The sequence below is a fragment of the Eulemur rufifrons genome, chromosome 3 (assembly GCF_041146395.1).
Source record: "Eulemur rufifrons isolate Redbay chromosome 3, OSU_ERuf_1, whole genome shotgun sequence".
Classification (NCBI taxonomy): domain Eukaryota; kingdom Metazoa; phylum Chordata; class Mammalia; order Primates; family Lemuridae; genus Eulemur; species Eulemur rufifrons.
Window position 1 is genome coordinate 9,338,687 of NC_090985.1, and position 288,358 is coordinate 9,627,044.

At 39.7% G+C, this 288,358-nt stretch overlaps 2 protein-coding genes across 4 annotated transcripts; both read right to left on the reverse strand.

The window, feature by feature from the left end:
* Positions 1–15,370: 15,370 nt before the first annotated feature.
* Positions 15,371–180,226, reverse strand: AKAP13 (A-kinase anchoring protein 13). Of its 3 annotated transcripts, none has more exons than XM_069466636.1 (34): positions 180,064–180,226; positions 155,540–155,738; positions 149,822–152,984; positions 146,095–146,228; positions 102,732–102,807; positions 97,217–97,353; positions 89,023–89,393; positions 86,803–86,856; positions 83,566–83,631; positions 81,220–81,409; positions 78,034–78,142; positions 67,632–67,674; positions 66,034–66,166; positions 58,507–58,681; positions 47,335–47,402; positions 45,060–45,126; positions 40,872–41,007; positions 38,692–38,804; positions 37,939–38,085; positions 37,068–37,318; positions 34,126–34,251; positions 33,892–34,009; positions 32,894–33,142; positions 29,068–29,144; positions 28,311–28,492; positions 28,092–28,174; positions 27,249–27,443; positions 25,844–26,005; positions 25,342–25,412; positions 24,808–24,852; positions 22,074–22,124; positions 20,897–21,325; positions 19,008–19,341; positions 15,371–18,370 (listed from the first exon to the last, which is right to left on the reverse strand). In XM_069466636.1, the coding sequence occupies exons 1-34, from the start codon at positions 180,222–180,224 to the stop codon at positions 18,324–18,326; spliced, it is 7,962 nt and encodes a 2,653-aa protein (XP_069322737.1). In that variant the 5' UTR covers positions 180,225–180,226; the 3' UTR covers positions 15,371–18,323. The 3 variants fall into 3 exon arrangements, with proteins under 3 accessions (XP_069322737.1, XP_069322736.1, XP_069322738.1); XM_069466635.1 differs by having other exon boundaries at positions 37,939–38,088; XM_069466637.1 differs by lacking the exon at positions 83,566–83,631 and having other exon boundaries at positions 37,939–38,088.
* Positions 180,227–189,510: 9,284 nt separating this feature from the next.
* On the reverse strand, positions 189,511–204,147 carry LOC138381893 (A-kinase anchor protein 13-like). Its single transcript, XM_069466508.1, has 4 exons — positions 204,121–204,147; positions 203,472–203,619; positions 190,420–190,824; positions 189,511–189,626 (listed from the first exon to the last, which is right to left on the reverse strand). The coding sequence occupies exons 1-4, from the start codon at positions 204,145–204,147 to the stop codon at positions 189,511–189,513; spliced, it is 696 nt and encodes a 231-aa protein (XP_069322609.1).
* Between the last annotated feature and the right edge of the window lie 84,211 nt (positions 204,148–288,358).

A 288,358-nucleotide genomic window follows, 5' to 3' on the forward strand; every position in this document is an offset into this window, starting at 1 on the left:
AGCCAGCAGCAGGGGGAGAAGAGGAAGTGCCGGGCGAGCCCCTTAAGGGCACACCTAACTTCTGCATGGGCTGAACTGAGTCACATCCACACCTGGCTGCGACGGAGGCTGGGAAGTGCCAGCTAAAACTCCGGGACCCTGATGCTAAATAAACAAAGGGAGGATGGGTATTAGGCAGGTAGCAGCCTCTTCATCTGCACACCTGGCTGGGAGTTGAAACGGACCTTCATACACCGCCCTGCCTCCCCTTCCCAGGAGCGAGCAGAGCCGCCGTCCTGCCAAGAGCCCGGCTCTGTGCACACAGCGTGTCGGGCCCCAGCTGGGTGCTGCCTGCTGACCAGTACTTTGCACAGTTAGCCCTGAAGACCCTTGCAGTGACCCTGGGAGGTGGGCATTTTTGCTGGTGAGGTCAAAGTAACATGCCCCAGGGCTCACACGGGGAGGAGGAGGAAGCAACATGTTGCAATCGGCAGAGTGAGGACTCTGGAGCTAGGCCCGCTGGGTTTGGGGCTGAGCTCTCTCCTGTATGTAGGCGGTTAGTTAAACCATTCCATTCTCTCATGCAGGCTTAACGGTGGTAGGGTTAACAGAAGAAGCTGAGATCAAGTTCTGTAAAGCACTGAATACCACGCTGGTGCCGGGATAGCCCTTGACATAGTGAGAGTGGTCGCCACACTGCGATGGTGGAACTGGGATTTAAGACCAATCCATACACTACATGGGGGGAGGCGTTGCCCCAGCCATTGCCCCGCAGGCCTAGCTCCACATTCCTTGGCTCCCCAGGGGCCAGACTGAGTCTGGGATGGGGCTTTGGGAAGGGAGAAGGCACCCTCCACCTCAGAGATGGGCGAGGTCTCCCTGGGACCTCAGTCGCCAGAGGGCCGATAGAGCGTTCCTGGGTTATGGAGCAATTCGGGAAAGAGATCAGGCCATGTGTCGGGGGGTGGGGGAGGTCAGCCTCCTGTGTGCCTGCTGGGGGAAGGGGGAGGATGTCGCCTTTCCCAGGGTGAGGAGGGGTGGCCATCTGCTGCCCAGCCAGGCTCCTGCCTTCACAGGCCCGTTCTCTGGCCCAGGAGCTGGCTAGAGGGCGAGTCCAGACTCATCTATCCACTCCAACAGCATGTGGCAACCACCCCTTGCTCAAGACCCAAAGCTGTAAAACACGATGGAGGAAGAAGGAACGGTTCAGGAAGCAATTGTCTGGCGAGTGCAACTTGGAAAGAGCCTTGGTTCTTCTGGGTCATCACGGGTGGGTGTTTGGCACAGTAGGGAACACCCACACTCCACCCACCTTGTCCTGGCCCCGCCCCATGGCTCCTCCCAGCCTCTCACTTTCAGGAGCTGGGAATGTTCTCTTGCAACTTGCGGGTGACCTGGGAGGTGGGGGGCCTCTGGCTGCTCTCCAGCCTCAGGCCCCGCCCCCCTGACCTCCAGCTTACAGGACCCCAACCAGGGAACCAGGGGGGTTCAGGCGAATGTCACAGGATGTGCACAGTGCTGCCCTTGATACCATAAGTTTGGTTTTTAAAAAAATATGTGATAGGTGTTGCCAATGAAAAAAAAACCAAACTGTGTAAAATAATTTTAAAGAGATTTATTCTGAGTCAAATTTGAGGATCATGACCCGGAGCCACGCCCAAGAAACCTTGAGCAAGTGGACTCGCTGTGGCTGGGTTACAGTTTGGTTTTATACATTTCAGGGAAACAGGGGTTTCAGGTAAAGTCATAAATCAATACGTGGGAGACACACATTGGTTTGGCCCAAAAAGGTGGGCCATCTCTAAGCCGGGGCTTATAGGTGGGGTTGAAGGTTCTTTGACTTGTAATTGGTTTAAGACATGAAACTTTGTCTAAAGGCTTGGAATGTTTTAACATAAGGAGCTGTTTATCAGAGATAAGCCACCAGACATAGATTTTTTTGTGTAAATTGAGGACCTGCAGGTTTGTCTTGCACACCCTAGGCCTGTTAGTGGGTTACAAAGGATGTCCCCAAGAAGGGAGGGGGGCGTGATGAGGCTTGTCTGACCTTCCTCCTCCTGGCAGGCAATTTAGTTTTAGGATATTCCTTTGGCCACGAGGGGGTCCATTCAATCAGCCGGTGGGGAGTGAGCCTTGAGATTTTATTTAGTTCACAGTGTTAGGGGTTGAATTATATTCCCCCAAAAAATGTTCACATCCTAAACCCCAGTAGCTCAGGATGTGACCTTATTTGGAAACGGGCTTTTCATATTCCTTACGACGAGATCGTACTGGAGTAGCGTGGGCCCTAATCCAACATGAGGGGTGTCCTTACGTAAGGGGGAAATTTGGACACAGACACACGCGCAGGGAACATGCCACGTGAAAAGCAGAGTTGTGCTGCCAGAAGCCAGGGAGCTCCCAGCAGCCGGGAGGGACCCTGCCGGGAAACGGCCCTGCGGCACCTGGTCTCGGGCTTCGGCCTCCAGGTCTGTGAGGGAAGAAATCTCTGTTGTTTAACCCACTCGGGGGGTGGCACTTTGTTATTAGAGTAGGTTTCCCTTGTCTATTTTGTGCATTCCCCCGGGGGGAGGCGGCTGTGCACGGGCTTCCCGGCCAGGGCGTGCAATGCTCAGGAAAGGTTAGGAGGCCCTGCCCGCGGGCGAGCTGGAGGGCGTCAGTCTGCGGAGGACGGGCGGGCCGCCCAGACACGGTGCCCCGGGGGTCCCAGCTCAGTAAAGAGGGAGCCAGTGGCCAGGCTGGCGCGGAACACAGCGACCCTGCTCCTTCCTGAGATCGGATCCAGGAGAAAGCAGGTGCGCGCAGCTGAGAAGGGAGGTCCGTGCTGGGGCAGAGTGGGCTTGGAGTCTCCCGAGGGGGGCTCCTGGCTGTGGGCCTGCTTCCCTGCCCCTGCTGGCGCACACTCCGGGGACAGCAGTCAGACTCGTCCACGTACCCAGGCGCGACGCACCGCTTTGGTCCAGGCCGGGGAGAGCCGCATTCACATACTCCCCGTCCGCCCACGTGAGGCCCATGCGAGCTCCAGAGCTCCGAGAGCTCCGAGAGCCAACCAGCGGGCTGCGGACGCGGGGGACGGGTGATGGCTGCAGACAGCTGCCCCTGGGTCTCGCTGCCGGCGGGCCCTGGGTCTGCACGAATGCTTGCTGAGCCAGGTAGGAGCCTGAATGGCTGTGCGCCTTTGTGCTGGGGGGCCACAGGGGCAGGGGCCCATCCCCCAGCTCTGGAATTTGAGCAGCAGGAGCCATGACCGGCCGGCAGGGGGCAGGGGGAGTGGGGGCTGCAGCCGTCCTGTGGCTTTCCGTCCTTCCTTACTCACTGTCACCTGGCGCCAGGTGCTTGCCCACACCAGGACTTCCTGGTCACCTCTGTGAAAAAATGATTATAAAAAATGTAAACAGGAGGTGATGGAGAAGGAGACCTGAGTACACGTCACATCCATCTGATGACAGGGCACGCTCACGCTTTGGGACAACCCTCGCCGATGTAGACGTCCTGTTGTGCAGCTTCTGTGTGTGTGTGTCCCACTTCCCGCCCTGCCATACAGACGTGGGCAGGTGGCACTTGGCCCGGGCAGAGCCTCCCTGACTCGCTGCGTGGCCCTGCACAAGGTACACACACTCCTTAGGCTTCAGCTGCCACATCTGTGGAAGGGGGGCATGACCAGTGACCATCTCACTGGGCTCAGGACAAAGTCCTACAAACAGTGCCTGGCACTCAGGAGCGCTCAGCCACCGTGAGCTGCTGTAATTACTGTGTGGGCAGCTTGGTGACCTTTTGCTGTGCCACCACCCCCATGCCCGGCTCAGCCCCTCCACTGTCTGTGACCACGGGGCTGATTCCTGCTCTGGGCTTGTATGTTGGTGGTTATAAGTCACATCACCATGAACATCTCTGGACAAATCATTTTTCCTTCTTGTGTCACTGCTTTGGGCTATATTTTACCCCAAAGTGGTTTTGAGGTCAAAGTGCAGCGTAGTTTAACAGGAAAGACGTGGGCTCTGAGGCCAAAGGGCAGGGTCTTTACAGAGGAGACTCTGGCTTTGGAGCCAAGCAGATCTAGATTCAAATCTGTCACTACCTGTTTCCAGCTCCCTGGCCTGGGGCAAGATAGTGTGTGTGAAACTCAGTTTCCTTGTCTGTAAAAAAAGGAGGCAAGCCACCTGCTTGGGAGGATTGTTGAGGGGCTTAAATAAGAAAAGGTGTATTTCTTTCTTTCCTTAGAAAACAGACTGGGCTTAGGGCTTCCCCCACCCCCTCTGACCTGCAGAGGCCAGAGGCTGCCTTCAGAAAGCTGAGCAGGCAGAACACAGGCCCTGGGGGAAGGAAGAGCCTCAGTGCTCAGGAGTGTGGGGCAGGATGTGCTCTGCCCCGGGGGGAACTGAGGACCCCCGGAACTGAGGACCTGGTTAAGAGGGTTCGGGGAGCTGTGCCCTGTGTCCAGGATGACCGGCCATCCCGGTTTGCCTGGGACTGAGGCTGATTTCAGACTTTCCTCCTTGGGAGGCCGACTACCTCCAGGAAGAATGACTTCCTGCGTCATTGGTGGGGGCCGTCTCCCCCAGGTCCAGGCCTCGGTCTGCTCTGTTGGTTGCTTTGCACGGCGCATGCTGAGCACAGAGGGGCCAGATCATTGCTCAGAGGATCTTCCCCAGGAGACACAGAAGGTCACTGAGCTTGAGCTGGGTTTGTCCAGGCTTGTCTGAGCAGCAGTCAGGGCTAATGGATGAGGAGGCATTTTTCTCTCTTCCCAGGTCAAAGCCAGTGCTCCAAACCCTTGTGGTGGTGGAGAAAGGGCAGAAGGACTCCAGGGCCCTGCCTTCCTTAGGGGGAAGTGGCCTGGAGCACAGGGGTCCCAACCCAGAGAGGAGCTTGGCGGTGGGCTGGCAGAGTGCTAAGAGGCTCCTCTCCCGTGCTCTCCCAAACTGCGACTGCCCCTCTTTTCCCACCTCCCTTCCTCAGTTGCCCTTCTTTCATTTCATAAAAGAAAAACATCTCTCACCTCTCCTGAAACTCATAGTGCATTGCCCGGAGCATTAAAATGTCTGGGGCACCAAAGGGATACACTAAGGATGGACAGCACCCAAGGGAGAGGTTGACAGCAAAACATACAGTTATTAAAGAGGACAGTGCCTTTTAGAATTCAATTGATAAACACCTAGCAAGGAGCAAGATTCCACATCTTTGTGTCCATCTGTTCATCTATCTGTCCATCCACCCACCCATCCATTCATCCATCTACCTACCCTTTCACCCACTTGTCCATCCATCTGCACATCCACCCACCCATCCATCATCTATCCATCCACCCAACCATCCATCCATCCACCCACCCATTCATCCATCCATACACCCATCTATCCATCCATCCCTCCACCCACCCAGCCATCCATCTACCTACTCATCCATCTATACATTCATCTGCTTACCCATCCATCCATCCATCCATCCACCTGTCCTTTCACCTACCCATCCACCCACCCATCCATCCACCTACCCATATGTCTATCCATTCACTTACCCTTCCACCCACCCATCCACCCATCCATCCGTCTATCCACCTGCTCAGCCATCTATCCATTTACCCACCCATTAATTCATCCATCCATCCATTCATTCACCCATCCTACTTACTTCTCTACTTCCGTCCCTATCCAATTCTTAGCTTACGTCATAATTCAGAAATGGAATAGTTGTCATGAGGACATAAAACAACATTTTTATTTAGATTTTAAAGACAAAATCAAACTCTTTTTTGATAGAAGTTGAATTCTGAATTGGCCAATCAATTTGCCAGTAAGGACTGGCTTTGCTAATAAGGTTACATGGTGGGCATTTTCTATAAATTGAACAAATTAAATCTAGCCTTAAATACATTTGAAGCATGTAAATAATGTCTCATAAATTATTTACTTTTTAACTGTTAAACTTGTGCTACCATTTTAGAGATTAACAAAAACATATGCAAGACGTACATGGTTGTCCAGAATTGTTTTAGGGGGACACACAAACCAAAGGATTGCAGATCCCTGCCTGGGCCTGCCCTTCACAGGCAGCACAGAGCTGGGGCCAGGACTTAGCAGAATCTCCTCTCCGCCTTGGGGATGAGGCATGGCTAATGCCTCCATGTAGAGGAAGAGGCGGTGGCATTAAGCCCATGCCCACAGCTGGCCTGAGGCCCACTCAGCACCCGGTGCCAACCCAGAGCAGTGAGAAGAGGCAGGAATTCAAGGAACGAGCTGCTGTCCCCGGGCTGGTTCCGACAGGCTCCCTGCCCTGGCGTCAGGCTCAAGTTCTGAGGTTCCTTCCAGAGGAGGCCAGGCCAGGTGGAGGGCTGGGGCTTGGGAGGCTGTCCCAGGAAGGGACAGGAAGGGTGTGCCCTGTAGCCTGATAGACTTCCGTTGTCTCCTTTAAAGTACCCTGGCATGGAATAAGTTCACTACATTCATGAACATAAAGTATTATGTTTCCATCAAACATTGATATTTAATGACTTGGGAAGATGCTTATGATATATTATCAAGTGGAAAAAAGGCAGGATTATCCCATTTTGTAAAATAAACTGTGGTGTTTACACAAAAGAGACTGGAAGGGAAACCCACCATGTGAGTTGTGCATATTTCTGGATGGTTGCTACAGGCAAATAGAAACAGCTTTATTCAAGTATGACTGATACACAAATGAAGTACACAGATTCAAGGTGTACAATTTTATAAATTTTGACATATGTATATACCCAAGAAATCATCATCACAATCACCGGAGTGATATATATGTCACCCATGAAAAGTTCTTCCAGTCCCCTTGTTAATATATGTTTTATTGAGACATGATTCACACACCATACAATTCACCCATTGAAAGTGTACAATTCAGTAGTTTTTAGTATATTCAGAGTTATACAACCATCAGCACAATTAATTTTAGAACATATTCATTCCGCCCACAAGAAACCCCCTGCCCTTTAGTCGCTCCCTGTCTCTCTCCGACTGCCCAGTCCTAGGCAGCACTAATCTAGTTTCTGTGTCTATGCACTTGCCTATTGTAGACATTTTGTACAAATGAAATATGTGGCCCTTTGTGATTGGCTTCTTTGACTTAACAAGTCAACCCACATTCAAGGTCAACCCACGTTCAAGATCAACCCACGTCGCAGCATATATCAGTACTCGATGTTGAACCATCTGAGGAACTGCCGGAATGTTTTCCAAAGCCGCTGCATCATGTATGTGTATAAATTAAGGGATTTGTTATGAGGGATTGGCTCACATGATTATGGAGAATAAGGCCCACAAAAAGGTACAAGTCCTGGTGTGAGTCCAAAGGCCTGAGAACAGCGGGCCCTTCACGGAAGTCCTGGAGTCTGAAGGCCTGAGAACCAGAGTGCCACGTGGCAGGGCAGGAAGAGAGAATTTGCCCTTGTCCCACCTTTTATTCAAGTCCTCAATGGATTCGATGGTGCTGGCCCCCATTAGCGAGGGTGGATCCTCTTTTCTCTCTCCACTGACTCAAATGCTCATCTCCTCTGGAATCACCTCACAGACACACCCTGAAATACGGTCATCGTCTCCGGTGGTCGCTTAGTCCAGACAGGTCAACACACAATTAACCATCACAAGTCCAATGGCACCCAGATGCATCTATAAATTCTATTAGTCTATAGTTTCTACATTTTCTCTAATAAATATGTATTACTTTTAAATAGGGCAAAAAAGAATGTTATAAAAATAGCCCTGTATATTATTCATAAGAGGGAAAATTTGGAAACACCTAAGTTCCCAAAAATGACATATCCATAAAGTGGAATATTAAGTACCCAATGTTCATAACAAAATGTGAAATGAATTAAGTAGGATATAAATCTCTATATAGAAATATAGAACAAGACTTTAATTTCACTTAAAATATGTGTACAAAGAAAACACTGGGTATCATAATGAAATGTTAATGGATAGTTTTATTCTGGGTGATGGGATTATAAATGTCAAAAAGTTTAAAAAATAAATTTCAATATTTCCCACCGTATATTGTTTAGGGAATATGAATTACAATAATACTAAAAAACAAACACCCCTGAATGTTAAGACAACACCCTTGCTGAGCTGTGGCTAATACTAGGGGGCTGGGGTTGGGTGGGAGAGGATGTGGGCGTGAAAGGGCAGCCGGGCTGGGGCGAGGGTGGCCTCGAGTCCCTGGGGAAAGTCAGCTGGAGGTTGGTACCTGGATCTGAGCCTTGCAGGCAGCCTTGGGTGACTTCTCTGTCCACCACCTTCCTTGCTTCCTCCCGGAGGCCCCGGGATTGTTCCCGTGAGCCCAGGCCCACATGGGCTGTGCCTGTCCCATGGGCGCTGCTTCTCTCTGGCTGGGGGGACTGGGGGGGTCTCAACTGCAGCTGCACGCTGGAACCACCTGGAACCACTAAAACGTCCTGCTCCCAGGGCCCCACCCTAAAGGTTCTGATGTGACCCGCCTCAGGTGTGGCCTGGGCCTCTTTTTTTTTTTTTTTTTTTTGTTGAGACAGAGTCTCACTTTGTTGCCCAGGCTAGAGTGAGTGCCGTGGCGTCAGCCTAGCTCACAGCAACCTCAAACTCCTCGGCTTAAGTGATCCTACTGCCTCAGCCTCCCGAGTAGCTGGGACTACAGGCATGCGCCACCATGCCCGGCTAATTTTTTCTATATAGATTTTTAGTTGTCCATATAATGTCTTTCTATTTTTAGTAGAGACGGGGTCTCGCTCAGGCTGGTCTCGAACTCCTGACCTTGAGCAATCCACCCGCCTCGGCCTCCCAGAGTGCTAGGATTACAGGCGTGAGCCACCGCGCCCGGCCCTGAGACAGAGTCTTAATCTGTTGCCCAGGCTAGAGTGACGTGGCATTAACTTAGCTCACAGCAACCGCAAACTCCTGGGCTCAAGTGATCCACCATGCCCAGCTAATTTTGTATATATATATTTTTTAGTTGTCCAGCTAATTTCTTTTCTTTTCTTTTTTTTTTTTTTTTTTTAGTAGAGATGGGGTCTCGCTCTTGCTCAGGCTGGTCTTGAACTCCTGAGCTCAAATGATCCACGCACCTCGGCCTCCCAGAGTGCTAGGCTTACAGGCGTGAGCCACCGCGCCCTGCCTTGGGCTGGGCATCTTGAGGCCTAAATCTCCCCCAGGTGATTTTAATGTGCAGCCACAGGCTGAGAACCACTCATTTTGTGGATGTGACATGCTCAAGGCCACCCAGCCCTTCAGTGATAAGGTCTATACAGACAGCGATGGGAGGAAGTATCCGTGGTGCATTTATTCTGTGCTCTGTCCCGTCACTTGGTCACCGCAGCAGCCCGCTGAGCATGCAGCCTCTGCCTCGCAGGGGAAGGCGCTGGCGCTCGGCGCCTTGGCCCAGGTCGTGCTGCCGCTCACCGCTGTTTGCACGCAGCCGAGATGTCTGTGGAAAATTGTAGAACAAGAGCAGGATTCCACTGAAGGAAGCTCGTTTTGCAAGTGGAAAGGACCTGCTGCTCCAAGGAGGTGGAATGCAGAGCTCCTGGCGGCATCTTGCTTCGCCCTCTCTTCTCCCGCCGCCTCCTCCCTCTGCTCTCAGCTGCCCCTAGGGGTCTGCGGGGCATTGGTTCCAGAGCCCCTGGGCACACCCATGTCCCACAGACAACCCTGCCTGCAGAACTCATGTGTAGGTGGGTTTTGTATCCTGAGGATACTGTATTTTCCATCTGCGTTTGGTTGAAAACACTCGTGTGTTATACGTGGACCCTCGTAGTTCAAACTCATGTTGTTGAAGAGTCAACTGCATTAGGACACGTGTGCAAGGCACAGCCGCTCTCAAACTTCAGGCGCATAATCCCCGCAGGGTGTTAGTTAAAAATGCAAATTCCCTGGCTCCATCCTTCCGACCTGCTGACTCATTAAGTCTGGGGTTGGGCCCAGAGATACGCAATTTAGTAAGCAGCCCAGATAGTTCTGAAGCAGGAGATCCAATGACTACCCTTTGGAAAAACACTGGTCTCCAGGGAAAATCCCAGGTCTGCCGTCAAAGGGGTTGTGCCTGGCTCTGGCTGGGCCAGTCACTCCACAAGCTCTAATGTGATCATCCATGAGTGGGGACACTCGACCACCTTCAGGACGTTTAGGTTCCACGAGGTCACAGGTCAGGGACAGGAGGCTCCTGTGGGCTTCCCAGCCAGTGGGAGCCTCTCGCTCGCCTGAGCCTCGAGGCCCAAGAGAACGCATTCCAAGAAGACAAAACACGGACAAACTTTGACCCAGATGAATCTGAAACCACACGGGATGCCCCACGTCACCGTGAGTGCTCACACCTGGCGGACTCACGATGGGGAAACGTGCGCACGTTAATCAAGACCAGACCTTCGTGTTTTCCTTCTCTTCCTGCCAGGCAGAAAGAAAGAGTTGTGTATACACTTTTTCTTACAATAACTGTATGGGGAAGATGCCATCATCCCTGTTTTACAAATGAGCCGTAGCTCTGAGAGGTTAAGTGTGCTGCCTCAGACACACCGGAGCGGGGTGTGAACTTGAGGCTGTTTCCAGACCCGGCAGCTCTGGCTCTCCCCGTGGGAGAGGGTGAGGGAGCCCCTGGGCTTCCTGGTCCTAGGAAGGGTCCCGGGGCCTGACCCATTTTTGGTGGGAGGTGGGGCTCAGCCTTTAGGGCAGAGGGCTGGCGGCAGGGCTCCGGGTGACCTTCCCCAGACAGCTGGAACTGACGTCCACCCTCCAGACTCGACCCTGCTGGAGGAGAAGTGGTGGCCACTTCCTGCCACTGCCAGGTTCCTGGGACAGTCCTGCCTGCCCTTTACTCCCAGCACCCCAGCCTTGGAACAAAAGTGTGGACAAAGGGGCCTTCTGCTCAATTCCGGGGAGCAGAGGGCAGGGGACACTGTTGCACCAGCCTGAAGCCAGTGGGGTGGGAGGATCTAGTCATCATTTTATTTGGGGTAAGCTGCAGGCCAGCCCAGGTGCTAAGCGGCAGGCAGGAAGGTGGAGCCAGGTTTGACCTGGCTGTCAGGGAGGGCTTCCTGGAGGAAGTGACCATTAATCTGAGCGAGGGAGGCACCCTGAGCCAGTCCTGAGGGCGGATGGAGAAGACAGAGTCTGCCCCCAGGAGCTCTCATGATGGGAGACGAGAACCGCTGCTGTGACACTGCCCTGCCTGACACCAAGCGCTCCCCGCTCATCATCTCTAATCACGACTGATCTGCAAGCTACCTGTGCAGACACCAGGCCCGCTTGAAAGAGGAAATGGGGACAGAGGTTTAATAGCTTGTCTGGGGTCACTGAGCTGTTAAATGGCAGGACTGGAGACTGGGCCCATCCCGGCACCCTCCGTGTGGCCACTTGGCCTCCATCCGCAGCCCTCCTGGACAGAGGGGCCCGGCGCGGCCCTCTCCTGAGCTCCTCACTGCCCAGCTGGCCCCTGTCACAGCCGCAGTGTCTCACATGACCAGGGGCCCTCTGGTTTGCGCTGCGGGACCCGGGCAATGCTTGGGAAGAACCAGGGTTGTCCAGGAAACAGCCCCGCTCCCACGCCTGGGCTGGGGGTGGGGTGGGAAGTTCCGGGACGCTGGAAGGGAAGCGGGGAGGAGGGAGGAGGGGAGGGAAAAGCAGGCCTGGCTCTCAGCTGGTCCGTTCCTAGGAGCCATTTGGAGACCCCCTCCCCTCGGTTCTCCCACTGAGGCCTTCGGTCCTGTTTCCCAGGAAAAAGGAAAGTTTCCCAAAGGCGCCCGCAGGGAGGGGCAGCCCAGTTGTCGGGGGCCAGGCTGTGAGGAGCTGCAATCACATGAAAGGAGCCCGCCAGCCCAGCTGCAACTTGGATACTGGAGGCAGTGGGCGGGTGGGAGCCAGAGGTGGCGGACACCACACTGGGCCACCTTCTGCACATCTGGGGCACACGCCACGTGCTCCCACGGCCCGGCCCCTCCCCCGCCTGCAACTCCTCCCAGCCTCGGGGACACCCGCAGCGGCCTGCACGGGCCAGCCACCGTGGAGGGAGCTCTGAGCTCGGGTCTGAGCCTGCAGCCCGGTCGCCTCCCTTCTGCTTCCGCAGCTGCTTCCAGGGAAATCACAAGACCTGCACGCTGCCTGTCCTACCCCCAGCAAGCTCTTCCCGGCATTTTGGTCTTTCTGGCTTCCGAGTGTCCTCTCACTGCTCCCTGTTTAGATTTCTGTCCTGCTGCGTCGGTCACTCCTACTCCTTCCTGCAGAGCCTTTGCTGCAGACCCTGGGGCCGGCTTATGGCTGACCCCCCAGGCCTCAGGCTTTCCCTTGGGACGGGGGAATCTTCAGACAGAAAATGGCCACTTTTGCATAAGCCGCTTGGTGGCCAGGTTTGCGCTGCGGCAGAGGCCCTGGGCACGGCAGCCTCCCTCGGGAGCAGGCGGAGACTCTGACCCCACTGAGCGGCTGCCCGGTATTCTTGCAGCCCTCCCTGCTTTGTGCCTCTGCTGTCCTGGAAGAGAAGAATGGAACCTTCTTGCTCTTGTCTCCCAGACAGAGCCTGTCCCTGGATCAGGGCCAACTCAGTGGAGAGCGGAGGCGGCCATGGGAACCACTGTCCCCTCCCTGCTGAGGGTGGCTCAGTGGGATGAGGGCCATGGCGGGCTGCCCAGTGGGGTAGGGGACAGCCAAGGGCAGCGAGGGGGTGAAAAGGGGCCAGTGTTTCCCTGGCTTGTGGGGAGGCAGCTGTCGCCAGGCTTACAAAAGACTGAAGAAATCCGTGCACTTCCAAGTGGAAAAAGGAAAGACACTTGGCAGCTGGCACGACTTTCTTCTTTCTGGTCGCTGGGTCGGGGCAGGGAGTGAGACAGCGGCAGAGCCGGGATTCCAGGCAGCTGCGCCGTGTTGTGTTACTCCGAGCGGCAGTCTCCAGCGCCCACTCGGACTCACAGGTCTGGAAAGCTCAGACTCACAAAAGCAGCCAGTGATTCGGGAAAGGAAGCCGCAGGGCCCGCAGATAGGGCCCGGAATAGCCCAGACCTGTATTTCAGCAACTTCTCAGGAGCCCCCCAGCATGCTGAGATCAGACTGGGGACATCACCAGGGAGCTGCATGCAAATAGGATTCTTCCTGAATTAGCCTTTGGCAGTTGCTCTTGTCTGGGGGTGGAGTGGAGTGGAGGGAGTTGGCAAAGAAAGGGAAACCAACATTAAGGGTACTAGAGTCTGGAGCAAAGCACGTGTTCACCACACTGATGACCTAGGAGTACAAACCCTGCGACTCCAGGGCTGATGGATCACCCTCTGGGTTTGGGGCTCGCTCCAGAAGGGCCTGAACGTGCAGAAGGCCTCTGCTTCCAGAATCCGCCTTCCAAGGGCACAGAAATAAACCTTTTCACTGAGAAGGCGCCCTCAGAACTGGGGAGGGGAGTATCCCTTTTACCAGGAACAGGAATAACTGACAGCCACAACCAAGACTTCAAAGGAAATTTATTTTTTTGGAAGGTCTGAGGGGGACTTTTTACAAGAGTCTGAAGCTGGTAACTAGAGAGGAAGATAAATAAAATACAAAGCCAATATGTTGTGGCAAAATTCCAGAAAACACACTGAAAAAAAAAAATCTTTACAGTTTAAAACTGCTTCACTTTGTACATAATTACAAATTAATATACAGCATTTGGGTTTTAACCCACCTTTTTATTTAATAGGATTTAGCACAGATTAACGTCCATACAGCATTTGGAAACCACCAATGACAGCAAGGTGCAGGGTGTGTCCTCACAGCCCTCCTGCAGGTCCCCGTGCTCCGCCGTGCAGCCCACACAGGTAACCAGCACGCAGGAAACCACGAGGCTGAACCTGAACCACAGGCAAACCGGGCACGTCCTGTGTCAGTGCTCTGGGACTGTCCATCCCGTCGGGTGGTGACGAAGGCAGGGGACAGTTCACGTGGGGATGGTCTGGGGTGAACGGGTTCTGTGCTTCCTGCAGAAGCCCCTCAGGTCTGCAGCACAGGCAGGACCCACCTGGTTCTAGGGCAGGTCACTCGCTTGCGTGGCAAGGGACACTTAGCCAGTGGGGGCTGCCCACCTTTAAACCTTAGTGAGATGGAGAAATGATTCATGGCCTGTCAATCTTTGACAATTAAATGAATATGTGGTAAGATGCCTTTATTTTCCTTTCCTTTTTTTTTTTTTTTAATTCCTTTTATGGCAGCATTAAAATACTTTTCATTTCAAAACCTGGCCAGCAGGCAGTAGATTCCAAGGCTCTGGTTAACGAGGAATGTTACGCTACATTGAAAGAAAAATTAAGAACCAAACCCAAATAAACTCTTTGCCCTCCTTTGTTTCTGAGGATGGACGGGAGCAACGGGGCTGGCTGGGGCGCACTGAGACGGCCCTGCAGGCGGGCCAGGCACATGCATCTCCTGCAGCCGTTGCCACCATGTCATCCTGAGGGTTACTTCAAGGTTTCCATGTTTCCGGGGCTGGTGGATACCCTTCTGCAGTGTCTGGAGTCACCTCAGAGCCACCTTCTTTCTGGCCACTGAAGCCCACTCTGCAGGGCTGTCTTTCTAAATAAACCCCCTCCTAGGGCCTGGCTGTCCTCTCCGCACAAGTCGCCACCCATCATTAAACTTCAGCCCCAGTGCAAACACCAGAATCCTTGGGAAGAAAGAACTGGCTATGGAAAAAGAGCCTTAGAGACAAAAGAATGAAATAAAAGTACTTTTCTGGATCATGTTCTGGCCTATAAGGTTATGGTTCCACCCTTTATTTAAGGCAGAGAGTATTTAATTAAACCCTTGCACACTAACACCTCCCCTCCCAGTAAAGGACAAACAAACCCCAATGATCTCAAAACTTCGTGCTTATTAATATTGAGGCCTTGGGAAACAACAAGTAAGGGAGAAAATCAGCAAACGGATGACTTTCAGTGGTATTACCCTGAGACATATAAGGGGAGAAAAAAGGTAAGATTCGTACCTTTAAAAAAAAAAAATCTTGATAAGGATTTCTTCCCCACAGATTACTCTCATGGGGTGGAGAGAATGTTGGCAAAGGCTGAATGTGGCAATTTGCATGTTTTAACCCTCTCCCTTTTCTAAGAAGAAAACACATTTTGATTGTCTCAAAAGTGAAGCTAACTGAGGAGAGCATTTAAAGTGCATGTCACCCAATTGAGATGGCAACCTCTGAGATGATTATACTCAAGACAAGACGCAGTATCCTTCCAGGACACGCACGAGATTCTGGACATCGGGGGACTCTGGATAGATCTCCATCTGTCCCCCAAAACTTAAGCACAATTTCAGGCACCTGATTTCTTTAGCTTGGTGGAGAAGCACGGCTTCCCCACGTGGGAGCAGTGGTGGGGAATTCGCTCTGGGTCACCTAGAAACCACCTCTTCTCCCAGGAGAGAAAACCAGACAGGGCTTTAGACTCGGTAACTAGAGCAACTCTCAAGGTCATAAGCAAGAGCGCAAGCAGCCACAACCCAGGGAACTCCCCAAGCACAACAGTAAATCCCTTTGAGGTCAGTTTCAAAGGCGGGAAGAGACGGCACAGGTATGTAGAAGCACAGTTCTTGGTTAAGTGGTTCTTTAGGCACCACAGACTATACTCCCGGCTGAAGCTGGGGGCATTCAGGGGACTCTTCTGATTCTGGTTCTCAACTTGGCCAACCAGAACCTGACCAGGTCGTTTTAAGGTAATGGAGTGTGGGCAAAGGGGAAATTTCCATTTTTAAAAAAGGCCACTCAAACAACCAAAGTTAAACATCATAGCTAGTTGGGAGTAAAAGACACTTTAACATCCACTGTGCAGCCACGTATGTAAGTTACAGCACCCACGTGCTTCTGTGAAGAGTGCACGTGAAGAGTCCCTCATCAGCACTGACCCCTCGTTTCAAACCCCGAGAACAGGGTCACCCGGCCTACACGTACACAGGGAAGAAACACACATCTCTCATAGCTCACAGCAACCTCAAACTCCTGGGCTCAAGCAATCCTCCCGCCTCAGCCTCCCTAGTAGCTGGGACTACAGGCATGTGTCACCACCACACCCTGCTAATTTGTTTTTCCTATTTTTTGTAGAGATGGGGTCTCGCTCTTGCTCAGGCTGGTCTCAAACTCCTGAACTCAAGCGATCCTCCCGCCTCGGCCTCCCAAAGTGCTAGGATTATAGGTGTGAGCCATCACGCTGGGCCTGCATATCTTCCTTCAATATTGCCCTCCTGTCAACCCCAGGTGGGCAACTCAGGGTCAGTGACAAGGACAGCTGAGCCCTGTGGTGGATCTGAGGAAAGTCATGACAAGCTTAAGCCTGGAGTCATATGGATTGGTGAAAAAACACAACTTAACTTTTTGCTGTTTAGGGTCTTTGGGGTGGGGGGGATACATCACGGTTTCAATAGAAAAATCAGCTGGTTTTGGTCTTAAAGTCTATTTCTGAAGGGTAAGAATTCTCTATGACAAAAACAGCTCAGAGGTGACAACATCCTAATTCTCAAATGAGGGAGAAAGACGTCCCTTGATAAAACAATGAGGTGGGGTGGGGAAAGGGAAGGACACGGACCTCTTCTCCAACCCTTGAATTTCATGTGGGCCTTCACGGCACCGTGGAAGACCTAGCGAGCGAGCGGCCCGACTGCCACTGCGCTCTTGGCACTGATCGGTTTCAACTGTTGGGCTACTATTGGTTCATGCTTAAAAAAAAAAACAACACAAAAAAACACAAACACACACACACACAATAAATAAAACAAATCTAGGCTAGAAATTTTAAACCAGACCTCTTTCAAATAAACTGAAAGATAAATATCTCCATCTGCAAGGCCAGCTTGCAATTCATCAACAAGCACCAGGTTACAGATTTTTTTTTTTTTTTTAAGTATGTTCAAAACCCCATGCTTCTGAGGGGCAAAAAGCAGGAATCGAAGGCCACATGTGAAGCACAGAACTTCCCGGGGTCTCCCTGCATGGTACAGGGGCCTCGGAGGGAAATGTTACCAATGAACCGTCCCGCACATACCAGCCGCCGAGAAGCCTCAGGCGGGCGCAGACCAGAACGCAGCGGGAAAAGAAAACGAGAAAAGCAAAGCAGCAGCAGGCGGCAACCGTGACATCGTTCGGGGGCTGTGTACAATTAACCAGCAGACCTTTAGATTTAAAACATATTTTTAAGAAATCAAATTTTGCCAAGGCCTTCTGACACCTTTTGGGTCAGCTCCTCTCGGTCTGTAAGTGGCAGGAACCGCTACATGGGCTCAACCCCTTCACCTGAACCTACTTCTCAGCCAGTTGTCCTGGCACGGGGGTGGGGACAACCTTGCTGGGGGCCTCAGAGCGCAGCTCCTGCCTGGCCCTGGTCGGGGCTGGCACGGCAGGGCTGCGGCATGTGCCACCAGGGCGCACTCTCCCTGTCAGGGCCAGGCACAGCAGCTGCCCCGGGGAAGCCGCTGTGAGGGCTCAGAACACTGCCAGGAGGCCCTGGCCATTATTGAATGGTCAGTGACAACCAAAAAGTGTCACACTGCAGGGAAGATGGTAAGGAGGCCTCTCCACTTCATGTGTGCCCAGAACATGTGGGCAAACATCCTGGAAAGCCAGCGTATTTCTTCTGGATTGGATGAGAAAACGAGATACTTTTTTTAGTGCCTGAAACAGCAAGATCAAGGTGTTGCAGACCACATGTTGTTACACACATCACGCCTTCTCTCACTGGTGTCGCAAATGTCTGTCATCCCTTCTAAAATGAAATGAGAAATAGATGCAAAAAAGGGGGTGGTGTGTGCACAGGGTGGGTTTAAAGGGACCCCAATCTCTGAGGACTACTGGGTGAAGTTCTGAGCATCCAGGGGCGACTGGTTAGTCCAGGCTTTCCCTCTTGTGCTAAGCTGACCAGACGGCTCGTGCAGGCTGTGCGTGCTTCTGGTGTACCCCATGTGTATATGCAGGCCACTGTATATGTACACAGATAAAGTCCAAACTACCTGCTGTCTAGTTTTGGTTGTGCTCCCCCAAATAAAAGGCAGTCAGAGTTTCAGACCTCATTTGGAAACACACTTTCAGACTCTAGGAATTCCCAACAGGTCCAAAACCATTGCCTGTACTTCTGGAGCCACTACTTTCAGTGTAACACCTTGAGCACGGCCAGCCCCAACCCGCAAGTCCTTGGCAGCCACAGCCATGGCTGAAGCAGAATCTGGGCTTCCCTCCCCACCCTGACACTCAACACAATCTGTCCCTTCTGTCCAGGACCCAGGAGGACTGGACGCGGAGGAGCAGTGGCTGTCCAGTGTAGGAGACTTGTGCACGCAGGGACAGCACGAGAGGTGGGCTGGGAACCCCTGGCCAGGACCAGGAAGCAGCTGCCTCCTCAGAGAGGAGAAAGGTCAGCAGAAAATCTCTTCACCCTCGGCTGACACTTCCGCAGGACCATCTGCAAAAGTGAAAACCAAGAACAAAAACAAATTCAGAAAAAAATGTTCTTTTCACTTACTTCCTCCCCAACCAAAAGTCTCCTGTGATGCAAACAGGTGACTGGGCCCTATGGGCAAGTGACTTTCTGCACATGGGGGTTTCCAAACTGATCCAGTGAGTGAGGTCCTTAGTGGTATTTTTCACTATCTAATGCTCTTTCTAACTTTTACATTACACACCAGAATGGTTAGCCTCTGGCCTTCAGTTTCCTCACTTCCCTTGGGGTAAGCAGCATCTGCACCACACAGTTATTATAGGATTAAATCACCAGTCGCTCGCTATTGCTGTTAGTTACTGGGCTAGGCTTAGAAACGCAGGGAGGCCTTGAATGACTTCATTTAGGTGAGTTCCAGGTCCTCAGTTGGAAAATGCCTGCCACACACGTTCTCTCCTTTGCACATGTGTGCCAAAGTGGTTCTTAAATGCTTGCTGGACAAGCGTTCTATCAGCAAGTGGGCTTGGTGAGAAGGAAGACAGTTCGGGTTTCACACATCTGAACTGCACCCTTTTTAAACCACCCATGCCACTAATATCTCCGCTCCCCTCAGAGTGCACAGACGCTGTGACCACATGGAGACTGGGGGTGGGGGACTCACCACCGGGCTGAGAGCGGCTTATTTTGCTCTTCTTCTTCTTCTCCTTCTTTTCCTTTGGCTTAGCTAACCCGAACAGGCGGGTGGAGGCAGAGGTGGACGCCGGGGCCTGGCTCTGCCCCTCGGGTACTTTGTTTGTCTGGCTGGCTGAACTCAGTATGTGAAAAGGCCCCTTGTCTTTGTGTGTCCGAGAGATGCTGTTCCTTTTTGGGGACACTGAGAGTTCTGAGTCCAATGATGCTGACTTGGCTATCGAAGGTGCAGATGGCAAGGGGGACTCCTCAGGACTGGGCAAAAAGGATGGGATCCTCATCACCTTGCTGTGCTGATGGGAAGCCTGAACACATACAAGAGAAGGGGTGTAAGCAGAGGCCGTCGGCACCCGATGCCCACTCCACACACGCTGGCTGCACTCAACCAGGTGTGCTGGCTCGTGCTCACCTGCTTCTGCGGACTCCACACACCTGTAAAAAGGTTCAGAACTTCTCAGTTTCACTCACTGCCCTCCCCCAAATACTACTACCTGTAAACATGTTAGAAGTATCACCTTTGAGACCATTAATATTTTTATTACATACACTAACTCCAGCATCATTAAGAATTAATAGTGCTGTTGACAGGGTAGCTTAGAAAAGAACTCCCATTCCTTGAAGAAACAAGGAAAGCTGCTTATTTTAAGACTGATTATACAGGGATGTAGACAATTATTTCGGGCAAAGAGATTACAGAAGCCGTGGGTTCTTTTCAGGTTAGAGGGTAAACGGAGGAGCCGAGCTGACACCGAGATCCTGGTCACAGGATCCACAGATAAAGAGGATGTGCCCTCTTTTGCCCTCAGTTGCCCTCTGTGCCCTTTTGCCATCTGTGCCCTCACTTGCCTGGGATCCTTCCTTTGTCAAAGCCCTGATTTTACTGGGGCAGGGTTGGAATCCACCCTTATGTCACAATAACACACAGCATTTGTTGCTCCCATCACATATTCGAAAACCTGTGCAGACAGTTAAAACTGCTCCCCACTCTGGAAGATGTCAGTCTAGTTTTCTTTCCTGATCCAAGGGCAATCAATCAAACGGCAACATGACATGCATCTCAAAAGACAGGCAGATCTATGCACACCCAGGCTCTCCATCTGCCACAGTGTCCGTGTTCCGGAATAACCACGGAAATCACTGAAATAAACTCGGAGTCAGTGTGCTGAATGACGGAAGCCTCCCCAGACAGGCAGCAGCTACCAGGAAAGAAAGGTTTCATCCACAGTAGCAAGAAAAGTCAGGAACTGTGTCGAGTCCAACTGTCCGAACATCCCCGAGCAGGAACGCCATCTGTCCACAAGAGGAGTGGCCATGTGCTAGGCTGGGCTTTCCCTGTGTCGCAGACCCCACTGGTCCTCCACACAGGTTCTTCCAGCGACTGGCATCAGAGCCGTTTCCTGCGTCTTGTGACCGCAGGCGCATGTTCTAGGGGCTCCTTTATCTTTGGTGTGTTTCCCCACCAGGCTACAAGTTCCTTTAGGTGGAGGCCATGACTGATTTCTCATGTGGAGTGGAGCGGCAGGGCCGCTCCTGGACACACTGAGGCTCCTCTGGCCTTCGCTAACGGTGGTGGCGGAAAGTGCCAGGCAACTGCAAGGTCCGCTTACTGCCCTGGCCAACCCCCTCCCCCCCCCCCCAGCACGTCCATTCTTCTCTTTACCCTCTTAGAGATGCAAAGAGCAGAAAGACTTGCTTTCTTCCCCTGCCCACCCCTCTTCAGGGCAAAACAAAGATTCTGCAAAAACAGGCTTTGTATCTCTGCACACTTTCTCATGGTGCTCAGGGTCTTCGGGTGGCCATCACAGTGACAGGTAAGGCAAACCCTCCCCCCATCCCCTGGCTCACGGGAGCCCCCGTTACCTGGCAAAGGTCCCACTCTGCTGCGTCTCTTCGCAGCTGCTCCTGCTCCCTCTCGAGCTGTTTCTGGGCGGCGCGCAGCCTCTCCAGGTCATACTGGTACGTGCCCTTCCTCTGCTGGAGCTCCTCCCGGTCCCTCTCCAGGTCCCGCTGCCCCTGCTGCACCTTCTCCTCGCGCTGTGCCAGCCGGGCCTCGCGCTCCTGCAGCTCCCTCTCCCGGGCCTCCCACTCGCGCTCGCGCCTGCGCTTCTCCTCCAGGTGCTGTGCCTGCTGCTTCTGCAGGTTGGCCAGGTCCTGGCGCTGCTTCTCCAGGCTGCGCTGCTTCTCCTGCTCGATGAGGGAGCTCGGGCGCGACAAGCTCCGGGCGAGCACCCTCTCGCTCAGCAGCAGCCTCTGGTCCTCAATGTAGCTGTCCTGCTGCAGCACCACACCCTGAGAAGGCACACAGGGGAGGGGAGCCATGAGACTCTGGCCAGGAGGACAGCCAACTTCGGGGGCCCCTCGGGACACCAAACGTGGGGCGGGGGGCAGGCATCATGATGGACTACGACTCTCCCCTTATTTTTCAAGCTGGTCTGATACAAATGCTCCAGGATAACTGTGGCAGTTATCAAACAGGAACCTCATAAGTGCAGGAACTCAGTTTTTTGTCAAACCTGGTCACATGCTGGTCATTGGCATTACCTGGGGTGGAGGTGCGTGCGTGTTTTAGAGGTGGGGGAAGGTAGGAATGAGATAGTTTAGGTGTTCAAGGAAAGAAGTGAGCAGACTTTGAGCATGTTCCCAGGAAGTACTAAACAATAGTTGTTCTGGGGGGCCACTCTATCCAAATACCACATACGGATATGGAATTTGGAAACCTATAATCGTACCAAAGGCTTTCTAGAGTGAAATGGTCTCCCAAATGCATGTGAGCACTCTATGTGCTTTGTGGAATGGTTATCAAGTAGTACCTACAGCCTACCAAGCGCTGTTCACCAACTCTAGTCTTGTAAGGTTGACGGAACTCTAACCACTGCATTCTGTAACTTGTCTCACCATGAGAGCTAGTCTTCTCTAGACTGAGGGCTCCATTTACCCACAAGCAACTTACAAAACTCAAAGATCCAAGTCAACAATGGTCTCTTTACTGTTGTCCTCTAAACAAACAGGCGCACAGATAAAAGATGAAGTCATGTACCTGCAGGGTGCTAAGGAGTTCGTGGAGATGGACGATGCTCTGGACAACTTGCTGCAGAAGGAACAAAGCAGGAACAGTCACTGTAGGACTTTATGAATCTCAGAATCCATCACACTACATGGTTATCTGACAAGGCACCTTCCTTAAAATACAGCAAGGTGCTTGTATTTTAATGAAAAATTTTCAAATTGAAAGTCCCAAAGAGAATAAGTGGGTATAGGCAGCCAAGAAAAACAAAAGACCAAACAAACAAAACCGTGTGTTTAAGAGGGTTATCGGCACACATTGAAATGTATTATAAAGCTTCCATTATTCAAAGTGACTAGCACACAAGTGGCATACATACAGTGTAACACAGCAGAAAGTCTAGAAACCATCCATCACAGTGTGTAAGTAGCACGTTGAATCAGTGAGGAAGGAAAAGATATTCAGTTAGCTGCTCTGAGAAAACTGGCTACATTTCTAGAAAAAATGAAGTTGGGACATTGGCTTACATAAAAAGAAAATGTTCAAGTAGATGAAAATGTTAAGGGTAAAACATGAACCATAAAAGGGCTACAAGAAAATATAAGAGAATGCTTTTGGATCTTGAAACAGGGAAGACTTTCCAAACACAGAAGCAATGGAAGGAACCATGCAATGTTTTTTTCAAAATGTAAAAATCTAAAATTAAAAGGCAAAGCACAAATGTGAACAGAAAGTCAAATGAAAAAAATCTTTGATTTAAAAAAGGTTCTTATAGATTAATACGGGGAAATAAAAATGCCCTAGTAGAAAAATAGGCCAGGAATACAAACCAGCAATTTATAAAAGAAGAAATACAAATGGCTAATTACATATTAAAATGGTTCAACTTTATTTGAAATCAAATAAATGCAAAACAAAATAAGGAAATGCCACTTAAACTTATCAGACTAATCAAACATCAATAAAAAAATAATACTCTATTTGGAGAAAGATGAATATGGGTGCCCTTGTATCTGATGGGTAGGGCCAAACGTTGCATAACTTCCTTTCAGATCCAATTTGGCATGTTAAGGAAATAATCAAAGAACTGTGCAAAAAAATGTATGTACAAGGATGTTCTTGGCTGTATTATTTAAAAATCAAAAAGTAGAAAAAGAACTACCAGAAAGATTACACAGATCATGGTACACAATATAATAACATGTAGCTGTTCAACAGCATGCTTTTGATACTAATACACCTTGGGGAAATGCTCTTAATGCACGTTAAGAGAAGAAAGCAGGATATGAAGCTCCAGGATGTATCAATACCAATTGTGTAAAACTATTTTTATACTATTCACACACATGCAACTCAGACATATAAATATACATTATGTAGAAGAAAAAGCTAAAAATATAAACACTTAACAGTAGTTACTTCTCAGTGGTGGAATTATGTTTATCAGCAGGAAACTTATGTTACTTTTCTACCATGGACATATATTCCTTTTAGAACACTTAAATCACTTCAAAACAAAATGCAAAAACTGAATTACCAGGCTTAGCTCTTCTGAGAATACTTTTTACTCTTTAAGTTTATTCTTAATAAACAGAGAGAGGGAAGTCACAGAAGTCCTGCTGCCTCCAGCAGAGCATCTGTAGTGTGTAATCCATACAGGAATGCCTCAAGAACAAACTGGTCTCGAACTATTTCTTACCCTGAATCCTTTCACTAAATACAGGGAAAAATGTTGCTGAATGGAAAAATCAACTAACAGCTAATTTTCAAGCGGCAGATGCAGAGAGCAGCAGCCTGTGCAAGCCCAGGTCTGTGTCATTCAAAGATAAGCACACCGAAGGGGATTTCTTCAGGACACCACTGTATTTAGACATCGATGCCAACAAATATAAAATAATACCCGGCTTTGTTTTGGGGGTAAAAGGAAAGAGTCCTCTTCATTTAAAATTTCCAAACAAAGCTCCTCGGAGGATTAAGATATTATGTTAAAAGCAAGAAAAAGCAGCAGCACAAAGAACATCCTTGAGAGGTCCACCCTAACAAGCAACTCTCACGAATCTGATTCTAGTCTGCTTACACGCAAAGCCAAATGCTCAGAACTCATTTTGGAGATGGCAGGAACCCTGAAGATAGTTTCTGAAGAAGGACTTGAGGGGGGATGAGTGAAGGTGGTGTGGTTACCCTGCAGGGTGAGTGGAACTCAGCTGAAGGAAGGGGACACATATCTGCATCAGAGTCTGACTGCTACCTGGAAGGACACCACAGCTACCTCGTAGTTGAAACACATTTCAAGTCAAAGGCAATACTCATAAAAAACTCAACTTGAGTACTCGAAGGATAAGAAATTACTACGTAAATTACCCACAAATTAAATGCCCATGTTCCAGACCTGTGGCTTCGCGCATTAGGCTTGCGTTACAGAAAAGGCTGCTACAAATTCTACTCAATGTGCTGAGACTGAAGGAAACCACCCAGGGGGCTTCACAGCCCACGTTTATAGAAAGCTGATTAAAAGCAAGAGGCTTCTTAAGGACAGAGCGTCAGAGGCCACCTTAGTAGGCAATTCTCTAACTGGAAAAATTCCAAGATGGTACCTTGGGGGCAAAGAAATGAAAAAGGTAAAGGAAATCGACAACTGTATTGCTGACGTGTACAAATTACAGTCAGGAATTAGCTTATTTGTAAGAGCAAAACAAAAATGAATATTCCCAACCTAATAATAAGAAATGTAATACATATTCTTTTCAGTAGCTCATAATGTCCTTACCTCACTGTTTCTTTTAAGCATAAATACCAGGTTAGCATTTCCACCCTATAAAAAAAAAAAACATACATTTAAGAAATGAAGACCCTGATACAAAAATTACATTCAGTGTGTTTCTAAGTTATGCTGTAGCTGCTTCTCATTTTCTTCTTTTCCTACCACAGCCTCTCACGACAAGGTAGTAAAGATCTAAGGTTGAACTGTTTATTACTGAAGCCCTGTAGAGAGATCAGGTTGGTTTGAAGCATCTGAAACAAAACTCTTAATGAAACTGGTCCTACCAGGGCCATGGCAGAGTTATGAATATAAATATATTGCTCTAAGCCAGTGAGGCCAAACAGCTAACAGTAATGTGGTTTAATTATACTGTTTGTTTTAAAAAATGTGCTTTCCCCTTTATGAAAACAAATTAAGATTTTATTAAAAGCAGCAAGTCAGGCACCCAAAACAAGATCAAAGTGGAATAAATTCAATTGTTATAAATTCAGAAGGAAGTGCCAAGGAGGTTCATACACAGTGTATTTTAGAGAGAAATACCTTTTTCAGACCACTATCTGATTCTGTTCTCCTAAGATCTTGGCCATCATCTCCCTCTTCCTTCTCGCCTCCTAAACAAAAAATCAAATAGGTATTTTTTAAAAGCTGTGAAAATGGCTAGCCAAGAAAAGAATACAATATAGACAGCTAGGAGGATGTGATATTTCTGAATCTTATTAATGCCCCCAAAAGAGGGAAGCCACTTGGTGGCAGTTAAGTGATTACTAACAATTTCACTAATACAAAAGAACTAGAAGCAGGAAGGGGAAACAAGCATTATTACTCCTTTAGCTATAGCTTAGCTGAGATCTCAGGAAAATTTGTTTTGTTACTCAAAATGAATGTGGGTCCGACAGAGGTTCTAAGAGTGCTTTAGGATCTCACTGAACATTTCCTGACTGAACGGGTCAGAGAAGATGGAGCTACTAGACCACAGGTCATTTTTTGTTGTGTAGGACAGGCAGGCATTGCCTATAAAAGCCCACGAGTTCAAATCATTCACCTTTTGACGCATTCATCTGGTGGCTGTCAAACCCTCCAAAGGTCTCTGCTCTCCGGGGCAGGGAAACAGGGCCAACCGCGCTCTCCTGCTCAACGGGGCTGCTGACAGCCTGCCCAAGTGTGCCTCCTAGGCTCCCGCTCACCAAATTCTGAAGGATCTCCACTGGAAAAAAAGAAACATGAAAAACTGACATCTCCTCTTCCAAGAAGGGAAAAAAAAAAAAAAAAATTCATGGTATACATAAGACGTACAGGGACCACGATCAGAAGGTTCCAAAAGGTGACTGGGTGACTCTCCTTGCTCAGAGAAGGGTCTCAGCCCAGGGTATGTGGGATTCTACTAAAAATTGAGAGGTGAAACCTTCAACCTTACATATGAGAGGCCTAGGACATTGGAAAGGGTGCAGAGAAGGCAGAGCAATTTGCTGGGAGGAGCCCGGCTTCTGAAATCAGACCCAAGGCAGCCAAAAGACATTCCCCCTGGAGAGTAAGGTAGGACGATCTGAGAACTGCAAGTAAAGTGAAATACCATTTCAGGACTCGGAACCCAAACAAAGAGGTGTTCACTGGAAAATACAGAGCATTTTGAACTTTTAATAAAGAATTGCAATGACGTGAAACCCATCAAATACGTTTAAATTCGTGAGTCTACAATAATATGTATTAAAAAAAATCACCTTCAGAAGATGATTATAAACCAATTCACTATTTTGAACATTGTAAATAAGAAAAATCAAGTATCTATCCTTTTATCCTGCTTTTCCTATACATCACAAAAAGGAGACTAGGTATTTTCTGTTTCCCCATGAAAGAACGCAATGCCATAGGAACATGGCTTGCCAAAGAGAGTAGGTCTGAGTAATTAAGCCTCTGAATCCAGTCGCACATTTGAAGGGAATGGGACAGAACTGCTACGTGAACAAAATCTAAACTGAGAAAAGTGTATCAGTCAAAAGGCTCGGATTATTCAAAGAAAAATTGTGTAGAAGAAAAGGAGATGGTGAGGCGAACTGTAAATTACGAATCTTAAAATGCATATCGAAACATGAGCAAGACTGAACTACAGCGTCTAGGAACAGGCATCTGGGCCATGAACCTATGAAGAAACATGAGTGATCACTAATCCAAGTCAGGAGACCTACTCCTTTTGGAAGGAGAGAGGTGTGATGGGGATAGGGCTTGTGCAGGGGCTTTTAGGGTGTCTGGCCATATTTAATTTCCTGACCTGGGTAGTGGTTATAAGGATGTTTACCTGAAAATAATTTATTACAGTGAAATATTTGTTTTGGGTAATTTTCTGTTTTTGTGCTTCATTTTACAGTAAAAACCCAAAAACTGGTAGGTAGTACCAGTGTGTAAACCACTCTGGGAGATGAAGGAAGAAGCAATGCTGAATTGTAAATTACCCTCATTTATTGCACTTTTCATCAAAGGTCCTCCTTTGAGAGCCTCTTCTGTGCTGGAGCGGAAGAGGACTCTAGGGCTCTGGGTTGGGGAGTAATCCTCTGGCAAGGGAGTGCTGCACTCGGCCATGTCCCGGAAAATCGCCTCCTTCTCTTCCAGTAAGAGTAGGATTTTTTGGTCCTTCTGCTGAAGTTGTTCTGCAGGGTGGATGGAGAAAACGATCTGGGATTTGATTGGTGTTTATTACAAGATGACTGGGACATGAGCACCACCTTGTGGTAAATTGTGGAAAGGAACAAAACAGAACACATGGCCCACCCTCCACCCCTCCTGCTGTTTTTAAGACAGGGATTAGAATTCTGGCTCAGCCACTAACTGCAAAAGTGACCCTGGGTTGCTTGGCCCTTGTGGTCCTCAACTGTCCCATCTGTCTGCACAGTGGGGATTAGGACACCTGTCCTGCAGGGGTCCTGGCAGTGCTCCATGAAATGCGAAGCCCTCAATACACAGTGGTCGAACGCACATCAGTAAGTGCCCTTCTCCCCAAGCCCCCTCACAACTCATTTGTGAGCACACAGATAAGTGGTAAAGTTGGGGAGACTGGCAGGAGGATCAAAACAGATTAACTGGAGAATCAAATACCATTCTCACCTTGTTTTAATCTTAGATGTGACTATAGATTTTGGCCTGTGACAAAGTACAAAGAATGTCACCAGGGTACAAGAACACTGATACTAAGGGAAGATAATCTATATTCTCTCGATCGAGTACCCCCCAAGCCCCCGGCAGTCCCGTGTGAGTGCAGACATTCCAGCAAGGGTCTCAGACCACTGCCAACGGCTTACCTTTTAACTCCCGGGCTTTGGCGTCCAGGATTTTCTTTTCTTCCTCATTCTCACTAGGAATTCCTTCATCTTCATCTCTGTTCCTAATACAATCGAAACAAAACAAGACAAAACAAAACTTTCCTAAGATGTCAGTTACGCTGGTCACAGTCCAGTCCGTTACGGAATCACAGAGACATGAGGAGGGCTGGGGAGCGCAGGCGCTGGTGTCTAACTCACAGGGTGTTGATTGTATCCTGAATGATCTGAATCCAGCTGTTCCGCTCCTCTTTGGAGCTGGCATGCACTTCTACCATCTCTGGATCTTTCATCCCCATGCTGATCAGAAATAAACCCTTCTCCTCGTGCGCCACTTCTCTTACGATCAGTTTCTTTAAAGAGATCACTGTTGATTTCTGGTCCTGGAAAAAGGAAAGAGGGCAAAGGTAAGATACGGATAAACTATTCTCTGAAGGACAACTTTGGTCTAAGGTAAGACCACATGCTGTTTTAAAAGCATATGGTTTAAAAAACAATGGCGGCTGTAGGATAAAGAAAAAGATCTGCTATTTCCCTTCAAATTTTAACAAGCAGAAAAAGACTTCCACAAGGGAGATGATAACTTATGGCTGTCCATGTTCTAGCCGTGTTTTCTACACGGTGCATCCTCCCAGGCTCCCCAGAGAACGTAGTCAGAGATATCATACATGAGCACCACGTATGGGGCCCAACGTGTGAGAAACACTCCAGTGACAGATTTCTTTGCAGATCAAATCGTCAAATGTCCAAGATGCTCGAAAGGATGGTGATGGAAAAGAAAAATAATTTTGAGGGTAGAAAGGATGACAGAAAACTGCGAGGGTACGTAGAAAACTACTTGGAGGAATTTGTCCTGAGCCATTTAATCTCAAAAGGGTGGGAGAGCAGTAATAGCACGTTTACACTCCGTACCTAACCTAGCTGTTTTGAGTACTAAGAGAGTAACAATTGCACTTACCAATGATGCAAAGATGTATTTCTGGTCTTTTTCTTGAAGGAAAACTAAAATGTCAGTTAGCAGAACTGCTTGAACCTCTGGAAAGTAGAAATGGGAGAAGAGAAGAGAGAACAATGACTACTTAATAGTTAACCACAGTCAGAAGGGTTTTTATTAAAGGATGATTCAGTAACACCCACCTCCCTGCCAACAAAGGGTAAACTATGATCTAAGATCACACTCCTGCAAGGCAACAGTTTTATAGTCCATAGGATTCACATCTGGTCACTAAATTTTTAGAGACATTTTAGAATGGGACTTATCGCCAAAACCTGGTCTTGGAAAAGTTCAGATACTCAGTCTTGGAAAGATATATCCTGTAGGCAAGACTTTAAGAATACCTTTTTTTTTTTTTTTAAGAGATAGGGTCTCCCTCTGTCACCCAGGCTGGAGTGCTACGATCATGGCTCACAGTAGCCTCAAACCCGTGGGCTCAAACAATCCTCCTGCCTCAGCTGGGACCAGGACTACAGGTGCATGCCAGCAAGTAGGTGGGACTACAGGAGCGCACCACCACACCTGGCTAATAGAGATGGGGTCTCTCTCTGTTGTCCAGGCTGGTCTGGGTGCAAGTGATCCTCCTGCCTCAGCCTCCCAAAGTGCTGGGATTCAGAAGTGAGGCACCATGCCCTGCCAAGACTAAAATACTTTTAAGAATAAAGTTTAAAAAGCTGGACTTCAACAGATGTTAAATAGCAACCTGTGGCAACACACTCCACAAATACTCAGGTTGTTTTATTTCTCAACTTCTGATTACAGTGATGGGAAAGGCATGGGACAGGAGACAGGAGACAGGAGACAGGAATGCTGCCCAAAGATGATGTATAGAAATATCTAAGTCTAATGAAAAGGAGACTTCTTCCCTGCCCCCAAAAGAACAAGAGTGGCCCACACGGACGCCCTCCGGTCTTACAGGTATATGTGAACACAGGACTCTTCCCCCAGCTCCCATGGGTGAGAGTCAACTTAACCACGCTGTACCATGGCAACCTCCTCTCCCTCTCCATTAAAACAAAAACCAAATTAATATCTCTAGTTGGAGCAGGGATAATAATAATAATAAATCCCACAAACTCTTGCTCTGACTAATCTAGGAGAACGAAGTGACATTTTCCATTATTCTCCTGAAGACAGTTTGATATCTCTGGAGTTGAGCCATCACGGCGAGCTAATAGGCCAGTCCCTATGTATCATCTTCATTCTGGAAAGTGGAGCCTACCATTCCTTGGGAAAAGGCTGGAACTGATTTATGCAGCCTCCTCCTGGCTTTTCTTCTATCTCTGCACAACTGGAATGCCCTGTCTGTAGAATTCACTGTAAAGCTATGAAGAAAAAGCAGAATCAAAGATGTCTAATTCATATGCCCAAAGAACTGTAATTTTCCATACACTGCCATTAGTTTTGAAAAGTTACTTTTTTAAAGTTTACTTTTAAATAATTCAGGTGCCTGGCAAGAAAACCCCAAAACACCAATTTTAATTTCACTGCATCTTGACGTTTATATGATCAGTGTTAGTGGACAGAGAAAAACAATCCCACCTCTTTGAAAGGGTACCCAACACAGTACTGGCTGTTCTTGGCATGAGTTCACCTGGGGTGAAAATAACTAAACATCAACTCCTATCTCCGTTGGAGGCATTTCAGGCCAGAAAACCTATTGCTATGCCATTGGCTCAACCACAACTTTATTCCAACAGCTGGAATCTATTAGTTTTTACTTGGAAGAGAAAACTGCAGAGTAAAGGAAAGAACAAAATGCTGGCTCCAGGCAGCGGCAGCAGCTCTAGGAAACTCAGGCCCTTGCAAGGAAGGGCAGGTCTTTCTAAACTGCCATCCTGCTTACAAGATAGTCTTTGAAGTAGCTGTGTGGAAAGAGTCCTAAGCTAGGGCACTCAGAAAAATCACAGAACTCTCGGGCTGGACGGAAGGAGCCTAGTTCGAGTACATCACGGAGTGGTGAAGTACACAGCTGGTTGTGGGCAGAAGGACTAGTCCTTTTCTCTGAAATTATCCTGCTCTGTTTGCTCACGTCTCCTACACTGCAGGCCTGGATGAGCTCCTCCCCAAGTGGTCTCCTCACTCCTGCTGCGCTCTACCCTGCCCTAGTTGTCATGCTAAAAACCATCCCATCCATCCCTTTCCTGCTTCACACCTTCCTTTCTGAACCCGCTCTGGCCCCATCCCCTTCAACAGCATCAGCTGTCAACTCCTCACGCACCCAATCACAACCGGCCCCTGGTTTCTTCAGTCTTACTTGCCATGACCCGTCACTCACTCCCCGTGTGAGAGCCCCAGCCGTCCACCCTTCCCTGGATGTGCCACGCCCTTTCGCTTCCACACTAACTCTTCACCGCTGCCGGGAGTATATTCTCCCTACCCACCTGGCACCCTCCTCTTCGTCCTTCAAGACTGACTCTACCGCCATTCCTCATGCCTTCTCCTCTGTTCCAGCACTCATGATGAGTAGAGAGCAAGCACCTCTTTCCAAGTCTCCTTACTTTGATCCCAATTTCTAAGCAGGGTATCTTGTTTCACTGGTGGCTGAAACCAGTGGATTGCCTGGAACTTCTTTACTGTTTGTTCTAAGCATGGCGAGACTCTTGGGTATTCCGGACAGCAGTTACCTACATCACCCCTTACATCTCAGAGATGAAAGGCATAAATTTCCTCCAACTTCATCCTATGCCAGCAAGGCTGATAGCACTGGCCTAACCACCGAGACCAGGGAAAAGGGGTGAGTATCCTCAAGGGTAACAGTGACATCAGAGCTAACATACAGGTCCATAGAGCATAGGTTTGATGAAAATATTTTTAAAAAACTCAAATGTACAGATGAATTAAAAAGCAAACCTCATAACTTCCGTAACCTGATACTAGCTGAGCACTTGAAAAGTGAAAATTAAAACCAAATAGAAAATGAATCTTTCATGATTTCTTTTGCTTTAGAGAAAAATAAGAGATATATCAGAAAGTATAATAATAAATCTAGATGAGGTGAGTTAAATTTAACTTTCGCTAACTTCTCAGATTCCTCTAAAATCTCTTGTGAACAAGCGGTATGTTTTGCTTTTGTTTTTGAGACAGAGTCTACCTCTGGCAACCTGGGTAGAGTGCAGTAGTGTCATCACAGCTCACCGCAGCCTCCAACTCTTGGGCTCAAATGATCCTCCTGCCTCAGCCTCCCGAGTAGCTGGGACTACAGGTGCACACCATGGTGCCTGGCTAATTTTTTTATTTTTAGTGGAGATGGGGTCTCACTTTTGTTCAGGCTGGTCTCAAACTCCTGATTGAGCTCAAGAGATCCTCCTGCCTTGGCCTCCCAGAATTCTAGGATTACCGGCCAAGCGATATGTTTTTAATCTCGCGGATTCTGTGAAACCGTCTCACTCACTGTGTCTCTCTCCTTGCAACAGTTTTGCCAGAGCCTTCTGTCCCAAACTGGCTGTCCATCTCTTACAGGGGATACGTCTTCCTCAACAGCTTGCACATCCGTACTACTCTTACCTTTTGCTTTGTTTTCTAAAACCTTAACTTTCCATTTTCCTTGACTTCATCACTTTCTTGTCATCTTACTGTGTTTTGTATCATTTTGTAAACTATCTCAAACCAGTCCTTTTTGATGTAAGATTAAGAACAATTAAATTATTGCTGCGCTGGTTAAATGATGTTTGGATATGGGACTCTCTAGGAAAAAATCTGGTGGTGAATTTCCAAGAAAAGCACTTGGATTTTGCCTGTTCCACTTGGGCACACACTTGGGCTCAGACAAAAGTGAGCCGAGCCTTACCTTTCAACCTCCCCGCTGCGCTCTTCAGAAACACACTCCCGTCTCGCACAAGCTTCTTCCGTTTCAAATCTTCCTTGGCAAACATCTGACCACTCTTCATCCTCATGATCGACTTGCTGTCTGTCTTTGTATAAATCTCATTGAGACGTACTTTCTTCTCATAACTTGCCACTTTGCTGTCCACAGCTCCAATCACATCCTTTACCAGGCTCAAGGACTGTGAGAGATCTTCCTGCTCCACTTCATTGTCTTGGAAGGAAAGAATAATTCTGTTTTTAATGACTCCTTTCAGACAAGGGTACAGGGGGAGAGAATCCTGCTTTCCTGCTCCACATCATTTCCCTTTGTGGTTGTGCCATCAGAGGTCACGTGCCTATTCCTACTGTTGTCATCAGTTTAATTCTAAAGGAAGTTAGACGTTTTCAATGACATAAAAAAATGCAATTACATGCTATGTTCTAAACCAAAAGGTAGGAGAAAGATCGGAAAGAATAAAAAAAAAATAAAAATAAAAAAAAAAATAAACCAAAAGGAACCCAGTATTTTTAGGGAGGGAAAGTAATAGAGAGAGGAACAAGTTTTTTTAATTTATGTCTTTGGTTTACCTAATTTTTAATGCACTGCTTTGTAATCTTTAACTGCCCAGCAGGACTAGCCAAGAGAGAGAAACCAGTAAGGACTGATTAAAGGAGAAACAGCAGCAATTCCAGCACATCTGGGAAGAAATGGTGGGAGTTATCTCCCAGTCTGATGATAAGGGAGAAATAAGTTGTTCAGGTCCCTGAGCTCTTGATGGCATCAACAGGCGGTCCCTTTCCTTCTGCTGTCGTCTACACGTGACCTAACCGTCTGCGTTCTCACTCAAGAAAATTCCTTTCGAGATAACACAGATCTCTTTTAGACCTATTAGAGCACGAAACAGCTCTTCTATGGGGTCTCTAGTACTACTGGACACAGAGTCCTTTGGCACAGAACACCAAAGTATAAAGGAGACTCACCTTTGGTATACTGTGATATTCTTTGGAATAAAACTGGGTACTTGGTGATCCGCTGGGTCACCAGCAGTATGCACTCCGGGATTCCAAGCCTCCTCACGACTGCGCTGCTCATCTTCTTCTGCAAGGGAGGAAACAAACTGTTAGGAACTACATGAAGAAGGCAGCTCTAGCTAAAACTGACAGCGACACATTGCTCTCGACGGTGACAGGGATTTTCATGTTTTACATCAGTACCTTTACGAAGGCTTGAAAACGCTTATCCTTGGTATATAGGTCTTTGAAGTAGTTTACAGACTGGGTGTGCTGCCCACAAAATTTGCCATACGTCTTCTTTAAGCGTTCTGCATTCTCACCTGAGAACTGCAGAGAAAAAAAAGAGCAGAAGTTATACCATAACTCAGGGAGCCAAACTCTTAATGCCATTTTGTAAAAAGTTTCCAGTCTATTTATAAAAGCCAAGAGTGCGTCCTCATACACGCTCCCAAAAGATTTCAATGGTGCAGTAGCTTTGGACAACAGTCTGGCAGTTACCCAAAAGGTTAAATAGAGTTACCATATATATGACCCAGCAATTCCACTCCTAGATGTATAGCCAAGAGAAATAAAAACATATGTCCACACAAAAACTTGTACACAAATGTTCATAGCTGCCCTACTCATAATAATGGCCCCAAAATGGAAATAACCAGAATGTCCACCAATGGATAAACAAAACAAGGCATATTCATATAATGGGATATTATTTAGCCACAAAAAGGAACGAAGCACATGCTACAATTTCGATAAAGCTAGAAAGCATTATGCTAAGTAAAAACAAAAAAAAACACTCGCAAAGGACCAAATATTATTTTTTTCCCATTTATACAAAATGTCCAGAATGGGCAAATCCACAGAGACAGAAAGTATACGAGTGGCTGTCTAGGACTCGGCAGTTTAGTGTGTGTCGGGGGAGGGACAGTGACTACTAATGGGCGTGGGGCTTCTTTTTTGGGGTGATGAAAATGTTCTGAAATTGACTGGTCATGGTGGCACAACTGTGAATATACTAAAAGCCATTTAATTGTACACTTTGAATGGGTGGATTGTATGGCATATAAATTAAATCAATAAAGTTGTTATATATATTTAAATAAACAAAAACTTCCAGAAATATTTATGCACTATGGACGTAAGAAATGCAAAGTGTGTTCTAACTTCCATTTGTCATAAACACACTAATAAAACAAGGAGACTCACTAGAAGTTTTTCATGAGATATTTTGTCTTAAGAATTTGACCTGGATAAATGAGACAGACATCAGAAACAGCCATCATCACCCTAGAGATCTGTTTATCCTACCTACTTCCGTCAGACCAGCAGGCCTACCAATTCTGCATGGTCCTCAAATCATTCCCAAATGTGTACGATCTCAACAGCTCAGTTGAAGACATGCTCACTTTGGGGTAAATCAGTGAGTATCTCTATGTAGCCCATATGACACACGTAAGCACTGAGTTCCACATACTAAAAATCTCTGGAGGCAACACAAATTGATCCTTTCCAAAAAACCTGAAAAGGGTTCAGGGTAGCCTTTCCTTTCCCCATTTACCAAGGAGAAGCGGAGGCAGAGAGATTGTAAGCAATCTGTTCATACCATAAAGCAAACGCCCGACAAGGCTGACTTAGCCCTGGCAGACGGAACCAGCGAATGGATCCACGGGACTCAATTCTGAATTCTATCATCAAAGATCTCACTAGAGAACGTGCACAAATACAAGGAGGTACAAATGGTAATACAAGTCAAGGTCAGATGAGGCACCTGCGCAGGTCTGAAGCAGACAGGAGGGACAGAAAGAGAGAAATGGAAAAAGTCTGGGAAGGATGTTTGGGGAGGGTAGGTCCCACTTTGGGCCCTATCTGTTGCTCAAGCTTTTACCACACTGCATTTGCTTTTATATGACACGCCTGTCTTTACTGCTATGAGTTCCCTGAGGCAGACGTCCAAGCCATATTCACCTTTGCACTTCCACCTGGCATTTAACAGACACTCAGTAAATACTTGGAGAATGAATGAATGTACTGATGAATTAATGAAGTGAGGTGTATGGGCTCAAGAATATAACAGAAGGACAAAATTCCCTAATCTCAAAAAGAAATGTTCCAAAAATTAAGCCTCTGCTTCTACATAAAAGCAGAAATTTGCTGGGGGAAAAAGATCTAATCAGATGTGCATGTCATGCCCCTCTGCCTGTTAAGGTTACACTGTCAACATTATTTTCAAGAAGAATATTTTTAAAAGAAACATTAAAAGCTGTCTATGACAAACACATCTGAAAGTATCAAAATAATTTTTAACTGAATTTTTTGGAGATTAAAACCATACTACACCTTGAGGAAAATCTCAACAATACATTATAAAGTTATTACAGATAGTCACTTACTCCATTTTCTGTGCTCTACTTGGTTTTTAGATAAATGAGATCCTTTTGATTTGAGGCAGAGGGGAAAGTTGAAGACTTCTAGTGAATATGTTTTTGATTTCTTCTTCTTTTTTTTTTTTGAGACAGAGTTTCACTCTGTTGCCTGGGCTAGAGTGCTGTGGCATCAGCCTAGCTCACAGCAACCTCCAACTCCTGGGCTCAAGCGAACCTTCCCAGCTTAGCCTCCCAAGTACCTGGGACTGCAGGTGCTCGCCACCATGCCCAGCTAATTTTTTGTTTTTATTTTTAGTTGTCCACCTAATTTTTTCTATTTTTAATAGAGACGGGGTCTCGCTCTTGCTCAGGCTGGTCTTGAACTTCTGACTTCAAGCAATCCTCCTGCCTCAGCCACCCAGAGAGCTAGGATTACAGGTGTGAGCCACTGCATCTGGCCTGATTTCTTAAACTATACTATTTCTGATGATGGTATAGGCTCTGAGGAAGAAAAACTAACTTTTATTGCGTATCTGCCATATATGTTAGGTACTTTATAAACACACTCCCTTTAACTATCTAAAATAGCATTAGGAGAGAAACTCTACTGTCCTCATTTTACAGAAAAGGAAATCAAGGCTCAGAGAGATAAATAACTTCCCTAAGCTTACAAGGATCATAAATGGTAGAAACAAGACATGAATGCATGCCTATTGAACTCCAAAGCTTTTTTTTTTTCCCCACTGCATGGGAGCAGAACCCGAAATCCTTCCCATTGCTCACCTGATTTACAAGCACATCTCCTATTCTCTTGATGAGAAAGTTCTTTTCACTTTTATCCACCAGTGACTCCTTCTTCCGCTCCAGGATCCTCTGAAAGAATTGGCTATGTATACTGATCAGCTCATCCAAACAGGGGAACAGCTTTTCCACCATCTGCTGTTCAAAAAGCAGATCCGTCATCATCCCCCGGCTGTACACATCACTCATGATCTTGAGTGTGCGGATGTGATGGAACTCTGTCTGCATCAACTCTAGAAGGAGGATGAAGATCAAGGGTCAGGGATATTCGTAATTTTATAAAGGATTCTCTTTCAAAGATCACCTGCTGTCGTCATAAGGCTATTTCACAGTCCAATTTAAACTTTAAAATTGGATCAATAGCTATCTTTTCCCCCAAAGTGTTCTCATCTTATTCCTCTATTTTTCACGTGTCCTAACACCACTTTCTATGATAGGTATGCTGGATTCCATCAGTCTTAAATAGTGGTTTTCAGGGAGGCCTTCACTGGATTCAGTACCTCTCATACTAGCCTGTGTTCCCAGTTTCTAGAAATGACTTGTGTTTAGTCTAGCTTCTAGTAAAGGTAAGGAACTAAACTGTACTTTCACAAGAGATCTCCTTCTAGGACTGCTGTAAAAATAAGCACTCATATATAAATAAAATGTTCATAGAATTTAAAAAAATAGAGCGGGGCAAAAGGGAGAAAAGAACACCAACAAGACCATGTATCTCTATGCCTTGAAGTTTTTAAAGGAAGCCTTTAAGAGGCACATACACAATAGCTGATTTTCCATTGCCCAACAAGTCACCAGCTTAAAAATGCTAGACAATGCAAATCAAATACAAGCAGAGCTAAATGAAGACTCTCACCATAAATCACCTCTTGCCGTTTGACCACATCCTTCTTTTGCTGTTTCAGAAACTTGCTATCCACAATCCGACTCCAGGACTCTGCTTCCAGCTGTTTGGAATCAATCTCAAAGTCTCCCATTAGTTGTCCTTCATTCATGTCTGTACCTACTCCTCAAAATACCAAACAGTCAGTATCAGAATCTTGGGTTTGCGACCCCTAAAAAGCCTACACTGGATTTTCCTCAGGGTGATGGCTGACTCTGTAAGACACGACCACGCTGCACTAACACATGGGACATTCATGGAGAGGATATTCCAGTAGTAGAAAAGAGCCAGTGGTCTGTTTGGGAGGTACAGGCTCTATATTCAAGACCCTGGTTGAGAGTGAACATCATATAAACCAAACATAATTAAGACATGACTCCTACATGAAATAGGAGTTAGAAGAACCCGGTGCCTTTACATGTTTAAGAGAATAGGCTTACAGTGTGTTGTGAGATCTAGAACTGAATGTGTACAAAAGTTTAGGGAAAGAAAAAGCATTTGTACTAAAGATATGCCTGCATTAAAATCAATGACATCTTTCAGTGGACAAATAATAGAGTAGGTTTGATTATCCATTCATTACAAAGCAGCTGAGGCTTCTCAGACTACTTACAGAATCTTCACAAGGAGGAGGCAGGCCCTATTATTCCATCAACACTTCTATTCTAGGTTGATCGCGCACAGTCTCTACGGAGGTATAAAATAGAGGCCACAAATACTTCTTACCCTCATCAGTAAGTGATTCTGTTGACTCATTGACCTTGCTGATTTTATTTAGTGAGTCTGTTGAATGAGACAGGAATTTCCAGGTGTTTGACATGTTCTCATCATTGCCAACTCTGGGGACAAAAAGAAGCACATACTGTCAAATACACTCTAATAAGCCTGAGTTTGTATTCTTTAATGAGTACTTGAAAAATTCTAACATGACAGCTGGCTGAAAGTACTACAGTGACTGAAGACAGAGTACTTATGTAAGGTACACAGCAACAGGCAACAGTAAATGAAGTTTGGAAGGATTTAATATATTTAATATTATGGTAAACTCAAAACTTTTTGAACGCTTTGAGTTTTTTTTTTTGAGACAGAGTCTCTGTCTCCCTGGATAGAGTGCAGTGGCATCATAATAACTCACTGCCATCTCAAACTCCTGGGATCAAGTGATCCTCCTGCCTCAGCCTCGAGAGTAGCTGGGACTACAGGTGTGTGCCACCATGCCTGACTAATTTTTCTATTTTTAGTAAGGATGGGGTTTCACTTTTGCTCAGGCTGGTTTCGAACTCCTGACCTCAAGCAATCCTCCCGTCTCTGCCTCCCAGAGTGCTAGGATCACAGGTGTAAGCCTCCGTGCCTGACCGAGCACCCCGTCCCCTTATTTTTTATAATGATATGAAGCAAGGAGATCTTTCCCCCTTTAAACCATTTATACTTAAATGTTATATAAGAAATTTCTGTTTAAAACTTACTGCCTGACCACTACACTATTTTCCCCGTTTTCTAAATAACTATACACTGAACACTTATTTATTTATTTATTTATTTTTTGAGACACAGTCTCACTCTGTTGCCTGAACTAGAGTGCCGTGGCGTCAGCCTAGCTCACAGCAACCTCAAACTCCTGGGTTCAGGCGATCCTTCTGCCTCAGCCTCCCAAGTAGCTGGGACTACAGGCATGTGCCACCATGCCCAGCTAATTTTTCTATATATATTTTATCTGTCCATATAATTTCTTTCTATTTTTAGTAGAGACGGGGGTCTCGCTCTTGCTCAGGCTAGTCTTGAACTCCTGAGCTCAAACAATCCACCCGCCCTGGCCTCCCAGAGTGCTGGGATTACAGGTGTGAGCCACCGCACCCGGCCACACCAAGCACTTATAATAACCTATATTCTTTGGACTTTATCAACCCCAAGTCATTAACTAGTATAGTAGGCACCAATAAATGTTTGGTGTTTGACACAAAAACAAGCAAGAGTCCTTTAAAACCTTAAATTTAATTTAAAGAATAACTTTTCGAAGTCACAATGCAAATAAACTTTAGTAATGTTACAACCCTAAAAAGAAGGCTTTTGGGGATAATGAAAATATAAAGACAAACAAAACAAAACAAAAATACCTGAAACTTTTTTTTTAAGGAGGAAGAAACATTCGCCAGCACAGAGGTTAGGAAATACAGACAGAAGGAGACTTTGCACCCTTTAGTTATGAATTTTCCTTCAACTTAGGTTAAGAGACATGTAAGAGGTGTTTCAAGTCCTACATTTAAGATGACTTATTTATTTGGTGGGAAGGCCAGGCATCTTACCCAAAACAGTCAGTCACATCATAATCAGCCCTGTGCTAACCACCTGACAGCCAAGGCCTGGCCAGGGGGCCACAAAAGAAACTCAGTGCAAATGAGTGAGTGGGAACCCAGTAGCAGTCAATGGGTCATAATGCACCTCCATGAAACTGAAAAGTATTAAGAGGCAAGGATGGAAAAAGGGCTTAAAAAGAAATAAAACAACCAGGTTTATCTGAACAATAGAAAAGTGTAACATCTGAAAATCTAAGTGGCTACAACCAAAAATTCAGAATTAAATCATCTTTTTTCCTATTCCTACTTCTTATTTTGATCTAAAATCATCTTTTGAGAACTCAGCTTCTTCAAAAGCAGGTCTGATCATGTACAAAAGCCTAGAGAGCAACTGCCTGATAAAGGTGGTTAAAGGAGATCCTTGAGGCAAAACGGCAGTCACGGCATCAATACATAGTCCCCATCCTCCTCGCCTGCACCACCCAGTCGGGCACCAACCCATGATGTTACACACGTATTTCTAAAAGAACAATCTTCTTGTCAAATGATATGATTATTATTATGCTCTTGTCACCTAGATGTCAATTGTGCTATCTTTCAATCTCTGCTTACCCAGTAATGTTTTGTATGGAGACACTTTTGGAGAGCGAGACACTCTGCTGGGACCGTCTGTTAGGAAATATTGGGGTGGTAGTGGTTTCCTCTGCCAGGAGGACTGCAGATCGAGGGCGCTCCTTGGGCTGCGAGGCTGCAAAGGAAAAGAGGACACTAATTAAACCATCACCGGTCCATGCCTACCTAGTACTGACTTCTGACAAATGCCAAACAAAAGCAAGGTGCTTTAAAACAGATTTGCCTTGGGAATGTAAATTGGTACAAAAACTCTTCGAGGGTAGTTCAGCAATAACTATCGAAATTGTAAATGCCTATAGTCTCTGATCCGGTAATTTCACTTTTAGACTATATTTATTCTACAAGATGTATGTGTATATTTTTAAAATGATGTATGTCCTAAGTTATTCAATGCAATCTTGTTGGTAAAAGCAAAAGATCAGAAATGACACAAATGAGTAATGAAAGAAGACTGGTTAGTAAGTTATTGTGCATCACACAACAGAATACTATGCAGCTTTAAAAAATATGAGGATGCTCCCCTTGTACTCACACAGATCTCCATGATACACTAAGGGGGGACAATCAAGGTACAGAACAAAGTACACAACAGGCTATTTCATGCTTAAAAGAAAGAAAAATTAATAATCCAGGTTGGTATTTGCTTTACTTTAATAAGGGAACTCTAGGAAAATAAATAAAAAACTAAGAAAAGTGGCTGCCTTTGGGGTGGGATGGAAATGAGGCAATGGGGATAAAGAATCATGTGAAAGCATTAAATATTTTAAAATTTAAAAATAAGACTAAAAGCATTTTAAGGATAAAAGGAACCTTAGAGATAACTGGGACTAGTGTTCTCTGGGACCACCTACCACAAAATGTCTTAAATGCTTGTTAGATATGAAATTCCCAGCCCTCCTTGTCCTCTGGGGGTGGAACCAGGAAGTCTACATATTTTCCAGGCTCAAGTGATTTTTCTGTTCATTGTTTAAGAGTATAGATTTTGATCAATTCCTTTAATTTGCAGATGAGGAAAATGTACCACTTGTTTAATGTCACTTAATGGCTGACCCTTGAACGACATGGGCATGAACTGCAGAGTCCACTTGCACATGGATTTTCTTCTGCCTCTGCCACCCCTGAGACAGTAAGACCAAGCCCTCCTCTTCCTCCTCAGCCTACTCAATGTGAAGATGAGGATGAAGACTTTTGTGATGATCCACTTCCACTTCACGAATAGTAAATATATTTTCTCTTCCTTACCATTTTTCTAAAATAACATTTTTTTTCTAGCTTAATTTAAGAATGTAGTATGCAATACATTTAACCTATGTACCAGTAAGGTCAACAGTAGACTATTAGTGGTTAAGTTTTGGGGGAGTCAAAAGTTATATATAGATTTTTTTTGACTTGCGCAAGGGGCTGGCACCCCAATGCCCCCATTGTTCATGGCTCAAATGTAATTTGTTCTCATACTGCATATTTATCCTTAACATGACCAATGAGGAAAATGGAGATCTAACTTGCTAAAGCAGTCGCACTGGCCTTCAGTAAAAAATTGTTTTTCCTTGGTGACTGAGCTCCTGCTCCAGACACAAGTTGCATTATCTGTCCATCCCCAGGACCGTCAAGAGCTGAAGGAAGTAAGACTGGGGTGGCTGTTATGACTTCACAGTATTTCAGGATGTTTCTGACTTAATAACATTAATATAATCATTCATTTCCAATTCAAATCCTATTTAGAAGAAGATGACACAATAAAACACAGAACATGATAGTCTATAACATGGCCAGAGCCTTGCTGCAGGAAGTACTCAGGAGTACGGGATGTGGGTCCTGTTCCCACAGAGTAAGAGCAACTGGGAGGAGAGAGAATATGCCTACGTGTTAAGGGGGCTGGAGCGCTTCCCAAGTGTTTCAGAAGGGAAGTCACTGGGCAGACAAAATCTGACGGAGGCAGAAACACTAGTTCTTGAAGAATGGCAAGGATGTGGACAGATGACAAGGAAAAGAGAGGATAATTCTGATGAGAAGAACTATAAGAATGAAGGCCGAGTAATTACATAGTATTAACGTAAAAAGGAGACAAAAACAGAGGAGGAAGCAAATAGAGGATATATACAAGGGATCAGTGAAAAGGCTGAAAAAGCAGAATGAAGTCATGTTATGCAGAGTCCTGTAAGTTATCAATAACCTATATCTAAAATACAAGATGGGGGATGAAAATAGCAGCTTTTCCTTGTTTCATATCAATCCATATTCCACCTGAGGAAAAGTTACTTAGTCTCTTACAGCCTCAACGCTCCTTGGTATTTTTGAACCTCAGTTTCCTTATTTGTGGTGATGGTGATAGCAGCGAAAGCTAACGCCTGAGGAGTGCCTACTGTGAAGTACTTTATAGGTATAATCTGATTTAAACCTGACTACTACCCCAGGATAGTATTATCCCCCGTTACAGAGAAAGAAATGAGGCACAGAGAGGTTTAGCACTGTCCAAGGTTACACAGCTAGTAAGCGGTGGCACCGGGACTCAAATCCACACAATCTGAATCTAGAATCTATACTCCTGACCACTACCTTGCCTCAGTGGGGTGAGGAGTAAGAATATGTGTGGAGGGTCAGAGTTAATAAAATAAAGAACCTGGCACATAACAGGTACTTTAAAAAAAGATACATTATTTTATCTGAAGTTAAAGAAAATAGGCTTCTGAAACAAGGAATAATGTCACAGAAAAAAAAACAAGGGATGTCACAGTAAAAGAGTTTAAAGAAGTTCAGACTTGTAAAAGCTGTGTGCAATGGTTGTGATCACAGCTTGAAGTGGGTGTCAGTCTGGGTGGGTGTCAGAGCTCCTCTTCTAGTTGTCTTACACGCAAAGATGGATAATAACCGGATTTAATATGTCTAAAGGGAATTCAAAATCTTCTCTGGGAGTACAGACAGGTATAGCCATTTTGGAGCTGTGTGAAAGTAGTTAGAGAAATCAGGCATAAAGCAGCGTTTCTCAAGCTAGCCTGCGTATTGGAATCACCTGGACATCTATTAAAGCACAGACCGCTGGGCTCCACCCCCGAGTTTCTGATTCCCAGATCTGGGTAGGGCCCAAGAATACACACTTCTAACTGGTCCGGGAACTACACTTTGAAAAATACTGCAGATATTTATTACTGCATTATTATGGTAGTAATTGAAAGCAATTTAAATATTCTATCTTTGGTGGAATTGGATAATTAAAATGTGATGTATGCTTTATAAGAGTACCATATAGCAGTCTGAAGCAGTAGCTTATAACAACAACAACATGCATAGATCCCAAAACAATATTGAGCAACAACAAAAAAAGAATACATAAGCATAAGTCATATTATCTAATTCTGTGGTCCCCAACCCCCATGCCTGCTAGGAAACAGGCCGCGTATCACCTAGCAAGCCCTGCACCCCCTCCCTCCCACCCATGACACCCCCCTACCTCCTCGGTCTGTGGAAAAATTGTCTTTCATGAAACTGGTCCCTGGTGCCAAAAAGGCTAGGGACCGCTGATCTACTTTAATTAATTCAACACAAAATCATGACAGAATTTTTTCAAAGATATACATGTATCTAACAATACAGCAGATTAGGACATACATTAAATATATTACGGGGGGAATGGAGGATGAAAAGGGAAAAATACTAAATAAAACCAAAGTGGAGTCTTGCATACACTGGTGAAAACAATTTGCATGACTGGGAGACTGTGATTTACTTAATTTTGCATACCACTTGAGGTCCCTGGGGAAAAAATGAACCATTTCTATAGCTTCACAGCTTATAAAGAAGTCTAACAAGCAAGATCGCATTTGATTCACACAACTGTGAAGCACTAAAAGCAAGTATTCTAATTCTCAACTGCTACTAGGGAGGAAATTGAGATGCACAGGGGTCACCTGCTTAAACTCACAGGGCAAAGGTGTTACCTTTAGATGAATACACACACTGTTCTAGAAACCTTCAAAGAGGGTTTGATAGTATAATGTCAAGCTATTGGTGAAGGAATCTGCAGTATAAAACGGTAGTCTTTTCTAACTTACCACAAAATAGGTATTCAAATCTGGATTATGAATAATAAATGACCATTACGACAGTATTTTAAAGTCCAGAACTAGAAAGTCAGAAAGGGAATTCTGGGAGGTGGGTTGTGTTACTTACGCTTGTTCCTCATAATGACTGTGGGCAGCGATGACGTGTCGTGCGCCTGCAGGCCACCTTTGGGCTGCTAAGGAAAAAGAAAGAAATTCATGAAGCCTGCACTGACAGCTCCCCCTCTGTCAAGGTTTGAGAAGCCCGGAGTAGAGGGCAGAGGCTCAGCCTCCTCTCCTGCTGTTTCCGCACGGCCCTAGCACCCCGCATCCCAGGGAGGGCTGCCCCACTTGTCAGCCCCTGACCCCCCAAGTCCTCCCCCATGCCGCAGAGGCTGTTTCCTCTGCCCAGGATGCCTTTCTTACCTTCACAGGCATGACATTCTTCCACCTCAGCGCTACTGAAGTATCGTGCCTCCTTGGGAAAGACATCCACTAGCCTCTTCCCTCTCCTCACCCAAGGCCCTGCCTGGCACCCCTTTCTTCTCATTTATGGAAACTGACTGTCCATCTTTCCCACTAGACAGCTGCTTCCTTAAAAGCAGCATCTGTGCCTTTTTCATTTCTATTTCCCCAGTGACTGGCATTATAAGGTGCTAAATTCTTAGGCAAAATGCTAATTTTGGTTAAGACTCTAGTTGTAACATATAACACTTTGAGAAATTATAGACTGAAGCAATTAATGAGATAAATCATTAGAGGAAACAGGTCATTTGCAATTTAAAACAGAATCCCCCCCTTTAGGTTATATTCTCTTACACAAGAGATGCTCAATCTGTATCGTTACTGTTCTACAGAACCTAGTAGATTCATAACAGCAGTAAGTTTTACCAGAGATCACAAAGTCAAATGACTATGGGGTCGAGCAAGAAGCAAACGACAGAAGCAAGATGGGGCAGGAGTGAGGTGGGGCGGGCAGTGGCAGTCTGGAACTTATCCTGTCTAAAGGATGGAGCAGTCACTCAGCTCCAGGTGACTATCATTTGCCATCCATCCCTCCCACACTGAAGGATCTATAAGCCAGACACCATGCTAGGTGCTCAGGCTCTATTAACAGATCAAAGATTCCTGCCTTCAGAATGGTTGGCAAGTTTGGAGCTTATATTCTAGGAGAGGGAAGGTACAGATCATAATATATAAGTATGTATAATAAATAAAGATGGTTAAATACAGACTCTGAGAAGGTGGTAAGTACTATTGAAAAAAGGAAACAGAGCAGGCTCAGGACAACTCGGAGTGCTGGGTGAGGGGAAACACCAGTGGACCTGCGGTTGTGAGAACTTAAAAATTTTCAGGAGAAATAAGCATACACTCTGCTATGAAATGTGACTTTTAAATAAACGCATTAACTCAAATGAAAAAAATACTACACGAGGCAAACAAAATACACGTTCATGGGCTGAGTAAGACCTGGGCTAGAGAAGCTTGCCATCTTTACGCCAGTTCAGTGCTTCTCACAGTGAGGTCCTAGGACCATCAGCATCATCTGGGAACTTACTAGAAATGCAAATTCCTGGACTCCACCCCAAAATCTCAAACTCTGGGACTGGGGCCCGGTAAGCTGTCTTTTAATAAGCCCTGGAGATGATTCTGATACACATTCCAGATTGAGGCCATCGCACTAGATAAATGTGTTTGGTTATCAAGGAAGCACACAGCACGTTGAGCATCTGTGTAGATGCGGAGCAAAAAGACATTTATGGGCGACTAGAACGCTGAAGACCATACAGACCACCTAGCAGGTACGCCCCTAAACCTACAATCTTTTCCTACGCATCACTGGAAAGGCATCATTACATAGCACGCATGCTGAGAGTAGGGACCACCAGACAATGGGCACTTCTCATTCTTTTTTATCCTGTGATCAGAGATATCCAGTGTATGTACCTGTGGAGGAAAGTGCTGCCAGATGGGCTGGGCTAACCGTAACAACTCCCCCACCCTCACAGGCAGATCAAAGCCTCTGATTAACACCTGCTGCCATCACGGTCTGAGGAAGGGTGTGAACAGCAGAGCAAGTCTGCAGAAGCGGTTAAGAAGAAAAGCACTTCAGCAGCAACACAGAAATATTAAAGCCACCAAGAAATGTATATCTAACACGTACAAGTTCTGAAAGCATTTTCTTCTCTAAAAGTCGCAAATTCCCTGAGTGTGTTAATCAAAAGGAGGATTGATCACTTGAGAGAAAAATTATTTTTTGCTTATTCTGGTCTCAAGGTTGGTACCAAACGATTAAAACAAACAAAACCCACCACAACCTCAACGCTCCCAATTCCTGAGGATTTTACTGGTTTAAACCCTTTTATTAAATATTTTAAGCCTTCCTTTAGCCAGAAATGTCTTACCTTCATTCTGACCTTTGCACAGCAGGCCAGACTTTCTCTGCAGCCTTTGTGGACAAACGCACCGCAATCTGCAAAGAAAGCAAAATCCACGGTCACGATGACAGAGCAAACAGATCCTGGAGTCTGACTTTCCATTGCTGCTGCAAGCAGCGGATGAATTTCAAAGTGAAGTTGCTCATATGTAAGAATGCAACTCTAACTGAAATTACAGACTGCAGTCCCCTTCTAGGAAGCAGGCCTGTGATGTTATTTGGGGGAGAAAGCAGATGTGATTTCTAATTTAACAAAAAATAGAAGTCTAGAACCTCTCAGACAGGAAGCTGAAAGGCTACCAAAACTAAAAACGAAAGTGTCTGCCATCACATGTAAGTTTAAGTCACAAATAAATACATAAATAAAGTCCCTAGCGGGCTGTAAAATTTGTATGACTGCATCAAAGTGCAGAACATGAAATGTGAAAATCTACCTGCTTCCGTCCTTTTACTTGAGATCGTAACTACCCTGAGCTTTGTGCAACCCACTCTCTGGGACGAGCTGCACATGAAAAGGTCACAGAACCACTCGCAAGCACCTCTGGGAACCCCGACTCAAGAGCAAACGAGAGACTTCCAGAAAGAGAACACAGAAACCACAATTTGCCCAGGACATGATTTTATCTCAGTTCTTTTATTTCTCACTCCCTTGGACTACAAGGGCCATTGATGTAAAAACCCAACCCTCTGTACCTCAGAAGGGCCACCATTGGCTCTCAGTGCTGCCATGAAGTCATAAAACAGAACTGGGCCAGAGGTGGAGTAGAAACAACAAAAGAGTTGTCTGTGGGGACACGGATGAGGAGAGACTCTCCCGGGAAGGGTTCCCTCAGGAAATCAACGACAGACACCATGCACTAGGCAACGCTGCACAGAACGACTCAGGAAGCACCGCAGGGCCTGTCAATGTCAACTCACAAGTTACGGGCCAAGATCTCTTCTAGCTCAGACGTAAGGATTGGGGGTTGGGGGGGGGGGTATTGGAGTGATGATGGGGAGGGGTGGGTACCAGAAAGGAGACTGCCAAGACCCCAGACCCCAAAGGCCTTTCCATTCCTTTTGTAACAGTTGCTCCGTCAACGCCCACTTGACTCACTTCCCCCCCCCCTTCACAGTGTATTGAGGTATCTTAGGTTTTTCTCCTCCACTGGGTGCTCCTCTGGAGCAGGATTGCTCACCCATTGCAGAATCTTCAGTTGTCTCTCTAGCACAGTGCCTGGCTCGTGGCACCCACTCAAATGTCTGTCTGTGGACCCTATGCCTGTTCTACCCAAAAGCCAAATACCCTGACACGCTCTTGATTACAGTATGTGAATTATCAGCTTATTAACATTAAAAGGAGAACAGGAAGAACAGCTGTCAAACTCAATTTGACTTAGGTCCTGCCTCTGCTAGTTAGTGTGACCCTAGTACAAATCCTTTCTCTACAGGCCTTGGTTTCCTCATATAAAAATGAAAAAAGGAACCACATTTCTCCCCAAGTTCCTTCTGTCTGTGAATCTTTAAGGGAGGTGGGCGAGCTGGACCCACAGCAAAAAGCATAACAAAGTAGTCGAGGCAAACTTCCTTGATGCATTTTCTAGTAAGGCAAATGTGTCTGCCCGTCCTCAGCACTACCCTTCCTCAGGGTATGTGGTGTCTCCGCTTCCCTGCCACACAGTCGCCGGCGACCAGGGCCCTGCCGTGGTCTGGGCTAGCTGGCCCATCACCTCCGTCCTGTGCACAGGCTTCACAGCTCCCCTCCCCCTCTTTCTTCTGAAGTCTTTCAAATACGTCTTCCTTAATTCCATCCCTCCTTCCCCTCTCAGAGTTTTGCCTGTTTATTAGGAGAACCTCTCATTCACTTCATTCTACTTAAATTAAAACATGCTTTAAGCCATAAGTTTAAAACTAATGAATCCATAGCAAGGACAAGGAAAGGCAGATATTTAGAAATGAAATAAAATGTGGCACTAGCACACAATAACAGTACCTTTAAAATATTAACAACTCCTCATAAAATAATAGGAACAAGACAATCAACTGGACAAGACTATGAACAGGCAATTCACTAAAACCACAAAACAGTGCTCAATCTCTCTAGAAATCAGAGAAATGCAAACAAAGAAATACCATTTTATATCCAGACTGGTCAAAATAAAAGTCTGCCAGTTCTAAGTACTGGTGAGAAAACAGTGATGCAGGAACCCTTCTTATCTGCTAAGGGATCTAGAAATTGATACACCCACTTTGGAGAGAGTCCTTCAACAACATGTAATAAAGTTGAAAATATGCCCACTTTATGAGTTAGTGCTTCTTGGTATATAGCCTAATGACCCACACACGTATGTGAGGATGTCTATTGCAGCACTGTTTGTAACAGAAGTTGGCAATATCCCAAATGATTGAGTAGTGGAGCAGACTTAATATATTCATATAATGGAATAGCATGTAAGAGTTAAAAGTCAATGATCAGTAGAACTATGTGTTTCAACATGCTGAATCCTCAAAATACAATGTATTACAAAATGAGATGTATCGTATGGCAGGATTTATTAAAACTAACACCCCCGCCCCCCGTTTATATACGAGATGAAATTATAAACACAGACTTCTAATACAGTGAATTCATGTTGGGCTTGTCTCTGGGGAGGAAGGAAAGAGAATGGGGCAGGGAAACGCAGGGGAATTTAACTTGAACTGTAATGGTTTCTTAAAAAAATAAAAAATAATCTGAAGCAATGACAGAATATTACTATGTTTTCATTTTGAGTGGTGGGTACATAGGTCTTTGTTAAATTACCCATGAACAATATTTGTATTAATATTTTTCAAAATAAAAAAAAACTCAGTATATCACACTCTAATATCCTTCAAAGTTCCTTATCCTTAAAAAAAATCAATTTATCATATTTCTGATAAAAATAATTTTCACTTAGATTTTACTAAGATTCCAATTACAACAGTGCATTTTTCCTTTTGCTTTATTAACAATCTAGTAGATCTATGCCTAGTATTTTAGGCACCTATTGGGCAACATAGGAGGTGGTGGAATCGCTTGAGAACTTGCTACTAATTCTGATGTGCGAAAGTGACCAAGTAGCACACAATGGACAGAACTTATTTCCAAGTTCTGTTCTTCCTGTTCCTTTTCTCCTGGCCAGTTCCAACACCCTACAGAGAATGAAGCAATGGCAATTTTCAAGGGAGTGGTATTATCACTTTTAAATAGACTCCAGTAATATTCCAGTTCTCAGGCCAGTGTTTGAGATCTAAAAGACAATTCCAATTTAACGAATCATAAAAGCAGAAATAACATTTAAAATGTGCTTCTAGAAAGAACTTTTGACATACATTCACTTTTTCAATTAACTGAGACATGTCCTGAAACCCACAACCCAGCTGGAAGTTTAATGTGCTCTATTTTATGGTCACGAGTCTTAGTGATAAATAGTTCAGATGGATGTCTGCTTAACATGCTGAAGTACCTACTTGGAAAACACTCAACTTGTTACACCAAGTTGTCCTGGACTCAATTCACAGTGATGGTTTTAGTGCTGTGCGTGGGTGATTTAGAACTTCGGCCCCACTGACATCAGCCAAAGACATGAGATTAAAACCTTATTCTCTGTTTTGGAAAACTGACAATTACCAAGAATGTAAGAACTGAAGACAAATCTAATACATTTTCAAACTCTCTGCCACAAACCATACCATGCTGTTAGGAAGATCAAAGAAGAATTATCTGGCCTTTTTAAAAATTTATTTCTTTGAAAGATTTCCTAATAGCAGTAAGCAATATGCTTTCAGTTTTCAAAATTCTTCAAAAAGGTCTCGGCACCATGGTTTATAGGACCAGAGCAGACCCCAAATTATACTCCTCTGAACTTAAAAGCAAACAGCCTGACCTTCAACTTCTTTCTTCACTACAAGGAGGCATCAAACAAAAGAAAATGAAGCTCAACCCACATGACTGGGAACTATCATGTATCTGTTGCTGCATTTTTCTTTAATCCTTGCCACTAACCACTGCAGATCTTTGGTGCACTGTTATATACTATGCATTCTTTCTCTTCCAGCAGAAAAATAAAACAAACCATTAGACAGACTAACTTAAGAAAATCAGCTTTATAGAATGATAAGAGGAGGGGCCATGCCAAACAAATGAAATTACAGAATATCAAGGGACTGTCTACTAAAGAAAGAGTCGCCTTCATGAGCCGAGTTCTGTGCATCCAGAGCCCTGAAGAAGGGGGTCTTCCGATACTTTAGTCCACCGATTGTCATTAGGGACTATGCTGAAGAGTTCTGTGTTCTTCCTACTAGGGACAGATCCGAGCAGCAAAATCTACTTGGAAAAAAATGATCTGATGCTTAAGGACACAGGTTGAAGAATTAATTACCTTTAGGGACAGAAGTGTGCAACTTCCTTCTATTATTTCAACCCTAACCACAAAAATGAAAATAAAACAAAAAACAAGTATGAGCAATTTAGAAATGCATGCTCCAAAATTCTCTGTGCAACTTCTTGTTTAAAATCTTTAGGAAACGTGAGACATTGCCTGATCTGGATAATGCTCATATGCAAAAGGCCATGTGAGATGTTCTTGGTAGCTGGTGTAATAACCACAGTGCTGATGTAAAGAACAAGAGGAAAGCCACAAAGGAGAGCCAAATCATCATAGCTGAAGTGCCCATAACAGCAGTTTTCATAAGAACACTGGTAAACAAAAATGCAACAAAATGAAAGTGCTCTGCTTGAAAAAGAACTGACTTATTCTTCATTCACCTTCCTCTTCCCTAAAATAACAAACTTCCTTTCATTCAGAAATTATATGTATTTTATTCTTTCATATAAGCAGTGAACTCTTAATGCCAGAAAACTAGAGAGCTGCTTTTCCTGATGAAATCCAAAGCAAAATAAAGCAAAATCCAGCCATCACACATACTCTAAATTCTTATGTTTCCTACTTAAATTGCAACTGGTCTACTTGTTTATTTTTTTTAATCAAGAGAAGCAACCTACCACAAAAGTACTCAGAAGCTGCTAACACAACAGGAAATCAATCAACAATAATCTCAACATCATTTTACATCTGTTTAAAGCAAACAAAACAGAACCACTGGCAAGACCCCAAAACCCCAAACATAACAAAGGACTCCACCAAGCTTTGTAAAGACCAAATTACTTGTGGCAGCTTGAAAGAACAGCTGATTATCCAAGGACAGCTTTATATAATAAAGAAATAAGAAGCGAAAAGATACTACTCTCTTAACCTCATTAAAGTCACCTAATCCTAAAAAGAATAGTTTTGGCTGAGAAAAAAAACCTCCCAGATTTCTCCTTAATTAAAGTACTTTGAAATAGCCCTAAGCAAAAGCTGCAGGTTTTCCTTCCACGGGTTTCTGTTTTTATTTTGTTTTGTTTTAAATCCAGGAGTAGACTGCAAGGGAGCTACATGGATGCTTTGTTCCTTACTATTTCTAGTGTCTGTGGTCATGACCGTAATCATCTTAGCCCACATAAAGGATTCAGCTTTCACCCTTATGATCTCAGACTGGTCCAGGTATAGTCTCGTGGAGTCAGAGATGCTGATTTATTTTAAAACATTCCCTCCTGTAGATCTCTTAGTACTTATATGCAGATGGATACAGTAAAGTGGCTAAAGGCATCTGGAAGACAGGAGCAAATCAATATAAACCATGATTATACATCATCATGGTGGACTGTATAGATGAGCTTTCCAAGCTATGAGTCAAAACCTGACTGAGCAGCTGCTTGGGGTATGAAGCTCCATCCACTGGTGAGCAAAATAGGGTTATGTTAAACCAAAGAAAGGTACTTTCTTCTAGGAGCACAATGGTTTCCTGGGATGTAAATGACTAATTGCACGGACGCTATGTTTCTGGAGACTCCTGGGAAGATCCTGCACATGAGAGGGGAGGGACTGAAGGGACAAAAGATTCTGAGTCCCCAAATTACTCATATTTTCCACTTCCTGCCAAGATAACAGATGGGGGCTTCATATAAACATGCAGGCTCTGTTCTTCAGGAAGCTAAAGGGAATCAGCCCATTACTTTTGTTCCTTTGGGAAGATGACTACACATTTGTCCTTTGCTTTCAAGCTTTTATTCCCTCCCCCCCGCCTCCCTTTTTACAAGAGGCAGGCTGTACGTTGTTCATACACAAACCTTATCACCAACACCAAATGTTGAGACTATTTCAACACTACTTCTGGAGTAGGGTGCAAAACCATAGTTGAAGTGCTGGGCTCCTCAGTTTCTGATGTGGGGTGGTATACTAATTACAAGTGTATTTTTGAAACTTAAGTGCATTTAAGGGTAATAATCAAGTCCTACTTACATGATTCCTTTTTGCTATCTGATTCTTTTCAGTTTAAACCTCTAAAATATTAACTCTTTTTCTTCGTTTTTGGTAAGCAGGTAGAACTAAGATAATCTGACTTTTTTTTTTTAAGAGACGAGATCTTGCTCTGCCAGGCTGGAGTATAGTGGCCTGAATAGCTCACTATAACCTAGAACTCCTGGACTCAAGTGATCCATCCTCCCGCCTTAGCTTCCTGAGTAGCTAGGAGTACAGGTATGTGTAACCATGCCTGGCTAATTTTTAAAAAACATTTTTTGTAGAGATGGGATCTCACTATGTTGCCCAGGTGGTCTCAAAACTCCTGGCCTCAAGTGATCCTCCTATCTTAGCCTCCCAAAGCACTGAGATTATAGGCATGAGCCACTGGGCCCAGTGACCTCTGACATTTGAGCAGATCAAGCTATTACTATAAATCAGGGAATACTAGCAAAGGACATTATGATACCGCTCCCCCAGACAGACCTCTCAAACAGAAAAGACTCTAGTGATGATACACTGGGCTTCATGAAATAATCTGCTTCCAGAAGAAGCAGATTCCTGTGTGACTTCATATTAAAATTTACAGGTTCATCAAAAAAAGTCCCATCCCACTTATTATAAACAATGCTAGCATAATACCAGTAGTTAATCCACTGTTTCACTGGTTTTCCACTTTTAAAAAGTCTTAAATGAAATAAAATATTGTATTATTGTGTACCAAATATGTAAAATATTTAGTATAGATTTATTTTTTGAGTTATAATTTTAATATTTAATTTTAAAGTCAATGAGAACAATGAAGCTATTTTAATGAACTCAAAAATGTGAAATCAGAGGTACATGATACTTGCAATTCACTTATCTACCTTAGCATCTAATTTATTTCTATATTTAGTTGTTGTTTTGAGACAGGGTCTTGCTCTGTTGCCTAGGCTAGAGTACAGTGGCATCATCATAGCTCACTGTAGCCTCAACCTCCTGGGCACAAGTGATCCTCCTGCCTCAGCCTCCCCAGTAGCTGGGACTACAGGTGTTTGCCACCATGCCCAGTTAATTTTTCTATTTTTTGTAGACATTGGGGTCTCACTTTTGCTCAGGCTGGTCTCAAGCTCCTGGCTTTAAGCAATCTTCCTGCCTTGGCCTCCCAAAGTCCTAGGATCATAGGTGATTATAGGTGTGAGCCACCATACCTGGCCTATACTTAGTTTTGAGTACATGATACAGAGAATGTCTTCATTCACACAGAGAAGTACAAATATTAGCAGTTTTTGTTAATGGCTTGTCTTGTAATGACAGTATAGTCTCCAATTTATTAGAGATGGAAGGAAAAACACAAATGAGCAGGTAGGCTGATAGCCAAAGTTAAACTGATGTTAAAATCTAGTAATTACATTTTTAAGAATGCATTTTTCTTTTTTGAGACAAAGTCTCGCTTTGTTGCCCGGGCTAGAGTGAGTGCCGTGGCATCAGCAACCTCAAACTCCTGGGCTTAAGCGATCCTACTGCCTCAGCCTCCCGAGTAGCTGGGACTACAGGCATGCGCCACCATGCCTGGCTAATTTTTTCTATTTATATTTTAGTTGGCCAGATAATTTCTTTCTATTTTTTAGTAGAGACGGGTCTCGCTCTTGCTCAGGCTGGTCTTGAACTCCTGACTTCGAGTGATCCACCTGCCTCGGCCTCCCAGAGTGCTAGGATTACAGGTGTGAGCCACCACGCCCGGCCCTAGAATGCATATTTTTTATGCAGGTTTAAAATTAGTTTTAAATATATACAAATTCAAAGATGTGTGCCACTTCCAAATACCAGACATCCTGAAAACCACTGTCCTATCCATTGAACTATTTAATTACTACATAGATGTGTGACCAGGAATTTAAGACTCTTAAGTCTCAAACCTTTCATGCAGTTTTCCCTAATCAGTACCAGACCTTATACAAGTGATTCTCCATGGGCTGCTCTAGTATCCTTGGGCAATGGAAGTCCCCAAGAGGTGTCCCAGATCTCCATTTTCAAGGGAGGTTCTAGCACATGCTATACTGACTGCTCTAATTTTGAGTTCCCTTGGGGATTTTCCTACTGGCAGGTTTAGCTCTGTATACATTTTATTAAAATGTGTATTATTTTATCTAGCATTTTTATATTTTATAACAGAAAGCAGGTGTCCAGTCTGCTTTGAAGCAGGTCCTTGAGTATTAATTTCATACTGCCAATCAAAAAATATGGCCACTTCCTGTTTCTCTGAGACCAGTGCTTCCCCTAAAAGAAGAACAGGCACTTTGCAGGGAAAGACGTGTAAAATGATCCCTTAAAATATAGGAGGAAAATTTTATAGCTTAAATTGACTTCTTAAAAGAGAAATGGAATTAATACTACAGGTTTCTTGAGGGAGGAAGGAGTGTTCCTCACTCGCAAGGTGGGCTAAGGATGCTAACGGTGGCACCGCACCCTTCTACATTTGCTTACTTAAGCATGTTGTGATGAATGGAAATATATACCTGGTTTCAACTAAGATAAAATGAAAAAAGAATCATGTAAATTCCTTCAAAGAAGCTGTGAATAAAAGACAAAACTAATCATAATAATAGCTAAACAGAAAACAAGAAAATGGCAAATCTAAGACTCCTCTTATTCTTAGAATGAGCTCTTTTTAAGTATGGTGTAGTAGGACTCATGCGTAATTTTTGTTTTATACATACATGCATGTATATGCTGTGTATGCTAAAAAAGTTTTAATGATAGATGAACATGCTAAAAAATGCTAGGGGATTACTACGCAACCAGGTTAATTCAGTACTGAGAAGCTAACTGTGTTTAGTGGCTTAAAAACTAAACTGTAGACATATAATAGGTGTCCTAGAAAAGTGTCCTATTAGAACCTGGTCCAAAATAAAAACACTAGAGGGATGCTGGACAGTGATAGTCACTCGTTTTCTAAAAGTCACATGAAACTTATTACTATGAGGTAGTAGCTCTCAATTTTCTGGTAAGTTATACATGAAGGATGACATTAATGGGTGTGATCTCTGCTCACAGGAACACATAAAGATTCAGAGAGCTCCCATGGTTTTTTGTTTGTTTTTTTAAACAGGACAGTAAAACAAATAGGGTTGCAGACTATTTTAGGGGTATAACATATCTATGAAAATCATCTTACAAGGAGGTGCATGATAAAGCCAGTCATTTATGAAAGTTACAACAGCGGCAACATAGATAAGACAGGCTGTAACTCCACTCCTTCTCTTCTATTCGAGGAAGTGAGTGGAAATCACTGAAGAAGTTACTTTGAATCTGCCCAAATGAACTTAAAAAAATTTCAAATTTCAGTAAGTTACCTATTTTTAGTAACAAATTCCTTGGGATATGCAACACAAATGACTAAAAAAAAGATACCATGACATCATGGTCTGAGACTTGCTCCTCGGAGTCTGAATTAGTCACAATTTTGTCTGAACTGGTTATAGGTTTATGGGTATAACATGACGCTAATCACCTCAGCCTTCTGGGTGACTGGGCTGGGCGTGGGGTAGCTGGGTCTCCAGACTGCTCACCTCTGACCGCAAGCAACCTCCCTGATTTGCCGTGGTATGCTCTACAATATTACTAATGTCTATATGTGTAACAGATTTTGAGATACATTGCGCCCGAACAGACATTTGCAAATTATGGCCTGCAGCCTGTTTTTAGATAGCCCATGAGCTATGAATAGTTTTTATGTTTTAAATAGTTTTTTAAAATAAAAAGATTAACATTACAAAACAATTTTATGAAATTCAAATTTCGGTGTCCCCAAATAGAGTTTTATTGGAACACAGCCATGCTCATTGGTTTATGGCTGCTTTTTCATTGCAACTGCAGAGTTCAGTAGTTGTGACAGAGACCACATAGCCCACAAAGCCTAAGATATTTGTTACCTGGTCCTGTACAGAAAAAGTTACCCAACTCCTGCCTGAGAGCATCTTATCAAAGATGCTTTACAGTGGCCGGACGCAGGCCAGCAACAGGCCAGTATGGAGTGTCCCTGTGCAGGAGGTGCTGTCCCTGGACAGTCACCATGGCGGAACATTGGTAAACGGCCAAGGCACACACCAAGTACTAGAATAAAAAACGAGGGTAAATGATCTGACAAGGAGCTGCTGAGTAGCTTTAGGATTTGAGGCTATGAGTTGTTTTGATGCTGACACAGACTTCTGTAATATGGAATGGTTTAGAGGCCACAGAACAAAGTGCAGATGCTTCTCGACTTACGATGGGACCACATCCAGATGAAACCCATCCTAAGTTGAAAATAAGTTGAAAATGCATTTAATATACCCAAACCTACCAAACATCATAGCTTAGCTTAACCTACATTAAACATGCTCAGAACACTTACATTAGCCTATAGTTGGGCAAAATCATCTAACACGAAGCCTATTTTATAATCAAGTGTTGAATAGCCTACGTAATTTATTGAATACTGTACTGAAAATGAAAAACAGAATGGCTGTATGGGTACTCAAAGTATGGTTTATCACTTTCAAACCATTGTAAAGTTGAAAAATCAAAAGTTAAACAATCCTAAGTCAGGGACCGTCTGTATTTGAAATTATGGCTGTCTGAAATGAATACAGGCTGTATGATACATATCTAGACTTTATTCTTCCATGCTGTTTTTAAAGAAAATTGTAAAAAGGGCTACTTCTCCACATAAATGGGGAACAGATAAGGGGTGGGATGGAGAGGAAACTAGAAATGAGCCTTCCTGAGCCGGGAAGAGTCCCATTTGATGAGAGGAGGAAGCCGTCTCTTACTTGCACAAGTGTAGGCGTCTTTGCTGGTGAAAGGCTTCGAGCACTGGCTACAGCTGATAGGACCCACAACAGGAATGGGACTGAAAGTGTGTCCATTCAGAGTCTTCTTGTCTTTCTCCTTCTCTTTAGAATCTTTCTCCGTCTCCTTAATTTTATCTTTCTCTTTTTCCTTTTCCTGCCAAAGAAAAGAATCAACAGTTAATTGAACAATGGAAAGCCTTCCCCTTATGTGGGCACCCAGATGGCATGTGGGTTGGTGAGTGTTTTGGGCAAAAGTGAGGAATAATGGTCTGGGCAAATTTTTAAAAATTAAGTTGCTAGTGAGCAAGTTGCACTAGAAAAATCAGAGCGAAACTGGGCAGGCTGCACAGTCCTGGCAGTGGCTTATTCTGTGGTCATCTACACTGACAGACACGGTGCCGAGGGACCAACACTGGGAAGAGCCTGCTGAAAGGAGGAACCTTCTCAGTAGGCCACGGCACAGGCCACATCGGAAGAAGCAATGAGTTCAGGGCCAGCTTTAGGCAGGGAACAGAAGCAAGCACGGCAGCAACTGTGGGATCAGCCCGAGGGACAGGACATACGACTGGGCAGCACGAAAAATGACTGAGGCTCCTCTCTGACTTTCTCACACCAACTGCACATCCCCAAGTGAGGGGGTGTCTATGATGTTTCCTCCTTTACTCTAGCCAGAAGTATCAAATATCCCTCACATGTACATCTTCAGTTTTTACTAACTAGAATTTTATGGATAATGGTGTCTGCCCTGGGTTCAAATCTAGGTTCTACTACTACTGCTTACTATTGGTGTGATCTTGGGAAAATTATTTCTCCGAACCTCAGTTTCTCATTTGTAAAGTAGGAATAATAACAAAGGTACCTATATCATATGCTTTTTAAAGGTAGGCTAATACCTGTGAAGCATTTTGTACACTGCCGGGCACAGAGTGAGTATACAATAACACTTAGCAACGGTTATGATAATGATTATTCATAACCTATTAAAAATGAGTTTCATTAGCTTATTACTCTACTATCCCAACATATAAATGTATCGCTTACAGTAAGGGAAAGGAAATATTTTGATTTGAGAAGTGAGGATGAAAGAAATCAGGGAGCAGCAAAAGGTCAGTGGTGCAGAACGGGGAGAGGAGGTAGAATGCACAGATGAGAGGAAGAAGCCTTGTCAACAGTCTTTCTCAAAACCACCTCTGTTGTCCCCTCTCAAGCTATTTACCAAAGGGGTCACTTCCTTTAAGAAAATGGCCTCGCAGAGAAAGGAAGTCCCAAGGCCTAGCTGCTCACTCCTCTGCCCTGAAGATCCAGGGGCACAGGAAGAAAGGAAAAGCAGGCAGGGTGTCTCTAGTTTTGAAAGACAAGGCTTCCCAAGACCTGCTCTCTGATCTCCTTGGCAAAGCCCCCGTGTTTTCCTGTGGGCTTCCCTTACCTGTCAGAGAGGGAAGAGGAAGCGGACAGTCATCTAATGTTTACTATGTGCACAGTCACTCACTAGGTGCTTTCTACTAACTGAGCAGACTACAACTGGGACAGGTAAAAAACTCGGGGGACACTGGCAAAGGAGAGATCAGGTTGGGGGGGATCAAGACACCGGCCTGGGACTCAGGAGCCCCGAGTGCCAGACTGCCCTGGCTATGTCACCTCAAGGACATAGGGATGTCAGAAATGCTTCAGAGACAGACCAGAAGCAGAGGACTTTCACATAACACCAGGCCTCAACCTAAGAGGGGTTGTTACCAAAGCTTATATGGTCATGAAGAGGAATGAGAAGGAACTTAAACCTTGAAAACTTGAACGTGCAGAAATACTGATGAGTGCTAGATCCTTAATAAAACATCTAGAACAGTCAGGGACATTTCAGGTACTTACTATCCTCAGGAGGCTAGAACTGTGAGGGTATGACCAGGTTCTCTATAAAAGGAAGCACTGTTTGGCAGAGTACTTGGCTGGCTAATCAACATCAAGGGAATAATTTCCTTCCAAACCAACTGGACTATGACGAAGTGCAAATCACACAGGTAGGAGTTTCACCTACTGCCATATACTAATGCTGTGATCTAAAAAAATCCTGAAAACTGGTTACCCCAAAGTTAGTGATCAGGACAACTACCACTGTCTTACATTTTGAATCAATGCTTTCTACATAATTTCATCTGATTCAGTAACTCTGAAGGGTGAGCATGTGCTTCCCATTTTACAATCAAGAGGATAAATTTAACAACAGCTAAAATTCTGAACAGTTACTATAAGCCAAGCACTGTAATAAGCAAGTCCTGTGCATTTTCTCACAACCACCAATGAATTAAGTACTGGTTATTATCTCCATTTTATATCTGAGAGATTGAAGCTAAGAGATGTCTAATAATGTATTTGAGGCTACACATCAATAATTGCCCAGGCTGGAATTAAGATCCAGACCTGGCTAACTATAAAGCTCAGCTCCCATTCACTACACCATACTGCCAAGGACTGGAGAGGTTCACTAACTTGCAGAAGGTCACACAGCAAATGATCAGCACAGTCAAAATGAGAACCCAAGTCTTCTGCCTTTCTGTTCAGAACCCCTCCACTATACTGAAATGGTAAATATCGCTAAATCTATGATTCATGTGAAGTCCTTTGTTAACAGAATACATATAACGAAGATCGAAGAGCCAAACTGCTACAATTTTGAGCTATAAAAAAATAACGAGAGAGGAAGGGAGAAAAAACAAACTACTTCACTTTACAAAACAGGAAACTGTTCTGAGTGTAAATTAGAAACTGCTAAAGTACTTAAAACTCTACTAAAACTAAAGCATATAAAATTCTAATAAAAATCAGTAACAAAATTTGAGTTTCTTCAAATAATTTCTGTCTTTTAATGAAATTTTGCTGAAGGTTTCTCCATGCATGAAACATTAAAACCAAAAACCATCTGATTTTTCGCTCAGGAAGGCTAAAGCACGCTCCAACAGTTAAAAAAAATTGATGGCAACTAGCTTATCCTCTCAAGCCTTACGATGCTCTTCAAATCTGAATAAATAATAATTTCCTGATCCTGTGCAACAACCCAAATTAGTTCTTCCTAGGATAAAAACAAGACAAAACAACTGACTCCACCGTCTCTGTGTTTATTAACTTAGTGCTTTAAAGTTAAGCTCTTACCTCCCCATGCTTTAGTCCCATGAATCTCACTGTTATGAGGGGTGCTTCATGAAACCGGCCCCATTTTATAGACATGATTCAAGGCCCATGCCAGGAAATGTGCTCTCACAGAAGGAAGGGCTCATGCCGGCAAGACCGAGCTCAGCAGCTCTGAGCTGCCATTAGCGAAACCGTAAGAGGAAGCTAGAGACTGGTTGAGAAAGGGAAGGAGGGAGGGCTGAGGCTGCTTGTTTCCTTAAGACAATCTTAACTGTTTGAATGCTGCCGGTAAAGCCAACAACTCTAGTGACAAAGGACACAGGAAATGAAACAAAACTCATTCCCTAAAACACAGTGTGTGGGAATAGTGCTTAAGTTGCCATATGGGAACTCTGGCAAGGTTTGAGGCCAAGTTTTTAACACTAGAAGCTAAGGAACACATCTTATCTATTTAGGAACAGACTCCTCATTTTATTAAAAAAAGCAGTGAGTTTCATAAGAAAACTTCTCAGTGAGGCTGCCTGTGGTAAAGTGGTGATTACTTGTTTTCTGCAGCTTCACATTTCCATGTTTAACAACTGCCAAAATACTTTAATTGTGTGCTGGAGAAACAGAAACTACAGTGTTTAAAAGGGAAAGATGTAGGTAACAAATACGCTAGGATACCATGAAAAAAAAAATGATTCTTCACTTTTCTAAACCTTCCCTTTTAGACAAGTAATTATAGTTAAACAATAGAATATTCTGGACAACTGTGTAGACGATGTAATTAAACAACATGCTGCAGATCTTTAATCAAAGAATGAATGAAATAATTATATCTAAGATGTGTTCCTTATCTTCTCGTGTTAAAAATTTGGCCTCAAACCTTGCCGGAATTCCCATATTGCAACTTAAGCTGGCATTTTTTATTCAGACCAGAGGAACTAGGAATTGTCCTGTTAAAAGTCATATAGTATATTAGCAGCTGTGTAGGAATTTAACTCCTGCACCCAAAAATACCTACCTCAAGTCAGATTAAGGATCTAAAGCATTTCTAACCATCTCCTACTTGTCTACAAAAAGGAAAGCTTAGTAGGGAAAAAAAAAAAACAAAAAACCCCAAACAAACTAGTGTGATAGGATTGTTTAAAGAGGGTCATCCCACTTCCTTTATGAACTTGAACATTATGCATATGAGTACTTAAATATTCTCTAACAAGCAAACTTACTTAGCAGGAAACAGTACTATCTCTCAAAGAGACTAAGACAAAAGCAGAAACTGTCAGTCTTCCTGTTATGCTTCCTGTTTAGCACCCCCTCCAAAGAAACATTCAGATATTATCTTATAACTTATGCCGGTTATTGATAATTCTCAAAAGGAAATATAAAGTATCAGTGACTCAATTTCTTAAATTTATATACATAAAACCCAGAACTCCAGGCAAAATGTTACCCTCCCAGGAATGTGAAAAATTTGCTGCCTAGTGGCTTACTTTTGCTCCTCTGAACATTATTTAAGAACTGTTTACAATCACAATTTTACATATTGAATGTAATGTATCTAGGTTGATAACTATAAGCTATTTTCATATAAATACATATAATATGCATAAAAAAGCAGGAATTTCCAAACCATCCTTAGACATTTCACTAAGAATTATAGGTAGTATTTTACTATCATATTCAGTAAATAGTTAAATTTTTCCTTTAAAAGAAGTAGGCATGGTTACATTATATAGTGGATAAAAAAACAATTAGATGGTCTTTCATAGCATCTAATTAAAAAATAATTTAAAAGGCCTGAAAACATCATTTTCAGAGAAAAATTAGTGTTAACACGTATAGCAACATTTTCAATTTTTTAACATTATGGAGAAGTAACATTATTCAATACTTAAAAAGATTAGAGTATCATCATGCTAAGAAAATTTAATATTCATTTATTTTTGCATTATCATTTAGAAAATATATGGTAGAGCTCCACTGTGGATGCATGGTATATTAAGACAGGTGTTTAATGTAATTTAGCATAAAATTTATTGCTTCACTATTTCCCCTCCTTATTATCTTTTGTTACATTGACAAAAGCCAAGCTATTCTCTTGGAAGTCCTGTAACAATCTTATTTAACAGTTAGCTAATAACAGCTAACTATGAAAGGTGACTCCTAGGTATACTTGGCCACTCCGGCACTCTAAGCACCTGATAATGGGAAATGTATTGTGATACAGGGTTACAGGTCTGTAATTGTTTGAGTTTCCACTGCTAGAGACAACACAGGCTCCAAAGATCAAATCTTGAAGCCAAGTCTGAAAGAGGAATCAATCTTAATTGCAAAACAGCCGTGTCATTTTGGCAAAGGAGATGATCAGAGGCAAAAGGTCAACTGATAGTTTAGTTTCTACCAGTGATGACAGATTTAACTCCAAAACAAATTACTTACTTTTCTTCTGTCCTATCTCCTCATTCCCTCCCAGCAAACTACAGGCTTTTGAGATTTAAAAAGTTTAAAAAAAAAAAGGAAAAAGAAAAACACATATACTATTTAGTAATAGATTTCGATTAAGACTGAGCATGGGATGACGAGTACTACTTGCTGGAAGTCAGACCACAAAAGGTTGTGTGACTAGAAGCATACTTCTCTGTGTTTCAGTCTGTAAAACGAGGAGGCTAGGATGAGACTTTTTTAAAGGTCAGGTTCCAGTTTCTAAATTTGGTCTTACACTGTCTTTTTTTCAACATCTGTTTGTATTACCTCATCAATGAGATCAGTGGTGTATTCACTGCTCTGTCCTAAAAATCCATGTCATTGAGGAGATGGATAGAAAAGGGAATCCCCACTTATTTATTGGTTTTCCAATTAAAAGTTTCCTTGAAGACAGATTCCATAATAAAAAACAAAAATAACAAAAATATTTTGAAATCACCCATACTAGATCATAGAAGTTTTTAAGGTTAAGACTATGAGCTTTTGTTCTTTTAGGTTAGCAGAATGCTAAGACCATACAAGTCACTCAGTAATACTTCGCAATTTATACTGATCTGTCCAAGGGGATTTTCTTTTGCTGATGCCAACTCGTGTCCAATCCAGCAGTGATAAGTAAAATAGACAAGGCTCTATTATTTTAAGCTTTGTTGCCAATATGTGGAATACTGATAATGTTTCCTATCCTCTTCGGCCTTTTTAAAAAAATTACAAAACGAGGCTAAGTATGAGGTTAATATTGCTAATAACTATGTGATTACGATAGAAAGGCCTGGCCAGACTCCGTGTCTCCCCTGGCTGCCCACTTTCTCTCCATTCTGCACTTAGGAGAAATGAAGAGAAAATACAATTCTGGTAGCTGGTTTTATGGAAAAATTCCTCTGAATGATGATCAAACTTAGTATTTGCTCAGAGAAAGAGATCTTACTTTTATAAACGTGGTAAAATATGCTGGCTGTATTTCCACCAGCCCACTTAGTTGAGGACTTGAGAGGCTTGGTGCACTGTTTTGTAGGGAGAAGAGGGTGCACTTTTATAACAATATTCTTGATAATTCTCTTGAGTTTAATGTTTCCTTACTTCTCAGTAGATATGTATTTGTACAAACATGTGTATACTACATACACACTCACAAATACACACACACACACACACACATGTAAAGTGATTCCCTGTAAGAGCTCCTTAATAGATTTCACATTTTTATTCACTTATTTCTTTATTTTGTTGGAAGGTGTGCAGGTAGGTAAATGAGGTATGGGCAAGTAGGAGGCAGAAAGTTTTTCCCCATGGAATTGGTGTAAGAAAGTTAACTTTTCTGTTTTTTTGTTTTTCAAGTCCATCGCCTTAACCACTCGGCCACGACTACCTGCCTTGTTTTTAAAAAAATACACTGGGAAAAAAATTAGAAATACATAAACCAAAACATTAAAAGTAGTTCTATGTGGGGTCATTACAGGAGATTTAATCTCCTGATCTTGGCAGAATATCCTTCTGTTGCATTTTAAATCTGATTTACTGATTTAAGCATTGTGGTGCAGAGTATGGGATTTGAAATCAAAGAGATCTGGGCTTGAATCTCTTCTTCACATTACAAGATCACCCTGAGATAAGTTACCTCACTCCTAGAAAAGGAAGATAATACCTACCTTACAGGGCTATTGAAAGGATTACAGGAGAAAATACATGGAAAGTTCTTAGCATATAGTAAAAACTCAGTACATGGCAGTACCTCTTGTTGCTATTTTTCCTATTGTTATTTTCCTCCAAATATTAGGCAATTTCAGAGAGTAACTCTGAATTTATTTCCATGTATATTCCTATCATTTAATTAGTTTTGGGATGTGCAGGCTGTGGTAGGATCCAGCTGATGACCAACTGAGGTGGTCACACAGGAATGCCCACGGAGATACTTACTTTGCTCTTCTTACTGCTGGACATTTTATTCTTGATGTAGCTGAACGTACGACTAACTTTTGTTGCACTCTTCCTTTCAAAATCTTTCTTGGAAAGGCTATGTGGCGGGAAATTGAAGTTCTCTTCTGTTATACTAAATAAAAACAAGAAGATAGATTTTTTATAGGACTACAGAAGTGACAAGCAGAATCAAAGGTGGACAGAGGCTGCTGAATGGTCTTCTACAATGATATCGAAGAACAGAGTATGCCACAATGCCCATGTTCTGTTGTCAAAACCAGGCTAACTTTTCTTTTATCCATCATTTGTGTTTTAACTATGGATTTCCACTGACCTGATGTTAAAAAGAGCCTGTCAATTATTCATTAATTACTTTATCAGAAATTCCTTCATCTAAAACTCAGTCTACAAACTTCTTCACAACAAACAGGTGCTTGAAAGGAAATCCATATACGTAATGGATTGACAGGGTACTTGCTGATTAAGGTTGTACACAGATCCAGATTACTGATCTACTTGTTTAGGAAGCCTACATAAAATCTAAGTCCACCCAAGATGGACATATTTTGAACTTAGGAAATTTGCAATGGTTCACTTCCTTAAAGAATGCTGGGCACCTGAGTAAATAATCCATTACATAGAAAAAGAATCCATTTACATTAGTTTGCTTAGGTGTTCTAGAACAGTTATTTTAGAACTTTCCCAGAGAACAGCAGGGTTTGCCTTCAGGGCCTCTGTGAGAGGGCAGGTGGAGTAGGGCCTGAGGGGTCCTCTGCAACAGTTAGAGTCTAGTTATACATAAGTGCTGTTTACAAAGCAAAGCGGCTTGCTTTTAAGACAAAGGGCAAAGGGAATGCAAATCACTGCTCTAGAAAGGAGCAAGAATGAATTAGATGTGAAGCAGCGGAAAGAGCAGCACTCACTGTGAGGGTTCTGAATCACTGAGTCAGAACTGATGCCTTTGTAAAAAGGAGGGCAACTTACAGAAAAACTGCAGAGCAACAATCTGAACCCCAATCGTGCTTAATTAGAGTATTTAATCTCATAAGCATGAAAAGAGAAATATAAAAATAAACAATGAGTTAGAATAGAAATCTTTTGCCTGCTGTCAAATAAAGAACCAATTCATTTACTTGGTAGCAGCAGCACATGAACTCTTATATATATGTATATATACTAATTATGAAAGAAAATGTTGTTAGACTTAGAAATTAAAACCCCCCATAAGCAAAGCATGCATAAATTCTCAAAGTCAACTATATTTGACTTTAATATATTATAATTATCACATTAATAAATGCAAACAATTACCTTTACCACGAGGACAATGTAAAGAATAAAAGTAGAAAATGACTGAAAATACTAATTTCAAAAGATAGAGCCTTCATTAGAAAACCATATTATTCCAAATTTATCACTAAAGGAAGTAAGAACTCAACTCGCTCAAATTCGACTCCCTGGTGGTCTAGTGGCTAGGATTCCGTGCTTTCACCAATGAGCTCAATTTACTTATTTTACTTAATTAAATGCCATTAAGAGATTTTTGATTTCTTTCATTTTATGTCAGGAAAAGGAGTAACAAAAGCAATGTATAGTACCTCTCAGTCAGATTAGCACTGGTGGTGTGGAAGGGCCGTGAATCTAGAAAACAAAAACCGAAGAGGAAAAGTTAGAACAAAAGGACTTTACCCTGATGACAGGTAAAATACTTAAACGTTTACAATAACACAGCTAAAGCAGAAATAGCATTTGGAAGTCAGTGCATGGTGCCTCCTCCTTCTAAAGGTTTGGAAGAAGGAAAAATTAAACTTGAAACCCTCAAATTACGATTAGAAATAGGCAGCAATAGGGAGTGAATTTCCCATGAAAAAAACAAATTTAATCTAGGATTCAAGTAATTGAAAAAAACCCAAAGCATTTTTTTCCTAACACTTAAACACACACATGATGCATTTTAAATTCCTGTTCTTATCAATGTTCAGTTTCCAAAGGCCATCTTGCTCAGATGATATCACAGGAAAAATATAAAGCAGGAAATTAAATGTCATTATTTTGCCACTGTTAATCCTGCTTTCATATATTTCTATACTAATAATCTAGCCAATCCGACATTTTCCTGAGAATTCCTAGAAATAGATTAGCAAACAGGAAAGAGCATCAGAGCTGGCTTATCAAGTCTTGGCCCTGTCACTAATTTGAGATGAGACCTTTGATTTCATTTCTTCATCTTGTGAAATAAGGGAGATAAAACAGGTTGATAGTGATAAGATGAATGAGGCAGATGCAATCTTCTTCCTTCCATAACTATCAGATCATAACTGAGGCAGGTCATTAAAATCATAAGGCTAAGTCAGATAGTAGGGTCGTAAGCAGAAAACCCAGAAGGAATACTATCATTATTTTGACCTAGCACATGTTAATAATGTTTCAACTGAGGACTTAGATGAGAGCAAGCTCTCAATCACACAATGATAAATGGTTTTCAGTTTTTAGGAGATCAGGTATAGAAATATTAATACTTTCTATGTATATTCCAGGTAGACAAGGGCTGCTCTGTGTAACTACTATTATGATGTGGACAAAACACACCCTTCCTCCTCAAGGTTGGCTTCTAGGATTTCTGAGATCACTGTTAGCAAAACTTTAACCTGACAGAGATTTGAAGATGTTCTATAACCACATTACCAGCACTTGAAACTTCAACTCCCAAACTGTTCTAGATTCTGAACAGAAATGCAAAACCGTACTTATTACCAAGCAATTTAAATTGACAACAAGTAGAGATATTATTATATATAAGAAACTTTAGAAATGAATTCTAAGTCTTCAAAAGTTTGCCTTCTATATTTTATTCTTTTCCCCATTTGGGAGTCTTCGTTTCAGATACGATGTATGGTAACAGCTGCCAGATGAGGGAGAAAGATCAGCAGAATAAGAGTATCTGAGATCTAGCCCCTGGTTCTGCATGATCTAGGGGTGAAACTATCAGCATTTTAACCTCATGGAGCCTTAGTTTACTTAAAATATCCAGAGGGTGGTTTAAATTAGTGGCTCTAAAACTTTTTCCACCCAAGGAGCCTTCAACGATACAAGCAGCATTAAATTTTCTCAGGCCACCAGGATTCTGTCATACATTTAAGCAATTACCTAGTAAGTTACCACCCTAGTAATATGAACAAAATAAAAATAAAATTCATAATGCAGAAAAATATCAACCAACACAAAGCCTGGCCAAGAATAAGCTCCCTCTAGGTTTCTGTGGAACAAATTAAACAAATATGTGATTGAGTACTTAGGACAATCTGTAATTCCTATAAGAATTTCCGATTTTTTCACTGAGGAAAACATTTTAGTTCAATTACTATGATCTTTTTAGATGTGGCTCTGCAAACAGAGATTAATCTACCTATGCCTGTGAAATTCCTAAAAATGTCATCAAGTTTTCAGAGCATCTAAGAGTATAAAACAACCACCGTTACTCCCATGACCAAATTACAGACAAAATAGCCCGCAAGTGTAACTGCAGGTATATATTTCAACTAGATTTTTTCTTTAACGCGCAATATAACCTGCAGACCTATTATACTACATCCAGGGACTTCTAGTTAGAACTACTGGATGGACACGGTCAATTGTTTTCAAAGTGTGTTCCATGAAACATTAGTCTCATGTTTCATACAGTCCTGCACATATTGTGGTTTCCTAGTTAATTTGAGAAACACAATGTATTTAATACTGCCTTGGAAATTCAACGCAGTAGCATTTTAAACCTGCTTAACCCAAAGTTTCCTCAATTTATTGGCCATGAACGAACCCTACCACATAATTCTTACTGGCATTTTTGAGTTTAAAGAACACATTTTGAGAAATGCTAGAAGTCTGACTCAAAGGGCTCTTCAAGGTTCTGTATTTTCAGGATTCCATCATGTTGGATTAACAGTGATCAACACTGTTATGGGATTATAGTTCTGCATCAATGGTAGAAGAAACAGTACTGGGACTTATAGTTTATTTGTCACGCTGACCTGGCTATTTCCCAGTGTACTGCAAATACTTTGAGATGAAACAGCTTTGAGAATTTCTGAACACTCAAAGTTGAAGTGGATTTTCACAGCTTTCCTCCTATTACAACTGGTATAATGTGATTATCCATTTTGTATCTGTCACACATCTTTTAATAGTGAAAAATATAGGCCTCCATTTAAAACCAAATTAACTCTGTTTGTGTTACTGTGCATAAAGTACTTCCCTTTAAGAACAATATATTAATAAAAATGCCAGCCTGAGCAAGACCTTACATATGGCTGGAACCTACACTCAGCAAGTGGTAGGGAATCAGGATGCTCAATAACATGGATACTTTAACTGTCTCAGGCTCATAATATTAGTTTCATAAAATGAAAACAATTTATTATTTAACTATTACAAATGATTTTTCCATTAAAGTTAGCAATCCTGGAATATTCTAGAAATCTTACACAATTGAAAACAGTGATTTTCATAAAGGGGAAATTCATTTCCTTTCCAAGTTTACCAAAACTGATACCTCATAAAGTTTTTAAACTAGGTATTATTAAGTAAGAATTCATTCCTGTATTCATCTGAAACCTATAGCTTACCCCAAAAAACTGAAAAATAAAAGTTCAAAAGGAGAGAAAGTAGGAGAGAAACAAATATATGACTCCTACCTTCTAATCCATACGGTCTAATCTTAAAGGAAAGGTATTTTAAAGAAATGGTCTAAAAAGGAGAAGAAAAAAAGTATAACAATAGCTTTCAAACACCACAAATGGGTATCCAGATATCTGTCCCATGAGACAGAAAAACGAAATAAGGAAAATAAAATCTACATTGTCAAATGAAGAGTTTTGTGAAATTAGTACACAATATTACAAAGAGTACAAATTGGGATGGGAACACATCCCGTATGCCTTTGAGGGAATCTGTGTTCTGGAAAGACATCTTGTGCTCTGGAATCAGGAGGCCACTGGATCAATCAGTGTTAGTAGTGTACAGAAGACAGAAATTGTTCTATACAAAGCATTTCACAGCCAAGCATAAAGACAAATGATTTACAAAAGATGGCATGCAAGGGGAGAAATGTCCCCAAACAATTTCTTAGTACCAAGCCTGCAGCATTTTCTGAGCTGGTCAGACCTTGAAGAACAGTCACTGGACACCAAGGCTGCTTACTTACTATGCAACTCCTCCTCCTCATCACTGGAATAAGAAGAGCCAAGAGAAAAGAGAGTTTTAGACTTAAGGAGGAGCGGAGAGATGCTGACGGAGAAGGAGATCCGTCTTGCTGGCTGCGTCGGCTGCTGAGCTGAGAAGTAGGTTAACAGAAGACATTAGAGCATGCACAGATTATGCCCGGACAAAGTAAAAGGCGCTCGAATCCACGCTGAAACAGAATAATGTCTACGTGGTTCCAGGAAAGGCTGTCTAGGTGAACAATGTATTTATATTTTCATCTTCATTTCTGAATATGCAGAATTCTAATGCAATTTCGTGAAAATTCATCCAACAAGTATGTATTTGTTAGATTATGAAAACAAGAGCAGTCACAATTCATACCCGGAGTTTTCTTCTTGAAAAGGATACGAAAGCATCTAGTGAAGTTATCTCCCCAGCATTCTGTATTTGCCTCTCTTCTCCCTCACCCCAATTTCCTCATTTACAGCTACCTCTTAACAGACAATCTGCATACAATATGCTGCTGACTCTCATTTTTCTAATTTTCAAGCCACGTCCTTCCTTTGAGCTCCAGACTCATTCATCTCCCTGCTCCCCTGTGGGTGGATATTCCACAGGCCCCTGAAACTCCACAGTATATAAGTTAACTTAAGTCTTCCTACAGGCCTGCTCCTCCTCTTGTATTTCTTCCTTTGGTGAGTAGTACCTAACATCTAACTTTTTATTCAAAACAGAAACCTGGACACCACCCGTGAATCCTTATGTCACACCTCACCCCAGGCTTCCTGACTTTGTCTTCTAGATCTGTGGTCCCCAAACCCTGGGCCGCAGCCCCCCACCCTCCCACGAGCAAAGCTTCATCTGTATTTACAGCTGCTCCCCATCACTCACATCACTGCCTGAGCTCCCCCCACCCCTCGTGGAAAAACTGTCTTCCATGAAGCTGGTCCCTGGTGCCAAAAAGGCTGGGGGACCGGTGTATCAACCTTGACTTCTCCCCTCTGCCCCTGCTCTGTGCCCTGGTTCAGGACACCATCTAATGTTATTTGAAGCCTGTAAAAGTCTTCAACTGATCTACCAGCCTCGCCTCCTCAATACATTTTTCAGTGTTGTCATCCTAAAGTGCTGTCATCAATTAATTGATCAATTTAATCAACTTAAATGATTCCATTGCCCTCAAGCAAGAAGCTCAAATTCCTCAGTCTTGCTTTCCACATATAAATTACCAAGCTAATTCCTAGTTTCCCGTTGGTCTAAACTTTGGTATTACTTCTCCTCAGTAAGCCTTCTTTAACCCCTTAAGTCTGACGGTCCTATAATATCAAATGTTTGTTTTAGAAAATTTACCATTTTCTTTTAGAATCACTGTTCTCTTGTCTATAGGCTGTAAGTGTGGTGAGGAAAGGAATTGTATCTGTAAGTTCATCCCTCTCCCACCATTGTCTACCTTGGTGCACAGCAAAGAGTTTCTTAGTACCAATCATACTCAAATATTTACTGGATAAACAAATTAATTAACGAATTTTCCTTCACCAGGCTTTCTGGAATCTCGATGTCCTAAATAAAATGAGAGAAAGCCCTGCACCCACCCAATATGAAAGCCACTCCACACCCCAGATAAACGTAAGTGCTGTCAGACTGTTTGCTACCTGCAGCCACTGCAATTAACAGAGATCAAATATGTGTTGGTACAAATACATGTACACTGGTTTTTTAGACAGTGATAGTTTTGTGCAAAATAAGATACTATTATAATATGTGCTCTAATGTATTTCCAAATGTGAAGCACATTTAGAAAATGCAAACGAGATGCCTTCCTACCCAGAATTTAAGAGCATTCTCTTCTTGTGTCACAAAATTATGGATCATAGGCAAAAACCTTATTTCATGAATATCTAAAGACTATCCCCGACATATATAGAAATCTCCAACATATAATGGAAAGGACATGTTTTGGTAACACAATGATTCAATTTTATAATGTACTTGAATTGAAATTTATATATATGTACTTAATAAATATGCATGTTTTCCAGCCTTATCATTTGATAAAAAAAGTGTATTTACCTGACTATAATTTTGTTCTTTCTGACATGTTTGTCAATGCTATCTTTTCCAAACAGAACTATGCTAAGAATATTTATGTATTTCAGTAAAGTCCCAACTCACTGTCCACACAGAGAGAGAGAGAGAAAAAAAAAAAGCACAGAAAATAGAAATAAAATATCCCCATTAGACTTAAGAAAGTTGACCTAACTTTCCACAGGCTCACTCTGATCTTTGGTCACATCTTTTTAGATCTGGTACATATTACATACAAATGTCACAGTTTAGTTCTTAAACTTAGCTTTCATAGTCTAATGCAAGCTACATTAATTACAAGCCAGTGCTCCTATCAAAACATGCCTAAGAAACTTGGCAAACTCACATGCTATGAGTAAAGGTGTAAGAATGACCCCAAGGGCAAGTGCTCTTCTTTGTGATACAGGTTGATTATCCTTTATCTGAAAGGCCTGAGACCAGAAGGGTTTTGGATTTGGAATATTTGCATACACATAACGAGATATCTTGGGGATGGGACCTGAGTCCAAAAATGAAATATTTATGTTTCATATATACTTTATACATATAGCTCGAAGGTAATTTTATATAATATTTTTAGTAATTTTGTTCAGTACTGATGTGTGGAATTTTCTACTTGTGGCATCATGCTAGTGCTCAAAAAGTTTTGGATTTTGGAACTTTTCAAATTTCGTATTTTCAGATTAGGAATGCTCAACCTGTAACAAACTATGCAAATGAAGGAGAAAATGAAATCCCATGCAGGAGTGTATGAGATTAAAACATCAAATGGGCACACCCCCCCCTTCCAAAATTACCACCACCAAAGAGCTTTGATTTCTTCCAGGGATATAATCAAGCAGTTTCTCCACTACTTGAAGCATCTTCGGGTGGGGGCAACGAAAAGTTTAAAAATATAGCCTTGGAAAGGGATCATCTGTGATAACTGGATTATTCTGTATATGTAAAAATTAAGTTTATTTTTAAATTCTATCCAGAAACCATGTAAGTTTTCCAACACGCTGGAAGAAAAAGGCTCCACAATCCTCTCTGATGCAAGAAGGAGAAATGCTGTGAACACATTTCCTGGAGCTGCTGCTCTCAGGGCAGGGCTCCCAGGCATTACGCCTCGCAACACAGCCGGCACCCCTGCTAGTTTGATCCGCTAAAAAATGAACCGGCAAGTCAATTTCATCATGTCCCTCATCCCCACAGCAAGACAGCAAATCCAAGACAGGCACTATCGCAGCTTTCCCGCCCTCTGTGGTTCCTAAGCAAGCCACCACTTGCCTACTGTCCAACCCAGAAAATGACAGAGACATATTTTAGTCACCCTTTTTACTCAGTATTTCCCTTTACATCAATGGACTTTTGAAACCAATCCCAGCTTAGAAATAATGCTATAAGTTTGTCTGTTTTTCTAATTTAGTGAGTGACCCAACAAGATATTCCAGACAACAGCTCAGCAGAAACACATTTTTCAGAAATGCCCAAATGTTAACAGCTGTGAAAGACTGTAGTAGGAGCAGCAAATAATTTCTTTAGAAGGAAGATGACAGTGCGCAGGTAAAAACTCGCAAGCAGTGAGATAAGGACGATTTTAGAAAAAAACTTTGCTGCAAGCATGCTCGTAAGACACAGCCATATGCTAGACAACAAGGGACAGGATTCTAGTTTAACACTACTTAAACTCTGGTCAGAGAAAAATGAACCGTGGCACTGTCTGGTCACGATGAACTACAGCACTCCATAATGATAACACACACTTACTAAATGACAGAAAATATGCTGAGGACTTTAAATAAATTCACACTTAAATGGTGACAATGTGATATGGGTTAACAGTTGAAGTAACTGAGGCAAAGAGTTTCAGTAACAAGCTCAAAGTCACATAGCCACTAAGTTTACAACAAAACATCAGTTAAAACGTTTTAAGTGTCCCAAATACTTTAGGCTTTAAAATAACTTTGTAAATTTTAATTTTGACACTATTTCAGCTAGGAAGACCATGACCAAAGATGAATCATGCAGAGTATTTAAGCAATTTGGAAATGGAGACTTGAGTCCGTAGCAAAATGTGAAATATCCAGTTATTCCGATGCTTTGAGGCATATCGCACAGACATTAACACAAGTTTTAGTCTGCAACAGTCAGAACGTTTAAAAAAACTTCCAAAAAGATTTATTGTATTTCTAGAGCAGAATAAGAAATACAGTTGGGAAACTAATATAACTGTATATGCGGAGGGACTAAGGAGAAACAGTGACATTAGAGTCGACCAGTCCTCCAACTCTAGTGTATGCTAGCTTAGGCATATACATGGGGTTAGCGGTCATCCAAACCTACGTGAAATGTACACTGAAAATTAGAATGAGGGTATTATAATTTGATGAAAGGATTAAACCCTTGCCTAAAACTTCACTCTTGATGGTGGTCTACTACTGATACCAGGTCTCCTCAGGAAGCTAAGCAGAAAATGTCCCAGCAGTAAGAAGAGAAGCTTTATGTGCCAGAACCTCTAGAACACTGTTTTCTGGGAGTTAGCTGCGTTATTTACAGTGTGTGGCTAGCAACTGAAAATATAGTCAAAAACCATCTTGCTTGTTGGAGGAAAAATAATGAAGTATTTCATCTACAAGGGAAGAGAGTACAGCACATAATACAGGAAAAAGATCTCTCTATGGGACTCATCCTGCTGGTACAGTGTATCTGTTGCTATAGGAGCAGAACGTCCACTATGCCACAACACGTGCTAGTCATGCAAGGAGCTGTCATGTCTCACTTAGAGAGCCTTCCTGGCTTTCTCTGGCTACTGAGTGCTAGCATTCTGGCTCATCAAATCCACTATAAACTATTTAGTTATAATTTCCATTCCATACCAGCTAAACTTCTAACCCAAAGCCAACTCAAAACAAAAATCAAAATCAAAACCAACAAAAACAGGAAAAGCTATTTCTGTCACAGTTCTGTGAGGTCATATCTGTATCTCTGAGAATAAATCATCATTAGGCTAGGTACCTTTTGTCAAACGACCAGATCTGTACTGGAAATGTTAATCATATGAAAACAAGAACAAAGTTAACCGAATCATTCATTATATCTTAATTTCACTATTAAAATTTTAAAAATTAGACTTCCAGTAAGTCGTGAAGTGAGACAGAGCATTCCATCAGTGCAGGGCATCTACTTCTGTCACCAAGTCATATACTGAATTACATCAGGGGACACTGCAGAGACCCCAGAAACATCAGGAGAGTAGGTTTATTTCCTTTGCTTTCAGCAAAAAATGTAATGTATCACATTCCCTCTTTGATGAGAATTTAATCTTTATATCAAGATCTCACACTGTAATTACTCATTAAAAAAATCAGTATTTTAAAACTTAAAAAAAAAAAAGGGGGGGCGTTTCCCAAAGAACAAGTTGCTTTTTTGTGGCAAACATTTATCCTATTCAAATGTTTCTTTTTTGAGACAGTCTCTCTCTGTTGCCCAGACTAGAGTACCATGGCATCAGCCTAGCTCACAGCAACCTCAAACTCCTGGGCTCAAGCAATCCTTCTGCCTCAGCCTTCCAAGTAGCTGGGACTACAGGCATGCGCCATCATGTCCGGCTAATTTTTTCTATATATTTTTAGCTGTCCAGATCATTTCTTTCTATTTTTAGTAGAGACGAGGTCTCGCTCTTGCTCAGGCTGGTCTCGAACTCCTGACCTTGAGTGATCCTCCTGCCTTGGCCTCCCTGAGTGCTAGGATTAGAGGCGTGAACCACCGCACCTGGCCCAATTCAAATGTTTCTGAGCATCTTTTATTGGCAAACACCCTATGCTTACGGGGTGCCACAACATCTCTATGTAACTGTCATAGCCAATTGATCTGAATTTGCATACAGTTCCACTAATCACTTTCTGATGTAGTCCTACTGACACTTGCTTAACTAAAAATGTATCTCAGTCTCACTTTGCTTTTCTTGAGCTTTACTTTTTGGAAGACTCAGGCCAGTTACCCTGCCAGGTATCTCCACTGTCAAGCTCATGAAAGAGATCAGCTGAGGACCATTTCCAGATTAAAGGAGACTAAAGAGACATGAAAACTTAATTCAATGTATGTTCCTGGATTGGCTATGGGACCCGGAAATAGGTTAGAAAATTTAAAATTTGAACAAGGTCTGCATATTAGATAACAATTTTATCAATATTAATTTCCTAATTTGGATAATTGTATTATAGTAATATAAGAGGATATCTTTCTTTTTAGGAAATATATACTAAATTATTTAGAGGCAAAGGAGCATTGTCTATAACTTACTCCTCAAGTGTTTCAGAAAAAAACCTTTAAGGGGAGTGATAAAGAGAGGGAGAGAGGCTGGCAAAAGAAGTATTACGATAGTAACTGGGAACTTGAAGTAAACATTGCACTATTTTGCAACTTTTTTTTCCCCCCAATGAAGGTTAATTACAACTATTTTTGAAGTCCGAAATTATTTCAAAATAGAAAGTTTTTAAAAATGTGTGCTAAGTTTATGCCCAAGAATATAATAAATTTAATGTAACAAGATTTTTAGGTAGCAAAAGGAGGAAGATTCCAAAGCTGAACTCTATTTCACCTTTTCTATTTAAGTGCTGAGCTATTTATTCAGAAAAAATTTTGAAAAAAAAAATGTTATAGGGCCTTAAAGTGAGAAAAATGACAGGAAAAGTAGTTAAGACATAACATATTTAATTTTTTTAAAAGTAGTATACTCACTGTCCAATCCAGAATGGCTGATTGTCATTAATGAGATGGATTTTGTCAATGGAGAAGAAATTGCTGATGTACAATAATTAAATCCTTGTTGCTTAGATCTGTGACATGTCTGTGAAACAGAAGAGTGAAGAACTGGTTGTAAGTACATGCTCTCATATTTTTAGATAAGCACAGAACTTTACATTCAGACACAACGTCGTGAAATAAGGCAGTATAGAAGGTGGTTCAAGTAGGCTTCATAGTCAGACAGACTGGGATACAAGTTTACCCCTGTCACTTAATAGCTGCTCAACCTCAGAGTTTATTTAGTTAGCTTTTCTGACCCTTCGTTTTCTCTTCTGCAAAATGGGGATAATTGGAGTATCTACCCTTTACAATGGTTTGTATCCCTTATAGCATTTAACAATGTTTCAAACTTAATAAGTGCTTAATAAATATCTGCTGGGTGTATAATTACATAAAAATAATTTCAGAGGCAAAGGCAGGAGGATCACTTGAGTCCAGGAGTTTGAGACTGTAGTGTGTTATGAATGCACCTGTGACCAGCTACCATACTCCAGCCTGGACAACATAGGGATTAAAAAAAAAATAATAAAAAAAAATAATTTCCCCAGAAATAAACAACTACATACAGTATTTGTTCTTTGAAAATCTAGATATACCTTACAGAGATACAGTAGGATATCTGCAATCTTATTCTGATTTTTAAAGAGTTGGAAACTGAGATGCAAGTAAAAAGTGTTTCAAGCTCATAAGCAGAACAGCAGTGTATCTGGAAAGAAGCCTAAATCTCTTTCATTTCCTCTTCTAAGATTAGAATGATTCTATATGAACATGAGGGTGACTGAAATTTGATCATTTAACTCACTCTGTAAATTCACAGCAGCTTCAAGGCCACGTAGTCCAATCAACTGCAGAAGTTCCTGCTACCCTATCTCTAAAAGATAGTCATGTAGTGTCTACTAGCACACTTCTGGTAATGAGGGGCTCCGTTCTCTTTTGGGAGAGAACCCATTCCTATTGTTAACTAATTTTAATTATTGTTAATCCCTTCCCTTCATTGTAGACTAAAATCTGTCCCCTTATGACTCGCACATGTTGACAGGGAAGCAATGAAAATCCGTTACTAGCATGAACTCGTCTCAACTGGGCCAAAGACTTCTGGTTATTTAGAGCTTGTTCCATGTGTAACCATGGAATCCGAGGCAAACAGTTGCTATGTTTCAAATACAACTGTGAGGTCTGAAAAATGACCTCAGTGAAAGGCAAAGATTTCAACAGGAAGTTGGCTGCAAGCAACTTGTCCAGATCAGACAGATATAAGCAGCTCAAATCCCCACTGTGAGGATGCACACAAGACAAAAACAAGGGACAGCAGAGAGTTCCAGGAAGGCTAAGCCCAGCAAGGCATGAAAACATCGACAACTTTATCTAGAAAGACTAAATCAGAAAGTCCATTCTAGAAAGACACCAGTGGTAAGTAACATCACTTAGTATAATACAAGGTTATCTGTCAAATTCCTGGAAATATTAGTTTCAGGAAAGGTATAACATAAATAATATTAAGAACATTAAAACGTCCTCATTTCCTCATTAAAAGTCATCTACTTCAAAGACGAGGAAAGCAGCAATGAGACTAACAGCCAGGAACTCTGAGTTCTGTACTGTTCAGCTAACAGCCAGTTATGTGGCCTCAGGCCACACTTACAAATGAGCTTTAAGTTCTCATACATAGGGCTTGAGCTGGATCCGAAGGGATACATTGGCTTTCCATCTATGATTCTGTTCACAAACCCACTACTTTGGTATTTTACCTGGTCTTGCAAATGATTCCCAAAGGATTCTATAAATTTGAAATGCAATTTGTTTTTCAGGTTTTCCACTCATTTATTTACCTTTAGCAAAGCTGTGCTAAGTAGCCCCTAAAGAATTATTCCTGTTTTTTCCTTCCTTTTTCTGTTACCATTAGACTGAACAAATCTAAATCCCTTGCTTCAATAAGCATATTTTCTGTAATATTCTTATTTTTTTCTAACTTTCTCTAAAGTATCAAGCCAAGTAGAAATTTTTTAAAAAGTGGCAAAATTCTTTCAGGCCTACAATTTGATTTTCATCAGGCCTAAGTTTCTAATCATCAGGCATCCTGTGTGCATAAGTGATACATTTTATTACCAAGGTAATCCTTCAGCGCCAAATTTATATTTGGTCATGTCATTGCTACTTAGGATTCAATAAAAAATTAAATTTCTACACAAAATCTTAGTCACCAAATCAAAGAACGGGATGTTAAACATTTTTGTTTAATTAGAAATGTTTCATTAGATTTCTACTCCAAGCCCCAGTCCAAAAATAGGCATGTTTTACTTTTTTAATTACAGATGTTTCATTTGGAGGCATTAAGATGTTTCCCAGGATCCTTTCAGAAATTAATGTGAGGCCTCCTGGCCTGAGAGGAGGAAAAAGGGCTGGGGGTAAGGCAGAATGCTATTAAAAGCATGTAATTCAAATTCTCAACTGAAAAACTCCCCAGGGAAGGGACTGCCAAAAGTGGCAGGTGATAATGAAGGGCCCAGAAGATGAGAACTAACAAGTCATTTGGTCTGGCTGACAAGGAAGTCCCGGGCCTCCAAGACAGGAGACTTAAGGGACGGCAGCAGTGGAGACTGAGAGATGATCAGGTGGTGAAAAAGAGAAGGCAGAGAAGGAGTACAGATGCTCCTATGGACTCTGACAGGCAGAAGCAGAGAGACGACAGTCATCGCCAGGACAATGTGGTAAGAAGGTTTTTTTTTTTTCCTAGGAAGAAGAAACTGGGGATATGTTTTAGAGAATTGGAAAATTTAATAATGATATTACAACACACTTCAAGACTCATTTTACTATTGAGGTGGTAAAAGAAGGCCTCAGACAAGAAAGAAAAACGCAATTTAATATTCTGGATACTTTCCTAATTCTAAAAAGTTTGCTTTGATGTATCACTGAAATCTATGCAGATTAATGGTATTCTTTAGTATTAAGTGCTAAAAACTTGCTTTAGTGCTAGATTAAGTATATCATATAATGGATAAGTAAGCATAGCTACTAGCCTTATACTAACAGAAGCCTTGCCCTCTGTGTTTCTGACAAGAGGCCATACTTTGGGAAATAGAATACTTGTTTTCCAAATTAGCAATATTTCAGCCTTACCTGATCAAACATCCTATGTTCTCTCTGGCCTGACTCCAGATCCTCTTCTGAAAGTGACACCAAAGAGTCACCCCGTTCCTCACCACTGAAAGGGTGTCTGAGATCCTTGGTGTTTGCAGAGTTTACTTCTAGAGATGAAGATGGCTTGTTTTCAACACCAGCTCCTCCTGTCAAGCCTTCTAAACTGAAACTGAACACAGGGCACAAGAGTTAATTCAATCTATTTCTGGATAAAGGGATAAAAAAATCCCCTTAATTGTATCTCCCTTGCTCATGTATTATTTATGTCAATTAGCAAGACTGAGAGGGCACTGCACAAATCAGTACCAACTACCTTTCCCCACAGATCTTTTTTTTTTTTTTGGAGACAGAGTGTCGCTTTGTTGCCCTGGCTAGAGTGAGTGCCGTGGCGTCAGCCTAGCTCACAGCAACCTCAAACTCCTGGGCTTAAGCGATCCTCCTGCCTCAGCCTCCCGAGTAGCTGGGACTACAGGCATGCGCCACTATGCCCGGCTAATTTTTTCTATATATATTTTAGTTGGCCAGATAATTTCTTTCTATTTTTAGTAGAGACGGGGTCTCGCTCTTGCTCAGGCTGGTCTCGAACTCCTGACCTTGAGCGATCCACCCGCCTCGGCCTCCCAGAGTGCTAGGATTACAGGCGTGAGCCACCGCGCCCGGCCTCCACAGATCTTGAAATGCTTAGAAGGAACACTGCACTTAGATTTTCTTACCTCATTCAATTTATCCAAGTGTAGAACCAGCTAAGATCATTTTTAGATTTTTTTTTTCAACATGCCATATGAACAGATCATATTTATCTTATTGATCTTTTATATGTGTTTTCCTTGATCTAATTAATCTTTGCCAGACTCTAACTCTGCTAATGCTAAATAATTAAATGTCACAGAGAAAATATGAACTTAAGTAACTTTCAGAAGGCAAACTGGGGGACTTGCCCTTGGGTCCATTAAGTGGACCTTTGTAACTCTGCCTTCAACTACATGCTAATTGACCTTTATAACTTGCCAGGCATGCTTCTACCCCAGAAAACCCAAATATCACCCAGGAGTGTTATCATCTGCACGCACCTGGCCAAACAAGAATTGCTGACAGGCTTTCTGAGAATTGTTAGTTGCAGACAGGCACATATAACACTTAAAAGAACAAATGCCGAAAAGTTCCTAAGTCTAAGAGTTGTAATTTTTTTTGTCTGGATACTGGTAAAGGAAAAAAAAAAAAAAAAAAAAAAAAAGCAAACAGGGTTGGGTATTTTAAATGGGATTCCTGGGATACAGATTTTGTGGCTTGTAGGGGGAAAAGCATTTTCTGTAAGCAGGAGGCAACAGAGGGAGGTCAGTGATCTATCCTCCTTGGGGCTGCTGACCAGAATAATTCACATCTGTTACAACTGCAGTGGACACTTCCTTAAGATAAGCAAGACCTCAGTTGTAGCTGACCATGTTAACAACCAACTGGAATTGAAGGTTGGTTGTTGAGGGTATACTGAGGCTATTTAGTTACCTCTGCCCAGGGAAAACTGTACAGATAATTGCTACAGATAAGTTCATACATGCCAGTCCAGAAGGGCTTATATTTGCTTTTTTTTTTTTTTTTTTTGGTTTTGTAAATCACTTACTATGAACTGAAGCCACGTCTATATTTTCTCTAGTGGGTAAACAGTGAATTTGTTTTTCTTATTTCAATATGGCAACAGAAATCGTGACTAATTACAAGTAAATGTCTCTGTAAAAGTCATTTTCAATATTAGGGACAGGAGGGGCTAAGTGAAGAAGAAATTTAGTTTTCTGTTGTGAATTACTGAAAAGCTTGAGAAACCAGATCTATGCTTACTGCAAAAGTTAATCCTAAAAATGTTTTAGTAATTAAATCTGGCTGCTTAGTTGAGAGAAGAATATGAAACAATGAGGAGTCTCTGAATTGAGAATCTAAAGAGACTGGTGGATTTGGAAGTGTAACAGAAATCAGTACATGTTATTAGTTGCCCTGCTTCTCTTACTGTTTTCCTCAGGATCTGGGAAACAAGATAGGCCCGACCAGAGAGAAGTGGTCTCCCATACCACAGAGACAAGTCGGCAGAAACACCAAATCTACAGCCACGTGAGGCAAACAGGATGTCTCAGGGTACATCATCCCCCTTCTTGGCTGCACCCCTTCAAATGGGTTAGCAGTACCCACAGCGGAGACAACGAAACACTGTGCTCACAGACAAAGCAGGCTGCCCAGATGCATCCCAGCCACACAGAAGCCAGCTCCAAGCCAAAAGCCCAGATGCCTTATTTTATGTTTCCCCATTTGGTGGCTGGACACACGACAATACTGTACCTTCTGTAATTAAAGTCAGCACTCAGGGCAGCAGAGTATTGCACACCAGAGGGACACCAGCTCATACTGGGGATGACATCAAAGAAATAGAAATGGAGGAAGAAAAGAGGAAACAGGGATAGGGTTATTAGGTTTAAAAAGAAAAGGCATAGAGACAGATGGATTTACTTAATCATCAAAAAATTCAGGAATGTAACATTGAGAATTTAGAAAAAGCCTAGAATAAGGACCATGGAAACTTAAAATTATTCTCTTGATGTCCATCGAGATAGTCTTTTGGAAAAGACTATGTGAGCTCCTAACAGGATAAACAGTTAAACTGAAACCCAAGGATTTCTTCTATGAACGCTTGGCAAAGAAGCCACCTCACCTGTGGCTTCCCCGTCACATATTCTCGGAGTGTTTCAACCTCCACTACCAGGGACGGTCTCCACACACCCCACCGTCCCACGTCACCCTCACCACAGCACCTCTAATCCTGGACCAAAAGAAACAATGACAAACTGTGCTGTGCTGGGCTCACTGAGTCATCAGGTTTTTTTCATGTGTTTCCATTACAGATCTATCCTACACAAGACAATTCATAGATCTTGCATGATAAGAATATTCTGTCAACACTCACAACCACTTTCAAACCTTACTCACTAGGCTATTCTGCTAAAGATAAAGCATGTAACAATGGCCATGTATTTTCTTGTATTTTAATGACAATGAAGAGATTTTTCCCTAAAAGGGGGGGGGGGATTTTCCGGTGTTAAGTTAGAAATGTGTCCTTTTTTTCATTTTTAAGTTTATAACCCTTTTTCCCCACAAAATAAGAAAAAAAATCCACTTGATTATCTACTTCCTTGATTATCCCAGTACTGGTATGTATTCTCAAGTAGCAGGGACAAAAAATCTGGGGCTGGAAATGCTAAGTTAATACAACCAAGCTAAAAAAGTAACCACTTCAAAATGCAGGGTACTATGTGAAGGGAACTGCATCTAAAGGTTAGGATTTCTGATTAACAAAAGTTATCATTTAAAAAATATATGGCAATTTGGGCCTTAAAGTTCTAAGTGAATTTAGAAAATTCTGCTTTTGTCTTCAGAGGGAGATAAAAACAGAGCTTCTGGGCAACAATAAAACCACTCAGCTCCCTCCTAAATCTTGCAGATGGGGAGGCCTGTAGACACTAAAAACACCTATCCTGAATACTCTAACCAGTCTGTTTTCTTGTCAAGTGGGGTTTTTTTTTTTTTGGCAGAAGAAAGGAGATAGGGAAAATGGTAGAAGGATGTAAGAGTTACACCTATGGCTCTTCCAAAAGTTTTAAAATAGCTTTCAAAAATAAACAGTATAAATAATTTTAAATCAGATTAAATGAATAGCATAAAGCTCAAAAGTGCAAAAGCAGAGAGTAACACTGCACAGCTGAGACACTTCTTACGTATGGTGAGTGGATCACATTGACTTGTAATGTACTTGTGTGAGGAGAAGCGAGATACATTTTATAAATGCACACAAGACTCACAAGTCCATTCTTTGAAATTAATTTTTAAATCTCCAGTTAATAAATAGGCATATTTTATCTAAACTATCCAATTTCTTTTAAAAAACAGAATGTGGCAAATCAATAACTGAACACACATTGCCAAACCATCATTCTTAAAAATAGTCTCCTACAGATTTAAACATCCCTTTTACTCTCAGAATATGACAATAATGTGGAAGACTGGGATGAAATTTAAGATGAAGAGAATGAAAAGCAATGAAGAGACATGAAGAGAGACATAATAGCTTTTCTAAGGATCCAGGAAGAAAGCTGCAATGTCTGTCCTTCCTTGCAGCAAAAAACTCCTTTCATAATTAAGGGTGCTTCTGAGAGTATCCTAATTTCCTCAATTGGTGCAGGCAATATTTAATGATTCTTCAGCTTTAAGATTTAGAAAGTTCTAGATTAAAAAAAAAAAAACCCTCCCCCCTTTTAATATTTGTTGGAGTGTTTCAATTTCACAAAATTTTAAATTACATATCCTATAAAAAATAAGTTTCACTAACGGTGAAACCGTAATTGGGGTCGTTTATGACAGTTATATCTATATGCTAACTTAGACTGCATCCAGCAACTTGTCACCTGCTACCTTGTCATCCAGTGCATGTTTTTATTAAGTTCATATTGAAGAGCTTTAACGAGAGCCAGACAAATGTATCTCTAAAAGGTTCTGGTTATCTTCTACTGAAAAAGGCATTTAACAACTTGTTCCCTGGAACAGTAACTTAACAGGAGTCATGATTATCTGAAATTCATGACAATATCTGAATTTAAGCTCAATTTTTACCTACAATCTGGAATTAAAGAAAGCATCCACTTGAAAAAGACAAAGTAGGAAAGACCATTTGCCTACTTCCCAAAAAACAAGTTCAGCTAATAGTTAAAAATACTTCTTTAGAAATGTCTCCCAATATGAGAAGCTAACAGTAATAATAACCTTAATTTTGGAATTTCTAAGTATCTTTCTGAACAACGGAAAAAAGGTCAATAACTTTTGAATGAGAAAAGTAAAACAAAACTCAGCATTTAAAAAAGTCAAAGCAAATCAGCACTCTGACTAGAAATGACTTCTCAACTTATAAATCACTTCTTTTTAGCTTAAAAATACTACCTGACAAATAAAAATTAAGAAATTCAAAGACTGAGAGATCAACTTATGCCTTTTATTTGCTTTAAGAAATGACTACATCAGCAATGAAATGGAAACTATCAGGTGGCTTAGTTAATAAAGTTTTCCTCATATTATTAAAGAATGTTTTGAAAATATTTTAGGGCCTATGAATGAACAAACACACATACACACACACACACACACACACACGCACTCTTCTTGTTCTTCTTTTGTGGAGAGAGAAAAATAGTACTCCCCAGGGTCCATTAGATAGGTATAACATAGACAATTCTTTTAATTCTCCTAGAAAAAGTTGGGTGAGACCCTATCATCAAAGTCATCTGAACACCAATAGTGCAAGATGGAAAAAACATTTGTTAAACATTTTTTTAGAAAAATAAAAATAGAATAGGATAAACTCCAAATTAAAGAAACTATTTCACGTGGACATTGGCAACTAATAAGTATCCATATTTTATTTGCCTGAATTAGATGTGACATTATTTAAAAGTAGATTAAGCAGAATGAGATGCTTGTTAGTATATGCTTAGAGATGACACGGTTAATCCATCAAGTTAGTGAACTCTGTACCTTCTCCTATGAATGGGAGGTCTCCTGACAACATCCCCAAGAACTCGCATTGAACTGAAAATGAACAGTGGAAGAGGTCAGTGTTGCAGATGAAACAAAATGGGATACAAATGCATGAAACATACAGACACCACACTGGGAAGACAGATAACCTCCAAAAAGAAATAGCACAGGAGGTAGGAGAATGAAAGATTGTGGAATAAAAAAATATCAGAACCAAAAGGGCCTGACAATTTCTGTGGAAGGCTGCTTTGCTCTCTCCTTGCCCTAAGGAGTTAATCGATGATAAAAGTCAAGAAGTTTATTAAATTATAAAAGTAAAAGGATCAGAAAAAAATTACCATTCAAAACTTAAAAGAATCTGAAATTCAGGTTACATTATATGCAGGTAATACTGTAAAAATTAGTCAAACTAGAGTGACAAATGAAAGCTGACTCTCATTCCATTATCTCCAGAGGTATAAGGACAGTGGTGCTAAGTAACCCTTAATGCTAAGTTCAAACAGGAGGTCCCAGGACAATATATAGGTTAAAAATATAAATAACTTAGGTAATTGAGTTCTAATCTCAATTTAGTCTTAAGATAACCATGTAATCTTGGGCAAATCATTTAATCTGAGCTTCAATTTCCTCATCTGAGCTACATGATCGATACAGTCACTAAAACCAAAGTTGTAACAACAGGATCTATTCTGGGTTATAAAGAAAAATGGGTTATATATAAAATAACCCTCATTCCTTGATGCTGTTATCACCTAAGACAAGCATGTTCTGTCAAGAAGTTACTCTGGCTTCAGTAAGAGAATTCTGGCTGTAGGGATCATTCACCATGTCCTTATATTTTCTGTTGTAAATGCTTACAAAAAAAAAAGTACAAGATGAATAAAACTGGGAAGGAATGTGTTTAGAAATTGCTTTTTATATAATCTAGGATCTCATATGTATAAAAAAAGTACCTCACAGGTACACCGCTTATTTTTAAGGGTGGCACCCTGAATGCCACCATAGAATAATATGAAATTATAGAAAGAGCACTTGACAAAATGACCAGAAACCTGGATTCTACTGACCTTGGATAACTGATTTAAACAATCTGCAGCAGTCTTCTTATCTGCTAACAGGAGATAATATCACCTGACTCGTGGAGGGGATTGAAAAATGACATAAGAAAATGTGTTCTTTAAAAACGTGTCTAAAAAGACTAGCAAATTAGGAAAGTGTAAGAAGGCATTACTGTGAGCTCCATGAAGACACAGATTTTGTCTTGTTTACTCCTTGTTCAGGTATCTCCAAAACCTACAATGGTGCCTGGCAGGGTGCCATATATGCTGGCTGAATAAATGAGTGAATGAATGTGATTCATTCACTTACGTGGACTTATGGCCATAATATTATCAGGAGGTCGAGGAATTGAAAATAAAACCAAGCAAATAATTGCTCCAGCTGAGCTGTTTACAACAATTGTTTTAAAACAACTGTCAGCCTCCTCCCTTAGCTGTTTTCATTATTAAGGAAGGAGAGCTTTGGAATAAGCACACTCTTGTAAATGTCGCAGGCACCATGGCACTCATTCTTTAGAGCTAAAACCACCCGCTGAAATTCATCTAGACAGCCAGTGGTCAGAAGCCAAATCCAACTGTTCGTCTTGCAGCCTGCCTTACAGATACCAAACCGAAGGACTAACACTGAGCAAGGCCGTATGACACATGGGAAAATACCAATATTTTAATGATCTGTAACGAGTCTTATGTTCTCTTTCTGCATCAGAAAGAGGCTTTAATTCTCAGAAAGCACTTTGAAAAGCTCAGTGTTAAGACTGTAAAACTTCATGTTTATTACTTAATTCAAAATTGACATGACACTATTCTAGTATTTTCTAATTCATGAATTTCATCAATAAATCTGGTAAGAATAAACATTACCATTTATTAAACACTCACCATATGACAGTCATATTTTACTTTATTATTACAAATAATAATAAAGGTATTTTACAGATGAGAAAATTAAAGCTCAGAGGGGTCAAGTGACTTGCCTAAGGTCATCTCCACAGTAAATTATAGAGCTGGAGTTTGAATACAGATTTCCTGATTCCAAAGCCTATATTCCTTCCTATACCATGGTGTCTCCTAAATGCGTTTACCAACAGTAATACCAAATCAGAAACTTCTCAAAAGCAAGCAGATACTGAGACACTAAACAAAGAGCCTCCCATCTCACCTCCGTAGGTTCATTTCTGCGTCACTGGCTGCATTTTTCCCAGGACCCCAGCTGTGCCTCCGGAAGGGGGACAGAGAGCGCATGGAGCTCCTCAGGACCGAGCAGTTCGCAGGCACTTCGGTGATGCTGTCCATTTCCTCCTCCTCCATGTCACCTGGGCCAGCAGGCTCACCCTCACTCTCTCGACCGTCAGCTCCCACCCCATGGCTGTAGAAGCCATCAAGGCTTTGCCGATCTCTGGACCGGTTCGACTTTGAAATTTGGGGGAGGGACACATCACTGCCATGAGAAGAATGTCGATCCAGGGAAGCTGTGTCATCAGTGGAAGAACTGGATCCGGTGATATCACATATCAACTGCTCTTCCTCGGGCTGTAAGGGAGAGAGAGCATGTATGGTGGAAACTAGCAGGACCAAGCAGACAGCTTTAGCATTCCACATCAAGCCAGTGGCTTCACAGTGAGTCCTAGACAGGCAAGATCATAATTGGCTTCAAATGGAGAGTTTTTTTTTTAAGGCGTATCACAGTTGGATTCAAATCCTCTTTCAGGGGTGGGGAACCTGCAGGCTTGGGGTCACATGTGGCCTTCTGGATCCTAGACTGTGGCCTTTTGACTGAATCCAAATTTTACACAACAAATACTTTTATTAAAAGGGGTACAGCAGAAAAAGATGAAGCTTTTCTTGCCTCCTTTGGTGTTAAAAAAGAACAATCTTGAAATCAGAAGGCTGCAGGTTCCCCACCCCCGCCGGGGTTCTTTCAGTCAATACCTACCTACCATCAAGCAAAATGAAGGGAACTCATCTCTGGGGTTTCTGCCATATGAAAACTCTACATTCATATCATATTGGGTTTAACTTTTTTCACAAACTTTCACTGAAAATAAAGCAGTCTGGTTGGCTACAATAATATGCTGAAGTTAATATTCCAAAAGCAAGTCTGTGACTGCTTTTAGTGGCCTTTTGAAAAAGGCAGAATAGCTTATGATCCCACCTAAAGTTTGCCACAAATGCCTAAATATCTGTCACAGGTACTTAAATGGAAGAAAGCTATTCCTTTTTCTATTTTGACTGAGAATTGGCTAAGTGTTATGAAGCCAAATCGTACACTAAATAATCAGTCCTGGCAATGAGGTCTTTGATAAAGAGATAAGGCCCTTACCCAGTGATGAGCCTAACAGGAACAGTGTAACTGTGGTCCTAGTAGCCCTATTAAAAGGCTTCTTCTTGCCTCTACTTATTGAGAGAACCAGAACACATAATTTGAATTGTGAAGGAAAGATGAACTTCATGGCATCCAAAAGGCCAAAGGAAAATAAGTGCCTAAGATGCACGATCATACTCTCAGTTACTATGTGGGCACAGTCTAAATATCTTTATTTTGTATTTTTACAGGATAGGGGTCAGGAAACAGGGAAGGGCATTCTATGATTTTTTTTTTCTTCTTTCACAATATTTTCCTAATTAGCCAGTCTACTTCAATGTTTTAATTAAGAATGCAGAAATCTATGGTTCTTTGAGAAAGATTAAAAAAAAAAAAAATGAGAACTATTGAGGCCTTTTAGTTTTGGAATAGAAAACAAGCCCTACTCTGTAAAGACAATCTTTTTAAAGATTTAATATAACATAACACTTCAAAAGCATACTACCTTCTAAAAGCACTGTTCCTATCTTTTGGGCTATATCTCACCAGCTAATGTAAGATGTTTTCCCATTCTGCAGAATTTACTTTCCTTAAATTGCTTTTTAAATAAGGTGTGAAATGCAACTGAGAAAGAAGATGCAAGGAGATCACTACACAGGTCAAAAAACTGAGGCCCAGATTGTCTAACGGACTCTCCCAAGTACCTGGTGTGAACAGCAAAATCAGGATTTGAACCAAGGTTGATTTCAACTGAAAACGCCCTATTTTTTTTTTATCTCAGTCATCTTTTAAAAATCCAGTAAGAACAAGATCTCAAAGTCAGTATCAGAAAGGTCCCTTCACAGGGTCACACTACAAAATAAAACTACGTGGACCAAGTAAACTCTGAAACAGGGTAGGTATTGTTTTAAAATAAAATTATTGACTATTCTTTTTAAGTTAATGAGGGACTGAGGTGGGCATCCTAAAGGGTTCCTACTTGTGGGACCACTCTCCATAGACAAGGACAGTGTAAATGGTCATCAATCTTAGAGGACACTTCTCACTGTACTGGGTTGAACAGTATCCTCCTCAAACATGTGTCCTCCGAATATGACCTTATTTGGACATAGGGTCTTTGCAGATATAATTAGTTAAGACAAGGTCATACTGAAGTAGGGTGGGCCTCTAATCCACCATGAGTAGTGTCACAGCAGAGGAGACAGAGAGACGCACAGGGAGAGGGCCTTGTGAAGAGAGAGGCAGAGACTGGAGCAGAGACGAACCCTAACCCTAACCCTAACACATTCCCCGCAACCCGGGGAAAGCCAAGGACTGCCAACAGGGAGAGAGGCACGCAACAGACTGGCCGTCAGCGCCTTCAGAAGGAGAGCAGCCCTGCTGACACACTGATTTTAGCATCTCTGTCTTCCAGATCGATGAGAGAATAAATTGCTGTTGTTTTAAGCCACCCAGTTTATGATAAGTTGTTACAGCAGCCCTGAGAAACTAATACACTCACCCTTAACTACCTAAATTTCTAATTCTTGGGAATACATAATTTAGAGCCTCTTTTAGATTCAGTCCAGAATTAATGAAAATCATTTGTTTTAGTATTTAATAACTGAGCTCAGTTCTGAGTTTTTTCCTGTGTTTCCTTTTTCACAGAATAGCCACCAGCTCATAATGATAGCTGCATAGTACAGTAAAATACTTCCTTGTACGAATATCATTCTGTATGAACCTTACTCTTACCAAGAAAGCAGGACTGAATAAATCACATAGTTGGAGTGAAGAATCCCTGGTTATTTTTCAGTGAGATCAGTGAAAGGCACACACCAGGAAATGTCATAGCACATACCAGGAAGAAAGACTGTGTTGAGGATATATTGTAGGCAGATCTCTCCTTGTTTAAAATGTGTATAAACAGACCACCAAAGATTTTTTCATTTTATTTTGAATGTGAGGTTAGTAAAGTGCCAGAGAGATTGCAGGTCCTTCCCAGACTGGATGCCAGAGTGAAGAGCACCTATTCTGTTGTCTGTAAGTTATTTCCAAACTGGTAAGAGCTAACTTCTAGGAAGAATATATGATAAATGGATAAATGAAAACTTTTAAGAGCTTTTGTTTCTTTTGAAGCCTTTCTTGTGTGTTTAGAGCAAGCTTGTCACACATTTTGCTTTACTGATGTCCATTCTGTTTGTCCCTTGGTATTGTTTTGAGAATTAGAAATTCTTTAGTAAGTATCGTCATTCCCACTTTCTAGATAAGAAATCTTGAGGTTCAGTGAGGTTAAATAATAAACTCAAGATTCTAATTTAACTGCTCTAAGGGTCAGTTATATATATATTTTTTAAGTTCTCCAGATGATGCTAGGTACAGGTAGGATTGGATCCTACTGCTATAAACTACAGAGCTGTTATAAAAATGTTTTAAGTAACACTGAGATGGATCCTAGTCCTACACGTAAAAGCTAAACCTATAAAACTTCCTAAGGAAAACCTTAAGACTGGAGGCAGGCAAAGCAATAATAGGACAGGGCACAGGAAGCAATAACCATAAAAATTAAGTTATACTTCATCAAAATGAAAAACTTCAGCTCATCAAGACACAATTATGAAAGTGAACAGGCAAGCCACAGACTGAGAGAAAATATTTACACAACATAAATCTAACAAAGGACTGGTATCCAGGATATTTATAGAACTCTTACTTCTCAACAATTAAAAAAACCCAAACAATCCAATTTTTTAAAATGGGCAAAAGATCTGAACAGACACTCCATAAGGGAAGATTTACCAGTGGTCAATAAACACACATAAATGTGTTTAACATCATTAGTTGTCAAGGTAACACAAACCAAAATCATAATAAGACACCAGTATGCGTATACCAGAAATGCTAAAATTAAAACAATTATGTACGTTGATAAGGATATGGAGCAACTAGACTTCTCATACATCACTGGTGAGAACGTAAAATGGTACTAGTTTGGAAAAAGGTCTGTTTCTCAGGAAACAAAACCTACATCTACTATATAATCCAACAATTCTACTCCTAGGTATTTATTTACCAAAGAGAAATGATATTATTTAGATTCCATTTATATGAAGTTATGAAACAGGGAAAACTAATCCATGGTGGGAAAAAATTAAAATAGTTGTTGTTCTAGGGGGTTTGAATGGAGACTGGGAAGGGGCACGAGGAAACTTTCCAAAGTGGTGCTTACAGTCCACATGCTGACGTGAGTTTGGGCTACAAAGGTGAATGACTGCATCATCAAAAGTCACTGTGTGGTACCCTCAAGGTGGTGCATGTCATTGCATGTATATTTTACACACCAAAAAAAGGCTATACATAAACACTGAATTGTAAGTGTTTAGAGGTAAAGTGTATTGATATTTGTAATTTATTTGGAAATGCATCAAAGAATTTAGGTGAACTGGTGGGTGGATAGAGGGATGGACAGATACACAGCTAGGTAACAAAACAAATACAATAAAAAGTTAAATGCAGAATCTAGGTGGTGGGTATATGGGAGTTCATTACATAATTCTTCAAATTTTCTATATTTCAGTATTCTCATAATAAAATGTTAGGGAACAATGCCTGACTAAGCTTTCTTAACCAGAGTTACATTATATAGGGAAGATATATATGTGTATAGAGAGGTATAAACATTATATATGCTAATATGCATAAAAATATACATAAAAATATAAACACTACTGTATACTTTATATCTTATTACTACACTTAATTTTCATTCACTTAGTCATCTAATATTTATTATTATGTTATACACAAGGTACTCTACTATGTGCCTTGCAAAATAACAGCTCACATTTTAAACATCTAATACATGGCAATCACTTAATCCATTTATGTACAATATTTTATCTAGGAATCTTAAGTATCTAATCACAAACATTATTCCTGGTTCACAGTTCTAAAACTTTAATAATTTCAATACTTGTGCACAGGCAATTATAGTTTTTCTAATCTCGATTCTGTAAATACCTTTACTTTTATCCCTAAAAAATGTATTTAAAAAAGATAATTTTTTGGTTTGGTGATCAAGTACTTTGGAGCTAACTACGGCACATGAAAGAAAGGATGTTACCCTTAAGGATCCGTATCTTAGAGAAATTACTTTGACTTTTTAATCAGTTGTAGCTATGTCTTATAACCTAAAGAAAAAAATAAGTGTAAAAGGCTTTGATTTACCTCTGTTTGGGAAAAGAGGCAGAAACTATTTATATCTCTTGTGGACTTTAATTATCCTTTTGGATAACAGAGTGGCCTAGATCATGTATACTCTAAGATCACAATTCCTCACTTAGCTAGTTGCCAAAAGAATCCCATTTTCTCACTTTGAAAACAAAATCTAAATTTTGTGCTGCTAAGGAAAAGAATGACCCCAGGAACCAGCAAATATTCATAAGAATAAACATGACGCTCGTAACACTCACCAAAAAGTCATATTTACCAGGAGGCATACAGAAAGACATGGTTAGGGTAAAAAGTTCATGACAAACACTAGAGACTATTAAAGAGACCTCTGTAAGGCCAGAGTCACACAAATGGCTGCAGGAAGTGACCTAATGCACCACTCATGGTTCACAAAAAAGGCTGTTGTAACATCTTGCTTGCAGATTATTTGGAGGAGAAGAGGGTTAGACTTTGGGAAGAAACTCTGGGTCATACTGATATTTCACCAGCACATGTTGTGTGGGTGACCACTGAGGAAGACGTTTAAAAGTAGCTGATGGCCTGTCTGCCGATGCCTTGCTTCTATATAAATCACTGGCTATCGGAGACTGAGAGTAAAATAAAAATTAAAAAAAATGAACAGGTTTTAGAGTCAGGACTATGTGCAAACCTCAATTTTGTTATTCACCTGTTGAGCAATCTTTACCAATCAGAGCCTCTACTTCCTCAAGGGTATAATAGAGATAAAACTACCTACCTGTCAGGGTTGCTGGGCACATGAAATGAGATCAAATGTATAAAGAATTCAGTTTAGTGCCTAGTGTATAGCAAGCACTCTGTCAATATTAGTTTCTCTCATTTCCGTTTCATAAGTTAGCCCTTGGTTTTATTAATACTAGAGAAAAAAACATTTATTGCAAAGCCTGTCCTGCTCACAAACCACTCTGGTAGAGCAGAAATACTAAGAGGAAAAATCCTCCCAATCTCGTCCCAGGTCATTTAGACAGTCTCATGCATGCATGAAGAATGAAAGCGCACCCACCATTTCTGACTTCCCCTAAGCACTGGTGTGAAATTTAGGTAAAAGTTTATTTGGGGTGTGTGCTTCAACTTTTAGAAATTTTAACTGTCTAGTTTTCCTGAAAAGAAAAAACCTGCCAAATCTAGTACAGGCCATTTGTATGAACAATCTCCTAAATGCTTTTGGGAGACTGAATAAGAACGTAAAATATAGTGAAATATAGGAAATTCTAGTTTTCCTTAGCTAGGAAAACCATCCAGTTTGGCCACCAGAAATAACTATTGTTCTGGAGAGATGGTAACATCCAGGGACAAGCTGTCATACACCTAGGAGGTAGCAAGCAAGTACTTCCTCATGAAGATACTTAAATTTTTTACTATAAAAATTTTCAAACACACACAAATGTTTAACAAATCTCTGTGTATCCATGACCCAGTTTCAATGATTATCAATGATCCCATTTTAAAGCTGGAACTCAGAAAAACGCATTATGTTTTTGAAGACCCTCAGAATAGTATTCCCCCTTATCCCTAACAATCAAAACCTCAAAGTCACGGTGGAAATTACCCTAATTCTGATATTTAAAAACAACACCAGAAACCCCTGTTGATTTCCCTCTTCCTAAACTTACAGAGAAGGGGAGATCTTCTCCAACGTGTGGAGTTTTTACTTTACAGAATTCCTTGAGTCAATTCACTATGAGTAACACAATGACAGAAATTCTGAAGTTTGTACCATAATCCCTTTCAGGGACCTTGGGAAGACCATAAGCAAGAGAGAAAGGAAGAAGGTAAACAAGGGTTAGGGATGGCCAAAAATGAGAGGAAGGTACACAGGGTACATTCATAGAGGCTTCAATATGTTCCAGATTTCCAGAATGTTAAGCCTCCATTCTTATATCATAACTTCTAAACATAGCAACATCACACCACCTTGGATAATTTACTCACCCACTAACACAACTGCTCTCACCACTTCTCTAAAATCATCATAAAATCATAAGGAACAGTCTCCCTCTCAGCTGCCACAAGGTTTCTGTCCCTTCACCTCCTTACTATTAAGAAAACCACTTGCAGCTTATAATTGAGTACCATTTACTGTCTCAGCTGTGGGAAAGCCGTCTCTCTATTCTTATCAGGGGACAAAACAGAACGTGCTGCAACTAGAAAGAAATACAAGCAAAGGAAAGCAATCCACACCCATCCCCCACCTCCCTCAGACAGCCTCAAATTATATGCAAACGGGAGGTGATTCACGTGGATGAGCGGTTCACTATGGAGAAAGCTTGGATCCCCTAGCAGAGACCTAGAAAGTTCCAATTAAACAGACTAGATGGGACGGGGTGATATCATCACACTCAACAGCAAGCTTCAGGCCCAAACACATTCAACAGAAATGACTGTATGATTAGTTTATACACATGACATCACATTGTCTGAGCTGTGGTCCCTTCCTGCCCACTGAAAAGTGTTCAATGTCATCTGACTTAATTCATTCTAAAGAAACTTCCATTTCTTCAGACTTTAACATGAACTTCAAAATCTGCCATGATTCTGCAGAAAGTAAATTTGCTCAATGCCTTTTTATAAACCCTGGCAACCTGAGGTTTCCTTCTCCAAAAGGTAATATTTACACTGCTCTGAGAGTGAGCGAAGCCCTATAAGGCTTAGCTGGACCACAGCCTACCAGCAGGAGTTATATACTGAGGGAAACAATATGTCTGGGGAAGACAACGAGCACAAGAGAAAGGAATAAACAAGGTGGAACAGGGTTGGGAAGCCCAAATAGGAACATGAGAGCTGCTGGACAAAAGGAAAGGAAGGGGACCTCCCCCTATACCTTTGGGAAGATGATGCTGTCCATTTCATCACTAGGTGAGTGAAAGAGGTCAGAATCACTCCCGGATTCTCGTTTAAGTACATCTTGTTTTGAGGCACACTCTCTGTCCGCTCCAACATCCAAGAAGTTCCCACATTCTGAAAAAGAAAATTTATTCAACCAATACTTTAAAAAAAAGTACTCTCTTTTAATCGCAGCAACCAGCATTTTAAATCTTTCTCACCCTTTCTTCTCTTCCTTCCTTCCCTCCTTCTTTCCTTTTTTTTTTAATATTAAGAAGTTATAAAGAACACAATCAAACTAGTAGCTTTCAGCTCTGTTACTCCAATTTTAGGTTAATACAGTTACTACAGGACAATCATGAGCCTGTCATGTTTATCTTAAGCATAGAATGATAAAATGATGATTTGGCATCATATTCTACCTATATTTGGGTACCTAAATGATAATGTTTTCCTACTGGTAGTTAGGGAATTTTTTTCTTTTGCCACCAAAATCTGAAGTCCATTACAAGGAAACTATGTGATAATGGTTTGTGGCCAATTTCTGTTTTTAAGATTAAAATTCTTACTGGAAACTTGTTACCTTATCAAAGGGGGGCATACCTAACAAACACATCAGTATATTAAATTTATGGGTAATAACAGAAACGTAATTTAACTTTTCCTACTTTAAACAGATCTCACATTGGGGGAATAATGTGCTGAAGCACAAAAATGTAGAAGTAGAATCTGTTTTCAGTTCAATATCCAGAATGGAGACTCCAGAGAACCGAGGGAGGGGTCTTTGCCAGAACTATTAAACTGGTACATCGAGGAATCCTGAAACCTTAGTATCTTGAAATTAGCAAGGTATGACCTATTCTTTCCTATGAACTTTGTAAGGAAAGGAGACACGTGACTTGGTAACAACAGGGTTGAAGAGATTTGGAAATGGTGAAACCAAGAACCCAAAATGTCGATTAGTGAGTGGATATCAACCTCCTTCAAGAAGTTTTGAAGGAAAGAGTAATGTATCTCCATTTTAGTAAACATTTTAACGTGCGACTTGGACAGACATATAAGCATACTTTCTCTAATTGGCAGGTGACACTAAGTGATAAGGCGCAGAGTAGAAAATCTGGCTACCTAGCAGTTTGTGAGAACTCTACCTGGAGGTTTTCACCAAAAGCAAATTCAAGAGGAGCTGACAATACAAGGTGATGGCAAAACAAACAAAAAAACCGCTAAGTTTTAGGTTCTATTAATACATAGTGTACTAGAATCCAAAATGGGGACAGTCCTGTCACTACGTGCTATCTAGAACATACCCACAGGGTTGTGGCTTGTTCCTAGATAACATTTAAATCAGAACACTGATAAATAAAAATATGTACATAGTAATGAGGTCACAACAGTGAAAGCATCTGAAATACATTCAGCTTGCAGAGGAGCATGAAAAAAATCTGCCCAAGGGCGGTCTTGGATTCCCTCTGTGCCGTTCTGGGGGCAGAGTAAAGACGACTGAGTGTAAGCTGCAGACCCTCCCTGTGGCAGGGCTTCTGGGCAACGGCTTGGGCAGCCTCATAGAGTAGTGAGGACCAACTCATCAGAAGGTTGGAGCAGAGACTAAATGACTATGGAAGATGCTATAGAAAAAATACCTACATAGAGGGGGAAGTAGAGACTGGACTAAATAACTTCTAATGTCTTTTTTGATTCTTAGATTCTACACTTGGATTATAATTGTGCGTGTGTTGTGAGAGAGAAGTTCTTATTTAATTTAATTGTTAATTAGTAATTGCTAATCAATAAATTAGTTGCCTTGGTAGCTTAGAGGAAGAGTTAAGGAAGCACTGCATTGATTGTAGGTCATGAATCACTTGCCAATAAACTCACCTTTTCTATAATAGTTAGGCATCTGGCTAGGTAGTAGGGAGTATACAAATACAGAGATGTTTAGTGTTTGTGGGGCTGGTGGTTTACAATCTTGTGGTGAAATGGACATATTAAGAGATAATTTCAACACAGAATTACACAAAATATGCCACAAGAAGTGAGGCAGGGCCCATGGATGAATCTGAAAATGTTTCAGTTTAAAAGATGACCACAGTCCATTCTAGTCTTGGTCCAAACTATTTCAGAGTGTGTCAGTTCAATGGGAATGGCCCTGTCTTTAAAAGACTGTAGATTATGGGCATTCTGGAGGGTTTTTCTTTTTTTCCCCACATTTCATAAAGTATGCAGTAACCTAGGTGGTATTGGTGTGTGTGATCTTTCTACTCCTTCCCCTTTCCCCACTTGGAAAAAATAAAAAACTCCATTCCGTGGTTGAGAGAAAAATAGGGGGGCTGGCCGAGAAAAGAAAGGGCTGTCACAGCAACGATGCTGAGCTGCCAGCTGTCCAGCTGGCAGTCTAACAGACCACGTCCAAACTCCAGACTGGAAAACAAACCAGCTCAAGATATTCTAATGGAAAATTCATGGAGAAGATCCAGATTCAGCCCTGGAAGGAATACCTCACTCAGAAAATAAATTCAAGCGAGCACTACAGGGACCACAAACCAAGTTTGGGATAAGAAGAGTCTGCTGTGTGAGATAATGTTGACTGCTGGTGTGGGGAGGAGGGAAGAGTATGAAAAAAAGGAACAGGGGAGAAAGAGAAGGACTGTGAGCCACTGTAACACCCATGAGGGGGCAACCCCTGAAGGCAAAGCTAATCCACACCCTGTGTCACATGTGTTGGTGAATTTTCAAAATTCATGAAATCCTTCCTTTCTTCCTACATGCCCCCTTCCTAATGAATAAAGTAGAGCAGCATAGCAAAGTGTAAACAAGAGCAAAGAGCACTAGTTTGAGAGTTAGACTAATCTGGCCTAAATCTAGGTCTGACTACTTATTAGAAGACAGATCCCAGACAAGAAGTAATTTAACCCCTCTATGTTTCCATTACCATACCAGTGACATGAGATGATTAGGAACTCCCTAAAAGAGTTGTAGTGACGATTAGAAATAATTTATACATACAGTAACCAGAACTCTGGTCCTCAGCACAGAGAAGGTGTGTTGACAGATGTGCCTGATGAAGTTAAGGCTTCATTAATCTTTAATGTATTATTCAATAAGTATCCAAATGATAGTATTCGGAAGGTGGGCATAGCTAGGGCCAGGCCTGTTTTATGACCCATATATAAATCTGTGTAAAATGTTTGTGCATTGAGCTATTAGCTTTTTAAAAGCTAGCAGAACATATACTTTTAAAGATGCTATCCAGTCATTTGGGTTTAAAATGACATAAATGCAAACAAACTGTAATTGGGGAACAGTAAAAAACACACCAGCAATATCCACTGGGCTTTGTTAAACCATCCTAATCATAATCCTATCTTGTATTCATCCAGTACCAAAAAGTATATGAAGTGATTTAAAAACATACTATCTTACTTGGCCTAATGGTATTGCTTTCCTGAGAAGTGTACATAAAGTAAAAGAAAAAAACCTATGGGACAAAGTACCTGGGATTCACAAAAAACTACGCCAAAATTCAAAATCTCAGATGTGAAGTCCAGTAGCATAATCCAGATAATGGATTTTTGTTAAATTGAGGTTTATTATTTACTCTAAAAAGACCACATAGCTTATGCTTGGGGTTAGGGTGTGGACAGGGTCTAACAAATTCAAAGTTACGCCCTGGAGAAAATGTTCAAGGGTTCAAAAATCATTTCTCTAAATGACTAAATTAAACTATAATTCAAACTGTGAGGCAACCTCATTTAACCTTTACTTGGCAGAAAGTTTCATCACTTGGGTGGTTGCGAGTAATTACACTTTTAGAAAAAGCCCCAAATAGTTTAAGGAACCAAAACATAGTAAGTGGTATACGTTTAAGTAGAAGATTCTAGGGGGCGGGATGGGGGAAGTGTCAGCTAAATCTGTTAACACGGTCAATCTTATAAGATGTGAAGACCTTAAAGACAACTATAGCATAAAATAACCCTTTTTTAAAAAAAGTTTATGTTATACATATATTTTACCACAATAAACAAAAAAAATGAGTATGCCTTGTTTATGGGTCTCTTCCCTCATTTCTTACGGGCAGTAGAGCACGTGTCCTTGGGACAGCCCAGGGACTCCAGCTCAAGCTCCAAGTTTTCTCATTCTTCTTCAAAGCTTCCCGACAAACAGCATTATAGGAAAACAAGACAAATCCCCAAAGCAGGACACTCTGCGAGACAGACGGCCTGTTCTCTTCAACAGTCAGTGCCCAGTTATGGAGACTGACAAGTCCAAGGTTGGGGGGCCACATCTGATGAGAGCCTTCTTGCTGGGGGGACTCTCTACAGAGTCCTGAGACGGCACAGGGCGGCATGTGGCAAGCGGGCTGAGCATGCTAACATGTTCAAAATAACCCTTTAAATCACTCTCAAAAAGTGAGACAAAAATAGAGAAAAACAGTTTTCCTATTTGTTTTCAATACTTCCTTTGTAGTAAAGTCAGGGAGCCAAGAATTAGTAGGAAATCTCTGAAGACAGGATTTAAACACTTTGTTTTTAAATTTAATACTACTGCAGAGTACCTACAGTTAAACTGTTTCTAAAAAGACCAGCAAATGAGAAGGACTCAGCAATTTTTAAAACAGGTTAGTAAAAACTGGGAAGGTAAACGGATTTTTGGGTTAGGCAGACTTAAAAACCCAGAATGAAAGTTACTAGTATTCACTTAGCAGCTGTAGGAACAGGCACAGGGGACATAAGTATCACTCACCAAATCACTGTACAACACCTCCCAATGAGGCAAGCTAGTAATACTTTACGGATGGGAGACAACAGAGCATGCAGACGTTAGAGAACACACATTACAGAGGGTTAGTGGCTGAAGCTGGGTTAAAAGTTGGGAATCCTAACCAACCACGAGTCACGAGCTGTGTCATTAACAAGCAAGGTCTTAAGAGCATCTTACCCCCTCCTTCGGCTACTACTGCTAATTCACAGGAGCTTAAGGATTCACTTCCTGACAATACTTCCAAAGTGTAATGGCCCTTAACCTTGGCTACATACAAGGGTAACCAAAGGAGCTTTTAAAGATTCTGATGCTCATGTCACACCTCCCCCAATTAAAATTAAATCAGAATCTCTGGGAGTAGGACCCAGGAATCAATATAATTTTAAAGCTTGCTCACCCCACAGAATTCCAATGTGCAGCCAAAATTGAGAACTACAGGTTTATCCCTTAATAATGTATTTATAGTTTTACCAGCTTAAAACCCTATATCTTACATATATATGTATAGCACAGATACCTTCACATATAAGTTAACAAATCACAAAATCACATAGGAAATCTGTTACTACTACAATAAAATTAAGGCAACTGCATGCACTCATCTTCAACTGAAAAAGTGCCTACAAACCCAAATTACGTATATCCCTTTTTCTGATTTATAGTATAACGTGCTAAAGGGCAGATCTCCAAATAAAATGATTTGTTATTAGAGTAGGACTGTGGTTCCAGAAGAGGGATGGAAAATCTCTGCTTACCTGGGCTCTGCTTAGAAGCCAAAAGAGATGCTGCATCAGGGCATGGCTCTATTGTACACCAGTTTTCCTGGTTTATCTGAAAGGAAGGGAAAACACTGAGTTTCAGACGTTGAAATAATACGACTTTACAGTTGCTGAAAGTATATGTACTATACCAACCCATCTATGTTTTTCTTTAATACAAAGTGAATAAAATTATGTCAAGAAAAAAACCTTTTTACAATACAACCGATGCAATCTATACTCAATTAAGGTTCTAAAAAGAGATTGTCACAAATAGCTAGGCATACAAAAGCAAGAGGAAAACATACACAAAGAGGAAGGCCATGGTGCAGGCCAAGGGTGAAATTTTAAAAAAGAAGGGCAGATGAAACTGATCAAGTATTAAAATATACATTTGATGTCCTTCTTTGCAACTTTAAAAAAATACAAAAATAATTCCTATGTGAGAATGACTGTACACCAGGTATCATGTTAAGAATTCTACATATCTCTATTTATCCAAAGAAGAAACAGGCTCAGAGGGGTTGCTAAAGTAATAAACAGGAGGACTGGTACTGGAGTGCCAAGTTTGTGTGATTCCAAAAAGCAAATATACCTCCCTCATCCAAAATTTTAAAAAATTTAAACATTTAGTCTTTACAACTCCCAACCATCTTAACATTATAACCCTCTACTTTCATTAAATTTGAAATAATGTAATTTTTAAAATTACCATCAAAGATTTCAACACTCCTCTCTTCGTAATTAATAAAACAAGTACAAACAAGGATAAAGAAAACTTCAAAAACATCCCAATTTGACTTAACCAACACATAGAACATTCTACCCAATAATAGCAGAATACAAATTCTTTTCAAGTGCACATGGAATGTTCCCATTCTGTAGCATAAAATAAACCTCAAAATAATCAAACATTCTGTGGCATAAAATAAGGCTCAAATTTAAGAAGATTAAAACCATAAAAAGCATGCACTCTAATCACAACAATATTAAATCAGAAACCAAAACCAAAATATATCTGGAAAAATTCCAAATGTTTAAAAGACTTAAAAAAACACTTCTAAATAACCCATGAATCAAAGAAATAATTTATAACATTAAATGCTATTATTGCAAAAGAAGAAAGATCTCAAATCAGTGTGATCTAAATTTTCACCTTCACAAACTAGAAAAAGAAGAGCATATTAATCCAAAGTAAGCAGGATAAAGAAAATAAAGAATAGAAATCAATGAAACAGAAATGAGAAAAGCAATAAAATCAGAAGAGCTAGTTCCTTAAAAAGATAAATAATATCAAAAAAACTCTAGACTGATCAAGAACAAAAAAAAGTTACAAATTACTGGTACCAGAAATTAAAGATAGATATCAATATAGATCCTACAGATATTGAAAGAATAAAGGAATATTATGAACTTTACTGCAATAAATTCATCCAGTTAGATGAAATGGAAACATTCCATGGAACTATACAAACTACCTAAGCACCAAAATTCACTGAAGAAAACACAGTTAAACTCAATAGCCTTATTCTATTAAAGACATTGAATTCATAGTGTAAAAGTTTCCTACAAGGAAAACTTCAGGCCCAGATGGCTTCAGTGGTGAATGTCACCAAATATTTAAGGAAGAAATACCAATTCTACATAAACTCTTACAGAAAATGGAAGAAGAGATAATAGTACACAACTCATTTTATGAGCTCAGAATTACTCTGACTAAAACCAAAGAACATAGATGCAAAAATCCTGAAAAAATTTTTAGATAAACCGAATCCACCAATACACAAAAAGATTAAATACATCAAGACCAAGTGGATACATCCCAGGAACGTAAGGTTGTTTTAGCAATCATAAAATCAATTTATTAACAGACCAAAAAACTCACAAACTAATGATTATCAACAGATGAAAAGAATTTGGCAAAATTCAACATCTATTCATGATAAAACTCTCAGAACACTAGGAGCAGAAAGGAAATTCCTTAACCAGATATAGGTCATCCATAAAAAGAAATCCAGTTAATACCATACTTAATGGTGCAAGACTAAATGCTTTCACTCTGAGATCAGGAACCAGAAAAAGATGTCCACTCTCATCATTTTTCTTCAACATTGTTCTGGAGGTCCTAGCCAGTGCAGTAAAGTAGAAAAAGAAATAAAATTTAGATCTATATACCAACAATGAACAATCAGAAATTAAAAAGTAAAAGCAATGCCATTTATAATAGCATCAAGAAATATAAAATTAAGGACAATTTTAAGAAAATATGAGTAAGAGTTGTACTCTGAAAACTATTAAACATGGTTGAGAAAAATTAAAGCAGTCTTAAATAAATACAGAGAGATATAATATCTATAGATCAGAAAACTCAATATGGTTAAGTCTTCCCAAATTGATCACTACATGATTTCAAGACTTACTATAAAAGCTACAGTAATCAAGCCAGCGTGGTATTGGTGTAAAGGCAGACATGGATCAATGGAAGAGAAGAAAGAATCTACAAACAGACCCTCACAGATGGGGCCCACTGATTTTGACAAAGATGTCAAGATATTTCAATGGAGGAAAAAACTCTCTTATGAACAAATGATACTGTAACAACTAGATATTCATAGGTGAACAAACAAATAAACAAAACTCCCCCCAAATCTCAAGCCTTATATTACACCATCTATAAAAATGAACCCAGAATAGATTATATAGCTAATTGTTAAAGCTAAAACTATAACATTTCTAAAGAAAACATACGGGAATATTTTTGTGTGACTTTGGGTTAGTCAAAGATTTCTTAGATAGCAGAGTTTAAAAAAAAAGCATGGAAAAAACAATAAAGCCAACCATATCAATATTAAACACGTTTGTTCCTCAAAAACCATTGTTAGAAAAATGAAAAGGCAAGCTACCAGCTGGGAGAAAACAGTTTTAAAACACCTATCTGCTGAAGAATTCCTACTCAGAATATACAAAAATAAAACAAAACTTAAAATGTGGCCGGGCGCGGTGGCTCACGCCTGTAATCCTAGCACTCTGGGAGGCCGAGGCGGGTGGATTGCTCAAGGTCAGGAGTTCGAGACCAGCCTGAGCGAGACCCCGTCTCTACTAAAAATAGAAAGACATTATATGGACACCTAAAAATCTATATAGAAAAAAAATTAGCCGGGCATAGTGGCGCATGCCTGTAGTCCCAGCTACTCGGGAGGCTGAGGCAGTAGGATCGCTTAAGCCCAGGAGTTTGAGGTTGCTGTGAGCTAAGCTGACGCCACGGCACTCACTCTAGCCTGGGCAACAAAGTGAGACTCTGTCTCAACAAAAAAAAAAAAAAAAACAAAAAACTTAAAATGCAATAATACAACGACATGATTTTTTAAATGGGCAAAAGATTTGAATAAACATTCCATAAAAAAGATAAACGAACGGCAAATAAGCATAGAATGAGATATTCAACATCATTAAGCAACAGGAAAATGCAAACTAAAATCACCAGGACACACAGATAGACATTTACTACAACAGTCAAAATTAAAGACTGATAATATCAAGTGTTGACAAAGATGCAGAGTAACTGGAACATGGAAATGTTCTTGAAAGAATGCAAAATAGTAGTCTCTTTGCAAAACAGTTTAGTAGTTTCTTATAATGTCAAACATACACTTACATACAACATAGTATCCCACTCATGGATATTTACCCAAGAAAAATAAAAATTATGTTCACACAAAGACTTGTACTAGAATTTTCAGAGCAGCTTAATTCATGACAGCTCCAAACTAGAAACAGCCCAAATTGCCATCAAATGGTAAATGGACAAAGCAAACTGTCAAACTATAGCAGACTCACAAGAATGAATGAACAGCTAATGTAAACAACATGGATGAATCTCAAAAGTATTATGCAAAATTAAAAAAGAAAAAAAGCCAGACACAAAAGACTAACTACTGTATGGTTCCATCTATGTGATTATTTAGAAAAGGCAAAACTGTAGCGACAGAAAACATATTATTGATTAACAGGGACTGAGCAATAAGACTGCAAGGGGACAGAAGGGAACTTTTGAGCTAACAGAAATGTTTCTATCACAATGGAGCAGTGATTACACTATTTAAACATTTCTCAGAATTCAAACCATAAACTTAAATTGGTGAATTTTACTGCCTGCAAATTATAACACAATAAAATGGAAAACAAATACATCCCCCAAATAGATGTGTAACGTATAAAATAAATTTTAGTCTTCACAACTCCCAAACACCTTAACATTATAACTCTTCAATCTCATTAAAACTGAAATATTCAGCTGTAATTCTAAATTATATGAACAGAAGTATCTAAACAAATTATCAAGTAGTTCAATATTTATAATGCTCAAAGATAGAAGCTATGATTCTATTTAAAAACCTCTAAAATATAGTATCTACTAGTAGATTTTTGATCACTTTGGTCAGAAGATACTAAGCTATTCTGCAGATAAAGATCAATAGTTTTATTGAATATGCAAAGTGGGATAAGGCAGACAGCTGGGGACATTTTGTCAAATTGTAACTGGTGGACAACAGATGAAAGGAATTAAACTGCTTGCAAATAATCAATGCAAACCTGGAACCACATGAAACAAAATACTGTACTATTTGCTCATTTCAGCTATTTCACTTTTAGAAAGAGGAGAGGCAGCAGGGAGCAGGGGCCGATGTACGTTGAAAATGATGCCAAAAATCTGAAAGTGGACCTGAATGAAAGAGACTCTTCAGCAGGTTCCCTGGAATTATAAAAAATATCCTTTCCAAAATGTAATTTGGCTGGGCACAATAAGGAAGTAACCACGAATTTGGTCTTTACCAGACCCCCTCCACATCTTTTAAATAACTGAAACAAAAAAATTATCTTTAAAAAAAAGGTCATTCAGAGAAGGATTTCCTCTTCATTTGAAATAAGCCACATTTCGCTTAATGTGAAATGTTTCACATTTTTGCCTACAACAAAAACAAGGGACCAGAACCATTATACTTCAATATAAAACTACATTTTGAAGTTAGAAGGAAAAAATTGCTTTTCTTCCTATTATTCCTGTGATAAGAAGAGGCTGCATGAATACAACAAGTTTGTATAATTAATAATAATAAAAAAAAAGCTTAGAGGATTCCTTAATAATGGAGTGAAGAATCTGGAAATGAATCACCCTGAGTTATCATGATACTGCTCTCTCTCCTTCCATGACCTTCAACAACTTTTTGGCCAACAGTTTAGAAAACTGCACTAAAATTCAGTATCTTAAAATATTTTTGGTCACTTTTTCAATAGTGTACATATTATTCCATGGTCAATAAGTAAACGGAACATCCTTTGCCTTATATATACAAGGGGGACTAATAGACTGTACTTTTCCTGTCAGCCACCTGTGTTAAAGTGAGTTTCAAATTCTGCAAAATTAATGTACAGTAAATAATATAAATACTAAAAGAACAAAATTAAAGTTAAATAAAATATCTTTAAGTGAATATACTGATTTCTGAATAACAGGGATAAGAACATACTAGTGTTGGGAAACAATTCTTCATGGCTGTCTCGCATTTCTGCAGGTCTTGTGAGCAAAAGCATCGTGGTTGTGCTTTTATTCTAGACTATCTTTTTAAGAATGTTTATGTACAAAACAGCCTTGGAAAATAAAGATATTGCTTCCTTCTGAAGCAAAGGACAGGTATGTTGACTGTCCAGAATAATAAGAAAATGTCTCAGTCAAGGGCAAAGGTCACACAGGCATTCCATCCATTGTATAAAAATCCAGGTTTCTGAAGGTTGAGGTTTCTCAACTGTGACACAGCATCAACCTGGGTCCCTCCCTCCCACCTCCAAGGAGCTTAGGAAATATGAAGAACCAACAAGAGGCTGGTGCTCAGCTGCATGCTGTGCAATGTGTAGTAAACTCATCTGCCTCTGACCCCTAGGGTCCCATGACTTCTGTCAGCATTGGTGCAACTGTGTCAGGATACAAGTTAACTTGTTAGCTTACAAGTAGGGTACAATCTCAGAGCCATCACAGTTCTTGACAGTTAGATTATATACTGTTAGAAATTTTACACATAGTGGCAGCCAAAAATCTCTTGATATGATTTGCACCTCTAGGTGAAAAACCCTAATCTGACTGTATTTTTAATTGAGTGGTTATGCTTGAATGATCAAAAAGAGACAACTAATATTCTTTAACTTTTCTGTAGTTTCCCAAATTTTCTTTAATGGTTATATATTTTATTTTTTTAAATGATTTTGATAAGCTTTTTATTTTATAATAACTTCAAGTTGATGGAAAATAGTACAGGGTACTGTAATAACTTCAGGTTGCAAAGACAGTACAGAAAGATCTCGGTCACCTCTCCCTTCCTCCCCAGTTTCTCCAATGCTAACGTTTTACGTAACCATGTACATCTGTCAATACTAAGAAACCAACATTGGTACGTTAGTATTAACTAAACTCCAGACTTTAATTTGGATTTCACTTGTTTTTCCATTAGTGTTCTTTTCTGTTCCAGGATCCCATCCAGATTGCTACACTGCATTTAGGGTGTGTATTATTTTACATGTTAGTATCTTTATTAAGATGTAATTCATATACTATAAAACTCACCCATTTAAAATGTGTAATTCAATGGTACCAGTATATTCATAGAGTTGTGTAACTATCACCACCTCTAATTTTAGAACATTTTCATCTCAACCAAAAAAAAAAAAAAAAAAAACCCACACCCATTAGTAGTCATGCCCTATCCCCAATTCCTATCCCCCAGTCCTAGACAACCACTAATCTACTTTGTCTCTATGGATTGCTTACTCTGGACATTTCATATAAATGGAATTATACATTATTTGGTCTTGTGACTGGGTTCTTTCACTTAGCAAAATGTTTTCAAGGTTCCCCCCTGTTGTAGCATATATCAGTATTTTACTTTTTTATAATCAAATAATATTCTTGTATGGATATACCCATATTTCGTTTATCTCTTCATCACCTGATGGATATTTGGGCTGGTTTCACTTTCTGGCTTATATATATTTGTACATAGTTTCTGTGTGGACCTATGTTTTCACTTCTCCTGGGCATATACCTAAAGTGGAACTTCTGGGTTATGCATATGACAACTGTATGTATGTTTAACATTTTGAGGAACTGTTAGACTGTTTTCCAAAGTAGCCACACCATGTAATAATTTCTCCACATAATTGTCAACACTAGTTTTTGCTTTTGTCCTTTTGATTGTAGCCAATATAGTAGGTGTGATGTGGGATCTCATCCTGAGTATGTATTTCTTTTAAAATGGAAAATATTTTTTAAGCTATTTTTACTTTCTAGAAAAAGGAGACTGTATGAAGATATTATATCATGTTTACCACACTCAGATTTGTTTCCTTTTATTATTTAAAAAAAAAATGTGTTAAGTATCTTCTATGTAACAAACATTGTGCCAAGCCTTAAAAGCAGAAGCAGTAAAAGCACTCCTCCTTAAAAAGCTCATATTGTGTGAGAGAGATACAAATGTTAGGCCCGTAAGCCTCCCACAGCATCCTGCACAGCAGGCAGGCAAACGTGTTGACTTGGACGCTGCATGCTTTATTTAGTTGAGAAGGGAATGACAGTAAACAGAACACTGTAACTGCATGCAACATTTCAAGATCTACATACATTTCTGGTTGGGTCACAGATGTTACATACAAAGACACTAAGCCAGAATAATAACTTTTATATTTATAATATAAAATATGTTTTCTATAAGATAGTACACGGAATAGGGAAGTCAGAGATTGCACACACCAGCCTAGGTAAGAACCAGATAACTCCAGAAGATTAGAGTTTCACAGAAATTAAGGAAGCAGAGGGCTCAAAGAGGAAGATATGTCCACAGTACCAACTGCTGCAGAGAAATCAAAACAGATAAAAAATAATAAGTTACTGGGCTTGGCATCTGTGAGGTTTCTGGAGACTTTGGAAATAGCAGGTGAGAGCGGAATTAGGATGTAGTCACAGCTTAAGTTGTAGACAACTCATATTTATAGATTCATACTTTAAAGTTTACAAAGTACTGTCACATAGATTTGGCCTTTTTATAGCCTTTTGAGAAGGCATGCTGCCATTTTAGAAAGGAGGAAACAGGCTCAGTGAGATTCAGTCATAAAGGGACAAATACTATAATATATGACACCACTTATATGAGGTACCTGGAGTAGTCAAATTCATAGAGACGGAAAGTAGAACGGTGCTTGCCAGGGACTAGGAGGAAGGGAGAATGAGGAGTTAGCGTTTAACAGGTACAGAGTTTCGGTTTGGGAAGATGAAAAAGTTCTGGAGAGATACCTGGTAGTAATGGTTACAAAACAATGTGAATGTGCTTACTGCCACTGAACTATACACCTAAAAATGTTTCAAACTTATGTATATTTTATCACTACTTAAAAAACGAGTGTGCAGCAATTAGAGATATGCAAGCTTGTTTACAGAAAAGGAATCAGGCAGCCCACAGAGTCAGAGTTGGAGCCAGTAATCTGGGCCAGACGCTACCAATCATGGTCAATGAAATTAACCAGAGGACAAACTCCATATGAAGCGAGTGTGGAAAGAATGTCAAAACATGTATCAGCATTTTCAACCACATCCTGTATAACAGCAATACCGAGCATATCATATTCATGTATGAAGAATACTGTGTTTACTATATAAGCAAGCTGCTTAAGAGATATAAATTGGATTATGAAACATGGCCCCCTCCTTCTGCCCTATTTCAGAATCACTGATGTGGCAGATAAATTTGCCCTAGTCTTGCTTTTATTCATAAACAACTTCACTGTTTCTTTCTCATTTATACAACCAAAGTAACTTACAGGCCACACTATGTGGCTCGATTTGAAACACTTTCAGAGTGCTGCTTACAGGCCAGATACAATGCCAGGCCCTCACTGGATGCATGATAACACGTTTAAAACTTAGGCTGTAGTTAATCAAAAGTTACCAGATATTTTTGATTAGAAGAATGCTTATTTTCATATTAGTCTCTTTTCCAAAATGTGATCTCTGAGACTGAGGTTTTCACACTAACAGATAAACTGGCTCCTTGTACCATCAACACTCATTAGCCAGTTCTGAGTTCAGGCAGCTGATCATCAGCAGAATTAGGAGACGGAATAGGAAGAATCATCGGTGTTGGTACTGCTAATAATTTGAGTCTTAAGAGAATAATGAGGATGATGATTATGAGCCCCTCTATCCAGATTTGCCTTTATGGAATCTTGGGCTATATATAAAATATAGGATTGGCAATTTACTGAATGGGTAGGAGAGGGAACAGTTCAAGATGATTCAGAAATTTTCCTTAGCCAGTAGTTGGAAATGTGGAAAACAGATTTGCCATTTAATATCTACATCTTTTGGAGAGAGAAGTCATCAAAACATACTTTTTGGCTCTGATCACATTATGACTCTTTAGATAAAAAAACAAATTTAGGCACAGGTTTTCCTTTGTCCAGTGGTATCTCCAAAGGCACTCAACATCCAAAATTCTGGTGAATGATAGTGCATATAGAACACAGGATAATGGAAGTTACCTCAGAAGAAATGCCAGGCCTCTTTGGGTAACTTTTTCGTTCCCACCATGAAGCCTACGGACCTCTTTTAATTACCTAAACCACACCCACCATGTGTTCCCATCAGTCTGAAAATAGAGCTGTACATATTTTCAGTGGAGAAGGAACTGCTGCTGTTTGTTTCTGGCAGCATTTCTGCTACTGTTTATATCTGAACATCCTAATAATACAACTCATGGTTACACCCAGCCTTCCCAGCCACTGCCCGTAGTTACTTCCTCTGCAACTGTCTCAGGAGATCCAGGCAGAGTCACAAGGATGAACACAGGAAGCAAAATCCCACCATCCGGACGTGGAAGCCAACACTTGAGTTCAAGTCTTTTCAGGGAAATCAGACGGTATCTGAGTGGATATTTGTGGTTGTCTTCAATCATTAACCTCCTCATTATCTTTTGTTTTGTGGCAATGTAGAAGTCTCTTAAAGCAAGCAAACCTTTAAAGAACGTGTGTATCTCTGGAAAATGACACCACAGCTAGAGACAAACTACTCCTCTGGAGCTTTAGCTAATGAGGTCATGTGGCCTGCCCAAATGTCACGGATGGGGAAGGGACTGTCTTCCTCTGTAAATATTGTCACCCAATGTACACAAAACATTGCTGCAAATCTTTTAACTATTCTGCTAACATTCTGAATTACCAGCTACAAAATATGCTCTCTATAAATTTTCAGTAACATGAAGAATCATGTTACTATTAGCAGAGAGTATATTTCCAGGTACCCAAAGTTACAAAGTTAGTAAAACAGAAATGGCCCTGGCTGAAATCAGTGTAAATGAGCAGTTAATCCCAGATTCTGACCCCTCTCCTTTTGGTATGCTAGTTTTATAGTAAGCTTCTTAGACTTGCTGTTCTCTAGTAATGTTCACCTCATGAGCAGAAGTTGGCTACCAGACTGAGTGAGGTGAAAGCTCTCATCAGTCACCAACTTGTGAAGTCAACACTAGTTTTTTGAAGGATGCTGAGAAAAAATGAGCATGCTGGTACCAAAGGGCTCTGCCAACAATTATAATTCTTCCATATCCCATTTTTAGCATATGATTCATAGTTACCAACCACTTATCCTAAGAGCCAGAAGCCATGTACATATCAGGAAAGGGGAGCCAATGGAATGTCATATACAGAAGAAAAGAAATGTGTATATGTATGAGGGGCAAAGGGACGGGTGACCGAGGAATATTGTTAACTTAGGTTTTATTACTCTAAAAAAATTAGAAAAGAAATATTAATAAGACTTGGGGGATGTTAGGAATTGATGATGGCACACACAAGAGCTGATCTGAGGATCAAGACCAGTGTGTCTAGACTCAGGGAAATCTTACAAGGAGGTCTTGATGCAGAAGAATTACCATGAAACTAAACTATGCAGAACTGACAAAGGAAGGAGATGAGAGTGCAGAATAAGCCAAAGAAAGAGTGGATACATAAATGAGAATTTTGAAGCTAATCAACAGTGATTTCTTAGGATGCCAATGGGAGAGACTGGAGCTGTAAATGTGGAATCAACGAGAGAGGCTCAGAATCTAAACTTTGTAATTATTGCCATATTTCATCTCTGTGTTCTCGTACCACACTTATAAGTACCTTAAACATCATTTACATAACATGATGCTTATAAATCCAAACTTACAAAGATTAACTCATTTAATCAACAAATATTTACTGAGCTTTTAATATGAATTAGAGAAATTGTTCTGAGTATTTAGATACATTAATGAACAAATGAAAATGACAAATTCCTTAGCATAAAAAAGCAGAGTTCCACAGGTAACAGTGGAATGACAACATGTACATAATCACTTGAGAATTCACTTGGTACACACACCAGCATAGCTATTTTAACGCAGAAAATACTGAAATTCAAAATAATTTTGTTGAAATAACTGGGGAACACTTCTGAATGTTTTAAAAAATAAAAAAGGAACCAAAAGAATTGTAGAAAAAAATCTGCTAAAAATTGTGTGACAGAACCAACTTATATGCCATCATGTACCTGTCCAAACTGTTATAGAAGGAATTCCTGCACTGGGAAAGAAGTGACCAAGGTAACTTCTAAGACTTCTTCTAATATGAAAAGCCTGTGTAAAAAAACAACACATACACAGAAATAGAAGTTGATATACAAACTCAGGTAGTAGAAGGAATTGGTCAACTCAAAGAGGAGGCCTAGGATAGCAAGAAAAAACATGGACTTTGAAAACAGTCCAACCTAGCGTTGCATCCTATTATGGATTACACAGGAGGTGTGAGGCATTGGGAAAACTGCTGTCTATTCCCATGTTTTCCCGTATGCAAAAAGAGACAAAGAGGAGGAATGTGCACATTTAATGCCTGGGTCTCATATCACTCACTTCTTCCCCCCTCAGACCACAAAACCCCCTTTATCATGCCTGGACTATCACAATGGTGGCCTAACGGATTCCCACACTCCCAGAATCATCTCTCCAAAGCACAAACAGAATTAAGGCATCCTCATCATGGCTGTCAAGGCCCTGCTTCTTCAGGTCCCAGCTCTGGCTCCAGCCTTCTCATAATATTCCCCTAATACTCCCCGTGTGCTACGCAGTATGCTCCTGTCCGTCACCATGGCCCTGCAGGTTCCTTCCTTCCTCAGGGTCTCCATATTTGCTATTCATTCTTTCTAGAACACTTTCCCCTGGTATAAGCTAGTGTCTTTTTATCCTCTGCAAATAGCTTTTTAAGTGTCTGCACCTCCAAAAGACCCTCTGTCATAAGACCATTCTATCTGAAAGAGGTCTGCCCATTATTCCCCATATAGCGTCCCACTCATTTCTGTCAAATCACTTAAAACAGTCTGTACTTATTTCTTTCTCTATTTACTGTCTGTCTTTAAGCAATGGCATAAAGACTGTACCTCTTGGACACTATGCCTGGCATGGAACAGGTACTTAGGGTTTTTTCATATACTTTCAATGTTATTGTCTTGTTCTCTATTTCCAAAGCAAAGAAACCAGCACCAAATGTCCCTGTGTCATTTCAAACTAGAAACACGGTGTTTTCAGGACTCCTAATGTTTATTTGTAATAAATGACTATTTTCTGAGAAGTGAAGTTTTCTCTACTTAAAATCTTTATTTATTGGGCAGTATGGTACAAATAAAAGAATACAAACACCTTTATTAGCTGTGGCCTTGTAAAAAAAAAAAAAAAAAGTCACATCTTTGTCACTCAAGTGCTTCATATTCCATACCATGCATGGCTCAAGAAAACCCTTAAGCTCTTCATTTGAAAATGGGGTAAAAAGTCACTGCCTATCAGTCTCACATGAGGTAACATATATGGAAGTGCTTTGTTAAGACTGTAAAATAGCAACTATGAGGACAATAAGCCTGTACTGATCTAGCTTCACTTTCTCATAAAGGTTTCATGCATTCCCAGCCAGAGTGTACGACTGCTGTAGCGTTATTTTGAATTTACGATATTCCTTGTGATACTTAGACTGAGATTTTCTTTCTCCTTCTTTCTCCTCACCCCTTTTCCTGATCCATAAAATCACAAGGCACCATGCAAATAAAAATCTTAAAAACTAGGCTCTCCTAAATACATTGTATGAGGACAAAAAATTTAAAAGCATCGTTATGATTTTAGAGAGGAACTCACATTTCAGACAAACCAAAATGAATAAAATCTTGGAACAAGTTCAAAACACCAAGTTACCAATGGCTGTCAGCCTAGGCCCAACAAGTCAAGCCACCACCTGATAGCGATTATAGAGGGACAATGACAATACTCCACCACAAGTCACGACTCCTTTACCTAGTGCTTCACCCAACAAGGTTTTTCACTGGCCTCTGTGTCTAGCCTCCTGAGCCATTTCTGAGCCTTACTCAACCAAAGAAAGAAATTAGGGAGTCTAAAGTAATAAACTGAATGGATAAATCAATAAAATAGTTCCATTATCTCCTTGACCAGGGCAGTATATTACACGTTTGCCTAAAATTACCCCCCTACAGACTACCTCAAAAATTCAGATATTGAGGTTCTTTTGTTATCTGTGAAACATTTGGTTGGCTTCCAATTTCCCCTGCCTTTGCCAGAAAATTGCTAAGCTTCCAAAAAGTGCTCCCTGAGTCGTCCAACATTCCCAGACTCCCATCTTACTGGCTGGAGGAGTCTTTACTAATTTTAGATTCAAGGATGCCTTCTGTGAACAATTAGCTATCCAGAGTCTCCGCCCCCATCCTGCTTAGACATCCAACATTGCTAATGCTGGGAAAACAAACAAATACAGCTATCAACAGAGTCAGAAGCTACATCTGAACAGCAGTCAAACCAAGCCCAAAAGTTAGCTTTGTCACATTAATAAATAGGTTGGAGCCCCTTCCAAAAGAAATAAATGTTGTCTGCCTTTCCCCTAAAGAATTCAGAGTGAGACAGTAGCAGAACAACAGAAAGACAAGACTCAAACAAAAGACAGAAAGACTAAGAGCCAGAAAGAGAGGCAGACAGAGAAAGAGACCCAGACAGATGGGGGTGGGACCCATAGGGATGACAGGCAGGACAGACATAGACACGTCAGGAAAGAGCAACTCGGAAGGTGAGTTTCTCCCTCTGTCATTTTCAAGAGTATGAGGTTCTCCTGAGCGTGAGAATCCATTTTAAAGCGAATAAAGTTACATTTCAACAGTAAGTAGTTCAATGCTGATTCCCAAGCACCCACTGTTTCTGTTCAGACACTCCTTTAAGAACCTTATAATCATCCCTTACCCTATTACCCTCCACTGTTTGCCCAGATTTCTCAGCCCTTCTCCAAATACAGGAAGGCCCAGGACATTGCTACGGGATTCAAAGAAAGAAAATAGCCCGCAGAGGTTCAGAGTGCACGAGGTGTGCCTCCCCCCTTACCTTCAGCAACACCACATCCACAGTCCTGTCCACCCTGGAGATGTCACACAGGCTGTAGCGCCTCTTATGCCGTTCATACATTTTGCCAAAATGCAGAAGAGAAAAGACAAAATGCAGGAAGAATATCCACTGTTAAACTGGGGACCAGTGTGCTCACCCAAGTCCAGAGTTCCGAATTTCTCACTGTGAGCTGGAGGAGATCTCTGCCTTCCAGACTCCTCTCTATGTAAAATCCTCAAAGGGTCAAAAAAATGAATTGAAAAGAAACCAAGTAGAATCCAATTCCTTCAACTGACTGAGAACTTTCCGGCAACTTCAGATGGCAGGAATGAATTTAGAATTCATAATATAAACAATAAATGCCTCCGGATGCTATACTTTGTGTAGATCTTGACTGAAAGAGAAGCACACACCGTTTCCATCTCTGGCGATAACTCCAGTAAAAAAATTAAGAATGAACTGGCTGAGCATAATGGCCGACACACGTGGGGAAAAAAACCCGAGCAGGCAATAAAAATCCAGCATGTGCTTTTGCCAGGAAGAGAGAAAAAGAAAAAGGGGGAAAAAAGGAGACGGGGAAAAAAAAAGGAAGACAATCCTATTTCAAAGGGATAATATGAAAAAATTCATTAAACTCTGTTCTTGCTTAAAACAAAAACAAAGACAAAACCAACTTTTCCTTCAAGGAAAAAAAAAAAAAAAGTAGAAGCTGGGAGATGCTTTTCAAAGTAAAAAGTCTTTAGAGTCTGTCTCTGCTCACCAGGCAGTAGGGCTTGGTTGTGATTTCAGTTGAAAATCTAAGGACAGCAGAGGAAAGGGGGGAAAAGAAAGACCACTCCTCCTCCTCTCCTCCCGCCCTCTGAGCCAGCCCTTCCCTGCCCCAGCCTCCTCCCTGATTTTTCCTTCTCTCTCAAGAACGTCAGTACTTGCCCTTTTAGCTCAGCACCCGCGGCCTTGGAGGTTTGAAAACTCAATTGCAGTGGTGGGAACATGATTCATCTACAGACCAAGAAGAGAAAAACAAGGCTTCCTTTTCCAACCCGCTTCTTCCTCCTCCCACTCCCACCACCCCTATGAAAAAGGCTCTGTCAGACATGGCAAGATGCAACTCAGCCCTTTGATGTCAGAGTGATATGCTAATAAAGGAAGGGGGTGTCATTCTAAACACAAGCTTGTACAACAGACTGTGTATTCCACGAAGTACAGAAAATTAAAACTACCCAAAGCATACACTGTATCTCCCTGCCAAATGCAAACCAATGATTTAATATGAGAAAAATGTTAGCCAAATATTGCACAGTTATGTCTCTCTAAGATCCAGAATTGAGTGGCTACAAAAGTGTCTGACAAAGGTTAAAAAATCATCTAGAGTTAAGCTTTGAGGGGGGTTAGTAGGGAGGGGGTTTAAAGAAAATTAAAGAGAAAAGGAGTATAACGAACGAACGGGTATGTATGTCTTTAATACTTTTTGTGACTAGTAAGAGCTGCCTGGCTGGGACTTCCTCCTTCAATGTTTTCATTCACATTAACTGGGCCTTCTATGTGGCTCTGTTAATTCATTTGCCAGTTTTCTTACTATTCCAGACCCTTCTAACCCCCACTCTATCTAACATTCTCAGGGGCAGACCTATTCAGAATGCATTCTCTCACTTGGATCATAAACGATTTGGGAAGAGGAGGAGGAACTGAGGGAAGCAAAAAGCAGAAAGAAATGGAGAAAGCAAAAGGAAAAAAACAAGAAGGATTTTCGCTTTCCAGGAGCTGCTGACATTATCCTGCAGTTGGCCAGAGTAGTCCTTAGCTAGACCTAGAGACTGTGAAAGCAAGGGTTCAAATACCACAACAGAAAGGAAGAAAAGAGATTTAATACCTAAATTGCTGTCAATATTTAGACGAAAGGTTTTTAGGAGCTATAAAAGGGGTACAGAAGTTCTGATGAGTCACCATTTCCTCAGGTCAGGCATCCAAGTTGCCAACCAGCTTAAATGAGAGAAATACAGCAAACCCTGCTAAGAACGCAAGCATTTTCTTCATCTATGTGCCAATACACCACAGCGGCAGCCATAACCAACTCCAAGCCTTTACACCTCCCACCTCTCTCCAGTTGATCCCATGCTCGAAGGTGGACAACTCTCCCCTCCGCAACCCCCTCAGTGAGCCTTGGCTCCACAACAGTACAGTGAGACAGATGTTGTTTTTCATCAGAGATGATGCTAGAAAACAGTAGAAACAAGACGATTAGAGAGAGATTTAAAAGTTGTAAATAAAATTCTTGCTCAAGCTTACCAAAAGCATGGGAACCTGGCCAGGGATTTATAAATATTTTCAAACTATGTGGTCTAGAGCAGTGAAAGATCCTTTAGACTTTAGCATATAGAAAAACTGATAGTTTATTATCTTTTCTCTATCAATTTTCACCAAACTATAATTCAGGATCTTCCTTCTCCCCATAAGAATACCAAAGCTGCCTCCCCTCTGTCCTCAACATGGTTTATTCCTCACTGCCACTCCCTTCTGTTTTAATTAGAATCAAATGTTTCCTGCTTCCAAGGTTCCCAGGCATCTATCTCTCCAGGGATCAGAGATGCTTTAATCACCACAAAGCCTTTCTACCCCAACCCTGTCTAACTAGTAACTTAAATGTAGATAATCTGTATCAATTTAACAGATATTTTGTACCTGGCAGTAGAGGCAAACAAAAGAAATAAATAACAAGTTCTCTGTCCTCAGGAAGTTTATACAATTAGAGAGAAACCTGTTTCAAAATAATGTAATTTCCTGAAACAACCCAGATTACGATTTGAGACATACAGATTAACCTTTTTATTTCTGACTATCTGCAGGCTTTGTGCTACAGGCTTTTCTGAAAACCTAGGTTTCCTTCTCTTCCTTACATATTCTGTTCCTCCTTGAAGAACAAAATGCTCTGGGTGAAAAACAAAGAGTCTGTTCTGCTTTTCCCTCTGCTTCTACTCAGCACTTGCCGGCAGAAGACGGAATCTGTAGTTCTTGTGCTTTTGCAGCTAATGTGACAATTCCAAGTTTTTATCAAAAACATCTGGAACCACTGAACAGTTATTCTGTTAGGATTTTGAAACACAGCAACCAATCATTTCATATCTAAACCAGAGCCCAGAGTTACAAATTTAAAGGAGGCTTTGAGTATATTTCTCCTTTCCTTTATTTTTGGGAACTTATAGTAAAATATTTATTGACAACTACACTATTTACAATTGTAGTTATTTACAATATTAATAATAATATCTCCCTTCTCTCTGCAGCCTCCATCCTGCCCTCTATCCACAACAAGGGGTCCCAAATTCTTCAAGAGAAGCAACCAGTGCTTTTAGTCTGTCTCCTGCCACAGGCCCAGTATACATTCTTAAAAATTCCAGAAAATGAAGTATGAAAACGTTTTATACATTTTGATTTAGCTATAGCATTTTCTGCTTGTGAATTAAATTTTCTCTTGATTGACTTAATTGCAAGGTCTATCACACACCTTACCCAAATTGTTTAAGCATTCTTATGGGTCAACACTGTCTGGCTGCTTTACTTCCAGCTAGGGCAGAGCCTGTCTGAAGTCCCACAGCAAAGTGTCTGAATTAGGACACCACCTAGTGGGTATGCTGAAGACCCAAACAGAACACCAAAGGCCAGTAAGTATTGGGGCGCTGGATGGAGGTGGGAGGGGGCGGCAGGAGTCTTCTGCTACTAAGTATCCTTCCCGAAACCCCCAAGTGAACATAATGTAGCAGCATGTGACTGGACACTGGTTTAACAACCCACCAATGATCAATGTAATCTCTGTGGAGAACACAAGGTACCTGAGTGAAAACCAAGGGCTCTTTCTTTTCCTACGTGTGCTACTCTCTCACTGAGCAACTTGGGATATATTAGTTTGACTCTCTGGGCCTAGATTTGCAGAATGGAGAAATGAGAGGGATTCAACGCTACATTGTATCTGAAGTTCCTTCCTGCTCTAATATTATATATTGTCAGTCTGAGACTAAGAAATCTTTATCATCTGCCATACAGCTCATAGAACGTGGGTAGTTTCAGAGGAGAAAGAAAAGGGAACTTGAGACATTCTCTCAAAACTTGTTATAGAAAACATAGTTGTGCAATAATAATGTTTTCTATTTTCCACCTCCACTCTTCACATGAAATGAGAAGGAAGGAAAGGTTTTACCACAGTCAACAATTTTCATTAATCTTTGATTTCATTAACGTAAAAATAGCAAGTCATCCAGAGTTACACATTTGTTGATGGCAAAATTTACTAGAATACAGATAAAACATTTGGCTTCTACTTGAGCAACTCCTGTCTGCTTAAAATGACAGACTGCTTCCAATAAAATGTATGAGTATTTGAGAGGCGAAGAAGAAAATTATTTATAATGGCTGCAAAGGCACTGTCTCCATCTAGGATTTCATTTTTAATTTCCACTTAGGTATTTGAGCACTGTTAGCCCAGGAAAGGGAGGCCTACTGTTCCCTCCTCGCATTCACTGGCACACGTGTGAAGGTTCCATGAGGGTAAAAAGGTACAGGAGAAAGGGCGCCCCAGAGGGCCATCCACCAGCAGTTCTTTTCAAATGAGTGGAAAGCAGGAGCCAACAGCTCCATTCCTTCATTAACCCCTTACTGCCTTTGCAAGAAGAAACCTTAAGATAATTTTGCTCGTGGCAACAAATTGACAACAATAGCAACAATTAAAATAAAAAAAATATAGAAGAATATAAAGGAAAAAAGTCTCTTCACAAACTTGGGCTCCTTATAGGAAATAAGTCTCATAGAACAAACACTCAAATATTAAATTTTATTTAAATTACCAACAGCTTTGTGAAATAAAAGGAGGAAGGAGAGAAGAAAGGGAAATGGCAGAATCGTAATTTCAGTTGGACAAATAGGACAGTTTGTTCTCTAGGACAGGTCCTCTGGAGCAAGATTTATCAGTAACAATGTTCACTGAATGCCTCCTGTCTGCCAGACGCTTCCACGTGTACAATTTCATTTATTCCTCATAAAAAGGTATAAGGTGAATTTTACTGTCTACAGATGAGAAAAAGTAGCACTCAGAATTTAAATCAGTTTGATAAGTTACACAGCTATTAAAATGAGTTTGCATTACACTCAGTCTGTGTATCTTTCTTTCCACAACGTATCTTATTTTGCCACTTGAGAAATCCTCCAAATTAAAAGAAATGAAACTATAGTGGAGAAAACATAAGTTAAACTTTGAAGAAAGAAAAAATTCATTACTCATCATCAATATTCTTAAATTTGATGTTATATAAATGCCAAAGGGCAGAAAAAGATTTTTTAAAATAAAAATGTCAAGTGATTTCTAATTTTGGAAAGCATAGGTAGAAAGTGTATCATTACATTAAACTGACTCAACTTCTCTGCCAACAATTTAATACTTGACATCCCAGATTTTTTTTTTAAAGTTTCTCACTATAGTAATATTTTACAAAAATGAGAATGAACACATCAAATACACAGACTAAGAGATCTCTGGAGAGTGATAATTGGTATCCAGGTCTTCTGTAAAATGAATAGGTACACTGATCCTAGTTTGTCTCTTTGGAACACACATCAGTTATTTCTTACAGCAGCATTTCAGACATATGAAGATGCCCATCATGACTCACCACCCTCCACCCACTGGCAACAGGGCACCTGAGTGCTCTCTACTCAGTGTCCTTGTGATGCCCCAAACAAAATCCTCTGAAATGGTGTACACTGGCATGATTAAGATCAAAGTGGTTTTAACAGAAATATCACACCATTAGAAGGATGAATTTATGGTGAAGTAAGCTCACTTCCATCTTTTTTTCAGTTTGATTTATAGTTTCAGGTCTCCCTCGTACTATAATTTTTATTTAAATCTTTATTTTAAAACCCACTTCATACAGTTCTGTGCTAATGTCTCTCATTTGTTTAAAGTTACCATTTTAGCCTAAAAAGAGAATCTTGACTCTAAATTCTGTCCCTGAAATATTAGCTGTTCCTTCAACCTCTATGTGATTTATAAACCAGAAGAGCAAGGCTGACCATGGAATCCAGAGATAAGCCACGAAAAGCCTCCCCTTGAAGGACATCTACCCATCAGTCAGCACTGCTGATAAAATGCTGTCCATCAGCTACAAAGCCAACTGAAAATCCTGAGTCACATTTCTCCATCTTCTGTATGATATAAAACAATCAGTAAAATTTCTTGCTGAAATTAACACATGTTAGATCTATTCAACCTGTCTAATAACACTATTAAAAAGGGAAATGAGACACTACTCATGCAGTATATTATTGGATAACCATTTCTCTATGTGGTCTGTTTGAAACCAGATCCCAAAGACAGTCATATCCGATCAACTATAAGCCATATTTACTGTTATTTTTTAATCTTCCAGCAACATTTCTTTTTAGCATGACCACAAGAGCATCACATAAGAAGGTCCATTACAGACAAAAACCAAAAGCTAATTTTTTTCTTCATAATGGTACAATCATACAAGAATTTCTTCTCACATGTAGAAATCTTACCAACTTTATAAAGCTTGTAAGTACAAACTTTTATTTGAGTAAAATTACTATAAATAATAGTATCCCTTTCTTCTCTACAGGCATTAATGGTGAGAAGGATACCTCTCTCACAGTTCCTTATCTTCAACATGCTAACTATACCACCAAATAGTCAATTCAAATAAATTCACACCCTTTCCCTATTTTTCCCACCCAAATAGTTAGTATATATTTATTGTATATTGTATATATACCCAAATAGTATATATATTTACAAATGCAAAAAGCATAGGAAATTTAGACAAAACTTTTGGTAAAAAATTCTATTTCAGTTGGTAACCTAGATCTTGAAAAGTATTTATTTACTTATCACTTAATTTTTAAACAGCTCTACTGAGGTATGATTTACATAACAAACTGTACCTATTTAAAGTATACTAAATATTTTATAAACATTTAGTTTTTTAAACTGCATTTTCAAATTTACCTGAACAATATGCCTTTAAAATTCATTAGCATTTTTAAAACCTGGCGTGCAAGAATACTAAATGGCAAATTGACTAACAGTAACAATTTAACCACCAAGAAATTTCACATAGAAAATTCGTAATATTGTTGTGACTGTATATTACAACTGTATATGTCACTATCTTAAATCTTTACCAAATATTTATTGAATATCTATGCTTGGCACTGAGGATATAGCAGTGAAAAGAAGGGACATTAGATAATTACAATCGTTTGTGAGAAGTGTTAGAGGAATCACAGGGTGCTACAAGAACATTTTGCCTGAAGATGTAACATACTCTAATGGCCAGCAAAGGTCTCCTGAACAGGAATTATAATACATTGTACATAGTGGTGCAGGGAGGCAGGAGAAAAAGAGCAATAGAAAGACTGATTGGGTGTATAGGTCCAGGCAGAAGACTGTGCTCAGGCCCAGGGGTAAGAGCACAGTAGCAAAGGATGAGACCCAAGGAGCAGAAAGAGCCTAGTTCCAGGGGAACAGGTAACTTACGTTCAGAAGTCTACGTCAGTGCAATAGGAAAAGTAACTGAAGGGTTGTCAGCAGGGGAAAGGTACAATCACTTCTGTATTTCAAAAATACCTTTTCTGGAGTATGCTCAATAGACAGGAGGGAGCAAGACCAGAGACTGGGAGATTAGTTACAAAGCTGTTACAGAAACTGGATGAGACATGATGGTAGCTTGAATTGAGGTGATGAAAGCAGAGATCCAAAAAACAAAATGTCTGTACTACCTAAAGTGATCTACAGAATTAATGCAATCCCTATCAAAGTACCATCATCGCTCTTTACAGATCTAGAAAAAATAATTCTACATTTTGTATGGAAACAAAGAAGACTTCGTATAGCCAAAGCAATCTTAAGTAAAAAGAACAAACTTGGAGGTATCAGTCTACCAGACTTTCAATCTGTACTACAAGGCTATAGTAACTAAAACAGCATGGTACTGGCACAAAAACAGAGATACAGACCTTTGGAACAGGACTGAGAATCTAGAGATGAAACCATCTGCATATAGTAATCTAATCTTTGACAAAGCAGACAAAAATATACACTGGGGAAAAGAATCTCTTTTCAATAAATGATGCTGGGAAAACTGGATAGCTACAGGCAGAAGATTGAAACTAGATCTCCACCTCTCACCTCTCACAAAAATCAATTCAAGATGGGTAACAGACTTAAACCTAAAGCATGAAACCTCAAAAGAAGATGTTGGGAAGATCCTTTTAGACACCAACCTAGGCAAAGAATTTTTGAAGAAAACCCCCAAAGCAATCACAGCAGCGACAAAAATAAATAAATGGGACCTGATCAAATTAAAAAGCTTTTGCACAGCCAAGGAAACTATCATTAGAATGAACAGACAGCACACAGAATGGGAGAAAATATTTGCTCTCTACACATCTGATAAAGGGCTGATAACAAGAATCTATCTAGAACTTAAAAAAATCAAAAAGAAAAAAATCAGGCCGGGCGCGGTGGCTCACGCCTGTAATCCTAGCACTCTGGGAGGCCGAGGCGGGTGGATTGCTCAAGGTCAGGAGTTCGAGACCAGCCTGAGCGAGACCCCGTCTCTACTAAAAATAGAAAGACATTATATGGACAACTAAAAAAAAAATCTATATAGAAAAAATTAGCCGGGCATAGTGGCGCATGCCTGTAGTCCCAGCTACTCGGGAGGCTGAGGCAGTAGGATCGCTTAAGCCGAGGAGTCTGAGGTTGCTGTGAGCTAAGCTGACGCCACGGCACTCACTCTAGCCTGGGCAACAAAGTGAGACTCTGTCTCAACAAAAAAAAAAAAAAAAAAAAAGAAAAAAATCAAACAACCCCATCAATAAATGGGCAAAGGACATGAACAGAAACTTTTCAAAAGAAAACAGAATAATGGCCAGCAAACATATAAAAAAATGTTCAACATCTCTAATCATTAGAGAAATGCAAATCAAAACCACAATGAGAAATCATCTAACCCCAGTGAGATTGACCTCTACCAAAAAATCCCAAAACAACAAACGCTGGCGGGGATATGGAGAGACAGGAACACTCTTACACTGCTGGCGGGACTGAAAATTAGTGCAACCTCTGTGGAAAAGAATCTGGAGATACCTCAAAGAGCTAAAAATAGAAAAGATGAGTGGATTATTAAAATCTGGTATATGTATACAATGGAATATTAATTATAAGAAAGGACGGTGATCTAGCACCTCTTATATTTTCCTGGATAGAGCTTGAGCCCATCCTCCGAAGTGAGGTATCACAAGAACAGAGGAATAGGTTCCACATGTACTCACCATCAAATTGGTCCTAACTGATCAACACTATGGTGCTCACACGGTAGTAATATTCTCCAGGGATTAGGGGATTAGGAGGGTAAACTCACAACTAATGAATGCAGTGAGCCTTGTAGAGGGAAAGGGTATGCCTGTAATCCCTGCTTGGGTGAGGCAAAGTCATAAAATGTAACCAAAATGTTTGTACCATCATAATATCCTGAAATAAAAAAAAAAAATGCAAAAAAAAAAAAAGAGAGAGAGAGAGAGAGAGACTGAGGTCAGGCGTGGTGGCTCACACCTGTAATCTTAGCACTGTGGGAGGCCGAGGTGGGAGGATCGCTTGAGGCCAGGAGTTATAGACCAGCCTGAGCAAGAGCAACACCTTGCCTCTGTAAAAAAATAGAAAAATTAGCCAAGCATAGTGGCATGTATCTGTACTCCCAGCTACTCGAGAGGCTGAGGCAGGAGGATCGCTTGAACCCAGGAGTTTGAGGTTTCAGTGAGCTATGATGACATCGCTGCACTCCAGCCTAGGCGCCAGAGACCCTGTCTCAAAAAACAAAAAAAATTCTATTCAATGTTTTCTTAGGTCAGGTTTAATGTTATGAATGCTAGTTAATAGAAAGTTAATCAAAACTAGAGTTTTTATGCAACCTAATATCTACAATTCCTCCTCATACCATTTAAATTTTTATAAACATTTGATGGCTTAAAAAAGATAATATAGGCTGGGCACAGTGGCTCATGCTAATAATTCTAGCACTTTGGGAGGCCAAGGCAGGAGGATCACTTGAGGCCAGGAGTTTGAGACCAGCTCAATAGAGACTTTGTCTCTACAAAACATAGAAAAATCAGCCGGGTGTGGTTCTGAGCACCTGTAGTCCAAACTATTCAGGGGGCTGGGGTGGGTGGATAGCTAGAGTCCAGGAGTTCAAGCTGCTGTGAGCTATGATCATGGCACTGGCACTCCAGCATGGGTGATAGAGCCAGACCCTGTCTCTTAAAAAGAAAAAAAAAAGAAAAAGAAAAAAAGGGGAAAAAAAAGAAATTGAGAGTCCAAAGCTATTTAGCATTAATAGGATATTGGCCAATGGGGGTAGGAGAATCAAAGAAAAGAAATGTCCTGTTTGACTAGGTTTCTGCCCTGGAATGGAGTTAGCAGGTGGAATGGAGCAGTTGAAAAGTATGTGTCTGGAACTCAGGAGAATCACTGGGGTTGGGCATAAGGATTTGGGAATCAACACACAGATGTGACATCAAGGAAACTAAAAGGGGGAAGTATTTCAAAGAAAGACTGGTAAACAGTGCCAAATGCTGTGAAAAGGTCAAATAAATAAGAGATCTGGATTCTGGGCAAATGTCTCCTAGACCTCGGTGAAGGCAGTTCTGGTATAGTGGTAAAAGCTGGATTTAAATATTCTACCATTTCACAGGGGAAAATTTAAGTTCTGTCTGTATGCTCAAATCTTTCTAGTTTTCTCTTAAGACATTTTTCCCTTTAGAGAGAATACATTAAGTGAATCCTTATACAATGGTTGCTATAGGATTGCTAATAAATATTTTAGACTATAAAAACGTTGAGAAGTAAATAAAGCACTGGCACACAAAAAGGACCGTTAACATGTAGTGAGCTCTGTGCAACATCTATGACTGTCCTGTATACTTTTGATTCTGTCAGAGATCCTGCCATAGAAACCGACAGAGAACGAACGCTTGAGTATACACACTGGTATCTTGGTCAGGAACATATGGACAAAGGTTTCTCACAGATAGAGGAGGGAAGCAGGGTGGACAAAGAGTGTTTTGGCAAGGAAATGGAAAAAGAAGAGAAGAGCCAATAAGTGAGAAACTCCCTTTCCATATGATCATCTGTGGAAGTAAGAGCAAACTTTCTTCTATAAAACAAAGGCAGTGAGGTAAAGGGAAACAATGCTGACATTTACTGACTAGAATTTCCTAATGGGATTTTGTCATCACTGGCACGTCATGGTCAATTAATAGCAAACTAATGAATATTAGCCAAACTTATTTATCCACTCAGCAAATGTTTAAGTGTCTGCTATAGGTAAGTTGCTCTGTAAGGTTATTATGAGAGATTTAAAAAAATGCACGAAACATTTCTGGGTCCGCAAGGAAAAAACAGCAGGGCAAATGCATGAGATACACATATGAGACAGTAGGCAGTACACACGAAAACAATTCCAGCAAAAGGACTGAGAATCTCTGGTTGAAGTAATTAGGAAGAAAAGTTTCATAAAGGTGATGGTTTAAGATAAAGAGAGAAAAAGGGAGAAAATGGGAGGGAGGAGGCAGATATTGCATATGAAAAGTGTGAGTGAAGGTACAAATATTAATGAATGCCACAGGTATGACAGAGGGATAGAAAGACGTCTGGTTACATGCACCAGATTCCTGTAATGGAAAGCTGTGACATTAGGCTTGAAAAGCATTAACAGCCTGGATTATAAAAGCATAATCCATGAAAATAGAACTATCATTGGATCCAGCAACCCCACTACTAGGTATTTACCCAAAGGAAATGAAATCAGTATGTTGAAGACATATATATATGCACTCTCATGTTTATTACAGCACTATACCTAATAGCCAAGTATGGAATCAGCTTAAGTGTCCATTAATGGATGAATGGATAAAAAAATTGCTATGGTCAAACAATGGAGTATTATGTAGCCATAAAAAATAATGAAATCCTGTTATTTATGGCAACATGGATAAACCTGGAAGAAGTTACCTAAGTGAAATAAGCAAGGCACAGAAAAACAAATACCACGTGATCTCACTAAGAGGAATCTAAAAACGTCGATTTCAAATAAGTAGATAGTACAATAGTGGTTACCAGAGGCCAGGAAGGTTAGGGGACAGGGAGTATGGGGAGAGATTGGTCAACAAGTAAAAGTTACAGTTAGGTAGGAGGACTAAGTTCTAGTGTTCCATCACACAGTAGGGTGACTACAGTTAACAGTAATATGTTGTATATTTCAAAATAGAAGGGAGCATTTTCAATGTTCTCCCCAAAAAGAAATAATAAATGTTTGAGGTGACAGATATACTAATTCCCCTAATTTGATCATTATACATGTATCAAAACATCACATTATACTCCATAATGGGTACAATTATGTGTCAAGTTAAAATAAAATAAAACTTTTAAAGAAGCATATGATGTCACACGAAAGAGTTTAAACTCTATTCAGAGGCAAATGGGGGCTAAAGAAGATGTTTGAACAGAGAAGTGATATGATTTGTGCTGTATTCGGGAAGGTGGTACAAAAGTCTTTAGCTTCACCCAATCTAATCTCCCTTGTCTGGATTTCATGTTGCTTCATAAGCCTTATCCAATTTCATTTTCTACTATTCCTTAAGGTATGTGTATGGCTGGTGTTTAAAGTTCCACAATTAGGATGTGGGTCCTCCTATTTCAAGGCCCCTGGCTCTTAGAACAATTGTGGTTTCTGGAATTCCCTCCCTTCTCTGTCCACCTTAGCCTAAATCCACCTTTCAAATCCCACTTTCTTAATTCTTAATTTCTCAACCCTCCTTAGAATTCTCCCTTTTGAACTACTATGGGGCTTAGACTCTGATGCACTGACTTTATGGTGTCCTGCCTCTGCACTGTTAATTACTGCTGCACGTTGGTCTGATTCGAAGTAGATGATGAACTCCTTGAAGGTGAACAGCCATTTCTTAAATCTCTCCAAGAGTGCCAAAAACGGTATGAGACATCCAAAGGCCAGATGACTGATTGTGTTTTCATTCACCACCACAATCACAATCCTATGACTTTTTCAACAGCTGACCAAGTTAAGTTATTAAACACTGAGAGAAAAGAATTTTGTCAGTGTCAACATACACAAAAGGTGAGCAGTCTGAAAGAGTTTCTGTATGAAAAGGATGAAAGACCTGGCTAGACATGAAAACTTCTGTAACAAAATAACCGTAATTTTAGGAAAATTTGAATTGTATATAAAATGAAAATGTATTACTTTAGGAAATTACTTGACATTCTTATTTCTTCTCTTCACTGCAAAGAGAATAGTTCTAACATAGTCACTCAGTCAGGCAAGCCAAGAAATGATTCAGTTTCCCATGGAAGACTTCCCTCATCCCTTCAGGCAAACACACACCACTGTACAGTCATGCTTTCCAACAAATGTGGAGGTACAACTTGCTCTTTTTAACAACTGCCCAAAAGACAAAGTAAAGGGGAAAAGAGAAAAATCCTCCATGAAAATGCCTACTTTTCAACACTATTGCCAGGCTAATTTTAGAATTCACATATCTCCAAAGCAATAAACGTGGTCCTATTCATTTAGAGACTATTATTTGGAGCCTGTATTTTGATAATTTTATTCAACTAGAAAAGGTATTTTAATGTTCTGGAAATTTTTAAGAAAGTACAACCGAACACAGTTTACCTTAAATTGTGAAAATGTGCTTTGTTATTGCAAAAACATGTTTAAAGGGGCGAAAAATGGCCCTTTACTTAAATACATACAAGCAGAGATGTCTCATCCAGTAAACATCAAAGGAAATGAAGGGATGGCTAAGTAGTCTAATGACTCTCTCAACCCAGCACAGTGGTTAACAGCATGAACTCTGGAGCCAGACTTCCTTGAGCAAGTTACATAACCTTTCTGTTCCTCAGTTTCTCACCTGTAAAATGGGATTAAAATAATAAAGGCAAATAGTACAAGGAAAAGGCTGTTATGAGGAATAAATGAATTAATGGGTGGAAAGTATTTTGTGGGGTGGTTGTGGCATAGGTCTATATAAGGATTAGTTGCTATATTATTTTTACTTTATGACCATCATTATATATTTGCCTTATTTTTTAAAAAAGGTATTTAAGTCAGCCTGCAAGGGTGCATATAAACAAAAATAAAGTAACTATAGTAAATTCTGACTCAAGTAAGAATTAAAAGAACACCTTTGCTTTGAATCAGACAGCCACGTACTGTCTGGATATACTTTGTACCATGGAACAGGAAAGCACAGAGAGGGAAGAGTTAAGTTTTCTGGTTGTCTGATGATTGGAGAAGGTAGGTCGCTATCCTAGAAGCTAAGACCAAAGGAACTATATTGAGCAGCTGAACGCCAAGCTGTTTTATGAAGAAGTAGTTCTTGAAAAAGTGAAGACAGGACTAGAACACAGATGGAAGAAAAAAAAAAAAAAAGAAAAAAAGCTTCTTCATCTGAGGCAAAGGAAAAGGAGAAAAGACAGATACTTAAACAGTTTTCCTGGCCAATCCCCAAGTGCCTAATTTGGACTGAACTTAAAATGTCCCTGAAACAATCCCTACCCAGAATGCTGAAACACCAGCATGACCCTTTGGGCTAAGGAGCGTCTAGCTCGAAGACGAGACTCTGGGGAAGAAGCCTAACACCATGACCACTTCTCTGGCATTTCCTGTCTCTCCTTGCAGGACTCACACAAGTCAACTTACTGTTCTCAGACTATTTTACACCTGGCTGCTTCCACGTCCTTGATCCTGCCACGATGTTCTTCCCCAGCCAGGTAAAGCCAGATGAGCCTTTGAGACCCCTACAAATGTGATCACACCCATGATGCTGCCACCAAACACCTCAGTCAAAAAACGGGCTTGTCTTTCTTCTGACTGTATTAGAACAGTGCCAGCACTCATCCATCGATTATCACAGCTGTATGGTTCCTGTCGTATACGTCTCATGGAACATGACATCTCCTGTTTCTCTGGATTTCTCAGCATTCAACAAATGGTCTCTACTGTCTGAAGAGGATCTTTCCGGTAAAGAAATTCAATCTCAAGAGTAGATCAAACTGGTTCTGAATCTAGATTCAGAATCTCCTTAATTTAAAAAATTACGTAATCCATGGATTTTTGATAGAGATGCACCAGAGAAAGAAGTAGTGCATCTATTCTTCCCACTGCTAAGAAATGGCATCAGTAATTAGATCTTATCAAAATACAAGACCTATCAGAAATTAATCAGTAAATGGAAGAAATTCTCTGCCTAACTTACTTTTTTAAAATATTTTTAAACCACTGTATTGAGATATGATTGACATACAAAAAGGTGTATATATTTAAAGAATAAACTTGATGAGTTTGAAAACTGAATGTTTTTTTAAAATATAAACTGCAGTTTGGGTGGGTTCTGTAAGCTCATCTATTCTAGAGATTTGTTTGACTAAATACACATTCATTTTATATTACTATTATATTTGTTCATAATTATTAATAGGCTGATATCCTAGTACCTTCCTAAACATGCATATCTTTCTGACATTAATGTGAATGTTTTAAATAAAAACCTTGGGGAAAAAAAAAAAAAACCACCATTCCCAAAGAAACTTTTAAATATACTCTGCACAAAATAGGCACTTATTTGATACCAAGTTTCATGAAAGTATTTTGATAATTTCTCCCAAACTAAAGCCGTGTATGTGTGTGTTTAATGGCTCAGAAGACTGCACAGCACTGACTGGCTGTGCACCGTGTCAGGGACAGTTTATCTAGCAAGTTAGGTAAAAGCATAAAGCAGTATCAGGGCCACCCATGACCTCTCAATGCAGCACTGAGCAGGACACATACAAGGTGTATGCTCTGTCCCTACAACTTGTCATCTATAAGACTGTTATTAATATCTCTCTTCTGCCTCCCCAGTGAAGATGTTACAATAAACGTAAGTGGCATTTAAAATAACATAACATTATTTAATATGGCTTACTGTGATCTTTCTTTCATACAAATAGAGTTTTCCTGGGTCTGAATTCTGGTGGCTCTAGGTTTCCATACACACACACACACACACACACACACTTGCCTTTTAAAAGGCTGCCTTTTTAAATTTAAAATAACATGCATTTCTCAAATGTTTTAATTTCTATTTGTTTATGTAAAAACTTACTAAAAGAACATCTTTTGTGAAAATGGATGTCAATATTTAAAGTCCTGTCTATTACATTAAAATGGCCCAGCCTCCACTTAGCAACAGCTGTTGAAATTTCTTCTGAGTAATTGTGTATATCTAAAAGAGCCTTGCTTTTAAAGATATTTAACAACTCCCACTTTTACTTAGATTTGTGCAATTATCTTCCTCCCTCCATTAGACTAAATTAGTTGGTTATGCGAGAAAATTGCTTTTCTGAGGAAGAAGAGTCAGCTAGCTCTTTCTTCTTTTTAAAAAATTTCATCTATTCCCATCTTCTCCACTCTATGCTTGGGTGATAAACTACGAGATGTTATAGGAACAACTGCTAGAAGAATTAGACAACTTGGATCTTTTCACAGCTGTTGCCACTTCACGCTTTGGAGTACAGCCAGTCTCAGATACTATAAAGAGACTTATGCTTAGTTATCCTTTTGCACCAGCCCCCATCAAAGCTCTCCTTTCTGCAACCTCCCTCCTTCCTCCTCCAAGCTTCCACTAACTACCCTTAAAAGAGGAAGGATCAAGGCAACTTTTTACAACAGTCATATTTCAGAGCACCTTCATGTCTGTCCACTAATAGATAAACAATACCGTGAGTACAAGTTTTGAAAAAACAGCAAGACTTATTCAGAGATTATATTCATAAAAGAGCATGCATTATTTTGCTTTTATTTAACCCCTACTCCTTCCCAAAGAGCCATGCCAAGAAACAGACAAATGGCAGTATAGTTTCCCATTAGGAACAAAACAAAGATAAGAAACCTTGGCATTGTTAAGCACTGATGAGCTTGCCACCTCCCTCCTCTTCCTGCTCCAGGGACAGCTGTAAGTACAGTAGCTCCTAGTAAGAGACCACAAGTGAGTAGGTAGAGATACACTGTAACTCTGATACTCAGCAGCGGATGTCAATCATCTGTATTCACCACTGCCAGCATCTCTTAAGACCCTCCAAGGGCTTTATTGGCTGTGGGGGGTGCCAATGACTAACTCTTCTCAAATCCTATAGGACAGAGTCTTTCGACTTAAAAGCAAACCTAAGAGCACTGTCCATATTATATTATGTGCCAATCTTGAAACAGTATTTCTTCCCACAGCTGGCAGGTATTCCTTTTAATGGGTTCAGCTGTAATAGCAATTGCATTAAAGTTCCATGTCAAGAAAGCCAGCATTTAAATCCTTTTCCTGACTCAAGGAGGAAAGAATAGTCTCAGACAAGGAGAAAAACAATCCATTGAGCTTGATGTGAAGCAGACACAGCAGCAGGTTTCAGCACTAATGAGGGAAGAGGGCCAGAGCTCTATTTCCCTCCTTTCCATCATCCCATTAGGGAAACCCAATGACTCCTAGGAAGGAACACAGCCTATTGTGTTGTGTATGAGGGTAATAGGGACAGGAACTGTTCCATGGCAAAACAATAATGACACATGCATCACTTTCTGGAATTGGAATGAAAAGACCGACTCTATTTTAAGGCAAGCAATGCTGTCAACAGGGAAAATCCCTTGAGTGAAACATTTCAGCAAAACTCTATCTAATGCCACCAGAAGTGAACAGTAGAAGGGACAGCGTGTAGATAGGCCTAAACAATAGAAAATCCCTTCTCTGAGTTCCCATGACCCAGGTGTCAACTCCTGGGTTCATTTCTTTGTTTCTTGCAACAGAGCTTCTTGAAGGATGAGATGTCTCTTATTCATTTTACCCATCATGGCACCCCTGGTTTCTATTACAATGTTTGGTACACAAAACAATAGATGTTTGCAAATCAAAGGCTCAAGTAGTTCTGGAAATGCACAATCGTAAATACTTATAACAAAGATCCTGACAGTAAATTACGCTTTTGGGATGTAGTCCTTTCCTCCAGGAAAGTCAGGGACTCATGCGTGGACATTTATGTGCTCTCTCCATGCTTCCCTTGCTGACAAGTCAGTCTGTGGCTCCCCACAATCTCGGGCCTCACAGGGGTGGAATGAGGGAAAAAACTCCTGAGTCTGCAAAGTGGAGACTACACACTACACAGGCTCTGGTGCTTCCCATGTGTCTCCTCCAGACTGGTCCAATTTCAAGAGGCCTGTAGCTGAGGTGGTGCTCCCGGTTCTTCTTCAGCTACTAGCCCAGCATGGCAGGGGGAGACTTGAACCTACTCCACCCTGTCGCTAGGCCCTCTGCCTAAAAGGAGCTTGGCTTGTAGATGATTCAAGGGGAAAAATGAATATGACAGAATTGTTGGTAGCAAAATGAGGAAGGATGACAAAGAAATAAATTAATGATGTCAGAAATAAAACTGACCGTGACACATTTTCCGTAAGTTATTCTTTCCATAGAAACAGAAAGATAAAGAGTATTAGAAAGGAGATCCTAGAATTCTGCTTTCCCAAGGGCTACCAGGATATATCCAGCTCCAGTGAAGGATGTGCAAGCAGAAGGCTCCTCCCTTGTTCAAGTCATCTGTCCACTGTGGCACTGTCAGGAAACAGCATTAAACAAACCTGGATTCCTGAGTGACCCATGCAGGCTCTTTTGGAACCAAAGATTCCTTCTCTTAGTAGGTAAAAGTTTTCACTAAATTTCAACGAAAGTGATACAGAACAGGCACACATGAAAATAAAGACACCATGCTCTGGAAAGGAGAAGGCATCAGGGAGTGGTGATCTTAAATCTATCCAGATCACCCTCTATTGTGATCTGCACATGGCCCAGCCACAAGCCTCCAAGAATCTGTATCAGATAGCAGTTTGCTAAAAGGAAATACTGCAGAGCCACCAGGGCAGCAGATGCACACAGCTTATCGACCACAACAAAGGCATTAAGTGCACATGTTCAGCTGTACCCTTCCCATAATTTTTCTCAATGTATGGGGGGGATTAAAGTATTTAATAAAGTAGAGGAGAATCACTGACCAGTAAGACGGTCCTATTTAAGCATTTCCACAGCGGAACAAGCACAGGACTGAAATCAGCAGAAATACTGGGGAGGTTTGCAGGGTGTCTCCAGTCCACCATGTGACACTGGGGAGCTAATTTCAGTGAGATGAGGTGATCTCTAAAATAGAGGGGGCAAGAAGGGAGAGGCTACACCAGTAACTAGCTGGGCAAAGGATGGCAGGCTCTTTGAGCACACTAGCTGTTTGGGCTCAAGTTCCTTCCTTGAAAATTAAGGGGACAGATTTCATGATCACTAACACTCCTCCCTACACTAAGATTCTATTAATAAGAACAATTATTTCTGGAAGATTTTGGACTCCTGTAGTTATAGAATATAAACAGAAGAGACTTTAAATGATTCCGTTATAAATTTTCTGATACCACGCTCTTACTGCAAATAAATCAAAGGGGGATGGGACATCTCCAATTTTTTTTTTTATTATTCCATCTTTCTTCAAGAAGATTCCAAGCAATAAAATAATTCATAATTTTTAACTACTTACCCCTCTCCACCATTTTTTTTTAACTGCCTCAGGGAAAGGGATGAGCAGAAATTTCCCAGATGGCATGTTACTCCCAAGGTACCTCATATTCTACTTAGTAAAAGACACACACATGCACACATGGATCCCACATTGAAAGCTCAAAGTCAAATTTACACTTTCAAATAAATATTTTCCACAGGGTCCACTTTGTGAAGCTATACACTTATTCCAATTATTTCTATAATAATTAGTTCAAACATACGAAAAATGTTTCATTTTTACACCTCTGTAACCCCAACTCCAACCCCAGTGGAATGATTAGGCTTCCAAAACTCTTAAATATATATCAATCCTGATTACTCAGTCAGGATCAAATGCCAACTACAGATAAGGAAGATCAACACAATAAATATTTTGTCTCAGTCTGACTTCTGAGTTAGGTTTAAACTCAAGATATTTTAAATGTGCTCATAAGAGAATTCTCTGTTCTGAACTTCATGAAAGGTATTTTCCCCAACAACTAACTTTTTTGGAAGACTCTGCATGTGCATTGGGGTAAATACTTAAGACAATGTCTCAACAATCACTGAGGTCCACAAGCAGTGACAGGGCTTTGGGGGTTCTCAGAATGGACGCAAAATATATCACTGTATGAAATGAAAGAGGCAAGAAGGGAGAACATAGACTTTCATTGGCTGAATGGAAATATTTAAACAGAGGTACTACTTGTTTTAATTCCCACATGGTTCACATACTACCGAATGCTTCCAATCTTCATATTTCTACGGGAAATGTTATTTTCTCAGTCTCCTAGTTGGGTATTTTTTAACCTGGATTAATGCCAGATCAGTAATCTTGCAAACCGGGGCGTTTCTGGCAATTCTTAGGCAATTCTATGATTTTTGAAGGGCTGAGTGCATTGTGAACGCAGAAAAAGAACTATAGGGCTGGAAAACACATCAATGGCTCCCTGAATATATGGCTAGTCTTTCCAATGGAATACTGATACCATTTGTGGTATAATACGGTTATCACCAAGGAAGCACTACTACATTTCAGACAAGCACATCTCAAGAAGGATTCCTCTCTGTAAATTCCTACAGCACACACTGATGGTACCTGATGGCATGTCTCACATGCTGCATTCACACACTGTAATTTTATCTGTGTTTGCTTTTTTTATTTAAGTACACTGAGACAATATCTAACTTCTAAAAATTTGCTAGATATTTGATGCATTATCTTGACCACAGAAAGGCAATCATTTAATGTTTACTAAATGAATAAATAAATGAAATCAAAGCCAAAAGCTATATCACAAAATTGAACAGCCTAGGAGACTAGAAACATCTGAAATCGGTACCCCTGAAACTTTTTCTGGATAAAGTGGACAATTCCATATACAGTGTCCACCTTTACACTTACCGTAGCCAAGCAGCAAGACATCACTAGGCATCTTCTTAAAATATACAATCAAAACCTCATATGAGAAATCTAAAACTGTCCAAATTATCAGCTTCCGGATATATCTCTGAGGAGGATCTAGACCTTTTTTAATAGATCAAATGATACCCTTCTTTGAATTTTTCTACTATGGAAGCTTTCTCTTTTAAGAGGCAAAAACAAGCAGCTCTAAGTTATGTTTATGTCAGTAGGCAATAATGTAGAACTGAGGATCAGAAGCAATACACAGTTGTTCTAAGGGATCACCTGGGGTGGCCCTTCCAAGTCTATGGGTAGAAATAACGGTCATACCCAAACCAATGTTTCTGACATATAATGCAAACATTTTCACTCCCACAGTGTAAAAATGATACACCACTCTTAAAAAAAAACTCCTTAGAAGAATTTAGCTATTTTACTGATAGATATTTTTTCATAAGCAAATCTATGTTTCTACTTTTCAACACTTAGACTATATCTTATTTACTGGATTAATAATTGTCTCTTCGCACTGAAATATGAGCCTTTGAATGCTGCAACTGACCTATTTTCATTTCAGCATATCTGAGGCCCAGCACAGAGTTCAATGAACATCTGTTCAAACAAGTACGGAATAAATTAGTGTACCCTCACAGTAAACATAAAGTGACATGGAAACTTAAATGAGTATCACTATGGCCTGATATAATTGGTATTAATAGTTTCTTCCAAGACCGTTTTAAAATCATCACCTATCTAAATTCATTCATCCACATAGTCTTAAAATGAACCTGATAATTCTTTAAAATGAGATGAGATTTATATCTACTGCTTATGAAAGTGTCTATCACATGCCAGAACTACACTAACTCTAGTCAATACAAATAACCTCTGTAGTAGGCATCAATATCCCAAATTTACAGATAAGGAAACGGAGCATCTAAATGAATTAGTTATTCAGTTAGTAAGTGTCAAAACTGGGATTAAAACCTCAGTGTACTGGGCTCCATAATCTTTCCATTATACTTAGCTACTATCAGTGGCTGTCAATATAGTAAAGTAAGAATGAATGAAAGGGAAATGAATGTAAGAAATGGATGAAAAGAGTGACAAGACTCAGATATGGTTCTTTTGGCTCAACCGGGGATGGTGGTGGAAGGCGTGAAACAGAACCCCCCCGCCCCCAAAATGCACATATGACCTATGATTTAGCAGTTCTATGAGAGAAAAAAGTAGATTATAATATAATTTAAGACCCTAGGGTAAAACGTCTTGGAAAATGTTTAAGGAAAAAGCGATTAGTTAAGAATTTGGTTAAAGTCGGCCGGGCGCGGTGGCTCACGCCTGTAATCCCAGCACTCTGGGAGGCCGAGGTGGGCGGATCGTTTGAGCTCAGGAGTTCGAGACCAGCCTGAGCAAGAGCGAGACCCCATCTCTACTAAAAATATAAAAGAAATTATATGGACAGCTAAAATATATATATAGAAAAAATTAGCCGGGCATGGTGGTGCATGCCTGTAGTCCCAGCTACTCGGGAGGCTGAGACAGGAGGATCACTTGAGCCCAGGAGTTTGAGGTTGCTGTGAGCTAGGCTGACGCCACGGCACTCACTCTAGCCTGGGCAACAGAGTGAGACTCTGTCTCAAAAAAAAAAAAAAAAAAAGAATTTGGTTAAAGTAAGTGTAATTTTAAAAAGTCCCTCAGGATTTTCCTTTTGGTCCAACATATAATATCAACCCCAGCATTTTTTAATTTATTCCAATCATTTTAGAATTATACACTGGTCAAAAATTAAGAGCTGGAAGAAACTTTAGAGATTAACCATTACACAAAGGAGAAAACAGAGATCAGAGAAATTAAATTACCTTGCTTCAGGTCACTTAAAAATGTACAACCAGATCATTAAATTATACCCTTACATACATTATCTATGGATAGTTTTACACTAAGGATATTGTTTTGTCACCTGTGGCTTTACAATCTGGGTTTCTTTGAGGTACTTCTTTTCTGCAACTATATTAAAAATTTGCAGAAGGAGTCACTGCAGAATTTCTTGGAAACTCTCCATTTCAGAGGCAATTAGAGAGTATATCCAAAAAATTTACATGAAAAAGCTGAGGAGTAAGTTTCCTGTGGTTGATGCTAGCTCTAGCTTGGGACCCAAAAGGGATAATTAAAGGGGGCCTGGCTCTGTTAAATGCCAAATGTATGCAGACAAGACTTATTGGCAACTCAAAAAGAGGCCAGTTTGCCTTCTCCTAGGTGACAAACATACCACAAAACTATATATGTAAATATGATGGCAAAGACATTTTTAAAGGACCTTTTTACAAATTGACAACAATAATAGGGTGGGATGTGTAAGCCATTTTGAACATCAGTGTTATGGACTGTCAGCTTAGATACCATACAGCTGAACACGAAAGCTGTGAAGAGCCACACAAAACAAAAAAGCTTTTAACCAAACTCCTGGACCAGGGATGGAAATGCAAGCTTGCCCCTCCCCCCCCAAGACAAGAGAAAGAAAACACAGGGTTCCATGAAAAATAATAGAAGGACAGAGAATTCAGGAAGGTGTTAACTGAAAATATTCTAAGACCAACACTGCCCTTACCACCACCCTCAAGAAACAAAGAGTAATACTTTCGTAAAAATAACTAAGAATGGAAATTCTGTTAATTTGATGTTCAGTTGTATAATTATTTTAAAAGGGATCATGGTTCTGATGCAAAATGTTTTGATTGACGAGGGTGTATTCAATAAAGAGTAGATTTTCCCAGTAATCTAATACTCAACATACGGGATTTTACAGTTGTCCCTGAACATATCTGTTCTTGTGAGTTTGGCTGCTAGGACCATGGGCACCCTGACAAGATATACAGGCTGGCGGAATTGACTGTTCCATATGGCTAATAAGCTTATGCAATGAGTATTTGGAAAAGGAATTATTATAAAGATACCTCAATGAACAGACACCCCAGGGGAGGCAAGCTCCTTCCTAATCAACTTGGCCGCTCCTTGAGGAGATCCCTACAACACATGGAGGATACTCGTCTTTAGCACTGGGGCAGGGAAGCAGGAATCTAAATTTTTTCCTGGCCACTCCATGGAACATACTCTCCAGGTGAATGGTCCCAGAAGCCTTTCGTTTCTGAATTTAAGAATTCAACGTCATCTCTTATTTCCCATTCAGCAGATGGCTCTACCTATACCTTTTCGTATCATTCTTTAAGAAATAAAAGGCAGATCTGGATAACCTTAGTGATTTCTGCACCAAAAGTAAGCTCTCTGGACAAACACCATCTTGATGGTATTTAGCTGCACCTAAACAGATTATAATAAGAACATGAGACTTATTTCAAAGTGATTCAGCTTGGATCTTAAAACGGCCAAAGGAATTTCTCCAATAATCACCAAAAGCATGGGGGTAAAATGCAATGGTTTTAGAATTTTAGTGTGCATAAGCATCATTCAGGAATACTTGTTTAAAAACAAAAACCCATCCTTCAAGTAAATTGGACTTCCTGAGGGTCCTTCCTCACGATGATTCTTCAAGAAACAACAGTATCCTAGAAACATTACTTGCACAGAAATTGAGTTCTAGTCCAACTGACAGTTAACTAGTTGTGATGCAAGGCAAGTCATTTAACCATCCTGAATCTATTTCTTCTCCTATAAAGCCAAGGTGTTGGACTTCAGATAAGCTTTAAAGTTCCTTCAAATTCTAAAGGTCTCAGAAGTAAGCCAAGCTCCAAGTCTCCCAGCATTAATGTCTGACAGCACTCCTGATGCTTTTACAACATACGTTCAAGAAGCGGAAACTGAGTCTGAACCACCATATTCCACTGGTTACTGAAATGAGTGAATAGGATATTGGAATCCGAAGTTATAAAACTAGTCAGTAATAATAATGCTAAACTGTACTTACTGTGTGCCAGGCTCTAAGCATTGGATATATATTAACTCACTGAGGAAACAAAGAAGACAATAAAAGGTAGTCTGAGAACCCTGAAACCAGCAAATTATGTAAGAGAAGGTAATATTGAATATTACATTGTAACTAGTATTAAAACTCTGGTGATACTTAACAAACCACAACCATAAAATGCATAAAATGATAAAATAATCAATGGGAATGAACCATAATATATGTTAAATTAATGACTTTGTCTGAAAATTGCAAACATTTTCAACCCAGTGAAGAAAATCAGTTAAAAGACTATTGAGAATTCTGCAGCATTTAACACATACATGTATTTTCTCCAAGAACATAAGCAAACATGAATGTTGATATTGCCTAATTCCTTCATGAACCATGATTTTCAGCAGTTCGCCCCTGAAGGGCTTATTTACAAAACATGTCAAGCAGTTTATAGAATAAAAAATTACTCTTCAGTCTGTATGACAGATATCAGACCCAGTGGACTAAAGAAAACAGGAACTCAATTGGAGTTTTTTCCGTTAAATCCTTGGTAGAGCCACTATCGACAGATGTTACTATGCTCTGAAAATTGTAATGTTAAAAGGTTACAAAACAGTAAGCTCTTCCTTATAATTTAAATAAATTCTTTGTATTTACTAGAAAACTGCCACAAATTTATCGTCAGTCTAGGTTTTCAACCCAGTACCAAAGCATAAGATATAGGAGTTTGTTCTGTTTTCCATTTGGAGAGGATGATTCAATGACACGATGATACAAGGAAGCACTGACTGGCCTACTCCCAAGGCCAACACATGGACTGGGCATGTGTCAGAAAGATTGGATTAAAATTATATTAAACAAATGCCACTCCTCCTCCAACTATAATCACAAACTCAATTTATCCTTTTCAGAATGAAAACACAGACTCTAGAAGGGTAAGGCTAAAAGATGAATAGAGATACAAAAACTGAGCTCTAGAGAGGCTCAGTCAAAAAGCTAATTCAGGAGAGACAGAATTCGAATGCTCTGTCCCTAACCTGTAGTTTAATAGTTAGAGGTTTCAACACAAAACAATTTTTGTGAGAAGAAGAAAGAAAAGAAGAAATCAATTTCTTTCCTTTTCTTTTCATCCGCTGGCACGCAAGTATTTTTCAGGCCAATGGCCCACCACCTGTTTTTGCATAGCCCAAGAAAAAACCTAAGAGTAGATTTTACATTTTTAAACGATTAGAAAAAATTATTACAAACATTTCCTGACATATATGAACACTACATGAAATTCACATTTCAATGTCTATAAATAAAGTTTTACTGAAGCACAGTCACACTCATTCGTTTACACACAGTCTATGGCTGCTTTCCCATCGTAAAAGCAAAGTTAAATGGCTGTGACAGACTGTTCCACAAAGCCTAAAATATTTACTGTCTGTCCCTTACAAAAAAAGTTTGCAGACCTTTGCTCTTTCCTGACCCAGTGAAAGCCTACACAATGAATATAGTATAAGAAGAGTTAAATGGGAAAAGAGAGAATGCAACATGCGGAAAATTTAAGTGTGTGCCCATGCTTTATCTTTTCAATTCATAGCAAATAACGCAAGTCTGGCAGCATAACAGAGAGGAGAGATAAGTGGTCAGATTTCAACATCAATATAACAATTACTGTGAACACAAAACCTTCCACTATTTAGACCTGAAAATCTTCAAGAAGCGACATTCTCATTAACATGCTTTCTCCAACTTTGCAAGGTGGAAGCAGACACAAAGCATAAGGCACACACATCTTCCAGAAAGAGACAGATTACTTGGTTCCGAGGCTCCTTAAGATATCCCCACCAATCACAGAGCCTGGGTTAAGAGTCAAGGAGGAATTTCCCTGTTGTGTAAGTCCCAGGTTAGAAAATCAAACTCCAAATTCTCCTTCCAGCTGGGTTTGACCTTGAGCTAGTCATCTGACTCTCCATCTGACCTCTTATTCTTTTATCTATAAAACGAGGCATGCTGACCATCCAGAGGAATATTCTCTCTCTCAACTCCTGAAACTAGAGTAAAAATGAGAAGAGGAAAGGGACTCGGGAGAGGAGGGACTTTTTTAAAAAAATGGTAGTTTTTTTTTCCTTCTTCATAGTAGACAAGATACAATCAGGATAGAGATATCCCTCATCAGAAAGCAAAGGGTCTACAGCCAAGCACCACACTGGATTCAATGACACTAATCACATTACAATATTAAAATGGAGGGCTAAGAAACAGAGGTATTTCAATTCAAGGATGTGAGTTTTTTCCTTCCCTTTCTGAAGGGCTTCTTGAAACAAAGACACATGTACCCATGCAGGGTGTGTTCTCTTTTCTTCCCCCAGGGCAAAAGCAACATTGGTCTGAATAACGCCTGCTATACAAGTAGCCACCCAGGCATTAGTCATGAATAGTATCTGTACTAAGGGGTGGGTTAGAACAGTCAGCACCTTCTTACCACTGTACTCCAATAAAACCACGCTTGTTTATCACTGTTCATACACTTGAAACGGTTTGGGATAGTAACAATTCTGTTTACCGACTGGGGTAATTTCAAGAAAAAGTACCACTTAGCTCTCTGAAGAGCAAAAACAGTACACTGTCAAGTCTAGCCAAGAGATACCAACTTTCAGGGGAGTAGTATGAGTTATTCCAGTAATTTGTCAGCTTTCTAAAGATTTTTCTTTGACCATCACGGAATCTAAAGTGTAGAGCACTGATTCTCTCAACAAGTTCCCTTGTTTTAAAAGTTACTAGCTTTAAGTAAGAAAAAAAGTAATCTCAAGACCCTGAAAAAAAATACCTTTAAATATCTAGTGAATATTAAATATAAAATTACTATATGACCCAGCAATTCCACTAGGTATATAAAAACATATGTGCACATAAACTTGTACACAAATGTTTACAGCAGTATCAAACACAATAGCCAAAAAGTGGAAACAATCCAAACGTACAACAAATATGGTACATCCATATGAAATGCTGGGTATAAAAAGAAATGAAATATTGATCAATGCTACAGCACAGATGAACCTTGAAAACATTATTTATGCTCAGTGAAAGAACTCAGTCACAAAAGACCATATACTGTATGATTCCATTTATATGAGGTTTTAGACCGGGCAAATTCACAGAGACAGAAGGCAGATTAGTGACTGCTGGGAGCTAGGGGGAAGGGAGAGTGGGGAATGGGGGATGCTAGTGGGTCTGGGGTTTCTTTCTGGGGTGATGATAATGTTCTAAAATTAGAACAGTTGTGACAGTTGCACAACTCTATATGTATGTTAAAAACCACTGAACTATTTACTTTATTTCAATGGGTGGATTTTATGGTATGTGAATTATATCCCAGTCCCAGTAAAGCTGTTATGGAAAAAAGCTTACTAAATCTCTTTTTTACTGCTAAAAATGACATACTTCATATTTTATATAGTTACTACTGAGCTATATAGTAACATGTCTCATTTTTGCTGCTATCAGTTTCTATATAAAGAAAGAAGAGTTAGGTTTAATAAGGGTTTATAGATCCCCTTTTGTGGTAACTCTCATTTTGTGGCACTTTAAGCTTGATGACAAATTTCAAAGTCTTGTGCTCATGGGGAAAATGTTTTTCATCATAATCTCCAAGGGATTCATGTAGGAGAGCTCATTCCAAAACTCTGTTTGTGGCATACACCATTTATGAAAGTTTAACTACAAGAACAGATGCACATTTATGTACCATCAATAGAACAAGAGAGAAGGGGAAAAAACACTATTGCGTCCCCAAAATCAAACACAAGGCCATAAACCAGACACAGCAGACTAGGCTAAGCACATTGTACTCACACAGACTTAACTGATGCCACTTACCGCCTGGGTCTTCAGGCCTTGCTTCATCGTAGGCGTAGTGGCTACACTCCCCACAGCCACCTCTTCAGAAACTGAACTCACTCTGGTATTACTCAGAAAATCCACTTCGTCTTCAGCTTTCGTGTCTGGCATTTCTGCAGTGAACAAGAGGGTTACAGAGTGCATTTGAAAAATTGATTCCTGTGACTATGTACACAACATGCTCCAGGTTTCATGTGTCTTGTTTGTTTTTGCTTTTGTGTGAAGTGGAAAAGTATTCTTTTGCTGTCAGGAGCTGGTGTCATTTCTGACCCTGTGCTGAGCTATTCCTTTATCACATGGCTGGGGGGTTTTCCCTAGCCTCTGCATGGGTTTGCAGCTAAGGGAAGATCCAATCAATGTCTACTGAGTGTCCATTTTCACAACTGACTTTTCATGACAAATCTGTGAGTGTGATGCTGACTTGCATATGGAAAAGTAAACTCATAAGTTTTAAGGGAACAGATCAGCTAAAGCTAGGTTGTCCATCTTGGTCACCATCAAAAAGGCAAGAGAGATTTGTAAAAGACAAAATGGAAAAAGCCACTGAGAATGAGACAAAGCCTCTGGGACAAGTCTGACTTTCTGTAAAAACATACTACACACCCTGCTCCACCCATCACTGCAATTAGTAAGACTGAACTGTTCTAGCAAGTTATTACTTTTCGTTTTTCAATCTTATTTCTTTCAAAACCAAAACATAATCAAACTAGCAATTCCTTTTCTTCAGAAAAAGTCTTTCTATCTGTTTTCTCTAGCATTACATAGTTGTTCTCATGCTGGCCATGTTCCACAGACAAAACAGTGGTGTTTTCTGAACTTGACCACCATATGGTCAAGCAAATACAGGAAGGAAGTGATAAAAACGATGTCTGAGGCAAATTTAGGCTTCTGACACTTCTTTAAAGGGGACCGATGATTGAACAGTCAAAATTCACCTTAATAATCCAAATACAAATGAAACTGCCATCTCAATTTCACGTGGAAAATTTTCTGTGGTTACTAGTGATGTCATTACTCTGGCAGAGAAAAATGCTCCCCACACCAAAGAGCAGAGAAGTTTCTTTCACCAAATAATAAATATTAAGATTTTATTCTAGCAACACATGTGACATGTACAAAAGTCTACTTTAGGTTTAGGAAAGTTACATTTGTATAAATGAATATTTATAAATCTCCCTTCCTCTTTGTCCTTATATGATCTTACTAGTAATTTAAGACTGGGTAAACAAGCTTCCTTGACCAGAGAACCAAAATTTTTGTTAAATTTCATAAAATGTAATCATAGTTTAAAAAAATCTGACTAAGCAATCCCCTTAGAACTATTCCTTGACCAAAACATTTCTAAGTGAGTCAAAATAATTTAAGGGGGCAAAGGGGGCTGCTGATGGTTTTTATTTTATTCATTTGGGGATGTGATTTTTGGCACAACCTTATTACTTTCCTATACCTATCAACTGAAAATATGTATCTTGGCATGGCAACCAGTCACACCGGTGAACAGTGATTACTGAGACTTGTGGAGTGCTGGCAACCTCTGGGGACTGGTGTGGCTCAGTCACGCACCACTGATTTCCTAAACACTGTGATCAATGTTTTTGATATGTTGAGGGGTCATCCCCTTCTTTTTAACTGGCTCCTTCCAAACCAGCGGCTAAACCTGTATCTCCTCACTCACACAACAGTATGGTTAAATCCATGAGTGGAATGTACAGTTGCCGAAAAAATACCCTTTGGCTCTGAGATCACATTCAGGTGCTTTTTCCCTAGGACAATGTGACCAGGGACTTTCCCTGGCCCTAGCTATTTTCTGAAGAAAGCCCCAATTTCTTCATCAGTGGCTACTTCTCTCTGTAGTGAGAGATCATGAACACTGAGCCTATTCTTAGTGCTTTTGGTAGCAGGAACAAGTAACTCGCCTACACAAAATTAACCAACCCCCAAACTTATATACACTGTTGAAACTTCATACATCTTTCTTCCTTCTTAAAACGTTAACATTTTAAACATCACTTCTTAGCATATTTACTATATTTATGTACTAATAAAAATCAAAGTCTGAAATTCTCCCTGGTTTTTACCTTCTTTCATAGAGTACTAATAGAGTACCATAGTTCACACTTGCTTGGGTTAAATTCTGACCACTCAGCCAGAAGGAGAAATAATTCCAGCCCATGTGGCCAAGGACGCAGCACCCGAATGAGAAGAATATAACCAGGTATCAGCTTACAGCCACTCCCATTCTTCTGAAATGCCAACCTGCTGGGGCCCTCAAAATAGACTTGTTGATGTGCTTTATTTTAAAAATTAGAGATCTTCTCATTTAAATTCCGAGATAGCAGCCAACAAGTATCTATGAATAACAATCAAAAAACCTTAATAAAACTAAAAATTCAAAGTCACCAAAAATTCTACCTCAGGTTCCTTAAATCCCTCAACTGGGAAAAAGAAAGATTAGAGATGGCTCAAAGCCCTTCACCCCTTTACCGGAGAAAACCACCACTGTGCTTTTAATTGCTCTTCTTCCTAAGCAACTTCTTTTGTTCTACTCGTCCATTTCTCTCCATACCCCCACCCCCATACTCCTAACATGTACTACACATAAAGGGATTTTCAAAAATTAGAAAGAACGGCAAAAATAATCAATTAAACAACAAAGACAAAAAAAAAAAGGCTACTTCTTACCTATAAAAGTCTAGGTGTAAGCATGGAGAGAGGTCCTCTGACTACAGCTGGTAACAGGTGGTGGCATAAAAGTGTACATCGAACTGACCTTTAAAGACTTCAAGAGTCAAGACTGTGTCCAAGTCTAGCTTCAGCTTCAGCCTCAACCCCCAGTAAGAAGTTTTATTCAGATGGTTTATTTCCACTGAGCAGTGGTGGTTTCTATTTGCTGTCTCTGGACATGGTTACCCACAGATGGAACGGGCTGCTGTGTGAGCAATCTGCTCGGCGCAGCTGCTTCACCAAGATAAGCAGACACAAGGTCTGCCCTGTGACAGCAGCTCAGCAGCCTGGGCTTGGGCGGAAATCCTGCATCCGATCCCCTGTGCTGTGCAGGGTCCTGAATTCCCAGACTGCTGCCCAAAAGCAACAGGCAATGCAACCGAAAGTCTGCTCCTCAGGCAGGAAAAGGAGGGAGCCCCCGCCCCCACCCCACCCCCAAAACCAATGACCTAATACAACCATTTTGGTTTTCGGGCCGTCAGCTTAGAACGATACTTATAGCTGTTCATGAAACCACCCTGACTCTAAATTTGCTCGGGATACAGACTAGGATGATACGGGAGGAAGAGTGTTTCAGGATTGTAAATAAAACACACCTTTTCGGCACTGTTTTACTATGACACTAGAGAAAAGGACCAAACCATGTGAATAAAAACATCTGCTAAATTCCTTCATCATTTTAGAGCACCTATGATCTAGGCACTGTCTTCCAGGTTTGGAAAGCTGCAACTGCTCCAGAGTGACAGAGAGCATTTACAGGCTTAAGCAATCAAGCCACGAGTTTACAATACAGGAAGCAAAATCTGTCCAACCCTGAGATGACGTGCCTCTCCTGACGGTGGTGACTATTAACTTGGCAACTTACCCAATGAGCACAGGACCTCAAAACAATAAAGATGCCTATATTTTTACCAGCACATTACAGAGACTCGTAAAGGAATCTGCTTCTCAAACTATTAATTTTGTTTTCTGCTTTTCTTACCTGTTGCCGGCTCAGGCCCTTGAACAGGCAGAATATTCTTCTCTGGCTCCTCCCTTCCAGCAAAACATCCTGCGAGGTTCCCCGTGGATTCTTCACCAATACTGCCCATGGCCAAGCTCTCCCCAGGCGGAAAGGCATTCACTTTCTCTGGAGCAGCATTCCCCGGCCGTTCAGTCAGAGGGCCCGACTCAGGACTGGACCGTGATGTGTGACTGATTTCCCCCTCAGCAAGCAGTGCTCCTGAGGCCTTGACTCGTTCGATGACGGCATCCACTATGCGGCTGGCAGCCTCCTCTATCAAGTCTTCTCCCGCAGGCAGATGTGCAGCTTGGGCAGAGCCCATGCAGGGTAGAGAAGGAGCACTCCTTTCCCTGACTGGGGCCAAGGCTCGCACTGCTTCACTCACACCAGCTGGGGCCTTGTCATCATGGGTTGAGAGCCCCGTGTCTGTGGGGAGCTCCTTGGCAACAGGCTGCAGGACAGGATGTGGTTCGTTGTCCATTTGTGCTTCCTTAGAGTCGCCCATGGTACAGCTGTGGTCTGCCCCCTGAAGCTCCCCTTTCTCCCAGTCAAGAGGTACCATCTCTGGGGTTGCACCTCCCTGTGGGTCAGTCACACCTTTGTCTGGCAAAGCTCCTGGCAAACCCAGGATCACATTCTTCTCTTGGCTCAGTAAGACGTTTGGAATCAGGATATCTTGGGTGTTATGTGATACATCCTTTCTTCCGGGTCCAGCAGTACCTTGTAGAGCACTGGCCACTGCAACACCCACCATCACATTTCCACTCACCTCACAGGCACTGCTTTCTCCCTGGGATTGAGGGTTCCTCACTCCAACATCCAGAGCAAAGGGCTGACTGTGATTAAGAGTCTCAGACCCATCTGGCAACAGAGGTGAGCTGTTCTGCTCTGCACTCAAAGTTTCCTGCTTCAAGTCTGCAGCCAGTCTTTCTCCTGGTGGCACCAGGCTCTGTGCAGCCCCACCTTCAGTCAGCAATGAGACTTGTGGGGCCACTTCCTTGTTATGTTTAGTTTCTGCCTTAAGACAGGCAGAGGGTGTATCCAGTGAATTGCTGTGCTGAAGTGCGCCGTCCTTGGCACAGGCAGCTGCGGTAGGTTTTTCACGGAATTCTGGTGTTTCTTGTCCAGGAGGTGGTGTTCTCTGCTCTTCTTGCAATGTTCCTGAAGAAACAGTATCTTCCTTAATGGAGGAACAAGTCACTGCTTTATCTTCGTCCTGTTGTCCCTGAGCTGCCAAGCTTTCTGAAGCCACCAGATTTCTTCCTTCTTCAGTCAAAACTGAATCAGAGGCCAAAGTGGCCTTGCCCACACTTAGTGGGGAAGAGTCAGCATCCCCCTTGATACTGAGAACTTCAGGGGTTGCTGAGGGGCTGGGACCCTCGTGCTCTCCACCATGTCCTGTGGGACTGGTATTCCCCATGCTGGAGTGAAGCTCTGCAGCACTGGGGGACACAGACTGGCCTGCTGTCTTGTCTTCTAGTGGCTGTTTACGGGGATCATGTGAATCTCCGTCCAAGCCATCTCTACAGTCTGTCGCCGTGTGTAGTTCAGGAGTTGCTGTTCCCTTTTCTTTCTGGGAGGGGACAACAGAGAGTACGTCATCTTTGGTTACTGATTCACTGCCTGGAGTGTTTGCCAGAGACAAAGTGCTGTCTGATATCGGTGCCTGGTCTGGCACTAGTTCTTTCTCAGTTTTAGGGACAACTGGCTGTGGATGTGAAACTATCTCAAGTGTATTTGTTAAAGGCTTATCTCGTTTCAGATCTTTGCCTTGGCCCCCTGTATCCAAAACTTCGAGAGGACAAAAATCTCCACTTTCCCGGGTGTCTCTCACAGGGTCAGAGGTGACTGTGTTGGCCTGTGGGTCTTCACAGCAGGCGGCAGTGGGTGGCTCTTGTGTGCTGGCCCGCCCTGCTGTGGTGCTTTCAGGCTGCCTAACTGTGCCATCGCACGGCCTTGCACCCGCCTCACCACTAGGCGGCACTGTGTTCTGCTGACATGCAGAGTCCGCGCAAAGTTTACCATCTCCAGCAGTAGAACAAATGGGGGATTTGCTCTTTTGGTTTTGAGCATGAGATGAATTCGTTTCTGGTTTTTGGTTTGGCATTACATCTTTTTCTGGCCCAGGAACGGTTAAATCTGAGGGTGACATTGCCTCACATATGCCTACTACGGGAGTACTGGGTTCTAATCCACCTAAAATCTTGCCTTTTGCAGCGGCTGGAATGACCAGAGAGTTCTGATCTACTGAAGCACTGGCGCTTTCTTCACAACTTCTTAAAGTTTCAGTTTCTGCTATTTTTTCAACGAAGGTTTCCCTATTACTAAATGCAAGCAGAGACTCAGCAGGTTTGTTACCACCCACGGAACCAGTGGCAGAGACACTGTTGGAAACAATGGCTTTATCCACAGGCTTGTTTGGGACTTGTACATCAGGGGCTCCAGCTGTCCTGATGTTAGAGTTCTCAGATCTTTCCGCTGTACTTTCCCCTGCTTGAAGCACATTCTTCTGGACAGTGGCATCTGGGTTCATGAGACCATGTTCCATTTCCCCCGCAGTCTCTGGGGTAGTGGCCTCTGTGGCTGAACTGCCCGCCAGTTCTCCTCCAGAGGAATGCTGGGCTGCGCCGGGCTCCATGACCATGTCTCCCTGCAGTACACTGTCTCCACGGCTCAAAGACTCCTGGTCTGTGGCCATTCTAGCAGATTTTGCTCCAGTTTCTTCATTTCTGTTTCCACAGGATGAAAGGCCTTCCATGCCCTTTACTCCACAGTCAGGCATGCTCTGAAGGCAGCTGTCCCCATCAGACACAGTTCCAGAGTCCACAACAGGTGTTTGCTTCACCCCATCACCCCCTTTTCTTTCCACAGCTTCATTTTTCTTCCTATAGGAGCAGTCTGCATTCTCTTCCTCAAGCGTACTTGACAAATCACAGGAACTTTCAATCTGCCCAGCAGGGCTTCCGTGGCAGCATGGGGTGCTCTTGGTCTCTTCAGGAGAAGACAGCTGCTGGCCGCCCGCGGGCTCAGACGCACAGGGAAGGAACTGGCCATCTTTCTCTGGGGCACTGGCTGGACTGGAAGGGTCCTGTGCTGTCATCATTAACGGCATAAGATTATCCATCTGCTTGAGGTTTGTTTTCTGGAAGAAATGAAAGATAGTTTTAAAAAACTGTCCATGGGAAAAGGTGTCACTGATACCTATAAGCGAAAATCCTGCTGGACAGAACTCAGTGCCATTCCAGCCCTTCTAAGGTCATGTGATGAGCTGATCTAAAAAAAAAAAAAAAAATACAAACAAATTTTCTCTTATTCCTGACATTACTTTCCTTTCTCATATCTGCATATCCACTGGGATGTTAAAAAATGGCTCAGAATACACAAAATGACTATTTTCTATATTTTGAACTTATTTTAGAAAGTAGATTAAAATTGAGCCTCAAAAACATTCATTTTAAAAAGCCCAATGAATATCTTCAAATGAGCAGCTGAGAAAGATATTTTTATAGGGTCTTTAGAGAGGCAGAGCCTACTTCTATCCTGTCTCATATTTACAAGTAAAAACAAATCCTAACCAGTTTGGTAAACACTTTTCAATCACCAGGTGCAGGCAGATACTCCTATGCCCTAAATGTTTACTGAGGGGTTACACAGTATTCTTTAATCCTCAAAACATGCTCCACCCCATCTAACGTAATCATTTTAGTTATGGGTTCATAATTTCAGGAACAGTGGCATGGTATTAATAGATATTCTTTCACTTGATAAAGCAGTTCTTCTGTTGTCCAATACTAAATACGAAATAAATGAGAACATATAACGCTAATAATACCTAACTTTTGACTACTGTCAGAGTGTACTATGGATATTAGAGGTTATCTCAAAAATAGTTTTTGCAACTTTAAAGCATTTTTAAAAAAGTAAACATACAACCAACAAGGGAATGGTTAAGATAATTATGGTTCATCAAACTGATGGAAGAAATAATATGCTGTTACATAAATATTAACTATGAAGACCATACTGCATTCAGAAAAAATATTTATAATACAATGTTGAAAAAAAAAATGAAACCTATAGTTAGTCTAAGGTTATATTAATAATTATGCAAAAATCCCATGTGCAGACAAGGCTTAGGAAAAACGGAGAAAAACAAACACAGGTGATTTTTAGTGAATTTACCTTTAGGTCAAAATTTCAGGAATTCTTATAATAATACTATTTTCTCAACACACATTATAAAACTATTTTTAAAACATCTGGTTTGCTCTCCACTCATTGTCTAATCTACCGCAATGACCTCACGCGTATCTGCTGCCATCCATCCTCACATTCACTCACTCAGTGAACGTATTGAGCACTTCAAGGACTCCATCATCAGACTGCTCCTACCCACTGACATAGTCTATTATAAAAGTCTCCACATGTAAGTGTAAAATGTGTTGTTTGCTAAAGTCTTTCTATTAAAGAGTGTAAGCAAAATCAACTTTTACTAAAAAGCTTCTGTACTATGCTCAACAGTATGCAAAATTAGCTTGTTACCATTCCTGCTGTGAGTGTGACAATCTCCTAATATGAAAGTAGGTCATTAAATTTAATGAAGGGTGAACATTATACAACAGGGATATGGAGAAAAAAGGTGTTGCTTGAAGAACTGAGAAGCTCGTAACACAATTGTGCTCCCACAGTTTTAATTTCTCATGTTTTCCTGACAACAATTCCCTCATCTTGCAGGTAGCTTTGGCACCTGCAAACTGGTATTTTCAAGTGGACTTTCACCCACTAAAATGAGCTCTAAGGGAAAATCTGGTTTCTTGGCAGTCCATTCAGTGGAAAACGAAAGTCACTTGCTATGGAACAAACATGATTCCAAAAGGCAGAGGTGGGAGCATCATACAACCTTACTATGGAGTCTCTTGGCCTGCTGGTCTCGAAAATAATGGCTGCTCCCAAAGAAGCCTCTAGCATTGAGCTGACTCTAGATGACCTTAAATGAAATTACTGTCGAGCTGTTTCCAAATTAAATCAGCTCTGAAATAAACTGGGTGGAAAAATTATCTAAACTTAGCCTTTCAGATGTTATGGCCAAGAGAGATGTACCCATATGACGTTTATATTATCCATAATAAATGCTACCAGGGAGTCTGTAATGTTTTTATGTCTGGCAACAACTTTATCTTGAAGACTTGAGTGGATTATAAAATCTTTATTTTTTTAGTGATCTTTTTACCACCGAACTATCAATTTAAATATAGTAACACTATCATCACTCACTAAAATAGTTGTAAAAAGGCTTTATTTCTGGGTAAATTTGGTTCTTGTTCTTTCGCAATAATCTCATAAACTGTTTTGCTCATTTCATTTTACAAAGTTAAGCTAAACACAGATTTCTTTTTATGCCAGGAAAATTTAGTTCTAGTTGCTACATATTTTTGTATCTGTAATGTGTGTAGACAGGGATCTTTCGTTTTCCAAAACCTGACAAAAATCAAGGAAAAAGTCTCTCAATCTCCCTATTGCTACAACCCTAATGCTAGTTCTGTAAGTGGTAACACCCAATACCGCTAATACTGTCTGAACGGTTTCACAATCTTTGGGAGGACATTTTTGTGTTCTAATTATATCAAGGTTTGTTGCAGGAGGGTGGGGACACTCATGTGAGCACATCCACTTAAAAATGCAGATTTTCTTTCTTACCATTAGTTGCTGTTGGATGTTCATAAGTTTAAAAATATGTCCAGTGCAACTGTCTCCAGGAAATGGGGGTTCATGATGTGATTCAGACTCAGAGGTTAATGTATAGATGTCCAACTCTCGATGATGCCTCACAGAACAGTCTCCATAAGGTATTTCATAGGATAAACTACTCCAGGAGTCTGGTTCTCCAGCATTCTCTCTGCAAGCAAGCAATCTCTGGTTAGTACATATATATTGCCTTCCAGGCATAGGCTTAACCTCCCAAGTGTTATGTAATATTTCTAACTTGATTGCTCTTTGAGGCTCTGCAACAAACATTTGGTATATATACCTCCCCAATGATCCAGGCATATAAATAATTGCTCCATGCTCCTCACAAGCAATCACAAATGGGTTGAATGTAAACTGCAGGGTTCCTCCTTAAGGATGTCCTTTTGATCAAGATAAAGAAAAGTCCGGGATCTTAAAATAGCTAATATTATAACAACCAAATAATGAGGAAGTGTAAGGAAGATGGTTTTAGCCTGGTTTTCAATAGAAGCAAGGCTTATTAAGAGTTGCTCTTAAAATAAGTTAAACCTCATGTTAACTGCAGAAGAACCAGTCACTCCAACCCTCAAATGGATATTCCAATTGTTGTAACAACGGGTGGAAGAAACACCCTCAAAATTCTTGAAGTTAACTTTACAAAGAAAAGCTACTACAATGTCATATTATATAACACTTGTCAATATCATTATCAAATCCTATTTTGAATGAAGTACTTGGCTCCAAGAACGTCAAGTTAAATTTTAATTTAAAAAATGAACAATTTTGCTCAACTCAGATTATTATAAACATATGTCATATATAATACAAATAAAGCCAATAAGGGTACAGGCATATAACAAAGCATGTCTGGGACAGGCCTCAAAATGTGAAATCTCTATGTGGTTCTCTCTCTAATGAACTTTCCACTATTATAAGCCAATTGATCTGGACAAGGCAAGTGGATTTCTTCTCTGAAGGCCACAGCACCTCCAATTCTACCCTTGCTCCCAGAAGGTACACCCTTGCCCGTAATGCCTGCTGCAATACCGTACATAACCTGTGCTGTGTTTTTCATATCAGGAGTCTTGGTGCATAAGGTAAGCAGGGATAAGACACACAATGGTACACCTCACAGCCTCACATTCCTCAATTACTGTAATGGGCACACATTTAAAATGTTAAACAGCCTCTTCTGCATTCAACACGAATATAAACTGCTGAAGCCCTCATCTTTGGTGTGGCTATCCTTTCTTACTAGTTTGACATATGGTATATACACGCATAGAGCTGAAGATTTCTGGGTGCAAATCTCAGAACTTTATTTCCTAGTTATGTGATGTTAGACAAATTTCTTAACTTTTCTGGGCCTTAATTTCATAATCTGCAAATAGGAATATTACAATCCAAGTACTGTTTTGAGAATTAGAGAAAAGGCACATGAAGAACTATGTCTATAGGATTTGGTATGGATAAGTCACACTGACATTTTCCTCCTTCTATTCTTCATTTAAAAATAATTCTTAATAGGCCTTCATTAATCACTCATCTTTCATTTTCTACTTTTGTCAAAAAATCCTGTTTCCTCTGAAAGCTTTAAACACAGGGAAAACAACCCTTAAACGCCATTATGATTAGATGCCTAGAAGCTCAAAGATCAGGCACAATAATACATTGTGCTTTCCATCAACTCTTTCTTATTTGGGATGTTCTTTACTTTTCCTTTCCTTACAACATTAACATCTTTGAAACCCCTGTATCATACTTATTATAATCCCACCTAAGCAAACAATTGATTGGTAAAGTATCTCTGAGATTCTGGAAGGATGGAGGAAGGTTATATTTGAGATCATTATGTTTTGAAATTAAGAACAATTTCTTAAACAATTAAGAAATAACAGACATATTATCTATCCACTAAAAAATATGAGAAAGATTACATCAACTGTCTCTCCAGAGTTTTTCTACTAAATCATACCTGCCTGTCATTAACAATACACCTGAGAATAACTGGTATTTTTAAAGGTAAAAATATGTTATAGTGGAAAATCTATAAGATAATGGAAAATCATGCACTGGCTGATAACAACTAAGGCTGCTCCAAAAGTCCTACTGCAATTTCTATACTCAAGAGTGGTTCCCCAAAAATTGCTTAAAATAAGATTAGCAAATGTGATACTAGATGTATTCACCAAGCTGCTCTACTCTGAGTACAATGACCTCAGATAGAAAAGCACCTGTAAGGCCGGGCGCGGTGGCTCATGCCTGTAATCCTAGCACTCTGGGAGGCCGAGGCGGGCGGATCGTTTGAGCTCAGGAGTTCGAGACCAGCCTGAGCAAGAGCGAGACCCCATCTCTACTAAAAAGAGAAAAGAAATTATATGGACAACTAAAATATATATATACAAAAAATTAGCCGGGCATGGTGGCGCATGCCTGTAGTCCCAGCTACCCGGGAGGCTGAGGCAGGAGAATTGCTTGAGTCCAGGAGTCTGAGGTTGCTGTGAGCTAGGCTGACGCCACGGCACTCACTCTACCCTGGGCAACAGAGCAAGACTCTGTCTAAAAAAAAAAAAAAAAAAGAAAAGCACCTGTAAGATGGTCGCTCCAAAGTTCAATGGAACGCCTACAGAAGTCAGCTGTACCACATGAGGGGCAGACAACTTCTCTGTAAATTCAGCTTTCAAGCTTGGGTTAACATCTTCACTAACATGCTTAACTGTCCGGCAGACATTACTGGCTTATCTGCTTACTCAGGTTACCACAATATAGTCATATTCCAATGACAAAAAAAAAAAAAAAAAAAAAAGACCTCTGAAAACAAAACCTGATTTATATACCACCATTCAGTGTGACTTAAATATAACAAGCTTGAGAGGATGCTGTATGCCAAGGCAGGGGCAATTAAAAAGTGATACAAGTCCCTTCCCAGCAAAATGGACTGTTCCACCAACCTTGCCACCATTAATTCTCAGATGGTTCCGTTTCTAATATCTAAACCTTGGGAAATTCCCTTCTGTAACCACAACCTATTTACCTTCTACCTCTCCCACACGCTCCTTCCAGAGGAATGTGCTTCTGTTGTCACAATTACCTGCAGGTGCTAGCTCTTCAATCTCCCATTGTCCCTGCGGATTTTGCTGCTTCCTAGTCCCTCTAGATACTAACGACCAGTCGTTGCAATTATTTTTCCACCAGCTTCCATGAATATCTGTTGCTATTAACACTCTTCCAAACCCATTTCAACCTATAGGTCTGGGCAAACCCCACCGTCCGTCCATCCATTCTTTCATCAGGTATTTATGTGCCAGGCACTATTCAAGGTGTTGGTGATGTCAAAATCCCTGTCCTGTTCAACAAGGGAGACAACAGCAATCAAGATAAATAAGTAAAACACTCAGAAGAAGCAAGTGCTATGGAGACAAATAAAGCAGGAATGAAGATTGCAATTTTAAATGGGGTAGGTCAAGAAGGCCTTATTAAGGTGACATTTAAGCAAATACACTCTTGTTACATATAAGCCAATCGCCCTGGAGACTCCACCACCCTTGAATCTACCAGAAATCATTGTTTTAAAGCAACATAATGTCATTCTTTTGCTCAAAAGCTTTGCTCTACAAAACAAAATTTTTGTTCTTTTTGCATTGGGAGTGAAACACATACTGTGTGCCTATATCACCTAGGCTTTCTCTTTTAAACTATTATACAAAGCATCCTATCTCTACTGTATAGATATATAAAGCACAGAACCACAGAACTTCATAACCAAGGCCACTCAGCTAAAGCAGAGCCAGAACTAAAGCCATCTCTTTCCATTTTACAACGGTGACTTCTTAGGCCATGCTACACCAGCAATTCTTCTGCCTGTTCATCAACATTCTTCACATTATGGCACTGATGGATGTTCTTTTCCAGCCACAGTTGATCTTCTTATACTCTATTTTGCAGCCAAACTGCAAATGTCCATTCCTAAAACACACCATCAGCCAGGGATGCCAGCCTATCCAAAATCCACCCATCTTTTGGTCTGGCTTCCTAATCTCTTTTTCAATTCTCTCTACTGATACAGGATCTTTTCTCCCCTCTGAATACACAAGGTCCTTGTTATACTACTTTGCTGTGGCTTAAAAAAACAAACAAACAAAAAAACTTTTGGGCTACTTAATAGTTATTCATATACTTGTCTCCACCCCTCACTAGAATATAAATTCCTTCAGTGTGGGACGGTGTCTACTGGAGTTGCAATTCACTGAGGGTTTAAGACACAAAACCAGTATATAATACAAAATTAAGAGTATACAAAGAATTTCTCTGTATCACCATATTTTTGACAGAGTAACAGATGAAATCCTGGCCTAACATTTTTGGGCCACATTATATAAAAACTACTCATCATCAAACAACAGAATCACAAAGCAGAACCAGACATGCACACAGAAGAGGAAGGTGGGAATTGAGACTGATGAGGCCTTACAAACTGACTACCCAACGTACAAAATGAGTACCTGGTTCATTACCTGCCCCTTCCCAAAAAACACATGCGCACAGCTTGTCCTTTTCTCCTCATAATAATTTTATTTTCAGTTGGATCAGTATTCAGTATCTACATTATCATGCATGTATGTAGCTGGTTCACAGCTGATCCAAGTAATGTACTACGATTACTTTCCTTTCTTATACAGCTTACTATTTTCTCTTCAGTTAAGTCACCTTTTTTTTTTTTGAGACAGAGTCTCATTTTGTTGCCCAGGCTAGAGTGAGTGCCGTGGCGTCAGCGTAGCTCACAGCAACCTCAAACTCCTGAGCTCAAGGGATCCTCCTGCCTCAGCCTCCCGAGTAGCTGGGACTACAGGCATGCACCACCATGCCCGGCTAATTTTTTCTATATATATTTTTAGCTGTCCATATAATTTCTTTCTATTTTTAGTAGAGATGGGGGTCTCGCTCTTGCTCAGGCTGGTCTCGAACTCCTGAGCTCAAACGATCCGCCCACCTCGGCCTCCCAGAGTGCTAGGATTACAGGCGTGAGCCACCGCGCCCGGCCGTAAGTCACCTTTTAAAATTTCAAATTATTAAGGAGATACAAATGTTTTTGTTATATGGATACCTTATTTAATGCTTACGTCAGGACTTTTGGTGTGCCCCTCACTGAATAGTGTTCACTATACCCAACAGTAAGTTTTATCCCTTTCCTGACCTCCCACCCTCCCACTGGTTTCCACTGTCCTTTGTATCTCTTTGTGCCTGTGTGTACCCATAGTTTAGCTCCTACTTATTAGTGAGAACATGTGGTGTTTGGTTTTCCATTCTTGAGAAACTTCGCTTAGGATAGTGGTCTCCAGTTCCATCCAAGTTGCTGCAAAAAAAAAAAAAAAAAAACAAAAACAAAAAACAAGTTGCTGCAAAAGACATTATTTCATCCCTTTTTATGGCTAAGTAGTACTCCAAGGGGGGGCTGTATCTCACAAATGAGATTTTCTTTACCCATTCATGAACTGATGGACACTCAGCTGGTTCCACATCTTTCCAACTGTGAATTGTGCTGCCATGAACACTCGGGTGCAGGTGTCTTCTTGATTACATGACTTCGTTCCCTTCGGGCAGATACTCAGCAGTGGGATTGTTGGACACTCTTTTTTCTTCTAATCATTTCTAACTAAAATCTTGTTTTCGTAATCTAGCTTCATAATGTGATATCAAAGATCATTCAACAAAACATTTACTGAGCACCTACTCAACGGCAGACACTGTACTAGATGCCCGGGCTACAAGGATAAACAGGACACCTTTCTTAAAGATAAAACTAAACACACAGTATAAGGTCAAACATTAATTATTGTTAGATAGCCACAGTTTGGCTTACTGGTGTTAATTCTACCTCCATAGATACAAAAAGCAGGAAAGACTCTATTACAAGTTTTACCCTTATACATGTGTTTTTTTATGCATTCACTTTATATACCATATTTTCATCAACATTAAGATGCTACTAATTGTAAAAGCACCATCCTCTTATGTACCACTAAGAAGCAAAAAAAAAAAAAAAAAAAAAGTTGCAAATTAAATTATGACACAATGTTACAACAGCATTGATCAAAAGTACTTGTGAAGAAAGCAGCTCAGAGGCTTTAGATTGAGCTGCCAGAAACCTCAGGAGACCGTGGCCTGGTATACTTTCACAAAAACAGAGATGCTAGTTTTCAAACTTTTAAGGTAGCTGAATGTTTTCAGATAAAATCCTAATGCAGAAATACAGTTGCTATGGTGATGCCCCCAGTAGAGGGAAGACAAAGCCTTGCTCTCTCCATCCACTCGCCCTCCTAAGTACACCTAAATACTCTGTAATTCCCAAAGTTGAGAATTTCTTTATGCACAACTGCCATGTTTACTATTTTAAAGTCATTTTCCTCGTTCAGTCTCTTTTGGACTTGCAGAGTAACTGCTCGGCATTCTCTTGATTAGAAGCCTCCCATGTCTACAGTTAGTAATTAAGTTGACCCTCAGTCTTCTATTTCTGCCATAAGGAGGAATATGCCAGCCTGGGTGTCTAAAATTTACCTTGGAAAATGTGCACAAAGATTTTACTGTAACCAAATCAAGTCTGGCAAGACAGAAAAGCATACCTACAAATGCACTAGAAATTCTGGTTGTTTCAGTTGGTAAATTAAGAGGCACCCTAGCCTCAGAAGAGGCTTTAAAAGAAAAAAGGAAGAAGGAGGAGGAGGAGGAGGAGGAGGAGGAAGAAAGAAGAAGGAAAAGGAGGAGGAGGAGAAGAAGGAGAAGAAGAAGGAGGAGAAGGAGGAGAAGGAGGAGAAGAAGGAGGAGGAGGAGAAGGAGAAGGAGGAGGAGGAGAAGGAGAAGGAGAAGGAGAAGGAGAAGGAGGAGGAGGAGAAGAAGGAGGAGAAGGAGAAGGAGAAGGAGAAGAAGTAGTGAAAGGAAGATGTGTAGATGAAGGAAGGGGTGGGGAACCTGCAGCCTGAAGGCCACATGTGTCCCTCCGGATCCCCAAGCGCAGCCCCTCGACCAAATCCAAACTTCACAGAACAAATCCCTTTATTAAAAGGATTCGTTCTGTAACATTTGGATTCAGTCAAAAGGTCCCACTGAAGAATCCAGAAGGCCAGAGGTTTGGCAATTATGCAGTACAAGCATGTTTTCATTCCTACTAAAACAGGTATTAGTGAGTCCTCTTAGACTGTCACATTCAACTAGAGCCCAGAACAGACTTTAAGATATAAAAGGTTGAAATCATGATTACCTTGAAACTTTCAATCTTCTTGACATAAGACAATTTATACTGTTATCAAATATTGTTGGGAACCCTGAATTATATCTAAGTTTCCAGCACAACTCCAAGAGAAGTCTTTTTCTTCTGAGCACGGCAAGACTTGTTGCACTGCACTGGAAGATCTCCTTACTCATCCGTGTAACCTCTCTGAGAACAAGGACCACTATCTTCTGACCTGCTGATCCACACTACTCAGCACATTCTCTTGACATACTGTAGGTACTCAAAGGTATGTTAGGATTTCACTCCAGGGCAGAAGAGTAGGAATATTCCTCTGTTTTCCACAAGATGTTTAAAATGATTTGAGATCATCACTCTCCGTGAAGGGGCAGATAACCTGAAGAGGTAATTCTAGCACAAGCCAATATAGTGGGCAGCGATGGCTTAAAAGGCCCAGGTGGTGTAGGAGACTAAAAAGCCACGACTACTAAATTCAGTATATAATCAGGGTCAGGAGGAAAAATAATTGCCTAGAAGGATATATTTTTAATTTCCAAGTCTCAGAAGGATATTACTTAAAAGAATATTACTCAGCAGATAGTAAAGAGTAAATATAAGCTATATGAGATCACTGTATTATACCCATGCTAAATTACAAATTTTGATAAATGTGCTGTTGTGTAAGAGACTGTCCTTGTTCTTAGGAAATATACGCTGAAATACTCAGGAACAGATGCTTATGATATCTGCAATTTACTCTTGGAGTTCAGTAAAATTTTATAAATGTGTGTATGTATACACCAACAGATAAGGCAAATGTAACAAAATGTTAACAACTGGTGAATTTAGATGAAGGGTATACAGGAGTTCACTGTACTGTTCTTGTATCTTTTCTATGAGTTCAAAATAAAAAGTTAAATATAAAACATCAATTTAAAAAAAGGCAGGTGACAATTCTTTCACTCTTTTATGATTACTATTTACTTAAGGTAGGGAAGACACTAATTATTTGACTAACTACTAAGAAACAGGCACCCCGAAAAGTAGTTTTAAGTACACCATTTAATCCTCACATCAGTCCTTCAAAGTACTGTTGTTCCTGTTTCAGAGATGAGAAAATCTGAGAGTCAGAAATATTACCTTATTTGCTCAAGGTATACCACAAACATTAGCAGTTTGATAAACCTCAGTTAAAAAGCAAACTTTACCACTTACGTAAGAAGTGAGAATTTGGGCCAGATACTTTACTTTGAGCATGTACCTTAATCTATAAAAAAAAAAAAGATAACAGCGCCTTTAAAAAGTTGCTGTCACAATGAGAGGGGATAAATAAACAAATTATCTAACAATGCCTGGAGCACAGTAGACAGTCAATAAATATTAGTACCTTCTTACTTAGCACATTGCTAATAAGTAAGATTTGAATCCAGGTTGGCTTGGCCCCAAAGCCTGTGCTCTCCCCATGATATAATGCTGCATTACTTTAAGTGGAAAGGGCTGGTCTTTACAGTAACACTTTCCTGTAAAGTGGTGCCCACAGCAGGAAGTATTTAGGGTCATTTAAAAACAGCATGGAGCAAAAAGGCTTTTAAGGGAAAAATTTCTTTATGAGTCAAAAGAATGTCCACTCCAAGTAGAACATTTTCAACACACAAACATTCTCTGATGAAAAGTTCCAAAGCCCACCATCTGTTGAATTAGTCAACAGAATGATGAGTGTTGACGAGACTCTGACAAGTAACAAGACAAACTGCCTAGCCCAAATTCTCATTGCCTCGCTGTTTTCAAGATGAGCACACTTTACTCAAATGAAAGGCAATATCAACTCTGACAGGCTGAAAAATCTCATGCCCACATTGCTCACCATGTTGTTCACAAAACTGACACCAACCAGCACCTACCTTTTCCTAAGGGGGAAAAATGCTCCCCATACCGATTCACTACCAATTTATCTAATTATGTTGAACTGAGACTTCCTAAGAGGCAAAATCATAGGGTGGTATGGAAAAGGCATTGGTGTTGAGGTCTGAGCAGAATCCTGCTTATACCATGGTCCGATCTAAGAGAAATTATTTAGTTTCTATGAGCCAGAGTTTTTTCATCTGTTTAAAGAAAAGTGAAAATAATATCAGTTTTCTTACAGAGTTGTTTAAAAGATTAAAAATATATGGATAGAGATATTCTTTATATATATTACTGGTAAGCACTCATTAAATATTGGTTTCTATTTCTTTCCTCAAACGGAGTATATACCTTAACCACTTCCTTTTACTGATAATATTTATTAATTGTTTAACAGTGCAAGAGACATTGAGCTATGCATTTTTTACACATCATCTCATTTATTCTCTTAACTATCCCGTAGAGAATATTGTTACCCCAATTTGCAGATGAGGAAACTGAAGTTGTGAGAAATTTAATAACTTGCCTAACAGCTACTAAGTAACGGAGCCAGGATTTGGGCCAACATTCTAAACCACCACACAAACCTCCCTCTGCTGCCTATTTTGTACCAGAGAATACAGACGAATGAAACTAACAAAATATTTTTCAAATACACAGTTTGGGTGATTAGTGTGCGAGTTCTAGATCCACTGTGCATTATGGATATGGGGTGTAGTTAGTAGTCTGTGGTCATTTTTCTCTCTTGCTTTTTATCCTGAGGGGCTCCTTCAGCTCCCCTACTCAAAGGTTCCATGACTTCTGGAATACCCTGCCAAGTTGTGTCTTTTAGTTCCACCTTACTGCACTGCTTTCAGGATCCTGAAAAAGGAATGTTCAGTATACTGCCACTCTATCAGTTATGTATGCATCAATATCTAATATACCAACATTCACAGGATAAGTAAAAATTAAAGTTAAATCAACTTTATGCCAGACTGACATCTAAATATTTATTGATGTGATCAAGGTACTTAGTTGATTCCTCCTAGAGAATCTGATTTAAGCTACTAACAGGCATTATGGATGTGGAGTATAGTTAGTAGCCCATGGCTACCAACCTCATTCAACAAATAACTCTTAGGAACTAATTTTCGACTATAATGTTAAGCCCAATTTTCTCACTAAAGCAACATCTTAACCTTAACTTTGGAATTACCTGGAGAACTTTTTAAAAATCCTGACATCCAGATCATTCCTTACACCAATTAAATCAAAATCTCTAGAGGAGGTCCTAGAGGGCAGTGTTTTTTAAAGCTCCCCAGGAGATTCTGATGTGTAATTGGAATCCCCAGGTGATTCTAATGGGCAGCCAAGGTTGTAAAATACCCCATTGAAGTGACCTACAGGTGCCAGCTGACTTAAAAAAAAGAAAAGAAAAGAAAAAGCAAAGTTAAGGTTGGCAACATTGCAATACTGGAGTTGCAAGTATAATATCCTTTTACCTCATTATACAATTCCTTGACATTTATCCTAGGGAAATAATTTAACAGAAGCAAAAATCAGTAAGCAAAACATGAGGTTCACTCCACCACTCATCAGTTTCATTAACAATATTTTAAAAACCATGAATTAACATTCAACTTTAGTTGAATGGCTTAAATACCCATGGTAAACAAAATAATTTACAGAGCCTCAAAAATAATTATAAAGATCACAAAAATAGATAAGAATATGATAAAGTGAAAAATATCAGACTACAAAATGGAGTATCAGCTGCAACTGTTTTAAAAACTCTATATAATATGAAAGGTAATATCTGATAATGAAATATCCTATCTTTTGGTGGTGGCATTATGAATATTATTATGTATAACTTAATTCTTAAAAAATAACCTTCCCTGTTGCTGGCCCTAAGCCAGAGGACAGAGACAGCAGGTGTCACAGAGAGCTACTTGAGAGGAACACAAGAGAAATAAACCATGACACAGAAGGCTGAGCTTAGACTCCAACACAGTTATATTTAGTTCATCCCCAGACCAACACCAGTCACTTCAAATAGATCCTCACCTAAGAAACAATCCCAGATTAACCAATCTCTCTACTTGCTCAGTAATGCACTTTCTCTTTTTCAATCCTCTCACTCTCCAGATGACTTAGGTCATCTAAGTGATTATACGTGGTTAAAATACAGATTTCTATTTAAATGTTACCTGGATTTATATTTGTGTACAAGCTGGGTGGATCTGTCAGAACTTCTGTTTCTTTGTCTATTCCAGGACAGCTGTTGGCTTTCTACTTACAGTCCTCTGCATACCTAGTGCTTGATGCTACTTAGTGAGTATGAGAAAAACATAGGCCACTGAGAATCATTTTGAAAGCAAGGACATTACCACTGTTAACCAAAATCAACAGCGGTAATGAGAACAGAGAAGAGAGAAATGCTTACAAAATAACCTGAAACTTGGAAAGAACAATGTGACTAGATAAAGTAATTTCAAGCTGATGACAGAAAACAGATTAGGAAGAAAAGTCCAATATCCAAGGCATTGAGGAGAGAAAGAGTAGGAAGGGGAAGGGGAGGAGGAGAAGAGGAAAAGAGAGGGGGAGAAAAGGAGAGGAGGGGGAGAGCGAAGGGAGAAGGAGGTATGTGTATGCACTCATCCTTAAAATATCAAGTTTCTAGCTTTCTCATGGAGCAAAAACACAAAACAAAATCAAACAGCAACCCTACATATTTACCAATTTAAATAATGTAATTAGGACAAAGAAATGCACATCTATTTCTTCCAGTCTCATTACTGAAAATCATTTGAAACTTAATATGATAGAATGATTAAGAATTAAATACGAATCCATACTCCAGTGTAATGGTGAACATTAAAATCAGCTGATAAACAAGCTTCCAACTGTGAAGATAACATGATTCTATAGATAAGCGATTTGTTCCACTTACAGAAATTGATAACTTTAATCACAATTAAGTCATCACTCTGTAAACTAGTTTTTCTAATTCAGGAAAAAGAGAAAGAAACTTCTGCTCATTATTCTGGGCAGGACATCTATCTTCGGGCAGGAAGTTCACTTGACTATATCAGGTTACTGTAGGCCATGACAATTCAAGAAAAGAACCCATACTGAACAAGTCCAATAAGCTTCTAATAACCTTGTGTATTTTTATAGAGCCTGCTGACTGATTCAGCACTTAAGTTATAATTAAAATGAATTAATCCTACTTAAAAGCAATTAGATAAATAGGTCACCATAGAAACGTAATGTCTTTTTCACAAACTATTAGGTTATTAAGTATGGAATGTCTGATTTCCTTGGATACTAAGTTTGACAGCTGGTATCTCTTAACATTTCACTTTGACACGTCTTGGTTTTTTGTGTGTGTACGTATGAAGATACATCCTCATTCTTTCAAATGCATGTTTTGGCTTGTGATTATCTTTCAAATTTTTTTTAGAGCAATTTTTGTGAAACCATGGATAAGTCAAAATTTCATGTTATTTTTTATTTTATTTAATTTTTTTTTTTGAGACAGAGTCTCACTCTGTTGCCCAGGCTAGAGTGAGTGCCGTGGTGTCAGCCTAGCTCACAGTAACCTCAAACTCCTGAGCTCAAGAGATCCTCCTGTCTCAGCCTCCCGAGTAGCTAGGACTACAGGCATGCACCATCATGCCCGGCTAATTTTTTCTATATATATTTTTAACTGTCCATATAATTTCTTTCTATTTTTAGTAGAGATGGGGTCTCGCTCTTGCTCAGGCTGGTCTGGAACTCCTGAGCTCAAACGATCCGCCCACCTCGGCCTCCCAGAGTGCTAGGATTACAGGCGTGAGCCACCGCACCCAGCCTAAAATTTCATGTTATTTTTGAAGATGAGTTCCATTGTGGAACCAATGCAGCACAGACAGCTCTAAATATCAAAGTGTTGGGAAGGATGTGGCTAATGAACACACCGTACATCGATGGTTTGAGAAGTTCCGTTCTGGTGACTTTAATTTTGAAAATGAGCCATGTGGGTGACCTGAGACTAAGGTGGATAACGATGAGCTGAAAGCTGTAGAGGAAGCGAATCTACCTTAATCTATGTGTGAATTACCAGCAAAGTCTGACATTACTATTCCAACAATATTGGACCATTTGAAACAAATGGGCAAGGTAAAGAAGCTGGATAGATGGGTACTGCATGAATTAAACGAGCATCAGAAGAGAAATCATCTTGAAGCTTGCCTTTCTTTGCTGTCACAACATAAAGGAGAACCATTTCTACACCATATTGTTATGTTTGATGAATATCGATTCTTTTTGACAATCACAAACATTTGGCACAACGGTTGGATAAAGATGAAGTGCCGAAATACACTCCAAAACTGAATATTCATTAAAAAAAAAAAGCTAATGGCGTCGGCTTGGTGGTCCAGAGCTGGTATTATCCACTACAGAAACCTGGTAAATCGATTACAGCGGATGTCTACTGCAACTAATTGGACAAAATGATGAGGATGCTTGCGATTATGCAGCTGAGATTGGCCAATAGAGACAGGCCAATCCTCTCGCAAGACCACATGCCAAAAACAAACAAACAAAAAAAAACAGTGCTGCTCAAACTATAGAAGCCTGGACTTGGAAACTCTCTGTCATCCACCGTATTCACCAGACCTTGCACCAACTGACTACCACTTTTTCTGGGCTTTGGGCTACTACTTGCAAGGAAAAATATTTGATTTTCAAAAAGCTGTGGAAAAGGTCTTTCGCGATTTTATTGCCATTCGCTCTCCAGGCTTCTTTGCTGGCATCTTTGCTTACTGTTACGAAGGCAAAGCTGGGTCAACAGTTTAGGCACATACTTTGATTAACTTTACTGTTTCTTGTTTGAGATATATTAAACTCTTGATTCAAAATCAGACATTTCATATTTAATGACCTAATATAACAGATGTGACTTTTTTCATGTCTCTCCTCTAATTTGCTGCTTTTGTAAAAACATGAATTGTAACACCTCAATTATGAAGGAGCACATTTTTTCTTTTTTTACTTTCCAATTCATCACAGAAGTGAAGATTTTAAAAATAAATTACTAGAAAATGAAATGTCTACAGATCCTGGGGAGACAGGGTACTGGCAGGGGAGAGAAAAGCATAGCACAGATGGTACAAGGTTTCATTTTCTCCCAAAGGTATACTTCATACAGCCCTGGGCAAAGCTGAAAACTAACTGAATAATATTCAAGAGTATTTTAAAAGTCCAGTCCCAAGTGGTCTATTTTATTATTGTTATTAAAATAAAAAACATCCAAATATCAACTTTTACAGTCATGTCACAAAGAACTTCTATAATTTGCTAACATTGTGAATCAAATCTGAAATATTAGGAACAAATAACAATACATAATAAAAATAATACAATCATAAAGTGGCATCCAGCTCCTCAGAGCACTTTATCATAAACATCATATTTAATCTTCCAAGTGACAAGGCCAACGTTCTGCATTTAGATGAAGTTTAGGTAAATCAACCAAGGTTTGACAGAACTAAAGGCTGAATGAGGGCTAAAATATAAATTTTTAAATTCATTCCAAGCAATCTACTTATTCCAAAGCAATTTAGTGTAAAAATTTATTTGGATTAATGTGCAGGAAGAAAAGCTAAAAGCAAAATGTTTCTTTAGACTTCATTTTAAAATGGCATTAAGAGGTATTCAGTATTCAGGTATTTTCAAAAGCACATATTCTCTAAAAGGAAATGCATATACAAAGATCCCAGATGATATTTACAGCATAAGTGTATAGAGAATTTTGACTTACTCTGTATGAACTCTAAAATGCAAATCCAAATCACAGAATAGGTGAGGACTGGGTTAAAATAAAGATATTTCTTTATTTTAAAGAAAATAAAACAGATGCTTATGGTAGAAAATGTCTTGGGGTAGAAAGAGTGCCTTCTTCAGACAGGTGTTCAGGAACAGCTCGCCAAAAAGGTGACAAGACAACTGACCTGAATGGAATGAAAGAGCCAGCATGTAGAGTGAGTGGGACAGAACACATGAGGCAAAGGGTGCAGCGTGATAAAAGACCTGCAGGTAGCAACCTAGTGCGGCCAGGCCATTGCAGAAACAGCAACGGGAACAAGGAGAATGTTATGAAATAAGGTCTAAGAGTTGTACAGGGTTCAGATCTCAGAGCTTTGTGAGGCCTAGTAAGAACTAGGATTTTAATCTTGGAGGAGTAAGACAACATTAGGAGGAGGAAGGCAGAAATGAAAAACCCAAAAAAGGAAGCAAACAATATTAACTATAGCCACGCGCCACCTAACCATGTTTCCATCAACGACTGCACATACAACTGTGGTCCCATCAGATTATAACAGAACTCAAAAATTCCTATCACCCAGTAATGTCACAGCCATTGTAATGTCGTAGTACATGGCTCTACTCATGTGTCTGTGGTGATATTGGTGTAAACAGACCTACTGTGCTGCCAGTCACATAAAAGTACGGCACATATAATTATGTACAGTACATAATACTTGATAACAAATAACTGTTACTGGTTTATCACCTACTTTTAATCCCTATAACAATTTTGAGGCAGGTATTAGTGTATTTCCATTTTACATATGTGGACACTGAGTCTTAAGGGATAATTTGCCCAAGAATACACAGCTAGTAAGTGAAAAGGCCAGAATCTGTACCCAGACCTAATTCTAAAACTTAATGTGCCTCTTTCCACTTTCTATAATGATACCTACCTCCAAAACGTTTCAAACCACATTCAAATTACACAAGTTGTATATTTGATATAATTTATTAGAAGCTAATCAGGAATATTAGGTTTTCTCTTATCATAAATTTTATAGGATCCACAGCATGTTTCCAACTACAGAGTAACACAAGTTAGAGGCCACTCCTCAGAGACAAGGTTACAGCATCCAAACTAAGTATCCATGACTAGCCTAAATCCTCATGGTATATGTATGTGGTACAACAAAATTCAATAAGCCCAAGGTGAATTCCCAACTAATTTCCCAGCATTCTAACTGCTACACAACAATCAACAACTAACCAACCTCTGCCTTTGTACCTTGCCTAGCGTGTTGCAACTCAAGAGAAACTTTGAGCTTAATGCTAACATACATGTAAAACCTGGCCAAATTAACTACAGAGAAAAACACTTTTCCAGTCCTAATAACACTAATCATTCAGGGAAAATTCAAAGATGCTCCTTGTTGAGTTACAGCAAAAAGCCAGAGAAAATGTCAGAGAGCCAACAATGAAGATTGACAATGCATTGGTTTGGAAGCTGATACTCACACATGGCTGCCCAAGCACCACGAATATCGCAAGCCCATCCTATTTCGGTTACAGCTTCATACTACAGCTTTAAAAGTAGAGAAAAGCAGCCAGGTCAGCCCTCCCAAAAGGCGTGTTTTGCTCTGAGCCTATTTACGACAAGGAACTGCAGCATCTAGTTCCTTCTTTGAGGGCTATTGCAATACCGTCCATGAAACCACATCATCATAACAGGGCCAAACCTCAACGAGTTCTACAAAATCAACCACAACTCTACTGAAATGGAGGCACAAAGGCTAAATGCCAAAAGTGGGGTGGGGGTAGACAGCTGATCCACCTCAAAATGAAATGGTATCTTAGCTATCTATAGGGAACTCACTGCGAGGCTAGTTATGGTCAGATATGATATTTGGGTGCTAAAACTCAGTTTTCCTCTCCCTTCCTTTTTGTGTGTGTGTGTGTGGGGGGAGGGGACATAGAACTGCCATACTGCCTTAATAATTAGCATAGGGAGAGTGAAAAGGAAAGAAAGCCTATCATTTGAGCAACTACTGTGTATCAGTACTTTGTTCTGTATTTTGTGCTTTTAAATAATTAAAAATAGAAAAATTTTATAAGGCAATGGTTAGAACATAAGCTGGAAAGTCAAACAGATTTGGTTTGATTCCTAACCCTGACATGACCACCTGTGAGATATTGGACTAGTTATTTAAATTTCCCTGCACTTCAACTTCCTCATCTGTAAAGTGGGAATACTGAGTTTGTTGTGAGAATCAAATGAACATGAGTACAAACTTAGTTGAGTGTTTTGGCCACCCAAAATGCTCAATCAGTTGTGATTGTGGTATACTATAAAACTTGTGTGATTCTAATGAACAAAAAAGAAGACAGTTTCTGAATATTAGACTTAAAAAAAAAACAAGCACAGGGACCTGGTTTGTGGGGTAACTATCAGGCAGCTGTCCCTATATCGCCTACCCCTATTTACCCTGAAAAAATCCAAGAGGAAAATTGGCTCAATTTCTCTACTGTTTCGAGAGATAGTGTTAAAACTGCGTGGTGAGGTTGACTGGGAACCAGTAAATCAGAAACTGGATGGTGGTGAAGAGAATGTCATATTCATACAAAGCCGAAATATTTTCAATGAATCTTCCTTCCTAACTCTCCAAATAAGAGGCATTTTAAGTTTCTTAGATCTTTATAAGCGTGTTCTCATTTAATCCTTATAGATTTATGAGATACGTATTATTTTTTCCCATTTTACAGATGAAGAAACTACAGATGCTAAACGACAGGGATGCACCCAAGTTCAGTTTCATCTTTTTAAGGCCAAACAGCTGGATGCACACTGAACATTTATGTGATCAATGATCAAGAGGTAACCGGCATGGCAGTGAAGCAGCACTATCAGTACAAGAAATACTATTAAAATAAGGAGTATTCTGTAAGCATTCTCCACATAATTTAAAGTACAAATCTCCTATGTGCTTTTTATGAAGAAATTCTATTGGCCAGTGAAAGCATAAAATATATATTTATTATAAGAGTAAAATGCTACAACAATTAGTGATCATAAAAGATTGATGTCATGTGCAAAAACAAGAGTTTTCAAATGGATAGAGAAATAGTTTGAGAGTTACTATGAATATCAGGACAGAGTGCACACCTTAGAGGTTTGTTGAGAGGTTTACATGAGAACACATGTGAAGCACCAAAGTAGCACTGTGCATGATGCAAAGCAGGTATGACCCAGATCACACAGTGACAAGGGAGGTCAGATGGACAGATGGATGGACAGACAGACAGATGAACGAGACTCAGACCAGAGAAATGTCAAGTCATCCTAAATCCTGCTCTCTGGCTATTATTTTGAAGATAAGTTTGTGTTATACATTTGTTTCATCCTTTCCCTTCCTAAGCAAAGGAAAAGGCTCCAAACTTGTTTTGCACCAGATGGGCTACTGAGGACCCACCTGTCAAGAAGAGAACCCTAAAAAGACAATCACTATGTCGACAGAACATCTTGCTCAATAGCAGTCGATTCCATTGCGAAATATGTACACTTCAGTAGTTACTCTACCACCTAACCCTCAACTCAGGTTTCAAGTGCAAATGTCTTAAAACAGGGGTTTGAGAACTTACAGGCACAAACCCTTTAAGAAGAGCCAATACTGCCTACTACAACAAACCATGACTGAGCACCCAATGCTTGTGTGGCGGGGTCTGTGTTCTGCATGTTCACAAGTGTCATCTCAACCTGGACAGACCACTGGGCTTTGGGCCTGAGCCTGGTTCTGACCTCAGGCAAATCAGTTCACCTCTCTGGCCTCAGTTTCCTCAATCATACAATAGGGATGACAATACCTACCCTACCACTCATTAGGCTGCCATGAGAATCAAAATATAAACAGATAGCTTGAGTGTAAGCAAGCTATTACCCATCATACTTAAAAATCGTATGATGGGTAATATAAACGTAAAGTTATTATAGTGAGCACCTTGTTTTCCTCAGGAAAGATGGAAGCTAGGACTAAGCAGAAAGCATATATCCCTTTCATATTTAAGTGCTATTTCATCCTGTAACCAGTAGCATCTCCTGAGTCTCTTTTTTCTGTCAAATTTTTGTAAAAGGAAGAATATGGGCCTTGGAATTCCACAGATGTCTGTGAAATAGTTGCTCTAGCACTTTTATGTAGCTTTGGCTAGTTACTTTAATTCTCTGAGCCCCCATATGTTGTCTGTAAAGTACGGATAATGCCTATTTCAAAAGGCTGTCATAAGGGTGAAATGAAATATCTGTAATGTACCAACCACGGTTTGTAGTGCATACAGGCATTCAATAATGATTTGTTGAACTGATACTGAAAATGAGATGACGTTAATGAGAACAAATACTTTTAAACTGGCTCTTAGGGCAAATGAAATATTTCAGCACTTGTATGTTAACACTCCAGAGTTGGAAATCTTGAAAGAAATACTCTTCATGTAAGTGTGTTAGCATAGTAAATTATTCTTTAACAATCAAGAATTCCTTGTTCTGATAACCTACAGACATCAACATCACAGCATGTATCAGAGAACCAAACTAATTTTATTTAAAGTGATATTTATTATGGTAGGGAATAATTTCAAACTCTTATGAAGTAGGTACATCTGATGCCTAAAACTACTTCAAAATTTTGGCAAAATTTCTTTAGTGCATAAAAACTGATAAAGGCATTAGAAGGAAAGGGAAATAAGAGATAACATCTTTGTCAGTCACTAAGTTATGCTCTCTACATGAATTCTTTCATTTATTTCTCAAATCAACCCACTGAAGATAGTCCTCTTATTCATCCCATGTTACAAAAAGGGAACTGAGTTTTGGAGAGGTTCAATGAATCACCCAAGACTATACAGCTTCACAGAGATAGGTTGTGGATTCAAAACTAGCTGATCTAACCACAATTCTCCCAACCTCTCTACTAACTTTAGTTCAGAGAACTATAATAAATATTACAAAAGATACTTGGTAGACCAATCAATTACAATGTGAGTTGAATTCACTGATTACTGAATTCTAATTTTACTGGCGTTATTACTGTATAATTAACAAACTTTAAAATAGAGCACCTTAGAGTTTAACAAAGTATTTGCATAAATCTCATTTAGTTCCAACAACCCTGTTATACAGAGAACAGGAATTATCAATAAGAGAGGAGAAACATGAGACTCAGAGTGGATAGGTGATTTTTTCCAAGTCACACAGACTATTAAGTAGGGAATCCAGCTATTCATCCCTAAGCAATTCCACCATATTATACGGTCTCTCTTCAAGCTGAAATATTCACAGCATCTTTATTAGCTCCATGGAATAACCAGAATCTATATGACAAATAAGCCCTGATTTTTCACACTGCATATACCAGGTACTTGATTATCATTCCAGGAAGTAGATATTACTATCCTTTATGTTTATTTAGCTAAGCTAAATCAAGGCTTAGCAAGGAAAGTTACTTAAATGTGTCCAACATAATACAGCTAAAAAAGGGAGCCAAAATGCAAGCTTAGTTTTGACTTTCAAGTTGCACACTTAGTCACTACTACCTGGAGCTGCCTCTTACTCTCAAGCTCTGTCCCTTCTGACAAGAGTAATCCGGGTTCCAAGATTTCTTCTTTGTGATGTGTGAGTGAGATCTCAGCCAGATCGGACAGCACCTGGCTGTAATATTCTCTTCTTAGATGACTACCATGCCACACTCACCTGATATCGTCACTTCCTAGCATACACTAAGCCAACAGCCTACAAACTGGGGTCTGTCCCTACTCTGTCCATAACTAACTAGTTAGGTAAACTTGGGTGGAGTCTTCAAATTGGGGGAGATGACTGTCTACCTAAAGCAGAAGTAGGCCTAGGTGTTCTGGGTACTCTTCCAGGGCTAAGACTTCTCAGGCAAGACTGATAACTTTTTATTTAAGGTGAATTTTCAGATCACAAATGCATATATATTTATAACGTAAGATCAAAATATAAGCTAAAGCAAAAGAGCAACAAGTCAATAAATCTCTCTCTTCCCTGTCACTGAACTAAATGAAAGTTAATCACGGGTCACAAAAAAGGGAAACTATTAATATAAAAAGTGTCCTGAATAGTTACTATTTGGTGGAATTTAATATCAATTTCAAGAGTTCTCTAAATACATAGGTCTTATAGAATGCTTCTATCTTCAAGAATGGCAAATAATAATTAATACACAGAAGGCTTGGTTTATCAAAATAAGCTGTCAATCAAAATAACCCTTGAACACAGAAACACAAAAAGAACTTGGGCCCGAACCAGCACAATGCCCTGGCTCCCTCACTCCCTAGTCAAAACAAAAAATTAAAAGCAAGGCAAAGCAGTAAGAAATTAAAACAAATGTATTTTGGAAGAGCTATAAAAAGGGTTAAACAAGCTTGACTTTTCAATAAAGAGTAGAATATAAACAGTTACTTAATAAATGCAAAATGTACATACTATACTTCAACCTCTTACTAATTGAAAAGAGGCAATAAAAGTCACAAGCCTATATGGGGAAAATTTTTTAAAAAATAAACGGATAAGACACCCAAAGTCTAAAGATTTTAGTAAACTACTACAAAGACATTATCATATAACGTGACAATTCTTAGCTTTCTACAAAACCCTTTGTGAATTTCACAAAATAAACTCTTTATTCAGAAAAACGTGCATAAACTCTGGCCTCTAATTTGAAGAAATGTAGACCCCATGAAGTCTATTCCTGGGCCCCTTGTTAAGAATCCCAGGAGGGGGAGGTGCTCTGGACAGCCTCTTAGGAGACTTGGCTTATTTCTGGCCCCGCCACCTTGTTGTCCTATTCCAGTCACTGTGCCTCTCTGGACCTCAGTTTCATCTGTTAAAGATAATCTTTCCTTTTTAAGGCTGAATAATGTTCCATTATACATGTATACCACATTTTGTTTAATCATTTATCTGCTGATGGACATTTAGGTTGTTTCCATCTTTTGGCTGTGTGCAGTTTTAATTGGCAAATAATAACTGTATATATTTATCTGGTAAAATGTGAAGTTTTGATAAATGTATACTCTGCGGAAAGATTAAATCAAGCTAAGTAACATATCCATCACCTCACCTACTGATTTTTTTGTGGAAAGAACGTTCAAAATCTACTTTTAGCAATTTTGAAACATACACTATTATTCTGACACATGCTACAACATGGATGAACCTCGACCGACATTGTGCTATGTGAAAGAAGGCAGACACAGAAGAACAAATGTGGCATGATGCCACTTACATGAGGTATCTAGAATGAGCAAATTCTTAGAGACAGAAAGTAGAAGAGAAGTTACCAGGGGCTGGGGGCAAGGGAGTGAATGGGAAGTTAGTACTTCATGGGTACAGAGTTACTGTTTGGAGTGATGAAAAAGTTCTAGAAATGAATAGTGGTGACGGTTACGTAACACTGCGAATGTACTTAATTACCACTTAAGTACATTCAGTTATACTTATGTACAAGCACGGTACACTTATACTGAATTGTATACCTAAAAATGGTTAAAATAGTTTTATGTGATATATGTTTTACTGAAAGAGAGAGAAACCAAAACCAAAACAAAAAAACCCAATGATCTTTCCTGACTCTTGAACAGCTGAAATTCTAGTGAAGTCTACTAGCATCACAGTTTAAGACTGAGGCGTTTAGTAAAATCATCTCCTTACTATTCTTTAATTGCTAACTATGACTCAGCATTTTTTCTAGGCATCAGAACTGTAACAGCCCAGAAGTATCCAAGTTAAGGGCTAGATTTGCAGCAAGGTGCTCATATTCTCCTATCAGAGTCCTCTATTTAAAGATTTCTCAAGATGGTTTTCTCATAACCGGTCTCCCTTCAAAAGGAGATAAGTGGCTTTCCCACATGTAACAGAGGTAGTACTTTAAAGCAAGCAAAAAAAAAAAAAAAAAAAAGAACAAAACAAAACTTCTCCAAGAACAAACACACACTAGTTTCCTTAAAGCTGTGCTGCAACAGCAGTCTTGTGACACCCCCTCCAAGCCTATAATGAGGCTGTTGTAATCACTTTATTTCCCCATTTGGATGGCAGTCCTTAACCAACTCTGCTTCCCAGCAAAACCTCTGAGCTATAAAATCAAATTTAGAGGAACTGCATTTAAACTTCATAATAGTTATACTAAGATAACTGTTTCAACTTCTGGAACAAGGCCTCTCTTCCTGAGGCAAACAGCAGAATGAATCCTGTCGTTGGCCAGATGGAACATATCTGGAATGGAATACTGTCATAGGAGAACTCAGGTATCCAAAGCTCATTTGAAATGAAGAGTGCCCCTCCTACCACCATTGTATCTGCAGCACTCATCAGAAAGCTTTCTGCAATGAACCTTCTGTCTGACTTGACTGGGAAAGTTATAAGCTTGGCAAGTGAAGCAAGAAAAAACTGTTTATATAACTGTAAGTAGCTTTACATTCTGAGATCTCTTCTTGGTCCTTCCAGACTACCCTGCACATACACTGCTAAAAATGGTAAAATATAAAATGCAACTGAATTAAATCTGGCATGAGCAAAACATCTGAGAATTTGGGAATACCGACTCACTTTGTAAGAGTCCCTCAATTCCTAAAAAAACACAGATCCAATCGGGTTTATTCTTGTTCAGATAATGTAGTAGAAAAGATGATGACGATAACCGTAAAAGCAATACAAAAAATATATTAAACAAGAGAAATTATTCTTAAAACTTCTGACTTTTATAATATTTCAATTAAAAACACTGGCTGCTCTAATACATTTATTTATTTATACAAGAAAAAAAATACTCTTCAAATGTTTTGACTAACAACCTTCCTCCAAACAACTAATCTCTCAGAAAGTCAGAACTTACAACAATTGAACCCAAAGATAGACAGGATTTCCTACTGCACGTTTCCACGACAACTCAGTTGCTATTTTTTTTTTTTATTTCAGCATATTGCGAGGGTACAAAAGTTTAGGTTACAAATATATTGCCCTTGCCCCGCCCCCATCAGTTGCTTTTTATTACTACTCATATGAAGAAACCACTGCTCTCAAATTTTATTCACAGAAATTATATTCAACCCCAAATTTAATTGTTTGCCATATTTACTGCAAATAATTATAATATGAAAGTAATGGTTTCTAATTAAATCTCTCAAGCCTCAGAGACATACGAGAAAAAAATATATATTACATACAAAAACTGTTTCCTCTGTACTAAACTAGGATAAACTGTATACATTGGTAATGTTATGCTACTCTCACAGACAAGACTCAGATCCTGAGTTTGCTGTAAAATCTAAAAGCTAAGAAGCAAAGAAGGCAGGGAGGCAGAGGAGACAGAAAGTGGTAACGGTAATTCGACTCACATTTGTCTCTCTCAATGAAGTGGTTGGTTAGCAGGAGCGAGCTCACAGACCTCCATCAGAAGGCAAGGTACTGAGCTGAGGTTTCAACTGTCGGGAACTTGCACTGAGATGCCAAGTGGGCAGTGCTACTGTGCAGCAGGGGGTGGGGCTGTGGAGAGAGGAGGGAACAGGGACCAGGAGCACTTACTCGGTGAGAAGCCGGTGCAGCTGGTGATAGCCTCGCTCCAAGGCCAAGCTCACAGGCGTCGCCCCTTCCTGGTTGTGGATGCTGAGAGCTCCGCGGCCACCTGGCTTCTGCAACAGGAACCACGTAAGCCTCAGCAGTCCCAGCCGCACAGCAAAATGCATCAATGTCTCCCGAGGGCCAGCATCTGTAAATGGGGTAGAAAATGAATATAAGTGAGGAGTGCACACAAACAAAAAGCAAACAGACAGACAAGTTAGGTAAACACCACTGCCTCCAAGTGCCTAAGATCCTAAAATTAAGCTACAACATACAGCATGAGCGATTTTTATCGTGGCCAGGTACAATCAGCCCTCAAAGAAAGACAAAAAAAAGCTACAAAAAAGTATAGAAAGTAAAATCTTCAATAGAAGACAGTACCACAAAAGAGAATCAAGCCATTTCTATATTGTGACAACATACAGTATTTGTTCAACCAAATTTGTTGAACCAATTTCACAGGCAGGCATACAAGGGTTACCCATACACACGCTCTTTTCCTTTAAAAAAAAAAAAAAAAAAAGAAGTGAATGCAGCCCAACATGGGGATCCAGGGAAATAGCTGTTAGGACTTAAATGGGTGTATCATAAAGGGTATAATTACTTTCAAAAAGAACACCCAGACAGGAGTTGGCTAAACACTAAAAACAGGTTTTGCCTGTTAAGTACACAGGTCTTTTTATTTCCCCACAATAAGGGCAAATCAAATTGCTGGCACCACCAGCTTTTTTTGTTTGTTTAATGAGAGAAAGAAATGCATCTTCAGGTATAAGAAGACTAACTCTAAGATAATACATTAATAACTACAGGAAGGAAAACATATGCTTGGGCTTATTTCACTTGAAATGAAGGCTTCTTGGTATAGTGAGTCACTCCGAAAGCACAGGAATGAGGAAGGGCTTTGGAGTCTGACAAATCTGGGTTCAAATCTGGCATTTACCATCTGTGTGACCAGGCATGATTCATTTAACCTCTTGGAACGTCACTTTCTTCATCCCTAGAGTAAGATACCATCACCTTTCTCACAGTCACTGTAACAAATGAGAAGAGGTGGGTGAACTGCTAGCATAATGACTGTCTGAGGCAGGTACTCATTAAGTGACAGTTCCCCTCCTTTTCCCTGATCTCTTCCCAGTCTTCCTGGACTTCAAATTCTATTCTAGGTTCACTAACACTACTCCGTTTCTTCCTCAGTCATCCTATTGTGCCCAACCTGTGATGACAAGAGCTAAGGCCACTGCAGGGCTGCCACATATGGTCGTCTATATACACAGGGCTGTACACTAGTCAACTCCAGGGAGCAGTGAATGGTGCCCTGGAGTTGTGCCCGCCTTCTTCCTCCCAGCTTAACTATCATCTCTCATTCTTCATGGGTTCCCATGGGTCTCAACTTCTTCACTGAGCATTCTCAGATTTCTTGGGCCACAGTGTTTTCTCCTTACTTTGAAGTCCTCAGATACTTCTATATGTGAGTATCGCAACAGGAATGAACACATCTTTGAAGCTGGGATTTTACAATGAACTGCATTGTTTCCTAATGTCACCTGTGTATTAGTCTGGTATCCCTACTTCCAAAGTAAATTTCTTTGGAAGCAAAATCTATCTTTCATATTGTATATTTTCCCTAGAGAACTACATACACACTGACCAATTCAGGATTTAAAGGCTGTTCAAGCAGAGGCACATGGCTGGAAAGAAATCCATGCCCCAGAAGAAACAATTACAAGTGCAGATGCAAATTTTAATAATCAATACCTCAGCATGTGGCAAGGCCAGACAGAAGGACAAAAAGGACCAGGCGTGGTGACTCACACCTGTAATCCTAGCATTCTGGGCGGCCGAAGCAGGAAGATGGCTTGAGGTCACGAGTTTGAGACTAGCTTGAGTAAGAGCAAGACACTGTCTCTACCAAAACTAGAAAAAAATTAGCCAGATGTGGTGGTGCACGCCTGTAGTCCCAGCTACTAGGGAGGCTGAGGTAAGAGGATGGCTTGAGCCCAAGAGTATGAAGCTACAGTGAGCTACGATCATGCCACTACACTCTAGCACTCTAGCCCCGCAACAGAGCGAGACCTTGTCTCCAAAAAAAAAAAAAGACAAAAATATCAAATACAGCCTGGTTAATTCTGACCTTACTAGGTGACACTTCCTTGAAGCATTTGTTTCTTTACCTTCCACACCTTTCTGATCCCTTATTTGCTCTGAGTCACCTCACTATTTGAGTTAAATGCTCAACAATAAGATCAGGCACCTGCTCAGAAGCTGGCGCCTGATGCCTGCACTGTATCTCCCGCGCCTCCCCCCCCCCTCAGTATAAAGTCTTTAGCAGCAGGCACTGCATTTGATGTTAGGTAGCTCCTTTCTGCAGACAACAGTTAAGAAGAAAATACTGAGGACCTGCTAAGCGCCATGCACTGGGCTATGCAGTTTATCTCAAATTCTTCCAGTCTATCTTCACAATAACCCTATGAGGTCTCATTATCCTCATTTTGCAAAGGAAGACAAGTTCATAAAATTAATAACTTTCCCACAGCCAGAATCATGATTTGAAAGTTCTTCTGTCTTGAGTCTAAAAAAACATACCCTTTTCATTATTCCACTGTCTCTTTTTGTTGAAAAACAAAACAAAACAAAACCAAGAAGATAAAAAGAAAATCACACAAGTGAGCTAATGTGGTTTAAAAAGCACCTGTTCATGTTTTCCCCAACATTTATTAATTCTTTCAAATGTACACATAATTTAAAATTATACAACAAATAACCAATACTTACCAGCTAGATCCTATAATTAATGTTTTTATGTATTTGCTTTATCACGTATCTATCCAACTATCCTTTCCTCTATCTATCCATCCACTTTATTTTTAAAATAAAGTTTTAAAAATTTCAAAACAAGTTGAAGACACTTCACATCCAAAATACTTCAGCATGCATATCATTAACTAGAGCTCAATATATGGTTATAATTTTAGGTGATTTACATAAAGTAAAATACAAATGTACAGTACATGACTTCATAAATTTTGACAAATGCATATACCTGTTAACCCAAACTTCTATCAAGATATAGAACATTACCAACATCCAAAAACGTTCCTTTTGTGACCCTTCCCAGTTAATCCGGTCATTCCTATCCCTAGAGTTAACCACTTGTTCTGAAGTTTCCATCACAGATTAGTTTTGCCTGTTCTAGAACTTCGAATAAATGGAACTGTAAAATATATACGCTTGTGTAAAACTTCTTTCACTCAGCATGTCTGAGACTCCGTCATATTGCCGCATGTATCAGTAGTACATTTCTTTTTATTGCTGAGTAGTAGTCCACTGCATGCCTATACCCTTGTTTTAGACATTCTCCTGTTCACTTTTCACACATTTATTTGATCTTCATAGAGGTCATGTGAATTAGGTTTGTAGAAGAGGCCAAGGTCCAACGGAATAAACAAATGAATGTAGCTTCTTTTAGTACATGTTGTTTTAAGAGCATGAAAGCTTTTACCCAACCTATCTTCCTTCATTGTTTTTGTTCCTTTTGTCTCAGTTTAAACTACAGAGCACAAATAATTTAGGACCAATCTCTATTCTCTACTCTCTGTATCAGTACTTTTTCTCTCATGATTGTTATTTTCCTCTGTATTCTGAGAATTATTCATAATTGTTTTTTAGATCACTAACTGCCTGTCCTAAACAATGTCAACTGGGTCCTTTGCCCCAGTGTGAATTTAATCAAGCTTTGGGATTCTGGATGTACTTGCATCATTTTCACCAACTCCCTTTCCACATTTGCCCTCGTCATGATAGCATTTTTTGCAGATGTAATTAAATCTCCTAATAAGTTGATCTCATAAGGGAGGTTATCCCGGATCATCTGTGTAGGCCTGACTGAATCACTTGGAAAGCTTTAAAAACAGAGCTTAGCTTTCCTCTAAAGAAAGAGAGAAGAGATTACACCTGCAGAGGGAAGCTTCGGTGTGTGCGGTGGAGTTCCATCCTGCTCAGGACCTCTCCTTCCTGGCTGCCTGAGGACCACAGCTTTGGCCCACGTTGGTGGGCTGACCTTGACCATGGCAGGATTCCCTCCCCTTCCTGCCCTATGAATTTCAGACTTGCTTAGCCAGCCCCCACAATCAAATAAGCCATTCCCTGTAAGAAATCTTAACATGTATTTCTCCTACTGGGTCTCCCTCTCTACTTGAACACTAAGTGATACACTAATTCAACCTAATTTTTCTCCTTATTGCTTCCTTCTCTAATTTCATAATACATCTGACTTCTTTGATCTTTTAAAGGACAAATGGAAAATATCTTCTAAATTTTTCTTTGATTTCTTAAAGAAAATCATACTCAGTCTTCCAACTGAATACTGTTATTTTTCCCTTTTCTCTATGCTGTGATGTTATTTCACAGGCCCCATGTTGGTTGGTTTTCCTGTTAGCAGTACTTAAAATGGAAAGATCTCTGTAGGCCTAGCTTCTACCCACAGAGAATGCAGGTAGGAAATGTCTTAAGCTCCACTTGCTATCTGCTTATATACCTCCCACACCCGTTCCCTCGGCTCTGCAAAGAAAGCTGATGTACCTAGTAGGCATTCAACTGTGATGAGCCTGCTGGAGGGGTGCATCTTTTCCAAACTGTCAGATTCTCTGACTAAATAAAATGCTCCAAGTTCTATAAACTGTACAATAATCAAGGACTACATGTACTTTCTCACCCCATCAATCCACCCACCAAGCCCTGCTCACAGTACTCTTTGAATCTGTTTCTACGGGATTCCAAAATCACCACTTTTCCCACTATTCTGGACGCCTCTGAAATTAGCCTGAAGTCCCACACGATGCAGGAATTCTCATACTGCAAGAGGAAGGAAGGAAAACAGGCTGGCGTAAGAAAATACGCTTTTGGAAAAATGAGACTTGTAACTCTGTGACAAAATTAAGGTTTGAAAGGCAACAAAACCTTCCGGAGCTAAAGCTCTGCTACTACTAGGCTCTGCTTGCCTTGGAGTCAGTAGATATTAATCTTCTGCCAGGAAAAGAATCCATTAGCAGTCTTTTTATATTTTATTATTTTCTTTTTTAAGCAGTGACGATAGCTGGAAAAATACACAAATACTAGTGTAGCTAGGGAGAAATTTCTACAGAAAGCTATCAAATATTCTAAAAGGGGTGTGGGAACTAAGTCACCAAATGATTACGGTTGAGAATCTATTAACCAACATCAGGTAAATAGACTGGGAAGGCACGGGCTGTTCTTACTGCAGTCTCTCCTACGCCTGTCATCCTTCTCTCCACCCAAAGTTCTCTTTGTGGGCAGGACGATTCCCAGCCCCCAAAGATGATCAGGTATTTTCCCTTGGTTGTACAATGCCACGACTGAGTAAGGATGAGTATTTCCCCCAGGACGTTTCTCCCTGCTTTCTCCAGAGCAAGTCTCCAAGGGGCCCACTGTAAGGTGCCCAAGAGTTATGCTGACTGCTGCTGTACAAGGGTCTCTCAGGGAAAAGCCATCCCAATTCACCATTTTCACTAACCACCGAGGCACCGAGGAGCTGAGACAACTAAGTGAGACTTGGAAACTCAGAGAAAAAAGACGCCTTCCCCCAGCTCCCCACTCACCTTCCACCCAGATGAATCCTTATCACCTATATGTGAGGCAGAACTATGGCAAAAAAAAAAAAAAAAAAGTACAATGCAGAGGCTTCTCCATGTAACCAGGGATTAGAGAACACTTGCAAGAACTCAAATGGACAAACTCCCTCTTGTTCATGTTTAAAGTGAGGACTGCTTTAGCAAAAAGGAAAAGCAAAAGGAGGACAGTCTCACTCTGTTTGGAAGAGCCTTCCTTTGAGTGCTGTCCTGTTTTATCCTCTACTAGAACATGTTCTTGTCCCTTGATACAGCTCACCAATGTGGGGTGTCTCTAAACAGTTTCTGGATATTGGTCAAGGTATATTCAAAGGAATAGCCGGCAAGCTAGCGTACCTTATCAGAATACACTTTCCTCCATTTTATAGATGAGGAAATTGAGTAATAGCGAGATTAAGTATTTTGCACAAACCCTTGCAATGAAGCCAGGATATAAACATTCTGACTCCAATGTCTATGCTTTTTCCATCTGACGACAGCAAATCTAAACCAAGAGTTCTTAACTGCATGTTTGTGCCTGAAGCTCAGGGAGACTATGAAATTTATTCTATGTAAATGTCTCCAGGTAGGCACAACATAAACATTTTTTTTTTCCTGAGGAGAAATCTGAGCAATTTTTAAAGGAGTCACTGACCTGAAAAAAGTTAAAAAGCATTACATATGAACAATTAAAAAGCAGGAAGATTAGCCATAAATCTTACATGACTCTTTTGTAAAACTATTAGGCTAGAACTGTCGGGTTTGAGCTTGTGGTGTGTTCCCTGGTTCCTGGTTCCCAGTACCGCAGAATGGTTACTGGTACCGAGTGGACAGAATGAATGAGCAAACCCAACAGCAAGATTTATTAAAGCACAGTACGTTCCGGAATGGGAACAGGTCTATCTTCTCGAGTAGAGAAGTCCCTGGGTTTTTAACCTGTTTCTACTTTTATTTCTGTGTCTTATTGTATGGTAAACAATGGGAAGAATATTCACTATTTTGGGGGGGGATGAGGGGTAGAGATTTCCTGGAACTAAGGACTCTCCCTTAATTTGTCCTTATAGGATAACTTCCAGGGGTTGCCATGACATTTGTAAACTCTCATGGCACTGGTGGGCATGATTTTTACTATGTTAATGAAGATAGTTCACCTAAGGTCACTGCCAACTCCTTTGGGCCCATGTCCCAAGTTGTTTATTTCTGTGATTGGGGCATCTCCTCAGTTTGGGGTCTTCTTACCCTCCTCTAATTGGCCAGCAATAGTATCTCTCTGGAATCTCCCTCACCTCGCCTCTGCACCTGTTTCCCTTTCCTCCTGGTCCCTACCTAACAGAACCACCTGTAAATGCCTAGCTTTCAACTGTAAGTAGTCCTGTTACATAACATAACCTATTTACCTGTATTATCCCAGGCAACATGCTTACTTTGTACCTTTTTCCTTTAAATACCTTTTTAAAAAAGTACTTGATGTGCAACTTATTGATGTGAACAGACTATTCCATTACATTCATCCTATTACATTCCACGGTAAGCATGATAAATTCTTAACTGATGCCCTTACCATATCCAGTGTCCCTAGATTCTAATCTACAATTAACAGAACAACTTAAACTGCCGAATGTGAATTGAATTCCTGATCAAATCAAATTTGATCAAATTCCTGATCCTGTTGACTTAAAAGTTCTATCAAGACCTTGCAAAGTTTAAATCTAATGTTCAATTTAAGTCATTTTAAATGTATGTACAATAAAATTCACTTCTTAGGGATGAACAGTCCTATGAGTTTTAAGACATGCATAACCACCACCACTAACAAGATATAAAACAACTCCAGCACCCCAAAGAATTCCCTTGTGATACCCCTTTGCAGTCAGACCTTTCCCCTACTCCCAGTCCTTGGCAACTATTGATCTGTTTCTATAATTTTGCCTTTTCCAGAATATCATATAAATGGAACCATATGGTATAAAACCTTCGGAAATTGACTTCTTTTACCAAGCATAATGCATTTAAAATGCATCCAAGTTGTTGCATGTGTCAATGTTTGCTCCTCTTTATTGCTGAGTAGTATTCCACTGTATGGATCTATCACAGTTTGTTTATATATTCACTCAGTGAGGGAGATCTGGGTTATTTCTAGTTTTTGGTGATTATGAATAATGCTACTACAGGCATATTTGTGCACAGACTTTTTGGTGAAGTTTTCACTTCTCTAGGATAAATACCCAAAAGTGGGATTACTGGGTCATATGGTTAAGTGTATATTTAACTTTATAAGAAACTGCCAAATTTTTCTAGAGTGGCTATACCATTTTGTATTCCCACAAGCAATGTGTGAGTTGTTGTTCTCCATGCTTGCCAGCACTTGGTTATTTTTAATCTTATCCATTCTAATGAATGTGTAATAGTATCTCAATGTAGTTTTTAGTTTGTTATTTCTTTAAGTGTTCAAATTTGGTCTAGCCTTTGTTAGCACTGCTTGAGCAATACTGTACAACAGAAACTTTAGGAGTACATGGAAAGTACACAAAAATATTAAAGCTGGCCAGTTCTTTCCTATTAAAGACAAGGAACTAAGGCCTAGAGAGGGGAAGTGATATGCCTAAAGTTTCAGACCTTTACTTTTTCTAACAGTTCTTTTTAATCATGGTAACATAAACAAACTATCCAACTCCTGGGCTTTCTTTAAACAAGACAAAATGACACCATAAAAACATCATAAGCCCACAAATAACTAATATGGTTCTATCCTGATGTTGATTTGCAAAAGGCAACCAGAATAATCATTCCCGTATCAAAACAGAAATGGCAGGAGCTAGAGGTATTAAGGCCCATCATTAGCTTTCTAAAAAGGTTCTCATGCTCTACATAATATCCAAATATCCTGATCTCTAAATATCAGCAATGCATTAGTTTCTTGGACACTGTATTAATCTTTTTTTGGACATTCTATGAATAAGAAAAAGACAAAGAAAAAGACAAATGTTTTCTTCTTTGATTTAATTTCACAGTCCATACTTTCTTCCAGATTTTACCTGGGCAGGACCGCCCTGGTAGTATCTGACAGCACGCCTCTGACAGTATGGGACACCATTCTGATGGCTCATCACAGGCTTAACTCTTAAAACCCAGTGGATGTAAGGGAATCAAAGCTGACAAATATTCCTTCACCATTCTTCCATGGGAGGAGGAATAAACTCATCTGATGGATCTGAGGGAGCAGGAACTGTGCAGCCCCTCTGGGCACTCTCCTCAGGGGCTGCTCAACTGTGAAGAGGGTGGCTTCTGGTCTGCTCCCATACTTAACACAGTAATCAAAGCTGGCTGGACTCTCAAGGGCAGTCTTGCAACTGCCCAGCTCTCTCAGTGATGACACAAAAAGTGCAAGCAGACCCTCTGGCAGAAGCTCTCATGTCAGTCTTCCAAGTTCGATTTCATCAGTAATGAGGCAGACATTTTAATCTCTATCTGTAGGACTCCTAAATCTTTATATTGGATTTGAACTCAGGAGGAAAACAGGATGCTATTTATTAGGCCCCAGGTATATGTTATGTGTCATTTGAAAATGTCTATGTAATCATGACATTAGAGGTCATCTGCTACAAGAATTATGTGGGAAAACCCTTGTCTGAGTAAGAGGACATATGCAGATACTTACAACATCAGTGGTTTTGAAAGTGGAGTCCCATCTTCAATGAACTCTTGTATGGAGGACCAGTAGATACAATCAGTAAGAGCGAAACAAACTGGTTAAAAAAGTGTGGTGTTTCTTAGAGTTTGCCTGTCGTCATGCTCCCTCCACCGTCTCCCCAATCTTTCCCTCCTCCAACTCCAGAGGATCCCTAGAGCAGCGGTCTCCAACCTTTTCGACACCAGGGGCTGGTTTCACGGAAGACAATTTTTCTGCGGAATGGGGATGGGGGCGTTCGTGGGTGGATGGGGGTTGGGGGTGAGGAGCTCAGGTGGTGATAAGCAGTCTTTTCCTAACAGGCCACAGACAAGTGGCTGGGGGCTGGGGGTTGGGGACCACAGCCCTAGAGAAGTTCAGAACACAATAATGAAAACCGTGTTTTTGATAATTAAACACCAAAAAGTTACTCTGCTACTCTCCTGGTGAAGGATGGGTCACTTCTGTGCTTGAGAGATTGTAATTGGCCTTGCAAAATGACCCCTCCTCTAAGTTATTTTTTGTTCCCTCAGACATTACCAGTCAAGACTAACAACCAGACTTAACCAGCCCCTCCACAGGACTCACCGCCCATCATCAATGGCTGATTATTTGATCAGCCTACCTGAAGACCCTATGAGTTCAACCCCCGCAAAACCTGACCTGCATTCCACAGCCCACTATGAAAGCCCTTGCCGAGCCTTGGTTAAGGAGATGGATTTGAGATTATTTTGCCCATTTTCCCAACAGGCATCTTTTGCATTAAAATTCCTTTCTTCCTTTGCAATCCTCATCTCATTAACTGGCTCTCTGTGTGGCAAGCGACAGGACCTACCCTGGACCTTTTTTTGGGTTCAGTAACAAGATCAAGCCTGAAATCCAGACCCACAGGAAGGTGATGTGCCTCTCTCTACTTGAGTTCTCTCTCTTGGGTCATTTCACTGCAAGAACAGGTTTAAAAGCTCCAGTGAAGAACTAGAAGAGATGCCATCATCAAGGCCATTTTGCTACAGTAATTGTAACATTTACTCAGTCCTCGTAGAAGACTTGAATATAATGACCACAGAAAAGCAGCCCCATTAAAAAACAGAAGTGTTCCAAACTGAAAGTGTGTTTGTAGGTCACATAAATTCTCACCATGCAAAGTCTGATCTGTCCCCAGCACATTCCACTCTGCTGGCAGCTTCAGGTGTCTGAATGCTAGCGCAACCTTCTCATCGAGGGAATTCACATCCCCAGACGGGGGTCCCGACCGGTCAAGAAAGCGGGTGAAGTTCAGAGCCTGCTGATTTCCAGCACTGGTCGCCAGGAATTGTGCTGCATCATACGCTTCATCCTGGACGAAATGGAAGTCTTCTTCAGCCACCACAAACACAGGAAGGCCCTCTTTGGAAGCACAGAGCAGCACCTTCACTGTCTCACAGCAGTCATGACCTAAAGAAAACACAGACAGCAAAGACAACAGTATTAGAGACCCCCTGCTTAAAGGACACTGGCGGGTCCTCTTAGCTCTTTCTCTATGGTATGCAAACTTCTCCTCCTAAAAGAAAACCCTCCTTTCTCGGAGCTCTGACAGCATTTTTCCAAACTTCTCAAAACTCCATTTTCAGCTTTTTAAATTATTTGCAAATATGAATCAGTTCCCTTAATAAACAATTCTGTGTCCTAGCTTTCATCATGCCTATATCACAGTACTTGGCACTGAACAGGCTCTGATTATCAACTACTCCTCTTCAATCTGAACAAATTAAAGAATGAAGGCTCAAGGATCCTGCAAGGTCTACCATACAACGGAGCATCTAATACCTACTGAACTGAATTAGATCTGAAAATGTAACAGGGAAAAACATCATTCAGACAAGTTATATGGGAGGAATTTTACAGATTCACCAGCACTTGCTTTGTTATTACCACAACACAATAGATCAAGGGATGAAGCACTTTGACAAGTATAAAACTATTTGATTTCATTTTATTATTACTAGCAATCCAAGACCTAAAAAATAATTTTTGTTCTCAGATACACATTCTCCTCTGTCTCAACCACTCATGTAGTGAGACCTCCATGACATCACCTGGTTCACAGGTGGATGATGCAATGCTGTGGCTAGAAGCCCAGTTCAGGAGAAGCAAACATGCCAAAGACTATGTGGGGCCCACTGTACAGATCTGCAGGGATCTCACAAGCTGTGACTTTAGGCACAACCTAAATGCCACCCTACAGAGCTCGGCTGCAGCCAAATTAGCAAAATGTAACAACACCATGTTTCCGTGGGTAAGGCCTGCTTGAAGAATCAGTCTTTCTTCTCGATTTCTGGCCTCACTAAATTAAATATTTCCAATATGCAGAATATACTCATAAAAATACACACAGTTTTAGCCAGAACTATGCTCCTACCATCATTGTCGTTCTTCCATAAAATAGCTTTCTGATGAGAAAAAAGAAAAGAACACTGAGTTAATGTTTTTCTTGTTTGCACTATGCCACTCTGCGCTTTGCCTGATGAGACACTGGCACCTGTACACCCGTGGTTCCCCAAATCTCCAACACATGCAGACTGCTTTCTGCAGCTGAGTGACATGGAGGGAAACTCTCTACGTGGTTCTTGAGTCTGAGTTCCAGACCATGGCACAGGCCCACAGAGGTTTCAGGCTCAGAACAAACTAAGCTTTCTGCTATCTTTGAAAGAAAAAAACAGTTTTTTTTTTCATGTAATCAGAATAATAAGTAACTTGATTTTCCACATCCTTTTTCCCTAGGGGTCTCCTTAAGCCTTTCTTTCTTGGGACATAAGAAATCTCTCTACGGTGGTTACAAGTATTTACCAACCAAGTACCTACTACATGCCAGGCATTGGACATGTCAGTTTCTCTTCACAACAATCTTATAAGGTATGTATTGTCCTCACTGTATAGATGAGAAAACTGAGGCTTAATGAAGTCAAGTAACTTTCCCAAGGTTACATAAATATTAAAAAGCAGAATCCATTATTCCAAGTCCAGGCTGATGCCAAAGGACATGGCCTATTATACCATGATGCAAGGATTTTGTACCACATTGCCTATAAACAGAGGAAGAAGGGTAACAACTAAGTCCCTGACTAAAAGGGGCCTAACATTTGGAATGATAGGCCAATATGACTATTAAGCAAGAACAGGCTCAAGAACCATGAAGATCAGTCTTCATACAAACATATAATTCCATGAGATATTCCCACTGCCTTCCAAGTTGAATTCTTTCTAAGAAGGCTGTAGGAAGCTGAAGCATCCTCTCCCTAGTCTGGGTGTGTGCGCACATGTGTATGTGTTACAATTCAGTATATGTGTGGAATTGATACATTTACTGTATGAAAGAGTAGGGGGAAAAAACTTAATCTTTCTCTAAAGGGCAGCCAGCCTAATTACACAGACATCAATGTTAGCAGAAACAAGCTAACTGATTCAGGTAGTAGGGTTTAGGTATTTTTCTGGCAGAAAGTGTTTAAAAATGTTCTATAGCATCTTACTAAGTTTTGTTCAACTACAGCTGGACATCCACCAAGTCTAGGCACTGTGATCAGAAAGGTGAAGACGGATAAACCTTCCAGAGGGTTAGAGTCCACAAGCAAGAATCAAACAAGCCACAGGTGACTGCAATGTGAGTCAAAATGGGAGGAGCTCTATAAGAAACACACACAGTGCAAAGTGCAGGGGGGTAGCGGTGCATGCATTTCAGAGGTAGGCAAAAGCAGGAAGATTTCATAAGGGAGGTGGCAGTTAAGAAGGACCTTTGTCAGGCACCCTGCTTCCCAACTCTCCAAACCCAGGGGTTTTTCTCTGCAACCCTCAGAACTCAGATGCATTGTTCCTCTCTTTTTCTTTGTTATTTAACAGGCACTTAATATTAACACTTGCTGTGTGCCAGACACTGTTCTCAGTGCTTTAGCAATTCGTTTACTTCTCATAACAACTCTATGCAGCAGATACTATTACTATCCCCATTTGTCAGATGAGGAAACTGAGGCACAAAATGTTAAGTAATTTGCCCAAGGTTATAAAGCTCTTAAGTGGCAGAATTAGAATTTGAACCCAAGTTTCCTTGCTCTAGAGGCCACCCCTACACACAAAATGTATGAATATTTAAGATGGCTTAAAGACTAAATAAGGGTGTATAGACGATTCAACGGGAAAGTCAAAAAAACATGTTTTAACTCCTGGCTATAAGACGCATCAGTTGTGTGATAACAGATCACCTCGCTACTCTGGGCCTCAGTTTCCTCCTTTATAGCATGAGGGAGCAGGCTCGACAGGTTCTAAGGTTTCTCCAGCTGTACGTGCCCATGGGTCTTACCCGGCAGAAGGGAGGGAGGGAAAGAAAGTTGGGAAGAGATTTCAGGAATAAGAAACAGCTTTAAGAAAATAAAAATGGAAAGCAGAGGTTAGGCTCATGGATTAGAACTACTACTACAAGAGAGAGTTTTGAGAAGATATTAACTAGGCTATATCTAGATGCCCAGGGTAAAAGATACCTGAGTTCAAACCTGTTTTTGTACTTACTAGCTATATGGCCTGAGGTAAATGATCTCTCTAGCGCTTCCAAATCTCGATAGTCTCGAGCCTTATAAGTGAAGAACTATAATCTAGAAGGGCCCTCCTAAATTCCTTAATACTATCACCTAAAAGAACACACATAGCCTCACTTAATTTCCAAATAAATTAGATGGATGGATGGATGGATGGATGTAGCAATATATATTTCCGTCACAGGAATTGCTTTAAAGAAAAAAATATTGTGGTGTGGTTCATGAAACTAACCAATGTACAGCCTTGTCCCATTTATTCAGAATTAAACTAATTTATAAACTCCTGACAGTCCTTTGAAGTAGATAGGAAAAAATGTCAATGAAGACTAAAATCAGAAATTTCAAAATTCAACAATGATGATGTAAATAATTTAGGATCCAAATTGAATTCTGCCTTCAAAACTTAAACTTGCTGGGCCTCAGAAGATATTGCACCAATCTAAAATAGTAATATCCACTGCTCCATCCACCTAAGCAGTCCTTACTCTTTTTTACCAATCTCTTTCCTCAAGCCTACGCAAAGAAGAGAAACCTGAAAACTTGAATCAGAAAGGAAGCCACTAAAAGAAACATCATCTACTGCTCTATAAAATCACCTTCTGCATGTGTACACACACATACACAGAGCAAAAAGCCGTAGTGAAGCAATACCACCTTACTCAAATAAAGTGCAGAAGTATCTGCACAGAAATACATCTGGGATTGCTAAAATGACTGTTTATTTGGGCAAGATGGGATGGGGCAGACAGAGCAGAGAGAACAGAAGAAGGGGTATGTGTGTGTGTGTTGTACTTGGCAGTACAAGAATGCTTACCTTTTTCTGCTGCTTTAGCAAAAGAATTTGTTAGAGTGGATGGGTGGACGGGTAAGCTATCGTCAGCTCTACTTCTGTATGACTAAAATGAAACCATGTATTAGAGAAGGTAGAATGTTAGAAAAGGACATGAAACAGACATCCAGGAGAAGCCACCAATTGTTAGCCCAATATTTTCCCTTCAGAAATGAACTCACAATCTGAAGGACAAACTATGAATCATCTTGAATAAAATATGCTATAAATTTTGGATTTCTTTAATATGATTATAGGTTTCTTTTTGAAAAGAAAAACTCAGGGTTACAAGATGAGTGGAGAACTAAGGGTTTCCTGGATCAGTCTTTATTAAGTTTAACGAGTAAATTGGAAGAGTTACTACTAACAAAGTAGGCTGAGTGCAGTGGCTCATGCCTATAATCCCAGCACTCTGGGAGGTTGAGGAGGGAGGATTACTTGAGCCCAGGAGTCCAAAACCAACCTGAGCAACATACGGAGACATCCCCCTCCGCCCCCCGCCGTCTCTACAAAAAATAAAATAAATTAACTGGGCATGGTGGCATACACCTGTAGTCCTAGCTACTCAGGAAGCTGAGGCAGGAGGATCACTTAAAGAGTCCCAGGCTGTACTCCAGCCTAGATGACAGTGAGACCCTGACTCTTTTATTTATATATTAATATGTGTATATATATAATTTATACATAATATGTATTTATTTTACATATATAATATATATGTAAAATATATATGTAAATAAATAAAAAAGAAAGAAAGAACAAACTATCTCACCCTACTGACTGGAAATCAACCACACAAGGTTGGTGGGGCTGCTCTCACAGTAATATTTTCTATTAGGCTCAAGTGGCTCTCAAGATTATTTTTTAATTCCTTCACATAAAACATCTAGTGGGAAAATCAGCAATTTTTAAAAACCAAAAGTTTTATAATAGGGACCCAGTAATAAAACTAAAATCACTGCATATGCATACAGAAGACCTTTTACCACCATAAATTAGCTCTGGAAACACGACTATGATGCAGGGGCCATTAGTCTTATAACTGCCTTTGTATATAAAGAATGCGGGGTTGTTAAGGTCTACAATTACACTACAAAAACACGGGGATGGGAAACCATATCCAATTTGATATAGTAACCACAATTTAACTTTCTGCATTAAAACAGAAGCCACAGTAGGAAAAAGAGTAGCAAGATTTTCAGTTAGTTCCATGGTGTTTTTCCTTCCACTTAATTTCCTGGTAACTATAACAAAATAGAAAATAAAAATCCCAATCTTTTTTAAAAAGGGAAGTTCTGGAAAATTTACTGAATTTCCGAAGGACACCCCAGAGGATTTACAGAGGAGGAGAGAGAGAAATTGTTTAAGAAACACAGGTAAACTTTAATTCCATCTTTTAAATTGCCTCTGAACTTATCACATTATCAGGTCCAGTTCACTTCCAACAGAAATACAAAATAAATTATGAGGTGAGAGAGATCTGTTCCCAGCTGAGTGAACTGTAAGGGGTCCTCAAATACGCTGGCAATTAGCTGTAGAGTCAGAGAATACTAGGTTTGAACTCCAGCTCCACTGCAGACAGATTTGGTTACCCTGAGAAAGTCACTCAACCTTGAAGCCTGTTTCCTTGTGCACAAAAATGAGAACACTACCAACCTTATGAATTGTTAAAACCACTAGAGATGGCTGTGCATAAAACACTTGGCATAAAATGGGTATCTAAAACTGGTAGTTATTATTATTAGCTATTAAAATGGTCTTGTTGGCCAGGTGCAGTGGCTCACACCTGTAATCCCAACACTTTGGGAGCCCAAGGCAAGAGGAGTGCTTGAGGCCTGGATTTCAAGACCAGCTTGCACAACATAGCAAGACCCTGACTCTACAAAAAAATAAAAAAAAATTAGCCAGATATCACTACATGCACCTGGAGTTCTAGCTACTCGGGAGGCTGAGGCAGGAGGATCACTTGAGCCCAGGAGCTCCAGGCTGCGGTGAGCTATGATTGCACCATTGTACTGTACTCCAGGATGGGTGACAGAGCAAGACCCTGTCTCCCACCCCCCCCCAAAAAAGGCAGCTCCTCAAGGAAAACATCTTTTTAACAGTCTAAAAGTAACTTTTCTCCAACAGGGCCCAACAAAGCTTCTGAGCTAAATGTGCCTTTGGCACTGTAGAAATGAAAAAATAAAGGGGCAAGGGAAACAATAAACAAAAAAACAAGGTGTCCCTAGGTGAGAAACAAAAACTTCACCGTTAAAGCTCCTCTTAAATCATCTGTTCCACACCTTGGTAGCCCACAGGGCAGGAGGTATGTGTTCCCGAGGCTGGGAGAGCGTCCTGCAGGCTCCTTATCACCGCATGGAGCACCCGCACCATGGAAACGAAATATTGCTACAGATAAACAAAACTGCTGAGGCAGGACCCAAGAATTACTTCATTTCCTATTAAGCTAAAAGTGGAACACATCCCATCTGGGCCTTCTCTTTTGAGGGTGAAACAATTGGGACTTTGTTCCCTGAGCTATCCAAAGAGGAACCCTAAAAGTGCTTGCTGGGCTAGCCAAGCCCAGTCTCATACAGATTTCAACTTCTAAGAGAAAGAATGGTGGAAAATATAAAAATAATATCTGTACCACTTCAGTTTGGCGTTAAAGTATTTAAGAATTTAGTGTCTTTTCCTTCCTTTTGAAGAGGCTATAATAGGGTTAAAGGAAACCTGGAAATTTTACACTATAATAGGAGATAGGATTATATGCAGAAGAAGATGTGCAAATTTGGTACATGTGTAAAATGCCTCAATATGTACAGGAGTATTTGAGCAGAGGGGGAAAAACAGTAGGCACAGGAATGTTGTCATGTATATTTTGGAGGAGGAAGGGGCTAACTAATGCTAAAAATTTATTCTACTATAATTCCAGCCTAGCTCTAAGACAGTGTTTCCCCACCTATTTTTCCATTATCAACTCCCCCAAAGAGCCTTTTTACACATTATTCTCTATTTACCCCCACCTTTTGAATTTTTAATACCATAGATACATCACATATTTGTACATGTCTATCTGTGCTTTATATATACAGAGTAAGTTTTGTTTTTCTTTCCCAAAAACCAATTTCCACCCGCTTCCACTCCTGTTATAGTGCATGCCTTAGGATCCCAGTGCTGTTTTCAGTTCCAAGGTGATGAAATATATTAATTTCTCCATAACATTACAACTAGGAAAGTAGACAACAGATTTTCTTTCCCCCTTCAACTAGTTCAGTTTGTTTTTCCACTATATCCACTATATGTACTGACTAGCATTGGGACAATAATCTAAGTTTTTTATAATATAAAATCTATCTGTCTAGAATAGATTTTCTGTGTAGAATTACCACCTTATAGCAGGAATACTTCAGAATAGGGACACTGTTAGAAAATGTACAATAAAAAAACTTGATTACTTTGGTGCGGGGCATCAAAGTTCTCTGATCAAACCAATTAAAAGGTTACAAACTTTTTTTTTCCCCCCAAAAAAGGGTCTTACTCTGTTGCCTGCGCTAGAGTACAGTGGCCTCATCATAGCTCAATGCAACCTTGATCCTCCTGCCTCAACTTCCAAAGTAGCTGAGACTACAGGTGTGTGCCACCATGTCCAGCTAATTTTTCTATTTTTTTTTTTTTTGTAGAGATGGGGTCTCACTCTTGCTCAGGCTGGTCCTAAACTCCTGGCCTCAAGCAGAACTCCTAGCCTCAAGCGATCCTCCCGCCTCAGCCTCCCAAAGTGCTAGAATTATAGGCATGAGCCCGCCTTACAACTTCTTTTCAAATGTGCTATTCAATTTGGTAATCTTTGGACATCTGCTGCTAGAAAAAGAGTCTTGGTTCACAAGAAATCAAAGCTACATCATGCTATAACTGTAGGACCATTGTTTACAATTGTAGGCTACAATTTTCCATTAAACCCAAAAGAACTTCTGATCATGGTAAATATACTTTTTTCTTTAAAAAAAAAACAAACAAATCTACTTTATATAATACCTTCTCTTCTGAGTGAGAAAGAAGAGAAAAATACAAAAGAGCTGAGTCAAATTTTGGGTCAATGAAAGTTTGTAGTTTTCCTCTGTCAAACAAGAACCTTTGCTTTGAATTCTAAAAATAAATAACAGACATGCTGAAAAAAGGTGGTGAAGATTCTGCACCAAAGCCTTTCACAGAAATAGTGTGCAGAAACCACTAAATATCATGTTCCATTTTTCATTCAGTAATTATTGCTTGCTTGGTCTAAATTCACAGTTCCATTAATAAAAGTGAACACAATAAAACAGTACTCTATACTCCCACCCCAAGAATTATGTTCAGATTTCTTTACACTATTTATCAATCCTACATAGGTCTTGAAAAAAAGAACTCAGCTTCATTTCTAGAGGAAAATCACTGATTAATTAAAATAAGATTTAGGACCGTACTTGTCTTCTATGAAAAGATAATAATGAGGTATTTTCTTTTGATTTATTACAAAGATAACACCTTTCATTATTCAAAATAGATTTCCATTTCAGGCTATGTTTCAAAGCAAATTATAATCTTGAACTAGTCACTTCATAGGTATTTTGAAAGTAATACTTTGTCAGAAAACTTGTTGGTCTGTCTTTTGTTAATTAGCACAAAGATGGATTTATTTACAAAAGAGAGGACATTCTTTTCAGTCTTGAAAATATTTTTATTAAAAATAACTATAGATAAGTAACATGCTCACTGTAAAGCATTCAAACAATTCAAATGCAGATAAAGTAGAAAATCAGAGTCTCCACCTACCTGTCCCCTAAAATGTTACTACTTACTTACTCTTAACACATTTTATTTTTTTAAAAAAAGGAGAATCATATCATATCTACAGTCTTCAATGGTAGGAAGGCAAGAAAAGATCACTTTAAAAAGCCTTTACAACTTCTTTATAATCACACACACACACACACACACACACACACTTCAATTTAAGATTATTAGAAAACATGCAAAAAAATTGAAAGATGGGGGAGAATGGGACTATAATTTCAATATCTGAACTCAAAGGGGATTTTTAGGAGATAATTTAGAAATGTTTCATTTTCTACCCTATCTTGGAGGAAATATTTATTTGATGAAAGGTTATAGACTAACATCAAGAAGTAGCTGCCTTTTGAAGGTTAATCAATCATCTGGGTTTAGTAAAACCTAAAATGTTACAAAACATTGACAGTGAAACATACAGAGAACTCAAAGAAAAATCAGAACCAGCACTCTGGATGAAACATGACATTAAAATCAAGAACAAGGCACAAAGCTCTTTTTCTTCTCTTAGCCAAAATGAATAGGAATTGAAGAGCTAATCCTGCATGTAAGCAGAGAGTGCGTACATCCCTATCGGGAGCAGCTGCTGCAAGAAGACCAGGCACATTTATCCTGTAACTGGGATGCACAAGCACCGTACAGACTTTCCATGAAGGGTCTTGCTCATCTGCCCTCAGCAGACAGGAAATCTGAAGCTATCAATACGGCTAACTGACAACAGAGAATTCATCAAAGGTAGCTCTGGAGAAAGAACACTGCCTCCTGCTCCGAGCTAAGAATTCAACTCAAGAAGCCAGAGACTTCTTTTGCATATCTCAAAAAAAGGGAGCTGTGTGTAGGTGTGTGTATGTTTGCACATGCATCTTTCAACAAGAGCAGCTTCCGAGAACTAGGATGGATTCTTTTTTTTTTTTTTTTTTTTTTTTTTTGAGACAGAGTCTCACTTTGTTGCCCAGGCTAGAGTGAGTGCCGTGGCGTTAGCCTAGCTCACAGCAACCTCAAATTCCTGAGCTCAAGCGATCCTCCTGTCTCAGCCTCCCAAGTAGTAGGGACTACAGGCATGCACCACCATGCCCGGCTAATTTTTTCTATATATATTTTTAGCTGTCCATATAATTTCTTTCTATTTTTAGTAGAGACGGGGTCTCGCTCTTGCTCAGGCTGGTCTCGAACTCCTGAGCTCAAACGATGCGCCTACCTCGGCCTCCCAGAGTGCTAGGATTACAGGCGTGAGCCACCGCGCCCGGCCTAGGATGGATTCTGACACAGCAGGGACAGGGATTCCTAGAATAAGCCTTCTGAGCACACACCAGAGAACAAAACTAACAAAATTCCTCGCCCTCATGAAGCTGACACTTTAGCAGGGGCAGGCAGAAAATAAATAAGACAAATGAATAAAGTACATAATATGTTAGAAGTTGAAAAGTGCACTAGAGAAAACTAAAGCAGGGACGGGGCCAGGGAACGCTGAGAGGCAGCTGTATATTTTTATAAGGTGGACAAGAAAGGCCCCACTGAGAAGGTGATATCTGAGTGAGGACCTGGAGGATGAAAGGCACAAGTCTAAGAAGCCCACAAAAGCAGACTTAAAGCAGTTTAATTCTAGGCTAAAAAATTTACCCCATGATATAAACAAGAAATTCAAAACTAAGTTAACCTCCAAAATGTCTCTATCTCTATCCCTCCACAACAAATTACCAAATTATACAAATGATGGTAGTTGAAAAAGACAAGTAAACAGAAAACTCCCATGCATGATGACTACTGCAATAGGGTCCTGTCAGGAATCTCCTTTATTTAGTTACCAGAGCTTCTAATACACCAACTAGGGGCAGGCCTCACTGGGACCCTGCACACACAGCAAAGGCACACATGTGCTGCCTTACTCTTCAACAGCTACAAGAGGGTATTTCAAAGACTCTAATCCTTTTGTCACTTTTACTATAATTAGGTACCTCCTATCAGCTGCCTGACTGAATTTGGTGGGTGGCAGAAGTTCAGGACAATGGTGGGGGGGCGGGGGGGCGGGAGACACAGGTTGGCCTGTAAGCATGACACAGAGTATGGGACATGGATAAGAGGACAACCGACTAGAAGAAAATGAAGGAGAAGGCAGGTACTAAGAGTCCAGGCACCAAGCAAATGGGTCAGGAATGATTTCTGAGGATTCAAACCAAGTTAGAGGAAAGCAGCAGAGAATAATACCCACTCTGATTGGCTTGAGTAGGCAGGGCATGGGTACTGACGGTCACGAAGCACGAATGGACACCCAGAGAGGAATGCAGCTGGGAAACAGCAGGTACTGAGACATACAGAGGGAGGTATTTTTATAGAACCAAAGGCAAGGGAAGAAATGGGAAGGAACTAGAGCTCAGAAAGTTAGGCTGAGAGCAAGATACAAAGACCTAGTACAAACTCAGAGCTCCAGGCTGTCATACAAGTACAGTGCGTTTGTGATTCCAAGGAGAATAACTGCCTGCCACTCATCCTAATTTAAGGACCTTGCCAGTGAGGGTATAAGAGCTTCCAGGCACATCCCTCTCCACCAAGAGACTGGACTTTGCTGGGGTTGTGATTGAGGATCACAACTAGGACCTAGGGTTACATCCTTGTCATATTTGCCTTTTATATGTACGCGTATTCTCCTTGTATCTACTTACATGCACACACCCATATACGTACACACACCCCCCCCCCCAAGCTTTAATCCTGAAGTGTTCCTAATTCAGGAAGGAACAAGTTTATAAAAATTACCTCAATTCTTTTCCTAATAAGAGCCCAGTCAGGGATTGACCAATTATACATAGTTAAGGAGTGTTTCTCCCCATGACCGACCCATAAGAAATGTTTAGCAATAGTGACACTGGATGGCACCTGCTAGGAAGCAGATCTCAAGTTCTAGATAAGCCTTTCTGATATGACATGCACCGCAGGAAACAAGATGACACAAGCTTTCAGTTACAAGGAAGTATACCTAATGTTCTTTAGAAAAGAAATCAGTATCTATGATTACCTTTTTATATTTCCTATCACTAAAAATTTGGGGAGAATATTCCTAGAGACTATCTAGAATCTTTAAATCCTATAACTTTCAAAATCATTTTGTATCAGAAATAAACTTACTATATATAAAATAGCACAACAATAAGAATTGGCAATCCGATTCAACCCCGGCAAGATCAGATATTCAAACTGCTTCATAAACTAATAACTTCTATACCACCTGTACTAACAAAGTGGAATCAGTGCTATATAAAAATGCTGGTTTAAAAAAAGTTTCAATAAAACTATATCCATTTTATTCTCTAAAGGAAAATAGTTAAACTGTCAAAATTTTTAGGGATTCCTTCATTCCCTCTAAAAAAAATATGCCCTCTTGAATTCTGATGAAATTAGTCAATTGTTAGCTTTGAAGCAAGGTTAATTAAGGAAAGAAGCTCACCTCCAAACACAAATCAATACACCTTAAGATGCTCAGACAGGCCAAAAGATAATCATTACTTATCAGCCATTTCTGGTGGAAGCAGCAACGACTTAATGACTTTATGAGAATTTTTAATAAACAAACATTTTCCTTTTAATTCTGTTAAACTTATAAATGCAATAGTGATTAATCATTCACTCCATCATGAACTATAATTTGTTAACTTCAGGCAAATTTGGCTTTATGAAAGATTTTGTGAGCTTTTCTATCATAGACACTGAGGAATGTGTTACTAATTGTGTTTTACACCTTTTGGGTTTACCACCAGGAAATTCAGAATCAAATGTGCAGTTATAGCACCCTGATTCACTCTTCCTATCACTCTATGCTAATGAACATAGAATAAAAGTGTTTAAGAACTATTAAAGGCTAGTAAGGATCCCATTGGAATACTTACCAGGAGCAATGGTCTCCAACGTATCAGAACTGACCTTCCGAGTACTTGTACAGTGATGGAGGGTGGAACCCGAAAATACCAAGTAAAAAACTACATCATCTTCAACTTTGTCCTCTTCAGCAAGCAGTACTGTAACAACACAATCGCCCTGGGAAAGCAAACAATATAGCAAGTTTACATTAGTAAGGTTCCCCTTGGGAGCCTATTTTTATAAAACATCATATGTAAGTGAAAATCAAATATATCATCTAAACTGTGCCCCCTTCCTAGTAGTTTTAGTAAGTATAAATATTGACTGAGCACTTATGTGCCAGGCAATATTCTAGGCATTGAGAATACAGAATAATATCTCTGTCTTCTTTAAACCTACATTTTAGTGGAGGTGACTAGACAAACAAGTACACTAAACAAATAACAGTTTCTGTATTTACTTCATGAATGGGTAAAAAAAGGGGGGGGGAATACAAGAAAATTCACAAATAAGGCAGAGGATGGAAGGGGCATAATAAATAGTTACATCCTCATACTCAGAATGCCCTTAACTCCTGTATTATGGTTGCAGCAATAATTCTCTCAATTCTACACTCCACAAATCACTACCAAGACCACCCCTTCTCCCATAATGGTGGAGAGACTCTAACAGACTTGCCTGGATATAGGACAGTGCGAAGAGCATGAGCTTGGGCTCCAGACAAATCTGGATTTAAATCCCACTTGCAAGGACTTTACTTAGATCCATTAAACCTCAGTTTCCTTGACTGTATAAATGAAGATGATACTATAACCAGCTCTATAAACAAATTTCAATGACCCCTGTATGTTTTTATAATCCTCTCCCTCTCATGTTGTAGATTCTCAGGCCAACAGGGCTTCATGACCTTTCTGAGTTGTTTCCTAGAAATAACGGAATTTCTGGAAGACAAAGGAACGGAGATTCTAAAGGCCCCTAAGCCAATACAATCACGTGCTTTATAACAACATTTTCAGTTATCAACAGACTGCACATATGACAGTGTCCCAACAGTGGTCCCACGAGATTATAATGTCGTATTTTTACTGTACCTTTTCTATATTTAGATACACAAATACTTACCATTGTGTTACAGTTGCCTACAGTATTTAGTAAAGTAACATGCTGTATAGGTTCGCAGCCTAGAAACAATGTACTATACCATAAAGCCTAGCTACATGGTTGATTATATACCATTCAGGTTTGTGATGTTCACAGAACAATGAAATCGCCTAATGACCCATTTCTCAGAACATATCCCCATGGTTAAACGACACATAACTATGTGTGAAAACTCACAGAACATGTTCAGCTCTCAGTCTATGGTAATATTCTTAATCTATTACAATGGCAGAGTTGCTTTTCTAACAATTTGTGTTTCCTGACCATCTGGCATCCCTGCTTCTCTTTATCCAGCCCTACATTAAGTCCTTGGAATCAGACAAAAATTTCATGCCAATAATTTTGTCCATGACTTTGCAACTATTTAGCAAGTAAGACATTTTTGTCTTTTAGTTGCAAATATTCTTTAGCAATTGTTACACAATGATTTTTTAAAATCAAGGCTAACTTAAATATGTCCTATAAAATACAGCCTTAATTACCATTCTCCCAATTATAAACACTATATAATCTGTGTTGTAACCATAACAAAAGATTTTAAACCATTAAGGTTTAAAGCACTGAGATTTAATATTATGTAAATCTTAATAATGCACTATGGAAAAATCAATTTACAGAAAGCCAGGCCATTTCAGCATTATAATTAGTAGAATGAATTCTCATTACTTATAGCATTTGTTTCTCTTCCATTTTAGCAACAATTAAAGACCATAAGAGAACCATGCCACCCTGTGGCCATAACTTATTAAGCACAGCAGCATAATTGAGCAGAAGACAGTTTTTCACTGAACACTGAAAAGCAAAAATCATAAAGTCAAACTTAGGAATGAAGGCTCCTAACAGAAATGCTCCAGTAGGTAGATTCTGGAAACAGAACTCAAAGTATTTCCCAAAGCCCTGAGTCTATCTCTTATTTGATCCCTAGTGCCTTGTGAAACACCCTATACATGGTAGGTGCTGAAATCAGTTGAATACATTATAGAAGTCAAAATGAACTATAATCTCCACCAAGCTGTAACTTACTTTGTCAAAAAGTACGTTACTAATATGACAACTTTTTTTTTGAACGTGAGAGTTCCAATGCACCCCAACACAAGGCACATCACAGTTGGTAAAAGAGAATTATCACCATCTTCAGTCACTCCTCAGAATTACATTTTCATCTTGCATAAGACCTTTCTTGGAAACATTTTTGAAAAGCTTAGGCTGGAAAATATTTAATATCCTTTGGCATGATGCAACCAGTTAAGATGTCTGCAGCACATATGAGAAGAGTCAATTTCTTAAGGTATTGAAATACTATTATAACCTGAAAAAAGTACAAATGAAAGTGCAAAAGTTTCTTCCTTTACAAGTTGACAAACTATATGACCCATAGACCAAACCTAATCCCACCCCCCAACCACCCCCTTCCCACTTATCTTTGTATGGCTCACAAGCTGAAAAAGGTTTTTACATTTTTTAATGGTCGGGGGAAAAAAAATCAACAGAAGGTCTTTTAAAGTGAAAATTATTAAATATATGAAATTTGAATCTCATGTCCATGAATAATAAAAGTTTTATTGGAACCCAGCCGTGCCCATTCGTTTATACATTGTCTATGGCTACTTCTGCACTACAATGAGCCACAGCAGTTGGACTGATTACAACAGAGACCTTATGGCTTACAGCTTAAATAATTTTCTGTCTGGACCTTTACAGGAATCTCTTTGATTTCTAACCTGGAATTCTAAGAAAATATCGTCCTTTTCGAGATAAAGGATTTTCTCTCTACATGAGACCTCACATTTTGCTGGGAGACTTTCCATGCCCCAAGACATGAGTGATCTCTGAGGCCTTCCTTTGACTGGGGACAGGACAGATGGCTAATAAGAAGGTGAAATCATTTTAACAAAGGTTTCAATATCAACCTCTTTTTTCATTCCCAAGGCAAAAATAAGTAAGTTTTAAATTGTTTTAATAGTTTTTTTAAAATGTTAAGTCACACTACTTTATGCTCAAAATATTCAGAAGAAGGGAACATAGAAGCCTAATTCACTTCAAAGCCACTTGAAATTTAGATTTCAAAAGCACCTAAAGTACCCGTTTTCCTTGAAGGAGTGTTCTCTGCACACCAATAAAGTCACTGAGAGCAAACAAACTCTGCATTTCAGCCACATGACTCCCATTTTACTGGAGTAGTACCCGGTACCCACTCCTATTTAAAATGGCCTTGAAATATTCCACAAGTGGCATAGTGTTGAAAAAATAAAAGTGAAAAACAGATCTAGGTAACAACTTCTGTTGAGGTGGTTGTTTTAATCCTACCATCCCTGCAGGATACCCTGGTAAATTACTCTGCTGTTCATGGGAAGGACCAGCCCCTCAGAATGAACTGATAAATCAGGCTGGCTAAACAGTTAACAAGTCTGTTCATGTTTCTAACCACAACAGATGAACTTATTAACAAAGGCAATTTTCAAAACATTCTCAATTATAATTTTAGTTTGACCCAACCCCAGAAAGAGTACACATCTACATCACGCCTCCAATAATGTGAACTCAAGAAACAGAGTGTTATCCTTAACAAAGATATTTTCCATGTTTCTTCATTAGTGAGAATACATCCTTGAACCTGACAAATTTTTCAGGGTCCTAATTAGTTTTGCTGACAGATGACATAAGAACTAATGGAAAAGACAATCGTTATTAGGCCCCATTTCATAAGTATTGGTAAGCCCCAAAATATAAATGCATTATGATCCAAAATGTCAACAACTGATCAGCTATTTGGCAATAAAAACAGGTTTTTATAAAAGAGTTATCTTAAAAAAGGATTTTGAATGGTAGACATAGTCTCAGTTTTTCCCATCCTGAACCCAGTTATAGAGATATATATACTGTATTAACAGCCCTGTAATCACTATTATGTAATTATTAAGTAAAAATGATTTTTTCACTTAGATTTTTAACCTGGGATTCTAAAAATGTATCTCCGTTTTCTAGATCAAAGATTTCTTCTCCACGTGAGACTCAGCATCTTGCTGAGAGACTGTCCATTCCCCAGGATATTAGTGGTCTGAGGCTTTCCTTTAACTAGGGAAAGTGACCTAAGGAAAAGATGGCATGGAGAAGGGGTGGGAGGAAGTGAATTACAGTGTGGGGATGAATGGAAGGGACAGGGCCTTGCAGACAGGAAAGATGGTAGAGAGGGATTAGGGGCATGTGGTAGTTAGGAAGTTCTGAAGGAAGAAGGGTGAAAGAAGGGAGAGCACCGATGTCTTAGTAAGACAGTGTCTGCCATAAGGTTTTTGAAGGTGGGCCCAGTTAGCAGCAAAGTAATTGCAGTGGGATACTGGAACTGGCTTGTACAGGCTCATGAGTTCCTTAAATTTTCAGGAATTCTACAAGCAAGTTGTTAAACAGAGCCATTATTAAAAATTAAATGATATAACCTTAAAATTAAGTAAACTATATTAAAACAAATGTACTAAAATCCATCACTTTTTAATTATTCACCACATTTTACCATTATCAATGTTCTGAGGGTTTACATCTATCGTATCTACATAGAAATTCTATATAATGGTGTGTCCTGCACGTCTTCCCGGCACACATCTCTTGCCTACTCTGTGTTCAGTGATGTGGCCTTGACAGCTTGGAATCAACCATTAGGGGAGTATTTACACAACCATTAGAGGAGTATTTACACCACTCCTAAATTGGCAAATACCACAAATCAGGATTTTCTTTTTTTCTTTTTAACCAGCACCCCACTAGAACAGGTCAGCAGAAGGGGCTTGGGGGAAAAGGGAGAGAATTTCCACAGGGAAGGTCAAGGTATGCCATGGCAGGCCCAATTAAGAGAGGTCACCACTTATGAGAAGAACGGAGTTCTTGCTATACAAGAAAACCCTAGATAAGTACAAAGCATCTCAGGTTATGGATAACAGTGTTGCCACAGTTCTGCTCACAACACTTCGATATTATCACCACCTTAAGTCAGTTTGCCTTCTAACTTTAACTTGGTTTATAACTTGTTAGCATAGGGCAGTGGTTAAGAATATGGTCTCTGACACCAGTATGCCTGGGTTTGAATTACAGTACTGTACATTACTTTCTATCTCTTTAAACTGGGTATGTTATTTAAGTTCTGTGTAGCATAAGAAAGGATAACAATCACACTTACCTCACAAGGTTGTTTTAAGAATTAAGTGAGTGATAAAAGGAAAGCACCCACAGCAGTGCACGGCACGCAGAGTTCAATGACTGCTATTACTGTGTACCAGAATGTGCACACCCCACGAGCATGTTCTGTTCACTGAGATATCCCCTTTGTCTAGACTAATAAGTAACAGGCATTCAATACACACATTTGAAAAGAAAGAAAAGGAGACACCAAAACTTTAATAACAGTTACTCCTAGATGGTGGCTGAGGGCAATTTTAATACACTTTGTGTTTTTCTGTGTATTCTATTTTCTGAATGCCTACTACAGGTAAGAGGCTAAACGGGGTGCTTTACAAACACTGCAAGTTATCTTTATCCCCACTGTAGAGAGGAGAAGAGTGTAGCCCAGAGACTTTTTTAAAACTTGCTTAAGACCAAAGCTAAAAAGGGACAAGCTGGGATTCAAACCCAAGTAGGCTTCTAAAGTCTGTATTCTTTCTACCATTCTGACCCTGAAGTTAAGCAGAGGACACATAGTTAGGTGAAAGAAAAAGATAGAGATATATATACATAAAGTGGTGATTATAGATAGAAAGAACACATGATAAATAGCATGCAAGCAGCGGACACCAAAAGAACTGTAGGAGTTTAGGAGGAAGAAGAGGGTGCTGAGAACAAGGAAGGTGGACGTGTCCAGAAGTGGTGAAAAGAGGGCAGGCAGGAGGATGCTTTCGCTCAGGGTAAACTCAAGCCCAGGCACAGCAGTTGCTTGGGCCCAAGGAAGTGTGACAGAGCCGGAGAGGTCCATTTATGTGTGCACTTTTCTCACTGTGCTATACATGTCTGCCATCACCATCTGAAGCCCTTGGAAAGCAAGAACTGTGTCTTTTGAACATCACACAATGCCTATCCAGCATCCTTAGGAAGTTGTTCAGTAACTGAGTGAATAAAGATGGCAGAGTTCCCACACTGGCAATGAAGAAAAAAAATCTAAGATTGAAATTTAAGTTTTAAAAAATTTTTTAAAAATTAAAAAGATGACAGAGATCATCTTATGTCAAGTATTAATGGCAAGCCAAAAGATTTATACTTGAACCTGTGTGGGCAAGGAAAAAAAGGTATAGTCTTGTGTGGTACGTATTGGGGGGAGTTGGGGGAATGTGACGTGTTCAAATGTCCTAGAAAAATTTCTCTCGCGGCACTATCCTAAGAAGGAAGAGAAGAGAGGCAAGGAAATTATTCAGGAAAAATATTAGAAAAATACAATGTGAGGAACTAAAAAGAGCTTGAACTGCTATGACAGCAAGGTAATCTAAAAAGAAATAAATGTGGGACAGGCATTCTGTTAAAAATAATTTGATGAACTATGACAACTGGCTGGATGGGGGCTGGAAGACAGTAAACATAAAGCACACTTACAGAAAAAGGGGTAGCTCATTAAGGAAAAACAGGTTGTGGGAATGATTTGTGAGGAGGATGATGAGCTTTAAATCTTAAGTTTCATGTACCAGCAGGATAGACCATCATAGACACACATCCAACAGGTACGCAGCATGACAGGCTGTCAGGAAAGGGCTGGGCTGGCGAGGCAGATCTGAGTACCAACCTGCACTAAGCTAAGAACTGAAGCCTTGACCACAGATGTGGTCTCCGTGCTGACAGAGCGCCAGGGACTGGGCCCTGGTGTTCCTGCAGGGGAGGGCAGGAAGCAGAAACCGACCTGGAGAAACAGGCCAAGCAAGGAAAGGCCAGTCAGAGAAGAGGAAAATCAGAGAACAGAGGATCAACAAAGCCAAGAGGCAAGGATATAAAGGACTTGCCACGTTAAAAGGAATGATTGTTTTAAACAATCCTCAGAACAGACGATGGAGGAGAGATATCTGAAGACAGAAAAGCAGCAAACTCAGGAATTGTTTTATTTTTTTCTCCAGTTCTAAACGTTTTTTTTTTCTCCATAATATATCATTCATCTATCTATTCCAGGGCCTCAAACCTAGAAACAGGCACTCTGGACCCAAGAACAACCCAAACTCAAATGCCACCCAGAAAGATTATGACACTTATTTCTCGCTGTTAATGGCAGCCAATTGAACCCTCTGGAGCCAAAACCTTAAAATACTTATTTCCCATTTCAAGTCTATCAGAAAGCTCATTTGCTAAACTAAAATAAACATTACTTCTCAAATCCATGGTTCAATCAATTTTCCACCACCTAAAATAGTTCAGATTTCTCTTAATTTATACACCTCGTTGTTAATACCCTAGGTAACTATGAAAGGCTTTTGGGGATGATATAATCTACACAAGATATAATTGTTAATCTGTGCTAATTAGGTAGAAAGCTAATCTGCATTAATTAAAATTAAAGGATTTTCAAATGACTTATTATAAGCAAATATTAATATATATAGAACTACCATCCATTAATATTGGGATTCTTTTTAAAAATATAACTATTACATGAAACATTAATGTTGATTTTTAAATGAACCTTAATATGTTTGAAAACATTTTGTTTGTTTAAATACTTCCTTTAATATATTTTACTTTATTATTTCAATATTTTTTATTGCTAGTATAAAATTTTGTTCCAGTCCATCCAATAGATAAGTTAATTAGTAGAAACATATTCAATAGCCCAATATTAATGTGTTCACTGACTTCCTTTCTGTTCTGTTCCCCATTACCAAAGATATAAGTTCATCCATTCATGCTAAACAAGCACACGCTGCCTTATGGTTAATGTATTGTGTCTCTGCTATCAACCAGGTACTAGAATTACAAAGATAAAGACTACCTGATCTCTGTCCTCCAGGAAAACAGACAGACATGCATACATACAGAATGCCAGGCGATAAATCGCCAGGTGATAAATGCTGTATTAGCACACACATAGGCTTCCCTGCGTACAGAGATGAATGGCCAAACTCTGCCTTGAAGGGTATGACCAGAAAGGCTTTTGTGGAGAAACGCCTGTGCCAGTGCTGCTCAAGGCTCAAGACAGATCACCTCAGGTGGGCACAGACTCTCTGGAAGTTTGTCCACTACGGTGAAGCTGGGGAACCAACTACGGTGAAGCTGGGAAAGAGACTGCATCTAGTTCATCTCTGTGTACTCAACATCTCTTCAAAAGACCTAACATACAGCAAGTGCTCAATCAATGTTTGTTGGGTTGAATCAACTGTATTTCATCTTTTTAAGCAAGAAAACTTAAAGTGCTACAAATAAGAAAAAGACTAAGTTTGTCTTGCTTCTTTCCTTCACTTAAACATTGGCTGGGCACTTCGGTGAAGAACTACGGTACACACTGAAGCTATAAAGACAAGCCAGTTCTTGCCCTCTTGGGTCTCACAGCCTCCTCAGGGAGAAGACAAATAATGCAATAATTGCAGCTGTATAAAAAGCACCATAGGAAAAGCAAGGATTAGGGACTGTAGAAACCAGAGGTGGCACCTGACACTGCCTGAGCAAAAGTCAGGGGAGGGAGGTTTCCCACAGAGTCTTCTCAAACACAGGTCACTTGGAAGGAAGGAGCTGGAGGAACACAAAATCTCTCTTGCCCAATGTCAAATTTTGTTTGAAAGAGATGATATTTGCAACAAGTGGACAGAGGTGACACATGGGAGGAGGTGAAAGAGGCTACAAACTAAATATAAAATCATTCAGGAAACAGCTGCCAGACCTGAGAGTTTTTAAACAATAGATATAATGGAGCTTACAAAATGTCATGTAACACTAGCAAACCCCAAAGAAATATAAACCTCCTTGTATTTCTGTCTTTGTGAGCACACTAAAGTGCTATTCCTTGGCCTTCCTTACATCATAATTCATTCAAAAGAAGAATATTACAAAATTTAATTACAGAACACATGAGTGACATTTATGCTTAATTTACTGAAGTGCCATGGGAAAATGAAAGACAAAGTTATAAGGCACAGTCACAGCAAAGTAGTACCCTGAGCTTCTTAAGGTAAGAATATAAATATATGACACTGTTGCCAGCAGGCTAGAAAACAGAAGGCCTACCAGACAAAACAAAGCCAAAATCCCAAATCACTGGACAGAGCTGTTCAGTTCTGTTGGTTCTTTAATATTTCCTCAGAATAGCTTGTATGGCTCTCAGAGTAGCTTAGTTTTTCTGGGCAAATAATACCATTACAAAGTGTATCTGCACAAACACAAAAATCTTCAATATTATTTAGCATCCACTATTTCTTAAATGGAACATGCTCCTGAGTAACAAGGTATTAGCCACCACAAAGGGCCATGATGTATAAAAATGCAGGCTCAGGAATAAGATCAGGATCAGTTACTTAATATCTACAGAGCCCTGATAAACATACACTTGAACTAATTTTTGTCAGCAAAATCAATTTATTCACTGCAATATTTATTGTACATTAGACACAGTTAAGAACCAGGGTATAAACATGAAAGAGACAAGGCCCCTGCCTTCATGGAGCTTACATTTTAGCAGGTAAGACAAATTATAAAAAGTAACATTAGAGGGAAAGTTCTCACCCCTGCTTCAGACACACCCAACCCCTGCTGTTTTATGCTAATAGAACTTTCCCTCTAATGTTACTTTTTATAATTTGTCTTACCTGCTAAAATGTAAGCTCCATGAAGGCAGGGGCCTTGTCTCTTTCATGTTTGAAACCTGAATGAAGCAAATTAAGGGAAGATAAAGAAAGTATTCAATCAAGGTAAAGGGAATACAGCAAGTGCAAGACAGATCCACATTCAGCATATTCGTGGAACAAAGGCAGCCAAGTGAATAAACGCTGGATGGGAAGTGAGGCTGGAGTGTGGGTTTTTTTTTTTTTTTTTTTTTTTAATGTGACGCTAGACCACTGGAGGGTTTTGAAAAGGAGAGTGATGTAATGTGATTTATGTTTTAAAAGAATTATTATGATTCCTCTGTGGGGAGTAGATCATAGCAAGGAAACTACAGAAACAGGAAGACCACTTAGGAAACTATTACGAATGATCCAGATGAAACTGTGACAGTGAACTGCACTGAAGAGCCACCACCTCCTTCCGAGGACTGTAATCCACCCCACTACCCCTTATCTAAAAAAAAGAAAAAAAAAAAAAACAAAAACCAACCTACATAAAGTGCCTGCGGAAAAGAAAAGCTCAATAACTATTCCTCCTAGCTCACTCCTGCTTTGAGTATAACTTCCTGAAACCCATCAGTAAAGATACAAAATACCAAGTGGGCAAGGCAAAATGCCATAGACGGATGCAAGAGGAACCATCATGCCCAAGGACTCTCCTCCCAGGGTCCATGGCCCTCACGCCTGCCACTTCCTCCTGGGCAAGTCTAGAAACACACTAAAAGCTTCTCCTACAGCAGATGCCCACCGATACCGAGGGAGCACCACAAATCTGGCGTGTGTGTGTGCGTGTGTGTGTGTTTGGGGAATGTCAGTTCTAAAAGAAGCAAGCTGGTTATACCTGTCCCCAGAAGCTTGCACTCTTGGCCACACAACCACCACCTGTCATTGGGTTTTGGTGAAATACAAATTGGTTCACCAGAAGAATGTCAAGCCCTCTGTCCTGGAGTAAAGGGAAAGTTAGAAGTAACTTTTTCTGTCTTCACTGTGGTTTCCGGACCCAAGGAAGAGGTGGATAGCTTTGTGTCATATGGCATCAAATGTTTCCTCTTTAATTCTCAGGACTAGGCACTCACTGAGATGTACAGTCTTGTTCTTTGTATACCCAGGCTACCAAAAAAAAAAAAAAAAAAAAAAAAGATGAGCGTAGGGTGTCTCTACCATGTAGGAACTATTCTTGTTCTAATACAACGATTGGCAAACTTTTTCTGTAAAGACTCAGATGGTAAATTTATTTTAGGCTTTGTGAGACATATGGTTACTGTTGCAACTACCTGATTCTACTTGTAGCACAAAAGCAGCCATAGACAATACATAAAGGAATAGGGATGGCTGTGTTCCAATAAAACTTTATTTATAAAAACAGGCAATGAGCCCAGATTTGGCTCACAGGCTGTAGCTTGCCAACCCCTGGTCTAGTAAAGTTTTATATTACTTTGATCATCTTACGAAAACTATGGTCCCTCTCCCCAGAAACAAACACAGACACACAAAACTTTGCATACATTTTCCAAAGGTTCACATTCCACCCAAAGACATCAACAAAAAACAGATTAAGAACCCCTGACCTAGTAGGAGAAACTCATGTCAACATACAGTTACGGTGATATAACAGGTGCTATAAACAGAATCATTTCAAAAGTGCTATGACCTAACAGAAGAGAAAGGAAAGGAAGGGATAAAACTGGCCAAAGGAGAAGGCTACTGCTACCTGGAGAAGGTAGCACTTATGATGAATCTCAAAAAAACACACAGAAGTTGACTGAACAAAGGATACAGTCATGCCAAGGAGGGGAAAGGATGTACAAAGGCAGAGAAGTGGACAAACAAGGCACATTTAAGGAGTATTGCACCACGGCTCAACCATGAGGAACACAAACTTAAAGGGAATGCCAAGGATTTCAGCCTTTATACTCTAGACCAAGGGGCACCGTGGAAGGATTAATAACACTATCTGTCCTGTGTGCTTTCTGTACTTGGTTGGTGAAGACTGCTTCCTGAGAGCAGCGACCACTTTTGCTTTATTCAGTGTTATATCACTGCCTAAACATGTGTCTGGTTGTTTCACATGCTCAAGAAATGTTGGCCGAATGAATGAATTTCTATCTGTACTCTCTTCCTGTTAACAATCTGCCTCTCTTTCTTCAATTCATCTTAAATGCTTAAGATGACTGAATAAGAAATTAAAAGATCTAGAATTTAATGTTCCAGTTATACCAAATTTTTAGTTCAATGGTCCTTAAAAAGTCACTTAAAACATAATTAAAATATAAATGAGGACAAGAAGAAAAAAATCATAGCATCACCCTTATTTATTTAATCTAGGGTGATTAGATTTCCACATATCTCTCTTATGTGGAAAATATTCAGATACTCTCCACCCTCCTCAAGATAAAGCTCAGTCTCTGCAAACTAGCCAGCAAAGCTGTTTTTTATAAATCTTTCCTTAAAAGATGCCTCAAAGTACCTCAAGAAACATGAATAGAAATCCACTAAGAAATTTACTGATTTTTAGCGTAGTCATTCAAGATACAGATGTAGATTAATTTCACTGTTAGAAAATATTAAATAATTTCATTTGACATATAAAGTTACTCTTTATTTAACTGGCTAATCTGTTTTTGCTACATAAAGATACTAGCCAGTGAAATTCTATAACCTGTATTCTTCATTTTCAATCATACACGTGTACACTTCAGCCCAAAGGACCCCCTTTCCCAATGCTAACGTAAAGCTATTATTTTAAATATTACCGCTAATAATAATAATCCAAATTCATATTGTTTTCCAACTTCATAATTTTGCAACACTAAGATATAGGCAAATTCTTAATGATTTCCAGGCACCACCTATTTGGTCCATTAAAACAAGGCCAGCAGATGGCGCTCATAAAATCTGTTGGGTTCCCAGTCTCTGGAGTGGTTTTTAGAGACTATTCTCCCTATGGGGAAGAACCTTGAGACTTCAGATGGAAAAGGAATCAAATTTCAAGAAGTTTTGGAAATCTATTAACGTATGGCCCCCTTAATGAAAAATATCCCTTAAAACAAAGAGAATTTTTAACAGTTCTAAGCTGGGCACAGTGGCACACAGCTGTAATTCTAGCTACTAGGAGGAGACTGAAGCAGGAACATTGCTTAAGCCCAGGAGCTCAAGGCCTGCCTAGGCAACATAGTAAGACCCAGTGGCAAAAAACAAAACAGCCGGGCGCAGTGGCTCACACCTGTAATCCTAATACTCTGGGAGGCCAAGGCAGGAGGATCCTTGAGCTCAGGAATTCAAGACCAGCCTGAGCAAGGGCAAAACCCTGTCTCTACTAAAAAAAAAAATAGAAAAAATTAGCTGGCATGGTGGTGCTCACCCATAGTCCCAGCTAGCTACTCAGGAGGCTGAGGCGGGAGGATTACTTGAGCCCAGGAGTTTTTCAGGTTGCAGTGAGCTATGATGCCCCCACTGCACTCTACCCAGGGTGACAGAGCAAGACCTTGTCACAAAACAAAACAAAACAAAACCACTAAGTGTATAAACTCTTTGATTCAACGTACAGCCCTACCTCTCATTCTATTCTTGTTAAGCAAAGCTAAATTGGTCAGCGGGCGTTGGCTTTCCTGTTGGCTTTAAACACACATATATACACATACACACATACACACACTCCCCTCACAAATGTTTCACAACTCTCTGTAACTACTAGAATAATTGATTAGGTCAACACTAAAAAAGACACTTTGCCTTTTGCTAACAGGTCCAGATATTTGGTTGAAATGCAGACAATATAAGGATTTTTATTAATTCTTGATAAAAACGTAATGAAAGAGTTGGAAGTGATTAAATAAAATCAATCTCTCTGGCTCCCCATTTCTCTCTCCCCTCTACAAAACAGATGGCTGAAGTTTATAATCTGCTGCTCTGTTACATGTTTAAGGCTCACTCTTACTACTTGTTGCACTATTTAGCCATGCTGCTCCCTTTACCTGTCATACTGATGATTAGAGCAAGAGAGCATGGCATGAGACAAGACAATGCCTTTCTTTCCTGAGTAGAAATCTGGGCCCTTCCTCAGATAAGAGGCCTCCTTACCTGATCTGATACATACTACGCCTCATCGACTGCATATAGATCAAGGTCCCCTCCAGTTCCTTGAGCCCATCAGGTATGCACAATGGGCATGTGGGCATGGGCACAATGCCTAAGAAGGGGAACCCAACAGGTCAGGTTGAATCACAACTGGTCACAAATCATTCCTAATCTAGGATACAACAAACTGAGATCACAGAAAAGAGATACCCAAAATTGGCAAGTGGGACACTGTCAACTACAACAAGATTAAGAAAGGAAGTTGAAAATACAAAATGGGAGGCACTGGTTTTTTGGGGGGCGGGGAGTTATAGTACTGGAGGAAAACCACATGCTTTGAAATCACGTGACTCAGAATATCGACTTCTCTTGTTACTAACTTTGTGTCCTCAAACTGTGTGCTCAATATAGTTGATTCTTTTAGGAGTTACCTCAAATCCTTTTGGGGAATTGTAATCTGGATTACAATTTGCTGGATTGTAATCTCCAGGAGGGCAGAAATTGTATATACTGTATATTTCCATATCTGAAGTGCATGAAACAATGATTCTTGTATAAAATGCTTACTATGTGCCAGCACTGTTTTAAATGTTTTATGCAGGCCGGGCGTGGTGGCTCACGCCTGTAATCCTAGCACTCTGGGAGGCCGAGGCGGGTGGATCGCTCGAGGTCAGGAGTTCGAGACCAGCCTGAGCAAGAGCGAGACCCCGTCTCTACTAAAAATAGAAAGAAATTATATGGACAACTAAAAAAAACATATATAGAAAAAATTAGCCGGGCATGGTGGTGCATGCCTGTAGTCCCAGCTACTCGGGAGGCTGAGGCAGGAGGATCGCTTAAGCCCAGGAGTTTGAGGTTGCTGTGAGCTAGGCTGATGCCACGGCACTCACTCTAGCCCGGGCAACAGAGCGAGACTCTGACTCAAAAAAAAAAAAAATAAAATAAATGTTTTATGCAGATTAAGGTTACCATTTGATCCTCTCACTGCCAAATAAAGTACTGAAGTATTCTAACAAGGTATGCCGAGTACCTACCATACAAGAGGCACAAACTAAATAGTCCCATCCATTTCCGAGTAAATAAAAATATCCCACATTTCAGAATCTCCGTATCTCTACTTCCCTTTTCAATCTCTTCTAGTAAAACATACTATTTCTCAAACAGAGTCAAATAAAATATAGTCATAAATTTTTACTCTGCTTTGGTTTTTCTTAATTATAGGTGAAGAATTTTAACTGGATGTCAAATTGGCTTTATGAAGCCCTCTGAAAAGTCATAAGGGAATGTAAAAGAAGTTAAAAAAAATCATTAGTTTTAAACGTAAATTATAAAGCTTTCCTAAAGCTGGTTAAGCTTTCTAATTTACAATAAATAGCTATATAGGTATTAAACAACCCACAATGCTTAAAAACCACAGAAGTAATAAGAAGAAAATTCTATCATTTCAGATATTATCATTTTTCTTATCCACCATCACTAATAAAAACCATTTCACAAATAAATAATAGTGTTCCTTTTAAAGTGTCAACATTTTTAAAAGAAATAAATTAGTTTTATGAAAATCTGTCTAAGGTGCATTATGTATTTCCAGGCCTTCTTAATTACTAGTAAGAGTTGGGCAGGGATATTAACTGAGCAACTGCTATATACTAGGATCTTTACATGTGGGAACAACATATTTAACTGTTAAAGATTACATTATATATGTGAAGCATTTCTCTGGTACCTCGTATTTAGTAAATAGTCCATAAATGCGAGATATTGCTGTCATTTTAAAAATCATGTTTAATCCTTACAAAAGGGTAGGGAATTCACAGCCTTGGGACCACATATGGCCTTCGGATCCTTGAGTGCCGGCCTTTTGACTGAATCCAAATTTTACAGAACAAATTCTTTTAATAAAGAAATCTTTTTAATACAGGGATTTGTTGTGTGAAGTTTAGATTTGGTTGAGGGGCTGCGTTCGGGGATCTGGAGGGCCCTGTGTGGCCTTAAGGCGGCAGGTTCCCCCTTATTTACTTGACTCCTAAACCCTTGCATTTTTCTCTACAAGTGTTTCCTGTATCACCTGGGAGGCAAACACTTTGAAACACTAAAAATGCAGACTTTCAGCCCTGCTCCAAACCTAGTAAGCCAGAAACTCTGGAGGTGTGGCTCAGCAACCTGGGTTTCAATGAGCCCTCCTGGTGACCCCATGCACACTAAAGTTTGAAAACTAGTGGCCCCAGAGCACTGTACCAGTTATCACAAAGGTCTAGTGTCTGTCCCTAAATGGTTTCCCTTTTTCCCAACTAATTCCACTTTTCACTGTCACATTTTGCCTTTAATAATCCCATCAATATCCTTATTTCACAAGTCCTGGGCAACAGCCCACCTCCTTCCCACACCATGCAGGGTTACGAGCACACACACTGTAGCGATATACTGACATCAGTAGGAGCCTGGGGCTTCTGAAGTAAGAGAGGCCTGGTTTGAATTCTATCACTTCCTAGCTGCATGATCTCAGCAAGTGACAGTTCTCTGACACTGTTTCCTCATCTTTAAAATACAGAAAACAATAGTTATCTCATGAGATTGTTAGGAAGATTAAATGAGAAAATGAACGCAGGACATACAGCATAGTGGATAAGTACTAGCAGGTATTGAAGCCTGGGGCTGGAATCGCTGCACACCATTTCTTAAAATACTCATCTCTGTCTCGTAGTCAGGGAGAAGAAGCACTCTTACTTCTGAGACTTAGTAAGATACAGACAACATACAATCACACTTGTAGATATGTAAGAACAAATTTCCTAGGGTCTGGTAAAATGGGAATTTGTGAAGGAACGATGCTGCCTATAAGAAATACCCATAGCAGTAGCTTCTTAATATTATGCTGCCTGGGATCCCTTAACCAAAGAAGATAGGACAAACTGTGTCAGCAAAACCTAATAAACTTTACTCAAAGTAGAATTTAGGAATGCAAGAGGTTTATAAGAAGGAATTTGTGTTCATGAGGGTAGGTTAAGATCACCTCATGCCTTTAACTAATTCAAGAAGACGACAGGAATGGTAGGAAATGTACCCACAACCAGATTGGTGGGTCCCATGAACCAAAAAAGGAAAGTACCATAGCCTGAGCAGTAAGATAAAACTCACATTTCCTTGTGTGGACATAACAAAGAAAGACAGCTGAGAATTCCACCCCAGCCGCCAGATGCTCTGTATATCACATGGGGTCAGCAGTTAATCCAAACAGAGTTTTGTGAAGGGCTCCAAGGACGCACAAGAGCTGAAAGCTCTTTCTTGGATTAAAAAAGAGTAACAAACAAAACTCTGAGAGTACAGGTGAGTTGTGTATACTTCAGGATAAATACCCTAAGTTATAACCCCCAGATAAAAGGATGTAAAAGAAAATAAGCAGAATCTCTGGAGGAGAAATGTGTAGGAATGAGAAAAAGTTCTAAAGATGTGCATCGCTAGTCCATTAATCAATCAATAAATTCATGTACCTTTCAGAAAAATGTAATTTCTATGTTCCTGCTGATACAAATATATTCCCAACGTTCTATTTGAAGGGAGCTCTATTTATGAATTACAGAATCAGTGGGCTGACTTTAAGAATCTAGCTAACAGTCTCACTCTCAGGTGACATAGCAAATTCCAAAGAGGGCAATGAAAATCTTTAGTCTTATAATCAACATAGTAGAACTTTAAAACATAAATCTTCCTGTCTCAGTTTTCCTATCTGTAAAACAAGAAAACAACTGCTAATTCACAGGTTTGTCAGAGATTAGTGTAGTAAGAAGCAAACAGAGTTCCAAGTAAATAACCTGTACGCAACAAGGAAATATTAGACTATTTTGGTTGGAATTCAGTTTTCCACCTAGTGTCAGTCCCGGGTTGTCACTGGGAGTGAGCCTCCATCCCAGAGGTCAAAGCAAAGTGACACTCTGTCACTGGTTCCAGGTCACAAAGTCCCCCTGTGTGGTATCAACTCTTGACTGATGAACTACAGTGGCCTTCCCTGTGGGGCCATAAATCTGAACAAAGAAAAGATCTCATCTTTGGCTGATCAGACATCTGTAACTATTGATGCATGAAGCAAAGCTCTTTTCTGAAGAACAGCTTCAATTCTACTTGGAAACACTTAATCAAAAACACTAAGCACCTATTATGTGACAGAAGCTGAAGTAAAAATGAGAGCAATTAAAAACAGTAACTTAAATACAGAGCTCCTGCCCTCAATGCACACAGCAGAATAAATGGAAACAGGCATGTACGCGAAAGTGCACCTAAAGTGTTCAAGGTGTCACAATAAAGTCTGTACAGAGAATTGGGAGATAGGAAGAGAGGAGTGATGGATTTCCACAGGAGGGTGAAGGCCCAGGAAGGGCTCCACAGAAACAAGTGGCAGGAAATGAATCCTGAAAGATGAGCGGTTTTCTTTGTGCATGTGTGGGGGATGGGGGAAGGGTGGTTTCAGAGACAGGAAGAGATGCAGCAGCAGCCTACATGGCTAAAGGCCAGCGTACAAAGAGTTAGAACAGGTTTACCTGACGCGCCACTGACTCAGCATGGGGTCCATACCTAGGAATTTTCAAACTCCCAAATGTTGACGTCAAAATACTGCTTTTGTTTATGTTATCTGTTCAAAAATCAGTCTTAGCAGCCTGTCTACACCTTCATTCCAAAACCTATTGCTCTTATCAATTCTATTTGCATGATGACCTGCTTCCTGCTACTACAAAGCAGAAAGAACTCCTGAGAAATTCTAAATTACATAAAACATCGTGAAAAAATGTGAAGTGTTAACTCCCCTAATTGTCCTCTGAAAATCACTACTACTTCTTACTAAAAGACAACCAACCCTTGTTCAATATAGTACACACCTTGATATTATTCTGAGCCAATAAGCTAGGAATAATTTACTCAGAAAGCTAGCCTTTAAAAAGAAGCCACAAATCTGTCCTTCTGAAATAACATCCCACTTAATACATATAATTTCCCATATATCTTCACAGGTAACCACTTGACAGGTTACAAAGTCGGCAGTGTTAAAAGACACAAACATACCCAAACTGTTCCAATTTAGTTCAAAAGAAGGGGCTTTTAAAACTATCCTTTTTGTTCATTTGGTTCATGCTTAAACTTTGGTGTGCATCAGAATCACTTGAAGGGCTTGTTAAAAAATGGATTGTTGGGTCCCACCTTCAGGCATGCAGTAGGTCCTGGGATGGGGCCTGAAAATCTGCAATTCTACCAACTTCTCAGTGAAGTTCACACTGCTGCTGCTGCTAGTTGGGGATCCCACTGTGAGAACCAGTGCTGTCATTCCAGTTCACCCCACATACAGATTACTGCTGTCAGTAAACCACTGTTACAGATCTATGTCTTACCTTCGAAAAGAGCTGGCAAATGGAGTTCAGTGCTGAAGGCAACCTCTAAATGTAGATGTGATATAAGCAGCGGGCTTCAAATTCCCAGGTCAAGAGAGGATGATATCAGTAAGAATAAACAGAAACACCAAGTTTTGAGTTCAGGTCCCTGCTTCACCTCTTCCCAGCTATAATGAAGGGACCTTCGTTTATAAAATGTTCGCACAAGGCTGAGGAGATAAAGTATGTAAGTCACCTTACATGGAAGGTGTTCAGTAAAAGGTAGCTGCTTTCTACACAAAAGCAGAGGAACTCTCAACACACGTGTATATGCAGAACATGCAAGAGGAAGCCACAAAATGTAATTTTTATATGCTTTCAAACTATGTCAAAATAAAGGAGATGGGTCTCTTTAAAAACTACCTTTATTTAAAGTTTTTATCCATCATCCATGCAGTGTGTTTTTTATGCCACCGCACTCTAAGGTTGTTGTAAAGACATAATTGCTCTCCTGCAGCTTCAGGCAGCTCCTCCGAACTGTCTGTTCACTGGTGCTACACCATTCTCCCGCTGCCCCTCACATGAAAGCCCTCAGTGGCCTTATCTGTGACTCTCTGATGCTTTCTGTCATTCTACCAAACAAAATCCATATGTTTGATCCAACAGCTCAATCACGCCCAGACCCCATTCCCGTGCTGTCCCAGTCAAGTAACAGGCCACCTCCTTGATGGTCCCTCAATGTCCTCCCTCTACTCTCTGTTTCGGGTACTACTTTCATCATGCCTGGGCAAGACCTCCAGTTGCTCTCCCCAGTGTCATCCTGTGTAAAACCCCATATTTCTTGTGTCACTACTGGCCAAAAGAACTTTCTGCAATGTTGGATATATTCTTCTCTATCTGCACTGTCCAATATGGGAGCCACTAGCTACACGTGCCAGCTGAGCACTTTGCAATGGAAGAACTGAATTTTTAATTTTATCTCATTTTAATTAATTTAAACAGCCATGTGTGGCTAGTGACTACATTACTGAAGACAACAGTTCTGTATAATCTTATCTCCAGGTATCCTTCAATGTGAACTGTCCACCCTAGTCAAGCAAGGTCCCTCACCACCCTGATAATATTCTTCCATGCCTTACTCCAAAGACTCAATTTTCTCCACTCACTGTATTGCTCATCCATCTCTCCATAGCCTATGTATCTTGGCTGGTCAAGCCCCATCTTTTCTGAAGGCTTCTCCATCATTTCTGCCAATATCTCATTCCTCTCCCTGCCATGAGCCATCACTGTCTGAACAGCTCACCTAGCACTTGAACAGGTATTGCCCGGGCTGTCATTTAACTACTCATGCATCTGAGCCCCTGCCTCACCAGTAAAAGAATCTATTCCTCTATGATCAGATCTCCCATTCAACTAACAGGTGCTTCACAAATACTTGTCTCGAATGAGTCAAAAGTATAGAACATTTCAATCTTCCTTGGACAGCAAGACTTCTCTTTACTAGTACCAAATGGAAATTTTAACCCCTTCACTGTTAGGTTGGGAAACACAAAGTTATTGTAAAATAAGCCTGTAGATGGGCCCTGAAAAGTCTTCGACCTGTGTACCTTTGCCTGTTTTGAAAATGCCAAAGAAAAAATAAGAAAATACTACCCACAAATGTAAAACCCATTAACTTCAAAGCAAGTTTCTGGAAACTGATTAAAAAGTCAAACAGAAGGAAACTGAAATAAATTCTTGCTCTGTAAAACCATCAAAAGCTAGATTGAGGAACACTTGACTTCCTTTATTCCTTCTGGCACTGGTGACAAAGTGTCGTTACTTAAATTCAGTTCTCAGATCTGGCTGGACAGGGCCACCAGTCTAGAAATGTTGGAGCAGACCCATCAGAAATGTATTGTTAAGGCAAGGGCAGGTAATCCATTTAGGAGATCAGAAGGCTGATAAAGCTCTATGCAGGAGCAAACTGTAACTTAACAGCCAAGTGAGAAGCACAGCCAGGTTATTTCAGCTCCTGCCATGGAAACACATTTCCTAGGGAGAACAATGAAACTGTGCCATTACCAAAGTGGTCCTCTTCCCTACAATGAGGCAACTGAAAACATTAAGTTGAGGTAAACTAAGTTCTGTAGCCCTTCAAATATGTGATTACTTATGTATACTATACTTGTTCAGGAATAAATATTTTTTAACTGGATAAAAAATTTAAAACCTCCTCCCTCTCAGTAAAATATCTCCACTCACATGCTCATCTCCTGGTATTGTTTGGGCTCTGCCATCTGTTCTAATTAGCATGAACAGAGCACATTAATCCAAGGCACAAAGTCCAAGTCTTCAGGGAAGGCTGGAAACCTAAGTCCAGAGTGAATAAGAATCCAATCAATGTGGTGACAAAAAAAATCACTCACATCAAAGTTTTTTTCAAGATCTAAATGCAAGTCCAACAGAGATGCTCTTCTGATTTGCCTTCTTTAAGAGGGATTTGGAGGGCAAAATGGGCTTTGGAGCCATTCACAGGATTTGAACCCTGTATCCACTGCAGCTGTGAAACCTTAAACAATTTAGTTACCCATTTGTTAGCCATTCCCTGGCTATAAGTGGAAATATTAACCAAACCATATATGTTTGCTGTGAAGACTAAACCAAGCAATGTGCATAAGTGCTGACCATGGTATCTTGCCAAGCATTAAGTTCTCAACCAATAACCGCACCTTCACTTTTCCCTTTCCTGGGAAAACAGGGAACATCATCATCATAAGGAATGGTCCCTACTCTAATAGAAATAGTTAAAATCACTAGAGATTATTTTGTTTTGCACATTTTAAATAAAGAAAGGCAACCGGTGCCAGATATTCTTTCTTATGACGTTCCTCTGTTGTCAGGATGTTTCTGTCTCTTCCCAGAAGCAGCTACATGCAAAAACATTTGGTACTGAAGAATAAGAGGAAGGAGGACATAATAAACCAGATATAATGGGGTTCTGGAAATTTATTTTGTAATTGGAATGACTCTTCCCCTTGAAAATCTAATAAATGTGGGTTTTATCCCAAACATATGGCAGGTAATGATTATTATCCCATATATTACCTTGGAGGATGAGTTGGAACAGAATTTAGACCTCACATCAGAGCATCTCTCTGGCTTTAAAAAGTATTTAATTTGTAGGGGAAAAAATAAATGCCTTTTGGCTTTCCTGAGGGAGACCTAGAGATGTGTTCAATAGCTCAACAGACTACAAATCTTAAAGACACAAAAAAACAAGTTTATAATTGAAGAGTCTGAGATAGGCACCCCAAATTTTCCCTCTTTAAATGTGTTTTTATAGCCGTTTTCATTTGTGAGTCACTACCATCCAAAGTAAAACATCTGGGTCACTGTTGGGTACAACCATCCACTCTGGAGTTACAGCTACACATATATCATTGACCATAAAGTGTCCAGTGCCCAGTGGAACACTTTGGAAACCAGTAAAGATCATTATTCTAATACAGAAAAGGCATCAAAGAACTGCAGGATCTGTACTTTACAAGAGAAATGCCTGACTGTTCCAAGGCCTTGACATTACTCTCACTGGTCTGGAGCTAATAAATCACTCTCCTTTTGAGGAAGCTCCAAGTTGAAGTATCTGACCACATACTTTATGGAGATGGCTATTGCTGACTTCCCTGTATTGAAAGTCACAATACACATTTAATTTTGATTACTACTTCCACTTAAGGAGGATTTCAAATAATAACTATAAACTATTCTCCAGTGTCAATAGTCCACAAAGACACTGTATTCCTTACCTGTTCATTCCACCAAGAAAGGAGCTCAATGCTGTCTTTTCAAATATTCCTCTCCTCTTCCAGTCTTCCAATTGCTACATTTTTTTCTCTTAGCCCATTTATTCCAAGTCTTATACTATAACTTCTCTGTGCATGTACTTTAAGTCTTAAATTGACACTAATTGGTGACCTGCCTCCTGCACACTAGTTAGGTTAATTATTTGCCGATTCTGCTGCCTGACCAGATCTATCTTCCCCCTGGGAAACTGTAGGCAAATCACTCAATCTCTCTGTAGCTCACTTTCCTCATTCTTCCAGATTGGGCTCAACCACTCCTAAAACACAATGATTCCTATGACTCATCAAATTTTTCACCAGCCCTGACCTCTCCCATAATGTCCCTTCCCATAGGCAGGGCTGACTGTGGGGCATTCACTTGGGTGTAAAGTGATGAGAGAACAGAGAAAGCGACTTTCTCTGACATACAAAGTATGGGATTCATCCAGGTCTCCTAATTCTGGATGCCTATTATCTCCTTGTACCTTGCAGAGCCTCAGGCCTGGCCCAGCCACATCTAGCCTGGGGCCTGCGATAAGAGACATTCAAAGACCCTGTCCTTCTACTTTGGAAGTTAAGAATCTTGCTTCCTTTTCAGCTGTTAGTCTGGGGGAGGATTTATTTACTGTTGCTAGTGTCTTGTTGCTAGGTTGCTAGATCCGGTAGTGCTTAGTGTGTGGGGGTGGGTGGTGATAGGACCTATTTTGTTTGTTTTATAAATATCAACCTTTCCTTCGGGTGCTTGGCTTTTTCTTTTATCATCTGATAGCATCCCTCATCCCTTTCCCCTTCTGGAAAAGGCTATGCTTTTTATCTTGACAGTGAGAACAGCTCTAGAACCAAAGGGTACACACACCATGTTCATAAAAAATATTAGCAGTCACATGGTTTGCTATAAACAAGTGGCTAAGATTATAAGTCCGTAAGAACTAAAGATAATAATTTGGGACTCAAGAGACATAGGCACTATTTCTAGCATGTTTTTTCAACTAGTTAAGTTAGTTACCTCACAGACTACATCTCTAGAATAAAACTATCAGACACATTCAGCTACACTTCATAAGGCTCCTACCATTGTGAGAAGGTTACACATGCACAATAAACATGGTCATCACATTCATTTCCCTGTTAGCAACACCTTCAGTCACAAAGATGATATCATTAACTATTCAGGGCCCACATAGGGTAAATTAATAAATGAAATCTGAGAAACAAATGAGCAACTTTAAGAAAGCCAGCTCTATTAAAAAGAAGTGAATTGCACCAAAATTTTAGTAGCTTTATCTAAACTGCATTTCATTCACACACTTATGCAATGAGTGTTTACTGAATGCCTACTATGTTCCATATTAAAAATGGTTGTTACAGCTCAGTCAAGAATTACATTTCTTTTCTGTTTGATTTTTTTTTTTTTTTTTTGAGACAGGGTCTTGCTCTATTGCTGGGGCTAGAGTGCAGTGGTGAAATCACAGCTCACCACTGCCTCAAACTCCTGGGTTCAAGAGATCCTTCTGTCTCAGCCTCCAGAGTAGCTAGGGCCATAGGCAGGTGCCACCATGCCCAGCTAAGTTTTGTTGTTGTTGTTTTGTAAGAGACAGGGTCTTGCTATTGCCCAAGCTGGTCTCCAACTTCTAGACTCAAGTGATCCTCCCATCTCAGCCTCCCAAAGTGCTGGCATTACAGGCATGAGCCACCGTGCCCTGCTGAGAATTATATTTCTTAACCATGTGTATCCACAAAAATAGAGGCAATGTTCTGTTCAAACCTCAAGCAATTTATTACTCACAATAAACTCTGTGTTGACATTAGCCCTTTCACCTATATTCAAGGGCATATCTTGCAGAGAACAATGGCGCTCCATTTTAGGAAGATTCAATATGCAAAAAGTACTTCCAAACCAGATACAACCACAGAGGGGGAAAGTGAATAACTACTTACACCATCTTCTTATAACGCCCAATTCCTCTGGAACAGATAAGTTATGTAAATTCAGTATCACCTTAACCAAGAGATCAAAGCTAACATCTGCAATAAACAGACAAGAATGTATCACACGTCCTCCTAATGTGACACACCAAGAAGGACATCACTTATGGAGTACTATTGCCAAAATCACAAGAAAACATCACACAAACCCAAACTGCTACAAAATAACTGAACTGTATTCTTCAAAAATGTCAATGTCACGAAAGACAAAGAAAAGCAGCAGAATGATTCCTAATTAAGAGACTAAAGGAATATAAATACAATGTGAAATCCTGGACTGGGATGGAAATGGAAAGGGATGCTATAAAGGATGTTACTTTCTGGAAAATTAGAGAAATTTAGATACGCACTTAACATTGTATAAGAGCATTACATCAATGTTACAATTCCTATTTTTCTTAATTATACTTTTATAATGAGACTGTCCCAATTCTTAGGAAATATATGCTGAAATATTTAGGGGAAATGGGGTGTAATGTATGCAACTTTAGAGTGATTTAAAAAAATAAAAATATATAAGACAGAAAATGATAAGCCAATGTGATGAAATGTTAATGAGATGAGAGGTATTATATTCTTGTAATTTTCTGTGAGTTTGAAGTTATTTCAAATGAAACACTTTAACATTTTTAAAATATGTGAAATAGAAGATTAAACCTGGCATACTTGTAAGAAAAAAGAATTTTACTTGTACAAGCATCTATCATATTAAGTGCTATGAGATTCTTGTGCTTTATGGAACAGTTGTGGACTTGGTATTTGTAATAAGGCAGCTTGGTATACACAAGAAAGAAAATGGATTTGAGAGTCACAATTTCTTGGTAAAGCCCACCTTTGCCATTCCCTAGATGAACCATCTTGAGCTTACGTTTCCTTAGTATGATGAGGGTAACGAGTGACTTCTTCCACCCCCATCACTCTCTATTTTCATAGAGCTTTTCTTCCTGATACGTTTTCTTGTTTGAGTTGTCACCTGTCTCCTCTCTGTAATGTAAGTACCACAAGAACAGGGACCTTCTGTTTTGTTCATGGCTAAATTTCCAGCATCCAAAACAGGGCTTTGCCCAGAGAAGGCACCTGAATGAAAGAATGAATTCTCTGGCTTCAGCCAAAAATTCACATCCAATCCTGATGTGTAACTGAAATTACATAAGTCCAGCAATAAATGTTAAAGGCTCAAATGCAAGCCAGGTTTCTGGAACTCTCTTTGCCTTCTCCACCACTAACCTAATTCCATCTACTCCTTTATCTTCTCAAAGAGTTCATCTACTCTCACAGTCAGAAGCATCAACTTCTTAGAGATGACTCATCTCGACCTCAAAAGCAACTTCCTTGCTCCATAATTCCAAGCCCACATCTCCTACTATCAACAGGATAATCCAGGTGCCCTTTAATGTTTACAGAACAGTCTCATCACCTCCTTCTTCTCTGTATCTGACAATGGCATCAGCTGTCACTCAAATTCTCAATCAACTGTCATTCTTTATTCCCTTTCACTTCCCATATCTAATAAAGCATTCAGTCTTGCTATGTCTTTTAAAATATTTCTTACATCTGCCGCCTCTCCATTTTTACTCTCACTAACCTACTTAGGCCCTCATATGGAGAGGGATATTACTAAACTTGAGAGATTTTAGCACTACCGCTCAATAAAACTGAAGTTACAATTCTTACAAATTCATCTAGCAGTAATTAAAACCTTTGCGGAGGCTGTGAGAAACACCTGACCCCAGTGGTATAACTAGCTTGCCTGACACAAAGGTTGTACTCATGGCATCAGAGCTCACAGACAAGGAAACCAAGGCACAGTCATGTTTGAGTTACTGGTCTCCAAAGTTCCAGGCCAGTGTCCTGTATATTCCACTGTGCACATTTCAACAAAAATAATTCATTAAAATAGCTTCATTCAAACATTCAACAGGGCTGCCGCCTGTACAGTTTTGAAACTTTCTTATATGTTTAACTATGTCAATTTATTCTGGATGCATCTTTATTCAAAGATTGATTGAAATATTTATTTGAGATCCAGCCTATTTTTCTTACCTTACAGATAAAAGTTCTCGGGATCCAGTGTCTTTCCTTATTTAGTAGCAGTTTTCTCTCTTCTGCCGATGGTACTCACCACCAGCAGATCCCAAATAAGAGCTAAAAGAAAAACTTCACAGTCTTTCTGTTCTTTTGCTCATACTTCTTTCCCTAGGTGCAGAGAACTGAACCCCTGTCCGATGGAATGTCATATAACAACAGCTACTTTTCTTTACCAAAACCCCATAAATTCCTCCAACTGGACTCAGTTCATTGAGAAGAAATATGCTGTCACTCTCCTTTTAAAAAAGGGATAAAAAATTGCCCCATTAAGTATTACTGATGATAGACACACTTGAAATCTGAAGTTTAGAGTAGTATTCCTCAGTAGAACCTGCTCAATTAAACACGTAATCATACACAAAGCACTTTATTAAGAACATTCCTCAGTACTGAGCCTTGCTTCCCTAACAGAATGAAACTTTTTTAAGCTTAACAAGGTTTACAGTGGTTTCTATGACTAAGTCCAGAAAACAAAGGTTCAAATCACAATTTTACCACCAATCAGCTGTGCCATCTTAACATCTTCAGATCTCATTTCCTCATCTCTAAAATGGAGAGGGTAAGACGTATATTATTAATATCTAAGGCCTTCATTAACTCTAAAGTTCTAGACTCCATGATGGCAAGATCAGAAAGCTTCTAATAGATTTATCTGCATCTACCCTCTCCTTTCCAATTATCCTTCACACCATTACTGGTTTTCCCAAACTGTGTTAGTTTCCTATTGCTGTTACAACTGATAGCCACAAACTCAGTGGCTTAAAACAACACAAATTTATTATATTACGACTTTGGAGGTCGTAAGTCTGAAATGACTTTTACTTGGCTAAAAATCAAAGTGTCAGCAGAGTTGCATTCCTTCTAGAGGCTCTAGATGGATCAAGTTTTCCTTTGCTTTTAACAGCTTCTAGAGGCTGCATTCCTTGGCTCACGGTGCCTTCCTCTATCTTCAAAGCCAGCAGTGAAGCATCTTCAAATCTCTCTCAGACTCAGACCCCTGACTCTCCTCACACCTTCTCTCTCTTAGAAGAACCCCTGTGATTATACCAGGCCCCCAGATAATTCAGGAAACTCTTCCATCTCAAGATCCTTAACTGAAATCTGAAAAGTCCCCTTTGTCATGTAAGTTAAACATTCACAGGTTCTGGGGATTAAGAAGTAGACATATTTGGGGGAGCCATCCTTCTGACTGCCACAACTACTTATTTACATCAGCTTGCTAATAAAAAGCCTTTAATGGCCAAAACCGGACAAAGACATCATAAGAAAACTATAGAATGTATCCCTATGTATAGATACACAAATCCTCAACAAAATACTAGCAAACCAAATCCAGCAACATATAAAAAGGATTATACACCATGACAAAATGGCATTTATCCCAAGAATTCAAGGTTAGTTTAATATTCAAAATTCAGTCAATGTACTATATCACCTTAATGGAATGAAAGAAAAAACTCACACGATCATCTCAACTGACGTAGAAAAAAATTTGACCAAATCCAATACCTTTTCATGATAAAAATAGTCAAACTGGGAATCGAAGGGAACTTCCTCAATCTGACAAAGAGCACCTATGGAAAATCCACAGCTAACAACATCATACTCAATGGTGAAAGCCTGAATGCTTTCTCTGTAAGATCAATAACAAGAGAAAGATATTTGCTCTCACCACTTCTATTCAAATCATTGTACTAGAGAGTCTATTCAGAGCAATTAAGCAAGAAAAAAAAAAAAAAGACCTCCAGATTGAAAAGGAATCTCCATTTTCAGATGACATGATCTTGTATACAGAAAATCCTAAGGAATCCACTAAAAAGCTACTAGCAAACAAGCAAGCTAGGCTGATAGCAAGGTTGTAGTTTACAAGATTTATATATATAAATATATTACATTATATAAAAATCAACCATATTTCTATATACTGGCAATGAACAATCCAAAAATGAAATTTAAAAAAATCATTTACAATAGCATCCAAATGAATAAAACACTTAGAAATAAGTTTCACAAAAGTAAACGCTTATACACTCAAAACTACAAAATACTGCTGAAAGAAATCAAAGACAGTCTAAACGAAAGGAACAGAATTGAGAATCCAGAAATAATTCCTCACATTTATGACCAACTGACTTTCAACAAGGATGCCCAAGACAATCTAATGGGGAAAGAACAATCTTTTCAGTGCTGGTACAGCTAGATATCCAGACGCAAAGGAAAAAAAACTGGACCCCTCCTTTACAACATACACAAAAATCAACCCTAGCATCATATACCTAAATGGGCTAAAACTATAAAATTCCTACACGAAAAGAGCAGTAAATCTCTGTGACCTTGAGTTAGGCAAAGAATTATTCTTAGATATGATGCCAAAAGTACAAGCAATAAAAGAAATAAATTGGACATTATCAAAATTGAACTTTTTGCTTCAAAGGACATCATTCAAGAAAGTGAAATTACAATTCCTAGAGTGGGAGAGAAATTTTGCACATCATATATCTGATAAGGAGCGTGTATGAAGAATATGAAAAGAACTCTTACAATACAGTAAGACAAGTAACCTAATTTTAAAATGGGCACGGGATCTGAATAGACATTTCTCCAAAGATTTATCAGTGGCCAATAAGCACATGAAAAGATGCTCGAAATCGTTAGCCATTTTTGGGAAATGCAAAGTAAAACCACAATGAGGTTTCACTTCACACCCACTACAATGGCTATAAATCAGAAAGTCAGATAACTTGTGTTGCAAAGAATATGGAAAAACTGAAGTCCTAATATATTGTTGGTAGAAATATAAATTGGTGCAGCCACTATGGAAAACACTTTGGCAATTTCTCAAAACGTTAAACATACAGTTATCATATGCCTAAGCAATTCTGCTCTTAGGTATACACCCAAGAGAAATGAAAGCATATGCCTACACCAAAACTTGATGTTCACAGCAGCATTATTCATAATAGCCACAAAGTGGAGACAACTCAAATGCCCAATCAACTGATAAATAGATAAAATGTAGGATACATTGGAATGTTATTCATCAATAAAAGGAACAAACTACTGATACATGCTCTAACACAGATGAACACTGAAAATATTATGCTAAGTGAAAAGAAGCCAGTCACAAAAGGTCACATACTGCGTGACTCTATATATGAAATTTCCAGAACAGGCAAATCAATAAATACAGAAAGTAGATAAGTGGTTGCCATGGGTTGAGAGGAACAGGAAGCAGTGAGTGATTGCTAGTAGGTACGGCATTTCTCTTGGGGATGATAAAAATGTTCCGAATTTAAATAATGGTGATTACTGCACAGCTACATACATTAAAAACCACTGTATCAGATACTTTAATAGGGAGAATTTTATGGTACTGTGAATCATATCTCAGTAAAGCTATTCCAAGAAGTCCACGGTACTCAGTTCACATGCAAAACCACTGGTGAACGTAATAACTTATCTCCAAGTAGTCTGAAAGGAAAATACATAAAGTATCTTCTAAGAACACATATTTTTCTTTACACACCACATTTAACATAAAAACCAACTACACAGAAGAGTTACATGAATGTTCTATGTTGCAAAGATAAAAGACTATTATTAATGTAGCATGGTGAAAAATAAATAATTACATAAAAGGAACAGCAACTTTAAAATAAGCACCATCCATGGGCTCCTCAATGGGCAAAAAACAAAATCCCCCGACTTTATTTAGTCTTCCCTCACAACTAAGCTTCATCCATCATTTTAGACTTATCTCCCATTACTCCCCAGCACAAATTCAGGCAGACCAGCGTTTCTACTGCCCACCCTCCAGCTACTCATCCAACACCATGCTCACTGCTTCCCCTACCCCTACCATCTGCTTTCTGTCTTCAACAAATTCTGGAGACTTTTGCCCAACCAAATGGTCCTTACTCTTCAAGGCATGACTCAAGTCCTACCACAAAGAAATTTTTCTCACCCTCTCCAGAGTGTGGCAACCCAACATCCACTGGCCTCTTTACAACTCTAAGCTGACTCCTCATCAAACAGGCACTTTTCACCATCCCAATTCAACTAATTCCTTCTTACAATGATAAAAATGAAGATTCATGTACAGTTTATCTTTTGTGGCCTTGATTCAATCATCTATCCATTTCATCTCATAATTCCCTCACTTTAGGAAGATGATATAGCAGCTTTCACCCAGAGGCCTGAAGAAGATAACACTCTTGCCAATGACAGAGTGCCACCTAGCTGCAACACAGGGTAACTCACAATGGCAACAGATCTCCACACTACTTCAGCAGAAATGCACTGCAGGTAAAAATAAGAAGCCACTGTGCCATTTTGCAGGGCAATTTAAGTGTTTCATATGTGCATCCTATTTCCCTGACCATGTTACCTCACAAGTCTTACAGATACTATTTATTCTCAGCCTAGTTCCATGCATATATTAGTCATTTAGTATTTCCTAAATCAAACTCAAGTTCTGAAGGGTCTTACAACAATAAATTCATGTGTAGATGGTTAAAATTTTCCTTAATAATCTATCACATGAGAGTGTGAGTTTATCTCAATAAGTAAACAGCATAGATAAGTACAAGATAAAAAGAAATCTATGATTTACTCACATATAATGGAGCTTGCTGTGGATTAAGTTTCATGACCCAGGAAACTGAAACAGAAATCAAAGAAATAAATGAGAATAAGATTAAAAGGTGTTGCCAAAAATACAAACACCAACTAAAGTCCCAATATGTCAGTGCAGCTCTGTGAGTACAATCCCATGTCTGAGATTACTGTACACTCAGCTATATATTGTATACTGAGATTTGGGAAAGAAGGGAGGTCAAGGATTGCAGAATTCCTTGTACCCCAGACTCAGTCTTTTCAAGTGGGGAGAAAGATTTTTCCGATTGAAAGACAAATGGCTTCACTATGACAGAAATTTCAACAATAAACAGGATATTTAAAGCAGTTACCAAAGCAAAATCACTGTATGTTGTTACACTTTTACATAATCCCCCAAACTCACAAAATGCTGCTCCTCCAGGTACCTCCCCCAGTCTCACTAGGGAACTTGGGGGAAGGGGATGGCAGAGGACCACTAGAGCTCTCTTCCTTGCTACCCATCTCTCTCAGACAAGGGAGCCAACAGCTTGCCTCTAAGAACTCAAAGTCATGACCCTCCTCAAAATTAGTAGGTGGATTCCCTGTTATTTTCACTAAATGAATTCTTACAAAAATCTTAAGAACTTTAGAGAAGGTTCTCAGGATTGTAGAATACATTCCTGAACATTAAGAATAGCATGCTCCTGAAAGTTTAACTTGGTGATTTGACCAGGCCTTCATCTAGCTAAAAAATCATGGTCCAGATTGTAGATTTCAGAATGGCAGGTCCTTTGTCAAACATTCTCAATTTGAGTATAAGATGATCTCATTCTCGTAAGAGTCAGAGAAGAAAACCCAAGTAACTTAATTATAATTTGATCTAATGAAGATTCTTACTCGTAATAGGTAAATGAAGGCACACATAGGTAAATGAAGGCCAGCAATATAAACAACAGTATAAAAATGTCATTCATACATGAAAAGAAAAATAGATAAAATCTCATACTATGCTCTATCAGATTACAAAAACCTAACAATGAATTGAAATCCAAACAGCAAAAACTAGAGGTTATCAAAGACCAAATATTTAGACTAAAAAGCAATGCCTTGGTGGCCATGCCTAACTTAAACAATAGAACCCTCTCAATATTAAAATCCTCACAGATCTGCCACAGATCAAGCTGTGTATGTCTCAGATCAAGATTCAGCCAAAAAGCAGTTAACATATATTTAGAAGGAAAAAAAATCTATACCGGCCACCTAAACCCAATCATCTCCAACCAGCTGCAGGTCCCAGATTTCAATGTGTTCTACCAGACAAAGGCAACAGGAAGCTGACAGGCAGGTGGTATCCCCACACTGACTGAACCACCTCCATGCCCACCCCCATTCATTCTCTGGCCCACTCCATACACTGTAACACCTCCTGGCTCAGGGTACTCTTTCCTTTCTGCCTGCCTTGATTTAATGACTTTGTACCCTTAGGTGCTAAAATCACCTGCAAAAATCCACTGAAAACCTGAGCTTGAGAAATGTAGCAATAACCAACTCTTTTAGTAGAAAAATAAAAGTTGATTTCAAGCCCATCAGATTCAAATAGCAAGCATGGATGAAAGAGAAAGATTGAAAGGCTTGAGTACTTTCTCAATGTATTAAATATCCATTTAATTTAAAATTAAGCTCACTGGCCTTATAATCAGCTTTCTAGGTCCTGTTCAGACTTGCCTGGGACAAAGGATTAAAAGAACCTATGAATTTATGAACCAATCTACCTTAACTAACTTCTGAAGTGTTCTTGTATCACAAGCAGAAGAAATATCAGTAAAACTGATACAGGAATTAACACCTTGGTAATCCACAAGGATTAGAGAAATCCATAGAAACAAACTAGTGATTTAGCAGCCCCCTGATGTTTCATGATTTGCCAAGAAACTTAGAATGACAATGTATGCGTAAGGACCACAAATATCAATTTACCTGAATGGTTCCCTCTGCATTTAAATAAGATAGCCAGTGAAACTCAGATGGTTCTGAAGAAGGGCTGATATCATCTGAACTGTTTAAAATTAAGAACTCGTCTAAACATATTTCAAAGCCAGAACCCGTAAGAGTTGTTCTGATACAAGGATTAAAAGAGGGATGACAAAGTGTCTGTCCTCCAGCGCTGGTCAAAGGGACAGGCCATTGTTCTGCTGGCAACACAGGCTGCTGAAAAGAATGTATCTGTCAAAAGTAACCAAAGTAATGACCCCAGAAGGCTCCAGAAATGGACTGGTAAATTCAGGTTGCCTTTAGACTTCTTCATGCTGATACACAAGAGGAAAGAGAAAACTAACATTTATAGAGCTTTATATTTGATATTAGATTTAATCCTCATAAAATAGATACTATTTCCTCCATTTCACTGATGAGAAAATTGAGTCTTTCAAAGATTAAATTATTAAACACCAAAGTCAAAAAAGGGCAAGAGCCTAGTTTCAAACCCAGTCTGACATCAAAACATGTGCTTCCCCCCCCCCATCTTAAGAGGATCTCCTGCTCTAAAAAGTGACCTGCCCCTCCACCTCTAGCCCTCATTCTACAAACTCTCCCTGACTTTGTTAATTCAACTTCCACCGTGTACCTACAATGTGCCAGGCATCTAGAGAGTACAGAAGGAAGAGATGAAAATTCCTACCTTCACAGACCTTCTTCTAAGGTAACACAGATAAATAAAACATTGAAATAAATGATTTTCAGATAGTAATAAGTTCTATAGACAAAAATAAAAGAGAAGAAGGAACAGCAAATGAGAGGGATACCATTTTAAGCAGGGTGCTGAAGGAAGGCCACCTTGAGAAGGTGACATTTATCCAAATATGCAAAAGTATTAATAATATAGATTAACAGGTAAAAAGTGTTCTAAACACATAAACCTGCTACAACATTGAGAACTAGAGTTCTGATCTAAAACCTTGCTGCATATTATGCGTTAACTTATTTTATACATTTAAACAAACTTTACTTAAAGACAGCCTTTGATGAGAGTAAACACACTTAAAAACCAAACCTACATGCCAAGACCAACTGACAGCATTGGCTTTGTCAATAGATTTTTTGGTCATGCCTTCCCAAAAGGAAAATTAAAGAAAAGCATTATATCCATCCAGTGATTTCACCATGGAACTTTAAGAGAGAAAAATCCTATAATTTCTTCCTCATCCAGGAAGCAGTGAATGACTGAGCAAACTCGCAAGTTCACGGGGGCTGCTTTCATGTAACTTAAGGACAATACATGACAGACACAGTGGGATTATAAAGCTTGCCAAGTATTTGAAAGACTATGAAGAGGAAATATCAAAACTCAAAGACTTAAATGATGTGGTTTTAAGTAGGTTCACCAAATTCACCACTCAGTAGTAAAACTAGTTAGAGTTGTAAGAAGTCATAAATTTGAGGGGTGTGAAATAATAAGCAGAAGTACAGTTAAGTATTTTTACTCTTCCCACATTTCCACTTTGTTTTATAATACTGGAAAAAAATGTAATAGCTTACTGCTTCGACACATTCACTTTATGTCAAAACAAGACTCACCCAATTTTAATGCAATTGTCTCAATTATATAAATTAACATTCTCCCTCAATGCCTACGCATAACAAATCTCTTATAGTGTTGCTGATTAGAATAACAAAGATTGTGGCTACAATCTCTTGATGCACTTTAATATACAGACTATCAGCCTTTTTGTTCATAGAGTACAGTGTGGACACCATCATCAGAATGTAGTACCAGGGCTGGGAGTACACTTACAAAGATCAGCAACAGCAAAAGTTTTGAAATTTTTGAAATTCATGCTGCCTGCAAAGGCCTATGTAGACATTTAATTACTATACCAGACCACACAGAAACTCAGGCATGAAGCTATATGGCTGTATGACTTGTTTGGGAAAAGCAGGGAACAGAAAGCAATGCCACGAGCCAATACACCTGAGCAAATAGAATGCAAAATCTTAGGCTACTAAAAAGATTACACCTAAATCAAAATTAGTATCATAGCAGTGGTCAACAAACAGTTTCTGTAAAGGGCCAGATGGCAAATATTTTAGGTTTTGCAGGTCATATGGTCTCTGCTAAACAATATGTAAGTGAGTGGGTGTGGCTGTGTTTCAATAAAACTTTATTTACAAAGAGAGGCAGCATGCTAGAATAAGCCAGCAGGCAATAACATACCAATTACTGATCAAATACTAACAAAATGATAACCAAAACAAAACAAAACAAAATAGCCACTAAGAAGCAGTATGTCCCCATTCAACGGCTTTTTATGTCTCATAGACGTTTTAGCTAAAAAGAAAAACCACATTTCAATATAGGAAAGCAACAGGATGCTGTACAATATTCTCTAGATAAGAAATCAAATTAAACCCCGAATCTAGTTACAGAATAACTATATTACCTTGAGTAAGCCACTTAACTTTTCTGAATTTCAGTCTCCTTATCTATAGAAAGAGTATAATGCTTGCCTACACGAAGAGGTTAGTGGAAGAATTAAGAGAGATAATCCTGGTAAAGTACTTAAGCACACTGCCAGGCACATGGTAGAGAGGCCATTGCTTCTTCCTCTTGCAGAGCTCTTGGGTCTCAGTGGAGACTAACCCCCTATGAGATACTCTGAAATCCATAAATGGCTATGACTTCAGGTACCCAGAGATGCCTTTCTGACAGCTTAAAATATGTTGGTGGGTAAGTTACAATTCTAAAATACAACACAATAACTACAGAAGGATGGACACGTTTGAAGCGCTGACTGGGGGTGGGGCGAGGGGGGGCCCAAGGGCAATATACGTAACCTAAACTTTTGTACCCCCATAATATGCTGAAATTAAAAAAAAATAAAGAAAAAGATTGATAAAAAAAATAACCACAGAAAAGAATCTGGAGGAAGAAATACTGAAATGTTAAGCGTACACATCTCTGGGGATTACAGGGAATTTTCATTCCTAAATAATGTTTCTTAACTATTCAAACAACAGATACTACTTTTGTAATCAGGAAGAAAACAGTATACCCAACACATCTGTTTTTAGTCTCCTCATTTAATGTATTACAATGGACTTGAGTGAAAAGATACTGTTTCCTAAATGTGCAAAACTGAAGAAATCTACAATCTTTACTAGAGGACCCTAGAACCAGTAAAGGAAAGACAATTAAAACGTAAGAATGTCTGCACCCATATGTACTAATATGTTAGCATAAATCAAATCCACTGTTCTTTAGCCATAACAACACAGTATACTAGAGAAGCCTTTAACAGGTGCTCCACCATTAATGACATGTCCTCGAAAGGGGCCTGGAGAATCCCACGTCCAACACTGTATCAGGTAATTATACTACAAACTATAAGCTCTCTTGTACCTGTTAGCTTGGTGATCTCAGGTCATTTCCTAAGGACCAGCTGTCCAGGCCTGACAAACCTATCACTTCAACTGACTGGTTTTTGTCATTCTCAACAGGGAAGCTTCCAAATCCATATAAATAGATGTGCAAGCCACCTGCCACATGTGCCCCTGGTCCCAATAGGGAGAGGGCAGCTGTAGGGGACTCAGCCAAGTGTGAATAGATGATTTTCACCTGCAGGGTACTTTCATGGCAGAATGTGCTTCAAATGAATTTCCATGGCCTGGGATCTTCCTAAGACGAAGCTACGGTCAATCTTTCAAAACCCACAAAAATTTACTGTGAGAGTTAACGTGGAAATGACAAGGCATGCTCTGGATTCTTGTACAAGAGTCAATGTTCAGCTCTTCCTCAAGGAAAATAACAGGATCCAAAGACTCTTTCCTTCATTCCTAAGGATCCTGGGCTGGTGGCTATAAACTTGTTATGCACTGGTTGGGGAGGCTGGGGGTGGATGCAGGGAACAATAGAAAAAGACAAGGCTTTTCCTGTTGAAGATGCCAAGGTCTACAAAAAATGTAAAATACCACATGGACCAAATATATTTCCCAAATAAGGGGACTGAGGAAGTCTTACAAGAGCCTTCTGAATGCTTTACTTCTGTTTACTACAGCTGCATTAACTAATAATTGAGCAGTTAGCTTTAAGCAGTGATTCTCAAAACTTAGTGCACGTGACTTTTAGCCGAAGGTCTTGTTAAATAATGCAGATTCTTGCTCCCACCACCACCACACAGAGTCAAAATGAGGAGACTAGCCACCAAGAAAAAAGCAAAGACTGATTACAAATTGCAAGGTGGGGGGAGCATCCAGAACAGGTAGGCAGGACACGAAGGAAATAAAGAGTCCAACACAGGGTAATACTGAACAGTAAAACAAAAGAGCATAACAAGTTAAAACAAAAAACACTAACACCCACATGACATTCACTCATTTATTTTTTTTTTTTTTTTTTTTTTTTTTTTTCAATTTTTTTTTTTTTTTTTTTTTTAACATTATTTCTTTTTTTTTTTTTTTTTTTTATTTTTATTTTTTTTTTTTTATTTAATTTTACAGAATCAAAGAGTCTAACAGTATATCTTGTTAGATACAGTATGTCCTCATAATGTATACATTATTTCTTGTACAATGATATGAAATAATATGGGAAATATTCATGATAAATTATTAAGTGAACAGTGCAAGTTAAAAACAATAGTTTCATATTTTTTCCCCACCCCCCCTTTCCCGAGTCAGCACCTTCAAGTCTTACCACTCCCCAAACGGTGCGCAATGCACTCATTGTGTAGGCATACCCCCATCCCCTCCCCCACCCCCCACCTCAGTCTGATGTCCAATTGGTGTCGTTTCCAGATTTGTATTTAGGTGATGATCAAGGAAACCAATTTTCTGGTGAGTACATGTGATGCTTGTTTTTCCATTCTTGGGATACTTCACTTAATATAATGGGTTCCAACTCTCTCCAGGAGAACCATAGAGATGTCGTATCTTCATCATTCCTTATAGCTGAGTAATATTCCATGGTATACATATACCACAGTTTACTAATCCAATCATGTATTGATGGGCATTTGGGTTGTTTCCACATCTTTGCTATTGTGAATTGTGCTGCTATAAACATTTGGGTACATGTGCCTTTGTTACAGAATGACCTTTTTTCCTTTGGGTATATGCCCAGTAATGGGATTGCTGGGTCAAATGGCAGGTCTACCTGAATCTGTTTAAGATACCTCCATAATGCTTTCCACAGGGGTTGCACTAGTTTGCAGTCCCACCAGCAGTGTATTAGTGTTCCTGTCTCTCCACACCCACGCCAACATGTGTTGTTTTGGGTTTTTTTGATAAAGGCCATTCTCACTGGGGTTAAGTGATATCTCATTGTGGTTTTGATTTGCATTTCCCTGATGATTAGAGATGTTGAACACTTTTTCATATGTTTGTTAGCCATTTTTATATCTTCTTTTGAAAAATTTCTATTCATGTCCTTTGCCCACTTTTTGATAGGGTTGTTTGATTTTTTCTTGCTGATTTTCCTGAGTTCTAAATAGATTCTTGTTATCAGTCCTTTATCTGATGTGTAGTATGCAAAAATTTTTTCCCATTCTGTAGGTGGTCTGTTTATTCTCTGGACTGTTTCTTTGGCTGTGCAGAAGCTTTTTAATTTAATCATGTCCCATTCATTTATTTTTGTTGCTGCTGTGATTGCCTTGGGGGTCTTCTTCATAAATTCTTTGCCTAGGCCAATGTCTGTAAGAGTCTTTCCTACATTTTCTTCTAGAATTCTGATTGTATCACGCCTAAGGTTTAAGTCTGTTATCCACCGTGATTTGATTTTTGTGAGAGGTGAAAGCTGTGGGTCCTGTTTCAGTCTTCTACAAGTGGCTAACCAATTCTCCCAGCACCATTTGTTGAATAGGGATTCTTGTCCCCAGGGTATATTCTTTCCCGCTTTGTCAAAAATTAGGTGACTATATGAGGATGGTTCTATATTTGGATTTTCTGTTGTGTTCCACTGGTCTGTGTCCCTGCACTTGTGCCAATACCAGGCTGTTTTAAGAACCACGGCCTTGTAGTATTGTTTGAGGTCTGGCAAATTAATACCTCCCATTTTGTTTTTGTTGCTTAAAATTGCTTTTGCTATACGGGGTCTTCTTTGATTCCATACAAAGTGTATAATTATTTTCTCTATGTCTGTAAAGAATGATGTTGGTAATTTAATAGGGATTGCATTGAATCTGTAGATCACTTTGGGTAGTATAGACATTTTAACAATGTTGATTCTTCCGATCCACGAGCATGGTATATTTTTCCATCTATTTGCCAGTTCTGCTATTTCTTTTCTCAGTGTTTCATAGTTTTCCTTATAGAGGTCCTTTACCTCTTTAGTTAGATATATACCTAGATATTTTATTTTCTTTGTTGCTATTTTGAAGGGTATTGAGTCTTTAATTTGGTTTTCCGATTGACTGTTATTGGCATATATAAATGCCTCTGATTTGTGTATATTAATTTTGTAGCCTGAGACTTTGCTGTATTCGTTAATCAATTCCAGGAGTCTCTTGGTTGAATCCTGGGGGTTTTCCAGATATAACATCATATCATCAGCAAAAAGTGAGAGTTTGATCTCTTCCTTCCCTATTTGGACTCCCTTGATTCTGCTCTCTTGCCTGATAGCTCTCGCAAGGACTTCCAATACTATGTTGAAAAGTAATGGAGACAATGGGCAGCCCTGTCTGGTTCCAGTTCTAAGTGGGAGTGTTTTCAGTTTTTCCCCATTCAGTATCATTCACTCATTTAACAGTGCTGGATTTACCGATCGGCACAATGATCCTGAGTGTAGGGCAAACACACACAAACAAAAAATCAAAGTAATTACCATGGAATAAAAAAATCAGAGCTCTTACCACAATAATAAACTAATAAAAATAATTTAAAACAGCTAAAGAAATTAAATTTAATTTTAAAAAATCAGAACTCTGATATCATTGCATTCATCTTAGAGTTCACTCTGAAATCCACATGGAAAAGTACATCATAATCTTTTCAGTGCTTAGGGTCTCCTTTTCTTTACATATGTTTACAATTATATGCCTGGCACATAAAGAGTCAATAATCGTACATAATCATCTCATATTTCTGAGCCCCTAGAATATTCCATGTACTAAGCTACTTATTGAGCTTTAGAGATAAATAATACATGATCCCTACCAATTTAGTACTAAAAGAAACATTTACATGTAAGCAGATAATTATATTACAGTATGATAAGTACAATAATAAAAATGTTACAAGGATCAGGAAGAAGCAATAAACTCTCCAGAAAGTCAGGGGCCCAGACAAAGATTACTGGAGGAAGCAAACCAAGAAGCAAGTTTCACCAAGTGGACAGAGGAGACGCAGCACAGAGCAGAAGGAACAGCATGTACAAGACACGACAGCACAGTGAATTGCTGAGAACTATACAAAGGAATGAGAAGCGCAAGCAGGGGGTTATGGGAAGGGAGTCGGAGCGGCACTCACGCCAATGCACATGTGACAAAGCTGCCCAGCCTTAGAAGCTGAGGGAGGGGAGAGAAGAAATATACAAACCACCGTGACACAGCCCTACACTAAAGACATTACAGCCGTACGGAAAAGAAAAATAACTAAATGTATTGCAGCTAAGAAAAAAAGAACTGATAGCCATATAGTGGCTATGGTGTCAACAAATCTCTGCCTTTTTAGCTTCCTTTCTCTTTTTTCAGCTCAGTTCAAATTTCTGTTCATTCACAACTGCAGGTTCAAAGATCTCACAAAAAGTAGCACTGGACAAAGTTTTTAATTGTGTAGCCTAAACTCAAACCCAACAGAGCAAGTATCTGTTGGGGGTCACAGCCAGTAAGGCCAGGCCAGATCCCCAACAATGGCTTCCCTGAGGTACAGCAAGCAACGGCTGGCTTCCCAATCAATTTGCCCAGGCACTGGAGTCCTCATCCCAATTCCTAGCCAGATCCCATCTGTCATAGGATCTTATAAGTAGAAAGGGTCTCAAAAGCAGCCCAGACTCATCCTCCTTTCCAAGGCGGACTCACTGCCAATGTGCCTGCCTCTGCTTGTAGACTTAAGCACTAGGGCCTTATCACCCTGAGAAAATCTTTCTACGCACCTCTGACTCAACCTTCCTAAAACGCTATTTTCATTCTGTAGCACCCTCTCTGCCTACACAGGAGTGAGCAATCTTTTAGGAGGGTCTTATGGGATACCAACACCTTCTCTTTAGGGAGTTCTAGGGCATGACACTAAAATTCTAACCTACCATGACTTAAGAAAGGGAGAGAAACGTATAAAAATAAAATGTGATCATCATTTTGAGGACACATTTAACCCAGCTTAGTTATTCTAGAGTTTCCAACCTCCAAGGCTTAAAAGTGGAGCCCTGCACCCTGGGGCCCATATGCCTAGATGGTGATCCACCGACACACGTGGCCAGCTCAGTAATTAAGCTCACTACATTTCCTCTGTAAAAAAAGTAAATATATTTGTTTTACACCAACCATAGATAAGCTACTTTGATAAATAATGGATATTAAAGGAAGGGATGATTGCAGAGCCCTCATCTAAATTGGAGACAACCTTCCAGTATTTAAGAGTTCTTTAACAACCCCTAATAAAAGAATGTAAGGATAAAAATGAGAACAGCAAATATAATTCAGAGATGGAGACAAAAAGACTTAGATTTGAGTTGTAACTGGCTATACTATCTTGGACAAGTTAATTAACTGCCAAGCTGTATTTTCCTCAGGCATAAACAAGAATAAAAGATGTATTTAAAATGTTTAACACAGTGGTAGGCAATAAGAAAATACTCAATAAATTAAGTTCCTGCTCTTATTGCCTGGTATGAATTACATGATAGCCTTTCGGCACTAACCTCACATCACATTCAACTCCCAAGTCTCCTGGGCCATCCTAATCACTGTGCTGATCCCGGCCGGATTCTACATGAAGGGTAATGTTGAAGAAAACGTAGATCCCAACAGACATGGTGCCCTATTAACTATACTATTTATTATTGGTGAGCTCTCAGAAGCCATCCACACTCCCCCCACTATCCCTCTGGTACCTATGAAGAGTGTTCAGGGTCCCTCATTATCTGTGCAGCATTATTTAGCACTCCCTTCCCCCTCCCCAAACCTTCCATCCAGCCCCTGCACTCACCACCTGCAGGCACCATGCTCAGTCCAGTCCTCATGTCTTACTCATGCTGATGCCCTCCACCCTTACTGATTCTGACAATAGGATTATTGCTGATAATATAACTAACAGCAAAATGTCAAATGCTGTCTTTTACTGTTTTCTTTTTCATTTTCATGCTCGACTTCTCTTCCCAAGTTGTTTATTCTAGTCTAGTGTATTGCGGACATCTTCTATAGCACCCCTCCACACAACTACTGCTCATGCCTCTGCATCTGGCATGGTGCTGAGCCCACGATAAATACTAAAGAAATACTTGTTTGACTTGAACATCAGAGACACAGAAACTAATCAGCAGTTTTTCTGCACCGTAATTTGATAGCAAGGGATCCATAGCTATAGCTGTCAGTGCAAAAATCAACCTATCAAAATAAAAATGTCTAAGATCAGTCTAGCCCCAGGTTAATCTAGTAGCTCATTAAAGACAATATGTATGAATCCTGCCAAGTGTTAAGAAATCCAGCCTGAAGCAATTTGCTTTTACTCTGCCAGATAATAAGGACCACAGTGGAAGAATTCAGCATCATCTAACTAGACAACCTCAAAGCTAAGGGGAGGACAAAGAGCTACTTAACACTATACTTAGGGACCCACATGATGGTTGGTACCTCTGGAAAGAGGAACACATGTACATGTTATTTCAATTCTCTTTTAGTGTTTAACACAGGCTTGTGGTTTCCTGCAAAAATGGTTTCGGCTGTTCTGCAAAGATCCATATGGACAAGAAAACTCCCAACAGCCATTCCACAGGTGAGAATTTTGCCACCAGCTGTATCCTGTTATCCAATGGAAACGGAACTATAAGCTGCCAGGAGGTCCAGAGAGCAAGACCATAAATTCATTAAGTGCTGACACTCTTATCCCTATGGTAATAAGAATAAACTTTAAATTGAGACAAATTCATACACAGCTGGGCTTTATGTAAATTAACTTCAGCAGGGGTTAAAATAGATATCCGGTAAAGAGACTGCCAAATTCAAGCCTTTATACTTCCTTCATTCTCCCCAATCTCTATCAATCAAAAAACAAGCAGCCCAGTGGGCTAAACCAATTATAAGCCACCTGGAAAGACTAAATATAGGCAAGTAGGCTCCCACACAGCTGTGACTGGGCTGGATGACCTTACCTGGACAAATCACAGGGCTTGCTTAGGAATCATTTTCTTGGACACATTATGTGACAAAAGCACTATCAGATTGACTCCCACAAGTAGCAGGCAGAAGTCATCGAAAACAGATGACAAAAATGTCAATGTTAGTGTTTAAATTATAAAAATGGTTCTCATGTCTTGAGAATAAATATTGTCTTCAATGTTATGATTCCACAATACTAAGTCTTTAAATTAACATCTTGAGAAAAATGACATTGACAACACAAGTGAGGTGACAGGTTTTTTTTAAACCACCCATCAATATGGGAAGGAAAAGTTTTCAACAATAAAGATTTCAAATAAAAAATTTATATATGTAATAATTAAGTGAAAACGCTAAAGAGACAAAATTCCAACATTTCCAGCAGTCCCCTATTAAAGGTTTTTTTTTAAAAAAATCATGTTATTAATTGCTTAAATGAAAAGTTTCATTTCTAATGGGGGATTTCTACTCCTAAAACATCCCTGACCTACATTGATCCCTTGGAAAGTCATTCTTGTTCTTTATAACATACACTGAGAAGAGATTTTTTTTTTTTTAATACTGACAAATTTATTTTAGGCAATGAACTAGGATCAGTCAACTAAAATCATATGAAAATCAACCCTCCTTCTAACATATAAAACATATGCTAACATGGTTAGCATTTTTAGCAGAGAATTTGACTAAAGACAAAAGCTTATGAGTGTCTGAAGTCATTCCTCTATTTAAGAAAAAAGTTGGCTGGGTGCAGTGGCTCATGCCTGTAGTCCTAGCACTCTGGGAGGCCGAGGCAGGAGGATCGCTTGAGCTCAGGAGTTTGAGGTTGCTGTGAGCTAGGCTGATGCCATGGCACTCTAACCTGGGCAACAGAGTGAGACTCTGTCTCAAAAAAAAAAAAAAAAAAGTAAATTAACACCAGGGCAAAGTGGCTCATGCCTATACTCCTAGCACTCTGGGAGGCCAAGGCGGGAGGACTGCTTGAGCTCAGGAGTTTGAGACCAGCCTGAACAAGAGCAAGACCCTATCTCTACTAAAAATAGATAAATTAGCTGGGCATCATGGTGCATGCCTGTAGTCCCAGCTTGGGACTACTTGGGAGGCTCAGACAGGAGGATGGTTTGAGCCCAGGAGTTTGAGGTTGTAGTGAGCTACGAGATGATGCCACTACACTCTACTCGGGGCAACAGAGAGAGACTCTGTCTCAAAAAAAAAAAGTATATTAATTTAGGGAAAAAAGACTAAAGATTTCAGGGCACACTGTCCTAAAGTAAAGCTACTGTGTTGCAGGCTTTGCTAACTAGATGTGAGGATGGGCGTGAGGAATAAGGACCTTGTGTATGTATGTTCAAAGAGCCCAGGTCATCAGGAGAGCAATTCAATTTGGAAGGGGATGAGGAAGAGAAGATGTAAAGCATGCAAACAAAAAGTATTTGAAAAGCAACATAGGAAAATAATTCAATTCGACAAATATTTGAGTGTATACTTTAGACAGAGATTGTAGACAGAGCAAACTATAAATAGTCCAAATAAACTCTCTGGAGAGTGCTGCGACCCTGGCTTTCTGATTCTCCACATAAATTAAATATACCCCAGAGCAGGCCCTCACTGCAGCAAATATTTGGTTCAGTGCTAGATTAGTCATGGTTAGAAAGAAGATGGCCAGAATTCAGACTGATCTGAAAGACTAAATAAAATAACTAAGGTTGCTCCAAAAACCCAGACACAGCCAAAGCACAGAATCAACTAAACATGCCACGCCAAGTGAAGAATGGATGGGCTGCTCTGGTCGTAGTAAGAGGGTCATGGGAGAGCAGGGCACTGAAGTCCAACTCCGTGCTAGCTGGGGGCCTTCCTCCTCTGTACAAAAACAATTAAGAATCATTTGCCTCAGAGAGCCGCTGTAGGCCAAACAGGTGTCTGCACCACAATTTAGTGCATCAGTGACCTAGAGTTAGTGTACTATAAACTCCGGCTTTCCCTGACACCACCCCAGTAAACAGGCACACCTGACCTGGGATACCAAGAAAAAACAGTAATGGGCAACAACTAGGAAATAAAATACTCCTTACTTGCTGCAACACCAAATTCCTTAACAGACAGAGCCCACTCAAATAATCACTAGTTTGAAAGTTTAAAGTTAAAACCAAAATGATACCAATTCCTTCTCTAGGTGACTTAAATAGGATGGAAAAAAGTGTTTTCAACCATCAAACTTAGGCTCAGGTACAGCTGTCGGTGGCTGGCTCTCCATCAGCAGGAAGTAGCAATGGTTCAAAACCACAAGCCAACAGATTCTCGGCCCCTACCCCCATGAGGTAAAAGCTTATAGGTCAATTTTTTTCACAGTTTTAAAAATATATTCCTGATTCCCCTTTCTCTGGCCCTGCTCCCTTCACCAAATGCTGATACCAGTAAGCCACAGATCACATTCTAGAACAAAACTGCCCAAGCTGCACAGGAGGAACCTGGCCAAAGATGAAGGCCAACAGATTGCTGGCTCTACCCCACATTGTCCTCACCCTGTGCTCCTCCTTCCCAACTTTGCACATGAGTTTCTATGGAGGGACCTAGTCATTTTCTAGCTGACATGTCTGTACAGAAATAAGAACTGTCAATGTTCAGACAACAGAGTAAAAGGATTGTCAACTAGCTCCAATTATACCAGCTGATCTCCTCCTTCTGTCACAGGTGTGTTCCTGGCATCTGAAATCCATTTCTGGGATTTTTTATAGTATTCATCCCTCCCTCATCCTCTCTCTGAAGCGTACATTGAAATAAACCCAGTAGTAAACACATGTGCTCACTGGCTTTCAGGTTTCATATTCACCAAATCCCACATAACACACGTGTATCTCAATGACAGATATACATACATGTATCTCACAGCCTGTTTCACTCAGTAGGTGTTCTCATTTGTTTTTCCAAACAGTAAACAATTAAATTCTATAGTGCTGACATCTTACAGCAGTTATGAAGACGTAAGTACCATCATCATCATCTTTGCTGGAACTTACACAGAGTTTACTTACTCTGTTCCAGGACCATGCTAATTCTCATAGTAACCCGTTTTACAAATGAGGAGATTGATGGTTAAAGTAACCTGTGTAAGGTCACACAACTAGTCAACAGTGACAGCTAGAATTTGAACCCAGATCTGACTCCAAAATTCATGCTCTTAACCTCTACACTAGTATAATGCTGCCTCTCCTAATCTGTACCAAGCCTTGTGATCCCCATTTCTTATTCTGTGAATGGAAGGAGTTGCATTAGGTAATCATGAAAGTTCCTCCCATTTCTAACACACCATAATTCCACATACAGAAACACTGGGTACCTTAAGTATACAAACAAATGAGGCAAGGTGATTTTTGTGATCTAGGAACTAAATACAGGGAGGATTAGAAGAAAGAGAAATTCTTCTTATTCATTTCAATGGAAGATGTTTCATAGAGGAATTACCATTTCACTAATTTAAAAACTGAAGGGCGAGGAGGAAGGCAGAGACATACGCCTGTTCAAAAAGCTTCTTTATAGACTAATTCATCTGTTCTATCTCCCGAAACTTACCCTTGGAGACCAGTTTACAGATGAGCCCTATCCTGTTTTTCCAAAGTAGTAGCTAATAGACTACAGAAAAAGTCAGCTGCATAATTACCCAACAAGTACAGCAACTCAACAGGCCAACATGATCCTACCCACATCCAAATGGAAACGTTTACAAGCTTGAGAATCAGTTGAGATTGGACTCCGTTCTACAAAAACACAGGCTTACATCCGCCAGCTGAAATCCACTGCGCAAAAAATTAGCTGCTGTTACATAAGCCCAATAGAAACGTCTGAGAATATTTTCCCCCCCAATTCTACAAAATTCTGATTAAAAAAAATTGTTGAGCTTCAAAGCCAATATCCAAACTAGGAGGGAACAAGGAGTCTTTCACATTCAAAATTGCAGTGCACGTGAATGATACATTTGTCAGTACCATATTAAATCTCACCAAATGTTAAGTAAACAAGAAATATACCATCCTACCACTTTGAGGCACATACTGAAACTACACTGACTTTTCATACAGGTAATTACCAGCCCTGAAATTTGCTATTAAACTGAACAAAAAATCTAAAAACAAATCAATTACAAAGCAAGATGGGCAGACCAAACACACAGACATATACCATGGCCTTCCATTACAGACCCTCATCACTAAACCAGGTCAGAGCAAGACCAAATAAGGAATGCCTACCCACAGAATGCCTCCCTACTCGAACCAAAAGAAAAAGGAATAGTGGGGGAATCTAAAAACTCAGTTATGGCATATCCAGCAAGACACTCCTTAGTTGATATTCAGACATGGACTAACAGCCTCAGGCCTCCAGCTCTAACAAATACAATCAAAAGCTCCACTCAAGATTAGCATTAGCTGCTCATACTAACCCCAAGGCAAACTCTGACTTGCAAGGGCTCTAGTCAAAACAGACAGAACTAGAGGCAAAAAAAAAAAAAAAATTTTTTTTTAAATCTTGCCAACCTGATCAACCTATTCCTTTCATTTTCAAAAATTTGAAACAGGAAGGAAGGGAGGGAGGGAGGGAGGGAGGAAGGAAAGAAAGAAAGAAGTTCACTGGAGATGACAATGAATAAATTCGGTTTGAAGAATATTCTTTAATTGATACTTATTTTCTAGGCCCTATACTGCTTTTCTTAATGGAAAAAAAAAGGCGAGGAACTGAATGGATCCACAAACACTGAGGCAAAAAGAACTAAAACAATACAGGTATCGAATCTAGTAGAATGGATAAATAATAATTTTGAGAATAAAAAAGAGCTCCACTATTTAAAAAGTCAACAAAGAAATAAAGGCAGATGACACTGTATTAGACTGTTGCTCCTACAAAAAAATAATTATCAATTCTGAACAAATATAAAAAGCAACCACTTAACGGCATTGGAGGGGGATAAAAGCAGACAGAAAGCTGAAAAAAAGGGGAAAGTACTGGGTAAGACTGACTTTGATACTGCTCTTCAACTAAGGGTACTCCCCAGATCTCATGATAAAGTTGCTAGAACTCAAGAAGAAAGCTGCAATCCTAAAATCTGCATATAAACTTTGCCCAAATCCTTGGTAGACTCCTGAATTGTACTAGTACTACAGAAAGTCCAAGGTTTCCAGGAAAAAGCAAATATAGAAGCCTGAAAGAACTGAGCAGAGATCAAACTAAATAAAGTGGGAGTTTGCATCCAACCCAATTAGCTGTCTGTTTACAAAAGTTTACATTATTCAGAAGAACATAAAGAACATCATGGTCTCTAAAATGTATCATCCACAATGTACCGCAGATAATAAATACGTACTAGATGTGTGGAATCAGGTTAAACATCTTACTGGACTCCTCATTAATAAATGAGTTAGGTAAAATCTTCAACACATGTTCATTTTATATTTTCATAACAGTCATAATTTTACTTTTGATAAGCTATAGTCAATATCTGCAAATCATACACATGATAAAGAACTTATATCCTGAATTTATAGGGAACTCTTCCAACTCAGTAATAAAACAGCTAAATTAAAAATGGGCAAAATAATTAAACAGACATTTCATTAAAGAAAATATATGAATAGCTAGTAGGCATATTAAAAGATACTCAACATCAACAGTCACTAGGGAACAGACACATTAAAACTATTAAAAGATGTCTCTACACATTGACTGAATCACCCTATTAAAGAACTGGAATTCTTAGTTTTCTCACAACAAAAAACCCTCCATGCCCAGATAGCATCAAGATGATGAGTACCAAACATTTAAGAAAAACTAATACCAATTTCACACTTTCAAAGAAGGGGGATCTTCCAACTCATTGCAGGAGGCCAACATTACCCTGAAACCAAACCTAAACAAAGACATTAAGAAAAATATAAGCCAAGCCCCTCATAAACATAGACACAAAAATCCTTGACAACATATTACCAATTCATATTCAGGAATATAAAAAAGAATAATACACAATGATCAAACGGAGTTTGTCCCAGGAATGTAATGTTGATTTAATCAACAGAATTTACCACATCAAAAAAGTTAAAAAGAAAAACTACACAAATATTAGATGCAGAAAAAGCCTTTTCCAAAACTCAACACCCATCTATGACTTAAAAAAAAAACAAACAAAAAAACAAAACCTAGGAACAGAAAGGAAACTTTCTCAACCTGATAAAGGGAAACTATGGAAAACTTACAGCTAAAATCATACAGAAGGGTGAATGTCTGAATGCTTCCCCTAAGATAGGTAACAAGACAGTATCAGTTCTCATCAATGCTATCCAACACAGTACTGGTGGTCCTAGTCAGTACAATAGGTAAGAAAAAGAAAAAAAAGGCATACAGTAAGGTTAGGGAACCTTTATCTGGGAACAACAGGAATCTACAAAAAAAGTTACTGGAAATAAGCCATCTCAGCAAGGCAGTCAATATACAAGAATCCATTTTATTTCTTCTATACACTATAACAGACAACTGGAAGTTGAAACTTCAAATATCTACGATAGCATCAAAAACATGAAATACTTAAGGATAAATTTAATGAAATATGTACAAGGCTTATATACTGAAAATCAAAAAAAACTTGTTTAAAAAAAAAACCATTATACCATGGTAATACATTAGCTTAATATCATTAAATGTCAACTCTCCCCCAAATCGATCTATAGATTTAATGCATTTCTAATAAAAACTCCAGTAGTCTTTCTTAAGGAAACTGGCAAGTTGACTCAAAAATGCATATGGAAATGCAAATGACCTAGAATATTCAAATCAATTTTAGAAAAAGCAAAAAAAAAGTTGGAGGACTTACACTATCTGATTTTCAGTCTCACTGTAAAGCTACAGCAATCAAGATAGTGTAGTATTGGTTTAAGGACAGACATATAGAGCAATGGAACAGGAGAATCTGGAAATAGAGTCACATACATATGGTCCATTCATTTTTCAAATAAGGGGTCAAGGTAATTCAATAAGGAAAGACAGTTTTTTCAACAAATAGAACTGGGAAAAGTGGGTATCCCAGTGCAGAAAACGAACCTCAACCCTTACCTCACACCTCTACAGAAGTTAACTCAAACAGATCAAATAGCTAAACGTAAGAGAAAGAATTTCTCAAAGAAAATACAAGAGAAAAATCTGTGACCCAAGGTTTGGCAAAGATTTATTATACAGGACACAAAAAGCACAAACTAGAAAGAAAAAAATGATAAACTTTAACAAAATTAAGAATTTCTGCTCTTCAAAAGACAGTTAAAATGAAAAGGGGAAATTGAGGGAAAATAATTTATAAAACATCTAAAAAGGACAATGTATTCAAAATACATAAAGAAGTCTTACAACTTAATAAAACAAGTATCTCCAAAAAAATTGACCAAAAAAATTTTAATGGCTCTTTCACCAAAGAAAATATATGCCCAATATTATTAGTCATCAAGGAAATGAAAAATAAAACCAACATGATCTACCACTACTTATCCACTATCATGGCTTAAATTTAAAAGACTGACAACACCAGTATTTGACAAGTTAATGGAGTGGCTGGAATCCTCTTACACTGATGGTGGGAATGGAAAAATATACAGCCACTTTGAAAAACAGTTTGGCAGTTTCTTAATAAAGTCAAAGATACAGTAACTATATGACCCAGCAATCTCACTTTTACATACTTAAGAGAAATGAAGACATGTCTACACAAAGAATACATGCAAATATTCCTAGAAATGTTATTCAAAATAGGTAAAAGCTGAAAATCATCTAAATGTCCATCCAACTAGTAAATGGAAAAACAATTTGTATTATATCCATACAATGGAATACTTCTCAATAAAAGGGAAAAACTACTGATATGTGCAACTAGATTTCAAAAGCATTATGGTAAATGAAAATGCCAGATACAAAAAAACTATACATTGTATGATCCCATTCTTATGAAATTCTATTATAGAAAGGCAAAACTAGTGACACAAAGTAGATCAGTACTTGCCTGTGCCCAGGAATGAGAGGAGGGGACTGATCACAAAGGAGCAAGAAGAAACTCTCTGGAGTGATAGAAACGTTCTATGCCCGGATTGTGGTGGTGGTGGTTACATGACCATATGCAGCTGTCAGAACCAACTGAACCAGACACTTAAAATGGGTGAATTTTGTTATTTATAAATTATACCCTAATAAAGCAAATTTTAAAATATATTTTTTAATTTCTTCAAACAATTCAACAGTCCTTTATAATACTGTAATGCTCTGTGTCATCTTGTTGAACACCAGTTATCACTATTCCACGGCTGGGCCTGGATAAGAAAATCTCAGCTTTCTCCACGACGAAGGCAACACACAGGCTGGCAACAAGAGGTCAGCAAGGCCGGGCGCGGTGGCTCACGCCTGTAATCCTAGCACTCTGGGAGGCCGAGGCGGGTGGATTGCTCAAGGTCAGGAGTTCGAGACCAGCCTGAGCGAGACCCCGTCTCTACTAAAAATAGAAAGACATTATATGGACACCTAAAAATCTATATAGAAAAAATTAGCCGGGCATAGTGGCGCATGCCTGTAGTCCCAGCTACTCGGGAGGCTGAGGCAGTAGGATCGCTTAAGCCCAGGAGTTTGAGGTTGCTGTGAGCTAAGCTGACGCCACGGCACTCACTCTAGCCTGGGCAACAAAGTGAGACTCTGTCTCAACAAAAAAACAAAAAAAAAAAAACAAAAAAAAAAAAAAAAGAGGTCAGCAAGAAGTCACAGGAACACGGAAAGTACATAAAACTAAGTAACTAAGATAGCACCATACTTTTATTATAAAGCACTGAAAAGTGCATAGGTAACAAAGGTAAGAAAGAGCAAAATTACAGTGAAACTTAACCGACTGGCTCACAAAGTAGTATAAAATTGAATGTTCCTGAGAAGCTGCATCTCTGTTTCTCCCCACCTCTCCACAGAGACATGAAATCACTGAATTGTCTTCACTGCCAATGTTTAAAGCTCTCAGCCTTTGTCTAACTGCATGTCTGTTAGATGTACACTGGCTACTCCAAACAAAAGAAAAGCGATTAGGACATACTGACTTTATATTAGAGTTACAAAATGAAAGGCAGAGAGGGATGAGAAAAATTATTTTGGAAAAGGAAAAGCTATTTTAAAAAAATCCTCTAGGCCGGGCGCGGTGGCTCACGCCTGTAATCCTAGCACTCTGGGAGGCCGAGGCGGATGGATCGCTGGAGGTCAGGAGTTCGAGACCAGCCTGAGCAAGAGCGAGACCCCGTCTCTACTAAAAATAGAAAGAAATTATATGGACAACTAAAAAATATATATACAAAAAATTAGCCGGGCATGGTGGCGCATGCCTGTAGTCCCAGCTACTCGGGAGGCTGAGGCAGTAGGATCGCTTAAGCCCAGGAGTTTGAGGTTGCTGTGAGCTAGGCTGACGCCACGGCACTCACTCTAGCCCGGGCAACAGAGTGAGACTCTGTCTCAAAAAAAAAAAAAAAAAAAGAAAAAGAAAAAAAAATCCTCTAAGCTGGGTAAGAATTTGGAAGAACCTTGTACGAACTACTTAATCTCTCTAGGTCTCAATTTATTCCTCTATAAAATAAACTCTATAATCCCCATGCTAATGTTTTAAGACTCTCTGTTCAGGAGACTAAAGTGTTCTGGCCAAAGTTTATGGGCATACTTATTAACAGATGAGTTATTTAATGCATGCTGTTTTAACAGTCATAGTATTCTTGGGCTGGAGAAAAAGAGGTCAAATAATAAATCTATTATCTTGCTGGTGGTAGATACAGGCTGCGAGTGATAACTCAGAAATGCAACGTTATCAAACAGTAAAATAATGGCAGCCATGTTTTCAAGCAGCTATTCCAGAAGTTCACTTAGGGATAAATGCTAAACTTTATACCTAAAACAGTACCTGTCTCTACCAGATTAATCCACTTGCCACAATCTGGAACAAGCTGGAAAGAAGTAACCTTGCTGACAGTAATACCCAATAGCAACTATAGCCACTAACTTTATATTTATCTATTCTAGAAGGCACTATTATATGCACTTTCTTAATAGTAGAGGTACTTTCTGGTTGCAATAGTGCACTTACACCCATATTTATCTCATTTATCCTCTTAAACACCTGCACATCTAATAAGGGCCAGAGACTGTGCTACTCTGGAACACAGAGAAATGAATCAATTGGTAGTCACAGCCCTCAAGCAGCCCCCAATCTGGTAAGAGCAATAGATCTAAGTAAACACCTAATCACAAGACAGTAATAATATTCTAGAGGTACCTGTGAAGTATAAAGGGTGGAATGCAGGCAAGCTTCACAGAAGTAATGCTAACTAGAAAAATTAGTAAAGACTAAACTTCTTCCCCAAATATTAACTTAATTATAGCTTAAGTCAGACTTTATACAGAATTCTACAAATCCAGTTCATATCCTAAGCTATTTATTTGTTTTGCTTTGTTTGGGTATTTTCATATGGTAAGAACAAAACTTCTGAAAGTGACAACATGGAACTCATCTGAGAGAACCAAGATATCTCATTAGTATCCTGGTGTTCTTTAAAATATCAAAAGCTGCATTGTTAAAATGCTAATGTGTCTACACTTCCAAACTACAAATCACAATTGATTTTGCCAAATCTTATTTCATAATCCCTTTCCAAAGATTTATTACCTCTCATTTGCTACTAAAGATTTAAAATAGTCCAAATTTACAGGACAATTGCTAAGTCCACAAAAATCGTCATAACACAGTGTGATTTTCAAATCTCAATATCCTTCTAGAAGGGCTTAAAGGGGTATCAGCCATAAGAGAATATGTTCATGCAAATTTAACCATGTAATGAAGATTGTGGGCCAAGCTAGAAAAATAGAATTCCCAGCTTCAGTTCCTGCAGCCTTAGTGGATCTCCATGGAATACCTCAAAACTTCCTTTACCCTGAAAAATACAAGAAAGCTTTTCCAATATAGTCTCATAATGTTCGTTTACCTGTTAAAAAGTTTAAGAACCAGCTACCCCACAATACTTTGAAAGAGTAACAACTGAAGAAACAGGTTCTCCATCTGACTACAAATTAGCAATTCTGGGTTGGTTCCTACACTATCTAAGCCACAAAGCAATATTTTTAAAGTTTTGTTGTTCTTTCACATTGAGACAAAATACCCCCCAAAAGAGAAAATTTTAATACATAAATTTGAATCCTTGAAGATATTAGAAATCAGGAATCGAAAATGTCCTCTGCAACTCTGCCTCAGTCAATGAAGACAGAGAACACATGCTGACCAAATTTGCCGGATCTAATTGATAACAGATTGGGTAAGAGAAGCCAGATCCAAAAAGATTACAAGGTTGGAATATCAATCCCTGAAACTGTTCATTAATTCATTCATTTGTTCATTCACCAAAGTTTAGTAAGCAGCTATTACTAGACATACTGTGTTAGACAGAAAGAATAAAAATACAGTCCTTACCCCCAAAGTACACACATTCCAAGGGAGACAGATTGAAAACAAATAAGGAAGACACAAGGGAATGGTCAATCCTACCTGAGGAAGAAAGGATGGTCAGGAAAGGCTTCACAAAGGAGGTGAATCTTGATCTGAATCTCAGAAGTTTGGGGGTGGGGGGAGCCTGACAATACATTAGGGATTATGGAGAAGAAAAGTCATTCTAGGGAGATAAAATTGCATGCGTATTCACAGAGGCATAAATAACTCACAACTGTTTAAAGAACAATTAATGGCAGCTCAGTGGGGCTATAGCACAAGGTACTCCGGGCATGTTGTGAAAGAGAAAGGGCAGGCCCGTACAGTAAGCAAGATAAAAATCACAATCACTCAAACATATATTGAGTACCTAACTATGTACCAAGTACTGAATATAAGCCAGGTATAGATTTAGAATCAACTACAACAAATAAAGGTAGGCAAGATGTCGTAGGGAAGAAGCGCTTGTAAAATACACTAAACTTCAAATGAATGATCAACAGCATAAAATAGCAGCCAAAATTGTTGGTATGCATCAATAGAAGTATAGTTAACACAGTTGTGTTTGTGTGTGTGTGTGTGTCTGCGTGTGTGTGCATGTGAAGTTAATACAATAACAGATATACAGTGTCCAAAGCAAAGCAGGTGATGGATAATTCCAAACGCCTATTTACTCAACAGACCTAGAAGATAATGGTCAATTCTGGGGACCCCACCCAAGTAGACACAGACAAAATAAAAAAAAGGTTGGAAACAAAGTGAAGGGGATGGTAAGAGAAACAGAAACCATGCTGTAAAAGTAACAATTAATAAAACTAGAAAGGTTTAACTAGAAGAAAAGATCCAAGGATCTTTTAGATTAAAGGATCTTAAGTGTCTCCTAACTCCAAGATTCTATGCTCAATAACTGAACAAAAATTTTAAAACCTTATTTCTGGTGTTTCAAAGGTTTTATTCAGGTCATCACTGTCACCAATAAAATGTATTGTGTGCCCATTATGAGGAGGAAGGCGCAATGCTAGACAGTACAAATGGGAGGAGGGATAAGATACTGAATCTTCCAAAGGTTTCAAACAGGACTAAAATCCAAATAATTGCCCTCAAAGATCTCTGGTCTACTATAGAACAGAAGACAGATCCATAAACAGAACTAGAGCAAGGTTAAAAAGTAATAAATGCCTTAAGATCAATAAAGATAATTACAAGAAAGTTTAGGAGAAAACTATACAGTTTAGTCTCTGGTTTTATCATTAATCTACAAGTAAACTAGTAAAAGACGAAAAAGGGATGGGGTAAGCAACTGAAACTTCTAAACCTTCATAACTGCACTATTAGAGAGATCTTGATAAAAATTTCCTAAGAGCCCTGACTCTAGCATCAGATCGCCTGAGGTTAGATGCTAGTCACACTGCTTCCTAGCTGCATAATCTTGAGCTGTCCAAATATAACTCTGAGCCACAGACTTCTCTTCTGTAAAGACAGATAAATAGGAATCTACCAGTTTTAACTTCCCTCTCTGAAATTAATTCCTGAAAAAGAATTACACAAAAAAATGCAAAGTTAGAAATGACCTAGAATAACTAGCTATGATAAAACCAAAAGGTAATCAAAGGAATAAATATTAATGTGAAAGGTTATTATATAGATTATTTTAAGTTTCAAAAACTCGTAAGTAGGCATTCTACTCTATAAGAAAATGGACAACAGGGCCCAAAGAATTTGGTTAAGGGCACTCTGCTCAAAAGTGGTAAAACTTTGGAGTCAATCTGACTCTAAAGCTTTCTTTTTTAATCCTAGACTATATCATCTCCCCAAATCTGTAAATGGGTTTCTAACATCTATTTATAACACATACTGGTGCACACACGTGGATGGACACAGGCAACAAGAGGGACAGGCAAGGGAGAGATGTGAATTACTTATGCAGAGGAAAGTCACAGGTCAGATAAAACAGAACAGACAGAGGCACCTACCCACCATGCCAGACCCTAACCCTCCGGTTGCTTGATCATAGAGGCTGTGTGGGAAGGGAAGGGATGCCTTTGGAGAGGTCCAAGGGCAGCAGGGCAGCAGTTATTTCAAAATTTTAACAATCATTATTGGCCTCACCAGTACATACTAGCTGGGTGTGAGCATACAAGTATGCATTCCTAAAAAGGTTAAGGTGAGAGAATCACAGGAACCTGGCTACCACATTTCAACCAAGACATATTAACAAGTGACTCATTACCAAATGACTCCCAGCACTGCCACCAGCAACATCACCTAGGAGAAAAAAGCAAAGACCTAACAAAAGCCTCCCCAGAGGTTGTTTTCTGCCAAAGCTGACTCCGATATCAATAGAACTCATTGCCTTTGATGTAGCCAGTCTAGCTCAAATTCATCAGTCTCCTTTTTGCCCTTTCTCAAAAGCAAGAAGAGGGTAGCAGGAAAGGAAAGCAAAAAAAAAAAAAAAAAAAAAAAAAAAAAGGCAGAGGGAAAAGCAGCACACACAAAAAGATCCAGTGTTCTATATAGACCTCCAAAAGAAACCAGCCCTGGCATGTTTCAAAAAACCACCATATTCTACCATTTTGTGCAATTTAGTCTTGGCTGCAACTTAATCTACTGATCTCCTAACAGTGTGGATTTGTACGGCCCAGAAAGAAACACTAGAGTGAGTGAAATCAGTCAGGCTTGTTAAAACCAGACATTTGGGGAAAAGACAGTCAAGCCTCAATTATTCCCAGGCTCAATGCACAAAGGATCATCCGTTTTGGGTTTTTCTTGCAAACATTGTCAAAAAGTAACGATTTCTACTTAATTTACTTTCATTAAATTTAGGAAACCTTTATCCTTTATTTGTTCAAACTTTTTTTCTCAGTTCCATTCTTTCCTCTCTTTCTAGAACTACAATTACATGTATATTATACTTTTTTTTTTAATTGTCCCACATTTTTTCAGGTTCTGTTCATTTTTATTTCAATCTTCATTTCGCTCTTTTCTTCAAATTAGATCATTCTTACTGATCTGTAAGTTCAATGGTTTGTTTTTTTTTTTTTTTTTTTTTTGAGATAAGTTCTCACTCTGTTGCCCAGGCTGGAGTGCAGTGGCACCATCATAGCTCACAGCAGCCTCAATCCTGGGCTCAAGTGATCCTCCTGCCTCAGCCTCCTGAGTAACTGGGACTACAGGCACTTGCCAGCACACCAAGCTCATTTTTCTGAGATATTTTTGTTGTTGCTGCTGTCTGTAGAGACAGGGTCTCATGTTGCTTTTTGCTCAGGCTGGTCTTGAACTCCTCACCCCAAGCCATCCTCGTGCCTCAGCCTCCCAAAGTGCTAAGATTACAGGTGTGAGCCAACACACCCAACCAATGATTTTTTTTCTATCATCTCTGTTCTGTTGTTAAACTTATCCTGTAAAATTTTTATTTCAGATAGTTTTTCTTTTTTTTTTTTTAGTTTCTATTTCTCAGCTGAGACTTCACAGCTCTTCATTATAAGTACATACAAATCTTCCTGTATGTAACTGAGTATAGTAATAGTAACTGCTTTAAAATCTTTATCTACTAAATCTAACATCTGGGTCATCTTGAAATCAATCTCTATAAATTATTTATCTTGAGAATGGGTCACATTTTCCTGTTTCTTCATATTTTGAGTAATTTTAGGTTGTATCCCAAACACTTTAGCAACTGAATTGTTCCATTCCTCCAAAGAATCTTGATTTCTTTTTGTTTGTTGTAAGCAGAGTGTTAATTAAACTCAGATAGCAAACTTCTGTCTCTTGACATCACCTCCAATCTCTGTTCAGTTCAAGCATCAGCTTGGCTGCCCCATTCAAGTATGGTTCAGTGATCTGGACAGAATTTCTACACAGAATTTGGGGTGTCCCCTGTCTGGGCTCTCTCCTCTGCTATAGTCTTCCTTCATGTTCCAATGGCTGTGGTTGTCCTGAACTGTGTCTTCTGGTGATACAGGTCATAAACACTGCAGGTTTTCTATGGTCTCTCAGCTGTCCCACAGGCCTGCCATTAGGCGAGAAGCCATGAAAAACAAGGAAGTCACCCAGTGATTGTTTGTCCACCACAAACCAACTGCCCTCCAGAATCCACTGCTGTTGCTTATTCTCTAGTGCCTTCATGTAGTTGTTTTTTGTATTTTATCCAGAATTTATAGTTGGTAAATTAAGGCAGCATAAGTGAATCTGATATTCATGCAAGATTTATACTGGAATGGCTTTTTAACAAATAGTGGGAGGAAATCAATTATTTGATTTCATTTATTGAAATTACCAAAGTAAAATTTTTGTTCAGATTTCTCTGTGGGAAAGGAAAAGTACATACTTACAAAGAAACAAAAAATATAAGCTACCAACATTTTAGTTTTACTACTCCCAAAAGGGACTCAGATACAATATCACTCTAAATTGTCTGTGCAAATGGCATATTTGAAGCAAAAACCATCACGAGGAAAAGAACCACCATAGTTAAAGAAAAGAGGAGCAGGAGTCGGGCGCGGTGGCTCACACCTGTAATCCTAGCACTTTGGGAGGCTGAGGCAGGAAGATTACTTGAGCTCAGGAGTTCCCCCATCTCCACAAAAAATAGAAAAATTAGCCGGGCATCATGGTACGCACTTGTAGCCTCAGCTACTTGGGAGGCTGAGGCAGGAGGATCACTTGAGCCCAGGAGTTTGAGGTTGCAGTGAGCTATGATAATGCTTACTGCACTCTACCCAGGGCAACAGAGTGAGACTTTGTCCAAAAAAAAAAGCAGAAAGACAGGAAAGTTACAGTAAAGAGAGAGATAAAAAAAAAAAAAAAAAAAAAAGAAAAAGAAAAACTATTCAAAAAGTGAAAATAGTAACTCAAAAAAATAGGTTGCAGGATTTAGTATGTGGCAAAGATTACCAAACACATTTATAAGGATACAAATACATCACTATACTGGTTAAATCAAAAACTCAAACTTTTGAGTGTTAATACCCTGTTAGCACTGTGCTAGATGCTGAGGACAGGGATGAAATTATATAGTCCCTGTCCTTACAGAGCTTAAAATTTAGTAAAAATGAAGTAAAAAATTATAACACAATAAGACAGATAAGCCACAGTGAAAATATATTTTTTTCTACTGCTGTCATAACAAACTACCATAGATTTAATGGCTTAAAACAACAAAAACTTTTTTTCCCAGTACCATAGGTTAGATATCTGACATGGATCTCACTGGGCTAAAAAGCAAGGTATCAGCTGGGCTACATTCCTTTCTAGAGGCTCTAGGGGAAAATGTTTCCCTGCCCTTTCTTGCATCTTCTAGAGGGCACCTGCATTTCTTAGCTTATGGCCCTTTTGTCCATCTTCAAAGACAGCAAAGTCAAATTTCTCTGATCCTTCTTCAATCACTCATCTCTCTCTCTGCCCACAGCCAGGAAAGGTTCTCTGCTTCTAAAGATTCGTGTGATTAGACTGACACATCAGAGTAATCTAAGATAATCTCCCCATCTCAAGGTTCGTAATCATATCTTCAGAGATCTTTTTGCCATCTAAGGTAAAAACATGCATAGGTTCCAAGGATAAGGACATGGACATCTTTGGGAGACCATAATTCTGTCTACCACAGAAAGTATCAGAAAAGGTTCAATAAACACAAAGTAAGGTATTTCTGGCTAATAAAGGGGTGACAGCGTTCACGGATGTCACACAAGTGAACTTCAGCCATATCTTGTAAGAACTCATTACAACAATGAGTAAAATGCAGGGCGAGCTATGTTGGGGGCTATGCACTTTCCAGGCAGAATAAATAGCATATGCAAACGCATATGCACATAAAACTTCACAGAATATTCAGAAAACTGCTAAAAGTTTGGTAGCAAAAGTCTGGTGAGTGTGTGTGTGTGTGTGTGTGTGTGTGTGAGGAACAGGAGATAAGGCCAGAAAGGTAAAAAGAAACAATTATAGACTGGTATGGAATTTAAACTTTACTCCAGATGTTAGCCATTAAAAATCTGTAAGCATTAAAATAGCATGTTATGTATGCCCAAGAAAGCAATTTCTGCCCATGACGTGAAAATGAAAAGGTGTCTGCTCACTTCCTGTGAGCAGGAACTTGTGAGGCTATTGCAATTGTCCTGATAAAAGCTAATGAACCTAAATATGGACAGTGGTAACAGGGACAGAGAGGAAAGAACAAATTTGAGAGATATTTCAAAGGTAGCATACCTAGAACTTAGTGATCTGATACCCTTGGTAATGAAAACTAAGTAGGAGTCTAGAAAGATTTTTACCTTGGCTAGACAGATGATGGTACTATTAAGAAAAACTAAATGAACAGGTGGTCGTTTTAGGGGAATATAATAAGTTAAATTCTAGATATGTTACTTTTGAGGTATCTGATATAGTCAAGAGTACAGCTCTGACAATGAACAGTTGAGAGATGGATATATGGACCTAAAGTTTATGAAAAGTTTTGGTTAGAACTATAGATTTGGGAATCACTAGCACATAGGTGATACTTTATGCCATAAAGATAGATGAAATCACCTACAAAGTACAGCAGAAATGTCATGGCCAATGCAACACTCTAAAGAAAACAAATATTTAGAAATAAGCCCCAAGTAATGATGGCCCCAAGTAATCATGGAAAATTTAAACTGTTAAATAATCTATTAAATTATATGATGCTTTTAAGAAAAATATGCCCAAAATGCTTAAAATCAAAGAGCTTTCAGGGGAGGAAAATGTCAGTTCTGCAAAGTACCAACTATTCAAAATGATTTCCCTAAGTTTCAAGGCAGCAGAAATCTGGTTAATACATACTAGGCATTTGAAAAATCAAATATTTTTTTAAATAACTGAGTATATAAGTACTTTATTTATGATACTAAAAATCTGGATAACATTAGGAGAATGATTAGGTTATTTTGATACATAAATTAAAGCTGCAAGAGGAACTTAATAGCATGTACAGATAACTTGTAATTAATGTAGAGTGATAAGAATTAAAATACAGACATGTAGCAGTGTGCATAAATAGCAAATTTAAAAAAAAGAACAGATGCAAAAGTTCATATGATTATTCCTGGAAGGTGCAATTATGGGTAATTTTTATTTTTCTACTTCATATTCTAACATTTCCAGAATGAGTTAATAAACACATATTACTAAAAATCAGGAAAAATGGGATATTTTTAAGAGATACTTAAAAGTTAATATTTTCTTTATAACTGCTTAAGGCAGATGCCTCTCCCCTTGAAGAGACCTACTTCTATGTAGCAAACATTCAAATCTCTCTTTATGGAGAGTTGGCTTAGAAAGGTCAAATAGGGCATTCATTACAATTAAGTAAATGTAGTCACAACTCAAAGCTATCCTCTACAAAAGGCTGTAGTTAAAAGAAAGCATAGTAAGTGAAAGATCCTAAAATAAAGACAAATTATTTGGTTTGTTACCACGCAACAGATGCTTACAATAGGCAAGGCCTGAAGAAACAGCTGTGTCCAAGTCGAGAGTGACATTCAGAGGACAAGCAGTCAAGGGCTACCACTAGACCCCATGCTGCTGAGACCGGTGATTGCCACCTCCTTCTACTGCGGCCCCAATTCTGCACACTGCTAAACAGAATCAGCCCACTGCTTCCCAAAAGAAAGGTAAGAAGAGTCCTCTCTTTTAAAAAACTCTCCAGATATACGTATTTTAAAAAGTATTTAAAAGCCAAGAATGTTTTTCTTAATTTAAAAAAGAATGTATCCCCTTTAATCCTGGAGGATAATTTCTTAACCTCCAAAAAACCTGGCCCAGTACCTTATCACAAGGGGCCCTCAAACACAGTGAGAAAAAGCACTAACTTTGTGTCAAATAAAACTAGGTTAGCGTTCCAAACATACCTCTTTCTATTTTATTTCAGGTAAGTTACTTTTAAAGATTCATTTAAAAATGCAGATACAGAATAAGTTATTTCTATGAGGTCTGGGGCAATTCATTCAACCTCTCAAAGGTTCGAGTTTCTGGTTGGTAAAAAGGGAACCATGACCTTCTTATAACACTGTTGGCAGGATTAAACAAGAAAATGTAACTAGAATTCCTAGCTACAGTCCGTGCCTGGCACACAGTAGATAATAAATTATAGTTGTTATTGTTATAGTATTGAATGTACTGAGGAATACCTCCCAAATCCATAACCTCATTAAACTTTTAGGAAGGTTCATAAGCTCAAGAGCTCATGGCCAATAATTTTACATGAGCTGAGCAGACCCATTTTGGAGGGAAAAGCTGTTAACATAGCCTGAGGCAGTGCAGTCCTTACTATTTGAATTCTGATTAAGAAGTAGTCAGTATTAATTTTTATCTCTAACACCTTATTAACAGTCATCTCCAATCCAACACAGAAAGGCCTGTTTAAAATGTTCAGTGTATATATAACCAAGTGACTAAACATTTAATCATTTCCAATTTTGCTTACAACAACAAGAAGGATGAACTTAGAAAAGTTTAGAGTGGAAAGCTATAAAGAGTATGATTCTTTACTCCAAAAATGAGCTGAATCTTGGGAAAATGCCATGGACTACAAAAAGAGCTTTTCTATTTTTTTAATTATGTTTGAGGCAAGACAAATAAGGAAAATCTTGTAAGATGAAGACTTACTGGTCAGCGTGGTGATGTACAAAAGGAAGTGCACAAAAGAGTTCTTCATCTATTTTACGAACCCCCTTTCCACCAATGAGAATGAACTTCAGAGTACGTAATATAGAATAAATAACAGCAAAGAAAAGATTAACAGCCCAAGATATGCAGATGCTATCTGAGTGTCTCACTTAAAGGAGTTTGTTCGAGACCAGAAGGAGATACTTCCTAAATCCAAAAAGAAGATTATTTAAGAATAAAAGAGATGAAAGATTAGAAAGGGACTACAGTAGCTTCCAGTGAGAAGCCGAATTCCATAATCCGTACCTATTGAGTTTTATCTCAACATCAGATACAAATTTTTAAAGGAATGCTTTTGTGAGCCTTAGAAAGGAAAGCAATCATCTAAAAGGCCAGCGTATATCTACAAACAAGACATGCCAGAGTTCTTTTCTTGTTGTTGTTAATAAATTTTATCATCCAAGGATGATAACAGAGATTAAGGAAAACTAAAACATAGTATCTGAATTTGAGCAAAACCCCTGCCTAAATCCCCCAGGATGCTGCTGTGAACAAACTGAAGAAATCTGAGTTTATGGTGGCTTCAGGTATAAGCATATTGTAAAAGTCCTCCTCCCTCAGTTCATGCTTTTGCCTGTGCTTCTAGGTGAAAGTGTGTTGCTTTCCTAGGAATTCAGAAAAGCACTGTAAGAGGAGGAAAATATGCTCTGCATACCACTGTTGCCATCCTCAACCCTATAATTTTTCCCCAAACAAAGCAAAATGAATAACTGAATATCTACAAGAAAAAGCTTTTTTAAATAGGCAACTCCAACTCTTCCCTACCCTCACCTCTGTCCAATTCTTATGACATTTACCAATGACTTGAAAAGATCAAATGACCAAATATACAAACTACAGGAGGTTCATTGAGAATACTAATACATTAAAAGGCAGACTAAAGATCCAAAAACCCTGAAAAGCTAAAAAAGCACATACCAACGATATGTAGGAGAGGCCAACTGTACCAAGATGAAACTGAATATGGATATACATGAGCCATGCACTTCTGTCAAAACATCCAGGACTTTCATCAAAACACCCAAATGAACAGATAGAAGACAGAAGAAACCTACCATAAAGTAGCATTTATAGAAAGAGACCTGTGATTTTTGGTGGCCAATAACATCTCCTCTGTCAATAAGACAACAGATCAAGGAAGGGGATAATCTGGCTCAATTTCTTGTTGACTGTTAAAGAGACCAAACAAGAAAAGTAAACTGAGCTTCAGAGAGCTTAATTGAGTTACTTACTGAAGATAAGAGTTATTAAATGTCAGGATGACAGCTAAGGAAACGGCGTTTCATTTCGGGTGATGGAAAGGTTCTAAAATTGATCATGGTGATAGTTGCCCAACTCTGAATACACTAAAAGCCATGGAATTGTAAACTTGAAATGGGTGAAGTGTATGGTATGTAAATTACAATCTCAATAAAGCTGTTTTTTTTAAAAAAAAAGAGTTAAGACTCAAAACCCAAGTCCATATCCTATCCATTCTACTTAAGAACTCTTATTTAAAATAATAAACTTATTATTTTAAAAAGTAAATCAAAGGTTCTGTCATTTTCTGATACTCATTCACTTTCTTTAGTTTAACCCATTCTCTCATTCCTTCCTTAAATAAAGTTCAGAAAGTAGGATAAAAAACATTAAGGCCTGTCAAATAGAACACCAAAACCCAACGAAGTCATGGAAACTATGGTTCAAGTCTTCCCACACGTTGTTTGATTTGGCATTGACTTTGCTTCAAAACAAAAAGGGAACCTCATTTACCCGGTTTGCATTTCCAAGGGTATAACCAACTTCCATGGTCTACAAGAATATTATCCAATATATTCTTCAAGATTCAACTTAAGGCTTACCGCCCTGATGTTACCAGCCCACACTATTCCCCAACTCCACTTTCTGCTATTACAGAAGTATGGTTACTTCTATCCAGGCCACACAATTTTGTGTGTGTGTGTGTGTGTGTGTGTGTGTGTATGAATGCTACTTCTGTGACCTTGCATTACATAAAGGTCACACATCCATTCAGCTAATAATTACAGAGTTCATACTACAGGCTAGGAGACATACTGGGTGTTGCAGAGACAATAAATACTGAGTCCTCAGAAGACTGATCATCTAGTGAGGGACAAAATCAGATAATCACACAAATAAGCAGAAAAGTACAACAATATTACAAAGGTGAGGTATTATGATTCACTGAGCAAGTGAATGTTTGGGCTGAGAGCTGAGAAACAAGTAACAGAAAAGGAAAATAAGAAAGGATCTTCCAGGCATAATCAGAAGAGAGTACAGCAGAAGAGAGTAGGTGAATACGAAGGATAAACAGAAGACAAATGTGGCTAAAGCAAACAGAACAAAAGGGAACAATGTGTGAAATAAGGCTGGAAAAAGGCACAGGTGCCAGACCATTCAGGGTCTACTTAGACCCAGCCAAGCATTTCAGTCTTTATTTTAAGAGCAAGCGTCGTGATCAGATTTTGACTTTAAAAGGATCACTAGGTTATATCACGGACAAAAGAGTGAATGAGGGCAAGAAGTGGATACAGGGATTCCAGCTAGAAGGCTGTGGCAGTAATTCATATCAGATGGAACAGCTGGGGCCAGGGTGGTAGTGACAAAAATGTTAAGGGGGTGGACAACAGATATTTAGGATATTAAAATCAACAAGATTTGCTGACAAATATAGGGAGTAAGAGAAAAGGAGTGTCAAGGATGACTTCTGGATTTCTGCCATGCATGGCATAGACACGTGACGCAGACTGATAGCTGTGCCATCTACTGAAGAGTAGAAAGAAGATCGTAAATTCCTCTGTGCCTTTTTTCCCAGCAAGACTTTCGGTTCTACGACAGTCACACAGTGGGTCCTCAAATACTAAATGAATGGTGATACACATTGGCAAGGGCCCTATCTAAACAATTTCAGACTTCACTTTTCAGTCAGTTTTCTGAAAATACCTCGCTGGGCAAAAGAAAATCATTTCATGAAAACCACTCTAACAATCAGCTAAAGGTGAGTGGCTATCACACATTCCAGTTTGGATGGCACACCTCACAAAAGCACAATGCCAAAATGGCAAATATATTCCACCAAAACACAAAACATCAGATAGCTATAAAGCGTTATAATGTTAAATTTTTGCTTCCAGCCCAAAACCATCTTCTTTCTTGTACTAAACAACTAAGTTATTATGATATTCTCTAATAAAACTGTTAAAACGCTTTTTTACTTTAATGTTTAAATGTCCTTCCTTATTGTCTACACTTATTGCCAGGACACGTTTACCCTTTAAGACCTGTTTCTAGGAGCAACAATATCACAGCTAAAAGGAAATGTTGATAATATAATCCCAGTCTGCCCTGATGTTACAGAAAAGGAAAATGAGACCCTAAAAAGTAACTTGTTCAGAGGTAGAACTGAATGGGAACTCAGCTGACCACCCACTCCCCCTACCACTGCCAAGGCAGGCTTTTCCAACACACAATATTACTTTTATTTTTTGGCCCCTTCTGAAAATTTCTAATGCTTTCAACAGCTGGCTGGAGGACTGGAATGAAAAGTTCAGTGAACTGCAGCTCATCATCAACTCCCAGTACAGTCCATGTAGGACACTGCAAGGAGCACCCACACAATGAGTATAATGAGGAAGAAGAAGAAGAAGAAAGCAAAAGGCACAAAATCTATTACTGCCATGGCTCCACTTTCTACCTCATCTACAACCAAAAAGGTGCACAAAGCTGTTCCAGCTTCCCCCAAAGGCCAGAGCAAGGAAAAATGAGACGAGAAACTCAAAATCAATTTCCGGTCATTGGTTTGAAAAAGTACTAGTAGCAAAGGGAAAGATTTTGAGAGAGTAACTTATTAAACTATGAGTTATTAGACTCTAAATGTAGCAAATTACTATTTGGACCCATTTAGAATAGATACAAGAGTACAAGATGATAACAGCTAATAACTAAAGATTGAGCAGACTAAGTAGTAGGCTCTGTTAAAAGGGTTTTAAACTAAGAAATCATTTAATCCTCATAATAACCATTAAGTTTATTTCTACTTTACTGAAGAAGCAATGGAGCAACGAGAGGTTGGAAACAACCTCCAAAGTCACACAACCAGTAAGGGGACAGCTAATAATGAACAAAAGATGGTTTAAAACCCAAGCATTGTGGCTATAGAATTTATGCTCTTAAATTCTATAGTCTGTGTGCCAATTCTCTGATCAAATCCTTCCAAGGACCTCTTGCTTTCTTCACAGTAAAGCCAAACCCCCTCATCCCAAATCATTATCTATATCTTTATTTCCTGCTGCCACCACAACTCTAGCAATACCAGGTCACTCACTAACCATGACACTTCTACAACTGTCAGAATAAATAGAAAGAATTGTATACTTCAAAATAAATACAGGAGTGGATTTGGATGTTCCCAACACAAAGAAATGATAAATGTTTCAGGTGATGGATATCCCAATTACCCTGATTTGATCATTATACACTGTATGATTATATCAAATATCACAAGTGCCCCCCAAAAATGTATAACTATTATGTATTCATAAAAATTAAAAATAAAAAAATTTTAAAGAATAAAAATACATAAATAGATAGAAACTTCAGATACTGTGCCATTAAAAGGAGACAATTTTTGGCTCTCTGCATTTCTGCCTTAACTAAAATTAATTAAATTATAGGCTGACTTTTTTCACAGTTAGTTGGCATCTTCCTCCCCAAGTCAGTCTGTAAGTAAGTGCCATAACAAAGGTAAGTCACGGTGCTGTAAGAGCCCAAAGGAAGATGAAATTAAATGACTGCTCATCAGAGTGCACTGCCATATAAACCACCCCATAATATGACAAGCAGGTAAGAAAATACAATTAAATGACATCTCAGGAAACAGAATATCCTAAATAACTAAATTTCCTGGCTAATTTCTGCATCAATGATTACTAAAAATCCTGATATATTAGTTTACTTTTCTGTCTCTAAAATTAGAACATATCAATCAGTTTTCTCTACACTGACTTCCAGGGGTACCATCCTAGCCTATAAACTCTGCCTGTGATCTTTAGAAATGTAGATTTAGAGATGAAGCCCCTTTCAGCGGTAAGGGGCCAAGTTGTTCACCATTTCTTTTGGTATTGTAGGGGCCTCAAAAACAATGCTCACAAACTGTGCTAACTGAATATCACTAGAGTTATCCAGCATCTTTAAAAAACATAAACAACCTTAAGGAGGTTCATTCCAAAGAACTGTTTTGATCAGATAATTTCCCAGTACTTATCAGAGATCAGAGAACAAGGGCTTTTTGACTGAGTAAGCATGTGGAAAGTGAGGGAAAAGAAGGGAACAGTTCATTTAAAGTATTACATATTTTAAGAGAAGACATTAAATGGAAAAACAACATACATGGCCCCATTCAACTTCTCACTACCTTAATTTCCCCAGCTGTAAAACAGATTTCAAAACAGCTATGATGATCATACCGTATGAAGAGTTAACTTCTGTGGTAACAGACTACCCAAGGGCAAAGGGGCTGAGAGAAAGCCTCCAGGAAGTAAGAGATCCAAAAAGGAAAGTAGAAGGCCACAAAGAAAAAAATTCATTTACCAGTGTTAGAGTCACGGTGTTAACCTCACTAAATTTTAACTAAACTATAATCCGTTTCCCCCAAAGCCTCTGTGGCCAATGTCTTCTGAAAAGGATTAAAACTGATGTTGTAGTCCCTCCTAGACATCTAAAAGGATTATGTTTGTTAGCATTTCACTAAATCACTAACATCTTTTCTTCCCGATTTGTCTGAACACATGAAAAGCAAAAATGATGATCAATGCAAAGATTTTACTCTAAACAACAGCTTGCTTCTGTGTGGATTCCCTCTGCAACCACCTCAAAGGTTCCCTGGCACTAGAATAAGAGAGACGAAAACATTTCACTTTTTATTTCCTTTGGGATTTCATTTCCACACTTCCTAAACCACCTTTTATCATTCTTCATCCTGATTCACTAATCCAAATGTACTAAGGCAATCATTACAAACTGAGTACCTTTGGTTATTTTCTGTTTTTTGTTTGAACAAGCCTGATTTAGCAGGAAGGGACTCCACTCTAGCCTGAGTTCTAATGTTCAGCCCAAACATAACATCAGTCAGGAATAAATATAATTCATATAACAAGTAGCTGGCGCACGTAAAAAGCCCTAAATCACTAAATAAAACAGTTTAGCAATTAACAGAGTGGGTTAATATAAAGTCCGCTTCGTAACTGTCCAGAGTCCAAACGTCCCACACCTCTCTTTGTACTCATTACAGCCTCAGGCCTTAGCCTGAATCACTAAGATAAAAATTTCTTCCAGCAATGTGGATCAAAGGGAAAACCCTAGATTCTTGTAGGAACATATAAACTACCTTTATGTTTTCAAAAAGGATACTATGGCAACAAAACAAGCAACAGATTAGAATAAGCTATGCTATTTGATAAAGTGAGCATGTCAATGGGAAGTTCCGGCTGTCAAGAAGGTCTTGAAAGTCAGGAACACCTTCTAAATGAAGAAGAAGGAAAAATGAGGCTCCAGGATCACAAATATCCCGTACGTGTGCAAGCATAATTTTTTTTTTAACATAAGAAGAACACAACAGTTGATGCTTTTTCCCCCTTAACACAAATGCAAATACAGTTACGCACTGCATGACTTTTCAGTCAACAACCACATATACAAAAGTAGTTCTATATGATTATAACACCATATTTTTACTGTACCTTTTCTATGTGTACATATGTTTAGATCCAAAAACACTTGCCATTGTGTTGCAACTGCCTACAGTATTGTGCTATACAGGTTTGTAGCCCAGGAGCAATAGGCTATATACCATATAGCCTGGTTGTGTAGAAGGCTATACCATGTAGGTTTGGGTAAGTACGCTCTGTGATGTTCACACAGCAACGAAATTGCCTAATGAAGCATTTCTCAGAGTCCCCATTTTAAGCAACACATGACTACCGTTTGAGGGCATGATATTTGAAGGTCCTATGGGGCGAAGACAGAGGTTCTTTAAATACTTGTCCTTATGGCAGATACTCTGTGACCATACTATCAGAAACTTATTTCATGGTTCTACTAACATGAAAAATAAAAAATACTGATATACCACAGAAGGATCCCTGTTGAGTAGGTAGTTCATTTTACAGAAAAAGAATGTAAGTGGATTACCTGGCAATCGACAGCTCGTTGTTAGTTAATGCATAATAAACTAAAACCGATGATGAAATCAATCCAATTCAAGGAATTTTCCTCATTCAAAATCCAAGCTCTCCTCTTTATCTTTCTGTTTGGCTAATAAATACCAGAGGTAAAGCTAGAGGTCTCAGAGTTGAAAGTGCAATACAGAAAGGAGGAAACAAGTCTTAATTTGAGCAGGACATAAGGGGATCTTGGGACTTTAATTCTGATAGAGAATAAAGGGGAGACCATAGGAGCCAGAAAGTAAGAAAAGGAGAACTACTTCATCCTTTCTTCTTTTATAGCCTTTCAAATCATGAAGACAAAAAAACAAAACCCACAGGTTAACAATTTTAACTGAAACATGCTTAAGTTTTCCCCAATTTTCAGATCAATCACACAACAGCTGAATGACATTGGGCAAATTATTTAACTCAGCTGAAAAAGAGAAAAAGGGAGGTAGGGAAAATGGAGAGAGGGAATGAATTTTTAATACTATTTTAATGTAATTTTATTACTTCTTAGTGCATTCTAAGGTACAAGGCCTGGCTCACAATGGACGCTCACCAAATATCAGTTCCCATCGTCTTCCTTCCCAGGACAAATGTAAGAAAACAGGCCTGAATCCATCAGTAGATCCAAATACTGTTTCAAGAAACTATGTTGTCCAGAGTCCCTATGTCAATCACACAAAATTAAAAGTAGTGCTGAGCCAAAATCAGGGTGGTGGTGATAGGAAAAGAAAGATTTTTTCTTCATGCTTGTAGTAATTTCCAAATGTTTCCGTAATAAACAGGTTTTACTTTTATAGTTAAAAACCTATTTGGAAAAAGAAAATAAAATGTTTTAAGAAGAGTTTCATCATTTTCACGTTAGAACTATTTTTACCAAATGTTCAGTAGGATAGCTTATACTAGCCTAGGCTTACCCAACCCTAACTATGTGCTAAAATAAGATTTCACAATCATCCTTAGGGGGTGAGGAACATCATCTTAACAAAACCAAACTGGCCAAAACCCTATTCATTGTTTACAAAGACTCTGTGGATGTCTTCTTAAAAGGTAGAATCAAGCAAAGTAAATTAAAGTACAAGAGCTCCCTACAATAAAGCCAAGACCCAAGACAAATCCCTTTCCTCCCTCTTCCCCCAATTCAGTCAGAAAATGCAGGCTTATGTTCATTAGCATTTATAAGACTGCGAGGTAGTAATAAAGCTTAAAAGAAAAAAAAAAAAAGCTTTCAAGAGTCTTATGAATAAATGGTACCAGAAAAAGCAGATATGCACAAGCAAAAAAACTGAACTTAGGCCCTTAGCTCACACCATACACAAAAATAAACTCAAATATGGGTCACAAATACAAACATAAGAACTAAAACTATAAAACTTTTAGAAGAAAACAGAGGAGAAAATCTTTGTGATCTTGGCTAAGGCAAAGATCTCTTAGATATGACACCAAAGGAATTATCCATAAAAGAAAACATGATATGCTAGACTTTATCAAAATTAAAACCTTTCCTCTTCCAAAGAAACCATCAAGAAAATAAAAAGATACATCACAGACTAGGAAAAAATATTGCCAAATCATATATCTGATAAAGAATCTATATCCAGAACACATAAAGAACTTTTATAACTCAATAACAAAAACAAACAAAAAAATTTTAATAGGCAAAATGTCTGAACAGACCTTGGTTTGAACAGCCAAAGAAAATAAACAAATGGCAAATAAGCACAGGAAAAAAAGATTAACATCACTGGTCATTACCAATATACACCCACTAGAATGGCTATAACGAAACAGACTAACAATACCCAAGTATTGGCAAAAATGTGGGAAAAGCTGAAACCCTCATATATTGCTGGTGGAAATGAAAATGTACAGCCACTTTGGAAAACAGTTTAATAAAGCAATTCCACTCTTAAGCGTTTATGTATGTGAAAACATAATCACACAAAGACATGAACAGAAATGTTCAAACCTTCAAATAGCACAATACCATTAAGCTCAGAGATCTTAAAGTTTTTTTTTGTTTCTATTGCTATCAAACTGTTGGCTCTTCTAACTGCTATATAAGCCCCTTTAATGAAATCCACATGCATTATTTAAACCACTCCAGAATTTGTAAAAACTTTCCACAACACTAAGCCACTCCCAAACTTATGTCTGGCTTCTAAATGGCCATCATTACTTGATAGAGGCCACGAAAAGAGACCAACTTCTTCAAATTGTATATATGACAAGAGCAACTGGATGGCTCTGGGAAAGCACCTTTCATAGGAAAAAGAAAAGTGTAAGAGAGAACTTTGATGCAACACCCTGTTGACGGCTTTGTGACTGCTTAGACTCTCCTCTCCCTTTTAGGTACCTGACTGACCTCAAGTGAAAACTGATTAAGGAAACATTCACCTATGCAATACCTGACAGAACAATCTCTACTGATGGACATCAAAAGAAGAAAGCTCTTTTATCTGTGTAACAACTGTCTGTTCAAGATCTTGCTTAAGTTCTTCAGTATCAAAGTCAGGTTCCTCTGGGGTAAAATCCGTGACTTTACAATATAGTCAGTTACAATAACAGCAGCATTTCAGAATACATGAATAAATTTCAGGAAAAGGGAAATTTAAATTAAGAAAAAGTTTTCATCTATAAAACAGAAATATGCATGACAGATACAGAGCTAAAGTTGTGTGAACAAGCCTATAACCTGTAAGCTAGGTGAGAATGTGCTAGTCACAGTCAAAAGAAAAGGCAAAAACAAGGAGATGACCAAGGTGTTTGCTTTGATGAAACGATGGGCAGAGACAATCTGACTGGTTCTTCTGGATGCGCAAACTGGTTAAGCCAAAGTAATTGCTAAATATGTAAAGGACAAGCACAGAACACCACACACGTGGATAGCTTTGTTGGGTGTTCTTTTTCCTTCTCAGGGAATTTCCAAATGCTTGCTTAACTTTTCGGTGACAACCAGATTTTAATGAAACCACACTGGTCTAACACAAACACCAGTGTGTTTAGGGAGCTTAGTTAATAATATGCAGAGATGATCAGCAAGTCCCCAGAATTGGGTACAGACCAAAAATGAAGGCCAAGGAGTTTGGGGACTGACAAGACATTTCTAAGAGGGATATAATCCCATTGTATTTTAGGTGACATCATCTTCCACCTTTAAGAAAGGGCAGGAAAGAGAAAATGTCCAACTTACTGACAAAGATGTGGCAAAACAAGTACTCCCATACTCAGATCATGGGCATGAAATATAAAGTGGTCACAAACATTTTGAATAAATTTAACAAATTTAACATTATATATGAAGACACTGAAAATGTTCAAACTTTAACCCAGCTATTTTACTTTATCATAAGGGAAAAATGTTGGAACTGAGGAGACTTGTTTGAAGGGATGACCTTATTGTCTAACAGAGAAGTGGTTAAAGTTGATGGCTCCAAAGAACAGAATTACACCATCCCTTAAAAATAATACTCAAAAAGCTATGCAACATGGCAACATCGTAATAAATGAAAAAAAGGAGAAAACTATATAATCTGATCTCAAATATGCATTTTTTTAAACCATGTATAAGAGAAAAAAGCTAGAAGAAAACTAAATGTTAACTATCTCTGGGTAATAGATTTATGAATCATTTTTTTCCCTTTTATATATTTACTAAATTTTATTTATCACCTATATAATTGTGAGGTGGCAGGGAGAAGAGACAGTAGACAATCCCACCACCGCTGCCTTTTAAAAATACGATGGCAAATAGCTACCAACCATAACAAAGTTGTTAGAATATGCCCAGAGCCTCTTTTAACAGTTTTCTGATCTTTTGCAATAATATAATTCAAAATTATGGAAATCAGTCTATAGCAACATCGCCAGGATCATGGATCATTTTTTTCACTTTATATTAGCTCCAAGAAGCCCAACTTTGCAAAGTGAATGAAAATCTACCGGTATAATGAAATTTATATCTACCTAGGTCTTTTTCAGATAAAGTATTTTCTCGTTTATATAGAAGTGAACTCTGCCTCCCTCTATACCTAGAACTTTCCCAGATTAGTAAAGGCATCAACAGTAATGTCCATAACCAGTAAGCTGCTACTGATGATGCCCTGAGAGTTCAGCAGAATTGTCCCACATTTTACAAACCACTCCTACATAAAAAATGTTTCAGCTACCCTCAAACTCAATCAGCTTTTTTTTTTTTTTTAAGACTGGCAGAGGCAGGAACAGAACTCTAGGGGTTAGGAAAATAATGGGGAAAAAATAATCCAAAATAAATATGCATTAGCTTGCATTTTTCCCCCTCATTGAAGGAAAAAGATATTTTTATAGAAGATAAAAAGTGGACAGGATTTTGCAGCCAAAATAAACTATAAAGTTAGGCTAAGTTAGGAATGAGGTTACGAGTTGAGAAAGCTAAAAGCAAAGGCTATTTTCTATTGTTCTTAGGCTAAAGTGCATACTCTCCTGAAAAGGAAGAAACAAGAACTAATCTGGTATGTAACATTCAATACTCAAAAAAATAAAATCCTAGAGTCAAAAAGAGCCCCTCATCTAAACTGCCTGCCAACTGAAATGCAGGCATCTTTTTCATACTAAACCTAAATCTGCACAATTACACCAACCCTGTATTTGGATCAGTAACTTTACCATTTGACAGGTCTTTTGCCTGCATCCCTCCTAACAAATACAAACACACACACCCTCCCTCCATCTTTCAAATTGTATCTATCACATGGTTGATCTGCTAAAAGAATCTGGTAATCAACTTTTTTTTACCACCTACTGAATTTTCATATTGCCTACAAGCAAGAGTATTTTAAAACATAGGCCACTTTAAAACGTTTAAAAATATTTCTGAACTTAGGTTTTTACTTACATCCTAAAGGTATTATTTAAAAGTTGGAAATAGTTGCCTTTAGGACCACCAACACTAAGGTGCAAAGCAACCTCATCACCTGACCTGTTCTCCACCTCAAAGCTTTTATATGAACTCTAAATTTAATACTCTTTTGATTTTCCTATTACCTCAAGATAGTAAGGCAAAATTTGAAGCTTCCTTGTACAAGACACTCTGATAAGTACTTCACATTGCCTTATTTCATCCTTATAATATCTCTTTAAGGAAGGTACTAGTACTAGCCTTGTTTTACAGATGAGAAAACCGAGGTTTGAGGAGGTTAAACAATTTGTGTGGAGTCCCAGAGCTGGCAGAGCTAAAGAATGAATGTCAAGAGTCCAACTCCCGTGCAGCGTTGGGGGACCTGCAGCCCTGGGGCCACACATGGCCTTCTGGATCCTTGAGTGCACCCTTTTGACAGAATCCGGATTTTACAGAATAAATCCTTCCAATAAAGGGATTTGTTCTGTGAAGTTTGGATTCGGTGGAGGGGCTGCACTTGGGGATCCGGAGGGACACGTGTGGCCTTGAGGCTGCAGGTTCCCCACCCCTTGGCATAAACAAAGGGGTATTTTAGTTTTTCCTGATATACCTGGCTCCTCAATTTACTGACAAATCACACTACTAAACAATGTCATAATGTTGGTTGTCCTAGAGTGAGCACAAGCCTCTACACCATCAGTGTGAATGTCTGAGACGTAATACATTTATGGTTATCCCATTCTCTGGAAACACAATCCAACAGTGACTATAAAAAAAAAAAAGCTAACTGATTATTCACTGACTATGACCTTTATCTCTCAGCAGCACCAGAAGAACCCACCTCAAGGACAGCTGCTTACCAACCTGATAAGGAAAAGAGGAAACTGATGATGAAGATCTCACCTGGTCCTGGTGCAACAGAGGAAAGTTAAAAATATGGGTTCTAAAAGCAGGCGTGGATTTGAATCTGAGATCTTTAATTTGTTAAAGATTTAATTTGTTAGCTCTATGACCTACATCAAGTATTCAAACCCTCAAAGCTTTGCTTTTTCACCTGCAAAATATGGGTAACAACAGTACTACTCACAGAGGTATTATAAATACTAAGCTAATGTATGTAAGACCATCAAGCATGAGGACCGGTATAGGGTAGGTATTAAACGCTAGTTGTCATACAGAATGATTAGGATAAGAATGAAGAAGGTTAAACAAACAGTATCGGACATATTAAAACAGGATGAAAGGCAGAAACACTACAAAGACCCACAGTATCACTTCAAGCACAAAAGCAGTAATGACAAAAAACTTCAAGACAGCTTAACTCTACAGCTGGTTCAGTGAAGAACAGCAACACACAGCTTTTAAAAACAAATTCACCAATAGCCAGTAACATTCAAATCACTAATATTCCCTGATGGGAAAGATTCTGAACCACATAATCTCTCTCTACAAGTGAAGGGAAAGTATCATCTTATTTCTATATAGCAAATAGAGTTTACAACTTCAATTAATTTCTAACTTCTTGGGAAAGATAATTTAGTGACAAGTTAATGAACTTAAATTTTTATTACTTTAAGGGAGATAATAACTTGAAATTAGGAGCCAATAAAACATCACCAAGAAGAGGTTGTATCTGACCTATTGCAATGATTAAAACATGTAATTAGCACATTACAGTAAACAATGGTGTCCTTATCAAGGATAAACTTTACCCCAGTGTGCCTCCAAAACACAAATTTAAATTACAGGTTCCAAATTAATGGAACAGAATATGTTGAGGGTTTCTATTAAATACAAAAATTCAGTCCAAAAAATATGCAAATAAATGAAGCCTATTTTACTAGGTTTTACAATTAATTCAAAGACAGACTGAATTTATTTCCACGTTGGAAATTCTGCCTAAATCAATCATATTACATTCACAGAGCTACAAACTAGACAAAGGGAATGAACGAGCCAAAAGGCACCTAAGTTCAATTATTCCCACTTCAGAGCAAAGTATAGGATAAAGGCTACGAGAAAATGCAAAGAAATAATCAGAAGATAAAAACAAACATGTTTCTGAGAACTAAGGAAATAAAAGATTCTCCTTGATGGCATAAATCACAGTGCACATCAGAATCAGATTCCTACCCCAGACCCACTGAATTAAAATCTCCCCAGGATATTGACCCAGAGCCAGGATTGAGAACCACAGCCTCCCTGTACTATCTGTGCATATTTGTGCTCCCTTCCCTCCCTGAACACCCAGTGGCTTGTTTGGTTTTTGGTTAACTGGTTGGTTGGTTGGTTGGTTGTACAATCTATGGCTTTGTGGCACTTATCACACTACCAGTTGTATGCACACTTTAGTTTCCAACCTGAATCCTAAATTTCCCTTGGGCCAGAAGGGAGGTTATTACTTTCTTGTGCACCTAACATAACACCAAATCATGTCAGCAAAGAGTACTATAGTAGATGTTCGACCTATAAAGGAAATTAGTCTAATAAAAACAATATTTTAAGAAGCAGTTTAAGGAATTATTAATACCTCCTATGCTGCACAGAGGTAGTCAAGCTTCCCTAAGACTCTTCCCTGGCCTGAAAAACAGCTCCCAAATGGACCATTAGTCTTGTAAGGGAATGAGGAAAAGAGATGATTGTCTGGGGAAACTGCTAGAAGTAGCACATGATTCCAATCAGAAACTCAAGAAAATTAAGAACTCAAGAAAATTTACTAGGGAAAAAGGGAAAACACCAAAAACAGGCCTAGGAGGTATACAAGTAAATAATTAGGGGGAAAAAAAAAACCAGTAGTAATTTTAAAAAAAAAAATGGTAGTAATTAGGCCATTTTAAACAAGAGAGTAATATAATTTGTCTTCTGGCGTTATAAAATAAAGGTAATACAAGATCTTTGAGTCAAGATCTTGAATTCAAATTCCAGCTCCACTAACTACAAGACATTACTTTAATCATGTACCATAGTTTCTTCATCTATAAGTGGGTAAGACCACTCCTATAAAGGAAGGAAAAATAAAATCTATGCTGTAAACTATCTGACCATAGTCTGGCACACCCTAGGTGTTCAATAAAGATTAGTTCCCTTCCTCCTCAGGTGGAAACTCAGACAAGGTAAGATAATAAAAATGATGATTAGCTGGTAGAAGAGGACTGAATTCTAATTCTAACACCATGTTTAACTGTGTGCTTTCTCAGATGTTTGTGTTTTGTTCTTCCTGTGGGTATGCCAACCCTTAGGACTACCCATAGCTACCACCGCTGATACACAAGATCACAGGAAAGCTAAAAGTGATTGTAATGCCCATGAATTTTTGTATGTCCTTTTTTAGAAACAATACCTTAATGGCACAAGTACAAACCCACAAATGATTGATCATGTAAATACCCCAGCAACTCTGAAAAACAAAGAGAGACCTTATTTTTACTGAGACTTGAGGTCTGACTTTGCAAGAAGTCTGAGAAACAACTTCCAACCTTCATAGCTTTAAGTAAGAGTAACCATGGCCTGATCAGTCCTCTAGGAAAGTAAAAGCTGTTACTGCGATGTTTATGCAGTAAGGAAGGCAACAGAATCACACTAAGGAATCAGGCAAAAAGCCAAACTTGTTCATGTGGCCAAGAGAACACCACCCAAAGTCAGTTATAGTGAACACCTGGAGAACCTGGCTGGGGTGCCTGGTTGCAAACAGTCCTTAGGAGCATAGGCTGGATGGTAAGCTCCTCTGAGTTTGTTCCTCTGAAAATAGGTTAACCAGGACTAAACACATTAATACCCCAAATATTCTGGTGTAGCCCTCTTCTCCCATAGACCACCAATGTCCCATTCTTTTGACATAATACTTTCATTATTGCAATTCAAGTTCGACTTAGTAATTTTGATGGCCATGTCACTCATGACTAAAATAAGCTTATTATGGTCAACTAATGCTCTATTTAAACCAAGACTTCCTTCATCTATACTTGCATAACTGGTTTTCTGGATCTTTACCTCTCTACTATAATTAGTCTTATCAGATTTACCTCCTTGGCCCTCAAGTTCCCCATAAAAAAAAATGAACAAATTTTACAAAATTATGTCAATGCTTCTTTCCAGTTTTAAAACTATATTCTAGCATCTATCAGAAATACATGGTAAACATTTTACTTTTAAAGCAAGTTTATTCAACCAGGAATTTAAAAGAGCTTAAAAAAAAAACAAAAACACAAATGGCTACAAACTTTTGCCTAAAGAAGTCAATACACTTGCAAGCCACTTACACTTCCATCATAAAACCACTCTATCAAGGATTTGGTTTAGGATAACATAAGCCTCTCAAAACTACATATACTAGGAAAAGGAAGGAGAATGAACTTCAAAATTTCTAATAACCAGTGTTCTTTATTCTTATGAAAGCAGAATACAGGCCGGGTGCGGTGGCTCAGCCTGTAATCCCTGCACTGTGGGAGGCTGAAGCAGGAGGATCGCTTGAGGTCAGGAGTTCGAGACCAGCCTGAGCAAGAGCGAGACCCTGTCTCTACCAAAAATAGAAAGAAATTATATGGACAACTAAAAATATATATAGAAAAAATTAGCCGGGCATGGTGGCACATGCCTGTAGTCCCAGCTACTTGGGAGGCTGAGGCAGTAAGATTGCTTAACCCCAGGAGTTGGAGGTTGCTGTGAGCTAGGCTGAAGCCACGGCACTCTAGTCTGGGCAACAGAGTGAGACTGTCTCAAAAAAATAAATAAATAAATAAATAAAAAGAAATACATTTTGTAAGGCTATAGCTGCCATGGGTAATGATTCTTCTGATGGATGCAGGCAAAGTGAATTAAAAACCACCTAGAAAGGATTCACCAGTCTAGATGGCATTAAGAACATTCACAATTCATGGGAGGAGGTCAAAATATCAACATTAACAGGAGTTTCGAAGAAGTTTGATTCCAACCCTCAAGGATGAATTTGAGGGTTCAAGACGTTAGTGGAGGAAGGAACTGCAGATGTGGTAGAAATTATCCAAGAAAACTATTATAGAATTAGAAGTGGAGTCTGGAGATATGACTGAAGTGCTGCAACTTCATGACAAAACTTGAACAGAAGAGAAGTTGCTTCTTTTGGTTGAGTAAAGAAAATGGTTTCTTGAAATCGAATCTACTGCTGTGCAGGTGCTATGAACACTGCTGAAATGACAACAAAGGATTTAGAATATTACACAGATTTAGTTGCTAAAACAGCAGGAGGGTTGAAGTAGACTGGCTCCAATTTTAAAAGAAGTTCTACTGTGGGCAAAATGCTATCCAACAGCATCACATGCTACAGAGAAATCTTTCCTGAAAGGAAGAGTCAATTGAGGCAGCAAACTTTATTGTTGTCTTATTTTAAGTAACTGCCACCAGCCACCCAAGCTTCAGCAATCACCACCCTTGCCATCCACATCAAGGTAAGACCACCCACCAGAAAAAGATTACGATTTGCTGAAGACTCAGATGACTGTTAGCATTTTTTAGCAATAAAGTATTTTTTAATTAAGCTATGTATATTTTTCAGACATAATACTATTGCATACTTAATAGACTACAGTATAGTGTAAACATAACTTTTATATGTGCTGAGAAACTAAAGAAAATTGTGTGACTCTTTTCATTACGATATTTGCTTTACTGCAGTGGTCTGAAACCAAACCTGTAATAGCTCACTTGTGTATTGGCCATGCAACTGTTTTTCACAACCAGAAAATATCATATTAATAAGATATAAAATATTTTTCAAAGTCACCTATTTTATTGCAGAGCATCTGCATTACTGAGATGGATTTGCTGCCAATATAAGAAACTGAATGAGAAAAGTCGAAAGCAACTAATTACACTTCCTTATACAGGAGTCAAAATGGTGCATAACCTGAAAACTGAATAGGTTCCCTATTTCATGAGACAAAGTTCTCTCAGGCCTCCAAATCTTTAATACCCTTTCCCCGGCTAATTCTTCCCCATCCTTCAGAACATGGTAACGTAACCATCACCTCCCTCCATGAAACAATCCTCTAATTCTCTCCACTCATTCTAAACTGGGTCAGGTAGGCTTTCTCTATGTGCTCTAATACATACGTCAAATCTCTTAACAGAGCACCTCCATACTGTAATTGTTGGTTGCCTAGTGTATCCTCTCCTACTAAAATATAAGTTCCCTGAAGGTCCTAAAAATGTATATCGCCAGGACCACACACACTAGTTGGCACATAGTAATTATAACGACTGTGGATAAATCATTTGCAGAGAGAGACCATAAGAGAGCCCACCACCATCTGTGTTATTCATATCAATTTTCTAGTTGTAGTGGAAACAAAGGTCTTTGAAACGCTGACATATACTGGAGCACCTAATTTCATGCCAGGCAGTGTGTTTTAGGTACTAAAAGTAGGGCAGAGACACCCCTCATGCAGCAGGAACAGTGACATTATAAGCCAAAATGTTCCTTATGCAACATGGAAAATGCAGTTGTTTAATAATGCAGACAAACTCAAAAATAGCAATTGGAAAAATAAACTTTTACCCAAATTGAAAAATAATAAGCCTATAAAATATTAATAAACAGTCCCTTGTCACCCTTCTTGGACCAGTGAAAGGCTGAAACTCATAAACAAAGGAAGAAGGGCCTTTGCCTCTTTCAATTATATTATGAAAAGTCTAGAAAAGAGTGAACATTACACTGGAGGAGAGAAAGGCAAAGGAAAAAAAAAATATGCAGACAGACATGCAAGTGCACAAACATTCCTCCATCAAAACATTTGCAACTTCTCCAATCAAATACATGCTTTTATTTTGACAATGCCAGAAATTATCAAATGTTCCCTGCCATTTATTCCACTTCCTGTGCTCCAATTCAAGCTCCTTTCTTATCTTTCTCAAAAATGTCACTAGAGCCAGTGAAGCCTTCTCAATAAAGCAGATTACAGAGAGGAAGAATTATTTAGTTAGGGGGGCGGTGGTGGTGAGGGAGTAAAAGACCCACCCCAGCTGTTCCACAAGTTCAAATGTGCAGATAAACCTCCATCTATTTTTAGGTTTAGCTTTGCCCACCCTTTAAGAATCAGTAGCACACCACAAGAGCTCAAATGCAATCTAAAGCAACATTCTCCATTAATTTATCCTATATTCTATGTGCTTTGGACTGTTTTAACACCTAGATATTTCACAAAATAACTGTTTATTTTTTCTGAGACTTATTGCCTGAATATCTGAGTCATCGTCCATGTGTATCTTTGTTTAATAAGATCCTGTATGTTGGAAATAGTTCCCAGACTTCCATATAACTCAAGTTTCCTAACCTAAGACTAAGAATGGGCCACAACTCTTTTAAACGCAGTATTCTAACTTTTTTTTTTTTTTAAGAGATGGAATGTATGTTGCCCATCCTGGCCTCAAACTCCTAGGCTCAAGTGATCCTCCTGCCTCGGCCTCCCCAAATATTCTAATTTTTTAAACATAGTCCCTTTAAATTTTTCCAATGAAAACTTAGTATCTTATGTTGAAGAAAATAGTGTGAGAAATCCTTTTTTTTTTTTTTTTTTGCAGCTTCCCTTCCCTGTAATCCAAGCCATTCAAATAATTTTCCCTCATAAAAATAGCTAGCTCCTGACTCTCTTCAAAATTTATCTCTGGTCCTTACATTTTTACTCTTAGCAAAATTTTCTAGCATTATTTTCTGGTGAAATAAAGTACTCCTCCCCTAATTCCTAATTAGGGCAAGGGTTGTAAGTAATAACTTTCAACTTGTATTTCTCTAAATAAATGGTGGCTAACTAATCATTTCTCTCCATTCCCTTCCCCCTCAACAAAAAAATCACTAAACTTAAAAAATTTTTACTCTCCCTTCCAACACAAAAACAAGAATCTTTTACTCTTAAATGAGTAAGCAACTATATGTCCATTTACCTTGCAACCAAGCAATTCTATATATAATAATATCTAGTTCAATACAGACATACAATCGGATTCTAGACTGATATACTGGTATATACCATAGGGTGGGGAACCTGCTGCCTTGGGGCCACATGTGGCCTTCTGGATCCTTGAGTGCAGCCTTTTGACTGAACCCAAATTTTACAGAACAAATCCTTTTAATAAAGGGATTTGTTTATGAAGTTTGGATTCAGTTGAGGGGCCACGCTTGGGGAAATGGAAGGCCACATGTGGCCTTAAGGCTGCAGGTTCCCCACCCCTAAATGCAGACCTTTTATGTGTTTGCTTTTTAGAGACAATGTCTCCCTCTGTTGCCCGGGCTGAAATGCAGTGATATCATCATAGCTCACTGCAACCTCAAACTCCTGGGGGGTTCAAGTGATCCTCCTGCTTCCTCCTTCTGCCTCAGCCTCCCAAGTAGCATGACCACAGATGCATGCAACCACACCTGACTAATCTTTTTTATTTTTATTGTAGAGATGAGGTCTCCCTATGTTGCCCAGACTGGTCTCAAACTCCTGGCTTCAAGAGATTCTCC

What these genes read in the sequence shown, in the direction of transcription:
- AKAP13 (XM_069466635.1), bottom strand. Translation starts at nt 180,224, where the DNA reads ATGCATTTTGCTGTGCGGCTGGGACTGCTGAGGCTTACGTGGTTCCTG. An exon ending in AGGGCCTGAGCCGGCAACAG is followed by an intron (nt 146,229 to 149,821) that starts GTAAGAAAAGCA and finishes TGTTCACTGCAG; the next exon opens with AAATGCCAGACACGAAAGCT. An exon ending in AATATCACAGTATACCAAAG is followed by an intron (nt 33,143 to 33,891) that starts GTGAGTCTCCTT and finishes TTTCCTTCCAAG; the next exon opens with ACAATGAAGTGGAGCAGGAA.
- LOC138381893 (XM_069466508.1), bottom strand. Translation starts at nt 204,147, where the DNA reads ATGCTCTTCGCACTGTCCTATATCCAG. An exon ending in TCGCACTGTCCTATATCCAG is followed by an intron (nt 203,620 to 204,120) that starts GCAAGTCTGTTA and finishes TTGCTTTCCCAG; the next exon opens with GGCGATTGTGTTGTTACAGT. An exon ending in GTTGGAGACCATTGCTCCTG is followed by an intron (nt 190,825 to 203,471) that starts GTAAGTATTCCA and finishes TGTTTTCTTTAG; the next exon opens with GTCATGACTGCTGTGAGACA.